Consider the following 234,031-nt stretch of genomic DNA (forward strand, 5'->3'; position numbering starts at 1 on the left):
CTCATAATACCCATGTCCAACTATAACTTGCACAATAATTGTTAGAGTCCAACGAAATGTTTTTTCTCTAGTCTGAAATCTCCTTAAGCTTCACTTAATCAAAATAGGCAGAGGGCTTAGCAGTGTAGTAGCTTCTACTGAGCTAGTCTGGTATAGAAACCCTGCACCTGTAATTGCATGAGCTCTCCTATCCTGGTGTGAATAAAACCACAGGGGCAATTACACCAACTGCCTGATAAAACATAACTCTCAGTTGTGTATAAAACTGGTCTACCTCTTCCCCCACCTCATTGTCCCCAACCCACATCACAGCTTCTGCTCTTATCCTAACAGCACTTCTTTCTTCTTTTTCCTTTCCTGGCATCACTGAGAAGGTTACTAGGAGTTTCTACGACACACACATATACACATTTCTAGTTTTGCTTTTGTTTTTTCCTCCAATAATTGAACAAACACTTTCCTTCCCCCATAGCTTTAACAAGAAAGGCAATTCTCGGAATTGTTGCTTTTCACAACTGCTGCACCACAGTTAAGTCTCAAAATAATTTGGGTCATAAACATTCCTAACATGTTACTTTATCTTTTCCTTTTTATTCTCTCTCAGGGATCATCCACACAGCCATATTAATGGACTTTCCTCCTGTCCTCGTTGCCCTCACAGTCTCCTTTTACTGTGCTTCAAGACCAAGGCTAGTAGAATTGCTACCCTCAAATGATGGAGTGATTAGCTGCTGATCATGCTGTTGAGAGTGGCAGTGGTGCTTGCCAGCAAGCCATACAGGTGAAGAGTCAAACAAGCAGAGAAGTAGTGATCTTTTAAGCACTTTTTCCACCTTTGTCTTTGTACTTTTCCTCCATGAGTAGTAGCTGCTGTGCCTTTTTTGCCCACATCTTCCTCCTTCTCTCATGGCTTTAAACTGAGCCACAGACTAGACAGGTGGGCTCACTACCATTCATCTTCTGGTCTTACAACTTCCCCTCTTTTTCTTCAGTCCTTCTTGAGATTCTTCTTGGTCACCTCTCTGCTTTCATCAGCAGGGAACAACTCCTTCTGGGAGAGGGAGGATTGATAAGGCTTTCCCTGTACTACATGTGTGATAAGTGTAGATCTTTCTGCTTCCTCTGAAAAATGATCCAGCAAGGCTGCTGGAATGCTTAGTGGCAGGTCCAGAAATGATTCTGTCCCCTTCCTGAGGTAACAGAGCACCACAGAAGCACCACTCAAAAGGACTCCCCAAAAAACCATTGGCCATTTTTCTTGTGATCGAGACAATGGGACTATTAACTTTGTGAAAGACCCTTATTTGGTCTTTCTTCATCAAGCTGAACAACCACAGTATCTTCTTCTCTATTGTTTTGCTTACTTTTCCTAGGCTGGAAAACTATATCTTTTGGTATAGAATTTTGAGGTTGCTCCTGCTCATAATTATAATTTTCTATTTGTAATGATTGAGATAGTTGTGAGGCTTTAAGAAGTTCTAACTGAAATTCTAGATCTTGAATGGGCTCAAAAGATATATCTTGGCAAATGGTCAAAATTGGATTGAACATTTTAGATAGGAGGGAACCTATTGCCAAAGGGACTACACCCTTACCAGTTGCTGATGGCTTAGAATTTCTCTGAGTAATTTTTTGATCCAAACTAAAGACAGATTAAGGATAGAGGTGGAAACTGCAGTCATTTTCTCCTCTGTATGATTTAGAACAGTTTTCCTTGTATTATTGTTGTTATGTGATATATTATCTCCCCAAAAATGCCTGGTGAAAGAGATTCTGCAACAGAATGTACAGAAAAGTAAATGTTTTTAAGATGCTACGGTTTATTTATAATCCCCTCTTGTTCCTTCCCTGAGAAGAGACTAAAAAGTTTATTGAATGGTCTTCCATTGGGATATTTTCTGAAATATTAGCCAAGGCCTGGTTATTTGCATTCAGGTTATCTTTGTCTGATATTAAAATTATGGCCTTGGCTGTCACAGCTAGATGATAAAAAGGAGAGCAGGGGTCTTCCATTATTAAAGCACTCACTTGGGTGTGCAAATATATGCATCTTATAGAAATGCTCACTTACTGATATAAACTACTAATATTTGTATTATCAAGGACCTGTACAGGACATAGGGAATGGCCTTGAAGGACAGGAGGAAGAACCACTACCAAGGCAATAGTCAGATAAGCAAGGCTTGAATCAAGTCCAAGAAAATAACTTGAGAAAACATCTTAGACAAGCCCTTCCCTAGTTAACATGAAGATAGTGAGGGAGGGGAAAGCACATTCAGACTCGCAAGATTCTGCTACTGTAGCTGTTACAATAAAAATAGTCCTGACCCATATGGTTTAATTGTTTGATAATACTGACTAGTTTTCACTTGCAGTATTTGTTTGTTAAAATTAATTACTCTTTGTTTCTTACATGATTGTATCTATATGATATGTGTATTTGGTTTACCAATGCATTGTTGCTTTTTATCGAGGGAACTGTGTTGTCTACCTTGGTGAATAATATTTATTTATTTATGTGTTAGATTTATGCATTAGATTTAAAGACTGCCTGATTCCAAAACAACTCTGGGTAGCTTACATGCTATATGTGAATTTCATTTTTAAACAAAGGAATACATTGGAGGTATAAAATTAATAGCATCTCTAAATTGGAAACATTTGTGCAACAGAACATCTGTTCATATAAAAATTAAGATTAGGATGTTTTGATAATGGATGAATTATGACTTTGGCATGTACATAATAAAGAATATAAAAGCTGGGGGAAATATGCAGGGTACACACAAGCATTAAATTATATTATTAAAAATAAACATTATTAAAATACTCTCAACTAATTATTTGATAAAAGAATTTCTTTCCTTTTAAAAGAGCCTTATCTTGAGATGTGAGAGAGATCACTGGAAGATGTAACTGGAAAAAAGAGAGTAGAGAATGAATGAGCAGGCTGGGAGAGGGGCTGATAAAAGCCCAGAGAACTTTGCTTTTCATCTGCCAGCGATGAAAAACAAAGTTCTGAAAAGCACAGGTTAGTAACTCCAGGTTGATGGACAGATAATTTGTCTGAGCCTGTGAAATCTCCAGATATTCAATTGTGAAGCCTTCAGAAAGATGAAAGAGTAAGGTTAAGTTGCTCTTAAGGCTCTGACTGAAAGTTGGAAATCTGTGAGATACAAAGTTTATCTACAAAACCATGGAATCCCAGAACAGTACAGAACAATTAGTTGTAATACACCATCAGAATGTTATGCTTTGTTCTCTGCGGATGGGTCTGCCCAACTGTTTCCAATAAGCTTATTGTAATCCTGTATTTTTGTTCCATCTTAGGTTCCTTGAGTTGCAGGTCCTGCCCATTATGAATCTGTGCCCAGTGTCCCCAAAGCCTTCTGTGGGAGATTTATGTTAAGATGCTGTTGGTGATGTGCTCTAGGCTGTAGTCCTTATTCTATCCATCCATATCTGGATTTGCAAGTGTCTACTTATAGTTAAAAGGAAATATATATTTCCCTATTTCTTATGTTTCCTGGTTTTTCTTATTCCCTAAAATTATAATTCGTGCTTTTGTTCCAACACCTCAAAAAAGTGGGAAAACTGTTTTCGTTGTCCCACACCTCAAAGCTTCAAGAGTCAGAAGATCGCTTTTCCACTACCACCATCATTTCCTATTACTGGCATGCAATGAGGGTCAGGTTCTGAGGTCCCCTATCTGTCTCACAGGCTAGTGTTCATGGGGAGAAGGCTGGTCCAGACATTCCCATAAATAAGACAAGTGACAGGAGCTGGAAATACTAGATAGCAGCTGGACATGGTTGGGGCCAAAGAGTGGGTGGTACCTGAGGCCTTGTGAGAGCAGTGGGGTGAGACCTTCTACTGGCACAGCCAGGTGCCCTGGCACCTAGCCTTTCCTTGCCACAACAAATGCACAAAAGGACAGGCAAAAGTCAAAAAGGAAGTGTGATATTGTAACATTTTGGGACTTCTGTTCTAAATAGTCACCCAGACTGCTTTTCCCTGAATTTGACTCTCTGGGGTTGGGAATGTGATCCCAAACCCATTTGCATGTGCTACTTCCCTCCTTCTGCCCTGTTTAAAAAGCCCAAGGTGGATCCTGTGGTAGCTGAACCCCAGGGCTTATCAGTTCAAGAATAATCAGGCTGTCAGTCATCACTAGAAGATGCCCATCCTGCTGTTTAATGCCACCACTTAAGTTGGACACAGATGTCAGTGACAGTTTTCAATAACTCCTAACTGTATCTGGATTTGTAAGTGTGACCTCAAGATATCAAATTCTGCATTTCCTTTCCAGTCTTGTCAGGTGGAAAAAGCACTTGCTGGTTCATAAAATATTGCCAGGTAAATTACCATTTGACAGAGTTCTTGCATTCTCTCACAGTGGCTGATGAGTATTATAGATTACCTTTCCTTCGCTCTGCCAATAAGCCCTACTGAAGGACTCCCAGGAAAAAGAAAGGAAGGAAGGATCTATCTGAATTGGTTTCTCTACCCATGGATGGCAATAAGACTGCTTTATGTTCTGGCTTTTGAATAAGCAGACCATTTTCAGCCTTCAGACCTCCAGCAATGCCAGAGATATGCTAGCAGCTAGCCATATGCAAATATGTCATATACAGATAGTCCTCAACTTACAACCACAATAGGGACCGGAAAATTCATTATTAAGCAGTATAGTCATTAAGCGAGGCATCACATGACCACCCCTGATTTTATGACATTTTTGGCAGTGGTCATTAAGTGAATCATGCAGTTCCCCATTGATTTTGCTTGTCAGAAGCCAGCTAGGAAGGTCACAAATGGTGATCATGTGACCCCAGGATGCTGCAGCCATCGTAAATATATGCCGGTTGCCAAGCACTCAAATTTTGATCATGTGACTGTGGGGACACTGCAATAGTTGTAAGTGTGGGGACCAGTCATAAGTCACTTTTTTCAGCGCTGTTTTATATATATATAGTTATAGATATATAAAATGGGCATCTTCTAGTGGTGATATCTCTATAAAGAGAGAGAGAGAGAGAGAGAGCGCATATTGTTCTATCATGGCCAAGTCCCAACAGCCCTCTCCAGTTGAGGCCAGGACCAGGAGTAAGCTTCCAAGAAGCCCACCTGCCAGGTACAGACCATGATATCAAGCCAGCCACCAGCTCCTCTCTTCTTGTCTGGATCCTGCAGACTCTGACCCAGACCTGGAAGCTCCTCCACCCAGCTTTTAGGAACACCAGCCTCTGAAGAGGGAGAAGCAAAAGACGGAGATGCACAAGAGTGCTAGGCTACAGTAAGAGACAGGTGGACCTACCAGGGCCACTCAGATATCATGGGTTGAAAGAAGGTAGACCTGAACAGGATCAGCTGTTCTTGGTCAGGGTCAGAGACTGCTGATATTTAGAAAGTAATCAGAATTCAGTATGGTCCATGGAATAAAACTATCAAGTTCATTGATTCCTGCCTTAAAATTCCTAGCTGCCCAGACCTCTTGCCTGGGACTCTGACTTAGTTTGTCTTTGTAGTTTTTTTCTCTTACGGCTTCCATGGACTTAGGCCACCAGTAAGTCTACCACTGAGTTCATGATCCCCAGCCTGTATCATTGATGACCTTGAGATAAGCCTGATGTATTTACTGCTAACTGAAGCCAGACAAGCACAACTGTTTGTGAGGCCCAGATATATTATCACATCTTTCAACATTATCCTTATTAGAAAAGATATCCTGATATCTGATTTTATGTTCCTGTCCTTTTGGATCCCAGCTAACACTGAAGTCCTCTGATTAGTTTTGCAGAACTGGAACAGAAAAGGAGTCTAAAAGCCTTGTCTTTTCTGTCTCACATATTCTGAATTCTCAGTGAAAGGTACATGTTCTCAATGCAGGGACAAATTCTCTGTTATGCAGGCTTCAGGAATAATTGGATGGAATCCATTTATCAGTGAAGATCTGACTATAAGCAGAAATGAGTAGTGAGACTTCTGCATATGGTTAAAGCTGGGACAACTGTGATCAAAGAGTACATTCATTCTTCTTACTTTGGAGAAGGTTGAAAAGAACACTATTTCTGTGTTTGTGTGTGTGTGTGTGTGTGTGTGTGTGTGTATGTTAACTCTTACTGTGATCTCTATAGGTAAGTCAGAACTTGCACTTAGGGCTACGAAGAACTCTTAGTAGAGACAAGACTAAAGTGGGTTGATTATTCCCAGGTCCTTTTTCCTTACTAGGGTGAAAACTTTTAAAAAGCAATTCCATCTATGAAGTGAAATAATACGTATGTTGTTGGACACAAAATTAAGCTTCAGGCAGAGCAGACAAACTCACCTACCAAAGTCTAAAGTCAGTCCAGATTAATCAGGTAATGGTGATCAGGTAACAGTGTTGGAGGGGGAGTACTTTTTTGCAAAATATTGGTTCAGATGGACAACTAACTCCTGACATAATATAAAATTTCCTACCTATGAAATTTGCATGGCTTAGCATTGGGGTAGTTCCAGGTTTCTAGTCCACTTGACTTTAAAAAAAATCTTCAGAAACAATTTGTTTTGCTTTGTTTTGTTTTTGAAGGAAAACTCAAGACAAAAAGTGCTGAACAAACCTTTGACATGATGGGATTTTAAGATTTCATGACCAATAAATTGGTATTGTGTCTGTATGTTTTTTTTTAAACCCGAAATTTATCACTATTATCCGTTTTAAATCCTGTTTTGCGGCAAAAGGGCAAAAGGAAGGGGACATGCATTTCATATCTGATTACTACATAAATTTGCCCAAAGCTCTGTACTTTGCCCTGAATTGGATAATACAGTTTAAAGTCAGATGCTTTGGTGGTCGAGCTTCTTCCCTAGCCATCGCCGAGCCCCAGGCGTTCCGGGAAAGTCCAGCACCCGTCTCCGCCATCCTTCAGAGAAGCGGAATTCGGGGCCTTTCTCCTCTCCCAAGTAGGAGTGCGCCCAAAGCGCTCGGAGGAGAACTCGGAGGGCGGGCAGGCAGGCAGCGAGGAGGAGCGGCGACCTGGAGAACCGGGGATCAACCCTACAAAAGAATGGGAAGAGCTGGATTGGCACAGCTAAGAGAAGGGAAGCTATAACCGGGCCGCCCGCCAGCTAAGTTCTCCGCGGGAGGCAGGATCTCTAGGAGGAAAGCTAGGCGAGAACCGCTTGGTCCCCCACGGTCTCTAGCTGTTTCGCTACGGTGGTTGTCCGGCTTAACTTTGATAGCCTGGGACCTCCGGCGGAGCCTTCCTATGGGCTATCGCGAGCGCCCAGCGGGCTGCGGATACCAGGTGCCAGCCAGTCACTCTCCTTCCATTCACGCCTTGGTTTAGCCCGGCTGGCGGAGGAGGAGGAGGAGGAGGAGGAGCAGGGCGCCCGGCGCGCGCTTTCCATAAAATCCGCGAAGTGGGCACTGTCGTTTATTTCGCTGGAGAGAAAAAGAGAATCAGGGCCGCCTGTTCTCCAAGGGACGCTTGGTCCGAAGGAGCGCGCAGGTAAGGCTGGTAAAGCGCGGTGCGGGCTAAAGCGGCTGTTCTTCGCAGCTTCGGTTTGCAATATTGACTCTACCCTGCCCCTCCTAACCACGTCTCTCCTTTAACGTTGTCGATTTCCCCTACTTGAAAGAAGTTTGTTTCTCCTATCGCCTCCCGAATAATCAGGCGTGTCGTTTCCATAAAGAAGTGGATCCCAGCGTATTTCGTGCGACGCTTTTGCACTGCACCAGTTCTTTGGAGATGGAAGAAAGCTTTCATCCGTGAGGAAGATTCCTGTTTAACATGAACGCTTTTTTGCCCTAATCTTAACCAGCAACAGTAGTCCAAACTTGATCTAACTTGCAATAGATTCTGCTGATACTGGAATTTGAGGGTGACATCTGGGTCCACCCCTCGCCCCCAATTTCTAATGTCCTCGTTTGTACATTCATTCCTTGAGAACCTGAGAAATGGGCACATGCTTTTCCTTCCTGGCCTCCCACCACTGCCATTTCTAAGTAAGGTTCGTGCTTGTTAATGTGCAGATGCTTAATTTGGATTACTTGCAGTGGTACATCTTAACTGCAAATGATTTAGTCTTCAGACCAGGGTTCCTCGACCTTGGCAACTTTAAGACAGGTGGACTTCAACTCCCAGAATTCCCCAGCCAGCTTGCCAAGGTTGAGAAACCGTGCTTTAGACTGAATGGCTTCATGGAGGCTTATGGAACACATATGGAACAGATACTCACCACAAAGTCTTGAGTGCAGAATGCATCCATTCATTCTAACTTTTGTCCTGTGCACTAAACTTTGTTTTGAACACTTCATATCCCATTTTCCCTCCCTCCCTCCCTCCCTTCCACAATGTAACAATTCAGAACTAAGAAACTTGGCAATAGATTGCAAACAATCTAAATGAGTAGATGCACTTTTGGCCCATTAGGATGGGCAAGTGCAGGAAAACTAATTTTTACATTAAAGAAAGAACATGTGGTAAGGTGCAAAAAACTTCTCTACTCCTGGTTTTTTTCTCCTCATGGCTTTTTTATGCATCCCTCACACATTTTTCTGATACTAGAAATGGAACGATGGGGGAAGGAGGAAAATCTAGCGTGGAAAGCCTTGGTTTGGGGATCCTTTTCAATTGTCTTCCTGGGTCCTCATTCAACCTCCTGATAATAAGAGCCACCCACCCCTGGAAAGCCTCCTGCACTCACTGTTCTGAGTATGCCCTCAAGAACTGTCATCCAGATCTCTGAAGGGCCTGGGGACAGAATGTTCATGTGCCGTGCTTATCCCACATGTGTCCACACAAACACACCCACCCATCACACACCCTGCTTTTTTCACCTCTTTCTCTCTTCTACTTGTCTTTTGGAGCCAGTGGTCCAAAAATGTGTGGGGAAAACCCAAATATTGGCATAACTCTATTTGAATTAATTACCTACCTTGACTACAAAACCCATCTGGGGCCAAGAGAGAAGGACAGCTGTTGGGGCAATCCTCCCCTCCTCCAATTAACAATAAATTTTCACAGATTTAAGTTTCACCTGGACTCTTCATCTGCTTTTTCTCCTGATTTATACTAGCCAATCTAATAAAGCAAAGGCAGTTTTTCAAAGGTCCTCTTCTGACTTCAGTGGGTGAAAACTTGCAAAAGTTCTCACTTGGCTATCTTCTATGAATCATCTGCTTCCAAAGGCTCCAACTGTCTGTGTATCTCTTGAGCTCCCATAGAACTCCTTGCTGCCTTTTAATCAGAAGCCATAAAAGAAATGAGGTGGGTGCTCCAGGGACTGCATTTTATAAGGAGAGCCCTCAGAGCCCTACTAAGAGTTCATCTGGTTAGGACTCATGTCACTTGCCTCTCTATTGAGCATCTGCAGGGAAGGCCTTTTTGCAACTTCTCTCACTTGTGCGTATGTGCACATACACCTTTGAGTCGGTTTTTGACTCCTGCCAACTGCCTGGACAAGTCCCTGCAGCTTTCTTGGAAAGATTTGCCATTGCCTTCTTCCTAGGGCTGAGAGAGAGTGACTGGCCCAGGGTCACCCATCTGGCTTTGGTTTCTAGCCTGATGCCTTCACCACTACACCAAACAGGCTCCTTTTTCTCACTTGATCTTTCCTAATTTATTAGCATACCTATTTATCCATGCAGTTTCCTGCCTGTTCTGGTCTCCTGGTAGCAGCCAATCCATTCATCTCTAGACAAAAGAGGAATATACTATGCATTTAAACTGGGATATTTGGTCATCAGTGACTCAATTTCTTTTGAATAAGGTTATATCAGTTGCAATAAATCCAGATGGATTTATTTATAAATTTAGAATGTGAACAGGAATGTCATCGCTAACTACAGATGAATTATAGAGATTAAGGACATTTTTGATGCCATTGTAGCTTAATGGTTAGAATACTTGACCAAAATGAAGGATACTTAGTTTCAGTCTCAAATCAAACACAGAACCTCAATAAGGTAGGTGAATCTGGAATAGTCACTATTTCTCAATCAATCTCCTTCTTAGTGTTATTGGTAGGATAAAATGGGATGATAATTACACCTATTTGGAGGAAAGCAGAGTATCTATGGTGTGGATTTGCATATAACCTATGGCAAATAAATAAGAGTAAACCAAGGACTTCTAGGGCAAAATTGCACATGAAAAAGACATTTTAATGCACACGAAGGGTGAGGACTTCATAGCTCTCCAGATATTGCTGAATTACAATTCCCATAAGCCCCAACAGTTTAGCTACTGTTAAAGAATATTGGAAGATACAACTTAGCATTTGGGAGAGAGGTGTCATAGATTCCTGTTCCTGGCAACACTGATGCCTGTACATCAAATCCAAGGTAGGAGCATGGAAAAGCTTGGTACTGTCAATAATCTGGTGGCTCTAAAAGTATCAGTATGATACAGCTATCACTATAGAAAATTATACCCAAAGGATATGACAAGGGTGGTTTCATCTAAGTAAATAAGAACAGAAGTCCAGTAAAATTAAACAAGCACCTTTACAGAATCACTGTAGACAGAAATACCAGTGCTCCCCCCCCCCACACACACACACAAGTAGTAGAATACTAAAAACATTTTAGCCACCTGGCAAACTTTCTGAGGATAATTTTGAGATACAAAGCAGAGGGATATAATTATGACACCCCTGAGTGATCTCTGAATGATCAACATTTAGCAAATGGCGTAGCATACTTTATTTTTTTGTTCTTTCTATTTAGACTGGATATAGCTTTGTTTTACAAGCTCCACTGGCTTTTGTTATTTGAGCATTATATTTCAAACTATACTTTTGATCTGTTTATCATTTCTATGCCTCTTTATCTTTGATCTGCTGTCTGACTGTGCCTACTTGTTCTCTTCTTTCTTCTGGGATATGTCCCTTTTGTTCCAAGAAAGAGCAGCAGGAATAATGTATTACATTTCCCCAAGCCCTTACTGTTGTAATTTTCTTCTTATTGAAAATTGGTCTGTTACTTCTTTGTACCTGTTTAAATGGCTTTTTAAGATCAAGGTTTTTCCCAGGTTTTCTTTGACTGATTTTTGCCCTTTTTATTGTTAAGCACATTTATTGAAATGTCTTGCTCCTCCCATTCCCACTTTTTTTTATGACTAATGCACAGTCTTCAAGGCTTTTTGTTTTCTCCTGATTTTACAGTCCCTAACTGCAGAAACAATAAGGATGAATTGTTGTTATAATTATTATTACTCAGTTAAGTTGAAGAAGAACTTAACAAAACAGATGGTTTTAACTGGCTAACAGAGTAAAATATATATTCAGGATGCAAAAGAATATACTGGAAATACGTTTTAGAGTGGACACTAGGCATGTTTATTCAGCTGTAAGTCATATTGACTGCAAGGGTCTTACTCTGAGATGGATGACTATAGTTACACATTAGAGAGAAGATAATACACTGGGCTAAATCCTGAACCAAACTCATTGGAAACAATGAGAAAAGGGCTGCCTGTTCAGCCTATGTGTAAGTGATAAGTTGCTGAGAATATTTAATAAGATCATATGTAATTTCCAAAAAAAGAAAAGTTGAGCAAACTCAAGTTGTCCTTAAAATGAAATTGAAAGGGATATTTGTAACTTATTTTAAAGTATTACAGTAGTTCATTCAAAATATAGGCCAGATAAGCAGTCCCAAGAGGATACTGTCTTAGTTAATATGGAGAACCAACTGTAGAAGGGAAGAAGACATCTTATATTGAAGTTATAGATGTCTTGATCAAATGAGAAGAAAAAGCATAAGGTCTGGTGAAATAAACATAGATATTTGAACCTGATTGGGCCCTGTCGTATAGCTGAATATTGTTTAAAGAGTGAACATTTTCTACAGTCATGCTGCCATTATAACCTTCCTGCATTTTCCCACAGCTACTTCCACCTATTTTCTTTCCATCACTAGAAATAATCCATTAAGGAGGGGAAGCAGGGATGGGGCAAAGCATCTTTGGGCAGAGTTGGGGGAGCTAGAAGGAGCCCTTCCTCTAAAAACCTGAAAGGTGGGAAAATACGCAAGGGCTACCAATGGAAGACAACATCTTCTGACCTATCAAAGAAGTGAGGCAGGAACAACTGCACAATGCAAGTCTTGTGCAAGTCTGCACAATGCAAGGATGCCCAAATGCAAGACACACACACACACACACAGTACTTAATTCACAATACAGAAAGGGTGAGTGGGGAAGTATAGCCTTGCATGCAGGAATGGGAAAAGCCAGTTTATCTCCTCTCTAGGACTAACAACTGAGAGAGCAGGATTATTACGACAGTGCGGGAGTCCCGAGTTCACCCACTGGGTGACCTTGGGCAAATTCCTTCTGCCTTGCAGATTCAGGCTCAGAGTAGCACGGAAGGAAGAACCTCGCCATCCTTTGCAAGGATCTTCCGGGCTCGGATGAAAGATAGGAGGGATCTTATAACTGTCCCTGGTTAAGAAATAGCGCCCTTTTTGGTATTGGCCCACCACTTTTTTCTACTGCACTGCCCCCCCCGCCCGGCTTCTCCGTGCCCCAGATGGCTATTCCCTCGGACAAAACAAGTCTTGACTCGGATCCGGTCTTGGTCGCTTTGCAAAGTGGTGCGCCTGGCCGAGCGACCCGCAGAACAGTCCTCGGCGCGCGCCTCATGGCCCTTCGGCGGCTGCTGCTGCTGGTGGTGGTGGCTGGCACGGATCCAGCCTTATCCCGGTGTGCCATCCCCGCCCAGCACTGCAGCTCTGGTCATATGAGCAAAACCGAGGAGAAGGGCACTTTCCCCCTCCCCCCTCATCTGAAGTCTTTCCTGGCACTTTCTCTCCCACTCTTTCCCCCAACAGTTGCAAGAATGGCGATGGCGGACTTGTTCACCGACGAGGAGATCAAGAAGATGTTGAGAGCCTTTGCGGGTGAGCCTTTCCAGGGAGCGGGAGGGACGGGAGCGGGAGGGTCGGCGCTGCTTAAAAGCGGGGCTCAAGCAGGAGAGGGAACGGGCGGCGGGGGAGAGGGGAGAGAGGGCTGGCCGACCAGCCTAAGAAGACCGCCGGGAAGAGTCCGGGGACGAGTCCTGCGCCAACTTCCTTGAGTGCAAGGAAAGCTTTGTCCATCTGAGTGGGGAGGCAGCTGCTCTGCCGCGCGGGCGGAGATCGCGCACTGGGTCAGCCCCAAGAAAAGCGGGACGAGTCCAAAGGAAGTTTCGGGCTTTACTGTACCCTTCAGCCCGGGGCACGCAATCCGCTGCACGCTAGATCGTTTGGACTGCAGCTCCCGCAAGTCCGGACTCCACTCACCAGGGCTTATAAAAGTTGCCATGCCACAAACCTGGGGATTACAATATTGCCACGTTTTGAGCAATATTGTCATCTGTTTTCCCCTCTTTCCAAGGGCTTCAGTTTCTTGTCCTAGATTCGGTTTATCTTTTATTTGCTTTTCAGGAGACAGATTTTTTTTTAAAAAAAGGGAGGGGGAATCAATTGCTTTCAATGAAGTCACTTACAGGGACAGGATGAATAAATGAATCATCATATTTCCTTGCAACCTCCCATAATTATTTGATTTTGGCACTTAGTGATTAGCCTTGGCCACCAGATGGGGATTCTAGGCACAAGAGAGTAACCAGGGGCTCAAGGGGCAGAATGTCCTGTCATGTTAAAGCACCTACAGACCCAAGTTCAGATTATCCGACTTCTTCTTGTGGGGAGGAATTACCAGTGGTCTCATGGAGGAAAGAAGAATCCCAAACTCCCAGACATTACAAGCTGCATCAAAAAGGGAATTTCTCCAGGTATTGCTTAGCATGCAAACCAGATCTGCTGAATTTCCTGCTATCAAAGATGCAAAAGATCTCTTTTCCTGCCTTCTTCTATATCTGGCCACACGAATAGCAGTATCTTTCAAATTCTCACTTGAATGGACATGTCTTCAACGTACATGTTCCTTTGATATTATATATTGGTTTGTTTCTGATATATGGACTTTAAGCCACACAATTTTCAGCAATGGTCATTGGTCATGCCCGCTGGTGAATTCCATACAACATGAGTGTGTCCAGACTGTAGAAGGATGTACCACTGCCAAGTAATATCACTGGGCATGGCCTAATATAGAACCCTCTGGCTTAGCAATATGAAGTCTAGTACCCTCCAAATATACTGGAGTGCATGGTCACCATTGTCTGTTCAGCATGGCCTTCTCTTCCTCCAAAAATCTGGATTAGTTTACCTAGAAGACAAGCAGAAAACTCAAGTAAGCCAGGGCTATTTCACTCAAGTGTCTTCAAACCTCTTCTGTTCTATGGGATTTTATTTCTCTCTCTATTATATTTATATCCTGCCTTTCTTTTTTTATAACTCAGGGTGATGTACATAAGTTCCTTCCTCCTATTTTCCCCAGAAAAGGTGAGTTGGGTTGAGAGGGTGATTGAGCCAAAGCCATCTGCTTTGTTTCTGTGCCTAAGGAAGGACTAGAACATATGGTTTCCCAGTTCTGGTCCAGCACTTTAATTGCTACCCCAAACCAGCTCTCTAGAATTGTCATCCTCTCAAAGCACCTGCATTGTTCTAATGTCTTATGGTTAAGACAGGAATTAGCAGACCTCAAACTTACAAACTCCACTTCATTTTTTGTGAGAGCCCAAAAATCTATGAATCAGCCCCAAATGAAAACATAGCAGCTTCATAGCCAGACATACGCTTACAATTAAAGAATTCCTTAACCCATGAATGTATTTTCAGTACCAGGGGTAAATTCACAGTTCAGTTATGAACTGGTTTTCTTCATTCCAGTGCCCTAAATTGGGGAACAGGAACCTGTTTCATTTGTTGTTTTTGTTAAGCAGTTTGTTTGTTTGTTTGTTTGTTTAAAACATTTATATAGCCACCCATCTTATATCAAACTCTATTCAACCAACAGTTAAAACAGCATCAATATACATGTATCTATTGACAGTTGAGAACCAGAAATCTGGTCAATCCACCAGAAAAGAGAAATGGACCTCTGTGGCCCAATCGTGATCTAAACTACACTTCTCTGTGTATATTTGCTTAATGCAGATAACAGGCTAAATTATATCCTTACCCTCACCACTGTTAAACACTGCAATTTTTGTGTGATTTTGCTGTGACCTTGGTAAATGCCCTGAAGGAAACAATAGGAATCACACAAGGAAGGTGTGCCATGGAAGAGATTCCTCTAGGAATGGACGGATTCCCAACTTACATCTTCCTCCTCTTTTTGTTCATTGATTTCCTCTAAAATTACATGCAGTGCCAGAAAAAGAAGTCTGCCCAAATGAAAGACATTGCCAATCAGAGCATTTCTTAAAGTCACTGCATCAGATTTCCCTATTACCTCTCCTGGGTGTAAAACCAAGGTGACAATGATCTCAGTATTTGAGTCATTTAAACTCTTGAGGATTATTATCATTATTGTTGTTGTTCTTGCTGTTGTTATGTGATGTGTGTGTGTGTGTGTGTGTGTGAGAGAGAGAGAGAGAGAGAGACAGAGGGAGGGAGGGAGAAAGCTCATGTCTTAGCTGTGATATAGTACAAAAACTGTTTTATAGCAGTCTCCTAAATAATATCTCATCACCCTCATGCACACTGTGAGATAATATATACAAAATATCCACTGGAGAAAGGCTTAAACAAATAGCTATTTATCAACCCTTGTTATTTCTAGCCTTCCCTCCTGTTTAGGATCTAGACAGCAATTTTAAAATATGGAAATTAAGACAGCAGTCTTCTGCATTCTTACTCAATCAACAATGGGAAATTCTCCCAGGATTTTTTTTTCCTGATACAGAATGCATGTTTAAAATGATCTGTTGCCTTGTCCCCTCTTCTCCTAGGACTTATTATATCCAAGGGACCTCAGAACATTTTCTCTTATTCCCTGGACCAGGCCACTAAACTGCTAGACCCATGTACCTGTCCCCCAAATAACCATATGTTCATGGCTTGGTATTTAAAGTATTCCTTTCTTTACAACATAAAATGCCTTGAATCTTTTCTGGAAACTGTGTGAATATCTTGTAATCATGAATATATTAACCTCCCATGTTACATCTAGTTTAGTCCTCATTTGCAAAAGTTCACACATAGCTCTATTAGGCAGTCGGGACACATTTGTAGATGGGGGGAATGGGGGGGGGAAGAGAAGTGATTGTCTTTCAGCATCTTAGGCTGATTTCCTGATCAGGTCTTATCATGTAGCTGAAGGCAAATAAGGTCACCTGGGTGACTTTGGGCTAGTCATCCACTTTTGGCAAACCCACCTCTCAGAGTTGTTGCTGTGGTGAAAATATGAGGGTGGAGCATTAGATATGGTACCTTGAGTTTTATAAAATAAAGGTGAGATATAAATCTGATAACATAACAATTATACGAATAATTCAGAATAACAATACATATATGCCTGGTCAATAGACAGTGCCTATTCATATAGTTGCCTCTTACAATTCCGATTTTAGCCCTACCTTAACCCTCTTCTTCTTAAAAACAAAAGTGACATTTGCATCCTTTTTCATCTGTTGTTCCCTAATGTGCTTTCCCAAATACCACAAAGGTAATCTTGTTATCTCCAATGTGGTTGTTCGGTGCTTCAGAAATAATTTGGAGAAGGTGCTTCAGAGCATGGCGGAACATGAAAATAGCACCTGTCTGCAATTCTTTAAAGCAACTGCATCTTTTCCTAGGATTGTGAAGTTGTCCTCTGTGATTGTCATATGATCTTTGGAAAAGACATGGCTGCTTTGCAGAGCTGAAGACAGGTGCTATATTCACAATCCTATGTGCGCTGAAGCACCCTTTCGAAATCACATCCAAAGCCTACCCACTGATATTCATAAGTTCATTTTCCCAATTGCAGTTTAAATTGGCATTAGGATGTAACCACAACCCTAATGCTTTCTTTTGTTCATATAATGCTGGCCATATCTAATTTGCAATCAATTTACAGTCATCACTTGACAGTCCCAATTAAAAGCAGTTTACTTTCATTTAAACTGACAGGGTCCTACCATAACAAGAAGATAGGTACAACCCATGCCTGTATTCAAAGCAACTAGATAAGACTTGCTTCTGAAATTGCCACTAGCATGTATCTATCTACACACATCTACATGATGATAAAGTCGTCTTCAGGCTAGCCCATGTTGCTTTTCAAGTGAAAACTCAAGCATTTTTGGACTACATAAAGTACCAGGAACTCCTACAAATAAAATGAGGAAGAAAAGAGGGGAGCAAAGTGGATTTGTGCAAAGCTGAAATGGTGCAAGGCTGAACTGGTACAAATTCAAAATAGTGTCAGGGTACACACAGCAGCACTAGTCTTCCTGGTTACAGTACTCTAATTTGTGCATTCTTCCTACCAGCAGGTGACCTTGACTTAGGGATTTCCCACACTATTGTTAAAGTACCATCCATCCATCCATGAATCATAAACTTTGCTGTCTCCATTGCCAATCCCTACCCTGCCTCCGCTGCATCTGTTTCATCACTGCCAAATGTTGTTTGGTTATTTGTGAGCATGCCAGTCATTAAAGGCAAGGTTAACAGTTATTTGCTGTAACTTGCCTGCTTCCTATTTCAGCCAGTGGGTAAAGATACAGCAATCAGGGCACACCAAGAGGAATGGGACTGGTTTGTCTACAAGACTTTGTGTAGGCTTGTCCAGCCTAGTTTTTCTGCCACTTTTGCATACCCGATCTGGGGAGGGGAGGGGAAGGGAGGGGAGGCAGGAATGCCCTGATCCCATTTTCAAACACAATAGGCAGGCACAGGTTTCTCTGGGCATCTCTTAGTCTGCAGGCCTACAAAATTAAGGATCCCCATGATCCCCAAAGATGCTCTATAAATTATACAATTGAACAACTTATAGAAAAGGAAAGGAAGACAGGTGACACAGAAGTTTGGTTCAACAAACCACCATTTGCCTTGTGGAAATAATCACAATAATTTGTCTTAAAACAGTACTTCTTGTATTTTTATTTACCACTGCTTATGTTGCTAGTCAGCTGCTTTGAGAAGATTGCTGTCCTCAAAAGTAGGAGATCAATCTATCAATCAATAGCAAAGAAAATCAAACAGCTCAAGAGCAAAGTGAGGACACAGGATGTAGCACATAAAGCTGATTTTTGGCTAACATAGATTAACATGGCTCTCCTTACAAAATGTATATATACATATAGATCAGCTTTCTCCAAACTGTTTGAGGAGTTGCAGTCCCAACATATCTGGAAGGCACTAGGCTGAGGAAGGATGAAGTAGATACTAACAGTTGGTTATTTTTTAATTACAATATTACTTACACTTGGTAGATGAACTATCTCTGCTGAAAAGTATTTTATTTAAGATTATTGAGAATGCTTGAGCTACGATGGCTCATTTGCACAGTCAAAGCACCTGATGCTGCTCTCCCCCCAAAATGAATAATCATGTATCAATCAATTGCTCCTGTATTGTGAAGATGAATGGACCATGTCATCTACAGAAGGAAATTTGCTCATGTAAACGGAATTCTGTTCATCTTCCTGCAGCTACCAATTCTTTTGACTACAAGAAATTCTTTGAGATGTTGGGACTGAAAAATAAAAGCCTTCAAGAACTGAATATGTTTTTTAGCATTCTGGACACAGATAAAAATGGCTATCTCGAACCTGATGAAATACAGTAAGCAAAGATCAATATTTCTTTCATAAATGTACCAACTGAAATGTGCTTTATAGTAGTAATGTGGAATACAGGTTGACGATATTTGTGGCATTGTCTGGCTACTAGCAGAAAAATGCAGGCATAGCTGATAATCTCCCATAATTGTAGCCACACTGAAAGTATAACTATCTCTACTACTCTCTGTCACTAATAAATCAGATGTAATATTCTCATTAGAGAAATAAAATCAGACCAGAATCTGAATCTAAGATTTCAACCAAATTAAAATGTTGTTATTCTCATTATAGGCTCTATCTATCTATTTGGGGGGGAGGGGAGGGAAGGGGAAGGGAAGAAGTTAATGTTATACTGAAGATTGCAACCTATGTTATACATATGAGTAAATCACAGAACTGTCCAAGCCTGTCGCCATCCCCAGCTGCCAAAGGAGAGGGAGGTATGTCATTTTGGAGAGCTCTTACAATGGCTGTGTTGGGCTGATGTAGAATGAATTCTGCTGCTGAACATGATTTTCTATTTTTTAAAATGATTATGGACAGTTTTTATATGTTTGTATATTGGTTTTTAACTGGTTTTTATTGGATTGTTTTTACCTGTTGTGAGCTGCCCAGAGTCACTTAGATGAGATGGGAGGCCATACAAATCAGATAAATAATAGTAATAATTTTCCTTCCAGCTCATTGAACAGGTACATTTTATTATTTGTGTTGACTTTTCAGACATTTCTCATGATGTTCAGCTAAAATCTACTCTCCTGAAACTTAACTTCATTAAATCTATTCTGGGTTTAAGTCCATTAAGGGTCCATCTACCCTTTTCTGTGGAGAAATTCTGTAGGGCAATTCTGTAGAAGAGAGTGATTTCAGCCAATATAGCTTGAATTACAGATACCGAGAATGGTTTGAAATAACTGCTGTAGCATCTGAAATAGAGCTTTTTCTAGCGGCATTCTCTTCTTTGTTAAATAGCTTCCATGTGACAATTTCCTTTCCTAGGCAAATTTAAGGTCACTCATTCAAGGGTTTTTTTCCCCTCTAGTATTGTACTAGAGCTCAGTAATAAACTAAAGGAAAAGCACATAAATCTAGAGAAGTCAGACAGGAAGATGCTGAGGGTGATGGGTGGTTCAGCATACCAGGATTTAATGGCATCACATTTCACCTTAAGAAGTAAGTGGGCAGCCTAGGCATGAGAGTACAGTAGTCCAGCACTGTTCTTTGTAGATGTGGCAGAGGTGCACTTTTTCATCAGTATCTACTAGCCTTTCTCGAAGACCAAGGACCAAACCACTTTGCATTCTATTGTAACCCATTCAACTTGACAATATCAGTTTTCCATGAAGCTGACCTTCAGGATGTTTTAGAAATTTCAGGTGGTCCAGAATGAGGGAGGGTGATCTTTACTGGGTGCTGACTTTTGCAAGCACAGGACACTGGTCCTTTGAAGTTCAGTTGTTGCTATTAGTTCCAGGGTAGTTGATCATTAAAGTCCTCTGTAGTTTAGATCTCATACACTGAAGGAACCGTCTCATTCCTTATATTATCTCCCTCCTCCATAAGCTAAGATATGCAGAAAGAATTTTTCTTGGAAATCAAACTACACAATATTTATTTAGAATTTTCATTTGATTTTTATGACTATGCCTGAATTTAGAACAGATTACCCATGCACGTCTACTAGATACATTACACTGAAGCCTTTCATTGTCAATTAAAATGCTTTTCATTCTGTCTGGCTTTACACAAGTTTTAATTTCCATTACACATTTTAGTGCTGTTTCAAACAGCTAATTTGTGTGGGTTTTTCTTTTTAAAAAACATGGTGTTCTCCTTCTTACTGTTGTTCAGTCATTCAGATGTTTCTGATTCTTCAGATGCAGATGAGATTTGTTTTTATATTGGTTTAGTTTTCTGCTGAAAACTATTTTTTAGCATCTTTTGAAAGAAAATAAACTTCTAAATGTATATAGCAAATATAAATATTTTTAAAACTATTACCTCTGGAATCAGCTCTTCTCTTCTTGTCCTTTCCATTCACAGGTTGATGTTGCAGGATTTTTCCCCCAATAGCAGGCACCTCACTGATAAAGAAACCCAGGAATTTATGGGTGCTGGAGATAAAGATGAGGATGGCAAAATAGGTATTGATGGTAAGTTTGCTGCTCTGGACAACTCAGGTTTGGTACCAGAAGCTCAGAGTTAAATAACCTGAACTAAAAAGGATTATGCATTCAAAGACAGTGATAAAATCATAAGGCTGGAAGGGGCTGTTTAGGCCCCTTATCGAGTCCTACCCCTTGCTCAGTCCAGAAATCCAAATTATAGTATCCCAAAAATACTAAAACTTGGACTTCAGAGTACTTGAACTGTTCAGAGTACCTGAACACATCCAGTGAAAGGTTCGTCCCCTCTCCCATAAAGCAGTTCTACTGTCAAGCTGCTTCTGTGTCAGTATGTATGTATGTGTTCAGTTTAACAACTGCCTTAGTCACCAAAGTGTTGCTCTATTCCTACTTCGATCCTCTTTTCTCAGGACTAAATATTAGGCCTGCAAGAGACAGGCCAGGTTGGCTCATGATGAGCCACTTTGTACCAGAGGCAATGCAATTCTCCTCTCTGAGGTAACACAATTTCGTTCAAAGAGGCACTTCATCTCAGCTCACAAATCTTCCCAACCCAATGCTTTCCAGAAATGTTAGGATTACAACTCCCAGAATTCCTAATTAGCATGGGGAGCCAGAGATGGTTGGGAATTATAATACCTAGGAACATAAAAAGCTGCTTTGTAGAATTTAATCCTTGGTCCATCTAGCCCAGGATAGTCAACACTGACTGTACAGTCTGATGTTTTCCCAGTCCTACTTGGACAGTGTAGAAATTGAACATGGGACAACCTTCTGTACAGGAAACATGTGATCTATCACTGACCCATTGCTTGCTGTGAGACAGGGAAAGCAGCTGTAAAAAATAACCAAAAAAGTTGGTTGCTTCTGTCATAGCTATCCCTTCTGTATACTGACCATTTATTTTCCTTCTCATTTTTATCATTCCTCCAGAATTTATTATCCTGGTGAATCAATCATAAAGGTTTGGACTAATCTGAATCTTCATCTATCGTTTACCACCTGATTCCACCTGTTTTGTATTGACCTCTTTTGTTCTTCACCTATTCATCTAACTTGCTCTATACTTCAACTCTGTCCTCTGCAGCCCTGTAACACTGTAATTGTGCTGGAAAATGCTCTTAAAATAATAAAGGTCACATCAGTCTGGACTCTGCTCTTGCTGCTTCTGTTATTTTGGCATGAAAGGGAAGGAACATTGTGAGAGGACTGGGAAGGCATGATTTCAATAAGGGTATAGTCCAAGTGTACCTAATTTAATCTCATCACATCGTGTTACTGCTTTGTGGTAAGACTGATTTCTTCCTCCAGAAACTCTCCTGCACATGCACACAGACCACATGAATTTACAAATCTACAGTGACAGCAATTGCAAAACTTCATTTGACAGCCAATTCCTTTAAGTCTTCACAATGCTGTAAAATATTTAACTGCCTCAGATTTTGCCTATATTTTTTTTAAATTGGTAACTCTTTCCCTATTCTTATATTCAGCACATTATGCTTTCAAAGTGTATGGAAGATACCTGATGCAAAGGCTTTGTGACTATTTCAGCCCGAGGCAGTCAGACAGTCAGTTCTAGAATGGACAACGGGCACGTCTACCAGCAGTGCCAGTAAGTAGCCTGGATGGGAAACAAAATGATTCATACTACTTCCCAAAAATTCAGATGAACAGAAAAGAAATAACTTCATTGAGACTTCTGTGCAACTAGTACCATTCTTGCCTTACAGAAAAAAATACTGCAGAGTTCATCTTCCTAAAGCAACAGAATTTCATTCTAGACCTTATCCAATACAAGGGAAGCTTTTCATGTGAAACATGGCAACCATTTTTCTTCCTCTTGAATCTTTGCTATTGCTCTGCAGCAAATTTCTGACACTCTGAACTATTGTCAGAAACTGAAAAGTATCTGTTATTTTGTCCAGTTATCTCTGCTCACAGTTACTCATGTCCTGGTCACCTCCTGAGTGGACTACTGTAATGTGCTCTACATGGGGCTGCCCTTGAAGAGTATTCAGAAGCTTCAACTGGTGCAAAATGCGGCGATGCTGGCAGTTATGTGTGCCCCTAGAAAGGCGTATGTTATACCTCTGCTCTGTGAGCTACATTGGTTGCCAGTTTGCTTCCAGGTCCAATTTAAGGTATTGGTTCTGATCTTTAAAGCCCCACATGGCATGCAGCCAGAGTAATGGAGGGACTGCCTTCTCCCAATTACATCTTCCCTGGCCGTCCCATCAGGCCAGGCAGGAGGGGCACAGTACAGGTCCTGTCTGCTATAGAGTTCCATCTGACAGGACCCAGGAGGTAAGCCTTTTCTGCCGTAGCAGCCGCCCTGTGGAACATCGTCCCCCCTGAGATGAGACTAGCTCCAACCCTATTGGCCTTCCAGAAATCTCTCAAGCATGATTTTTCCAGCAGGCCTGGGAATCTCTTGGAAACAGGGAGCCCACGAGATGGCTTTGTGTATGAGTTTTTAAACACTCTCCCAGGGCCTTATTACATGCATGTTTTATTGTTTTTAATGGTTATTTAAGATGTGTTTTTATTGTTTTGTTGTTTTTTTATTGTATGCTGCGCGGAGTCCCATTCATAAGATGGGCAGCTATATAAATTTGATTGATAAATAAACCAACCAACCAACCAACCAACCAACCAACCAACCAACCACTTCCCTAACCCTCTGAAGCTTAACCTCACTCAGAAATGGGTGAACACACATGAAAGTTACCCAGTGATTCCAGACAACATAACTTTTGCAGATAAGGCAATCAGTTTTTTAACTCCTGCAAGGGAGAAGACATGAATCCAGCAACAGCTGGCCTTGGTCTTTGTCAAAGCAGTAGTTCCTTCCTTAGGATGGAAATCGGTGCTCTTTGTACAATGAAGTCCTACTTCCTGGTACTGTAGTTCTTCTACCTTTGCTCCAGACAGCTTGCATACACCTGAATAAAAAAGAATGGGCGTGAGGTTGCATTAGAGTATGGAATAAAGCAGGTTTAAATCTAGCAAGTTATGGATGCTACAGATACCATCAAGGGTTGGCCTTGTCCTGGTTGATGGGGTGGCTTGAAGGGATTTGAAAACTTCTGTATCTGCTAGCTATCATACCCAGCATGTGCTTCATTTGTGTGGCATCACCCCATCTGTGCATTCTGTCACATTATTAGATCTAGGAGATTCAACTCAATGAAAACAAGGGTCTCAACTTAGTTTTCAGTTGTCCTTCTACTTGGATTGCAGCAGAACTTCTCAGCTGTGGGTTGCAACCTTCTAGGGCAGCCCTTTCTAACTGAGTTCTGCAAGAGGTCACTAAGGGTACTGCAAGAGATTGTGATTGAAAAAAATAAACTTTTTTTTTCACTTTGCATGAACTTTGCATGTCACACAATGCTAGGAAGCATCTGCAGTGGTGGGAATTTTTACATGCTGCAACTCAGCTGCCACTTTGCTGTTGCTGTAAACATTGTAAAGCATGGATTATGTAGGTTAGAAGTGAATTGTATTGTGATGTATCATATTCCAACAGAAGAGAATATAGCTCAGAGTTGAACTATGGAGTCCTTGGTGTTTTCTGAGGTAACATCTGATGATAGGTAACACTGATGATGTTATACAGTTGGGTAATAAAACATCTACAAGCAAACAACCAAGCTCAGAGAGCACCAAGGACTCCACAGTTTTCATATTTTCTGCAATCTGTATGCAGGGGTTCCCTGAGAGCTGAACATTATTTCAAGAGTTCCTCCGTGGTAAAAAGGTTGAGAAAAGCTACTCTAGGGGTTGTATGCAAAACCAAGAAGTCATCAAATTGCTGAACAACCAGGTGGGCATGGTACAAGCTTCTGCAGAGCTCTGGCTAGAAGTTCCAGGGAAAGCTGGAGGGAAGGAACCTATACTGTGCGTGGTGCAGAGCTGACTGGAAGGAGAAACACAGCCTGGTTGCCATTCCCCCTGTAGATTCTATTCAGTATGGGCATGAAGCTCTGGGGAGGCTGGGATGGCCTGACACACTAAGCAAAACAGCCACAGGAAAGTTTGGCATCATAACTCCGATGCAAAATCAGTGCCTCCAGCTCTGGACAGCCAGAAGGGTTAACAGGTAGGAGGGCAGGGAGCTTCCATGCCGGGGCTGTCAGTAGGGAAGGAACCTCCAGACTCTGGGGTGCAACAGGGAGGAGAGGTGGAGGCCCAGGGTAGGCAGGAATACCTCCTCAGAGCCTGGAAGAGAGGGCACAGCACCCATTTTGGGGAGCAGCTCTTGGTAAAAAATACACACTTGCTTGCCGGGTCACCCTCTTTGCCGGCTGGCTGTTGTCATCCAGGGTGGGACATGTGACTCCCAGACCACCAGGAAGACAAAAGCTTGGCTGCCCTGTGAACTGACATGCCCTCAAAGGCATTGGTTTCAGTGTGGCACCAGCAGAGGCCAGCTGACCTTCCAAGGAGCAAGGCTTCCACAGCAGCTTTCCCCCAACAGGCTTGCTTCGGGGTGGGTGGATGGAGGAGGTCAAATCGCTCCCAAGGGAGCTGATTGGTGTGCAGTGGGGAGGGATGGCAATGGTCAGCAGCTCAAAGTCCCAGTCGGGTTGGGACAGATAGAATCACCTACCCCTTCCCCTGAGACATGCACGTGATGTTCTCCAATACAGCTGGATTGCAGCATCTTTCATCATTCTCAGCCTGGCTGGGGATGATATGAATGGCCCATGATAGCTGTAGGACACCAGCCAGGAAAATCTTGCAGTCGCATGATTCCAAGGCAGCAAGCCCTGGCTTGCAGCTTTAGGGATGACTTTGCTTTTGAAACTCACTAGATCCCACTTTGCATATATGAAGCCCATCATTTGCTAGTCTGAGCCCTGTCAGATTATACAGCTATTGATACCTGTATTAGCAGTGATACTTGCACTAGCCATTGATATCTATATCCATCTTATTATCTTTATCATCAAAATAATAACAATAATAATTTATTAAACTTGTATGCCACCAGAGGGTGTCACACAACTATTTGTGTGACAATTATTTGTGTGTGTCATGGTACTGCCAAATTTTATGGATTATGGGATTAGGCATTTGAAAATGCTTTGTTTGAGTTTAAGTATCATGCTGTGTAAGTAACAGCAGTGTGTATTAGCCAAAATGGAACTGGTGCCCTGATCAGGGTATTTGAAAGTCGCTTACTAGACAGCACAATTTTGTCCTTCTATTTAACTCTTCTCTACAATAGTTCTAGAAATTTAGAACATTATGGCTCTTCCTCCATCACAAGATACCGGACAAAAGTCAAGCTATAACCTTGGAATAGTTTAGGTAACTGGGAATCTGGCCATTGAGAAGAGCTGGTCACTATAAATTTTGCAGAACAAATTAGGATGAATGGGGTGGATAGGAATAAAGGAATCTCTGTTGCTATCTGCATGCCTATCAGCTTGGGAAAAAAGGAAAAGAAAATTTAGATTAAGTTCAGAAACAAGTGGGACCACCTTAATCCATCTTTTTTCAGATTTAATAAGGTTGTATTTACATCTAAAATACATTCATCCAAAAATGGATGATGTAAATATTGACATTGCTTTAGTGTCACCTAGTACCATAATGTTCTTTCTTAATGGCTTATTTCTCTGCTGCCTCACTTTTGAGGAATGCTATACATATTAGCATATATTTTACTGAATATTGTAGTTCACTTTCCATTAATTTTCAGCAATTAGTGGGATTGTATTTTTCATTTCAGTTATCTTCCACGTAATTCTGGGACGGGTGGGAAAGTATCAGGAAATGTTTTGGATTCTATGGGAGAAATGTGCATGGTACAAGGGCCACAATATATCCTCCAGATTAAAACAATGGCTATGGATAAAGGGCTATCATGAATCAATGGGGAAAAAAAAGACGTGTGGAACTCCATTGGATTGTCTGCCAAGAAGTAATTGCATTGCCCAGCCAATTCATTTATCTGCCACCATATCTATGATACTATATATGTACAGTACAGAAGAGTTATATGAGTATTAACAGTAGTGTATAGTGCCATACTGAAATCATTCCCTAACCAAGGGTGTGAAATCTATGGTAAAAACAGTGTTTGGTGCCACCAATGAAGATTTTGATTTAGTTGCTACATATTCAAAAACCCAGATCACTTTCTTTGTCTAACCTATTTAACCTCAATAGATTATGATGGGACTAAATAAGATCAAATCAATGAACATTGCCTTGAACTCCATGAAAGAATAACAGATACAAATATGGTTAAAAATGAAATAAAAGAACCCTTTCACAGCCATTTGTGAAATGGCTGATCTAAGCGATGGCAGCAGAAGCCCACCAAAAGGAGTTCTGTAATTTGTTTTTCTCCATTTAGGATTGTGCTGTCACTGAATAGCAGGTTATGCCAAACATGTACATGTCAATCTTCCCTAAAAATCCTATTTTTAGGTTATAAATAAACCAATAAAATGAAGCAAAGTGTCTTTCAGGGATTCATGCCATTCCAAGTAGTATACTCATGTTGTGGGAATCATAGGAGGGGAAGATTGGGACAACTTCCATTGGCCTCACCCTCTTCTGGATGGTTCTTTGATTCTTGACAACTTGGACAGGGAGGGAAGGGAGTCTGTTCTACTACTTCTCCCCACCCCGCCCCCCTTTCTGGAGTCTATTCTATTTTTGAAGAGTCTACGTGTGAAATAGTTCTGTGACCGTGCACAGTTCTAAAGTGAGAGGGAAGTATAGGTAAGCACAGAGGCCTTCTGTTGCCAATGTTCACCTTCTGACAAACGGAAGATAATGTGGCATGGGGACAAGGACTAGGAACCTAGCTTCTTCCTGCCATAATACAAACTATGAGGAAGGGGAGCATTAAAAGCATTGAACTTTCTTTTCCTTGTGGCACATAAAAAGCAAGCTGAAGCAAAGGAACTCACATTGAAAATTTAAAGGAGATTTTTTAAAATAAGATCTCTGGTTGAAAAAAAAATTCTGTGCCAGGTAAATCTCCATGAGAACAGTCTCCCAACAAATGGGGCACCTCCTCTGAGAAGCCCTTTTTATGGCCTGATTCAGCTCAGAAAACAGGAGTCCCCAGAGGAAGGTTTACCCAAGGTGATGTCTTCCTGATGTAGCATAAGTCATCAAATGTCCTAATATTCTGGCTTAGAGGACAGGATATACCAATATGTCATTGGTCTAAAGCAGCCACAGCCAACCTGTTCCTCCTACAACTGGAAGCCCTTCACACCAAGGATTATGTGCAGCAGCAGTACATGCTGGACACAACCCCACCCCATCCCCCACCCCTGCTTTCAAGATTGGTACAGCATGGCTTCTACCTAACAGCACATCTATATCACAGATGCAGATACCACTCATGCATCACAAATGCTCACACAGATCAGCATACGGCCATCATGGGCAGGCTCCCTCCCAACGCTGCGGCCACGCTTCCTCCTGAACTAGAGATGACCCTCCGTCAGTTCTTTAGGGCTGACACGTACCAGCAGCATTTTTCCCTCTCATGTGATCAAGACTGACATCCCAGATTTTGAAAATGAAATCTCATTGCTTTCAACTAGCCTTTCAGTACAGGATGGTGAACTCAGAAAGATCCTTAAAGCATCTTTTTTTCAGCAACCACTGACCTCCCGTGGCCAAAAGGTGGAATTACATTATCTAACTCAAATTATTGGCCTTTGGAAATAATTACAGTATAAAATGCTTGTACCCAACAAAGCTGGGTTAAATTGTTAACGTGGTTGTTATTATTCCCATTTCCTATGCACAATTCTACAGAGGGTCATCCTTCTCCCATAGTAATAAATAGGTTCTGCCTAAATGCAGTCCAATTGAGCAGAACATTTGCAATAACAACAACACAGAGATTACCTTTATCTTTCTTACTCTGCCTGAGGTATTGAAAAGAGCTGATTTTTACTGAGTCATACTGATGTTTGTTCTAAGCCCAGCATCATCAATCATGACTAGCAGCAAATTTCAAGGGAGCCAGTGAGGTTAAGGCATTTTCCCATCCTGCTATCTGAGATCAGAGCTGGCATACAGCTGAACACATACTAGGAATGGGGCATTGAGATGTAGTGGTTTTATTTTTTAAGGTAACTCTTGCTGATTATTTTTAAGGCAATAATTATGTGATGTAGTGTTATACCAAACTCGGCATTATTTGCATTCCCTCCCTTTAAAATCACAGCAATGGGACAGGTTGGTGATAAAGCATGATTTTACATTTTTGTAATCACACGCAAAGGGGAAAAATCTGTTCCTCATAAGCTCATTCTGGGTTCCTTAAAAATCCCGTAATGTGAAGGAGAGGATTGGAATAAAATATGGTCTTCCTTATATTTTTTTAAAATATTTTTTATTGGTGAAATATAACAACTATAACAGGAACAAAATGCAATACTGATTATACAATATAAAAACCCTACATACACTATAATGGGGCTACCCTTGAAGAGTATCCGGAAGCTACAGTTGGTTCAAAATGCAGCCGCGTGGATATTAGGTGCCCCGAGGATGCCACATGTCACACCTTTGCTGCGGGATCTGCATTGGGTGCCAGTTTGCTTCCAGGTCCAATTCAAGGTGTTGGTTATCACCTTTAAAGCCCTACGTGGCATGGGCCCATGTTACCCAAGGGACCATCTCATCCCCATTACATCAACCCGTCCCACCCAGTCAACTAGAGAGGGCATGTTGCGCACCCAGTCAGTGAGAGAATGTCAGCTGGCAGGGCCCAGGAGGAGAGCCTTCTCTGCCATTGCCCCCACTCTTTGGAATATTCTCTCCCCAGAGGAGCGGCGGCCCCTACCCTCCCAGACTTCTGCAAAGATTTAAAGACCTGGCTCTGCCAGCGTGTGTGGGGTGATATGAGCTCTAACTGTCCCTGGGGGTGGTTAGCGCCCTGACGATGCTCCCTAAGTTATTTGCCAATTATCCATCTTTCTTGGAAGCTATTTATTATTATAATTGTTTTTATATTGTATTTTAATTAATTTTATCTCTGCTGTAAATTGCCCAGAGTCATTTCAACGAGACGGGTGGTGACAAATTTTATATATATATATATATATATATATATATATATATATATATATATAATGATTGAAATAAACAGAAAAGAAAAAAAACTAATATTAAAAAAAGATTCATGCAGTATCAACTTGGTATCAGTATGGGATTCCTTATAAATATTCAGTATGGAGTGCTACTCTCCAGCTGCTAGCATGAATGGGGGCGAGTAGGAAAACTGACAGCAAATCTAGGTCTCCTTTGCACACATGCCCAGTCTGAATTGCAATATTGCCTAATTGCTTGATAGGACATGTGTGCATGGCAGGAGACTATAGTGCACACAAGTACTGTTAAGACAGGTGGCTCATCCTTTCTGAGCGGCGCAGTCTGAAGGCTCCCTCCGTATGTGGATACCTTAAGTAGGATCGGGCACTCATGTAGAAGTGGCGAGGGAACTGTCCTTTTCTACTGCCCAGTTGTGCTTAACCTGGTTTATATATTAACAGCAGTCTCAAGGCTTAAACTTGCCCCAGATGTTTGACTGCTGACTTGTAAGTCCTTCCCGAGTATGGTCCGCCATCTCTCTGTAACTCTGGATATTATGTATGCTTCTTACTGCATGTATAGAGAACCATAACAGAACTGACTTCCTGTTGGCTTTGCACAAACTTCTTAACTAGGATTGATTCACACTTTCAGCTGAGCTTATGGGATAATAATTATTCACTAATCCAGTTTATGTCTATAAATGTGTGAATTGGCTCTATATGGCTTTCATTTGATTTTTTTTTTCAAGTGGCTCTAAGTTGTGGTGTTAATTATTATTTGTTCTACATTGGCCAATGACAGCTTTATTTGCCATTTTTAAAAGTTAAATTGTGAACTATATTCTTGAAAACAATCTGATAGAAAAGACATTACAGAGAACATTAACCAAAGCAGTATAAGCCTAGGACTTATGGTAAAATGCACCTGTCTTTCCCAGATCCTACTGAGCCATATCACATGGCTTGTCTATGAGATTACTTAAGGACAGCATTGTCTCAGATAAATGCTTCCTTGTGCTGCCACCCACATAGCAAAGCACCTGCCTTGCCTGTCGTGTATGTGATCCATCTGGGATATTGTACTGAAAAGCTAAGCAGACAGTCCTTGAAACACAGTCAAGAAATACCTATGCTTATCATCTACTTTAAAAAAGCAATAGAAAAAAAATTAACATGTCCGGATGATTGAGCAGAAAGGTGCGACACAGCAAATTCATTATGAGATAAAAGGTAGAAAATCCAGCCTATCCACCTACTTCAAGATCATACATCCAAGTTCTCTCCACATTTTTCAAGATATCCAGCTTTCTTCTTTACACTTGGCAAAATTATTGCCTGCCTGTTAACAGCCTCCCAAGTCCTTGTGCATTTTCATAAAATGTTTACAAAAACGAGAAATGATATTTGGGGGCATCATTCAGTATTATATTCAGTAATTACAACCTTCAATGTTTGAGGGCTATTGTAGAATTAGTAATCAATTTCCTTGGAGGATGCAGGCAGTTCTAAAAGAAATTTAGGTCAATCTTGCTCACCCAGGGATGAAACTATATTCTGACTGTTATACACATAAATTAGACACAGTATTTATTGAAATAATCTATTGCTGTGTGATTATGCAAGAACAAGAGTTACGCTTGGCCTAGCAACCTAAACTCAGAAGTTGCAAATAATGGGAGGTGTGAAACCTGGAACTTTACCCTGAATACTATTGTCAATACTTTTCCAGCTGTGAGAATCAGCATCTAATAAAGCAGAATCACAGAGGGAAAAGAATATGTATTCTATCCAGTGAACCAGATACCTCATAATTTTACTGAGATAGCAATTTGCTGCTATCCCATTGTTTTGATAAAACGGACACATATCTTAACACATGTGCAATGCACATAAAAAAGAAGCGGAGTTTGGCTGCATCATGATTTTTTTGACCATACCCTGCAGACTCTCTTGTCCAGGCATACAGATGAATGACTGTAGAATTGAAAAATCAAATGTAAAAAGCTAGAGTAAAGCAAAATTTATATCTTTATAATCCATTTTTTTAAAGGGCAGCATATTTTTGAATACTGAATGCCATTACTCTCACAATTTAAACTTTAAAACTGGATTTGTAAAAGGATTAGCCTGAGCAGACTTCCTCAACTTGATATTCTCCAATTGCATTACACATCAGTTCTAATAATTTCCAGCGAGCATGGCCAACTGTCCAACAGAACTAGAAGGTACCTGGTACAGGAAGGGAGGACTAGGCTATTATGAAAGATTCTCATCCAGCAACACTGCAGTCCTATCATGTGAGCTGGATTAATCAGAAGTATCACTATGCCCCCCCCCTCTGCATTTCCAGCAAAGTGAGCACCAGCAAAGACTAAGGGCCAAAGCAGCATGGCAGGCAGAATGGGCACGTCATCAACGTATCTCTCACCTCTCCTCCCAAAACCTATGCACAAATCTCAGGGAAAAAATCAGATTGTATTTGGTACTTTCAGAGTATTTTTCTCAACAGATTTGGTCATCCTACACCAGCATTGCTCTAGGTGTCTCTTCTGTTGCTTCATTTCCTAGGCCCTCCCACGGAGTAGTAACTACAAAGAGGCTGCTGAGAACCAATCCTGTCAAACACTAAGCATCAGGCAGTCAACAGGATTGCCTGCCAGAGCTTGGAGACTCTCACCAAGTGTCCTTTAGAAACCAACAAGCCCCATTAGGCATCTGGGGGTGGACTGATAGAACATGTCTTTCCTCTCTGCAGAGGTCTGTGGCACCAATTAACTCCACAGAAATTAAGTAAAATATTGTGCCATACATCCGGATGGCCATTGGGTTCTGCTCCATTGCAGAAATCTCTCCTATTGCTGTATTGTAAGTTTCATATCCCAAACAACATATGAAGTCTTTAGAGGAACACTGAATAGCATCATTACATTTGGCTGCACAGCTGCTAAGATATGTTTCAATGCATCTACCTCCTTGTACCTGTCTAAGTCACAAAGCATGACTTACAAGTAAATGAAAATAAAGATTTTGTGCTATTGTCATCCAAGTATTTTGCTTTGCTGATGCTTTTACACTTGGCTGCTTTTTCTAACATTTGCTATTTACTCCAGCCTCAATTCACACTCACTAACTTTAGAATTCACATTGGATGGCTTTCTCATTAGAGGAGAACATTCTGGGCAGAAATGTGACCAGAATTTACATAGGGTTTTTATTCCTTTGGCCCACAAAAAAGCATCTCAAATTCTGGACATGTAGCAGTTTAGATGATACGTACCATCTTTTGCTGTATCAGAACTGTCCTTATGCCCTTGCCCTTTAATCTTCAGTGATAATCAAGAAAAGATTAGTAAATGCTATCCTCTATTTTATTAAACAGTTCCCAGGGATTACAGTGATATTAACTCTTGCTTCCTCTACCCAGTACTTCTACAGCATCAAAATATAATTCATAACTAATTCCACTACCTCCATCCCAGATGAAATGATGATGATGATGATGATGATGATGATGGCCCTCCTTTAACAGTCTGCATATGTGAGTGCAGAGATACATTTATTGGCAACCTGGTGCCCTTCAAATAGCTTGGAGTAAAATTTCCATCAGTTCCAATGTGGCCAGTAGTAATAGATTAAGGAGAACACTGACTACCTATTCTTGAAAAAGTGTTTATGCCCATACTACTGCAGACATTACAAACTAGCACAGAGTAGTTTGTTTAAATCTCATATGCTTAAACTCCCTTTAACTGGTTAGATTCAATCAATCAAGACTATGTTTTCTGCAGACACAGTAGAAAGACATTAGAGGTTCTGGGTACATAATTATATATTTCAGCTTTCATGTCAACTCTCATTCAAAAATAGTAATAAACTTCCTATCCCTTAACTCTTGTGGAGTCTGTGAGTGGGTTCAGACGCTACACTACACAAAGGTTTGTTGATTAAACTTCCACTGGCTGGGCTAATATAATACACTACACCAAAATCAAAGAAACCTTATAATGGCATAACATGATACATGAACTCAGCCAGAGTGCAGCCAGCACATATTATATATATTGTGACTTTGAGTTAGTGTTGACTTCTAGTGACTGCCTGGACAAGTTCCTGCAGTTTTCTTGGCGAGATTTTCAGAAGTGATTTGCCACTGCCTTCTTCCTTAGGGCTGAGAGTGACTGGCCCAAGATCACCCAGCTGGTTTCATGCCTAAGGCAGGACTAGAACTCCCAGTTTCTAGCCTGGTGCCTTAACCACTACACCAAACTGGCTCTCACTATGTTTCAGTACAGATTGGTTAATTCTTAAAATGAAAACTGAGCAGAATTCCTAGAGCTTGGATAAGAACATTTTCATATCTTTCTTTAATGATTTATCTCATTAAAACCCCAAACAAAAGAATGTATGTAAAATCTACGTAAGGTTGTATTATAATCTATCAACAATTATTGGTGCAAATTGTTGTTCTCAACCACTCCCTGTTGCTAGAAATCTATTTTTCTGCAGGTCTCTATCTTTCAGATTAACCTATCTTCCAGGGTTGTTGCAAATGTAAACGTGCAGGGAGAAAAGTATGTGCACCATCTTGAACTCCTTGCTGAAAAAGTGGGAAACCTGTTTTTTTAGTTTTTTATGGTTTGTAACCCATGGTCTATGGCTTGGCATGCTGTGTGAACTAGCCAATTGTGGTTTATTCAATAAATTATGGTTAAATATGTGGCTTACCTCTAGGGGGATGGATGAACTTGACCAGAATCCAACTCTTAAATTATTTTGGTCCTAGTTATATACTACATGAGAATAACTATCAGTAATCTTAATAGAACTTACAAATAAATATGCACAGAACAATATCCAAATTATTATTTGAGTTTCATATGGCCCAAGTACTTTTTCAGTTGGAGGTAGTCTCCCCTGCAGCGCTTTTCCAGTTACCATAAAGCTAAGTTCACACATATCAAACCATAAATGTGGTTTGCTTTTGACTCTGCAAACCAGTTACTGTGATTTGTGCTGAGCATGTTCTCTAAGCCCAGTAATTATGGCTTGATTATGTGTTATCAAGACGGTATCAATTTTAGCAATCATACAGACCTTCTCCATAACGATCTGGCCTTTCAACTCTTCCAGTTGTACATCCATCACCACTGTAATTGAATCCATCCACCTTGCTGCTAATCACCCTCTTCTTATCTTTCCTTCCACATTTCCCAGCACTGTAGACTATAAAGAGAGCTAGGTCTTCACATAATGTATCCAAAATACAATATGATGATTTGAGCCTGGCCATTTGGGTTTCAAGTGAGAACTCTGAATTTGTTTGTTCTATGATCCATTTGTTTGTTTCCTTGGCTATCCATGATATGCTCAGGAGTCTTCTCCAACACCAAAAGAGTCAATTCTCTCTCTCTCCTGCTTCTTCAAAGTCCAACTTTTGTTTCCATAGAGTGTCACAGGGAAAAGCATTGCCTACATGATTCTGATCTTTACAGGTACGGACACATCACAGCATTTCAGTATCTTTTCCAAGACTTTCATTGCTACCCTACTAAGTGCTAGTCTGTGGCATACTCCTTGACTGTTTGTTCCTTTCCTGTTGATCCTAAAGGCAGAGGCTATTCACCATAATTTCACTGTCAATTCTAAGGCTGCTTACTGTACCTGCTGTGATTAGTTTAGTCTTCTTTATACTTAATCTTTGACCCTTTTTTCCACTGTGCTCCTTGACTTTCATTACTAGAGATTGGAAATCATTTACAGTATATTTTCAGCTGTCGCAGTAGTATCATCAGAACAGCACAGATTACTGATATTTCTTCCTCCAGTTTTAAAACCACGGTCATCTTCTTCCAATTCCTCAATATATATTCAGCATATAAATTGAATAAATAAGAAGAGAGTATAATTGTGCTTAACAACCCATAGATATATAAGCCATGGCTTAGTGTGAAGTGTGAATTTAGTTCAAGTCTGCTCTGCAGTTGCTTTGTCTCCTGCCTTTTCTTTTTTAATAATCACACTCAATCTGTTAATTTTTTATACGACAGACTTCTAATTATTTGAAAACTGCTAACCACATTTAATCTAAAGTATTATGAACCTGGAAAAACTGAAGGCAAGAGAAAAGAGGCCAGTACAAGACAAGATGGCTAGACCCTCACAATATTATGACCATAAGCTTACAAGAAGACAAAAAAAATGCAGTAACTGATAAACAATCTTAGTGAACTGTTGCCCATCAGGTTACAAAGAGATGGAGCAACTGAATGATCAAACATCAGCATTGTGAACTCAGGCCATATGATTAGTTTATAATTCATCGAGCCATGTGAACACAAAAACCAGACCTGAATAAACCATGGTTAAGTTACTTATAAGTAAGCATTTGACATGAGAAATCATATGATTCAAACTCACAAGTTTGCTTTTCATAAATATATAATCCCTACAGATAGAATTCTTAATACCAATTTTTTGGTAGTAGCAAAAATCCTAATCCTTGGGTAATGGTTTCTTCATCATCTATTTTCATTCTCTATTTGTTTGGCTATTGTCCTTCTTTTGGAATTTCTGTTTTTTTCCAGAACCGTTATCTTTGACTGAAAACTTCTCACGGTGGACTGGCTGAGATTTTTAAAGACACTGATTTTACAATATACCCAGATTAAGTTATATTGGCACTGTAATGCCTTTTTTTTTTTTAATTAGATCTGTCTCTCACACTTTCTGCCTCACCATTTTGTAAAATAAAAACAAAACTGTTAAAAAGGAAGGTGACGTATAGTGTGAATTGAATCTTAAGAAAATGAGTACAAGAGGGAATTGAACTGTATCTTGTAGGTTCCAAGGGAATATCATAGGCAACTTTTCTCTCAGTTATGTCAAGCATTTCCCACACTTCCTTGTAACTACTACCTTGACCCCATCAGTCACAGAGAATCAATGCATTTAAAGGTTTCACGAGTACAGTACTGTTTCCAATCTGAAAAGATAAACACATCCTCAAGCTGTGATAACTGAATAAGGAAGCATTCATTTTACAATTCAAGGAACCCCTTTTATTTCAGCTGTTCTGATCATTTAATTTTACCATCCCCAATGCATTACTTTTACAGCATTTGCTGTTACATTGTTCAAACCATGATTCAGACTTTGAGGCGGCCTTAAATAATTTTCCATTTTGTCCCCCACCAAAGACGATGATTTTGACAATAAGGGCAGCTTTACAGAAGCTGGACAGGTGACGAAGTTAGGAGAAAATATGCACCCAAACGGGTATGCCGGCTTTAGTGTGATTCATGAGACTGAGATCAACTGTTCCATTTTGAACTCCTTCAAGGAAAGCGGGGGGGAGAATGCATATAAAATAATACCAATAATAATGGTGATGATCTCGTTTCCTCTTTTGCTTTTGCTTGGGAAGTCATGAAGGGAGGGGCTTCATCCTATGTAGACAATCAACTAGAAGTAGGGCCATTTCTGCTCCCCACAGATTTGAGAGTAATGGTTGCACAAGCCTTGAACGTGGCTGTCAGTCAATCATGAAGAAAGGAGGGGGGAGAGCAGGAGCGGCTGAGGCCAACGGTCGTTGGAGAAATGCCTCGAACACACAGCAGCCTCAACCCCTCGGTGCCCTTTCCTAAAACAGGATGGGGGAAGGGAGCGGCTGCAGCAGACTGCGCAGGCGCCAAAAACTCGGTTAACCTTGCGTGGAGAGAGCCAGACGCGAGGAAGTACATGAGAGCTAAAGAGCGATGTAAGAAAGTCCACTATTCAGAATGGCGGTGTGTGTGTGTGAGTGAGTGAGTGAAAGGGGTGGCTCGTTCTATTCTCCATCGCTTTGGGGCCTAAATGGAGACTCCAGAAAAAGCACAACTAAATTTGTAAATGATTCTCTCATCAATCAGAACAAACTTTTCTTCGAAGATTTATATGCAAACAATAAAGACCATTCTGTCCAAATGGTACAATCCATCTGCATTTAACCAATCATAAAATGGTCTCTTAGGGGTATCATAAATTACCGGGTAGAAGAAAGACGCTAAGGCCAATGCACGCTAAAATTGTAGCTTCGAATGACATCATCCTTTGCCTGAGAGTGGAGGGGGAAGGACGGCGTTATCGCAAACTGATTTTCTTTTGAGCGGCATACGCTGAGAACCAATACATTGAGGCCATGGGCGGTGCCCTGGCCAAAAGGCGGGAAAACGTGAAAGTGACAGCCAACGGAAACAGTCTTTTAAGACGCTTAGCCAATCGACTTTTCCAATTTGGAATCCTCCAATGGGGCATCAGCGAATGCGTGGAAGGGTAGCGACGTACTTCGTGTACTGTTGCTAAGAGAGTGTCGGATTGTTTTTCCCTGCGATTGAGAGAAGGCCGTGAATGAGGGACTTTATTGTGTCCTCCACAGTGGAACTCATAACAGCCCTTCTTCTAGCAGGGTCTCCAGAGAGAGACAGAGGGATTCTCTACTGCATTCCCCCCACCCGACTCCATGAGGACGTGATGTCTCTGGGCCCCATTTAATTACTTAAGCCTCAGTCTTAATAAATGCACAGCTCTTCCTCTAGCTTCCCCGAAGGCCTGTTTTTATGGTGAAGAGCAATACGGGCCATGGTAAAGCTGGCTGCCAAATGCATCGTGGCGGGTGAGTCCCCAAACTGGCCACCACTTTTTTCAGTTATATCTTTTTACAGGGCCTGGGTATTCCTAAACCAAGACTTGGATCAGGAAACTCAGTTGCTTCCCAGTGGCTTCCCATTTAAAATTGCACTTACAATAAGTTAGGCTTATTTGGAAATAGGGACGAGGAATCTGCTCTATTCTCAGTAGGCTTGAGATTCTTCCTAGCCTTAAATTTAGCAGCTAAACATAATGTGGCTTGTTTAGTTTGGTGTGATGTTGGTATATTCAGTAAACTCTTGTTAAACTGACCTTAGGCTTAGGGGAAGCGTGAACCCAGTCACTTGCTAGTTGCTGCTTTGCAACAGTTTGGGCTGGACTTTTATCTGTCTTACCTGGAGATGCCAGCAATCTGAAACTTTAAGATTTCCTTTATGCAATTCATGTGTTCCACTGTTGTGCTGTAATTTTTAACCAGTGAGGATTACTTCCAAGGCAGTTTGACTGAGCATACATTATATCAATTTTGTTACCTTTATAAGACAGTATTCTGACCCTAAATGCCTGTTAGCTTGCGTGTTATTCGGCATCTCTAAATCCAAGGGTTTTTTAAACTTTTTTGGGCTGCAGAACCTGTTAGCTAAAAAAAAATTCCCAAAACTCCTGTTAAAGACTCTCTTTTTTCCTGTTTGCCTTTAGTCTCACAAAACCCATCAGAACACCTACATTGCCAAGATCTAAACTGCATTGGCTCAGGGTCTGCACTGCAGTGGGTGATGAGAATCAGAGTGGACTAGAACAGTAGGTTAAGACAGATACAGGCTGTATTGCTGGTGGAGATAGAGGTGGTAAGGGCAGCTGGGGAAATACATGTAGTATGACACTGACAATAGTATACTGTATGGGAAATACTAGAACCCCAAGTTGTGGGCTGTACATCTATGTTCTAAATCATGCCTGTACAACATACAGGCTGCCAAGCAGCTTTGTGTGGCCCATTGGCATTTTTAAAAAAACTCAATAATTCACCACCACCAGGAAGAATTTGCCTCCCCAAAAAAACACTGTGCCAAATGCCACCAGCCCTCACACGGCCAGCTGATCAGCACACCAGCTATTCCCTTGTGGCCCATGGTTATTTTCAATTTATCAGTGTGGCCCTTTTCTCCTCTAGAAGTTCTGCAGGCCTGCTCTAAATCTGTATTATGTTATGTGTCTTTTTTTTTAGATTTTTTTATCCTGCCTTTATTATTTTTATAAATAACTCAAGGCAGTGATACTCCTTCCTCCTCCTAGTTTCCCCACAACAACAACACTGGGAGGTGAGTTGGGCTGAGAGAGAGTGACTGGCTCAAAGTCATCCAGCCAGCTTTCATGTCTAAGACAGGACTAGAACTCAGTCTCCTGCTATCTAGCCTGATGCCTTAAGCACTAGACCAAATTCTCTTTTTTTGCACATTTGCAGCTTTATAGTTATCCTTTCTGAGATATTTGATGACTAGAACTGTGTATGATATTTCAACTGCTAGTTCACCATCAATTAAAATAGTATTCTAATAGGAGCTTTATTGTTTAATTCTATTCCTAATTATCCCAAGCAAGTCACCCTCTAGGGGAGATGGACAGCATACAAATTTAATAAATAAATTAAATAAATAAATTTGTCCCACATACCAATTATAAAGAGGATGCTGGAGGTTGGTGCTTCATTCTCAGCATGCTTGCTTCCTATTTAACTTGAAGTACTTTAAAAAAAAACCTAAATACAAAATAAAACTCAAATCAGCCAGGAAGCCTGGAGGGTACTATATTGTGTACCCTTGACTTGCCCTTGGATTTCAATGGGCTTAGGCTTTCCATAGAAAGCATAGCACAGAACTGTTTGTTGCTTAACATAGCAATGGGAGAGAACTCATGATTTCTTAAGTGGAAGTGGCTTAATCAAAGGGTTTTTTTCTTCCATTTGTGATGCAGGTGATTCAGCTGTGGGGAAGACTGCTTTGGTCCAGATGTTCTGCAATGATGGGGCTCATTTTCAGAAAAACTATACTCTGGTGAGCCTTACAATAGAATCAGAGATACTGAGGAAATAGGAATTAATTATGGATCTTTAAGAACAGTATTAGAACAACCTTTTTAAAATGCTATGGCCAGTTTATACCTTTATCCAACCAGTTATTTTTAGGCGCAAAATTTTATATTTAATTCCATTTTCCACTATATACATACACACGCAAAAAGGGAAACAGGCATCCCGTAGATCAGCCTGTTTATGTAGCAGCTCCATTGGAGCTGGCAGGAATAGTGCCAGCCTGACCTCTGTATGTACATTTTCCTTTTGAAATTAATTTGTGTTATTTTAGATTGTTGGCTAAATATACACGTGAACCCATCCCTAAGCAATTTAGAGCAAGCGTTAAAGGCTTACAGTAAAATAGATATTTAAATTACAGTGAATAAATTCCTTTTCAGCCTAATTTTGTTTTTTCAGCCAAGATCTTAGTATCCAATATTCAGATTTGAGTTTCTCTGACTGAAAAATATCTAGCACTGGCATTGTGAGGGGTCACTTGAGAGACCTAATGGGTTCTGTTGATTCTAGGCAAGCAATATAAAATAACTGACTTTATTTTATATTGTCTGACATATTTTTCCACATTCTGATTGACAGACAATAGGAGTGGAACTACTGATGAAGACAGTACCTATTCCGGGAACAAATGATAGTGTGGTAAGATTAGCTACGATTTAGACTGAGATTTTTTAAAAAGCTCCTTGAGCTGTCAGTTTTCTCAGAGTTTGTTTGCATTTTGTTAAATGAGTTTAGTCATTTGCGTTCTACTGCATGTGGAACTTTAATATTAGGTATGCAGAAATAAGGATGGCGCTTCATTGTCTGTGAATCTTCTGATCTGGATTTCCCCTAGATTAAAAAAAATGTAAACAATCATAACTATTTGTATTACTGTGGTTGGTCGCATGGTCAGCCAGATGTTTAGACTGGATTTGGCATTTTTATCCACCTATCGAGTCCTTCCCAAGGACCTGGGATAGGCAGATGTTGTTGTCTGATGGTGTTAAAAGTATTATTGCAGGATATAAGCTGTTCCAAATAAAGCTGGCTTTTGTAACTGACTGATGGTGGTATTATTATTATTATTATTACTATTATAAAAATTTATTATAGCCACCCATTCCCATGAACTCTGGATGACTTACAAATATAAAACAATAAAAGCAGTTAAAAACATACAACACCACAGGCAGCCCAGACTAAAACAGGTAGCCCAATCATAACAATAACAAATCAAACCAAAACAGGGGTCCCACAAACGCATCAACCTCAGGCCTGGGACCAAAGCCAGGTCTTAAAGGATTTTCATAAGAGGAGAAGGTGCTGTCCGTATCTCTGGAGGGATACTGTTCCAGAGGGTGGGGCCATGACAGAGAAGAGACGCTTCCATGGTCCCATAAGATGACAACATTTAATAGAGACCTGGCACGTACCCACTTTGCCAGAACATATTGGCGGGCAGAAACAGTTGGAGATAGGCAGTCCCTCAGGTGTCCAGGCCCTATACCATAAAGGACTTTATAAGTAACCACCAACACATGAAATTGCACCCAGAAACCTACTAGCAACCAGTCACTATAACAGTGGTGACTCATGGGTATACTGAGAGGCACCCATTACTGCTTGCACTTCTGCATTTTGTATCAGCTGTAGCTTCTAGATGGTCTTTAAGGGCAGCCTCATGTACAGCACATTGCAGTAATCCACTTGTGCAAATTATCTTGCTTCATTCTTTGATACGTTTCCCTTATCCAGCCTTCTTTAAATGCAAATTCCATTATGTAAGCTTAATAAATATCGTAACTATCCCTATTTGTATGGAGCTTTCAATACTGTGCTTTTCTAGAAGTATTTCTGTTTTTGTACATTTTTGTTGGGGAAACCCAAATGTTTTGATGGTGGTATTTGTGTCATCACAAAATCCAATGAGAGGAGAATGCATGAATATGCTCGCAACAGAACTTATGTGAAATTTATTTTACATCTTTTGTGTCAAATTTATTTTAAGACCCCTAGTCATCGAGACTCTTGTATTTTTGCATCATAAATATATAACTGTTAGAATGCCACTTGCTATTTTCAGTATGCAGCAAGTTAACTGGGAACAATAACTGAACCTTTTGGTTTATGTAGAGAAAAGTAGTTCAAGATCTATGGATCATTCCTTGAAGTCACTCCAGTGCAGCTTCGTATTGTGGTGACTCAGCACTACAGGCTAGTTCTTGAGGGAAGAGTGGGAATGGGAGAATGACATCTTTGCAACTTAGGTATGGCCTGCAGCTATTCTGGCTATGAAGGGTGAATTTATGATCTTAACTCAGAAAATTACATTTATCTTTTATACTGCAAGCTGATTAGCCACTTGGGGATAGCAGCTTTTTCCCCCAACCATTGCTGTGTCTGAAAAGTTCTAGAATTCAAAAGCCGTTTCCGAACTATGGAATATTTTTTAATTAAGCAATATATGTATTCTCTTTTCAGGAACTCTTCCTCTTTGATTCAGCAGGCAAAGAACTCTTTTCTGAAATACTAGACAAATTGGCAAGTATAAAAGTCTTCGTTCAATAAACCCAACTTCCACATTCTAATTAAAGCCTGTTCTTGTAAATACCTAAATTCAAAACAATAAGATAAAACAAAAAATTTAATAACATTGCTGTGAAGAGAAAATGAGGGGCCCAGTCTTTTCTCCTGGAGGATCTGCTGTTTGCTTGGATGCTGTGATTCTTATTTAAAATTTTTATTTTATTAAATTTATAAGCCACCTAACTTTTAAAAGACTGCACAGTGTACAATATAGAAAATGTAGAATAAAATATTTCACAAAATAGAAAAATGTCCAGAGAAAACAAACACCATCTCACAAATCAGACAATCCAGCAGGGGGCTGCCACCCACTCTAGCCCAGGGCCTGGAGAAAAAGTCAGATCTTAAGCTTCTAAATAGTCTTTAAGGGCAGCCCCAGATAGAGCACACTGCAGTGGCCTAAATGCAAGATGGCCAATTATCAAATGAATTAGGTAAACCATGAGAAGTTCTGTCTCACAGGTTTTTTGGCCCAGCAGGCTTCCCATCTGGCCTGTGAAACTGCAAGGCCGCTCCCTTTCTGAAGTCTTCTTTCCCACTAGAAAGCACTACCAGTTCCTCACTAGGGCAGTCTCCAAGCCTTTGTTCATTTGTTGCCTTTCCCAATAGAAAGATGACATGGAATGAAGCTAGCTTTAGAACTGCCCCATTTGCTAAGTAGAGAGATGCACAGTGATCACTCCTTACCTGTGTCTGCATAGAAAAATAAACTTAGTGCAGAGATGGATTATTTTAAAGTGTGCAGCTTTGTGGAAGAAAGCCTGGGAGGTGTGCCAGAGAACAAATATACCCCTTCAGCTAGAAAACATTCCATATGTCTTCATTCAGAGGTAGTTGGTCTGATACTTGTGCTAAAAAGTACAATTGTGATTATTTCCTATACCTTAATTGTTCAGAGATCTTGATTATGTATCCTTGTTTTGCAAGTTTAAAACACTTGAGTAGCCTGTAAGGGTTTTGTTTTTTTTAACTGACTGTTCAAAGAGTGAGGTTAGCCCACATTCACCTTAAAAAAGTTTCTAATTCTCAAAAAAATGTGTAGAAAGCTTACTTGCAGTTAAAGGTACCATTTTCTCTTCCTGTGATTTATTTCTGACTTGAATCAGATTGCTTTGTTTCTTGGACGTGGCTGATACTCCAGACTTTAAAACCATTGAGCTGTTTCATGAATGCTGGTTAGCTGTGTATGTATGTGTGTGTATGTATATATATGTATATGTGTGTGTGTGTGTATATATACACACATACATATATACATATATACATATATATACATACACATACATACACACATACATATATATATATTGTTAGATATACTAGAGAGAATTCAAATTTGAGTTTTCTTATTTTTTCTAGTAGTGCTATTTATATCTTCATTTGGAGTATTTTTAGACTTTACACTATGTTGGTTTTGAATCCTGTCCTGTGCAATACAAAAGTATTGTTGAGCTCAGTAGAATAGTTCTACAGAACTTTGACACAGTCTGGGTAGCTTCCATTGCATTGCAAACTCCCAGTCTATTCTTATTAAATGTTTTGTTCTTAAAATTTTGGATAGAAGTATATTTAAAAATTAGAAAACATATCCCTGTTTATAAGTAAAGGATATTTCCATGTGGATTTTTTAAAAATCAGACTTTTATTTTTAAACTAGGTTTTATTATGCTTATTCTATGACAAAATTATCTTCTTATAGAGGACTTAGGGTTATATGGGTGATTGATTTTATTTATTTTATTTACAGTGTTTTCCTTTTACTATATAGTGGGAACAGCCCAATGCCCTGTGCATTGTGTATGATGTCACCAATGAGCAATCTTTCAGTAACTCTGCTAAGTGGCTAGAAAGGCTGAGAATCCAAACATCAGGAATTCATATTCCAGGTAGGAAATTTTAAATGTCTTTGTATATATATATATATTGTTTCTACCTCTCCTACTCATTAAATATGGTGGAAAACAACCTTAATTCTAATTAATTAGGATGGCTGTGATACAGACATGTAAAATTTATGTTCTGGGTAATTCCTTTGTGATCCTTTTCTCTTGAAATGTCAGACAATTCATTTTTCAGTAACCTGTTAACTTGCTTATCTGAAACAATCCAATATTTCTTTTCTTTTTGTTTTTTAAGGTGTCCTGGTGGGGAATAAGATTGATTTAACTGATAGGAGAGTTGTAGAGCGCAAACAAGCACAACAGTGGGCAGAAGCAAATGGTCTGGAATACTGTGAGATATCAGTAGTGAGTGTCTTCATTTTACTGGATATATGTAAATGCATTTATTTTCATTTCAAAGAAAGGCTAGATTACTTTGGTTGGTTTATGCAGTAGGTTGATGAAGTGACTGTACTCCCCCATTTTTTATTGTTTCTTTTTCCCTTTACAGAAAGAGATGGAAAATTTTGAAGCTCCTTTTCACATTGTGGCAAATTCTTTCCACCGACTGTACAAAGAGAAAGTAGAAATCTTTAATTCACTGGTGTGAGGTATCCTTAAGTACAATATGCTGGATTAAAAAAACAAACTAACAAAGGCAAAATCATATGCAAATGGAAAGTAGGTTTTTGTTTTATGGAGAATTATAGTTCTTCAACTGTTATTTCAAATCTCATCTGCTTATTGTTTGTCCTGTGATGGACCTTTTTGCAAGAAACATTGTTTTTGGTTATCATTTTTGCATGAATTTATTCATGTATTTAGAGTTTAAATATTATGAATATTTGAGGAATTTCCATAAGGAGAAAGCTATCAAAAAATTAACAGACAATGTGTCATACTCCATACATTTCAACCACTTGGACAACCTGTTTCTTATCGCTAAGTTATACCAAATAGTTAATTAGTTGCTGTCCAGAAATAAACATAAAAGTTATATTTTAACTTTAATTTTCTAAAGGTAGAAATGGGTTAATTCATAATTCTCAGAGCCTCTTGATCTGCAACTTTCTTTCTGCCATCTCAGAATATCACTAGGTAGAGTTCTGTTTGGATGTTAGTAACTAAACTGTGATAGGCTTTTCTTGTTGCCCTTTTCTAACTACAGGGATACCAATCATTTTAATGGAGGATAAGGGGTGAGACATCACTTTGCACAATATCATTCTTAATACCATGTTGTTCTAAAAAAAATTTAGGTTCGGAAATTAATTCACCAGGGTTTCTTCATATTTTACTGGTATTGTTCATATCATGAAATTGTAATTGATGGGCTTTTAACATTTCCATAATGGTATACAAAGAATCTGCTGGGAATAATAAAGAATGTGTTTATTTTAAGCTGAAAAATTATACTGGAAAGACTTATTATTCTGATTTTCTTCCCTATTCCCGGGGCTCAGAGCAGGTCACAACATACTGCATATAGTTCCAAAATATCCTATTATTAAAAAAATATAGCATTTGAATAATATTAATATTACCCAGCTAGAAATGGGAAAGAAAGCCATCACAATTTAATTTCAAACAAAATGACACAATCGACACAAATAATTTGGTATAACTCCAACAAAAACATGTTAGTTTTTGAAGTTACATTTTAAAAAAGGTAGATTTTCTCTTTTATTGAAGAATAATGTGGAAGTTCAACAAAACACACTAACAATGAAATATATATGTACGCATACCATTGTCCCTGCATACATAGAATTTAGTATAGTTAGTAAAAGCTTATGAATATCAGTGCATCTTCTACAAATAAAAAATATGAGGAGAGCATATAAAAAGCAGGACTTTGCTAGATCTCATTAACTCGAGGTGATCAAGTCATATTCTTACAGGAATCCATTCATATTAGTAAGACTTACAAAAAGAAATGCAAATTGTTTAGGTAGACCTTTTTGAAGGCAAGAAGTCTGTTGGCTGATGTTTTAGCAAACATTAACACATACGGTGAAATAGATTTTTATTGATTTAGAAATCTGAATCTGCTTTTAATTCAAGAACAGAAAAAATACAAACTTTCTACATACAAGATGAATGAACCAAAAAATAAAGTTGGGGCGGTGCTTGGGTAAATTTGAATTACTGTATATAAAAGGTAGGATTTCAAACAATCAGGGCTCTGATGCTACCAGAGGAGAAAATACTTCATTCCTGTTGCAAGAAATGGATAGCTCTTGCCTAGGCTTACTTGCATTTACTTTGCTACAGGTTAGAGTTGGTTTCCAAAAATGGTACTTTCTTGAATCTGCTTGCTTTCTTTTTTTTTGCTTGTTGTGGCTGCTCATTGCTCTTTGCAAAAGGTCATCTGGCTCATTAGGAAAGCAAAATCTGCAATTTAAAGACCATATCAAACTTACTGAGTCTGAGTTGAACAGTTAGGTCACAAACTACAGACAATTCTGAGTGTATCAATATTTAATTAAATGTTTCAGATTTAAATCTGGTAACTGTACCCAAGGGCTGTGCACCTTTCCTGACCATCTGAGTATGTGTGTATAGATATAAAACAATTTTGAATTGCCATTGAAATTGCTATACAAAGCTTTTGAGAGATGCAGCTTCCTTGACAATTTAGCAGTAGGTTCATGACATGCTTTGGTTCTTTCACAAAGCATCCTTCTGAGTGCTTTGCACAGTCCAACTGTACCTTGCTGCACCCCACCCCCCTTATTAATGTTGCTATATATTGCTGAGTACTCAGAAGAGATCAACAGGTAAGTGATATGGATACATTAATTGTTTCAATCCATGTAGTTAGCTCTTGTACTCATTTTCGGCATAATTGAGTAATGGCTGGAGGAAGGAGGAATAAAATCAACAGATAAAGCTGTGTTTGAAAAAGCAAGCCACTCTAAGAGAACATTGCAGTCTTCAAGTTACCTTAACTACCATTATTTATTTTTTCATTTTCCAAGTGCAACTCATTAAGGTAAAATAATTGGCAGAGAAAATTGCAAAATGAGAATGTCGGGCAGTTTGGGAAATGCCATACTTCCAGTTTTGCGGTGGCTCAGTAGAAGTTAGAACTGTCAAAGGTTTTCAGTTCCTGGTTTTGCTATCATGATCCTGGATGAAGATTTATATTTGAGATACGCAGATATGAAGTTCTCTTAACTTCTGTGAGTTATGTAGTCCCACTGTCCTATTTGCACTTGTCAGATGGCAGCATGAGTGAAAAAGTGTGTGATTGTGCATGAGGATCATTTGATGATAACTGCTTCTCCAAGGAGAAAAGGAATAGTGGTCAAGTTCAGATCATCAGGTAGGTAGATAGATATGGGATATTGGATGGACTTGATGAATTTGTGCTTTAAGAATCTCTGCAGGTTTAAAGGAAAATAGACCATTTCTTCATTGATCTTTAAGCCCACTTGTATAGTAAAATGTAGATGGATTGACCCAGGCCATTGATAACCATTTATTGCGATTGCATAATATGCTTAGAGGCCACATGGAACATTGCAGGTGTTTCACATGGGTGACTGCAGAAATCTCATGATATGATCAGGAGAGCAATCTACACCTGAAATGGCCTACTCTGCACTAGGTCATTATGGAGATAGCCCAATCCAACTTTGTACTCAGTTCTGGATTAACATTAAGAAAAGCAAAATTAAGTTCTCCAATAATCTAGTATAGGAAAAACATAGGCATCTGTAACTTGAAATGAAATAACATTTATAGGCAATCTAGACTCTTTACCAAGAGTCACATCAATATGTGGACATGTTTTTAGCCACCATCCTTTAAAAAGTAATTTTCTTTAAAATGTCTGCATTGGGGGGGGGGGATTAACCGATAAAACATGCAGCAATAATAGCCTTTACATTGACATTCATACCAAATTTCAGTTTCTGACTAACAAATGTGTAGTTGTGTCAAAGGGGTAGATTGAACCAGGTTTTATTGGGGGAGTATTACATGCAAAGGCTGAGTCTAAACAAAGCATTTTCCATTCTCCATATTTTCATTTCCATGGTTGAAGATCTAAGAATGTTTTTCTTAGGCAATGATTGAATCATAGCTGCTGATACTTCTGTTGTCTGCTAATAGCCTCTGTTGCCAAACCCAGCCTAGTGCTGCATACCCTGAAGATTTTCAAGATTGATATTAGCCTTTTGAGGTAGGCCAGATCAAGAAGCAAGACTCTGCAATGACTAGTGGAGCTCTATTGTTGTAGGGTATAATAACAGCATATTTCCCCCTCTTATACCAAAGAGAATCAAGATGGGATAATCTTGAATTTATTTCTTTCTCCCCCCACCCCTCCAGGGCCAAGTTGATACTTAAGTAACCATTCTTGCAATCCTCTTCAACGTTATCCCCATACTATACATGGTGTGGCTTTCATTCCTTATGGATAGGAAAAATAGCTAAACACAAGTGACAGCTGGCAGAAGAGAAGGTAGTGAGCACATAGCTAAAGAAGAGTCTTCATGGGAGCAGGCTACTATCTGTATACTTGTTTTTCTTCGCTAAGCTGAAATTGTACTAATTTTTTCTTGCCTCTCTGATCATTACTTACAAATGTCATCAATATGGAAAATAAGACAAATTTTAACACTGGGTATGAGTCTTTTTCCCATTTTATAAAGCCCATCATATCTCCCTCAACTTTGTCCTGGTTTTAACTGACCAAGAATATTTTCATGTTAAATCCTTGATAAAATCCACACCTTTCTCCTATGTAGGTTCATTTGTATGTTCCAACTGATACTGAAATCTAAGATTACTGTTTACTTCACAATGCTAAGGAAGAGCTGAAATTTGATAATCAGAGTATTATATGAGTTGAAATGTATTTGAATTAGGGTTATCCTAAGCAGGCATCTCCTTCATTCCCCTAGCAAGACTGCTTTCATTTATTTTACCATCTGCTTTTCAGTGCTGGAGATGATGCTGGAGATATGTGACTTGGGGCACTCAGGCGGAAACTGGCCTGCACAAGGCCAGGCATGTGTTTGTCTCCTAGCAATGCAGCGGTCAGCAACAATTTTTTTTGCTGCCATATCAGAGAGCAAGGGCTTGGAAACATTTGAGATGCAACAAGATGGACTGTATGAAGGCAAGATTTGGGGAGGGTCAGACAAGCAAGATAATGGACACTGGTAAGGAGGCAGACTGATGAGCTATATATAGATGTGATAAAATAGAGATTAAATAACCAGATCATTTAAATATATTGAGATATTAGAAGACAGGATAGACAGAGTTGATAGTTGCAGACAAGATGGCTTTATTTGTCCCTCTAGCAATGTGAAAATAGTCAGGAACAGCATGAAATCAAGATTGATAGTTGGAAATGCCACAACAAAGCAGAAACCATTCTACCACATGTGGTTATGTTAAAAAACTCAAAAGTACCATAAAGAAATAAAATATTCAAAAAATCCTAAACAATACATTTCAAACTGAAACCACATGTATTTTTATTAGGTATAATTCCAGAAACATAAAATATACCACATGGGTATTGCTCTAAGAATTGCTAGTGTGACCCAATAGTCCAAAATCCAACAACCAATGTATGTTTAAACTCTCCAACTGAATATTGAATGCTAAGACAAGACTGTCATTTAAGAGGCATTTCCTCTGTATTATATTAGGATATTTTGCCAAAATGGTTCCTGAGGGTGTAATGTCAATGATAGTCTCGCATTCTTCTGAAGTAAGGGTACTACCAGGAAAGCTTTCCTGGGACTCCAGAGGTGTGGTTTTGATGCACACGTAAATAGGTGGTGATTACTAGGCATGGGGTGGCAAACTGTAGTTGGTCAGCAGAGTCCCCTTTATTACCATCTTTTCACCACAAAGGGGGGACCCTATCATCTGCCCAAGGAATTAGAACATCATCCACATGAGCATGCTTGGATAGCCTGTGTGGCTGATGAAATAAGAGCAGACCCAACAGTTCGTCTGCTGACAGCTGACATAACATTTAAAGAGGCCAACCACAGACTCATGCCCCAGTGCTCCCTAAGGTCTCAGTTTCCATGTTGTGAAGAAGGAGCAGGATGAATTGGAGCAGCTTCATAGATTCTCAGGCACAACCTGCAGAGTGAGCCAAGAGAAGGTGCTAAAATTTAATTGTTAACCAGGTTTAGATCCCATGATACTTAGCTTTAATGCCAACCAAACTATAGGAAGTAGCCTAAACTAAAAATGGTTTGTCTGTTTTGTTCACAGCTTGTTTGCTTGTGAATAAACACTGATCTCTTTAACTAGTTGAGTTTATTTTAGCTAATGTTGTTTGTAATGAAACTTAGCTTTATAGTGCATTTCTTAGCAACTAATGTCTTAGAAACTAAAGTCTAGCTAGGATTATGTTTCATAAGCTCATTTATCTTTTTGATTATTTTCTCCTAAGATAGAGTATTTGTTAGTTAGCTATTAAGTATTTTTTGACAAAGCAATTCTATTTGCTTTTGTAAATCCAAATGATCTGTCCTCGTTTACTCAAGTTTGCTTTTCATGCTTGTGTATCTTAGTATGCTGCTCAACTGTACAAAGAAGGTACATTAACTCAGCTGTAATTTAAAAGGATAAAAGTAATTAAGCTTCCTCCTTTTAATTTTATAGATGTCATACCAGTTTGGTCATACAAATAATTGATGAGTAGTGGCAATTTCAGGGATAAATATTTCCATCAAATCCATATTAGTTGGTCTGTAAGCAAGTTACAGTAGGCAAGGGGACTGTGTGGGGGAAACGTTGGCCCTCTGAACAGATTAAACAGCACTTTGTAATTGGTTGTGATGTGTTGATGTATGGCATTATTCCTGCAGCCTGAATGCACTTTGTTCAAAGCTGGCCCAAGACATTTTACTATCCAAATTCCACTATCTCCATCTCTCTTGTTTTAACATTTTGAAAAGTCTATTGCACCATTTACAGAACAATTCCTGTCTTCATTTATCCTCCCTCCCTCCCTCCATGGTAGTACAGAGGTCCCTTTATCAACTTTATAGGATCAGCTCCAACTTTGCTGTAAATGTGTTTTATTGCATAGGGTGGTTGTTTTTTTTTTAATTATTCATTACGTTTATGCCTTTCCTTTCCTCTGAGAACCCAAGGTAGCTTATGCACTAACCTCCATAATTTTATCTCAGAACAGCAACGTTGGGAGGTGAGTTGTGCTAATAGTGACAGTCCCAAAGATCTCTGGAGTCAATAGGGTTTTGATCCTAGGTCTCTCTGGTTCCAGTCCAATACTTTAATCACTCCATTACACTGGCTTATTCATTAGAATAAGTAATAATAGCTGAAATGCTTATTGCCTGTGCATTTCAAACTAGAGTTAACACTAGTGTGTTAGAGTTACTTTTAAATATTTCATGAACATTGTGAAAATATTTTTTTTCTTTTTTGATTAATTTATTAATAGTGCCTTGTCATTCTTCCTAGTTTCTCCTCCTCTGTTAATGCATGCCACTTCTTTTCTGTACCTTTATATAATTTTTCTCATATACAGCACTTCTTTCAGCTCTGTATTTACCCCTTCTAGCTCCCTTTTAGCTCAGTTCTACCTTACTCTACCTCCCTTTCATCCGTCTCCTTCTGTCACTCTTGAAGTAAGGTGAGAATACTGTCAGCATCATAAGGGGACAAGCTGTAAAATTGCAAATCCCAGCGGGTTAAGTTGTGATCCATTTCATTTCTACTTTGTCCTTGAATGTGCAAAGGTGTTTATTCAAGGGGGAGGGGCTGTGTATGTGTCAAAAGAGAATACAGCCCAGAACAAATAGAGCTTAAGATGAATATAGGTCAGTTATAGATAAGACCCTAGGTTGTCTATGTAAAACAGGAGTATCTTGTTGCTTTAGACAAGCTACCAAGAACATGGCATATAGCAAAAATGACACAGATAAAATATATTGGATGCTTTATCCATCACTTGAAGATGTGTTTCTTGCACATGTGGCTATTGTAAAAGGACGATCACTAATTTTCTGCAAAAGGCAATCATAGCAGTTGTTCAATTCATTGCATGTAAATAAAGACTCTCTCAAGTTGAGTTTGGCTTCTCGTGACAGCTTGAATACATTATGACTTATATTTCACTCCATTCCAAAATAACTGAATATCTTACATTCCCCTTTTCCAGTAAGAAGGTTAAAAAGAAAAAAAATAGTAAAACAAGATAACCATTAACAATTACAACTAAAATCACAAAAAGTTTTGGCATTCAGTGAATACTCAAATATTAAAACAAAACCTATCAAAGGACACCTTATGTCAGTTTCATTCCCAGGGCCTTCGTAGCCTGGTTTTAATGGCTTTCTTGAAAGTCAAAGATGGGAGCTAGTCTGATCTATTCCAAAGGGGGTACAACGGAGAAGCCTCAACTTCCTGAAGATGACACTTCATAAGAAAAGGAACCCAGAGCTAGCCTACTCTTCCCAATCTTATTAGGTGAGCAGTCAGGCATACAGACCTGGAGAAGACATCTGACTATACACTGTGAAATATTCATACTGAATAATTGGCAACTGATAAGGATGGCAATTCTCAGTGTTTCACCATTACTTACACAGAGGAGCCACAACGGAACCAATACATCTTGAGCCTCTGGAGGAAAGGTAGGTTATAAAATATGAATAGATATGCTTCTGGAAACTATTTGATGTATGCCTATCAACAGAACAGTTGGAATGACATGTATATATTTAGTATGTTTTAGAGGGTTTTTTATTCACATTGCCTTTTATTATATTTAAGGCTGTGGTCCTGAAAACACTAGATAATCCTTTGACTATGTTAGGGCTTACTTCTGAATAAACATATGGAATTATAACATAAATTGGGAGGGGACAGCACAGAGAATTTTTATGTATACAGTATTAATGATTAGCTTTTTGATTAATTTTTCACAACAGTAGATACTATTATTATTATTATTATTATTATTATTATTATTATTAAATTTACACCCCAGCTTTCTATTTGTATGCATTATACAGTATGATTTACACTAAATAGAAATTGTATTAAATACCAGATTGTTTTGGCTTATAGAAAAGTGTTGTCTATTTGCGAAATTTGTTATTTTGAATATTTTTACTTTGGAATGTTAATGTGTCTAATTGCAAAAGACAGATTTTTGGTATTTATGAAAAAGATATACCGTATCTTTAGAAAAGAAATATTGTAGTTCTGATTCAAAGACAATTACATATAACTCCTGGCCTAAGAAAATACACTGAGTTGCACATTACTATCCAGTAGATGGGTTAGTTGATGTGGGTCTGGGTAGAGTTATAAAGTCTTCAAAAATTTGGAATTGTGTCAGCATTCATAGCCAAAATTCTGAGCATTCTGCACAAAATACAATTATGACTTTATCTAAGTCGTCCAAATTTTGTATTTAGCAACATGAACTATTGTTTCTTTCTAACATCTTTCATTTATGTCCATTTTTCTGCAATATCCAGTCTTGACATTACCAAATAATGGTCGGTCCATCATTCAGAATCTCTTATTCTTGCCTCCTTTGCTAATTCTCTCAGTCGTTCATCATAAACAAATCAATGTTCTTTTATTCATTGCTTTTCCGTGTTTATATATGAATAGACTCACAGTGTACTTAAACTATATCTTAATATCAAACAAACATTTTTCTAAGTACATGCTCACAAAAACACCCCAATTACCATTCATTCTTCGATCTCCAAATGGTGCAATCAGTTTTACTGTACTTTCAAGTCATGTTCCCACCAACCCATATATGACACTGAAGAAAAAAAAAATTTTTTCCAAATCACTTTCATCCAGAATGTTGCACATTTTTTCCCCAAAACTCATCTCTGGTGCTTTCATTTTCACAATTCACTGAAATGTAGCATGCAACCATCATCAACATATGAATTCCTACTTCCATACATACCCACAACAATCTAAGTGACACCAATTCATATTTTCTGATATATGTTTTAGCTCTTTCATAACTGAATCCAAACCTTCAATTTTCTACATATATTCATCAGCTCCATTTCATAAGATCAGACCACTTCAGTTCTATTACAGTCCTCTAGTTTTTCTTAGTTTCACAGACGTATAATATATCTATTTATTTTTATTCATTTCATTTATTAATTCAAGTTCTTTCTTATTTATTCCTCTTTCCAGGTTGCAATCTTCCATATGCCCTTGTCATCCACAAATAGACCTATGGATAGTGTGAGTCTGGGACTCCCTCCCAGGATTGAGAGTCTGGGAGGGAGTCTGGGGAGTGCATGAGGATATGAGGGTCAGGATCCACCTTCTGGGTAGGAGACAGGAGGTGCAAGGGAGTGAATGGGAGTTCCACCCTCCCGACTAGTGAGAGAGGCCGTGCAGGGTGGCAGAGGGTGTGTGGGAGTGTAAGGTTTGGTGGGGGGTGGGTCCTGGTGGCACTGAGAGCGCGAGCTTGTGTGCCGGGGCGACCCTCCCTCACCTGCGAGTGTTTGGGTGTGAATGAGGATGAGTGGCTGGAAGGAGGGACCCTTGCCCCAGGAGCAAGGGAGTGGAGGCATCTGGGCCTACAGCCCCCAGGGATTATGCGGTGGGCTACTCTATCGAGGTGGTGACAGGTAGGGGACGATATGGCGGGAGCTGGAGGGTGGGCCATCTTCGGGGAAGACGCCCCCGGTGTGTGTTACCGGTGCCGTGTTCTGGCCCTCCTGGCTCATTCCCAGAGCCTGGTCAGCAGGTTCGTAGGGGCCCTGGCCTTCAGCTGCTGCTGCTTAATGCCAGGTCGGTTAACATCAAGGCCCCCCTCATATGTGACTTGATCACCGAGGAGGGGGCAGACCTGGCATGCATTACTGAGACCTGGCTGGGGCCCGAGGGGGGGGTGCCCCTCTCGGAAATGTGCCCAGCTGGGTTCTCAGTGTGGCACCAGCCGAGAGGCCAGGGCAGGGGAGGAGGGGTGGCTGTTGTGGTCCCAGAATCTCTAGTGGCCTTCAGGGACATTGCTCCACAAGTTTCTGGCTGTGAGACACTGTTTATTAGCTTGGGTGCCCGTGAACAGTTGGGAGTTCTGCTATTGTACCAGCCTCCCTGCTGCCTGGCAGCCTCCCTGCCTGAGCTGCTGGAGGCCATCTCAGGGCTGGTGGTGGAGTTCCCCAGGCTTATGGTTCTGGGGGACTTCATCCTACTGTCCCTGGGGCGGTCCTCAGAGGCGGCTCGGGAGTTCATGGCTACCATGACAGCCATGGGCCTGTCTCAAATTGTGCGGGACCCAACCCGAGACAGTGGCCACATGCCGGATTTGGTTTTCTTGTCGGAGCAATGGCAAAGTGATCTGAGGGGAGATCTACAGCTTTCCCCGTTGTCATGGTCAGATCACGTCCTGGTGACCCTGAGTTTCTCCTATACCACCCCCCTCTGCAGGGAGGCCGGATCCATGTGATTGGTCCTCCCCCGGCGCCTGATAGACCCGTCAGGGTTTCAGAAGGAGCTGGGGGATATTCCCATGGTTCTGCTGCATGGTCCAGCAGAGGCCTTGGCTTCTGCCTAGAATAGGGAAGCGGCCAGGGCCTTGGACAGGATCGCACCTATGCAGCCTCTCTTGCCACATCGGCCCCGACACTCCCCGTGGTTCACGGAGGAGTTGAGGGTGCCGAACGGGGTTAAGGGACATCTAGAGCGCCACTGGAGGAAAGCAAAGACCGAATCTGACCGAACACAGGTTAGAACCGCTATCAAGGCCTACCTTGTGGCAATAAGAGTGGCGAAGCACCTCTACTTCTCCACCCTTATTGCGTCCGCAGCCCTGTTTAGGATCACTAGGTCCCTCCTTGGTAAGGGGGATATGGAGGTTCATTTGCAGGGCCGTGCAGAGGAATTTTCAGAGCATCTGCAAGACAAAGTCACTCGGATTCGTTCCAAGTTAGACTCCGAGCGTGGGGCAGGGTCTGGGGAGACACCGAGGGACTCTTCTTACCCAGTTATCTGGGAATGGTTTGATCCTGTTGCTCCTGAGGAAGTGGACAGGATCCTGGGGACTGTGAAGGCCACCACTTGCCATCTGGACCCATGCCCCTCCTGGCTGGTGAAAGCAGCTTGGGAGGTAACGTGGTTGGATCCAGGCAATGGTTACTACATCCTTGCAGGAGGGAGTGTTTCCAGATGCTTTTAAGGAGGCATTGGTGCACCCCCTCCTCAAGAAACCCTCCCTGGATCCTACTGTGCTGGACAATTTTCGTCCAGTCTCCCACCTCCCCTTTTTGGGGAAGGTGGTTGAGAAAGTGGTGGCATCACAGCTCCAAAGGGATCTAGAGGAAACGAATTATTTGGATCCCTTCCAGTCAGGTTTCAGGCCCGGATATGGAATGTAAACGGCATTGGTCGCACTTATGGATGACCTCTGGCGGGTGCGGGATGGTTGAAGTGCGACCATCCGTGCTCTCCTTGATCTCTCAGCTGCTTTCGATACCGTCGACCACGGTATCCTGTCAGGACGGCTCAGGGAATTGGGGGTGGGCGGCACAGTCTTGTGCTGGTTCGCCTCCTTTCTCCGAGGCCAATCCCAATCGGTGGTGATAGGGAGCGAGAGGTCCCATCATCGGCCCCTCCTTTGTGGGGTGCCACAGGGTTCGGTTCTCTCTCTGCTCCTTTTCAACATCTACATGAAACCGCTGGGCGAGATCATCCGTCATCATGGGGTGAGGTATCATCAGTATGCTGATGATACGCAGCTATACATCTCCATCCCTGGGGAAGTAAGTGATGCCGTGGCCCCTTTCGCAGTGCCTGGAGGCTGTAAGGGTCTGGATGGGGAACAACAGGCTTCGGCTGAACCCTGATAAGACGGAATGGCTGTGGGTTAATGGCTCCTCTATATCCGGGATTTTGTCATCTTTGGTGCTGGATGGGGTGGCACTGCCCCAGACAGACCCAGTGCGTAATCTGGGGGTCCTCCTAGACTCACGGCTCCTGCTTGAAGAGCAGGTGGCAGCCGTGGCAAAGAGGGTCTTTGCACAACTTTGGGTTGTGCATCAGTTACGTCCTTTCCTGGATCGGGATGCCCTTCGAACAGTCACTCACGCCCTTGTTATCTCCCAGATAGACTACTGTAATGCGCTCTACATGGGGCTACCCTTGAAGAGTATCCGGAAGCTACAGCTAGTCCAGAATGCAGCTGCGTGGACTATTGTTGGAGCCCCAAGGAGGGCCCACGTAATGCCTCTGCTCCGCGAGCTGCATTGGGTGCCAATTTGCTTCCAGGTCCAATTCAAGGTGTTGGTTATCACCTTTAAAGCTCTACATGGCATGGGACCAGGTTATCTAAGGGACCGCCTCTCCCCTATGACTTCAACCCATCCCACCTGATCACACAGAGAGGGCATGCTTCGGACCCCCTCAGTGAAAGAACTTTGACTGGCAGGGTCCAGAAGACGGGCCTTCTCTGCCGTAGCCCCTGCTCTTTGGAACATTCTGCCCCAGGAGGTGTGATTAGCTCCCACACTCCTGGCCTTCCGTAAGGCTTTGAAGAACTGGTTCTGCCACCTGGCCTGGGGTGGGGAGGGATGGCTCAAGCATGGGGATGGCTAGCCCCATAGAGGCCTTCTGCCTGCAGCCTCAGATTTTTCATCCTCTTGGTCTCTCTTTCTTTTTAGTAATGTTTTTAATTAAGGTTTTATGTATTTATATATTTTATGTTTTTAATGTTTGTTGTGAATTGCCCAGAGTTCCCCCATTGGGGGGAGATGGGCGGTTGAAAAATTTAATAAAATAAAATAAAAAATAAATATTAAACTCTGCTGCCCATTGTGGCTTCAGACAGTCAAGACTTTAACATACAGTATCACTGTTTTGTAAGCTAGAAGTATAGACTAGCCTTAATCATAGCTGTGCTACATGCAGCATTCCCTGCTAATGGTAAGAATAGTACCAGTTCCCTATTTCTTTGATTACTGTAGCATCAGAGCAGCTACAGTACGTTACAATAAGGGGAACAAGAAAGGGTCTGAGTTAGTGTCAAAGGAAATAATGTGAGAAGGTGGAATGATATTCATGTGAGCAAACATCTGGGGAAACAAAGGAAAGGCACAGGGACTAATAAAACAGAATAACACCTAAAGGGAGAAGGCAGGCACTGGTAGACTATGTACCAGCGAGGCTTGCTTTCCCTACACAGACAGTCAGGCCTTATGATGGCCATTATCTTGGCTAAGCACCAGAGTGGTCCTGCTGCTAATACATAACAACTCAGATGGGAATTTCTGAAGTTGGCTTAAGAAACAGTTGGGAACAGCATGGAAGATAAGCAGACATTACAGAATTGCCCCAAGCCTAAAGGTTTGTACTTTGCTCTTATTTGTAGGAATTATCACACTCAGTTAGGAGATCTACAAATATCCTTTATTCTAACCTATTTATGCAAGAAATGTTAAGCAAACCCAAAAGAGTGAAGGGTAAATAGAAGTTGCAAAAAAGCATGTGCCCCTACAGTAGGTTGCTCATCAGTAAGTGATTTTCTAGTTTTGAAGGACTTTGTGGGTTTGTAATTTTTCATCCAAATCTTCCAAAAAATGCATGTTCTCCTGCATGTTCTCCTTCAGTACTCAGCAGTTCCATGGACACTGCAGTAAAGCGGCAACTGTGAAGTTCTAGATACCCACACATTTTTTTACAATATGTATAAACAGATGCTGCCAGATTTTCTGCCTCCAGACAGTTCTGCTAACACATAGGGCATTTTTAATAACGTGACATAGCACAATGGCCTAAAGTGAAAGAGTGATAATGACAACAATTGATTACACATCCAAACCCAGCAACTGAAATTCTTCCCACTTTGTTAACAGGATTGCTTAAAAACTGCCCATGTATAAAAACCAGCCACGTCAATGTATATTGTTATGCAAATGTGGAATCAGCTACTGTTTTCTGTAAATGTGCAAATGTGAAATCAGCTACTGATTTCTGTAAAATTAGAGGGAATTCCACTTGCACTGATGTTTAACTATTAAGATCAGATCCATCCCCTTATCAATTTCATAGGCCATTTCTATCCCCTCATGGTCCTTCCACCCATTTAGGACTTACTTACTTACTTACTTACTTACTTACTTACTTTATTTATTTATTTATTTATTTATTTATTTGGCTTGTATGCCGCCCATCTTCCCCACGGGTGACTCTGGGCGGCTCACAATAAAAAAGAAGAAATACAATTCTCTCCAAGATGGCTAAAAACTATAAATAATTTAAAAACATATTAAAAACACCCTAAACAACCTCCTCTAATTTTGGCCCTATAAAAATCTGTAAGATACTGGGGTGGGGGGCAACCCATCATCCCACCAGCCATCTCCACAGGTGCGGGCCCCCCTCTGGCCCCCAGGCCTTCTGGCAAAGCCAGGATTTAATACCTTTCCTGAAGGCCATGGAGGGGGCACACCGGACCTCAGGAGGCAGGATGTTCCATAGGGCGGGCGCTGCAGCAGAAAAGGCTCTCTGCCTAGACCCCACCAATCGAAATTCCCTGACCGGTGGGGTCTGCAACCTGCCCCTTCTGCTGGACCGAGTGGGACGGGCTGAAGTGACCAGGGTGAGGCGGTTCCTCAGATAACCTGGTCCTCTGCCATGAAAGGCTTTAAAGGTGATGACCAACACCTTGAATTGGACCCGGAAACAAACTGGTAACCAATGCAGCTCGCGCAACAGCGGTGTTATATGTGCCCTCCTAGGGGCATTAAGAACTGTCCGCGCCGCCGCATTCTGCACCAGCTGTAACTTCCGGATACTCTTCAAGGGTAGCCCCATGTAGAGTGCATTACAGTAGTTCAACCCAGAGGTGACCAGGGCATGAGTGACCGTGCGGAGGTCCCCCTGATCCAGGAAGGGGCGTAACTGCCGCACGACACGAAGTCGTGCAAAGGCCCTCCTGGCCACGACTGCCACCTGCTCTTCGAGCAGGAGTCGTGAGTCCAGGAGAACCCCCAAATTACGCACCGGGTCTGTCTGGGGTAGTGGAACCACGTCAAGAACCAAAGATGACAAAGTCCTAGATCTTGAGGCTCCCCGTATCCACAGCCACTCCGTCTTACCAGGGTTCAGCTGAAGCCTGTTGTCCCCCATCCAGGCCCCCACAGCCTCCAGGCACCGCAAAAGGGTAGTCACAGCATCACTTAAGGCACCTGGGATGGAGAGGTATAGTTGGAGTGATACCTCACTCCATGGCGCCGGATGATCTCACCCAGCGGCTTCATGTAGATATTAAATAGGAGCGGTGAAAGCACTGAACCCTGTGGCACCCCACGCAGTAGGGGCCGGGGGCTGGACCTCTCGCTCCCTATCAACACCGATTGGGTTCGGCCTTGGAGAAAGGAGCTGAACCAGCACAGCATTGTGCCACCCAACCCCAACTCCTGCCGCCGACCCAAAAGGATACCATGGTCGATGGTATTGAAAGCCGCCGAGAGGTCAAGAAGAGCAAGGATGGATGTACTACCCCCATCCCGCTCTCTCCAGAGATCATCTAAAAGTGCAACCAATGCTGTTTCTGTCCCATAACCAGGCCTGAATCCTTACTGATAGAGGTCCAGATAATCCGTTTCCTCCAGGATCCTCTGAAGCTGCCGCGCGACCACCTTTTCTACCACCTTCCCTAAAAAGGGGAGGTGGGAGACTGGACGAAAATTGTTCAGGAGGGTGGGGTCTAGCGACGGTTTCTTGAGGAGAGGGTGGACCAAAGCCTCTTTGAAAGGCTTCGGGAACACCCCCTCCTGCAAGGATGAATTAACCACCGCCAGGACCCACCCTAGGGTCACCTCCTTGGTGGATCTAACTAACCAGGAGGGACACGGATCTAAATCACAGGTAGTCGCACTGACAGCCCTGAGGACCCTGTCCACTTCCTCAGGGACAACAGGATCAAACCGCTCCCAGATAACTGGGCAAGAACGCTCCCTGGGCAACTCTTCTGGACCTACTCCACGCTTGGCTTCCAACTGAGAGTGGATCTGAGCAATTTTATCCATCAGGTGTTCAGCAAATTCCTCTGCACGACCCTGCAAGTAGTCCTCCGCCCCCCCTTTTCCCAGGAGGGCCCGGGTGACCCTAAACAGGGCTGCAGGGCGACACTCTGAGGATGCAATAAGAGCGGAGAAATATTGACGTTTCGCCGCCCTTACCGCCACTAGGTAGGCCTTAATAGCCGCTCTAACCTGTGTTCGGTCTGATTCGTCCCGAGTTTTCCGCCAGTGGCGCTCTAGACGTCTCTTAGCCCTTTTCAGCTCCCTCAACTCCTCCGTGAACCACGGGGAGCGCCGGGAGTGATGGGCCAAGAGAGGACGCACAGGCGCGATCCTGTCCAAGGCCCCAGCCGCCTCCTTATTCCAGGCTGCGGCCAGAGCCTCCGCTGGGCCATGCAGCAAGGCCTCAGGAACAACCCCCAGCTCCCTTTGGAACCCATGCGGGTCCATCAGTCGCCAGGGGCAGACCGTTCGAATAGGTCCCGCCTCCCTGCGGAGGGGGGCAGCACAGGAGAATCCTGCCGCCACCAGGGAGTGATCTGACCATGACAGGGGGGATAATGTAAAATCCCCCACCAGATCACGCTGCCACTGCTCTGACAAGAAAACCATGTCTGGGGTGTGACCACTGTCCTGGGTCGGGCCATCGATGACCTGGGATAGACCCATGGCTGCCATGGTAGCCATGAACTCCCGAGCCGCCTCTGAGGCCAACCCCAGGGATGGGAGATTAAAGTCCCCCAAGACCATAAGTCTGGGGAACTCCACTGCCAACCCTGAGATGGCCTCCAGCAGTTCAGGCAGGGAGGCTGCTATGCAGCAGGGAGGCTGGTACACCAGCAGCACTCCCAACTGATCCCGTGTGCCCAACCTCAGGAACAGGGTCTCACATCCAGCAACTTGTGGAGCAGGGCCCCTGAAGGCCAATAGGGATTCCCTGATGACTACTGCCACTCCCCCTCCCCTGCCCTGGGGTCTCGGCTGGTGCCACACCCTAAACCCGGCTGGACACAATCCCGAGAGGGCTACTCCCCCCTCTGGTGCCAGCCAGGTCTCAGTGATGCATGCCAGGTCAGCCTGCTCCTCCCCAATAAGGTCGTAAATAAGGAGGGCCTTATTATTGACTGACCTGGCATTCAGCAGCAACAGACGAAAGCCCAGGCCTCTGTAGGCCTGCTGACCAGGGTCTGGGCTTGAGCTCTGAGGGCCGGAACACGCCACCGGTATAACGCATCAGGGGCGTCTTCCCCTGAAACGGCCTGCCCTCTGGCTCCCGCCATACCGCCCCTTGCCCGCCCCTTTATACATGATAAACCATGTATTCAAGAGCATCTGAAAATGAACTAAAGACAAAAATAGGTTAAACAAATAAAAAATCATGTGCTTCAAAGGCAGAAAGCATGACATTCTTTTGCAGAGCTTCAATCTACCCTTGGCCTCTCACCCATACGTATGATATTAATGAGAACAACTGTGAGAACAACACTGGGCATTCTGCCTATTTCCTAGGATTACAGCCAGGATTCAACTCTGAACTGAATTTAAATTATAAGAATTCAGATTTTGAAAAATGTGGTAACTTTCTTTTGTCATATCCTAAGCCCCACCATTATCAAAACTAATGACAAATATTGAGCCAGTGGGAAAGGATTAAAATGTCTTCTAAGTTGATTAAAAACACACTACTTTTCATTTTAGAAATTCAGCATTGCCCACATTCTGCTTTTGACACAAATCAGTCAAGTGGCAATATTACAGAAATAGCATTTTCCATTTATTTGCTTCTCTTGCCTTATAAGTTTTTTTTTCTTCATTTTTAGTGATGTAATCTGATGCTGAATTTGGGCTTGTGAGCTCCAAGAGTGAAATGCAGTAGGGCTGTGCAAAGATCTGGATTTGATGGGCAAAATGTAATTGAGAGAATGCATGGATATGCATGTGGCACCTGTCAGGAACCTTTTAAAGTAGCTGCTTCTTTTCTTGGACTTCTGTTGCTGGGGTCTACAGCTGACAAGCAACCCCAGATGGAAACTCTGGGAAGTAGCTTCAGCATATCAGGAAACAACTGATTTGTATTTCTCATTGCCACCTGCACCTGCATATGAGAAACAACCAGCATTTCATTTTATTATGGTCACAAGACCAGCACTGCCAACAGCATACACATTCAATTAAAAGAAAATAAATAAATACAAAGTACAGAAATTAAAGCTGAATTAAAAGCAAAGGGATAAAAGCAGTGACAGAGCAATGACTGCATTCAGCTTTAAACAATAATTAACATTTGAAGGTAACAAACTGTAGCACAAAACCTAGCAACTTTGGAATTGTTCATCACACGTGTATCTACCAACAGATGAAATACATAAAAGCCCTGACAATTGTTTATCACACATGTATCTACCCACAGATGAAATACATAAAAGCCCTGGCAATACTAGTAATGAATATAGGCCTAGTATCATTATAGTAAGAGCAGTATAGAAAGATGTGAGCTTCTTATCTAAAGAGTAGAAATAATCACAGACTTGCACCCTATAGAACAAAATAAACTTTCAATAAAAATGTCTCTGATATCACTGCTCTGTGAGAATCACTGTGAATGACCCAATTCCAGCTTTAATGTATTTGCACATTTATTGTCCTCACATTGCTACCATGATTTTCTCTCATTTGTGATTCTCTCATTTTTCTCATCTCCTGCCCCGGAAATGGAAAAATCTGAGCTTAGATGCATCATAAATAATTCTTTAATAAGTAATTATCTCACTTCATTCTGTCAGCATGTTGAATAACATGGCTAGCAAATTCTGTTTCTGCTGGAGTCTTCCAGTTTTGTTGACCTTTCTTTTTTAAGGAAGGAAGGAAGGAATTTATGGGAAAATGCTGAAGCAATCCTCTGAATTATAAAGATTTCTCTACTGGAAAATCAAAAAGTATTCCAGAGTCCATGTCTATTTCTTATATTCACACCCAAAGTTCCATTTTTAATATGGGGTGCATTGCTTGTTTGTATAGCGCAGGGTTGATTTAGCTGTATATAATGTACTCTTTAATTCTTAGTTAAAAATGCCAACGATCTTGCAAAAAAGGGCTACAATGAACAGCCTCATGAAAGAAAGGAAAGAAACATCCAGTTTTTGCTTGATTTTTCTCCCTCATTCTCTGATTCCTTCAGTATTAATCTGTCATAAACAATAATTACACTTGAAAGGGTTATCAACATTTCCTTGCCAGAGAAAGGGGAGTCTGCCAATCACCCTGGTGTTTCAATAGATGACATTACTCCTTTGAAAAACATCCATGAGATATGCTCCTTAATGTTTCTTCCTCTACCTCAGCAGAGTTCTGGGGTGAGTGTTGCTTTAGCATCATCTTATTTACTGTATTATAGTCAAATCTTAGCTATATGTCTCTTACTACATCTGAAAAAGCCTGTACTAAGTCAAAGTCCAAAGGTCCAACAGAATTCAACAAGGCTCGCTGTTCTGTTTTATACAGTAGTTTCCCTGGCATAACGTTGCAATGCTGGCTTATGTTTTTCTATGTGCATTACAAAGGACTATATCTGTTGCAAATCTTGCCATCTAAATGAACTCAAAGTATCTTAAATATTTACTTCCTGTTTGCAAAGAAAAACTCCCTAAGGTTTCCATGTCAGATTTTTGTAATAAGGTATTTTGACTATGGATGTATCAAGTTTTCCAAGCAGTACATAATAAGTCGAGAGTAGATCTTCCCCCAGTTTCAGAGCATTGTACAGATATCTCCATTTAAGAACATAGAAGTGTTCTGCTTATTTTGATTTGCAGCAAAAAAAAAGTATTTGATTTGTAAAACTCTCACTTTTCCTTATATGTCTATAGATAAGAGAAAGCCCATAGCTGCTGGCATAACTGCATAAGAATTCATAAATATGATTCATCATTATTGTTATCCTTGAGTTTGATTTTGCCCAAAGATTTTACCTATATTCCTAACAACCTTCCCCCCTGCCCAAAAAGCATTTTTTCAGCTGGTATGTCTTATTAACAGCCTGCCCTCTATTTAGAACTAATGGCTGACATGCATTGATTTCTTCCCTGCTTTTATCGATTAGGCAGCTACTGAGCGTCCACATTCCACCAAAACATGCAAAGAGAAATGAGATAAAAACAGTTCAGAAACAAACCTTTATTCAGATAATGTGCCTGGGAAGGCCTGACTCCTTGTACCAAATCCACACTGAATCAGACAGGGCTCTGAGCTCTACTCAGCAGGGAGCTCAGTCTAGGAGGCTATATGGACACATCCATATAGTTTTCCTGGCAACAATATGGAAGTGATTTGCTATTTAAAAGAGGAAAATAGTTGTAGACGTCTCTTTGAAATTGTAAAATAGGTACTTCATAGAATAGATATATATTTACTCCCACTAGTTCTAAATGCTTGATAGGTTTCAGTATAATGACAAAATTATCTGTATCCCATTGCTCAGTCTCAGTTCCTGGCAGCGAAGGGCCTTTTCCACCTAAGAATTCCTCTGAAAATGTCTCCATCGTAGAATAGTATTGCACCAGTTGGCATTTGGAAAATGCTGGAAGGATTTCAGCATTTTCTAGCCAAATTACAAAATGTTTGGTTGCGTTGCTTGAACTTATGCAGGAAGGGGGTACCAAAAGTGGTTCCCTTTGCTTTTGTGATGGTCCACTTAGCTTCTATTTCTAATAGGTTAAAAGTGTATATAATTGTCTAAATTTGGGGGAAAATAGATTTAGCCCTTTCTCTTACCTTTTCTCTGTATTTTTTATGCTGGTTATTTAGTATGGTCAATAAACTTCTTAACTGCTATTAATAGAAACAAGCACCCTTATGCAGTAGCAAACATAAAAGCCTGTGTGATCATAAAAGTATGAGAAAACAGCATGAAACTTGCTAGCTAAAAGTTCCTGTCTAGTAAATTCATGCATAGTATTGTATGTAGTAAGATAAAGGGAGAGGAAAATTGAGAAAAAATAAAATTTGAAAAGGGGACAGAGATATTTGCAAAACTGCTTGTGACATTAGAATAATTCAAGAATGGGGGGAAAGACTATTAATATACAAATATGGGAAGTAATAAAAAAGGGGAGGAACTCTAGGTAAATTATAGGAAGAAGGCAGGATGATCAGAGAAATAAAATGTGTCACTAAAAACATTTGTAAGCCATAAATCCTATTGCATTCAATAGGACATGTAAGTTCACAAGAGTCTCCAAGAGTCAGCCAGAATTTATCACATAACATGAACTGAGCACTTGAGAAAGCCATATGAATGACAAGAAAAATTCTGCAGTGGATTATGACAAGAATTAGGAGCCAAAATTGACCTTTCAGACATGAAACCAAATTGGTGAACTGAAAAGCTGAAATGGTGTGTGAAAACTCTTAAAGGTCAGAAGTTCTATTCATTGGCAGATAGTGGTATGAACAGATGGTGTTAAGAGAACAATTATGGATGGAGTTTAATGTTTTCTCATTATTATTATTACTTCTTGGACTTATATATTGTTGAAGTCTCTTGCAAGTTTATTTTTAAAAATGGCAGCAATGTTTAACCCTTCATGTTACATTGCTGTATTCCTGTTCACTTCAGTGGAATTTCAGAAATGGAAAGGGCCACTGAAAAGCAACAAAAGCAATAAAATAATTGTATTGCCCCCCATCAGTACAGTTACTATTGTCAAATTCAGTTACAAGCATAGGTTCAACATATTTGTTAGCACTGTAAAAACTTAGATGCTGTTAGACCAGATTCCGACATTTGTTAGACCTGACAACATTTCTGCCCTGTTTTATTTATTTAGTCAATTAGTCAATCAATCAGTGAGGGATCCCTAAAATGTCCAGATTAAACCAATGTAACCATTTTACATTGCACACTTAATAGGCAAGTTAAAATAAAAATTATTAATTTTGTCTTTTTGTTTAATCTTAACCTTCATCTGTCCCATCTAATTCCTTTCTATCATAATTATTTGAAATAAAATGTAACAACACTGCTTGAAATCACCCCTTTTAAAAGACAATAATTTGATTCTCTCTTTAATCTGCATTTTAGATATATCCTGTAAAACTATCCTAGGTTTATGCTGATTTGGTTTAGCTTCTATTGAAATAACAGGATAAACACTCAGATCTGGGAATCTTTTCAAAGTAATCAAAAGCACATTACTAGCTTAAAGTTTTGTGGATATTATGAAAAGGTCCAGAAATATATTTTCTGAAATTGATTTGAGACCAGAAATTTAAATGGATTTCTGTCTTCATCATCTTGGTATTGTGAGATCACATTTTCTGGCCTTCTCTCTTTGAAAGCTAATGAAAGCTCCATCAATCAGCTGATTGTAGAATTACACTGCAGAATTACGCTGAGTGTGACCACTGTACTGTTTTCTATCTCAGAAATCTCTTTGCACCCTTCCATCTTTTTTGGAGTAACATATATTTTTGAGAAAAGAAAGATATTCTGTTCATTTCAGTCTTCTAGCTATTGACACCATAATTGTGTCAATATTAGAAGGCTAATATTCTTCACCTTAGTTCTTCTGAACTTCCTGGATGTGCCACCAAAGCAGTCTGCTCTTCTTGTTCCAGAGTTTATTATTACCTTTGGCTTTATTTTGGATTAATTATTGCAACCAAAGGCATCAAAATGATTTTTTTAAAAAAGGACATCATATGAATTCTGTTGACACTATAATTGGTTCTGATATTCACTGCTGTTCTCCACTGCAACCCTATGTGCCTCTTTACTACTGCTAAAGTCAGATTAGTAATCATTTTACTAACATCCATTCCACACTAGTGATTTCTATCAACTTTTAGAGTCATCCAGACATCACTGTGCCAAAAATTATTTATTTATTTATTCATTCATTCAATTTATGTAGCCGCCCATCTCAGACCAGTGACTCTGGGCGGCTAACAATAAAATCAATCAACATTAAAAACAGTACAAAATTAAATATAATATAAATGTAGGCAAGAGATCTTTAAAAAAGCATCGGTGGTAACACAACCATGAAATGGGGCCCTTCCCACATTCGGGGGCCCAGGCCAGGACATAAAGCCAGGTCTTCAAGGCCTTCTGAAAAGCCAGAAGGGTCGGGGCCATCCTAATCTCAGGAGGGAGGATGTTCCAGAGGGCAGGCACCACAGCAGAAAAGGCACGTCTCCAGGTCCCCGCCAGCTGACATTCCTTGGCTGATGGGACCCGGAGCATGCCCAACCTGCAGGACTGGATTGGACAGGTAGAAACAACTGGGAAAAGATGGTCCCTAAGGTAACCCAGTCCCAAGCCATGAAGGGCTTTATAGGTGACGACCAGCACCTTGAATTGCACCCAGAAACACACCGGCAACCAGTGCAGCTCCTGAAGCAGTGGTGTTATATGTGCCGAGTAGCCAACACTATTTACAACCCAGGCAGCTGCATTCTGTACCAGCTGAAGCTTCTGAATGCTCTTCAAGGGCAGCCCCATGTAGAGCATGTTGCAATCATCCAAACAGGAGGTCAGGAAGGCATGAGTGACAGTGAGTAGAGCCTCCCAATCCAGGAATGGACGCAACTGACGCACAACCCGGAGGTGTGCAAAGGTCCTCTTAGCCATGGCTGCTAGCTGCTCTTCCAGCAGGAGCTGTGAGTCTAAGAGAACCCCCAGATTGTGTACCAGGTCTGTCTGGGACAGAGCCACCTCATCCAGAACCAAAGATGGAAGAACCTTGGTACTGGAAGGCCCAAACACCCAAAGCCACTCAGTCTTGCTTGGGTTGAGCTGAAGCCCATTGCACCCCATCCAGGCCCCTACAGCCTTCAGGCACTGAGATAGGACATCCACAACATCACTCAGACAGCTCGGGGAAGAGATACAAAGCTGGGTGTCATCACCATATTGATTATACCTCACCCCAAACCGTCGGATCACCTCTCCCAGTGGCCTCATGTAGATGTTAAATAAGAGGGGCAAGAGAACCGAGCCCTGTGGCACCCCACACAGTAGGTGCTGTGGACTGGATCTCTCCCCTCCTATCAACAGCAGCTGGAACCAACCCTGGAGGAAGGAGGAGAACCAGCACAACACAGTGCCACCCACCCCCAACTCCCAAGGCTGGTCCAGAAGGATACCATGATCGATGGTATCAAAGGCCGCTGAAACATCAAGAAGAGCAAGGATGGAAGCACTGCCCCATCCCGCTCCTGCCAGAGGTCATCCAAGAGTGTGATCAATGCCATCTCAGTCCCATATCCTGGCCTGAATCCTGACTGAAAGGGGTCCAGATAATCCGCTTCATCCAGAACCCTTTGAAGCTGCCATGCGACCACTTTCTCAACAACCTTCCGTAAAAAGGGGAGGTTGGAGACTGGACAAAAACTATCCAGATTAGCTGGGTTGAGCAATGGCCCCTTGAGGAGGGGATGTACCACCACCTCCTTGAGAGCTGCCGGGGCCACCCCCTCCCTTAAAGAGGAATTAACCACTGCCCAGACCCAATTACATGTCCTCTCCCAGGCAGCCTTGACCAGCTAGGAGGGGCATGGATCTAACACAGAAGTTAGATGACAACAATGCATACAGCTTTATGTTACAGTACTTCAGCAATGACTAAATGATGCTGTGAAGATGCTGTAAATCAGTAATACAGAAATGAAAAATCATGGATCCTGCTTCACTTATTTATTTATTTATTTATTGGGTGGGGAGGAAATTATATAGCCACCCATCTTATGCATCGTAACCCTGGGCAGATCACAAATAAAATAAAATAATAAAAACATTAAAAATAACCAACAACACAGAAATTCCTGGCATCCCCAACCACAACACATCCCCACACATCCACAAGAATTTTTTTAATGGGCCCCAGCCTCATACTATCCCAATACTCGTGGGAAAAACCAAGTCTTTAAGGCTTTGGGGAAAGCTAAGAAGGTGAGGGCCTGCCAGATTTCAGGGGAAAGGGTGTTGCAGAGGGCAGGAGCAGCTACTGAGAAGGCGCACTGCCTAGGTCCCCTAGAGGGCAACAGAAGGGACCAGAAGCATGCCCACCCTATCAGATCTAGTGGAACAGGCAGATACCCTTAGAGCAGTGTTTCTCAACCGTGGGAACTTAAGATGTGTGGACTTCAACTCCCAGAATTCCTCAGCCAGCCGTGGTGGGGAGTTGAAGTTCACACATCTTAAAGTTCCCACGGTTGAGAAACACTGCCTTAGAGAGAGGCAGTCCCACAAATCACCTGGGCCTATGCCATTCAGGGCTTTATTGGTGATAACCAGTACCTTGACTGCACCTGTAATACAATAACAAGTGTATGGATTTGTTGCTATAATCAAAAGTTGGTGCATTCTGAACTTTATTGTGTGTTTCTTCTTCTAAGGTACAATTTACATGGAATAAGTCATGCTGACTTTCTAGATATGATAAAGGAGAATGCGTCCAGCCATGGGTAAATAATGTAGTAATTGCATTTGGAGGTGAAGAAACACACACAAACTCCTCTTAAGTGGGATGACACTTTCCATTATAAGACTTGTCTGTGTAGTAGAATTGGAGTACTTCCCCACTCTGATAACCTGCAGATGTGTTTAGATTTTAACTTCCAGAATTCCTAGCAAGAATGATCAGCTGACCTCCCTAGAGTATAACTGGGTTATCGAACAACATAGTAATGCAGTAAGCCAGGCCAATGTCTGTATATCAGATTCAGGGTTTCAGTGAATAAAACAAGTCGTCGTTTTAAGTAGAGTAATGATTTTAAATGAATCTTTCAGGTTTGAGTTTCAGATCCCATTGACGACTCAGCTGCAGATTGTTAGAGAAGGCTCTTACAGTACTTAAGCTTTGGTTGAATAAGCTTTGGTTTGTAAATTCTATTCACTCCATAAATAGTGGCCAACTGAGCCTGCACTTCTGAAACAAGAACTCCCTACAACTAGACAGAGGTTCAGGTTTTTTTCTCAGAATCAGAGAGAGGACTTCCCACATTTTGTAAGGGAACAAGGGAACTGCCTTGAGGAACAGCAGGAAGAACCACCACCAAGGCAATGCTCAGATAAAAGAGGACTGAGTCCGGGGGAGGAATGTAACCTGAGTAAACATCTCAGACAAGATCTTCCCTAGTTCTCATATAGATAAAGGGAGGGGGGGAAGTGTATTCAGACTTTCAAGATTCTGTTACTATAGCCTTACAATAAAAGTAGTACTGACTTACATGACATCGGATTCCTGGTCTGATCTACCTTGAAGGCCTGACACATCCAGACATGACACCAGGGACCATACTGGCTGGGAATTTTAGCAGTGGTATGACATCACACCCAAGATAGTCAGACAAGGAAAACTGGAACATGGTAATTTATTTATTTTTATATATATACATACATACATACATAAATGATGCTCTCAGATTTTGCTCAGTTCTTGAGAACTGCTTAGATTCTGACATCAGGTAACATCAGATACATGCTGTCACCATTAAAGGGGGAAAAATGAATGAAATAATTATTTCATTATAGGTTTGATAAATAATGAACTGAAGCAAAAGTACATAATCTTCGGGGGGGGGATGAAAACAGCAGTGACAGAATAGGAGAAAAGCAGGGCAAGAACACTAGAAGCTGTGGATCTCTTATTCTCATATTCACTCTCCTTGTTCCTCTTCTTCTGGCATGTGATAAGCTCAGAAGGAACACTCTGCTGAGCCAGTCCCTCAATAGTGTGTGTTCTTGCAGTTGAAGCTTGTGCAAAGCAATATGAGATAAGAAATTAAGGAAATCCAAACTTGGAGTTGGCATAAGTCTCATGTATAAACATAGTGCCAGTTTCAGTAATACTTTCCTCCAAATGAGTGCCTTTGGAGTGATTCCTGTGGAGACATACACTTGGAAAAATATTAGACTGAGATATTGATCAGCTATATTGATTTTTTTTTTCAAGGAGGACTGCCCAGTGGACTGGATTGTTTCTACTCCTATTTGCAGAATTGCACATCAGGAACAATAATGTTTTCGTGTATATAATTCCATAGTATCTTCCCCAATGCTCCCTCCTTAACAACAAATGCTGCATCAGAAGAGTTCATTGAATCATCCAATCAAGTCTGTCTAGTCTGAGGAGTGAAATCCAGACCCTAAATTCAGTCTTGAAATAGGCAACTTGGTATCTGCTCCCAAAGATAGTTCCTCCTCGGTCAAAGAGAAACTCCAAACACCCTGGACGCCTCTTGCTCCCCAGTGCATGCTTACCAGAAATTACTCAACAAGCATAAAAGAAAGGGGCCAAAGTTCAAGACTGCAGGCTCGAGAGCTGTTATTTTAAACAGCATTCCTCAGTTATGGAGTTGAAACCTGGGCAAACCAAATAACAGCAACAACAACAATAATAATAACAAAGATAGTACCAATAGTAATAGGCCCCTTGGGTGTAATCCCAAAACATCTGGAGCACCACTTGAACACTATCAGCATTGACAAAATCACCATCAGTCAATTGCAAAAACCAGCTTTACTTGGAACAGCTTATATCCTGCAACACCTTTAACACCATCAAACAACAACATCTGCCTATCCCAGGTCCTTTGGAAGGACTCGATAGGTGGACAAAAATGCCAAATCCAGTCTAAACATCTGGCTGACTGTGTGACCAACCATCATCATCATCATCATCATCATCATCATCATCAAAAATACATTTGGAGCTAGGAAACCAGAACAAGTTCCTTGCACTCAGTGGTCTATCCGTGATTCTGCACACATGGAACTTAATCACAGAGTCTGCTTCTCCTAAATCTAAACTTCTATTGCCTGCTTTTCCTTATCTGCATTTCTTGTAATGAATTATCCTCTTCATTTATCCTCTTCATCCCAGGCAATTGGCCCCCATTTTCCAGACTCTCTGTAAGCCTATCACCTGCGAATGGACCTAAGTAGAGCAGTTATGAAATGCCTCCTCCCAATTTTCCACTCTGTTTGCTTGGTGTGAATTGTAGGTGAATATTTGCCAATTTGGTGGGTGAGAATAAAACAATTCAAGGATACAGAAAACAGTATTTATGTACGGTGGTGATTTGATGCCTCCTTGTTCCTTATGAGAACTGATGTCTGCAGCTTTTGCACACAAAGATCTTGTGGTGGTACATGCTAGGACTGAAGGATGGCCTGATCTCCATCTCCCCTCATGCTATAATGCTCTGAATAATGTATCTTAGTTTCTAAGCACAGCAAAGAAAAGGTGTATATCCGACAACAACTTCTTGGAATGGCTAGCATCTCTGAGAAGAAAGTGGGATCAGAGAATATTGGGTCCATTTCAGTGGACCATATTTGCTTCTACTGCTTAATTTGGCAAACTGGGTAAGAGCATAACATCAGTTGTGAAAACCGGCAAGTCTAATTTTGAAACACAGAAATAGAAAGGAACAACAGCAGCTTTGAAAAGCACACCAGAATTTTGGGAAACATAGGCCCCTTGTAGCAGAAAGTGTGCTTATACTGAAAGTTTGCATTCTGAACCAGCATTTTTTAAATGGTAAAATTGTCTTATCTATTGTTTTTACTGATAACTTTACCATTACATCTCAGGGGAGAGAGTGAAGCTTATGTGCAGGGCTGTCCGCAGGGTGTGGTCAAAAAAGTCAAGATGGCAGTCACAGTGGTATGATTGAAACTCCACTTGTTTTTAATGTGTAAACATAAAAAAGAGGGAGAGCTTTGAGTGCACCATCCTAGCCATCATCTTTCCAGTACTTTTGTTCCTGGGATAGTGTATATTTCTAGAATTGTGTCTGTTCTAGAGGGTTGCAAGACATCCTTCTAAAATGAAGCTCCAGGGTGACCAGAGAAAGGTACATTTTAAGAGGAAGGAATAGAACTGTAAAAGAATAATCACAGTGACAAAGCCGTGCATCTCCTCCTTGTGGCATCACACCTTACAAAAAGAAAAGAACGTCAACTTCCAAATAGAGCAGATGCTGGTATGGTTCTTGTTGTTAGTGACACAAGAACACCAGCTTACATTTGTTGAGAAACAAGACCTGATTGATATCACTGCTTTCTTACTTAGTCTCCATTCCTTGATCTCCACCCCCACCCCCCTTTGGCAATTAGCAAAGAAAGTTTACTAAGATTACAGTAGATATAAGGGAGCTGATGTCATTGGTCAGCATGGCTTTGTTTACTTTAGGTGTCTCTATTATTTCAGTTTGACATAAAAGTTGTCCTCCTGCTGTCTTCAAAATGCTATCAAGCTCATAAGAGTTATCCTAAACCATAAATCCACCCAATTCAGATTTCTTCCATTTAACAGAATGTGTTGAACTAAAATCTCACCACAGGTATATTACCTTGTGTTCAAATGGATACTTTGTTACAGTAAAGCCAAACAGGCTTCTGTTGGCTTAATCTGTGTGATATACTGTATCTCCCAAACCAGGAGCAGCTTGATGAGTGTCAGAAGAATTAGAAATAGAGTGCTAGGCAGGGCGGAAATCTCTGCTCAGAGTTATTCATCCCTAAACTACACAATGCTTCTGTTCCGCTATATAGGCCATGACCTAGTACTCACATACATCTAAGCTCATTCACAGATAAACAGAGGCTTCAGCAGAACTGTTTTAGGTAAGTCTAGAGGGCATCCAATGATGATGAGATGTAAAGTTTCAAGCCAGAATGTTGCAAAACTATGCATTACAATGCAAAAATACGTTATGGTATTCCAATCATCTCCCTCTCTTTCTCTGATCCAGGAAAAACAACAACAAATGAAAGTAGAGTTTTGTACTGGTATGATGACAATCAGAGGATCTGTTTAATCCTTTCCGTCTGCTGTTTTCTCATTCAGGTACCTCCCCCTCCCATAACCAGATTCTTCTCCTTGCTGGATTCAGACATGTGTCTGCAGTTCTCTTTTGCCTTGTTATTGTTGTTAAATATATTTTATGCTACTTCTCTTTTAAAACATGAGGACAATAGTCTTCCTACACAATACTGAGAGACAGGATGAAAAACAGATGAAGTAGAACCACAGCCACTTCATCACTTCCTATTATTAAAACAAAATTGGGGCACAGTTAAATGAGTTTTCCTTTAACTGGTCTATGATGCAAGGTTTGGCATACAATAGGTTCACCTTTCTGCTTATCCCTAGCCCGAAACAGAAATGGTATGAGGCACAGAGTTTACTTGCTCTCTCTATATAATCAACTTCCAATTGTACTTTTAATGTACCATTTTCTTCCATAGGAATCATTTGGCACTTCTACCAAGAGAAGGTAAAATTATGTCCAGGACCACTGTCTAGAATTACATTAATGGAGGAAGAAGGATGGATTTTTTTTTTAATCATAACTTTCTTAGGAATCTAGGTATATTCGATTTTTTTTCCAGCAGTCCTGTGAAAAATAAATTGGAAAAGGTCCTTTACAAGGCTAGCTATTAGAAACACTTTGAAAATACAGAATGTGGTTTTCTGCCTAGAATTACTTAGGTGATTGAGATGACATATACAGTAAATAGATAGAGATAGATAGATGGTTAGATAGATAGAAGACAGACAGACAGGTGGCTTCTACCTTAGAAAGAAGCTGTTGTGATGATATCATTTGGGTGCATTGATCAAGTGTAGTTCATTATTTATTTGCAATAATTATATGCTGTCACTTCCCAGGTTCAGGTATCTGAAGGTTCAGGAAGTAACAAGGACACAAGCTTTATAGGTAATAATACCTTGAATTTGTGGAGGAAATTTTAATTTCTATTGTTCTATATGGGTCCCACATGCTCATACCTACAGGTCATCAGTGGTTCTTGAATATCTCTGCCTTTGCTTGCCTGTTTAATGTAAAGGTCAACGTATCTAGCCACAATAGCTTTGATTGCTAAGCCATCTTTCCTGTATACATGCCATGATTACTCCCTCATGACATATATCCTCCTGGAGTTGTAACCTTTGTTACTGAACAGCCTTTGATTCACAAACTCTGTATCTCCATAAGTGGAACATTGCAAAGATACTTAGAATGGATATATTTATAAATCTCCCTGTTCAAAGTGGGATGCGGGATCAAAGAGCCAGTTTGGTCTAGCGGTTAAGGCACTAGGCTAGAAACCAGGAGTCTGTGAGTTCTAGTCTGCCCTAGGCATGAAAGGCAGCTGGGTGACTTTGGGCCAGTCACTCTCTCTCAGCCCAACTCACCTCACAGGGTTGTTGTTGTGGGGAAAATAGGAGGAGTAAGGAGTATTAGATATGTTCACTGCCTTGAGTTATTTATAAAAATAATAAAGGCAGGGGGAAAAAATCTAAATAAAAAATCTAAAATTTAACAATTATCTGATTGACGTTTACACTTCTCAAAGATTAAGCATTCTGAATTGTCTTCAAGGACAGCCCATTTAAAGTGAGTTGCAGTGATCTAGTTGCAAGGTGACAAAGGTATAAATTACTATTGCCACAATTTCCTGATCCAGAAAAGGCTACATCTAGTGCACCACTGCAAAAGCACTCCTGATCATAGGAGCCATGAGTCCAGAATGACCCCCTGAAAAAAGTTGTGGGCTTGCTTTTTCAGGGGTACTGTAGTGCCACTGCATCCAGAGGTTGAAATGGAGGAATTCTGGAATATAAGGCTTCTGAACAAGCAGTATCTTCATCTTGCTAGTATTCATCCCAAGCTTGTTCCATTCCATCCAGTTCCTCACAGCCTCCAGGCACTAGTCAAGCTTTCCACTGTCTCTGTAATACAACATTGGGTAGACATATAAAGATGGTTATCAGCAGCATACTGATAATACTTCACCACGAGTTGACAGATGATCTCTCCCAGCAGTTTCATGTAGATATTTAACAAAACTGGGGAGACAGTGAAGCCCCAAGGCACTCCACACTAAAATGTCCAAGGGTTCAACCTCTACTCCCTCACCAACACTGATTGGGACTCAAGCAGTGAGTGTTGCTCAAGCAGGAGCAGAACCATTACAAAACAGTGTTCCCATCAGCCACCTAACAAAACTGCACAAGAAATACTGCTACTCTATTGATGTAGTATTTTGCAGACAGGTCACAGTGCCCTATAAGGAGATTTTCCACCCAATTATTCCCCAACAAGAAATAGGTAACCCTAAACAAGGCATTGGCTTTCAACCTGTAAGGCAGCTGGGGCAGATCCTCTTAATTTGTCTTCCTCAATGAAGGTCAACAGAGCCATGTGTCCCCCTATGCACATCAGCCCTATGATAATTTGTGATGAGCCCCCAGTTGTCATGAAATCTATGAAATCCTGAACTGACCCTGTTCTCTGACCAAGGTATCAAGATTAAAGATCCCCTGCACCAAAAGCTGGGGGGTCCACCACTAACCTGGACAGGCAGCCTTATTAAGGATGTTGATGTAGTACACCAACAGCATCTTTAGCTTATCCCTGGCATCCAACTCCACATACAGAATCTCACATCCAGCCACCTGTGGAGTGGGACAACTGGCCACCATCAAATTTAATGATTAAACATAGTGTTTGATCATTATATGGGTAATCCTTGAAAACTTTATCAATTTAAGAGCATAAAAATAATCTTAAGAATGATGAATATTTCTCATATTGTAAATTAACCTGGCAGGCAAGTCATTTATCTTCCACATACTGATTAATGGAGATCAGATCTTTGAATGATTGTTTAACCAAACCTGCTCAGCCTTTAAAAAGAGAATGAGAGAGAACAAGAAAGGCTAAAAGCGCTATGAAAATGTAGTGCATCTCAATCTCTTCTACAAATTCAACTTCCCCATACATTTTTCTGACAAAATTGCACTGGCCTTTCCAGTCTATCCAGTCTTCTGATGTATGAAATTGTTTAGAGGTAAATAAGATTGGTTGGATCAGAAAGCAGATGAGAGTCACATTGTGTCTTTTATTGTTATATTAATTAGCAATTATGTGTTTTACAGTTTTCAAGTATTTCTTGGATCCATTGTTAACTACTTACAATTGACAAAGAGACCAAAAACGCACTGAACTATTGCAGGGGTTTATTTGTTAAATGTTTTATAACCTAATGGATAGTAGTAGTAGAATCCATGTTTAACAAAGAAATCTGAATGCTGGAATTCCACAGTACCTTAAATAAAGTACTTTGCAACATAGCACCTACTGTTCAGACAGCATGCCAAATCTTAACATGGATAAAAAAAGAAATGCAACTATTGTGTTCACCTAACTTGCTATGAACAAACAAATAAACTTCAGTAGGCTTTAACTTGGCAGTAAACACAATACACTGAACGACAATCAATCCAATGTCATTTTATCCTAATATATTAACGTAGTTAAAAATTAGAATAAATTCCATGGCTTTAAAGAGGGAGGGCCTTAACTACTTCATGGAGGATCATTTTAGTCATGATCTCTTATGCTACATCCAGATTCACTAGCACGTATACTGAAGTTACCATATACTGATGACTTACAATGGGAGTGAGCTATTACCCTCATATTTTACTTATGGGATTTCCAAGGGTATTGGACAGGCCACTTCAGAAAACAAAAGTAATGGATTTGGTCTGATCCAGCAGAATTATTCTTATGTCCTTATGCAGTCTCTCTCTCCCCTCTCCAAGAATTTAAAGGTGTTTGAGATACAATATTCTCTCTCTCTTTTTTTTTTTTGGTCTTCTTTTTCTACACTCCACAGAGAGAACATATCCCAATCTGGGTTCTCGCAAGAACCTTCAAAAGTGAAACATAAGACAGATTCATCTCCAGCTACTAAAGAAGGAATAAAACAACAAGTATTGAGCAACAGTACCTATCTCTCCTTTTTCCCCCCCTCTGTAACACACATTGAAGAATAATAAGTATTGATTTTTCTTGCTTTTATTTTGTTTTGTTAACACACATAATGCGCTATATGTTTCTCCATTTCATTTTCACTGTCTTCTAGTTGAAGTTTTTTGCTCATTTAATTGTGATGTGACAATTGCATTTAGAGCATTAGGCATGTTTGGCTGGAGTGCAAATAAAGGGGGATAGAGGCGGGGAGGATCCAGTTATGCTTCTCTCCGAGCTCCTGAAACCTATGGGAGAGATAATTTCAGGGACTGGGAGAAGAGGAGTGAAAATGGAAAAGGACAAGCAGGAAGGCTAATAGCCCCGCCCTTCCTGCTTCTGATAGCTAGGACAATTATTCTCACTTACAGATGCTGGCGAAGAGGATCTAGGAAGTGAAAGATTCCCCTCATCCCCACCCCACCCCAATCTCCAGTGCCTCCTCAGTTTTCCCGGCAGCACCCCGGGCAGAGAGGTAACGGAGCTGTTCTTCAGCACCGCGGAGTGATCAGTGCAGGGGAGCTGTCCATTTCAGCACCACCACGTTAATGCAGTAGGTGGAGAGCGGAACTCACAAGGAAAGCGAGGCGAGAGACACCGACGGGCAGCGTATCCTGCAGCAAGCCTTTCTGGTTTCCTTATCTTCAGAAGCTTTGCAGAGAGGGGGGAGGAAGGGAAAATCCATCTCAAAAATCCATCTGGCAGAAATTCCCCCTCCCCTGCCCAACTGTTAGCTACTACCACTCCTGAAGCTCACCACCTCAAAAAAAAAAAAAAAAAAAAAAGTAACAACTGCTTCTCTACCACTGCCTTGGAGGAACAGCCATGGAAGGCAAATCCTCAGCACCTGTTCAGTTGAAAGCAAGGGCTTACAAGAAACTGGCAAGTCTGGCTCGGTGGTAAAAAGAAAAGCAAAAGAAAAGCAAAACGGGGACAGAGAAGAAAAGAATTGAAACAAAAACCAGCAAACAAGCAAAGTAAAGGGGGAAAATCCAAGGAATATACGCTGGAGAAGGAAAGGATTGTTCATGGCGCAGGCTGCAGAGCTAAGCAAGAAGACTGAAGGTTGCATCTCTACTCTTACAGTCTCTAACTGTCTAGGTCCAGATAATGAGCGAGTGTGTTGAGAATGCTGCTTCGGTTGCCGCTGCTGCTGCTGCTGCTGCTGCTCCCCTGTTCACTGTGGAAGCCATCTCCAAATTAGCCATCACATATGGAAACTGGAGACCAGAATTTTAGAAAAAGGGATTAAGGCATCTCATTTTGGGGGGAGGGTTGCCTATTTTCTTTCTTATTTTCTTTATAATATTATATATAATATTAACAACTGGAACATTTTTTTTTCCTTTTGAAAATCAAGCCTCTTCTGTGTGATTTTTTTTTCATTTACACTGATTCTGTGGGCTTTCTTACCTCTTTTTTTATATATAGATTTCTCTCTATTGATCTCAAATAGTTATTATTGTTATTAAGATTATCATTTATTTTACTAACATTATACACACACACACACACACACACACACACACAAACAGCCCAAGAATCAGAAAGCAGTTGGGTATTTGTATAATGAAGAATTATGGGGCTCTTTGACAGAGGTGTTCAGATGCTTTTAACCACCGTTGGTGCTTTCGCTGCCTTCAGCCTCATGACCATAGCTGTGGGAACCGATTACTGGCTTTACTCCAGAGGGGTTTGCAAGATGAAAGGAACCGGAGAGAATGAAACCAGCAAAAAGAATGAAGAAGTCATGACCCATTCTGGATTATGGAGAACCTGCTGCTTGGAAGGTATTTAAATCTAGATCTCCTCAATCCCCTCATCTTTCCTCCCCCAATACTCCCCATTCCACCATTTTATCACTTCAACCCCAACCACAAGGAAAGCAGGGTGTTTGATTTAGTTTCAGAAGAGAAACAGTCAAGTTGTCAATATTAAGCAGACACGTTCCCGTTATGCCCCCCCCCCGCCCCTCCATTTGCCTCCTTATGCCCCAAAATGCCTGCTAATTTCTGGTTTCTGTTGAGTTCCTTTTTAGAATGCAAGTCAAAGGTTGCATAATTGGCATGGGCTGTTGGCTTTACAATAACAGAGGAAAATAACTGGTCTCCTTTTTTGAATTGGGTAGCTGAAGTCTGGGATAGGAAAACCGAAGAAAGAAAAGCAAACTTCCTATCTAGCTGATTTTCTTTGCAGCCACGAATATTCTTAAAGTCATACTCCACCGTAGATTTTGTTATGTCTAGGAGGTTGTCTCATTTGGTAAGCTCAAATGTCCCTCGTTGTCTTGGTCCAGAAGAGTTTCTTTTTTAAGCAATGGGAGGGGGAGCTTTCATAATGGTCTCCAGGCAACCAACGTATAGTTTGGGATGTATGTGGTTTTGTTTGCTCTCCTTTCAAGAACTTGGGGCTGGGGAAGAGAATTTGTATGCTCAAATCTCCAAATGAACAAGTGGTGGAAACAGGAAGGGTGAACACCCTTTCTAACTCTCTCCTCTCCTCCTCTAGTGGGAAAGTGAAGGAGAACATGCCAAGCCTGCTCCCACCCGAGTGATATGCCGGGATGGCAGCTGGAGGAGCCCCACGGCAACTAGCTTCTGAACAATCAGGCACTGGGAAGAGGCGAGGATCTCAGGGGTATCAGTGTGCAAGAGATTATGGTGATGATGATGATGCGCAGAGCCACGGAGGGGGAAGTGGATTGTTCAGATTCTCCATAGTGTTGGGGTGCTGGATGGATAGGAATTCATAATATCCCCGTGCTGTTTAAGATTAGAAACTAGCTTGGGGAAGGGGACAGAGTGGACACGCGCGTACAAGCTTGTGTTGTGTCCCCGCCTCAAAAGCGAGCTAGTCCTGCTAGCTGCCAGTGATGCCTGGGCTGGGGACGGGAAACGTATCCCGCAAGATCGTAAAGAGGGATCGTCTGTAGAAACAGGAACTGGAACATAAAATGTGCCGATCTGCCCTCGCCCCAGCTCCCCAGTCCCTAAAAAAAGAAAGGAGAAGAGAGAAAGCAAGCGCTGCTCTTTGGAAATGATTGTAGCCAGAAAGGAGAGCGACTTCCACCCTCCTTCCGCCCCCCCCCCCGCCCCCCGCCCCGCGCGCCGTTCTTGGTGCAAATGGTTGAGTGATGGCTGAACATGTTTTGAATAGCTAAGTGACTTCATTGAGCGATGGTCTGTTTGACGCATACTGCATTTGGTGCCCTTTCTCTCTCCAAGCCGCTGCCTTTTAACATATTCTGCAGAGGACCTTCCGCCTGGATATCTTCAAGCCAGGGGTAGGGGGTGGGGAAGCAAAAGCAGCCAATTAATCGAGGGTGTTTCAAATACACCCCCGGGGGCGCGCGTCCACCTCTAGGGGAGCGAGATTATACGTTCCAATATTTATCCATCCAGCCATCCCAACAGCCTATCAGGCGCGAAATGAAAGCTTGATATGACCGCTTGATGAAAGAATGCTGTCCGCTAGAAAGCTCAAGAAAAGGGGCTTGGAGGAGGAGGCCTGGGGGCGAGGAAGGAGAAAAGCCCCTTCTTCGGTGTCCTTCTCTGGGATTTGGGGCTTTTAGGCAGTGTCTGATGGGGGAGAGAGCTGGAAGCAGTCTGGAAGGAGCCAAGCCACCCTTAACAGAAATGTCGGGGGGAGGGGGCTGTTGCCGTATATTGTGATTGTGCGATTGTGCTTCTAGATTCTCGGGCACGTACCTCTGGCTCCAGGACATTTGGCGCGGAGCGGGGAGGTGAGGAGGCGGGGTGTCAAGGAGGAGAGCCGGGTCCTTTCTCCTTTCGCCCATTTTTGCACGAGTCTCTCTTCCCCACTCCTTCTCCTTCTCCTCCTCCTCCTCCTCCTCCCCCACCCCCCACCCCCGCTCGCCTGGGCTGTGATCACCCGGAGATTAAAAAGGCAAGGACGTTTTAATTAAAAGCTCCTAATTGTCCCCATCTCAAGACGCGTCGCGTCACCAGCCTCTTGAATTCGGTGGCTTGCGTGCGTGCGCCTGTTCTTAACCGACTTCGGGCTCTGTGCGCGCTTCATTCTAGCTCAGCAAAATGGGTGTGAGATGTACGAGCAACAGCCTTGCCTCTGGGCCTACCCGGTGCTTCCCCGCTCCCCTGGACTGGGGAACTATTTTACACGAGCGCGACCGCACGCCACCCCGCAGTCTCATTTCTTTGCATCCCGGGTTGAGCGAGCGAACGAGCGAGGCATGGAAGCTGCTTTACTCACGACTCTTCTTCCCCAACTCAGTTTCCTTAAGACGCTGGGAAATAAGCAGGCGGGCGCCCCCTCCGCCTGTTGCTCGCCCATTCCCCAAAACAGTGCCTGGGGAGAGTGTGGCCCGGCGCCAGCTCGGGGGTCAGTGAGCTTCTCGGCTTTTGACTTGCTCCTGGCTCTGCGCAACTCGCCTGAGATCCGAGTGGATCCCCAGACCTAGTTGCCCCAAACGGGCCGGCCGCCGCAGGACTGTGGTTTTAACTCAGCGCCTGACCCCAGAAGAAAAACCTCGGGGCTATTTCTGATCTCTCACCCTTCAGTTATGCGGTGGGTCTCCCCCGAGAAATTCTTGTCTTATGTTCTGAAGAGGGGGGAAAGAGACTATTCGGAAATTTCCCTTCCACCCGGTTGAAGTTGATCACCGGGGAGGGAAGGATCATTCAGCGCCTCTGCCTCCTGCCAAGATTTGATTGATAAACTATTTGGCTGGATTCACACAACACACTAGATAGACCTTAATGGAGTGTGCTTTCAGAACCCAGACTTGATCTTGTATATGAACTAAACCGTCATCTTAAACCACAATGTGATTTATTTGTCTGGCCATAGCATGTGAACATCAGAATTGTGCTTTGTTAACCCAGGTCTAGGCTTTGTGTGAACTTAGCTCAACTCTTTGTGCACAGGTGGCCTGGTTCATACAATACATACATATGTTAAATACATACAATGTGTTTCTTTGATTTTGGATGAGTGTGAACCAAATCACTGTAGTCTGCAAACTTAGTGGTAGTTTGGTGGGTTGTTTGAACCCAGATAATTGTGGTTTATTGAGAAAAACGTGATTAAACTTCATTTTCATTGTATCTGAAGGAATACTGAAATGACTTCTTCAAGTTGGGACTTCATTTTTTAAAGGTAGCTTTTGTTAATAGAGTTTGTAGTCCCTGGCAAGAGGAATTTTAGAACTGAATTAATTTCTGTGGTTTTAGGGAAGGATCTATTTTCCTCTGAAAGTGTGAATACACACACACACACACACACACACACACACCTATATAAGGTACAACTCTTGCTGGATCTTTCTTTTTTAAAAAGCTGTAAGGATCATGCTTGTGTTAAAATATGGGATAGGAGTTTGTGGCTAGCCATTGAGGTCCGCATTTCCCCTCAACATTAGCATTTTGCCTTCTAATATAAAGCTAATTATTTTGCACAGTAAAACCATCTTCCAAGTGGACTTTTGTTAAATAATGTTCAAATCCATTTAGGACAGAAAAACAGCTTATGGATGTAAAAAATCCATCAGGTTCTTTAGTTGTTTTCTCCCTCCTGAGTACACACATACATACAGAGTCATACTTTTGTTCTTCATTCACTGAGGAAAAGGCAGGGTTTCAACTGCTAAAATAACACATCTTCCTAGCAATATTTCCAGCCTGGAAAAAAATAAAATTCTTTTGCTCATACCCCCCCCCCCAACAATCCATAACCATTGATGAGGATGCAATACTACTTCCTTGACTGTTAACTGAGGCTAGCTAATTTTCAGAGTGATTTACTGTGGTGTTTAGATAGCAAAGGAAAGAAAAACGTATGTGTCCTCCCCACCCCCCAAAAGCTGCCTAAGCTAAGGTGAACTCTGGCTGGCCCTAGTGGGCTTCCAACTCAGATGAATGAGGACCGGATTGATTAATAATACTAATTAATAATGACATCAATCTGTTCTCATTGTTTTCTGCTTTTACAGCAGCAGTCTTTCAGAAGTAACCCTAATCAGACAGGATGGATTTATTACTCTTTTTCTTTTCTTTGTAAAACATACTCAACAGGAGTATGACTGTCCCTATCCAATATTATATGTCACCTCAATATTATACTGTGGGACCCACTGAAATGGGATTTGCAGGGCAGTCAAGCAGGGTCTAACATCCTTCTGGGTCAAGCTGCGGTGTTCAATTTGATACTGAATGTAGCGTTAGAAGCAATTTTATCTAGCCCCTAATGGTCCTCTTAAAAAAACAATACCATATAGTAGAAACTACTAGAGCCCACAATTTTATGTATAAGAACGCATATTTGTATCAAAGTTTTTCAAAATTATGTTATATTTCCTTTTTGGGCTCTGAATGTAACATCTATATATTTGTATGTAATGTTCTGGTTCAGCACATGTGCTCCATGAAGACAGGCTGCCCATATTATAGTTGGTCGCACAGTCAGCCAGATGTTTAGACTGGATTTCGCATTTTTATCTACCTATCAAGTCTTTCCCAAGGACTGGGATAGGCAGATGTTTAATTGTGTTAAAGGTATCTTCACAGGATGTAAGCTGTTCCAAGTAAAGCTACTTTTTGCAATTGACTGATGGTGATTTTGTCAACGCTGATGGTCTTCAAGTGGTACTCCAGATGTTTTGGGATTGTACCCAAGGCACCTATAACTATTGGTACTATCTTTGCTTTCTTTTTCCACAGTCGTTTTATTTCTATTTGCAGGTCTTTGTATTTTGTGATTTTCTCCAGTTCTTTCTCTTCTGTTCTTTCTATTGCAATGTCCACTATCCAGACTTTTTAAATCTTTCTTACCAACAGTTGTTAAGTCTATCCAGACTTTTTTTATCTTTCTTATCAAGAAAGACAAAAAAGTCTGGATAGTGAAGGATATGTCTGGATACCATCCATGAAGATAGGCTACCCTGATTATGGTTATAATTATGATCCCAACTTTTTTATATATATAACTCAAGGCAGCAAACATACCTAGTACTCCTATTTTCCCCACAACAACAACTTTGTGACGTACAGTAGATTGGGCTGAGAGAGAATGACTGGCCCAAAGCTGACTTTCATGCCTAAGGCAGGCCTAGAACTCACAGTCTGCTGGTTTCCAGGCCAGCACCTTACCCCAAAGCTGCTTGGTCAAGGATAGAAAAGAATGTTCAGGAATGTATAATTCTCAATGAAGAAATTGCAACATTTAATCCTTTCACTAATTTTTTTCACCTAATCAAAACTCCAAATTGCTTTTCCACCTGTACATTCAAAAACAACCTACCCAAGACTCACTCAAACCATCAAGCGGGTCTCTGGGATATTTTTTTAGTATATATATATATCCTTAAATATTTTAGGATATATTTTAGGAGATAGATAGATAGATAGATAGATAGATAGATAGATAGATAGATAGATAGATAGATAGATAGATAAAGCTCTACCTGGAGATGCTGTGGATAAAATAGAGATCTTTGGCTTGTAAAGCAAACTGAACCACAGCAAACTGGTTTTTGTTTTTTTTTTAATGCCAGATGATAATAACTTTATAGTAGATATTCAATATTTGGAGAACAGTCTTGTAGCAAATATGCTCTTTCCCTCTGCCCATGCCCAAAGGACAGAATGAGAACCACTCCCAGTCCAAAAAGTATCTGATTTAGAAACTCTCAGGAGAAAAGGCTGAGTAAGAGATTATTTCAAAGGCAGTTACCTTGATCTTTCAGGACAGGTTTAATCACAGCTCCTTATGAAAATATGTGAGGGGAAAAATCTTTTAAAATTACTGAAGTAATTATGATTACTGATTACAGAGCAGATATACAGAAAATACTGAGAGCTATTATCATCTGTATGAGTGCCCTATGATTTTCTTACAAGTGAACATGGTTAGAGTTGACCAGATAGGGAGGTTAGAAACGTATGTCCAAAGCAGCTTTCAACTCAAGTACAGCCCAAGAACGTAGGTAGGAATTCTGGGAACTGCAATCCCAACAATTCTGGAGGGCGCCAGGTTGAAAAAGGTTGCTACAAAGTCTTACCTAGGTGTAAGTTCAGCTGGATTCAAGAAGCCTTACTTCCAAGTAAGCTTTTAGCTTTTTGCTGCAGCAGATTAATTTTCTGTACTGGGTCTAGGAAAGGATCATTTCAATTTTTAATTGCTCATTTTGCATGTCAAGCAAATGAAATCTGCAGCCTTGCTTCTGCCACGCTATTTGTTCTTGCAGAAATTGTTTTTTCCTCTGATGGCCATTTCTCACTAGCTTCTACCTATTAATTTTGATTAATGTTAGATCTGAGCTTCTCATAAGTAGGTGCTAATGTGGTCCTCCTCTACAGAGATCCAGAAATAAAAAAAGATCGCTTTGTGCCTTATGAAGCAAGTAGGAATAAATGTGATTTTCTTTCACTTTTTGGTTATAGGCTTTGTCATATCATTGCTATCAAAGAAAGATTGGTTATCAAGACCTGTATATACAGTAAGCAGAGGACAGAAAGAACAATCTACTAAGAGGAAGTATGGGGGATGCAAAGGAGATTAGACATCACAGGTGGGTTGCCTAGAGTGATGACAAGAAGTTGAATGCAGAATCTGATGTTGAAAAGAAATGCCATCTAGGAAATCCTTTTTTTCTTTTTTCTTTTCTTTTTTCTTTTCTTTTCTTTTCTTCTCTTTCTCTTTCTTTTTCTTTTTGAAGAATGCTAACAAACTTCTTGCTTCCCCTTTGTGGAAGTGTCATTTTGACCCTCACCAAAGCCAGGTCTTGACAGAAATTGAGGTTGAAGGTAGGCAGCTGTTAGCTTCTTTCTCTCTTTTCTCACATTACTGGGACCAAACCCCTATTAGTCTCCCATCTTTTTCTGCCACCTTCATCTCCTGCCTCTGTTACCTGTGTTTTACACACACACACACACACTCAGGCCCCTATGTAATTCTGCCATTATCCTTCAGCCTCATCCTGTTCTCAGTTTTCCAATTGCTTTTATATTAATCAGTCATCAGCATTTTTTTCTGAAAGACACCAGTTGTGACTGGCAATGGGCGTGCTGTTCCAGTTTTGGAGCCTGCTGTGCTTGGCTTCCTCAGTTTTGCCAGCCCCAAACACCTGCGAATAGTGCTAAGACTTGCACAGCTCTGCTCCTGAACATCCAGGTGGATTTATAATACAACCTGCTGTTCCAGCCTGAGATTTCCTCTGAGTGCAACATTGTTAATTGCTGTGGATGAAGGCAGGATGGTTGTAACTTTGCTGCATACAGCACTGTGTTGCACACAGAGCAGCAAGCAACTGCTGAGCACACTATACACGCCAATGGCTTGCTGTCCAGATGCAGCAGAGATTGGGTACGAGATGTAGCTCAGTCATGCTGTGCAGATATGAAGTCCAGTCCTTGACATTTCTGATTGAAACAATATTCTTCAACATCAGGACTTATCTGACAAACTGCTGCTAGAGCTGCGGCCTAAATGAACAAGCCTTCTCTCCTGCATGAGAATAAGCTTGCTTGCAGAATACATGATCTGTTGTATTTTCCTTTCTTCTCCAATAATGCCTAAAGGTAGAGAAAAGTCAGAGCTTCTTTTGGAAAACTGATGGGGAGGCACAGATTTTGTCAACTTGGTGATCATTTGCACATATATGCTTGTTTTGGTTTTATAAGCAACTCTTGACTTCTGTAGACTGGTTTGAAGGGCAAAGATAAACAATTAAGCTTAGTGAGATATGCAATCCTCAAAGATGGATTGTACAAAAAAAAAATTAAGAGAAAGATCAGTGCTTTTGCTGCGCATGAGTTAACATCCTGAAATGTACCACCCTAACAAGAGTGTGAGATTAATATAGGGAAAGGGCTGTCAAAGCTACATTGTAGTAGCACTACCAACAACAGCAACACTCTCTATACCACTGGGAGCAAAATAATGGAAACAGAGAAAACTTTCTAATGTTTTCAGGGTTGCTGAGGGGAAACCTCCTTTGATAATCTCTCTTCTTTTTTGCTGCCTTGTGCACATATTCTCTTTGTATGGCCTGAAGAAGCCATCTTCTCTATGCATATGCATTTGATTTCACTATGTTCCAGGAAGGCTAAGCCCAGATATTTCTAAATCTCAGAGTATTTGCCTCAGCGTGTTTTTTATCAGTAAGTCACCAACTCAATGAGTAATGGATTTAATTTCATGAAGATCTTGCCCAGATCTAAACTATTTTTGCATCCTTCCTAAAATGACATTTGTACTGGGAAAAAAGATGCTGTTCAGAACTGCCCATATTCACTTTTTATAAAGGAAAAGGGTGCTTTATGCTTCTTCCTTCTTTTCTTTCCTCAAGGATATGAAAATAAATTGATAGGCTAAGGAGCATTTTAAAAACATGCATCTAATAAAGTTAACAAGAATGCTCTTTAAACTCTCTCTACCCCATCTTCATATGTGTATAAAAATTTTACAGCAAGGTTTAAAATGAAGGAAATAAAGGGGAGGGGTAGTTATATAGAGTGCTTTGCATTTATTTCCTCTTTTATGCATGCCTTTAAAATGACCTGGAAATCCCACAGCTGTAGGCTAAACTGGGAAGTTGAAAAGCAGCCAGAAAAAGACAATGGCAAAATGCTTTTATACTGTGGACAAGAAAACTACATTGATGTTTTTATGTGGCTGAGCATAACTTGGGGAAAAGTTTATCTTTACTTTCACTTAATAGAAAGGACCAAACCCACCCACTCTCCCTCCCTCCCACAATCTTATTCCTCGTTCCACATTTTTTATCTCTTTGCTGCTTTTCTCGAACCCTTTTTCTTTTGTGTGTGTTGGCTATTTATACTTTTGGATTCAACTCTGTCATCTTTCTCTTATCGCTGTGTTCTATCATCATTTTGTAGACTTTCCATCTCACAATTTCTCACTATTAGTTCCTCTATCCCTTTTCTTTGTTATTATGACACTTCCTGCTATTGTTCATACCTTGTTTAAAATTGCCTCTTTGATCCCTATCTTCTCAGCCTGAGTCCTCTTTCTTTCTTCCAACTGAGAAATAAGGGAGCTGCTTTTGTTCATAAGGATAAGGAAAGTCATATCACATATGTCTGTGCACCTCCACATAGACTTCCCTTTCTCAGTTCATGGCTCCCATTTCTACCACCTCTGAGAAGAAATTGGACCTGGGCCTTTTCTCTCATTGTATCTCTGGCTTTACTTGCAGGACAACCCTTGTGTCTTCTTGTATTTTCATACCTTATGGCTGCTAATAAATATGCAGGCTGGAAGGAAGTATCATCATAAGTACAATCAGGTAGATGTTTCCCTTTGCTGTTAAAGCTACACAATCCAGATTTCCCCAAATCTGATGCCTTCTAGATAAATAGAACTATGTGGATAGTTGGCTGGGAATGATGGGGATTGTTATACCCATCTGAATGAACCATGGGGGGTTGGTGCAATCGTTGTTTTAGGAGAAAGTATATACATTCCTTTGAAACAAATCTTTGCTACTATTGATATTTGGCAATCGCATTCTAGAAATAGACAATGTATACCTGAAACAATTCAGGACCTGTAGCTTTTTAAACATCAGTCTTTCCCCCATATACATATAGACCTTTTTATATTTACATAAATATAGGATAGTCTTCTCAAATTTTCATTTGCATGGTAATTTATGTTCCATGTTATCCGTCCCACACAGTTCTACCCTGAATTAACTTCCTTTGCAAGAATACTGAATCAGTTTGTATTGCAGTAAGCCCAAAAGGCTTCTGAATAATTGACTGACTTAGTACTTCTGACATGTCCAGCCAAAGTTTCCCAGAGAAGGAGCAGATGTGAAATAATGTCAAGAAGCAAAATTCCAGTACCATTTTGTGCATGGTGAAGTTCTTAATGCAGAGATTCCTAAGATGAATAGCAAGTGATATCTGGGGGGCTCTTGATCATTGTTCTTTATTGGTAGAAATGGCACTGGGTAGTAAGATCAGAAATGCCTACCCACTCAAAAAGCGGTCAAGATATAGTACCTGTCAGATCATGGAATTTGACAACAAGAATGCAACTATACCTGTCTATAATTCGTATCTGGATTAACCATACATTCAAAACCAAATGATGAATCAGAGACTTAATATTTTGTTGTTTTATTGAATTTTTAATACAGTGGTGGCTTTAGTATAGTTATATGTTGCTGTGTATATTTATATCTTTTATTGTTTCTGTTGTCGTTTTTAATTGTTGTGAGCCACCCAGAGTCACACTAGTGCAACGGACCGCTATAGAAATTTGATGAATAAAAAATATCAATTTCCTCATGGTGGCAGAAAGACAAGGAGAGAGTTGAACCAACTGTTATTAGGAACTGCCTTCTGTAATATATATGCCTTTGACTTGCTCATGGATGGTAGCTACAGTCTTGGGAATCAACCAGAGGAAAAGCTTGTCAATTGTTCAGCAAGTTGTAAAAGAGGGAGTTGAACTACTGGTACGGCCTTTTTCTTCACCTTGGCAGTTTCCTATGCAAACTTTTCCTTTTTTTCCCAATTGCCACATTGGAAATCAGGCAATTCATGCTGGTTCTCTGCCTCCTCCTTGGTAATCCTTATAATAGGAAACTCGGGTAACAAATATTGTCACACTGAAACCAGAATTGAAAAAATGAGAAGGGCATAAGGGCATACTTTATATCCTAGATTTGCAGGAATGCAAAGGTAATTTATTTAAAAGAATAAGTTTTTAAAAGAAAAGAAAAACAAGTAAATCCCAAACTAATCTAAGGGGATTAAGCGAGCTCTGTCCTGTTAGTGAGCAGAGACAGTGAAATCGCCTGCTTGTGCACCTAGGAATAGTGCATACAGCTGATTATTTGGATCACTGAATAAACCTATTAAGAAGTGATTGTGAGATTTTACTGAGAATCCAATTTTCACTTTGATATCCCATGTATGTATTTGATACTCTTCTAGACTGTGTACCATGTCATGTAGAACTGCTGCTTCTTAACTACCACCTAATTCATCTCAACTAAGCAATAGTTGGCCCTCCAGATATTGCTGAATTACAGTTCCTTGTTGTTCAAACCCATCATGGGGATGTTGGGAATTGTAGTTCACGAACATCTGGAAGATCATACATTGCTCTTCTTTGCCACAGAGTAACATTCTTTAACCTGATCACCTCCTGACGCTTTCAGTTCCTGTAATCCTGAGCGAGCACAGCCATGATTGGGCAAGGTTGTAACAAAATAATATTTCAGAGCACAAAGGTAGGACTGTTCTGCTGAATGTTACTTCTCCAGGATTTATCATGGGAAGTTGCTGAAACCACGAAGGCATTCTCTCAAACTTTATATTGGCTTCAAAAAAAAAAAAATCGTTTGTGAGTGATCTTTTCAAGTTGTTTCCCATTGCTTGTCATGTTAACCACCCATCCTAAAAGCATGCACAGCTTCAGCATGTGTCCACTGTACCAACTTTCTATGCCTGGTTTGGCTTATAGGCTGCTGAGAGTCAGTTGTGAATGAAATAGCCTAAAAGCCCAGTAAGGAAATGAGTAAGTTATGTGCCATTAGATCATTGTTGACTCTTAGCAACTAAATAGATAGATTTTCTCCATGACGATCTGTTCCTAACCTGATCTTTCAGGTGTTCCAATGGTGCATTCATTGCCACTTTAACTGAGTCAATCCACCTTGCTGCTGGTTATCCTTTTCTTCTCTTTCCTTCTACCTTTCCCAGCATTAGATCCTTCTTTAGAGAGCTAGGTTTTGTGTCTAAAGTAGGATAATCTAAGCCTGATCATTTGCGCCTCAAGTGAGAACTCTGAGTTGATTGGTTCGATAATCCATGTGTTTGTTTTTTTGGCTGTCCACAATAATCTCAGGAATCTTCTCCAACACCAAAGTTCAAAAGCATCAATACTCTTCCTATCCTGCTTCTTCAAAGTCCAACTTTCACTTCCATGGAGTATAACAGGGAATACTATTGTTTTCATGACCCTGATATTTGTAGGTATACACACATCACAGCATTTCAATATCATTTTTGAAGGCCTTCATGGCTGCCCTACTAAGTACTAATCAGTGGCATATTTCTTAAAAGTCATAAGTAAATACATATATAAAGTGTCTTCCTGCAATTTGTATTTTTAACAGCAGTCTTTTCAAACTGGGGTCTACCAGATACGTTAGGCATGGAAATTTGGTACTACCCCAATTCCCACCATCCCTCCAATATATGGGTTGGTGGAAGTTGTACTCACACATATCTGAAGGGCTCCAGGTTGCATCATAACTTCCCTGCAATCAGTCAGAATGCAAATGACAGATTTCTCATAAAAGATAAATGCATTCAGATGTAGAGAATGTTCCTTCTGGCTATTATAAGCCCCATGCTTGCATGGATATTCATTCCACTTACATGGAATTTCATACTGGGAAAACTAGACAACATTTGAGAGACTTAAATCTGGGAACATGAAAGATCCACACTCAAAATTTGGTTTTGTAATGATATCCTACTGACCACAAAGGGATCTATCCAGCATTCTTTTGAAAAGCTCTGAAGCTAAAGGGTCCTTCTCACAAACTTGCCTGAGTGTGAGGCTGTGAAGAGATTATAGGGACAAGTAGGAAAAGAGGTATCAGTTTTCATTTAAAAGGAACTGGGGGTTTTCCCTCTCAGTCCACAAATGATTATAAAATATTCTGCTGATATGTAAGGATTTTCTGAGGATGATAGCATTTTCAGACATCTTGAATCCTGATAGCTATCTTGCTCCTTCAAACCTTTATAATGCTCATTGGGGCAGTTTCCATCTTCTTTCTTCAGCCAATCATTCCTCATGTTTTTCCGTTTTCCTTTTGGAAAAATGTCTAGGTTGAAACAATTGGCCACCTGAGGAAGAGCAGCAAATAGACTTCTTGACCCAAGTCAAGATGCACAGTATTCATAGCAAGTGCAGTTATTTTGACCTTCAGGTCTGGAAATATCACAAGTATCCCTTCCTAGCAACAAAAGGACAATAATAATTAACAAACGACACCACCACCACCAACAAAAATATGGATGTTTCTGTCTGACTACACATAGGATCGTTATGTTTAGGAAGTTTTTTTTAATTTCATAACTCAAATTAATCCATGGTTTGCTGAAACATGATTTAATAACAATGCTGCAATTGGTTAGATGCACACATCATGCTATGCCATAAATCACCTGGATTCACTGTTCAGTGAGATGTCAGGAGCACCCTCCAAACAGTAGGGAGGGAGAGGACAAAGTGAATGGGAATAAAAAAAACCCTATGTTGTATTTAATTTAATTTGAATATAATTAAAACTGCTTACATGCAGTTGAAATGATTATTTTTATGCATTTCATAATTTTCCACTTCTGCTGAATTAAAAAATTACAATTTGGTGGCAGTGATTGGAAGTGTTCTATGGTCTATACTCAGAAGGAGGACCACATGGAACTCTCTTTACCAATCAGGTTTATACTAAGCCAAAGACAACCCCTTTACAGTTTCATTTAATGGGTACAGCTAGTTATAATGTAAACAGCTATGGATGGTAGTTTCATTTTTTGTCTTTTCACCCTCACCACCACAAGGTAAATTTTTGAGTGGGGAGCAAGATGCTAGTTGGAATTAAGTGCATTTTGTCTCTGTAACTTACACTTGTAATTAATGTGCAATAAACCTGTTATGCCTAGCCAGTTTTTCATCTGTTTTGATGCAGTTCATTGTAACTTCTTAGCTTGACAATATTTTGATAATATCTTTTTTTCTAGTACATCTTTAATTAAATGAAAGGACAGCTTTCCTTTGAAATCAGTGAAAAACAGGCTATTGCAGAGAATTTCAGCAGTTCTACTGATATGTGGTGAGATGCCCAGGCAGTTCTCATTGGAATGACAATCTGAGTTTTATAAACAACTAGAGGCTTATAGTTCTGCAAGGATAGGGTAAAAGCTTTTAACCCAAGCTTGTAATTCTGGCATAGTCTTCATCTGTACCAGTTTAATGGACTTGACTACCAAGCCAAGAACACAGGAAGAACCCTGTTTGATCAGGCCAGCGGCCCATCTAGTCCAGCATTCTTTATCATCCAGTGTTCAGCTGAGCGCTTTTAGGATGCTCATTGGATGTTTCCACTAAATTGTGACCTGGGAAGAAATGTAAGTAAGTAACAGAGGCGAGTAAGGAAAGGAATATTTTCTATAGGATTTGATGAGATGGGAGGGAAGGTTTTCAGGGCTGGGGCTCCCAGGGAACCAGAGACATGCTTAAATGGCTCTATGGCTGAGGTGGCTATTCTTACTCTCTCTCTGTCTAAGGTTTGTACAGTATATATTTTGTTTTTGTATTATTTATCTTTTAATATCAGTTCTTATTATACTTATTGTTTTATATATATGTTGTTTTATCGGATTGTTGTATGCTGCCTAGAGTCACTTTTTGTGAGATGGGTGGCCATACAAATTTTATACATACATACATAAAATGGACAAAATACTGACATCTGGCAGCCAAGCACTGCTGGTCCTCTGAGCCAGGCTTTGCAATCTGGAGCCTTTCAAGGTATTGTGGTTACAATTCCCAGAAAGCCCAACCAGACTGGTCAAGGCTGCTAATCCAACATACCTGGTGGGTGCTACACTGGTCAATTTAACATCATTCAAAATATTTGTGAATATATCCTTACTGGGGTAAAGAAAAGAAGTATCTTCTTTTATACCTCCTTACGTGCTTTGGCCTCTGCTGTTAAAACAGATTCTGGTGCTGAGCCCAAGCACAAAGTAAGTGGTGTGATCTGCACACTTGCATAGAATCACACTTTGAACCTGTCTGATGAACCTGGATCCACCTGGAGATGATGACTTAGTATGATACTTATCCATGCCATAGTACATTATGTCTTCACTTTATCCTTCTAGTATAGGTAATTATGCCATTTCCCAGATAGAAAGACTGATGCTGCAGAAATTATATGCTCTTGGCTGAACTGAGAAGAGCAAACAAAGTTTCAATATGCCAGTTAAACTTCTTACTTTTATTCTTTTTGCAGTCATGTAAAAGTCTATAGAATCAACAGTGAACTTGAAATTAGTGCCATTGGATGGCATATGTTGCTTTTGTTGTTCTAAATACCCGCAAGGCAGAGTATGTGTTTTTTAGTTTGTTTTTGTTTTTCCTCACAGATTAGTATAATTCATGAGTCACTCTGCTGAGAAAAAGAGAGAGAGAGAGAGAGAGAGAGAGAGAGATGATTTTATATTGCTGTTGAAGAAAACTGGGTACTTACATAAGAACCTGGCATACATTGAATCAGACCAATGTTCCACAGACTGTCTACCTTAAAGTATGTAGCATTAATTTGCTACCTGTCAGATCATCACTGAAAATACTAGGGGTTATCACTAGATTTATATTGTCAAGAGTGAGGAGAGATAGTCTTTGAGCTATCTTCCCTTTCTCCATTATTGAGAAACATTTCAATATTTCACAAGATTAAGAAAGACACAGTGACTTCAAAATCTCAGTTGTTATTTTTCTGTGTGCTTCATTATAAAAATCCAGGTCATCCTAAGTGGCAAACTGTTTCCTTCAAAGGTTTTGCCCCTCTGGATATAGGTTAAGAGAAAAAGAAATATCCTTTTGGTCAGGTATGCAGGTATTCAGCATTCAAGAGACAAGTAGATTTTGAAATATAAGCTAATAAGGCCAGACTACATCAAGGAGAAGTGACAGGTGATATCTTTCCACTAGGAGCTACCTTGGACTCTGTTGACGATGAAAGGTTATTTGAGGTCTTCTGACAACCCTTCCATGATATCTCAATGGCCAACGTGACTGCAATATCAGCTATTTCTTCTGCTTTCAGGACACAAGAGGATAAAAGGGCAAACATGATAGAAGAAGGCCTGGCTGATGATTATATTAACCTCCTCAGATATAATCTTTCCAACTGCTAGTTAAAATATATTCCTAAACAGCCAGTTAAAAAGCCTAAATAATATGTGCATGAACAACAGCAATGTGCCAGCCTATGTGGCTCAGGAGAAGGCTAAGCCCCACTATGTATTTCATATATAAGTTCCTATTGCTTCTTATTGTTGGTGGAGAAGTTCCATGCCAGCTCCTCAGAGATGTCTCTCAAGCCATAATTCCCCTTCTCATGAGACTGCTAGTTTGTATCAGGAACTATACAAAAATGGTACACAAGCTTCTTGATTCTGCATCTGTGCCTCCAAATTCCTCTGTCTTTGTCTCACTGAATAATTTTAGTCTGGACCACAGCATTGAAGCTGCAGGTCACTTTTAGAAATAAATGTATATGCTAGTTGTACTCACAATTAGTATGTCTTATTTGCATCAAGTGTAAGTGTAAAAGGACAGCATCTTTCTTAGTTCCCAGAATCCTTTACAACTTATAGAACTCGTTAGCTGACATACAAGAGTTTTTCATTTATTTAATACATTTCTGTCCCATCATTCCTCTATCAGGGATACAAATTAGCATGTGTAAGGTTCCCACATCAGGTTGGTCCATATGACCCTCTTGCCTCAGCATGAGTATGGACTACTGACCATTTTTCAGAGGCAGAAACACATGGGATGTCCTCTACCTGTACCCAGCGCTCCAGGAAGGCAACTCCTGCCTGTCATTTTATGCTAGGAGTTAAAAGTAGTACTTCATGCCTTCTGCCAGCAAAAGCAGTGCTGTCTGGTTCACCTGCTGTGTTTCATTTCTTTGTGGGCACAAACTCCTCCATTCCCCTTGGTTGCTGGAGTGACAGGAGTGCCTCCTCCCTCCTCCCATCACCAGTCACCACTCTTCACAACCTTTTTTTTTTTTACAAGTTCACTTGTGTAATAATGACAAGCTGGCTTTTTCAACAAGATAATTGATAGAACAGTGAAACATGGATTCTCTCTGTCTCTCTTTTTTTAAGGAAGAGAAATTGCCAGAAGTTCTGCCACTTTCTCCTTCAAGTCCAAGTGACCAGAAAATGGTGAAACTATGGTGTTTCTTTTTTCTTTTTACCATCCAGGAGGATAATGAGGCAGGGAAATCCACCAATCAGTCTATGGTAAATGTGGGCCAGAAAAAACACAAGGCCATCACTGTGGCCAAAGCAGAGGAAGGGGCTGAAAACTGGAAAGGGATTTCTTAAACTGGCTTCATTTCCAGCTACTTTATTCACAAGAGTTTAATTTAACGTTGCAATGTGGACAAGCCGACGCTCTATCTTCCAGGAATCAACCAGTATCAACTGCTTTAGGAGACCAAAGCATGTCAAATAACATTCTGAAAGGAATGAGGATGTTGCTATTTATGAAATACAGAGATAATGAACTTCATGTTGTTATATTTTTTCTATATTAATGAGGCTAAATAGGCTGGGTTTTGTGGCAAGATACAGATCTGTGTGTGTGTGAGAGAGAGAGAGAGCTTTAAGCTCCCAAACTTCATTGTATGGGTTTTGCATTAAAATATCAGGAGGGAAAAAACCATGTTTAAGCATAGATTGGCTTTGAAGATAGGGAGAAAAAGAATGTTAATTGCATGTTTCACACATGAAGTTAATATTCTCCCAGAAGACAATTGAGTCTGAACTTTGCAATTACTCAATCACATCACTTGCTAACTTTTCCTGTTTATTACTTTAATCAAAATCTTGAAAACCATGTTAAGTGCACCAAGAATCATTAGTAATCTCTAGACCACAATATGCAAACGATTGCATTAAAGTAGGAACGGAAAATCAGTGGCACTGCAGATATTGTTGCACTGCACCTTCCATCACCTTTCATCATTAGATATGTTGACCAGAGCTCATAGAATTTGGACTTGAGCAACCTGTTGCCTATCTTTGCACTGGAGAACTTTTGGCATTTACCCATTAGAGCAGTATTTCAGAGTAAAGTTCAAACAGGTTTCCTTAATACAATTAGATTGGGGGATATAGAGAGAGCTTCCTGTGTGGCTAGTGGAGGGGATCCAGAATTTGCTACCACTTTCCCTGAATTCCATCAGGGAAAGGAGTGGAGATTGCCTACTTCCACTTCCTCATACTCTACTGACTTTCCAGAAAGATCAGGGAGAATCTCTGGAATGGTGTGGAAAGTGGAGCTGAAGGGAAAAACTGCTTCTCTCTCACCGGGAGGGTCCCATCCTTGGAGCAAAGGTTTCAATGGACAGAACAAGTCCTTTCATTTGTGTGGAAAACAAGGTTGCAGAGAACTCCATGGTTGTATAAATCTAAAAGTAGGAGCACCTTTTAATTAAAATGGAAGATTTTGAAAAATGAAAGAATAATAAAAACGAGGTGGCTGCGTTATGAGGGCATCTCAGTTTTAGCACTGTTTAAACTCCAGTGTAGAAGTCACTTGATTTTTTTTTACAAGGAGTAGAGTTCTCTTAGTCATCGAGGATGCTTAAACCTTCAGGTTTACACATTCTACTCTTTGTGAAACCTTATTGTTTATTTCTTAGTTGTACACATAGTAAGATTGTAAGCCACTCAGAGCTGGTGAACAATTGGAGCAGCATATAAGCCTAGTAAAATAAATAAATGGCTTGTGGAGGCTAAAGTAATTGGATACTCTCTCACTCAAAAAGCACAAATTAATCCAATGACAAAAGGAGAGAAATGGCATATGCAGAAAACTAGGCCATAGATGCAGAATCACATTTGCTGGGCTATTCATTTGGCTACAGGGGAAGAACAATGAAGGAGTCTCACTCAAATGTAAAAGACAGTACGTGCTTTGATCCATACAAAGCCCTAGGATATGTTTCCATTATTAGGAGAAGGATAAGAGACCTATAGAATACATGAAGCCACCAACCCCATTTTTGTGGCCTTCAGAACTCCCAAGATTATATTGCTAAAAGTCAGTGGCAAGATGGTAATTATCTTTAGCACCTTTTTTTCCTGGATTTTCTTACAAAATAAAACTCAGAAGGAGATCCTTGGCTTCTGGGAAGTTCAACACTCCTATTATAAGTAAAACAGAGGGAAATGTTGTAATTCACCACTGAAAGATCTCAGAATGATTGGCTACAACCCCTCCAATGACATCATTGTCATACCCCTGCTGCCCTCAGAAGAAAAAATGGGGGAAAAAATTAAAATAAAGAGCAATGATTAAGCCCAAACCTCCCCACTCCTAATATGATGTAAATAGGAGCACCTCCTTCTCTCCCTAACATGTTGTTTTTAATAAAATAATAGCCCTGGAGAAAAAGAAAATCATTTTCTTATACCATATGACCTCTGGGAAGTCTTGAATCCTAGCTCTAATTTTCTTGCTTTCTATAATTATGAATATTTAAAATGTAGGATTCTCCACCTTCTCTTTACTGATGCTCTAACTTCCAATTTTATTCAGTGCTTATGGACATCCTATACTTCTTTATGAAAAGTAAGTTCCTTGTATTGACTGCAACTGATGTGAGGACCACTTTGCATTGTGCTGCAGCTTCTGTATTCTTCCTGTGTTGTTTATAAATGCTCAAAGCCCTTGAGGCCCTTTCTCTCAGCAGTTCTCAAACATATTGCAAAAGGTGGGTAGGAGGGAGGGCAAACTGCACTGAGTTTGAGAAATGGAGGCTTGCCTAAAGGCCATTCAGTGACTTCACATCTTTGTTCAGTTTCTTTAGATTATGCAGCTCAAATGTAATTTTCCAGAGAAAGGAACAATGGCCTGTTACAACTGCTGAGTGGGATAGGCAAATGTAGGCAGAATTCCTGACCAGATATGGACTGAAATCCAGCTGCAGAAATGATATAGGCAAGGACAAATATAGTCCCAGCCACTCAGCAATATCTTTGTCTGCTGAAAGTTCTCCAACCAAATGCAATAGTGCCTCTAATCATCTTCTTCTGGATACCCCCCCCCCCCTTTTTTTTTAAGTAGAATGCCTAGAGCTGGAATTTCTCCACTTCTTCAAATACAGGGAGTCCTCACTTAATGACAGTAATTGGGACTGGAATTTCCATCGCTAAGCGATGTGGTCATAAAGTGCGATGTCACATGACTGCACCACTTAGCTATGGCAATTCCAGACTTCCAGTGGCCATTTTAAGTGAATCACCACAGTTTGTTAAGCAAGGACATCACGTGGTCACTATTTGCGACCTCCTGCCAGCTTTCCCATTGACTTTGCTTGTAGGAAGCCACAAAGAAGGTCACAAATGGCAATCATATGACTGTGGGGATGCTGCGACTGACATAATGACCAAGTTCAGCAGTTGAGCATTAATGGCTCATAGGCTACATTTGGTGGATGCCAAGTTGTGTGAGTCTGATCTAGATTTTAAGCCACTGTTACTCAGATAAACTAAATGGCAGTCCTGCCTGGTACATTCCAGCTCTTGTTCTGACATATGTGGGAGGAGCAACCACTGCCCACCAAACAAACTGGTACACGTGGAGCATCCTAGTAGAATCCTAGCATGTAAAAATGTGCTGTGGTAACTGTGAGCAGCAGGGGGCAATGTAAGATACAGTGTTCATAGGAAAGTACTGTACGCAAAAGGGATATTGTTGCAGAGAGTGAAAAGTATATCTGATGGCTGAAGATGGCCCACATGCATTTGTTTGGCAGCCTTCACAGTCACCATGTATAGGAACAAACTTTTCAACACTTTTTCTGCCATACCTGTAATTGAGGGGGGAGAAAGGTAAGAGACTGCATGGGTATTTTAAGCTTTACATAAACTAAGCTGCCAGTTTCACCATTCCTGAGCTCCCCAATGAATCTGGTCTCTACTCAGTCTGTTGCACAAAGCCTAGCATGGCCTTCAACTGATGGAAGTTTTACACTCCTGTGTTATAGCACTAGGACTGGTGTGACTCATCACAGGAAAAGGCAGGGTTGAGGGCTACAGATTGTACATTATTGGAGTCCCACGAATCTGGAACAAGAAACATGTGCTAAAGCCCTCTTCAGTCAGTCGGAAACCATGTAAACTCTACGACAAAGAAGGAAGAATGGAACAAGCATGCCAGTTTCACCTGCTTTTCCTCCATCTCCATGTCATACAAATGTCTACTCCTTGCGAAGACAGAGGGCAGCAAACCCCCATTCTCTTCTGGCATGGTATGATGATTATGTCTTTCACTTAAAGAATATTGAGCTCATTAACTTACGTTGAGTACCAAAATCTTCTGCACAAAATCCACTCCTGGTTGTCTTAAATTAATCAGTTTCACTACAATAATGTAGGGGAGTGGAGGAATCATTTTGTTGTTGCTTGTTGTTAAATAGCTACCAAGCAAATCATCTGATCATGATTGATGATGACCTGACTATGATCCAGCTCTGGCTTACAGATAAAGGTTTAGATTAGAGAAATGGGTGAATCTAGTAGTACCCCCAGTTTCTCATTTTTGCAAATCTTGACGTTTCTGTTTGGCATCTTTTCATTTTTCCACTCATAATATTGGTTCATTCCATTCATGAAGTTATTCTCATGCTACCCTTTTCTGTTACCAGTTTGGGATTTTTTTATATATAAAAAGTTTACAGTAAGCTTTGTATATATTTTATACACATTTCTCCAAATGCACGCATTTTTTATTTGCAATTTTGTCCAAGATATGGATTTTTCCAAGCTTTTCTTAAATATATTTTCACATTATATGCATTTTTGTGCAGATTTCTTTCCTAATATCTGTTTTTTAAAAAAACTGAAAATTGCACTCCAAAATCATAGCATTTTAATGATAACCATGCCTTTATTGATGTATCCATTTGGAAATACAAAATTACATAAGTTTGTATTAACCTGCAAATTAAATTAATTTCTCCTTACCCTAGTACAGTAAAGCAGGTCTTCCCAACCTGGTGCCCTCCAGGTTGATTTTAATTCCCATAGGGCAACCGGATAGGGAAGGCTGTGTTAGATCCGTTAAAGAGAGCAATCTCCACCTCAGATAAGCTACTGTTTCCAACTGTTGCTTTGGCCTTGAAATGAGAGAGAACCTGAGTCTTTTTTTTTTTTTTACTTACCACAAAGAAGAGATTTTCAATAAATGCAGTTTGGTAAGAATTCATAGCTATGAATGAGTTTCCTTATGAAAGGGAAAAGGTGAGGGATGAAAGCAAGCATATTGAATGAGAATCTGTGAAAAAACAGAAGCTTTGGGAAGCTACCTCAGACAAGAGCAAGCAGGACAAAAGAAATAGGAGACAAAAGAACAGGAATGAAGATGTATGAGGAATACAGAGAGAAAGAAAAATCTACAATATTCCTACTTTGAGACAGTAGCCTGTTTACTGAGTGCGGGTTTGCCTTGAAAGAACATTGATCATAGACAGGGATGGACTTACAATGGTGGGTGATGGATTAGGAGTTGGGACAGAAGGAAGAGCTCCTTGAAGTGGAAAAGCTATAAAAAACGATGGCATTTTCTCCAGTGATGCTGCCAGTGTGGAGGGGGCCATGGGCAAGATATGTCTACAGACAGCATCACCCCAAATCTCCCTTCCTGGTGTGATTTATTTATTGGTTTGGTTCCTTCCTTCCACTTTCAACAGAATTGGAAGCATTGCGGCATTTTTATTTCTTCAAAAGGCCTCTGTTGATGAGAAAGGCAGGCTGGTCTCCTCTTCCTCTTCCTTCCTTTTTTTGAATGCATGAGGCTGTGAATTTGAAACCTCTCTAAGTTACAGAGCTCTGGATTTGCACCCATGGCTCCCATGAGAGGCCTCGTTGCCATTCTAGCCCATTTAAATTGATGGTTTGATGTAGGCAATCCTGCTGCATTAAACACAACAGAAGTTTGATCAGAAACAAAATCTGAACTGAAGGCATGTTGGAGGTGCATCTCTCTCCCCCTGGGGAGCTCACATTGGATCTCTTTTCAGGTAAGAGGTTTCCATGCTACTCACCGTACCTATGTTCTACCAATATACTGTAAATGTATAAACTGTAAATGACTCTTTGCATTTGTATTAATTTTGTTTGACCTTTGCATGTTATATTCCATGTAAACTGCCCGAAGTCAGTTTTAAGGTGGACTCCATAGAAGTACCTCTAATAAATAAGTAAATTAATGCACCAACAGGCCTAATACTACACATATGCTGGAAGATTCTCCTTCAAAAGGAAACCAGATTCAGGCAGCATTGTCCTGGGAATATTATGCTGCTTTGAGAAACAGGAGAATGTACAGATCTTTCTTTTAAAAACCTAAAACAAAATACTCTGCTGATTTCCAGCACTTCCCTCACAACTTAAGCAGCTGTTCCAGTGTCCCTTGATGGAAGCCATGACAATCAAGTTGGATTTTCTTTTTGGGTTTTGGCAGTTTTTTAGGAAAAAAAAATAGATTTTTTTTTATTAGAGGCAGCCTTAGGAGCACTGTTGACAGCTGGCTGTCATGTACTGTACAATTTCTGCTTCAGTAGCAACTCCTGTCTTCCTACTGCAGCTGAAGAAAAAGCACAACAAACATCAACGTCTGGCACTAAACAGGAGCTAGTACCCAAGGTGATATGGTTGTTCTTATGATTACTCTACTTTAATCTACTATAAGCAGGCACAACTTAGTTTAGGCCATTACTATACTGCACTTGCCAAAAAGTAAGCAGAGGCCTGGAAAATGATTTGGAGCTTTAGAATGCATGGGATCTTAAGGGCAGGATTTCTTTGAAGCAACTGTCTTTTTTTCTTTCTTTTTTTATGGCTTCTGCACAAGGCTAAAAACAGATGTGGGTGCTTTAAAGAGTCACCTTAGAGACAGATTCTTTAACAAGTTAACTTCTTGAAGTGTTTTTTTAAGATTGATATGGAAGCCTTTAAAGAGGTGTTCTGCTTGTGTTCCCATGCAATTTTATAACACTTTTTCCAAACCACTTTCAAAGCATTTACCACCTGATTATATACAATCATTATGATTATTCCCCCTGTATTTAATCATTTCTCCCTTGTTCATATTAGCAATTACAATTTATTGGCCTATTGTGAAGGAGTTTCAGCCTGTGTTAAATTCTTTGCTCAGTTCCTGTGTTCTCATTGGTGCTGGGATGAGAACTTATTAGAATCTTAATATTCTTTACACCTATTGCTCTTTTTCAAATAAGTTTCTAACTCTCTTGGATGTGGGGGAAGACTCAACTCTATGTAATTATACAGAAAACACAAACCATTCAAGCACTTTAAGTCAATAGCATCATAGTACAATAGCAGAGAGACACATTTTGAGGGTACCAATTATAAGCAGCTGATAATTCAGGTTAGTGATTCAGCTACAGAAACTAACTTATAAAGATTTCCAAACATGCTAATAAAATATGCAGATGAGTTTCAGATTTCTAACTCATACATTTTCAGTATGGAGCTCGGGGATATATTTGAAATGAAGAGGGGTAATGAGTGATGGTGCTAAAATATTTGCTAGATGTAAATTATGATTTTGACTTCATTGCAATAGAAATAATGCTGGAATTAAACTTAGTACTGGCTTGACTATCCTTGGTGTCCAGATGGAGCTATCTGATTGGTCCCATGGTGATTTTTTTAAGTCTTTAAGACTGCAACATGTAAATTTACTTGAGAGTAAATCCCTTTTTCCCATAGCTGCCCTAAGTAAACACGTGCCCAGATCACACTGCACTAAAGATTGCAAAACAGATTCTACTTAGTATGTATACTCAAGCCCCCAAATCAGAAGCCTAGTCTTCTATTTGTTGTTGTTGTTTGTTTGTTTGTCCCAGAACATATTCATCCCCCTTAGCTCAGGCTGATAAAATTAAAATTCTCAGCTATATTAGCAGTCTAGCATATGCAGGGCAAGAAAACAGTCTGAATTATTTAATGCAGTGACATAACTAGGGCTGGGCCACTCGGCTCTGTGATGTGGAGAACCCCCAAATTCAGTTCCCTAGATACCTGCCTTTAGAAAAGAAAAGTGGAAGCTGGGTTAAGCAAGCTAGTGGTCTCCAGATGTTTTAGACTATAACATCCAATCTGCCCCAGTGAGTAAGGCCAATGACAAGAAGCTGTGGAATTCAAAATATCTGGAGAAGATTAGCATCCTTACTTCAGTTTAAGCTTTTAAAGCACCATTTAAAGAAAGTTTGTTACTCAGTGCAGTACTTGTCTTGCATATAGAAGGCCCCACGTTCAGTCGCTGGTGTCTCCATTTAGAGCTGGGAACAATTTCAGTGTCAGATTCGGGACAGCTACTGCTTGACCATTCTCAGCTACCTGGATTAATAGTCTGACTTAGTATAAGGGACCCACTCCCCACATTCCAGGTGGCTATTGTTATCTTGTGGCACTTATCCAGCATGTCTGAATACTGGGCAAGGAATCCTTGACTTTCTGTTTTGAACCAACTGGTTATCATTTTCACTATAAAAACTCTGTGTAAAAGCAACTTCCTGCTACTACCTAACCAGGGAGTAGGGGTTGGGCTGTTTCCATCTTCCATCCCAGCTGCTGCACAATGTCTTTTTTTCTTTTTTCTTTTTTCTTTTTTCTTTTGGCAGAGCTGAGAGGTGGACTGAGAGATCCAAATCCTCCATGATCACCCTTGGGGTTGTGACTCAGAAGTACAGCTTGCTTGCCTGTGGCATAAATGCTCGGTTAACAAATAGAAGCTTCCTATATGTAGGGTTGCTGCTAAGCTTATTTTCATATTAAAAAAAAATAGTGCCCAACAGGAATTAATAGCAGAGTGAGCTTGATGTTATGGCTGCTGCTTCTCAAAAAAAGTATAATTTATTACAAACCTGCATTTGCTATCATTCAAATATGGGTTGACGTTTAATACAAAGGACTTGCAACTGTATTTTCTTTTACCGCTGTTCTCTGCCAGCCCAGGTTCTTGCACTTTCATTCAAGGCTGGAGACAGATTTGATACACATTTCATCTAAACAGGGGAAGGAGGAGGAGCGATCATGCAATGCTTCTTTGTCTCAGAGGATTAAGTAATTAGATGCAACTATTAAGGTCTAACATATACAATCTACAATCCCCATCTTGAGACTGTCTTTGTGGGCTAAAGCAAACAATATGTACATTGCTTTTTTTTTTTTTAACCCATTCAATTGTGTTTGATTCTCGGAGACTGCCTGGACAAGTCTTTGCAGTTTTCTTGGCAAGGCTTTTCAGAAGTGGTTTGCCATTGCCTTCTTCCTAGGGCTGAGAGAAAATGACTGGCCCAGGGTCACCCAGCTGGCTTTGTGCCTAGGTGGGACTGGAACTCATGGTCTTCCAGTTTCTAGCCTGATGCCTTAACCTCTACACCAAACTGGCTCTCTACATTGCATATTATGCTACCCTTTTCCTAGGTTTCATTTTCTTTGATGTAAGGATATATGGATCAGTTTGGACTAAGACCACAATGCTTAATCTTTCTTCATCCCCTTTTTTAAAGAAAGATTTGTATGCACAGATAGGCCTAGGATATATTTTAAAAATCTCCATTAGCATCAATGAAAAGGGGAATGTCTTTACCCACAAACCTGTTAATCTTTCTTTTAAAAGGTATTAAAGGGAATATTTAGGCTTTGCTCACCTGTCCATAGTTGTGCAGATCCAGAATTGGCCATCATATATTTACTCTGGAGACAATGGAACTGGGATATAGGATTGTCTGATGTCCCAATTTATATACAGTATTAATTTGTTTAGTCTTGAGCTATACAACCCATGTCCTAATTTTGAAGCTTTCCTGTTTTTATTTCATGTTGCTGGATAATGAAGATCTTTCAGGACTCAAGAACACATGAACTCTTGGGGTATTTAGGTTGACTGAAATAAAGTTATCGTCAAGCTATGGATTTTGATTTTTTTCTGTTTCTCATGAACTAACCTGGCTATCATTCTTTTTAAGAATTGCAGTTATTAAGACATGATCTGTATTTCCTAGATAATCTTTCTGAATATATTCTAGAATCTTTCTGGAGGCTTGGTGCTGTTGGATCAGTTCAAATTAGTAACATTCTAGTTTTATTATGTTTTGATTATGTGCCATTAAGTTGGTGTTGACTCTTAGCAACCACATAAACAGATTTTCTCCATGACAATTGGTCCCTAACCTGGTCTTTCAGGTCTTCCAATGGTACACCCATAGCCACTATAACTGAGTTTTTCCACTTTGCTTCTGGTCATCCTCCTTCTCTTTCCTTCCACTTTTCCCAGCATTAGAGCCTTCTCCAGAGAGCTAGGTCTTTGCATAATGTGTCCAAAGTATGATAATTTGAGCCTGTTCGTGTGTTCCTCTAGTGAGAACTCTGGGTTGATTTGTTCAATGATCCATTTGTTTTCTTGGCTGTCCATGGTATTCTCAAGAGTCTTCTCCAGAGATTTTAGAGGATCAACATATTTGCTACACTAAAAAAACAACAGAGCCTTGTGACACCATAAAATTAGGTGATAGATTAGGGTGTCTTTGGGTAACTGTTTCATTCTGACTCTCAACTTCTTGGTCCAGGTTGAAGAGATGTTTTTAAACAAAGGGAAGATTCTTGCTCAAAGTCTGATAGATGGAAACACACGTGGTCCAATGCTGGCTTTAAATGGCTGTTCTTACCAGTTGTTAGGCTATAATTGTTATTATGTCTGACCCTTTGACCACGTTAGCTGGATCTATTGGAAGTTGGAGTCCAGCAACACTTGTCAAGCCATAGCTTTCCTATCCTTTTTATAGATCCTGGGAAAATATTTATTTCTTCAACTGAGCTATTATGCCTCAAAAAACTTTGCATATATCCTACTGTATTCTTTCTCATTACAAAGGTTTAGAACAAGTGTACTGTATATTTATAGGAAATTATGTCTAGTCAAATTAGTCAAGCACCAATGCTAAGAGTATACATTGATTTACATATAACAATATGAAGAATTTTAATGCAGCCTGGAATAACTTAGAAACAAAAACAACATTCAGCCACAACTGCACAGCAGGAAGCCTCACAATTTAGCAGAATAAAGCCTTAAAATGTGCTCTCTTTGAAGTACTGTAAAATGTTTTGAGATATATAATGGGAAGAAGTGTATAAATATTTTAAATAAATATTGTACATGATCCTGACATTGCATCAGATTCACTCAAAAACCTCTCCATATAAAGGATTCAGAAATGCACAGGTGGATTTCAAACACAAGCTTAGTTTGCTCTGATGCAACTATTCATTCATCAGGCTGCTAACCCCCAACCTGTTCAATTTTGGCTTAGTGTGATGTATACTGGGGCATCTGTGGGGAGGGAGATCAACAGCATCAAAATTGTGGGCGCGACTAGGATGATAAAAGCCCTGGTCCTTTTTACATGCACACACGTAATGCATTTAATAAATACTAAAAAAATGCTCCAGTCACCTGGTTGTGCCCATTTTGATGCTGTTCACCCCCCCCCCATAACACCCCCAGTTGTATGAATTCAGTCATTGTGACTTGTAAACTATGGCTATGCAAAGCCAGCTAATTATGTTTATTCTCTAAACCATGGTTAAATAAGCCCAGCTGTGTATGAGCACATGTGCGCATTTCTTATACTGTTGCAACACACCTGTACTTCAAAATAATAATATTCCTTTGAGCTTCACCAACCTCTCAGACACTCATTTGTTCCTGTTGGTCATAGCTGTCTATAAATACTCCAGGGGAAGCCTTTTATCACCTTTTTATGCTACACTATGTTGTTATGACTTGCAGTCACAACAATCAACTTATTACTTACTTTTTAATCTTGTGCCTCCAAGATGTTGGACATATTCCCCACATTGGGGAAGACTGTTCTAGTTGACAGTCTTAGATAGAGATGCCTGATGATGCAACTGTTCATGCTGAATTGTAATTATGATTGTTTCTGTACAATAATCATAACTGATTTGGTTAGCAGTTACTTCCCTAGGGGTACCATGCCTGCGCTGCAAAAATCTGGATGACTGATTTATTATATTATTTCCATATCTCCCTTTGCATTCCTGGTTTGGCAGAAGAAGGAGGGAAAATATCAGAGGATCCCACTAGAGCTACCTGACAGCAATCTAAGTAGTAAATTGCATATTGGTAGTATAGCCAATGATCAGAATAATCTATTAGAAATCAAGTTTGCTTTCCTTGGAGATCAGCCTTGGGTATCATGTACCCATACCCCACAATCAGGAGCAGAGTAGATCAGTTCTACTTATTTGATTGCAAAAGAATAATAAAAAAAAGGCTGTATTGTTTTTGTGGGTTAGTGGGCCATCTAATTGGCTAAATCATCCAGTGGATATACTCTCTCTATACCAATCAGAGCAAAGTCACTCAAAGCTGTGGCAAGCCATATTGCTGTGTCATCCAGCATGGTCTCTTGAGAACGATTGTATCATTCGCAATAATCAGTCAGCCATAAGATCAGTGCAGTAGGTACGTTGTGATGTCGTGGTGTCTTTCTATTGGTCATTTTAAGTTCTGCAATGCCGTGCACATTTCTATTGAGTCACAGATTTACAAAAGGGATACATTGCCTACTTATTTTCTATTGAGAAAGAGAAGAGAGCATTTTGGGGGGTTCTCAATATACTGAATTTGTTAGACTCCCCTGAGATCATGCATCTAAAGGGCATAATGGCAACAGCACACTGCATAATATTTCCATCAAAAACCATCTGCTGCTTTCTGTTCCAGATGTGCCTACAGTTTTGGCACTGATGGAGCTAAACATTGCATGTAGCCTTAAAGAGAAGTAATTTTCTTGCTATATTCTGCTCATAGGCCAAGGATTATAGAAAGGAAATTGAATCCTATCATAGCAGTGAAAAATTGTTTGTCTAAAAATAGGGATTCAATTTAAATTTTGAAAACTGGGAGCAGATACAAGAACTACCCGTGATCAATAAAGGTTTGCCTACTTTCTGAGGCATAAGAGGGTCCAGAGACCTCAGCACACACACTAAAGCAACAATTGGATTATGCCACTTACCCTCCCCCATAAATATATCTTACTATATTATATTTCTTATATTTGCTACAGAAAATTAGACCCTAGTCCTATGTATTTACTTGAGTGTATTCCTATTACATTCAATGGCACTTATGCCTGAATAGTCTGAATTAAAAAAGACATGAGAAGGAATCCAGTCTGGGTTTCTTCCATATATGTGTGTGTGTGTATATATGTATGGGTTAAGAACAAGTTAAATTAATCATATTTATAATATAATGTAATAAGATACAGCAAATTAAGCACAAAATAGAATCAAAAGGTCACATTTAAATGCAGAGAGTAGAGGAAGACAATTCTACATCATTAAATAAATTAAAGACAAAAGTCAGAGGAAACAAATTCACAAAGCAACGTTAAATCAGCATATATAAATGAAAGTGACTGAAAAAAAATAATCATTGCCTTTTTCTGGAAAGACACTGATATAGAGTACTTTTCTCTGGAGGTACGCTAGAGTGGTGGGGCTGATCAACTGTTTTTGCAAACCAGCCTTATTTGCTGGCTCACATCAAACATGCTAGACCCATAGAAGTGACTAAAAATATGCTTATTCAGGACTGCATAATCGTCACAATCAAAAAGAAAATCTACTGTATTTAATTTACTATTACCTCTACAGATTATATAGTACAATAAGTTTTTCCTAGTTCTAAAGCAGTGTTTTGTTTTCACATTCAGAAAGGGTTCCAGAATACTGACATAGTTGGAAATCATTTTTGAGTTTAGTTTCTAAAATTGTGAACCACTACCTAAACCTTGCTATTCTTGGCCATTATTTCTCCCTTGTTTACCTTACAGAGCAACCTGCCCGTCATCTTTTTCATATCCCAACTTCTTATTTTTCATTCATTCTAAAAGGAGTAAACACCCAGGTGAGAACTGAGAGCCAAAGACTCTAAAACCATAACAACTTACTATGCTACAGAGGAGCAATAGATTGTGCACCCTACACCAAGAGGAAAGGTCTTTAATTTCTCTACTGCAGCAACAGTGCCTTGACATACAACAGAGCAGTTCTTATCATGATAAAGTATTCAAAAGTTTCAGTGGTTGGTTGACTTTCTTGATCTTGTCTCTATGCAGCATATTCAAACAGCACTTGATTAATCAAGAGAATAAGGCAGGGAGTGCAAGAAGTTGATTCTGAATGTCCTGAAATATTAATTAATGGAATATTGTGGCGTTATAATTCTTTAAGCCAAGATAGAGAAAGGGTGCTTTCTTTCAAGTGTATATACTGTTCTAACTAGGACACTCCAGATCCAAAAGAAAAAGCAAATAATAAAACAATGAAAATCCAATTAAAACAGTATTAATCCAACTCCAAAACCAGCCAGATTTTCTGTCTCACGTACCAAACTATATTAGTTGACACTAGTGACTATTCATCTTGATTTTAGGATATGACAAAATCAGATGTCATTAACTGCTGCATCTCAGACTACAAACTATCTTAAGCAGCTCCTGCTTGAAGCAATTAATGAAGAATAAAAAAAATGGGAAATACTTAAAAAAAAAAAAAAAGGAGATAAAGCCACATTCAAGGGCACAACAATGTAAATCCTCATCAATCAAAAAGGTCCATCTTAAATTGTCTGCAGGAGTAATCAAACTATAACCTAAGAGCAAAAGCAGCCTGAAAAATATCACCTGGCAAGTCTTTTGTGATATTTAATCGTGTTGCAATATCTGGGAAGGGCCCATTTGCACTTTGAACTCTGTTCCTAGAAGAGCAGGACCACGGGGCAGAGTCCTTCCAGCTCACTTCAGAAAATAAACCTTTGCCTGCCTCCAGAACAGATTCTCATTTAAAGCTGCAGTCAGAAATGGGCATGTCATTTAGGGCTACACAAGATAAGTTGCTAGTTTTATTATTCATTATTTCTATGCATTTGTTCATATTTAATTTCATGGAGGAGACAGCTGATACATACATTTTTTGTGTGCCCCTCATGGGAATGTGTTAGCAATGGAGGGCAAATACTGTGTTTTCCAGAATGCCCTTAGATCCAAACTCTCTGAGAAAAATGAAGGCCTCCCACTCTCCAAACTCAACCATTCGAGACAAGATATATCTGTTCACCTCCCAAATGAAGGACGAATGAGAGCATGATCTGCAATCCATTTAGTGTCATTTTTCAGCCTTCAAAACAAAAATAGAGGGCTAGGATCATTTTGACATATTTTGTTTTCAGCACACAGTGTAAAACCATTAAGGTGTACAAAAGTCCATTACACAAAGGACATTTAACAGTAGAAGCATTCCATTTAATTTTCTTCTAGCTATGTCACTATGAATATGATCAGGTTAGTAAAAAGATATGACATACACCCTATTATGCCAAGCTTGGCCCAAATATGGACTTAAAATGTGATTTATGGCCAGAATCATCACAATAAAACTGGGGCTGCATACTATATCAGGAGGCCCACGCCCAAAATTAGGGTGGCCAAGAGTTACCTATATCAAATATACATTTATTCAATACATCATTATAAGTCACACTTGGCTTAGAGTTTTATCCAGCCATTGTGGTTTACAAATTATGATGTTTAGCAGAGCACACACATTTTCTGGATTGAGAGCTAGACTTGGTCACCAATGGCATACTGGCAGAAAAAAAAAAAAAATTGATTTGATTCCATTTATATTGACCTATAATTAAAATCAAACATACTTAATTTACTTTTTTACACATAAGTTTACATACAAATAGTAATTTTTAGAAAAAGCCATTGCATATTATCATTGATTGATTGATTGATTGATTGATTGATTGATTGATTGAGGTGATTCTTATATTGCCTAATCCAAAGATTCTGGAAGGTATACAAGCAATTTTGAATCTCAGTTACAACTTCATTAAAAGCTTGCACTAGCTGCAGCGAGATTACTATAAGCACAAAGGTGGAAAGATTCAACATTATCCACAATGGAGGAATGGATGGTAAAGATGATGGAACTCGAGATGGCCAAATTGACAGCTTTGATCAGAGAAAAGACAATATCTACGTTTAATGCTGACTGGAAACCCCTTATAGAATTTTTGCGTGAAACAGAAAAAAATGAAATTATGATATATGGTTTTGATGATTAGAAAAAAAATAGATTATAGAAGAAAATGTAAGTCATGTTGTAGTCGTAGATTAAAAGGTTAATTTACATCTATACTTGTAACTGTTGTGAAGAAAATCGGAAGCTACTATATATATATATATATATATATATATATATACACACACACACACACACACACACACACATACATACATACATATATACTTTGTCTCTATCTTCCCTTTCTTCTTCTTTCTTTTCTTCATTCTAAATATTGGTTTCTGTTAGTTTTTATTTTTCATCTATCTTGCACTATATATATCTTGCAATATCTTGCTCTATCATAAACAATTATAACATTTCCCCCTTACCTGACTTAGGTGTCTAATGCCTTTTTCTGGAATTTGAAGCCATTCAAATGTGCACCCCAAAAGCTGTTGCTTTTAAGTTTTCTAAACTTGTTGCCTTTCAGTTGTGTTGAACTTAAATTCCCATAACTCCCTAGCAGCATCTGGAAGTCACTAAATTAGAAAAAAGCTCATCATTGCACTACTTGTCCAGATGGCACACAGGATTCAATATCCATTATCAGCGTTTTACCCATTGTCCCTGAATAATCAATTTCCTTTTCCAGGAATAACAACTTTGAATCAGCTGAGATTCTAAGTCTGAAAGCAGCTGCCAATTTGAGTGGGGGAGAGTCATACACAAAGCCTTCTGATTCATAGCCATGTGTATGATTCACTTGGTAGTCAAGCTCTATGTGATGTCAGAGAAGATCAACTAATAGACAGCCTTAAGGGGCAGGGACAAGGTTCATAGATGTGGCTTTCCTTCTGGACTGTTTCATCATTTATGTAGTCCAATGATGCAGGAGCAATTAAGATTGCTGTGTTTTTCTATCACACAAAGTCAGTCTCTATTTGTGGCCTGTCCTGCCAGCACAGGAATGTTACTAAGGCTGATTAAGTAAATGGGTCCTGATATGCCTCGGAGAAAAAAATAATTAGGAACTATTAAAGTTAAGGAGTTCTTTTCAATGCTAGTCAGAGTACCAGAAGAGATGGAAAAAATCTGTCATGCACAGATCTTCCCTCTCTAGTGGAATTCCTTTTTAATGTAGGAATCTTTTTCCAGTCTGAACTCCCCAGATGATTCTGCAGTGGTACCAATAACATAATCAGGACCAACAGATTTAAACACACACAGATCCCTCTTATCGACAGGGACCTGCATCAGCCTGAAGTTTATACTACTGCATGTACTACTACAGTATTCTAAAAAGCCCAGGCATACAAATAAACAAAACTGAGGACAAGAATTGCAAACCTACCCAGAAAGATGAGGTATCCATCAAAATATTAATAGTAATAATAAACATAACCTATTTTAAAGCAGGGCTGTGACCTTTTTCCAGGACGAGGGCCACAGTGCCAAAAGTTGTGTAATGAAAACTAAAGGGTGTTCTGTTTATATTGTAATGTGATTAAAATCCAGTGTATGCATGTAATTTCTCTCCGGTCATATATTTAATGATTTGCCACTCATGTCATATTAAGATTATAATGTGATCTTTGGCGATCTTATGAGGTGATACCCAGCTTTTTGGGCCCTCCTGAGGCCTGGAGCCAATGACATATAAGAATATGTGAAAATAGCTATGATATTGCTATTCATATCAGCCCCTACTCCTATCCCTAGCTCTTTATTTTTCCCAGCAATTATTTTACTTTAGCTGATTATTTCATCTTTGCAATAAAAGCTGCTTGATTCTCTTTGGCTGTTGGAACAAACGAGGAAAGAGAAGACACTAGAGTCCTGCTTTTGCTGTAATTGCAGAGGTATCTTGAAAGGAAAGAGATCTGGTTTCACACTCCGTGATTATCTGAGCAGTGGGAAGTCTCAGAGCAGCTTTATAGAGTCAGCTTCCTTAGGAAAAAGTAGAACTAGAGACAAGAGACTCCAATGTTTTGTAATGCTTGTCTACTTGCAAATCTCAACAGCCAGCATACCCCTTATACAGTACACCCCTACCGCCCCATTCATATACACTCAGTGGGGAGCTGGCGATTCCCCCCCCCACACACACACACAGACACCATAAGCTCTCCTGGAGACAAAAGTAGGTGGCATTACTAAACCAAGAGATTTGCATAATGTTTACATGTGCTACTTTTATACAGAGAGCAGCAGATCTTGAAAGACTTGGTAGGGCAGGTTCCCTGAGGAGGGTACTCCATCTGCGTGACATCAAGCATGAAAGAGGCCTCGTTTTGAGGTCACTTTGCCTCGCTAGCACAAGCGGTAGAACCAGGATGAAAGTGCTCCAGAAAAAATAATGGAGGCTTTAGGAAGATTTATGTTGAAAAAGGGCAGAATAAGGCTCACCTAGTTATTTTAAGGACTGGAGTTAGTTTGCTGCTCTTTGTATTAGGCTACAATTACAATTTTGTTTGGCTGGGGATTTTTTTTTTTTCCAGAATACAAATTATAAAAAATTGACAAAAGAATGTAGTGTATTTTTTAAATACACTAAAAAAACACACACACAATTAAACAAAACAATCTTGGTTGAGGATTTGTTTTAACTGATTGTCTGGTTACTAGGATGAAGACGGGCAGACAGACCCTTGGATAGCGAGGGAAGATTGTATCAGCCAGAGTGACCAGATCTGTGCTGCAAAAATCTGGATGACTATTAGATTCTTGCAACCCAGATCTGGCTGCTTTGATTTTGGTAGACAATCTTTATCTTTTATTTGTTTTCTTTTTATCTTCTAACAAAACAATCTTCAATCTTAAAGAAAAAAAGGAAATTAAAAGTACAAACTAAAAACACAAACTAAACTATCTTTATCTCGGTTTCCAATTTCGCTTCTGTTGCTCTTCAAGTAACTGCAACCAAATTCAAAATGAAATGTATCTTTTTCTCTCTCTGGGCCAAATTATATGTCTTTTTCCAATCAGTTGAAAAGCCAAATCTGTTTCAGTTCCAAATGGGCTTGCCCCCTGGAAATCTGTAAAATAAATGCATTACAACATTTTATTAAAATGGCATGTTAGATGCATTATTAGAGCATACTGTAATGTACATTTATTTAATATATTTATTTAATATATTTATATGCTTTTATATGCTTAATATATTTATATATATATTTTTATATGCTTAATATATTTATATGCATTTATTTAATATATTTATATGCTACTTTTCTAGGTACGTTGTCTCTCCAACTCACTCACAATTAGTATATTCAGATTTTGTGATAACTATGCACCATTGGAATTAATACAATTTAAATAAGTGTAAGTAATTGTATTTTTATTTCAGTGGTACTCCTTGTGACACCTAATGCACGCTTGCTGCCTCATAATTAGCAATAACAATTTTAAAATACAGCATTAAAAGAGAACAGCAGACCTGGGTAACAATTTAGGTAGATGACAAATTCAATGAAAACCAAGCCTAAACTAATAAATAAATGATATTCCTTTTTACTGTAAATAGGACACCGTTCTGTGAAATACAGTTGGAATCCGAGCTCTAGTGGGGATTCCTCATTATAGTGATATCCACAACTGCATTTGCTTGCTCTTTAATAGTATCCATTCCTGATGGGCAAGTCATGCAAAAAGTTAATAGAAGACTCTGCTTATCAGGTTGTCAATATCCATTCATTCATTCATTCATTCATTCATTCATTCATTCATTCATTCATTCATTCAACATTTGTGACTCTGGGCAGCTCACATAATTAAAATATTGCATTCCTATACACATGAAAAAGGAAGCGATTCTTCTATAGAAACTTAGTAATACTATGTTTCCTTGTATAGAGGAGCTTTGGGTTTAGATCAGACACTTCACTACTGACTCAGACCCCGGGCATAATTTAAGGGAGTATTTTGTGCTTTATATTGGCTGAAGGTCAAGGCTGAAGGCAAACATAATTTTACACATCAGTCTTTGAAATTAAACACGCTTTGTTTTTCATTTATTGTCAGCTGTATGATATTGCTGTTTCCAGAAGATCTGGTAGCCTGGAAATCTTTTAAAATATTAATTTTAAATCCTGGGGGTTTTGGAGCTGGGGGTGGGAATCACATTTCTCTGGTGTGCAATATTTGCAGTTCATCCTAAACAGGTTTTAAATAACCACAATTGAGTTTTGTGGGACATACTCCCAACTAAGTAGGCTTGGGATTGTATTCTTAGCGATTAACCTCTAGTTTGGGCCACAGCATCTGGATGACTGTATTATTCTGCCGGAACCTCTTTACGTATTATGATAACTAAAAATCATGCATTTTGCTGGGACTAAGGAGTGGGCTTTGGGATTCCATTTCAAAGAAAGCTCATTCTTGTTCTCATTTAACATCCTTCTGCTTACTGTAAAGACCTTGTATTAGAAAAGCTTAATGCTTAAAACAGTATTTTAATCTGCTGGATGCTGTTTTGTTTTGAAAAGGAGTTTCTGATGAACATTCTAATTTCTGTATGGTTTTTTCCCCCCTTTTAGATGGGATTTTATTATTAATTACCTTCAAAGTTCTTCAATAAAGATAGGATCAAATATTTTAAATATATAATGCTCTCTTGTAGAAACTATTTAAAACCTTTTGATTAATAAAATAAAAAGCACCCCAAATTAGTTTTTTTAAGCTAATATTTTTACTATGAATGCCTATAAAAACTGCAGTAGATGCTTTCCAGGTATTTTGAACTACAGCTGCCATTATGTTCAGTCAACACACTGAACCCTAACAAAAGTTTGCTAAGGCAAACCAGACTGCAAAATAATCATATTGACTACAACCAAGTCAGTACATACTTACCAGAGTTTGTTCCTATGATGAGGATGTAAGTAGAGTTAGAAGATATGCTTGTACCATTTATTCCATGCCAGTGCTTACAATACATAAATTAGCATCACTGTGTTCGTGTATGAAACATTACACTCAGTTCCCCTCCATTTCACCCCTAGTTTACCTTTTCTCAGAGTCATTGTTCCAGCACTTTATTCTATCCTTTATGCAGCTTAAGATGGTCAATGTGATTCACTTTCCCCATTTCATATTAAATACACACCAGATCTTGCATGTTTTCCATCCAAAGATACCTTATGCATGGCTAAACTTCTCCCTCTTGAATGTCTTCTAGGAAAATACAGTAGATGAATGAACTTCACAATAGATGTAAAGTTACAATTCTACACCACTTACTCTTTGAATTAATGAGAACTTTTGAGTGTGTATGTACTGTAAGCTGGTACTACATGCATACTCTAGTTTTCATCAACATCAAAGGAGCTACTACAGGCTAATATCTTCAGGGACCACAGAATAAGTTTTGTGCAGCAGAAGATTAAGATAATGACTGAGCTGGAAAGAATATACTGTAGAAGGCAGAATATGTCCAGTTATCTATTATGGATGAGAGAAGCATTGGACTCTAAGCAATGTAAAAAATATTCTTTATGTTACAGATTTAAAGGTCATTAACCCAACCAATTAATGAATAATATATAAACAAAACCAGAAATGAGTACAACCCCAAACCTCTTGTCAGCTATAAGAAAATTCTTTCACTAGCCAAAGAGTGGACACACTCACCATTTCTTTCAGGCTATCACTTCTATTGTTCTCAATCTAGTGCTTTCTGTTGTCTCTTCTTTCCAAGTTCTCCCCCCTCCTCCCCCCTTTTACTTACTGCTATCTCTCAGGTGTCTTTTCAGCTTTACCTTACCAGCTGTCACAAACTGGCCTCGTCCTCTTGCTCTCCCTCCTTTACCTTGCCCCAGTTTCAAAAACCTCAAAGCAGCAGGCATCACACCTGCATGCATATACACAGAGAGAAATTACATTTTCCTCTATTTAACTGAGGCATTAAAGGATTTTTAATGTAAGGGGAAATATCTGTCATATAAAGTATTTGAGCATAGGACCATTGTTTTATCCTAACTTATACAAAATTTTGAGTTAAGCTTTTGGACATTTATAGAAATGAAGGAGAGAAAGAAACTGCCATTCTGTTCATAAAAACATGTTGACAGCCTTAGGAATAAAGATTGAAATCAGTAGCAACATTTTGCCTAAATAACTAAAGACTTCATTTTTCTCATTGACCCTCCTGAGCTGAATCTTCTATAAAGTTGTGTTTGGGGTTTTTTTTTACCATTCTTCTGATCCAGTGTGAACCCAAGCACTATTTGTACATGAATTGCATGGCAATACTTTGAAGAACTATAGTCGTATTTCTATCATAAAAGAAGACACAATGAGAGATGCTCAGTTCTCTGTTCTGAAATAGCCTTCCCCAATCTCTATTGGTTGGAGAGGGCTGGTCCAACATTTCTGAAAGTTTCCAAGCTAAAAAAGGCTGATCCAACATATAATTGTAGGACATCAGGCTGGAGAAGGTGTTCTACTGTATCTGGAAGGCCCAAGGGTAGGAAAGGCAGAGAAAATGAATATTTTCACCTGTGGTAACAGAGTCTCCCCTGCAGTGGTGTACCATGGCTGAGGATTCTCAGGAAGTTGCTTGGCCAAGAAAGATACATCCTTGTTGAAGAAGCTAATCTTTCATGATATAAACATGGAGTGAGGTCATTTCCATCCCTACTTATTTTCTGGAAGTCACTCAAGACCTGGCGATCTCAAGGGACTGGTGAGAAGAGAGGTGGCTCTCTTGCTGATCTAATCTCTTTGTGTTTTATGCTGTTTAAAAACATTTTAATTTGACTGCTTTTGACATGTTTGTTTTTATATTTTTTTGCTGTATGCCACCCAGAGTCACTTCTTGTCAGATGGACAGCCATATAAATTTGATAAATAAATAAACAAACACCAAGCATGGGTTATTTATTGCATATTAGTATTATTGCTATTTACGCAGTGCTATCTATGTGCAAGATTGGTCTTCTCTTTATGCAAGGTAAAGGACGCTACATCGTGACAGCTGTTTCCTCATGATTTGTATTGATTACTTTCTAATTTTTCTTGCCAGAGAAGAGGAGAGATTGTTAGGGGATTTTCTGCCTCCAAGAACATAAGGCTACAGTGTATCTTGTGTGTGTGCGTGCCCATGAGCATGCAGTTTGCTGCTCTGCCTCCGGCAGCAAGAGATCATGGGCTGACCTTGTCCATCCACATCAGAGCTGAGGCCCTGGATCTCGATAGATCCTCAGACACCTCCAAGCATTGGTACCAAATTATAAAGTTTTATGGAATATAAGGGGGCAAACTGTCTAATGTAGGACTAGAGTGCATCATTTCAAGTATATTTAATATTAAATCTATTTTAGATTTTGTCCTGATCCTACCCATGACTTAGAGTACAATTCTTGACATATCACTCAAAAGCCAAGTGAGTTGAGGGACATTCAGATTGTTTTCCACAATGTCAGTGTCCTGATAGGTCTTTGCAGAGACCCCTGACATCTTAATATTGGGTGGGTTGGTGGGAAACATCTCTGCTATTCACTTCTTCTTTGTGGATTTTCATGGTGACTTAGCAAGTTCTGCATTGACTTCACTAGCTACATCAGTCCTTAACAATTGTTGGATTCAGACTGGCAGTCCATGTATACTTGTCCCACATTAAATCTGCAACTTTCACTCTCTCTCAGAATTAGCTTTGATGGAGACGAAAGCACTTCTTGGCCCTTTGGAGATTTCTGCTACAGCCCCATTAGCACCATTTCTTGACAGTTAGATAGGTCGTCCGTATTTCCCTCCAGCTGCCAGCATCACTGAAGGAGGATTATCTCTCAGTTGCTAACAGGTGCTCAGTTTAACCATTATATTTCATCCAAGTTTTGGACTCCTCTCGTTCTTTTTCAAGCAAGCTACTAAATGAGACACTGGGCTAATCTCTGTCTTGGGTTTTGCTCCTGAAAGCTTTCAAAGCCTAAACGTCTTGCCTTCTAGGGCTTTTTGTGCCTTTATGGGATCCATCTCACTTCCTCCCTTCTTTCCAAAGTGTTAAAAGTGCTTGCTAGAATATACCTGGAAGAAGTTTCTGGAGTCACATTCTGTGCTTGAAGGGTATTAGTACCCTTAAGGAAGTGGATCTGTTCATAAATATAAAGCTTCCCTATTTTCCTATGCAAAGCAACCTTAATTGTTCCTTGAGGCTTGCACTATCTGATGCTTTATCTTTGGTTGATGAACCAAGAAATAGCTGTTGCATTTGCTTATAGGTGTCTGTAAGTCCTTCTGTAAGCTTGGTGTGTAGTAAATTTTATGAATAAAGTGAAATTTATTCCCAAATAATATTACTTAACCTAGGAGACGTTAGTGGCAAGCATGCCTAGCAAATTGAAAATGTGGTACTGCCATACACAGGTAGTCCCGGGTTAAGAACACCCAGTTTATGGATGACCCATAGTTAAGAACAGAGCCCATTGTAGCAAAATTCAAGTTAAATATTCAATGATTCGAGTTAAATACTGAATGGTTCAAGTTAATTATACAATACTACTTATACAGTATTGTACAATAATACTGTTCTGGCTTACATACAAATTCAATTTAAGGGCAGACCTTGGGAACAGAACTCGTTCTTAAACTGGGGACTACCTGTGCCTGGTCATATGGTTTATCTGTCTAGCCCAGTATAGTCATCTCTCCCTAGCACTACATCTTCAGGGTTCAGGCAGAAGACTTTCCCATTATTTTCTACTAGCTCCAGCCTGGCACCGACTACAAAGACACAACTATATTTGCACAACACCTTGTCTGGTTTAATGTGTTATCTAAGAAGCATGGGGTGCCACAATCATGCAGTAATTACATAATCAGCAGATTTAGTAAAAACAGATATCAAAAGAAACCCTTTTTCAAGTGTTTAAAAGATGCATCTGCATTTGTACAATGACCTTATGTGTGCTTACTAGGATTTTTTGGTTTAGTTACCTTGATTAACTATGATTAAGGATCATAGCTGCTGCTACCTTTGATTTCCTGTTCATCCTGTTTTGTCTTTTACAGCACCCTGGCCTGCTATAAATGACCCAGGCATAAAATTATGGAAAATCCTATATTTCCCTTTTTTCCAAACTAGGCTGCTGTTAATGGCATAAAAACAAGGCCAGGAAAAAAAGGCAATTCCATTCTAGACATATGTGTAGTATTTACTTTCATCTTAGCTTATTTAGGCTGAGCGTGGGTACTCACAGTGCCCACCAAAAGGAAAACCATTATCCTTCCTGTAAAAAATGTATTTGTGGAATACATCTTTGCTGCTAGCCCCTGCTAAGTGTTGTCAACTTAAGCTTATACCTTTAATATTAGTATAACGGTGTTTATATGTTCTAGTACCCTCTGTGTGGCAAATGTGTTCCTACCACAAAAAATAACAACTCTGAAAAAAAGCTTGTACCAAAGCAGATTTTCTACCTGTGTTTTTCCATTACAAGGTGAGAAATCATACAAATATGATCAACTTAGCTTTAGGAGACCAGAAAAGGAATAAAAAAGAAACTAGACAATTAAGCTTTATTTTAAATAGTTATAGCTGTTACAATTATTTACCACAACAGTATCTTTAAAAATGGGACATCAACAACTTTATCTGACTTTTTTCTGTAACCTTTCTTGGAAGAAGAGGGGGGAAACGATTGTAGCTGACAGAAAACTGTGAACAAACTGTGAATTAACAATCCACAAGCTAATTTAAAAAATCTAATTGCTAGCAATGTTGTGACACCAATGCAAGGCTAGTCTCAATATCTGGATATACAAAACTACAATCAGACATTAACTTCTCTTCAAACCAGAGTGGTCTTATCAATAGAGCAGCCCAGTCATCTTGCAGTGGAGAGGGTATACAACAAGAGGCATTTTCAGACTCCACAAGCACCATTTTCCCTTGTTAGTAAACTAGCCTTTTGTCAGCATCTTGAAAGGGCTAGAAGCCATCCAGGAAGCAGTATTTTGAAGTGCGATGAGGAAGCCCTTTTCATCTGCTGCAACAGGGCAGGCAATCTGGGGTCTTCCAGATGTTTTGGACTTCAGTTCATGGCAATGGATGGTAGACGTTGGCAAGGAAGTCAGGGTCAAAATACCTGGATGGCACGAGGTTATTGAACCCTATACCATGAGATGGAGAATCTGATGTTATCACATTATAGGATATTTTTTCTGGCAAGGGAAAATGGTAGCAGTGGGAAGCTATGGGTGTCTCAACCACATAGAATATGCTTTGTCAAGTTGGTGCTTGTGGAGTCTGATGACACCAATTGGCTTAGCAGCCCAGCCCAACCCAGCATGAGAGCTCAGCAGGGGGCATGGCTTCCTTTGCAGAATCCTAGGATGTGTATCCTCTCAACTGCCTCCCTGCAAGTTTAAACCCAGGCTTCCAGGTAGGCTTTTTATCTTGCATCCACCCAATTTTGTTCATGGAATTCTAATGAATGTCCAGAAAACATCTTCTATTTCCATTCCTCCCATGTTTGTTTTTTTAAAATGTATACATTTATTAAGAAGAAAAAGATTGAATAACTGCACAAGGTATTTTGACCAGTAAAACTAAGGGTCTTCAATCTGGAAACATCCCAAGTTGTGCAGGACCTTCTCAAGGTCTGAGATTATTCACAAATGATAATGAAAGAACCAAAGTGTACGTTTTCCCACATTAGATATTTAACCTGGAACTAAGACTCTTCAGGAACATCCCCTTTCTTTTAAGCATGCTGTAGCACTTTTCCCCCTGTACTTGAATTTGGGAATGGGAGAAGAGAAAATAGCAGAAAGTTGACAGAAAGTGTTGATCATTCCTAGAATGTTCTCAGCTAACTGGATGTATCGGCTGGGCTTATAGGAATAGTAGTTCAAGGCATTAGGCTAGAGACCACTGCCATTAATGTTATCCAGCAAAAGACGCTGCACAACTGTTCTGTATTTTCTTCCTTAATAGATGTATAAATGTTTAAAGATAAGACAGAGGACATAGTGGGAGGGAGTTATAAGAGTAAGATGATATTATTGTGATCCTCTCTAATAGTCCATGAGAATCAGAAAGAAAATTAAAGCTGCATCTGGAAGCATGTTAGTCGGGGGACAAGCAATGTAAGAGTCTAGAAAAGCCATGTTTCTACAAAAAGGCAGGAGGTAAATTTTAGCAGAGTATTTGTGGTGCCAAATGGGGTTGCCACTTTTTATGCCAAGCAGCAGTCATTGCCCTTTTAGTTTCCAGAATGGGTAAACCATGTCCATCTGTTGAAGTCATTTCAGTGCCAGGTAAAGATTTTTTTTTCCTTCTGCACAGTTTTTTTTAACTCAATTTGGTCTTAGTTGTTTCCTTTTTGATTTTTTAAAACTGCTGCTCAGCTGTGCACTTTTTAGTCTATTTTAGGACACCTTACAGTGTATCTTATTGTGTTGTGATATAACTCACCCTTGACATTTTATAGAACCCATCCAATATAGTTATGGCTAAAATAAAATTAACCAGTTTATTATGACCTAAGATTTCATAACGTGGGCTCAGATTCACAAAAGCTCCTTAATTTTAAGATAATAAACTTGAATACATGATGCTATCATTGATCCATCCAGCTCAAAGTGGTCAACAGTGGGATCAAAAAGGTTAAGAAAGATCCACTGATAGGCAGATGTTTCTGATTTCCTACTATTTAACAAGAAGAAAAAAATCTATCTGTAACTGTGTTCACATAACATATTTAACATGTTCCTAAATAGGATTTGCACAATACACTGAACTATAGACTAAATAGATGGTTCACACAATGCAAATCTAACTCAGATCAGTATTAATCAGCCTTCACACATGATGCAAATGCAGCTACTTGTTTTTAACTGACCTAATTAAGCATATGGAGACACAGCTTCTTGTGTCTTTTTCCTCTCTTTCTTTTCTCTTTGGGAAAACCAAGATAACAAGTTTGTGTTAAATTTTAAGGCTCAGTTCTGATAATTAAACCAAATTCCTGGGCTGGACATGTGTTCAGAGATCCATATTTAATTTTGAGAATGTTGCAGCTCCACTGTGCCTCACGGTATAAACAATTTGCTCCAATTGGTTCATTTTAGAAATCTAGTATTCGTGCTTCTAAAAAAATCCTCTGAAGCTTGATGCCTGCCTGCTTCTGCTATGCTTTGACTGACAATATTTTCAGATATTTTGCTGAGAAAAATGCTACCTAAGATCTGGTCAAATGGGAACGTGAAGTTGGGAATGATCCAGGGATCTTCTCACAAGAAAGGTGTGTGTGTTCTACTTGAAGTAGAAACCATCAGTCAATAGGTTATGTGGAAGAAAGACACCAGAAACCCCCTTACCTGTTCCTTCCACAGTCATTTGCCTCTCCCTGTTGTAATCTACTCATATCAAGACAAAGGACTAGGCCTACTGCAGAGCTGATAAGCAAAAACATGGCTGCCCTTTTTCTCTCTTCTGTTCACCATCTCCTCTAATATGCCATCTAGTATTAGTCTGCTTTAGCCAGACCAGCTACTTTACCACAGAATAGGCAACCCATATTTTGGACTGTGACTGCCTCAGTTATGGCATTTGTGCCAAAATCTCTATAACCACTGTCAAATGTTCACTCTGCAACTATTTTCAACAGTGGTAGCAGCTGTTACTGTTTACATACAGTAGTATTACTATTTACATACTGCAGATGTTAATTGTTTCCAAGAGCACTGACATGATCGCACAAGCAGTTAGTCATGGCAGTTAACCTTGATTATTGTGCATAGTGAATCATTGCCATATCCTGGGCCCACAATTAGGTTGCCTTCTGGCAAGTTTAAGTGCGAAAACTTGGGGAGTTTGAGGGGCAGGTTTTACTTTCTAATCAATTTTCTTGTGTGGGTTTTTGTTTTGCTAGTTTGTTGGGTTTTTCAGATCACATTGTTAATTAGTAATTTTTTAAATTAAATTCTTGGTCATATTCAAACTAGAAGAGCCCTTCTTTGGAGAGAGCTATATATGAACCCCCAGAGTTCAAATATGGGATATAACAAAAGCATGAGCCCAACCAAACACAACTTTATTATCATCATTTATGTCATTCATTCTCTAGGGTTGCTCACACAGTTCTGATCTCCTCTAATGGAAGATGAGACATCCACTTTAAGGTTGCATTTGTGCAATGATAAAAATTTATGCTTCATTGGGGTGCAATAAACAGAGTTGTTCTGAGATTTTCAAAGAGTTAATATTGCTCCAACCCAGAGAACCAGAAACTCTGGATGATGTGCAAAAGGCCTATGGCACAGATTTTTTGGCAAATGAGTAGTCTATGTTGCAACCTACAGTGATTTTTCTCAATTTCTCATTTTGCCTTCCATAATTTCATGTGTCCTCTTTCTGCAGATTTTGCACTGATTCACAATTTTCTTTTTTTAAAGCCCAAATTATATCCAGCTTTATGTGTATTTCTCTCTATATATACAAAACACAATTTTGCACAAATCCTTTGTATAATGCAAAGTAATTCTAAATTACTTCTCCTGATATAGATACACACACACACACACACACACACACACATTTTTTATTAGAGACCTGCACTTTAGAAATAGAGAAAATCATTAAAATTGATATGGGGAGTATGAATCAGATGAGCTTGCTTTAAAATAGCAATCAAGCAAATTTCTCCCCAACCTGCAGAACAATCATATGTGGGCTGCAAGAACAGGGGCAGCCACTAGATGGTAGTAAAGAGATATGGAAAGCCATAGAACTTTGCTGCCATCTAGAAGTCAGTCAGTTCTTGCAGCCCAAATCTGGAGCCCTATTTAAGTAGCTTTCATAATATTATGGTAACATTAGAATAGTCTGTTAGCTTTCAGAATGGCCTTATTCCTAGGTCCAGATATAAAGAGAATTGCTGTGCTGTAGAAGATAAAAAGGGGTTCATGCAACATCAGAGACAGGGGAGGAAATTGGGGGAGGTTGGCATTATTTTGTTTATGCTGAGTGTCAGTGAATAGAGAAAGAGCTGAAAGGAATGGGGTGATGAAGCTTGGCTAGCGGTATTACACTAAATTCTTTGAAGCCAAAAGGTCTAAAAGGCTTCTTTAGAAAGCAATATGGCCATTTCCCCACTGGTTACTTATAGTGTCTTCAAAAATCATCTAACCATCTTTGTGCTGATGTAACATTAAGGAGGCCAGGCTTTATATCAATTCAGCAATGGCTGATTGATGCTAGAAGATGCTGTAAGTGATTAGTGGCAAAATGGCCTATGGTTGAAGGATTTGTTATGGAAACCCTGTGATTTTCTTTGTGAAAGGAACTCAGCTCCTTTTTTCTGTGTCCTTAAACTGAGGGTTTTTTACAATCATTTGGGACATAATATTGTAGATTACCCATTGTACTATGCTGTGTATCTCAGTTCACGGTAAAAATAAAATCTGGGCTTATAGTTAAAACAGTTTTATTTTTCCCCACACCATTATTTATTAATTTGCTTGCTTATTTATTTATTTATTTATTGAATTTATATTTCAACCAACTTGATAATTGTGACTCAGGATGGCATACAATACATTAAACAAAATTATTATTATTATTGGTAATCTACAATTAGATTCACAGTCAAAGACTGGTGAAAATAATTCAAGTCCTAACCAAGGATCTAAGAATTATTAAGATAGCGTCTGAGGATATAGGCAGTTCCAAGCAGGGTATATTTTTGTAAAATTAGGGTATTCAGGTCCGATAAATTCCAGACTTCCAAATATTGAGGGAGTATTGTAGGTATTGCTCCAAGGGTTCCAGTCACGATTGGTATAACAGGGTTCAACTTCGATCTGTAAGTCCTGGTATTTTGTAATTTTTTCAGATTGCTTTTCCTCAGTCCTAGCATCACCCAGTATAGCAACATAAATGAACCAGACTTACTTCTTTTCAATGACTGTTATATCAGGCATGCTATAAACTGCCTGTTTGAATTTTAAAGTCCCATAAGATCTTAACCCGCTCATATTCCAAACCCTTCTCAACTTGATGGTCCCAATTGTTCTTGCTACATTCAAATCCAAACCTCTAGCAAAGTTTCCAATGAATAATTTTGACAATTTGGTCATGATGCTGCTTAGAGTCAGTTTGTGAAAATTTGTTGGAGCCACTGATCAAATGGTCAACTCTTTCATCCTTTTCACTACAAAGGTGACATTGACTATTGTTTGTTACATGATGAATTTTCACTTTCATGCAATTAGCCAAAAAAGCTTGTTCTTGAGCAGCTAAAATCAAACCTTCAGTTTCTTTCTTTAACATTCCTGATCTTAACTAGCTCCACGTGGGTTTTTTATTGGCTTTTCCTTCTATATCCTTCAAGTATTGATCATGCATTGGCTTGTTCTTCTAATTAACAAATCAGTTTTTGATTGTTTCTTTTCTATACTCAGCCTTCACCTTTGCTGTTTTCAAAAGCTTTTTTCAATTTATTTTTAATTTTATAGCTATATATATATATATATATATATAATATAATTTTATTATCATTATTTTAATTTACATGATTTGTATGGCTGCCTATCTTAGAGCACAACAATAAAACCACAAAATAGTAAAATGGTTAAAAAAAAAAAAGGTTAAAAAAATTAAAAAGTGCCTTGGGGAAAGAGCCATCTCTTTATGGCCTTCCAGAATATAATTGGATATTAATTGAAATTGTTTATTATTCTTTAAGAATTCTTTGTTTATTATTCTTTAATAATAAACAATTTGGGTTAAAATCCAAAACATGAATAGCCAACCAGGAAATCACATTCTTATCCCTCTCCAGATGGGAAGTTCCAATCTTCCCAGCCCCAAAGCCCAAGTATTACTTCCTTGGACAAACCTGCTGGCGCAGCCCTTCAGCAGGCCTGTCTCCTGTGCAGAAACTAGCTGGAAGTGGAGCTGGCTTAAAAAATCTCTTTCTGGATTTGAACCCGTTCCTCCACTTTGGCCTCAACTATGGCCAGGCGATAGTTCTGTCTGGACTATGATTAACATGGGTGCTGACCTGTGAACACCTAAGCTCACAACGCCAGTTTCTCTTCTCTTTTCCCTGCTTTTACAAGCAAAACAATAATAGCTGGGCCTTCTACATGATTATATCCATCTTACCTGCAAATAGTAGAGCGCTTCTGGCAGGCTTTTTATCTCATTCAGGAATAACACTTATATATGTCATTTTTCCATTTTAACTCTTCCAAAATCCAAATGCTAGCATGAAGACTAAGGCTGGATGTAGTTTTGCTTCAACCAGCATGAGAGTATCTCCCAGTTACCTGAAAAGATATAATTAACTTTCATAATAGATGAGAATTTATGTGGAGCTTGGTTTAATTTACCTGTGCTGGTCTTGAAACAAACATTTATCACTTCCTGCCATGGAAAAGAGAAACTCCACTGACGAGATAGCATGATTTGTAGCACAATAAGAAGCAACAGGCCTTAAAAGACATTGAAAAACTGTGGTAACAGCAAGCATTACACAATATAATACTGTATAATTTGCTGCCTAAATAGGTAAATGTAGCTGATTGAGGATTTATTGCTGGCTCAAGCAGATTAATTGATCTCTCTGGGGGTGAATCCATATTTAACATGCAGTTTGCTTCACTTAGTAGAAAATGTACATTAGCAGCTGTTAATACAAATATTATTTTTCCCACTGTGAACAGGGATGGATGAGTGATTTTGTAATAACAGGGACCAAAGTTACTGTTTTATAGTCATTCTGATGTTGGACTAGGGGTTCATCCCTAATGAGAGTTCCTGCTTCATCACACAGTCCCTACAGCACTTGTCAGATTTTCAGGCTTCTTTTAAACTTGAGTTCACTGCTTTTTAAGAACCCCTATTTAAAAATAACTCTAAAAATAGCAAGGAGGAGCTGGAACGGTTGGGAGGGAGGAATTTTCTGGCCCCTATCAGCTGTTTCCCAACATCCCAAGGGAGTAAGTGAGATAGGCTTTCTCCAAGCATGCTAGGTTTTTTGTCTGCCTGAAGGCTTTTTTCAACACAAAAATCTGCGGCCTTAAGAAAGTTGATCACAAGTGTTTTTTTGCTTGCCATCTTTGTCCAACACCATAACCATCTTAGCCTGGAATTTAAAATAGGGAGGAGAAGAAGGGACAGAAAGATCCCCACGAGGCACTTGAAAGCTCCAAGATCTGTGGAGGAAAGGAGAAAATTCTCTGTCTCCCTCATTGCCAACAGTCATCCAGACTAGAATTCTAAAACAGCCCTAAAAAGGATGTGTCACCATTCTACCATCTTCACAGAGCCAGCCAGGGCTGGACCCAAGGGGAGAAGTTGGTGACTTCTTGGCATGGGCAAGAAAGAGAAGGAAACTACCTGTTCTTGACAAGGCAGTGGCTGCATTCACAAGTCATGCCAAACCCTTAACAACTAACATACAAGGGAGGAAGACAGTGGTTGCAAGGAGAAGGGGAAAGGAGTTCATCCAAAAGCATTTAACATGAGGTTTAAAGCGGACTCCCCAAAAGCTGACAGGAGCAGGATCTCTCCCTGATCACTTCAGCACCTCTTGACTATTGGGGGGCTGGTTCAGAAATGCTGGGCAGCTTTTGACACCCATAGGTCAACAGGTGGGGAAAGGGACTGCCACTGAAGTAGGATGGCTCTCTGCTTCACTGGGCAGCACTCCTATCAGTCCCAGCCCAGTGATCCATGGAGTGGTGAGGCTAACTGGTAAAGCAGGATGCACCCAAAAGACTCCAGCCTACCTCAGAGTCCAACCAAGCTGCCTACTTCCATCCCCCTCCTCCTTTACAAATTAAGCATGATAATAAGAACGAATGAATGGTGTCATGGAGCTGAGAACAAGAAGGAGGGGAGAGCAAAGGCTCTGATCTCCAGATCAGCAATCTTGGCATAAATAACTTAACACATCCTATGAATCTAGTCATCTGTCAAAATTCACCTCCTCCCTAGCTGCAACCCACATTAAAAAGAATTTTCTCCCATTTGCTGGTGATGTTTGGTGGGATGGTTTTCTTAAATTGTATCATACCACATCTATGGTACATTTTCTTTTCAGGAAGAAAATTTTATGTCAACATACTTTCCTGCCAACAAACAGATTGGTGGATTGCACTTAACAAAGGTGTGAGCAAAACCCCCAGGACCTTGGAGTTCAACTCCAGAGAAAGTTTGGAGGAGGAAGTGTTATGTATGCCACCTTGAGGTCCTGGAGGAAAAGAAGATATAAATGTAACAAATAAAACAGTAAAATTAACTATTATATTGAATTGTAGAAACAAGATTATATTTCCTTGTTTTCTACACATTAAGTAAAAGAATATTAAGGACAAGCTTGGAAAACCTGGCTAAAGACATCTTGAAATGGTTCTGGTTTAATACAGTGCATTTAATTTATATCCATGTTGTCCTTGTTAACTCCCAAATAAGGCATGTTAAGACAGTGACATACTTTGTTCTTGCATTACTCACTGAAGGCTCTGAATTCACAGATTTTATAGATAAGTTTGACAAAAGCTACTTAAATAATAATTAAACATCCCCCATTCTAATCCCCCATGTAAAATATTCAATTTTCCCAGGTTTCGGCTTGTTATTTCCATATATTAAATTTGTGGAGTGTATATGTTTTGGTGACACACTCTTTTTAACTTCATTTGCACATTCTCCTTGTGTAAGGTAAAGGTGATAATTGCATCTCTACTAGCCTTAGTTTCTTTTTTATTTGCTGAGATCGTTATAGGGCTTTAAAGTCCCAAACATCTATCTAAGTGATTTCCAACCTTGGCAACTTCGAGTTGTGCAGACTGCAACTCCAAGAATTCCCTAGACAGCATGGTCATTACTGAGAACTCCAGGAGATGAGGTCCACACATCAGTTGAGAAACATTAATCTACCCACTTGGAAATTTAGTATGAGGGAAGTCAATCTCCCAGGGATGCTCTGGGACTTTCAACCATCCCACCAAACTGCACAACTTGTTAATTGAATCAGATTTCAACTACTTGGGATACAATATAAATCTGAGACCTTGGCAAGCAGATGCCACCTCCCCAGCCTGCAAAGTCTGCCAGCTGATGCTATAGTGCCCTTGAATTTGCAAGGAAGTTTTATAAATATTTATTCTTCTATACCTCTGAACCAATTTGTTTCTTCCCTAAATGGATTATTTATTTCTTGAACATGCCTGTGCTATATATTTTTAAACCATCAACAGTTCCCTAATCAATTACAGGTTCTAATGGCAACACTCACTTAGATTCTTTGGGGAGATCACTGAAGACTTATTCCATTTCTATAATTCCATTTTTTAAAAAATGCAAGTTTTGAACTTAGATGGGGACAGCATAATGCTTCTATAAGTAGCTTCAGATCCCAGTAAAGACTGCCCAGTCCTCAGAAATGATTTGGGCCTTGGTCTGCTCTTTCCTTCCCACTGGGACTTCAATTTTAGGACTCTGTACTAATTCAAAACAATTTCAGAACTCTGAGATCCCATGCTGTTAGCAGGGGTCAAGAGATGAGATGATCTACCTCAGTGTTGTGGTGTGTTAAAGCTATTTTTCCTTTTATTATGTTGAATCACTAGAGCACTTGTGGGCAGTGAGGTTTCACACTGTTAGGGAACTCTCCCATCACTCCACCTCCAGGCTCATCTCCACCTTTTCCCCCTTACAATAGCGAATCAGATTCCATGGCATCTTGCCAAGGCATTATTATTTCAGAGCCCTTTAAAATGCAACAAAAGAATAATGCTTTGGTAGCTGTGCAGGTTCTCCCTTCCCATAGCTATCTTTCCATTTTTAAATTTTTTTTAGAAATTACTGCACAAACGTACAAAACATAAATAAAAGTATGAAGCGGGAGAGAACAGGGGGAGAGAGACACTGATTGAATGCCACATTTTGCATCCTCCAGCTGGTATTCTCAGCATTTTGAGACCTGATGGCAGTGAACATGACCCCAGGTCAGTTTCAATTTGCTTCTGAATAATTGAAAAGTGGAACCAATATGGTATGGTAGTCCTTGATTTCAGAGAGCAGTTTCTCTTTTGCTATTTTTGAGAAATGTATAGAACAGTGTTTCTCAACCTTGGCAACTTTAAGACAGCTGGACTTCAATTCCCAGAATTCCCCAGCCAGCATGCTGGCTGGGGAATTCTGGGAATTGAAGTCCAGCTGTCTTAAAGTTGCCAAGGTTGAGAAACACTGATATAGAAGCTCTAACCAGGCCTTTCTTACAGAGGGATTTTAGCTGCAGCAGCATCTTCAAAGTTCTGACATTTTTTTTCCAAACAAATGTTCTGTAGAGGACCAGCCATCAAGAAACCATTTTTAAATAGTTGGAGATACTCTCTGCTGATCAAGGCACGTCCACTTGCTTGGCAAAAAAATATGTTGAAAGCTGTGTTCATAACAGTATTTTCCACTGATTGATTGATTTCACTGGGCTTATATGGCACTTCAATTGTCATTAACCCAAAGTTGCTTACATACCCTATTCTGTAAAACAAGATTTTGAAATATACATTAAACTTGAACTAAACCAACCAACTAACAATTGCATGCCAGAGAAAAATTAATAGATTCAGTTCAAAAAACAAAACACCAAGCAACACGTAGAAATGCTTCATGATACGTGGCTCCCAAAGCCTGCTGGAAAAGTCAGGTTTTAATGACCTTAAAGGCCAATACGTCTGGGCTATATGGATCTCCAGAGGGGATGCTGTTCCAAAGAAGTAGGATAGCAATTGAAAGGGCTTGTCTCTGTGGTCCCTGTAGGTAACATTCTGGCACGCCAAAATGGAATTATATCTTTATGCTTTTGAAACAATCAGCTCCTTCTTTGAGGCCTGCACATTAGACATAACTCTGTTATTCACTCTTTAGAGAGAGATTTGGCAGCCAATAATTCTAAAATTTTGTAAGATAGGTGGGAGCTAATAATAAATGTTCATTTTCTACTAGAGTCACTCTTTCCAACTGCTTTTTACATCATATAAGAACATAAAAACGTATCAGCATTGGTATCTTTTTCACAGTAGTTGGACAGGAAAGAATGTTTAGTGGAACAATGTGAGATATTAAGCCCTTCTTCCATTGTAATGTTAGCTCCAAATTACAGCCACAGTACTTGGCAATGGGAGAAACTGGAACCATGAGGAGCTGTATGCAATTTTACCCTTTATCAACATGCTGTGGAGGAATCCACATATTTTCTGGATTCTCTTAGGATCTATTTTAAAATATTGCTTTTGTATGAATTTGCTTATCATGTAATTCTATGGGCCTACCTTTGTATCTTATGTTATATCTCAATGTATTGTCTCTTTTGGTATCTTTTTTTCCTTCTGTGTTACTGTCACTGTCACACTGCATAGTTTCATATCATTCCAGACCTAGTCCCTAAAATCACAGGGAAGCTGAAACAGCAAAAAAAGAAATTGCAACCAAAATGTTGCAGTTCTAAATAATGACCCTTGTTAGAAGTAGTAGCCCAAGCTATATATTACTAGAAGGCAGAGATCCTTAAATTTCTAGTGGCACACAGCATAAGCAATGTTCAGTTTTTAATCCTAGTGATTCATGAGTTATCAAACCTTGAAAGTCACCCTGATTTCTCAGCCAAGCAGTACTTTTAAGTACTGATCCATGACAGAAGATTGCAAACCCCAAATCAACCTTGCCTAAGCTATGCATATGTAGCCAGCCAGCCAGTGGAAGCACTTAATTTGAATTTTGTTGAGATTAGCATATTGCAGCAATGAAAGAATATGCTGAATCACATCCTAAAGGCATGCACCTTCCATGCCGAAATCCAACAGGCAAAACCATTATGTAAATATGGAACAATATACCCAAGTCTCAGGGCTGGGAAAAGTTTGGCCAAAAGACAATTAAATCAAAAGGTTAGGAGGAAGGATTTGACACACACACAGAGATTGTTTAGTGGTAGTCTTGACTGCTGTCTTCTGCCTAAGCAACTGTTTGCACATATGTGACTTCTATCTTGTTGACAGGCAACTTCTATGCTGAGTGTGTGAAGCTTTTGCTGTTAGTCACTCAAAGTGGAGCTGTGTTACTGGAGAGTTGAGATTTACTGCCATGCTTGATCTGAAATCTGACAGCAAGTTCTGCCTACTCATATTAGTCCATGCTCCAACCCCAAGATTTAACAATGGCTACAAATCCTCTTGCAACGTGGCTGACCACAGATCAACTTGTCAGTGCCTTCCTCCAATACCAGAATCAAGTTGCAACCCAGATGGACCAGTTAATCGAGACAATAAACCAGTTAGGCCAGCAAGTGGAACAGAATCTGCCATGATGGTGGCTCCAGTACCTGCTCTGGCCTAATGTTCAGCAACTATTGCTGCTGCAACACCAGCCATCCTCTACTGTGTACCTGCCTCCCTGCCTAGATGAAAACCCTAGTGAATTTATTACTGTACTCACAAATTATATGTCCTCCTGAGCAATTTCTGTAGGATCAATATTGTGTAGGATTTATAATTGGCCTAATGACAGAGGCAGTCCCCCTTCTGAAACAGAACAGCCCAAATTTGGACAATTACACCAATTTTGTGATACTTCTGAGGGCTAACTTAGATGCTATAAGTGACCACCAGCCACAAAATCTATCACCTCTGACAGGATAAGCACACTCTGTGCAAAAATAGACAGCAGATTTTAGTCATTAGCTCAGGATGAGGGCTGGTATGAAATAGGCTTCACTGACCAGTTTAAAGAGGAACCTGAGGAAATATGGAATGAAATCACTCATCGGCACCCCTGAGATTTTGTCTGCATTAATCCAGGTCTGCTCGGGTATCAATGGAATTCTCAAGGAAATGCAGCAGAGTATTGCTTTTAATATGGTCAAATTGGACTATTGGGGCTCTGTATTTCCTTGGAAGGAGTTCAGATTGATCCACCTGTTCAGTCTATTCTGTTTTGCAGAGTAAGAGGAAAGATGTACACTGTTTTCTGAGCTTTGCTAATTTTTATCATAAATGTGTCCTACATCCTGTAGAACAAGACACAGAACTGCATTATCTTACCAAAATAGGTTTCCCTTTAAGTGGAATTATACTGCCCACTAAGCCTTTATTCTACTCAAACAGGCATTTACTTCTCAGTCCATCCTCCAGGCCCCAAGTGCCTCTTTATTGTACAGGCTGACGCTTCCAGTTTTGCCATGGGAGCTGTATAATTTGCTCTATAGTTTGAGGGCAGTTTCATCCCCCCGCCCCCCATATACATTCCATTTCTGGCCACACTTTCCATCCAAGAGTAACTATAATATTTTAAACAGGAAACTTTTGGCCATTAAAGAAGCCTTTTAGCACTGGTGCCCTTTCCTTGAAAGAATAGAATATTCTCTAAAGTCTGAATAGACAAGAATTTAGAACACAAATTTCAAATAGACACACAGCATAGTGGGCATTATTTTTTTTCTTATTTTAACTTTCATCTCTCCTATACTCCTAGTCTGAAAAACAAGCAGGCCGATGTTCCCATAAACCCAAATATTTCTGACCCATGAAGAAAACTTTGTCCTTCCTTTATGCCTGCCTTGCCCTGTAAGACTTTTGGACCTGGAGAGACCTCCCTTATCCAATCAAAACATTTATGTTTGCGTGGGTGGGGAGAAAAAGAGACAGAGGGCTGAGCAAATCCACATTCACTAAAAAGATACCCATATGTGAAGGCTTGGATAGATGAGGTCCCTTTTCTACCTACCACTTGTCTTCAGAATGGGGAGACCCTCATCACAACAATTGGCTATGCAGTCCTATTTTTTTGAAGGAAGAAGTCTCACAGCTCTGATATAACAGCCTGTAAGCTGGACATTTCAGCGTATTCAAAATATTTCCCTTTCCCATGACTTTTGGTGGCCTCATGTTAAAATAGACATCATGTAAGTCTATAGGCTTTGATGTCTATTCTAACAAATCACCTATCCTCTCCCCGCCTAGTGTTTTCCTCTTGCCCTTGAGATGGAAATAATGAATTTTGGCCTGAAAATTGCTGCATCTACAGCATTCCTATTACTGTGCCTCCAAAGCAATTCTGCATCTCATGCAAGACGTTTGTGGTGGCAACATGGAAGAAAAGTCTGGGCAGGTCATGTCAAGCCAGGAACATCTTGTGAAGGTGTGAGAATGTTGGCCCCTGAATATTACCAGACTACAAGGAAGCAGACAGGATAGAAGCAGGCAAAGAGGAATCCAATCTGCCTAGAGAGCTTCACCTGGCAATGGGTCATATGGCAGATGGGATTGCTTATTGACAGCTGGCCAAGGGAGGAAAGGCAGGACTATGGGTGGTGGCTCCAGTGACTCAGGCCTCTTTGTGTACAGCTGAATTGAGGGAGATGCCACCACCACATCCCAACATGCAGTTGCAACCTAGAGCAACCAGTCTTTTAAATTTGACAGATAGGAACTAGATGCCGTTCTGGTGGTACTTGATCTTTTTTCTAAGATGACTCATGTCATTTCTTGCTCTAGCCTTCCCTCCACTCTTGAGACAGCTCAAACATTGATTCAACAAGTTTTCTGAAACCATAGTTTACCCAATTATTTCATTTATGATAGAGGGACACAGTTCACAGCATATCTGGGAAAGCTTAGTATCAATTATTGGATGTTTAAGTTCTACCTGTCCTCTGCCCATCACATGCTCTCAGATGAAGAAATGAAGAGAGCAAATACCACCTTAGAACAATATTTTTCTATATAAACCACCAGCAAGATAATTGACCTGATTTTTATTACGTATGGTTGAATTATTTATAGTAACTCAGTTCATTACCTCTACTCAGTTGTTATTCTTTCAGGCTACTTAACAGTTACAATCTGCACCTACTATCACATTTTCCAACTCTATGCTTTCCAGAGGGTTCCTATTTTTTTCAGGAACTGGAAGCCACTCAGCACTTCCTCCAGAATCAACTGGATCTTGCCATACAAGTACTTTGCTGACTATTATCACCAAGAAGTGCCCCCCTCCATTGATGTGGGAGACCATTTGATTTTCTCCTCTCTATGACCTTCAAAAAGACCAGATGCCAAGTTAATGGACTATTCCTATACTTGCACAAGTCAATCCTATAACCTTTTGTCTGCAGCTTCCAGCCACGCTGATAATATGTCCAGTTTTTCATCATTCGCTCCTGGTCCTGAGAATCTTGCTGCTTACTGTGCCATCTTGGTGAAGGGAAAGGGGAAAATGAGGTGCACTGAATCCTAGATTGAAATATTTAATTAATTGGAAGGACTACCCAAATACTATATGATCACAGGAAGGAGCAGATGATGTACACACCGTCCACCAGTCCCCTTTGCAATACCTCCATAAGACCAAATCACTGGATCGGCCAAACAATCTGGCTTAGGCACTTGCCAGCAATTCTAATTCAGAGGAAGAAAGGAACTAGTCTGGGGAGGGGAAGGAAGTCCTTTGAATAAGTAATGTGTGTGAGAGAGAGAGAGTGCCCTACCCAAAGCTGAGAGGTAAAATTCTAGAGAGGGGCAGGATTGGGTAGTTCTACAAGGAGGAGGGTTAGAAGGTCCTGAAATAGGGAAAACCTCCCCACTTCAGCCAAAGAGGAAATGGTTGTCTGAGGAGGAAGAAGAAGAGTTGATATCTCTTCAAGGCTAAGTCTCAGGGGAGACAGGGAAATCACATCCACCTGTCAGAGAAGGGCAGGAGGTCAACTCTTTTCCAGAAGTAGAAATAGCTGGAGATGAAGAGCTGCTAGCATCCATGCTTCTTCCCCTTCCCAGTCCTAAAGGGTAGAGATAACTCAAACTGTAAGTGCAGAGAAGCAGTAAGTAGCTGAGGCTAAGAGCTGGCAAGAGTAGGTACCCCAGTAAATTGATTAGGCAGCCCTTTGGGGAAAGATGCCCCACCTGGCGGATTTAACCAAGCTGGCTATCTCTTCTCATTGCTGCTTGGAACTAAACATCTTGTCCTGAACCTTTTGAATCTTTATCAGGTGGTTCTGTCGCTGTTGGCCTTGAACCTTTGGGCCATCTATGATGACTTTTTCTCACTTGCCTCTTGGACTTGACGGTTGATATAAGAATAAAGATACAAACTCTCTATAGAGCTAACTCCCATTAGAGTGAATGGCTTTCCTTCCCCATCTCTCTGCCTGCTGCTTTCTCAGCTCCTCTCAATTCTAGACTTGTTACTTCCCACCAGAGGGATTTATAGCTAATACAGCTATAAAACAGGATAGCACCATAAATAAATATGAAGTCACCACAGATGAGGACAAAGTGGGGAAAATGGGTTGGTTTTACAGCAGTTTTGGTATATCCTGCAATTCAGTGAATGGTAGCATGGTACAGTTCAATAACAGCCATGTCTAGAAACACCCAAAGATAAAATAATGCAGTACAAAAATATCAATCTATACCAACAGGTGAGATAAAACAGCAACCTTTACCCATTAAAAACATAGTGCTTTGTAAATCAATAAATAAGTTGAGACAAACCTGGAAAGTATGTATGTATGTATGCATTTTTATTTGACTACATTTATATATTGCCCCAATCCACTAAACAAAAACAAAAATTCTTGCCACCAGGCTAATATTTCTTTTGAAGATATATCATTGGCCATTTTTTCATTAGTGTTTTAAAATATTTTACAACATTATTTATCTGTTGTGGTGATATAAATCCTATTTATTATGTCGTTGGTGGCACAGTCAGCCAGATGTTTAGACTGGATTTGGCATTTTTATCCACCTATCGTCCTTCCCAAGGACCTGGATAGGCAAACATTGTTGTCTGATGGTGTTGAAGGTTATGGTCACAGGATGTCAGCTGTTCCAAGTAAAGCTGCCTTTTGCAATTGACTGATGGTGATTTTGTCAATGCCGATGATGTTCTAGTGGTGCTTCGGATATTTTGGGATTGCACCCAAGGTGCCTATTACTATCTTTGCTTTCTTTTGCCACAGTCATTCTATTTCTATTTACAGGTCTTTTATTGTTGTTGTTGTTGTTGTTGTTGTTATTGTTGTTATCTTTAAAGCACCAAACCTGAATTGGATTTTGAAATGAATTAGCAGCCTTTTTCATCATCATTCTTTGTTGGTAGCAGCAATGTTAGGATGAGCAATCTTTTTGCCCTGTCCCACCACTGCAACACACTCTAAGCTCTACTAGCTGGAGACTAGCAGGCAGAAATGAGGCTGGACATGCATTTGCATCTTTCCAAGACCATCCTTTTTAAAGATCTTTCTTCTAACTGCTTGCAATGGAAGGGAAGGTATTTGGACTAGACAACTATCTAATCAAAATATCACACCAGTGGGGAGCTTTTGGAAATCCCTTGCAGCCTCTACCTATTTCCTTGAGATCTTCCTAGGTTTTGGTGTCAGTTTAAGCCAGTTGCTCTTGGGGAGGTTGGAGAGGAATCTGATATAGGCTTCCCCCTGCAAGGTTGTAGCCCAGCATCTAAGCTCAGAAGGTATTCCAAACAATCTGATGGCCCTTGGAATGCTATTCTAAGGTTATTGTCATTTTTCTTTGCATTTCTTGAAAGGTGTGCATCTGAAGGGCGGAACGCGATAAATGCAGTAAATATAACAAATAAAAATATACAGCAATCAGACTAGCTTTTGTGACCAAATGTGAAATAGCATGATATTCTTCAGTTTTAGGGGAGTGAAATTCTCTACACATGTCATCAATCCTTTGATTTCTCTGAAGCATGCAAAGAACTTCATCACTGTATTACTTGTTGGGGGAGGTAATTGTCTTCTCTGTGCTAAAATACTAGTTCTGCTGTGAAACACAGGGTCCCCTCTGGCAAGTGAAAGATTTTTAGATTCCTGCCTTGTAATGTAGGTCCCTAACGTTGCTGAGATAAATACCTTTATGCAATCAGATCTGTTTGGCTCTTTGCACTGCATTAGACAATAGTCCCATCGTGCAATGCATAGCTGCATTCAATTTCCCTAGCAGGGTAGTGCAGACATAACAGCAGCTGTACAGTGCAGTCAGGAGGAAAAGGCACAACGTGTCTTTTACAATGCTTCAAGGCCCCTGTTTGGAAAGGATGGAAGGACATTTCTTGATGTACTCAAGATAAAAATGTATACTGTTCCACTTGTATGACAGCATCCACGTGTTCACAAGCTATTGCCATTCAAAAATATTCTCTCTCTGAACCTACATATGCTAGTCAATAGGTTGACAGATTATTGGCTGCTGAAGGGAAATACAGTAAAAGTGCAAATTATTTGAGACCATCTGGTGTTGCTGGACAATGGAACTGTTGGGGAATTCAAGGATGTAAAGCAATAAATATTCACATAGAGAGAACTTGCCCAGTTTAGGCTGACCTATTGCCATTCCTGTGGTGCCACCAAGTGTAGACATGCCAAGAGGCTTCTCAGTCAGTGAGCTCCTTCAGGTGAAATTTCAGATAAGAATATTCTGATCATTCATGCAAAATGCTTCAACCACGCTTTATGATCAGCATCTGGCTTTCTCATCAACTGGAACTGCTCTGCCATTCTTTCCTTGTCCATTGTCTTTCATAGGTACCTTGCAAATCACAGTTCTTGGAGGAACACAGTGGAAAGTTCATTATTTGCATTTGCAAAGGCAGACAGATGAAAATTAGCAATTGCTAGGGTTTGTGGCTGCAAACTTAATTCTGCCCAGTGGTGCATATTCATTATGGTGCAATCTAAAGCCATCTCATACTCTTGACAGGCCTCCTACATCATTACATGTGCCAGATGCACAGAATAAAACTTTGATGAGCAATTGTAAATTTTCAAGCAGCTCTGAACATTTGAATGTTTACTCTTATAGATCTACTGTCTATAATGGCTTCTTTTCTTTTTAACATAAAGTGTTTGAAACAATAAGAAACTGATAAATTATGTCAAATACGGTTATGGTCACAAACTTTCTTACCCAGCCTAACCATAAATCACTAATTTTAATTGAATTGTTCCTATAGTAATGGAGATGAATCCTTGCAAATTCTTAAACAAGAACAGGGGATGCCATTTCAGATTTCCATGCTATGGGGAGATACTGAAATATTTAATAGTAGAAGAAACATCCAAATCCTTACTTGAATTTATTCAAAATATAGTTTAGGATGCACTGCTAAGGTCCATGGGAAGACTTCTCAGGGGCCTTAGGATCCTGTAGTTCTCTGTCAGATAGGCAAAATTCAACAGATGGTGAAAGAGATTTACTCCACTGTTTTGCCCAGTAGCAAAACTCCCCAACTCTGCTCCTGTTCTGACACTAGTATTAAAAGGGAGGCATTCGTAAGTTAGAGATTCTGTGGGCAGAGCAGGAAGTACTTTGAATTCTCCAAATATAAAGTCCCCTTGTTTCATGGATATATCCTCAGACTGGGAATGTGTGGACACCACAGTTATTTCAGAACTATGAACTTCTGTAATCCCTGACTAATGGCCATGCTGGCTAGGCTGAGGGAGGCCATTGAGCAACAGCTTCTGAAGATCAAAGTCTCATCACCTCTGTTCTGAGAATAAACAGAGTACCTGTGGTCTACTCCTACCAGGCTCCATTTCCCACCTGACTTTCTAAAAAGTGTTTAATTAAAAAAGGGGAGGAAGCTGACATGAAGCAAGATGAATAACCAGCTATAGAATAATGGTTAATGAATTGAGCAGGAGGGCATCGTGCAGCTCACAGGCCATATGAAGTCTCAAACTCTCCAGAGAGCTTATGGATTGAGCCAATGAAATTTAGTGGAAATTAACAAATAACACCAGCATGATTTCCTAATTACTTTCACTGGGAAACTAAATAAAATAAATGTGTTAAGCTCAAATAGGTTTAACCCATCTATAGAACAATATTTGAAAACTTAGCCTGACAAAACAGGAGATTGAGACAGGCAAAAGTGCCACCTCTTGCAGACTTCAACCACAGAAGGAAGGAAAGAAGGAAGATCTGGCCCTTGGCCATAAAAAGGCTGCCTCTTCCTCATTCATAACAATACCTAGCTGAAAAGATTCCATAGATATTTTTGGAAAATAAACCTGATATGTTGACTGCAACCCAGTAATGTGCCAAACTGATCAGAAAAAAAATACAGTGGTAAACTAGGGCGGTAGAATATTCCCAGTGATTTCTGGGAAATGGTCATGTTGTGATAGACACCATAGCAGCCATTTTATAAGAATGCCAATGAGATGCTCTTAAAATTCCCAATGTGCCCACAAGCCTGAAAAATTGCCTGTCTCCAGTCTAACCAATTAGAAGAATCACTCCCTAATTCTCTCACTTTTCTCACTTTCTCTTCTGTACAGGATAACAACAATGCTCAGAGAATTGTGTTTTTCGTTTTGTTCTTTTACATGTCAAAGGATACAGCTGCTAAGGAAGGAAATAATTTGTCTCAGTTTTACAAGACAGAATCCTTGGTCATTCTTTATGGTGGTACACGCTGGTTTGCTATTGTCTTGACAAGAGATAGAGGCATGCTAAGGTAAAAGAAAAGAATGGGCATCTTCTTGGGCGAGGGGGGATGGTGAGATCTATTTAGCATTATTACTGTCTGTCTTGTAATTTTGCATTCCATCTGGTTCATTATCAGGTATTGTATTCAGTACCAGCTTGCAAGAGAAAGGCTGGAAGGGGGGCACACACCTGCCTATATGCGTGCACACAGTGGCTACCACATCTAGGATCAGACAAAACCAACCATTTCAAAATGTATTGAATAAGGAGAAATTAAGCTTTTACGTCTTTTTCCCATCAAAAACATTAGCAGTCCCATAATCCCCCTTTGGTTGGTGATGTGCTAAAGGGTCAAATGCTATAAATGTTAGTATCCAAGAGAAAAGGTTACGAAAATGAATTTATAAATGCATAAGAATGTTGAAAAATGGTAAGGTTGCAGGTATAGATAGTGTAATTGGAGAAATATTAAAATATGGATGTAGTTTGCTTACAGTATGTGTGAGATGTGTTTAATTAGTATGTGAAGTTTACATTTGTGTTTGATTTGATTAATGCAGGATAGGGGTTGTACACAAGTCACTGGGAAACGTATGAAAGCAAGACTATCATTTATTGATTTAGAGGAGGTGTACAATAAAGTGTTAAGTTTCAATTATGGCATGTTTTGTGTGAATATGGAGCTGAAAGTTGATTGCTGAATGTGATATGATGGAAGTAAACATGCCTGAGTATAACTTGGGTGTTTAGCAAAGGGTTCAGCAGGGAATGGGATAAGATTAGGTCTTCTTAGTTTTTAATATATTTATTTATGGATAAGTGTACGAAGAAGGCTTCCGGTGATGTTAGAGCGGTGTTGATTGGGGACATGAACGTGTATGTACTTTTGTATGCAGATGGTACCACATTGTTGACTGAGAACTCAAATGATTTGCAGCAAATGTTAAATAGTCTGTATGATGCAATGAGGCATATGGATCTACAAAATGTATTGAAGACCACAGTATTTGTGTTTCACAGGAGAAATGAAGTGAATGATTGCAAATTATGCATAAGTTGCGCAAAACTAGAGCAAATAGATGAAATTTGGGTATCATGATAAAATGGTTAGTAATGATTGAAAAATGGATGGAAAAATGTTAATTACAAATATCGGGGAAAGATCATGGGTAATATGTAGTCTATGTGCTTTTGTGTGGCAAATCATAAAAGTTCAATGCGGTGGGAATTGGTTACTTAAAGAGTGGGTATTGCATAATAAGAAAAGAAAGAGTCAAGAATGAATGGGTGATTAATGAATGTGGATTCAGTACAAAACTAAGTGGCCATACAAAAGAAATATTGAGAGAATGAATTGTAATTAAATGATGAAACAAATATATAAAAGAAGTGGATGAGTTGAGAAAAAGGGAAAGTCAAGAAACTCATGATCCGATAGACATGAGGAAATTGTCAAGAAGAAAGGAATGAGAAGTTTAAAGAGTAAAAAGCAAAGTATGAAGCAGTATATGGACATGATGGAAGCAGGAATAGAAGGTATACTGTAGAGCAGTATAATGAATGGTGTTGGCTTAAACTCAATTTGTTTGTTTGAACAATTTATATAACCACATGTCTCATATCAATGACTCTGGGTAGCATACAAGAAGTTAAAACCAAACAACATTAAAACTGAGCAACCAATAATCCACATAATTGAAGTCTGAGGTCAGGAAAAATCATTCCCAATTCGCCACAAAAAAGCAGCAATAAAACCAATTGACCCACTGGCCCAAGTTTGTTCAACATCCCAGCCCAAATGCCTGAGGGAACGGCTAGTTTCCAGTGCCTTACAAAAAGCTTGGGGTTGTTCTGGGGGAAACAGGAGGCAGGAGCATTATATATGCCACCTTGATTAAAGGCAGGAAGTCTTAATCATAATTGGAACATTGCAATGGTATCTTCAGCTATCCCAGATCTTTGAGAAGGATCTAATAGTCATGGTAGACTGTATGTAAACAACAATAACAACAACAGGGGTGCATCCAAATCTTTGAGGGGATGCTGTTCCATGTGGGAGGCACTGCAACAGAGTAAGCAGAATTCCCAGGTCCAACAAGGTACCATTTGTTGATAGAAGGGACCTGGAGCACACCTTTCCTGTCACATCCGATGGGGCAAGCAGAAACAATAGGAGACAGGCAATCCTATACCATTTAGGACTTTATAGATAATAATCAACACCTCAAATTGCACCTGGAAGCCCTCTGGGAGCCAGTACAGCTTGCAGAGCAGTCGTGTTATATCAGCATATTGTGAAATGGGTTGATCGCTCCTCTCTTACCAACACCAACTGGAACAAGCCCTGAAGAAAGGAGAAGAACCACGATAACACCATGCCTCCCAATCTCCTGAGCCAGTCCAGAAGGATGCCATTGTCAATAGTATTGAAAGCTCCCAAAAGATCAAGGAGGGCCAGGATGGATGCACCACTCCCATCCCATCCCTTCCAAAGGTCATCAACAAGCACAATCAATGCCATTTTAGTACTATGGCCAGGTATGAATTTAAACTGAAAGGGGTCCAGATAATTTGCTTCCTCCAGGGCCCTCTAGAACTGTAAGTAAACCACCTTCTCAAAAATTTTCCCTTAAAAGGGAAGGTTGGAGACTGGACAAAAACTGTCCAGATCTGTTGGGTCCAGTAATGGCTTCTTGAGAAGTGAGCAGACCATTACCTTTCAAGGCAAGTGGAACCACCTCCTCCCACAAAGAAGCTTTCATCATCACATGGACCCAACCACACGTCACCTCCCAGGAGACTTTAATTAGCCAGGAGCAACATGGTTTTAAAACACAGGTGGCCAAACTCACAGCTCCAAGGATTTTGTCCACTTCATGAGGGCTAACTGTAGTTAGCTATATTTCCTTTTCTTTTTTCTTGTCTTCTGTCATTCAATTTTGCTGTTTTCTATTTCTTACTCTTTCTCTGTGCTTTGTATAATGATGCTTATCCGCAAAATGTATAATATGATAGGTATGTAATTATGTGTGCTTATGGTATTTGCTGCCTGTCAGAAGAAAGAAAAGAGTCATAGAATGAGAAATCTTGAGATTCCTTGAATTGCTGATATCCTAAAAGTGCAAGCAATGTGATTGGAGTCTGTAATGGGCTGCAGAGAAGGTAAAATTTAATATTTTTACATTCAGGACAAAAGTTAGTTTGTTAATGACCGTTCAGTGCCAGACAAGTATAGTCAATCTGTATCTCAGTAGATTGTACCTTTATGTTTGCAGTTTAAAGTACTCTTATCGTTGGTTTTACTGCTGGAGGGAGAGTGGCCTTTGTTGTAGGGTATACTGCATATCACCAGCTGTAATGGGAAGTGGGAATGACCTTGGGAGACAGGAGGAAGAGCTGCAGACTAGACAATGGTCAGACAAGTGGCAGCTGAGCCCGCAGAAAGAATGGGGTGTGCAAATGTCTCAGAAGGAGCCTCCCTAGTTTCTTGGACTGTAAAGGCGAGAGGGGAGAGATGTACTTTCAGACTTGCAAGATTCTGTTAATGTAACCTTATAACAAAGTTAGAGCTAGTACTTCTGGGTGTGTTTCTTATTTGGATTACCTTGCAAGGCTGACACCAGCCTTGGTTAGTGTCACAACTGTATCTTTTCTCAGAGATACATGCATGCATGTATATGTATATATGTATGTGTATGTATGTATGTATACATATATATATACACACACACACAAACACACACTGTGTATATGTATATGTATATGCGTGTATATGTGTGTGTGTATATATACACACATATATATATACACATACTGTGTATATGTGTGTGTGTGTGTGTGTATGTGTATGTATGTGTGTGTGTGTGTGTATGTGTGTGTGTGTGTGTGTATATATATATATGCCTTTGAGTCAGCATTGACTCCTGGTGAGTGCCCGGACTAGTCCCTGCAGTTTTCTTGGCAAGATTTCAGAAGTGGTTTGCCATTGCCTGCTTTCTAGGGCTGAGAGTGACTGGCCCAAGGTCACCCAGCTGGCTTTGTGTCACTATCTCGTGGTTTCCAGCCTGGTGCTTGAACTGCTACACCAAGCAAATTATTGCACTGAACAGCCTTGGAAACTGCAACTATCTGGCCTGACTGAGGTGCTATGATTGCTAATTGAGCCAGACTGCAAAGCCTGTAGTATATTCACTGTTTGCCACTCTTTTGGGCACCGCCTTCAAAGCTTGAAATGTCTTGAAACTTTTCTGAAGAATGAATTGGTTTCTTCTACATAAATTTCCCAATTGCACCTGCTTTGGAAGTGCTTTTGCAGGATCACTGTCTTGATTTAATCCTTGTGATCTTGTTTTCACTTTTGCATTTATAATGCCTAAGGCCCATGTGTTTTATTGTTGATAATCTCATTTAACCTTCCTTCCTTCCTTCCTTCCTTCCTTCCTTCCTTCCTTCCTTCCTTCCTTCCTTCCTTCCTTCCTTCCTTCCTTCCTTCCTTCCTTCCTTCCTTCCTTCCTTCCTTCCTTCCTTCCTTCTTGTAAACTACTCAGGGAGGAGGAGCGGGTGGTGGTGGTGACAACCATTGTGATTTCTGAGATTAGGCAGAAAGAGAGAGAAGACCTTCTCAGTAATGGTTCCCTCACAGTGGAAGTTCCTTCCTAGGCATATCTATCTAAAGACTTATGTTCCATGAAAAATCCAACTTGTCTTCCCTTGCCTTTAGTGACTTAATAACAGAGAGCATTTTATTGCTTTTTAAACTGTATTGATATTTCTTTGGATCTTATTGGTTGTTATGTTGGAATTTTATGTTGTTGCAATTTTCATCCATATTACTGTAAGCCATATTGGGCCCATTGCTGATAATGGAAGTTACACATTTTATTAAAAAAATAAATAACATGTATGTCTCTCCATTTTATGGTTTTAATGTTTAGGGTCTCTGAGACAAAATCAATCTACAGTCTATCAAGGGGTGTAATTCTGTAGCAAAGGCCTCAATAATTGCGCTGCTGCTTCCTCCACTCCAAGGTGCAAAATGCACCTTTTACATGTTTTACCCTTACAAAATTTGGAGGATAGCAGAGCCATATGGGTTACTTCAACTTCCAGTGTTTCAATGCTTTTTTTTTTCTTTTAATGCACATGGATGTGCATGAAGGAGGAGAGAGCTGCTAGCTCAGGAAAGAAGGTAAGCAGTTTGTCCAATGAAAGCCAAAAACTGTGGTCTTAAAAGGGTAGTGAGGAAGTAGGGCTTCAGGGATTCTGCCATGTCTTAGTGCCCGTCTGCTCTGGACCACGGATGACTGTTTCAGAGATGCAGTAAGAGCATTGTGTCGTAGGCTCACAGGCTGGAGTGGGGAAGCCAAAGAAGTGAATGACAGAGAGGTTTAAGATGCATCAGAGTCACACTCGTTGTAGGTAGATAAAGTGCATAATTATGTATGAGCATAATAGAATGTAAAAAATGGAATCAAGGAATTGCACAAAGGAAGAAAAGGACTTTATCAAAGGAGGAAGAACTTCAAGTAGACAGAATAATTTAAGGAACTCTGCAGGGAGAAAGAGAAAAAAAACAGGTATGTGATATACCTGGACTTTGGCTTTACCCTAATTCAGCCATGCCCCCTCTACTTGGGGGAAAGAGCCTGGCGCGACAGAGAGGCCTTGCAACACCCTCCTCAAACTATCACCAGGGTTCTTTGAGAGAAGCAAATAAAATCATTTGTTCTGAAAATGTTTGTAATGGGGACATGCTTTCTGAGATGTGGTAGATTTGAAAATGAGGACCCAGTCATTCCAATCTGAGAAATGTTGTTCTGTCTTGTCCTGGCTTCAGTGATCTGTTGAGAAAGTAACATTCCACTGTTGAAGGCGATAATTGCACCTTGGAAATGAAGATCTCGTACATTTGCCTTGCCTGCCTCCTCTCTTCCTGTCTCCCATCTTTTGTAGCATCGTACTACTCACAGTCACCTTCTATGCACCTAGGCGAGAGACTGATTAGCAGCTGTTGGTTCAAGCACTGAATGCATAATTGATGATGCCTCCGTATCTGTTTAAACTTGCATCAGTGTTGTTTATATTCATTTTTAATGGCTTTTTTTCAGTGGAGTTAAGGGTGCATGACTGCATAATACATGCCCTGATCTATCTGCATATAAAATCATTCAAATATGTGCAATTGCCATGCTGGCTGGAACTTATCATTAATGTTGATCTTAACCAAAATATATCTAGAAACTAAATTAAAGAAAACGGTTGATTTAAGTCCCATCAGATAGCCAAAAACAGACATTTCAGTGGAGCTAGATTCACTCTCGCTCTCTTTTTCCTAACCAGAAGGAACAATTCATAACAAGGTCAATGAGGGAGACTTCACTAAGTAACATACAATCTTCACTTTCATAGAAACACAATGGCTTGCTTTAATGTTCAAACTATATTTATGTGAGAGTGAACATTCAAAATCTATAGTGTGAAATATCTTTCTGAAAACCCATCAAAAGGTTTCAGTTTCTCCAGATGCTTCCATCTTGGCTGCATGTCAAACGCAATCCACATGGATGAGGAATGAATAGAAAAAGTTGGCCTGATGTTGGAGTTGTGACCGTGGAATCTTCATATATTTGGAATTTTAAGACAGAGTGTAGAAAAAGACAGCAGTCTTGAACGGAGTAAACTCTACCAGGTGCTTTGCAGATTTCAGGCTATACCTTGGAGGACCTGTAATATTACAGGTACAAAGAAACTTGCCATCCTTGATATTTCATCCATACGCACATATTCTAGTGATTCATTGTAGTGCTTCCATCCCTAGAAACTCCTTAGAAAGTTGAAAAGAGAAATAAAGAAAAACTAGGCAGTTTTTATATTAACAAAGCTGGGAAATAATTTTAGGTAGTATATGATTTTTTAAAAAAAGATAACCGTAAAACCTGAATAGTGTTTCCTAATAATTGGAGGAAATGTAACACTAAAAATCTTATCTTTGCTCAACAGAAACATTCTTCTTTCTCTGATCTACTTCCTAATCTGCCCAAAATAAAAAAAAAAAACTTGGGGGCAGCAAGGAATAAATTGTTATGTAGAAGAAGTCTTTGGCTTTCCTATTCAAAACAAATTCCTAGGTTCAGATTTTTAACAATCTAAATACATTCCTTTCATATCAAATCCCCCTTACTAAAATTCAGGATTTTAATTTAAACAAACAAAAACAGAGAAGCTAGTAGAGTATTTTGGTCAGAATCTCAAGACCAAATTTTAGTCTCTGCACTCCTGGGCCTCCCAAAGGGCTACACAGGGAACGGCAGTGATCTGCGTCAGCCCCAGATTCCATCCAGGCTGATACTGCACTATTCTTTTTTTAAAGAAACAGTGCTAAAGGAATGTGTCAGCCAGATATGTACATAGTTACAGATGTTTGTTTTACAAAGTCAAGGCAGAGCCACATTAAGTTTATTTCTAACTCCTTCTTCCCTTCCCAGGCTTGATTCATGTTTTGCTAACTGCCATCACGTATCTTCTCCAAGGTCATCTCCATGGTTCCTTGCACCATTTTTTCTGCTAGACTCAGTCTCCCTTCCTGCCTCAAAGAAAACCTGGAATAGTGTTCTACAAATAAACTACAGCCATGTCCCAACCCAACCCCTTTGCTTGGCAGGTGCCCGAGATCCCTAGACAAGTCCTGCAGTGCAGAGTTAGAATGAGTTGGTAGTTCTCTCCTCCCTTCCTGCCACCAAATATCTTGACTCCACTTCTCACCTGGTGGCTCCCCAGGCAATTCCTTTTTTGTAATATAATTTTTATTAAGAATTTTGATTATAATAGTAAAAACTAATACAAACTAAACTTAGAGAAAGAGAAGAGAAGAGAATAAAAGAATAAAAAGTGCAGGAAAAAAGAAAAAGAAGAAAAAGAAAAGTAATATATAAAGAAGTGACTTCCAACCTTCATCACAAGTATAAACAAATTTAGTAACTCTTCACTCCCTTATAAGGTTATAAAGAAATATCTCTTCATCCCATATACCATCCCATATCTATAAGCAAATTCATAAAACATCAACTTTTCAATCCTGGTATCAGCAAAAAGTCCATAAAGGGTTGCCAGAACTTTGCACAAAAATGTCTAATTTTAACCTTGATCAAATAAACCAATTTTATATTCCTTCCTTTTACTTCTAACAATCTTTAATTTAATCATATATTTTAATTTTTAAAACTTCACCAGTTTCTTTTGTATATACAGTAAAGTGTCCTTTTCCAAATCATTCTCTTGGCCTATCATTTGTAGTTCCACTTTTGATACTTTCTCTGTCTTGTCAAATAAAATTTGTTCCACATCTGTCATTCCTTCATTAATATCTTTTGGACATAATCTATCCACAGAAGCAGACATCATTACTGACTGTTGATATTGTAATTACTAATTTCTGGCTCCATACTTCAAAGACCTTTAATGTTTCCAATGGTATAATGTTTTGTATCATTTTCTAAGTCCCAGTATTAATTGACATCAAGAACAGGCTTTTCCCCCCCTTCTGCTTAGAATCTTTAGTCCATTCTAGTGTTCAGTTTCTAAAATCATAAAGTAACTTATCTTTGTTATGGCTTACAATAGCCAGGATAGCCAAAAAAAGTCTTTTTCCCACAAGAAGCTATTTATTTTTTATAAATAATTCCAAAATCTTATAATAAAAGTCAATATTCCAAATTTATCTGGACTCTTAATCCATTTATAACTTTCTTAGATCAAAATCTTATTTAGCTTTTTGCTATTTCAAATTCTTTAGGTTCTTAAGCTTATAATTAATTTTTCTTCTGTTCAGAGTTGAACATAAAACTCACCTGATGACTTTTCAAATTTGTCGTTCCAAAGGTCTCTAATAGCTTTGAGATGATTAATAGGCAATTTCCGAAAGTGGTTAGAAAATGAGGTTTGCAAACTTAAAATGCTCCTTTAAAAGGCTCCACTGCGGTTGTGAGCAAGATTGCTGATCCCTTTGTCTCCCAGCACTCAAACCCATGGAAAACTGCTGTCCTGCAGTCTCCTCATGAGAGGCAGCCATCTGGAGGACATATGGGTGATCTCCCATCCTCTCCTTATCTGGAAAGGTTCAAAGGGATCAGTCTATTCACCAGTTCCTTGGTCTTTGCTATGGTTGTTAGCTCCATAGGCAGTTCCTACAACACAGATGTAGATGAAACTAGACAGTCCCTCCACCTTTTCTACCAGCCCTGGATTAACCATTAAGCAGGATAAGCATATGCTTAGGGCACCAAGGGAAGGGGGACACCACAGAGTTTTTCATCCTAGCTATCATGCCATGTTCAACTTTAATCTGCATTGTTAAAAAAACAGTGAAAGTTTAAAAGTTTTGTTTGAAAGTGTTGTCCAATATCACATTGTTTCTGTCACATGGCATGAGAGTTTCGCTTCCAGTGAGGGGCACCATTTTTGGGCCGCGCATAGGGCATCAGTAGGCCTTAATCCGTCCTGCTCCCTGCTGCACAATTTCCAGTTCTGGTGAATCCATTGTACTGGAAAGCACAGCTTCCTCTTTATCCTGGGGCTCACTGTCTACAGCAGTAGATCATGGGGACAGAGCTTAGGTGGGAATTTTGTATACAAGGCATGGAGTGTGTATGTCTGTTGTGATTTCCCACAATCTCTCCAGTTACAGTAGCCCTTCCAGTGAATCAGATATCCCAGTGGTTTCCCCCTGCATCAGTAGCCCAGAACACATTCTACTTCAAATAGCTTCAGCCTTTCAAGGCCCTGGGGCTGTACCAGTGACTGCTATTTCATTGCCTCCAAATTTAGATATTCGGATGAATTAACGTAACATCTAAGAATGTTGTGTTAATATCCTTCAACCTGTTCTTCGCACTGTTTCCCTTGATGGTTTATGTCAACTGTATTATGAACATGGGTGTTTAACAACGATTCTTTAACTGTACTTAGTTTCCATTAAAATCAATCAGAATAATAAATTATTTATTTATTTTACTGGGATGTCAATACTTTCCTTAAGGTGATGTTATATGTACAGTATGCACAATTATCAAACACTGATTTATTTTCCTGGGTTGTCAATAAATCCTCTAGGGTGCTTTATATGTACAGTATACAGTATATGTTCACCTGTCTGTGTGGGTGGGTACCTATCTGGGTTTGAATAGAGATTGAAATTTAGATATCATTGTGTTGCATATGGTGAAATAAGCTGTAGCTGGTCCTAGAATCACAATTTTTGCTCTTTTTATTGTCACAGAATTGTTTTTGCTATAACAGACTATTCAGGTGAGCATTTTATAAAAACATATATCACATATGGAAGTACACATGTACATGTGCGCACACACCTTTATTTCTCCAGCTGTAAATATGCTGAAGATGTGACATTTAAGTTTCACAAAACTTGAGTTTTTGCGTTCATTGCTTACCTACCCATCAGAAACTGCTGTATCCCAGTTTTTCCAAACCGCGTTCCCTTCAGGTGTGTCAGAATTGAAGTTTCCAGAATTGTCAGCCAGTGTAGCCAAACCATACTGATTTACATCTGGAATAGACTGGGAAATGCTGATTTATCTACTTTACCAAATATGTAGTAAAGATTGTAACACATTCCAATAGGTGGCAAGAGCCTAAACTGTATTTCTGCAACTGAGAGATTTCATATAATATAATAATCAGAACAAAACAAGCTTGTTTCTAGATTGTTTAAAACTGATCCTTCATGCCAACTGATTGTATTTAATTTATGAGGTTAGTTTTTTTATAACCATCCCCACTTATTTGCTTAAATTCCTAAAGATGACAGCACCAAGTTTTCTCCTGTTCTACTTCAACCTTTTTTTTGCTAAAGTGAATAACTTTTAATTCATTATCTTGATGTAGCTGCCATCCTGTCTATTTTTTCAGATTTATTTTTATCTTATTTTTTTCAGATCTCTCTTCCTTTCTCTATCCCTTTATGGTAGTAGGAGCAGTAAAGTCATTAAACTGAAATAGACTGTGCTATGGTAGCCTCCATATGAATAAAATCCATCAGTTGTATCTGCCCTCATCTATCATTTGGGTGGGGTAAGAGATTGTGGAAAAGTGAAAAATAAGGCATCTGCTTTATCAGAGAAGTGGCAACTTAGTCCGAATGTGAGAGACATGAGAAGAAAGTGTTTCTAAGAGACTCCATGTTAATTAACTCACTCTGAGGTTGGGAATTTACTCTTATCGTTTTCAAGATTCTGTTTGTACCCCAGACTGGTATTAAAGATACCTTCCTGAAATCCATGTTGTTCTTGCTTTATTGGTTTGGCCAGCTACATGGGCCTTGACAAGTAATTGTGCAAATCTTCCTTATGTATGATTATGCGCTGATCTGCTCTAATGACAGAATAGCTCGGGAATATACTGGACGAAGAACAGCACATTTCTGTTGTTGTTGTATGGCAGGTTTGCAATTTTCATCCCCCTTGACAGGCACAGTACATTGAATAGTAAACAAAGGAGTGCTACACGGAAAAAAAGGACTGCATCACTATTGAGAAAGCACAACGACGTCAACAATAATTAGACATATCTCAGAGTTTGTGAAACTCTACTGAAGCCAGATCATTACAACGTTAATCATTTTTATATGTTTTATTCTTGGATTTGCTTCAAAGTTAATTACAAAATCAAAAGTGGAAATCAGTTGTATGCATTGTTACATATAGTTTAAGCCTAGAATCATGGGCTTTTATTGTTTTATCAACTTATATCTGATTTTCTCTCTTATCTGTAATATCTGTAATATTATTTTAATTATGATTGCAAAAAAAAATCATTTTCCAGTTACATAAAAGACCACACTCTTAAAGTAGTACATCTATAATGATGTTTGAGGTCAAATGTTAGATAAATTATGCCATATTAGACTCCTAATGCTATTTTAGCTCAGTGTATTAACTCAATCAGAGTTTGAATCCCGTATCTTGATTTTCAGCATTTGAAAAAGCATAATTAACTCTGTTAATTATGAAAAGTCACATAATCAGTACAATGCCATTCATGTCTATTCAGAAGCTAGGCCCATCAGATTCAATGGGTTTGACTTCTGGGTAAATTGGTGTAAGACTGCAGCCAATAAAAAACAATATATAGGCCAGTCTGTTTCACAGCAAGCTAAGACAAATTTATTTGTCTGGTTTTGGCTTAGCATGTTGCATAAACCCAGGCAATTGGGATTTATTATAGTTAAATAAACCATGCCTTAGTGCAATATGTAAAAGAGTCAGTAAGTTGGATGCTGACAAAATTCAGTGCTATGGGGACTTGGAAAGAGAATTTTACACAACCAATTGTTTCCTTCCCCCTCCCCCGCCCTTTGTCTGACTGTTCCTCTCTGGTCATCACAATTTTGCAGCTTCCACAATAAGTCTTAGTTTTGCAGTACCATTTTTTGGAATGGATCCAGAGTTGCCTCTGTGTCTATGTCAGCGGGTATTCCATACACAGAACTTCCAGCTAAGCAAGAGATGTTCTTTTGACCTCTCCTCTGCTGGAAATCTTCTAGTGCTGGCCTTATACAGGAACATCGATGTTAAGCAAAATTGCTCATTATTTTTGGAGGCAATTAATATCTCTGTTCTTGAAAAACATTATAGTGCTTCATTGAGGCAACAGTTCAACAGGGAAAGAGGGCACCCCTGAACGTGTGTGTCTTGAACTGATATGCAATGGCCTTTGGATGATACAAAATTAAAACAAATTTGTAATTCTGACTTTGTGAAGTTGTAACTGAGTTTGAAAATGAGAAAATAAAGCAAAAGACATTTGAAAGGGAGAGAATGTATTCATTACAGCAGAACACCATAGAAAGACTTTCTGATGTCTCAAATTTCAAAAATACAATAGAATTTCAAAATGGTATTCTATCTTCAATTTTGGAAATTCTATCATTTCTTAAAAATGGGGAGATGCATATGTTTGAGATAAATGTTCGGTAGCACATAGGACTAAAACAATGCAAAGAATATTAACAAGCCACTACACAGGATTCAAAATCAGGCATCCATGCTATTTTGAAAGCCACATTGAAAATGTATGTTTTCAAATATTTTGGAAGGAAAGAAAAGGTTTTTTTTAAAGACTAAGGGATGTACTGTATATTTCTTAAGTATCCTTCTTCAAAATCAAAGAGAATAGTTCCAGATCTTGGGTTGAAGTCACTAATTGTATTGCGGTTGGTGAGGGGGAGGTGGACCCAAGAAGCAGGAACGACTAAGATGAAATAATACAGGTAGTACAGAAATTGTGACTCTGTGTTAATTCAATAGTCCCAAGGGACATGCCATGCCCTAGATTCTTGCAAGTTCAGTTTTGTAATGGAAATGGATAGGACGAGGGTCCTCTTTGAACATTCTCTGTCCTGCTGCATGTATAGGAAAACAGAGTCCATTTGGTAGGCCCTTAAGAAGATGCAGTTTTGGATATTCTGAGTAAATGAAAAATAAAGGTAGCTGGCTGGAGCCCCATGCTCTATTGTGCCCATCTTCGTACAAATGAAGGTAAAATTAAGCTCAGAGCTAACAGTTGATAGTGGGGTGATAGAGACATTAATAGGAAGCAATCTCACTAGCTTGCCTTGTGGCGGATTTATATTTTGTGACTCGCCATACTCACTGCAACAACCATTTTGTGAATGGACAGGTCCACTCCCCATGGGGAGCTATTTTCTGCTGTCCAGATGTAAACAACATCCTCCCACCTGGGGACTCCTGCTGGCTAATGCTGAAGCAGCAATTCTTTTCTCACACAGTGCATTAATTGCTGGCAGCTATCAGTTGATCTCAGAACTACCCCCAGGGTTCGACCTAGAAAGTACACGGATGGGAGACTAGGCTGAAATCCCAGGGAAGTTGAAAATACATTGTAGAAGAAAATAATGGCAAACCAATTTACTGCTGTCACCAAGAAAGCAACACAAACCAATTCAAAGGAGACAACTTTTTCTCTAAAGTTTTACCTAAAACTGGAATTCTAAAGGCAACTATCCTCAGTTGACTTCTACTGTCATATTTTTTTCCTTTTCCTTTTCCTTTTCCCTGCCATATTGCTCGTGTTCCTTTAAAACTGCTTGACAGGCAAACATTCAGTAAGTGAAACATTTCACAGGATGGGAAAAATGATAGGGAAAAATATCACCCGCTGACTTTATGATTGTCAGACAGCTTTTAAAGGCACAGTCTATCAGCAGAAGTGTCTATCAAGGGGGAAAGTGGCAAACTTCAACTGTCTGCCGAAGTTGTGTGCCTGTCCTGCTTGGGCCCTGCATTTCACAACTTTACTGGCATATGCTCAATTCTGGCATGCTGAATATTTTAGTGTGTGAAATGTGAAAGGATTACGTCAAAATGAGCATTATGATTTGACATCTATACCTGAAAATTTGCCTTCTGGGCTATAGCAAGATCATTATTTTGATTTTCAAACATTCTTTGGCAGGACATATAGAAAGCTTTCTAACAGGTTATTATTTTGACTTGAGCTCTTCTTTTTTTCATTTATAAAACAAATATAATTTATTCCGACAGGGTACTGCTTGTAGCACTTTAAAGTACCTGTGGTTATAAAAAGCCATAGATAGGTGCTAGATCCATGTCCCAAGTACTCTGAAGCACCTTTCTGGATTCAAATCCAAAGACCTGCACAGCTCTAAAATGTATTTCCTTCTCTGGTTAGGAATATGAGATGTTTTTCCAGTACAGTATCCACCTTTAAAGACTGACAAAAGCTTGAATGTGATATAATAAATTGAAAGTTGGGGATGAGGATATCATGGGTTGTCCTTGCCTCAGCCCTGTGAGGTGGGCCTGGCTGAGTAATAGCACCAGGACCATTGTTATGCAGCATATTCCATCTTTGCTCTAGTATATTATCTTGTTTGTGGACAAATAATAGCTATAATAACGGTCAAGCTTCAGAATATGAAGCATCAGATTAAGGATAAAGCAAAGAAAACACAGTATTCAGTTAACCTTTTTGTTCCAGTAGTTGAAGCGGGTGGGGAAAAAAACTGCTGAACCAGGAAGAATCATAGCTGGATTGTATCTGTATGGAATGCTCTAAATATGAAGAGAGAATTTTACAGAAACACTGCTGATTGCTTGAAATACCACATTACATTTGGTTGAATGGCTTTGAAAATCACTGCATGCAAAACAAAGAATATGCATGGATGGATGCTCTGGGAGTGTGTGGCGCATTCATCTCCGGCTATTATCATTCAGCTAAGCTCATTTCATAGCATTCCATGTGTAATTTCATATATTGTGTAGCTGTCCTTAAGCTACTCCATTCTACAGCCCAAAGCCTCTGATCTTCCAAAGCTACAAAATCAAAAGGCCTCTTATATGGAGGAACAGAGACAAACAATGTATTTTCAGATTCAAAGACAAGTCAAGCAAATGCATTAAAAAGTGAAGACTAAGACGTTTTTGTATCGTTCTCCTAAATGATGCCTTTCAATGGCCATGTTGCTGAGAATTCTAGATGTTGTGGTCACGGGTGTCCGGCTGTGGCAAGGTGCAAAATGATGAAATGTGTGCTGCAACACAACTGCGCTCCTTTTGCACCTGTGTCATGACATTGCTGATTGGATGAAATCTCAGCTTGCCACAGACACCTCTGGTTGTAGTGCAACATACTCAGCTATACTGGGAGTGGAGGGGATGGGAAGGTTAGTCCAACACATCCAATGGGTCCCAGTGTCTGAGAGACAAAACAGAGACACAATGTTATGCAGTAGATTTCTAGATGAGGTGTTGGGTCTGGAGAAAAAGACGGAAGCTTTGTATTCCTGCAGCAAAAGAAACAATGAAACTCAGCATATGGCACCTTTTCAGATGAGAAATGTTCTTAAAAGACTAAGGGCTAAGTTATGATATACACAGATGTGGATGCCTCTCCTGCAAAAAACAAAAAAGCCATTGCATATTCATTTGGATTTCCCCAAACTTAAATCTCTCATCTGATCAGATTTCAGGCCAGTAATGAATGAGGCCAGCTGCTACTAACTTAAACAATGTACCCTGAAAAGTGGATCCTCTTGGTGTTTCCATTGAGCCCCATTTGCACTCCCCAATCCCTCTACACAGTTTTACAACTACAGTAGCTGTGCAATAATCTTCAGTGCTGCAAACTTCAGAATGCAGAGAACAAATTAGGGATGATCCTGAGCCAATTTGTGCTTTTCCTCCAACTGACCAATTGGGGAGTGCAAAAAATGTCAGTCAATGTGTTGCCAAAAGCTCCTGGAATAACAACAATCTGCTTATCCATGACAGACAGACAGACAGACAGACAGACAGACAGACGGAAAGAAAGAAAGAAAGAAAGAAAGAAAGAAAGAAAGAAAGAAAGAAAGAAAGAAAGAAAGAAAGAAAGAAAGTCTGAGTGCTTGCAGTCAAGGGAAATAGGTAAAGCCCTCAAGCCACCTTTCTGCTTTAAAAAACAGACTCATATGACATTGGATGCCTGAAGGCAGGGTAAAGAACAAATGCCCACTAATAAAAAATCAGATTGCCCATAAGTTCTTCAAGGTCATGACTACAAATGTAAAGACTTGTGGGGCGGGGTCAATTTCAGATACATCACAGCTGAATTAGTAATTAATCAGCTATTGAACACAGGAAGGTGTGGGAAGACCCAGTTTTGGCCCTGATTTGGAGATAAGGAAAGACCCTGCCTGGAAGTGTTTTATCGACATATCCAAACAGCCAGGAAGATATTTATTGCTCAGCTGGTAAAATCATTCCAGTTTTAAACATCTAGCAGCCTCCATGGAAACATTCTTTTCATGCAGCTTTTTGGGAATATGATATGAAGACAATGCCCTCTGCATTCAGTTCATAAACACTCCCACCCCAATCATTATTTTAACTTAGAAAAAACGTGCCTGAAATGAACAGATATATTTCATGTATCATGGGATGGAAGATGATTTCCCCATCCCAGGGAGAAGATCCTCTTCCTTGCCCTCACAATGTGGTGGTCAAAGGGGAGACAACCGTTGCCTATTCCCTGCCTAACATCCTAAACCTTGCTTTAAATCATGGGAAGAGAAACCATAAAAGTATTGTTACCATGGACAGCTCCCTCGGAGCCTTCCTTGCCCCACTGGATTTGGTTGGGTTTTTGTTTTCATTTTAGATTATTTTAATTTTTAAAAATAAATGGAAGGCTGACATGAAAAGAGTCTGCCTGTAGCAAAGAATCTGCCTGTAGAATCCTCTTTATTTCTGAAATGACTTTGGATACCACTGACATTTTTAGAAAATGAAAATGGTGAGTGAATGCAGGTTAAAGCTTTCTTTGTTACCCATCTGTTCAGAAAAGAGACCAAGGACTAGAAGGAAAGTTGGGAAGCCTTGTGGCAAATGGATGTTTTCTGATGTGAAATGTGAACATTTTATGAAAGCATCCATGGCATGCCTTCAAAATTCCACATTTTAATTGACCCAAAGAAGTGGATCTATCCCAACCTTTAAAGTTGCTCTCTTAAAACACTGGGATTAGATTGGCCAATTAACGTTCTCTGAAGCTGCCACTGTTTCCCAAACCCATCCTCCAGTTAATTGATGCTCATTTAGGATTAGCATGCTCTGGCATTTTCCAGACATGTCCCATGTGTAGTCTCTGAATGCTCTGCCTGGCCAGGAATCCAGAAAGAGGTCAAATTCCAGGGTTGCTCAAGCAGGCGTGTCTTAGCCCCAAATCTCCTAATCTTTTCCCTTCCTCAGTGTTTGATCAGTAGCATTCTGCTTTCCACTTCCTCCTCCATATCCCCAACCCTTTGGCTGTCCACCTTCCTATTCCCCTGCCCTCTCTTCTCATCAGCAGCCCCAGCTCACACCTTAACACCAGGTCCACTTCCTGCCCCCAACTAGGATTCAGCCTTGCCTAGCCCAGGTTCCAGCCTTCCTTTTGTTGTTGTTGCTACTACTTCTACTATTGTTACTATTGTAGGAGACAAGCAACAAAGGAGAAGTGATTCACAGGGAACACAGTGGATAGTATGACAGTGTGCATATGTGTTTAGGACTATGCTCGAATGGCTCATGTGTATGAACGCATTGGGCTTTGACCTGAAATTTGTTCCCTTTCAGTGGGTGAATTTGGGATAGTCATTCTGTCAGCCCAATATACTGTTAGGAGGCTAAAATTATGACAATTGCCCCCCCCCCCCATAGATTGCCTTGAGCTTTTACTGGAAAGGTAGGATATATATGCAATAAATGCATTTTGTTTACTACACAACTACCTATATAGAGTACCTTCTGTTTAAGAAGTTCACATACAATACCCAAACCTATCTGATTGTCAAGAAGAAAGAAGTACAGCAACAATTGAGTGTTCAATCTTGACTTTTTTTTTTTTACGTACATAGCAGGCAATATGCACTGGGTCCGGCAGGGAAGGCATGTTGCAGATCCCATCAGTGAGAGATGTCAGGTCCTAGGAGGACAGCCTTCTCTGCCATTGCCCCTGCCCTATGGAATATTCTCCCCACAGAGGTGAGGCGGGCCCCTACCTTCCCAAATTTTGGAGGGAATTGAAGGTTTGGCTCTGCCAACTTGCATGGGGCAACTGACCCTGGGAATGGCTGGCGGCTTGACGTTGCTCCCTGAGTTTATTAACACCTAATTAACATCAGCCTCTTGGAAGTATCATATAGGAAGTTCATTTTTTTAGCATATTTTAATTAATTAATTTTTATCTATTTTAATTAATGTTTATTCTGTTTTTACTGTAAACCACCCAGAGTCACTCCACAATGAGATGGGTGGTGACAAATCTGAAATATAAATAAAAATATAAATAAATAAAATAAATATCTAGGCTTGGGTTTTGAGCCTCTTAGAATACTCAGCCTTTGGGGCAGTAGTATCCTTACTGAACAGGCTCCTTTCCCTGCCTCTCCACAGCTATTTCAGTTCAGTTCAGAACCTTTTGGCACCTGCAACACTTTGAATCTGATTTACAGTAAACCAAGCATGACATTTATTTAGGAAAGTAATAGGGTAGTCTGGAACGGGGCAAGATTACAAAACATTACAAAATGCAGTTTCAGCCCTAATGCTTTAGACTTCTGTCCTTCAAGATAAGTTTGGTTATCAAATGTCCTGTCATGAGAAATGCTGTTATGCTGAACAAAGTGAAAAGATGCCTTTTCTCCCTAGGCTTGATGTGGCCTGATCATTGATGGAGAGTGTTCAATTTGGCAGCTCTCCATGTAAAGCCAACTTGCAATGTACTTGAGTCATGTTCATCTTGCAGGGCAATAGGTTGGAGCAGAAACTGGCCTACTCAGTCAAGTGGCCACATATATGTGCTACTGTGGCATTAAAATGACATTTTAAGTGATAAGAACATATTTTATTTTTTATAAAAGAAGTTGTTGTGAAGTTGTGTATTCTGTAATACCTGCCTATCTAGTATATTTTTAAACTGCAGAGGGTCATGGCTCTCATTCGCTTTCCTCCAAGGCAAACTTTTGTTGCCATAAACCTTCCACAATTCAGTAAATGGTGCATGAGAAAGGGGAGGAGGGAAGGAGAAGAAGAGTCATAAAACTCTTCCCACTGGTGCGAGTAGGACAATCTCCAATGTACAAGACTAAACATGGTCGCCTTCCCCAACCTAAATGCTCTCTCCTACTGTCATGGCCATTGCTGAGAACTCTATGATTTAAAGTCCATACATTTGGAGGGTTCCCACATAGGGTGAAGCTGGAATATGAGAAACTGTTTTGGCTGGACACTGTGACTCCTTTGCTCCCAATTACTGGGAATATCCTAACTGCCACTTTGACGGTAAAAACAGGATGATTCATCCAATTCTCACTTCAGTTCCTATAAAGGGGGCAATTTATTTTTGGTAGATAATTGCTTACACCCAGAATCTCCCTGATGTCATGCAACAATTTTGCATTGAAAGAAAGGAGTTCCCCCATCTCCCTTACTGAACACCCCCAAAATGCAATTCTTGGGGATAGACAGCACAGCCCAACTCAAAAACTTAAATCACATCTTTATTATGGTAACCATAAATCCAAATCAAAAGATTAGAAATAGCCATTGTGATGTAACTGCAAAGCTTAGTAGTAGTAGTAGTAGTAGTAGTAGTAGTAGTAGTAGTCAAGATCTTTTGTAATCATGCCAAGAAGCTGTCATATCATAGGGTCATAGGAGTACAAAACCTTTGATTTCATGGGCAATAAAATGTGTGAGCAGGCCTGTTCTATATCAGTCTTTCCAAAGCTGACATACTTCAGTCATAGAGATTACACATCTAGAGGACAAGAGGTTCCAGAAGGATGTTGACTTGCAGTTTCAATTTGGAACTAGCATATAGACAGGCCTTAATTTTTGCTAAAGATCAGAAAGGATTATTCTCAGGAGTACCTAAATCTATTAGGCTTTTAGGAAATAAAACTTTCTTTGCTAGAAGTGTTTGGGAATTTTCAAAAGCAAGTTCCTTATTTTCACCCTCTCTCTCTTTATGGAATCATTGTCCAAAATCCCTCAGGACTGAAACTTTGTTTTCTAAAATTCATCAATCTTTAATACATTTACTTTTGAGAATAGTTTCTTCTCTTGTCATTTTCTGCACTTTTTACCTTTCCCTTGTGGTGTTTGTACCCAATAGGTTTTTGATTGTAATGTAAACAACTATTCGTTGTTGAATACATTACATACATGCAGACAAATGGTCACGCAACGTTCTTTAGTGTTGGGAGGCAATTAGTAGGGAAGGAGAATCCCTCTTGAAAATAACAAATAAATAAAAAATAAAATTATTTCATATAAAGTAGTTGTTCACTAGAGTTAGTATTCATTAACAGAGGATATGCTGTGTCCCTTGAATCACAAGAGGTCTGGAGAGGACTTCAGTGGGAAGTCTCATTATCTTTTTCTGAATCTTCTTGGCTAAACATTATCTGCACAGCTTCCCGCGTTTAGCCATGCTGGAATCTAAGGCTTCATATCAAGTCCTAAAAGATTAGAATCAGCATCAAGCTCTGCTACAGGTTCAATTTGGCCCTACCAGCTTTCTTAAAGCCCCAGTGGTCAATAGGAAATTGCATAAGCAACATCTTTTCTACCAAAAGTAGTCCAAGCCAGTAAGTGTACATTGTGCACTCCAAGGTCCTGATGATTAGTTCTCTTCCCAAGGCCCAAACCTAACTTGCTACACCAGTATTACATGAGAAACTCAAGCCATTGACTGATATTAAAAGAACCTTTATTCCAAATAATCCACACTTGCTAAGCAAAGCTTGTTTTGCTTGCTGGAGAGAGTTCATAATAGTTCCATACTGAATTATTGTGAGGTCTTTTCTCAATGTTACATAAAGGTCTTTGGACTCAGGAGTGCAAGAATCCTCAGATATAGCTTATGCTCTTTTGCATCCCCCAAAATAATAAATTCTGCTGCAGTGGAGCTGCTACCAAAATCATAGCCAAAGAATAAAAAGTGAATTCTGCAAAACTGCCTCTTTATCTGTTGCCAGTGCTTGTTTAAGTTGGTGGTGGTATCATAAAGCATAATATCCCACTTTGCAATACCGACCCTGTTCATTTTTTTTTTCAAGATCAGCCAAGGTCAACTAAGTGCTGCCACCTGCTGTGACAGGAGAGACTATAAAATACTATAAATCACTAGTTACAAACATACCTAAGGTCTATAAAGACTTATTTCCTATTACCAGTCCTGAATTTCCCCCACATTTAGCTTTGGTGGATGTCCCTGGATACCAATACTTTTTGCAGTCTTCTCTTTTTTTTCCTCTCTAAACCCACCTGGAAGATGTTAAAATTCTAAGAGGTTTCTTTTATTTGGCTCACTAGACAAGTGGAAGGAAATAATTGCTTATTCTCAGGAGAATGTTAGTCCAGATGAAAGAAACTGCAGCAGCACCAGAGTGTGCAGCATTTGAAATCAACCACATTTTGACTGATGTGAAAGGTTTTTCGTAAAAATCCTGTTGGATCCAGCCAGTATCAATAGAAGATAGGCAATTGGACCCAGCAAACGTCTGAAGTTAGGCCTCATTCCCTGGGGCCTCAAGATTTATAATCTGCCAGTGGCATCGTCAGCCAGATTTCAGTGCAAGCATAAAGCAGCAGAGCACTGAAAGCTGTAATAGATGTTCAATCCACATACAACCAGGAGCAGTGAGATAAAGCATCTTGTAAGAACAGTTTAAAAACCTGAGTGCTACCTTACTAATTACTCAGATGTAACAAAATTGGGGTCAGGCAGGCTAGTCTCCCAAACATTAGGTCAAGTACACAAAAGTACTTGTCCTGGATCACAGTTCAACTCATAATAAATAGCAGGGTGGCATTCTAACAGGGCTTTTGAAGGAAAGTTCAAAGCTGTGCCGATTCATATCAAAGCAAGTAAGCAGACACTTTTATACCAATCCCACGCAATTTAGTACACAAGTGGACAAGATGAAGAACTCCAGATCTTGCTGAATTACAACTTCCAGTAACCTGTATCACTTTGGCCAGTGCTGAGGATGCTTAAAAATATAGTTGAACAATAGCAATAACCGATACCATACCCACAGAGAAATATAAGACTCTCTATTCTTAAGTGTTGTAATATAAGCGTATGTGTTCTCAGTTTGTGTTGCAGTCTAACATATCTCAAGGCACCAGGTTGAGGAAAGTTGACCTAGATGCACTCCCTGAAGTTCCTGCCCTCAAAAATTGGAATATGGCAGAAAGCCCTGAGTATTCTCTGTGTGTGAAAGGTGGAAGAGGTGGTTTTAAAATTGTGTCATTTATTTCAAATGAGTTCTCTTTCTCTTGTTTACAGGTTTAAAAAGCTGCAGAATTCAGTATGGATAAACTTCTCATATTAGATCACTAAACACCAGGCTACCAAAAAAAACATTGCCATTGTGGGATGAAGTAAAGGGAGGGTGGACTGGAATAGTAACGTTTCTGTATAGCTGGCTTGTCACGTTTCTCACTTGTAATTCTGAAATAACAGCATAAAGCTCAGAAATGAGGGAATTACTCCAGAATTACATCTATTTAACTGAGATAAAATCTGCTGTACCTGGAAACAGTCTTTTAAATATCTATCTATCTATCTATCTATCTATCTATCTATCTATCTATCTATCTTCCTTCCTTCCTTCCTTCCTTCCTTCCTTCCTTCCTTCCTTCCTTCCTTCCTTCCTTCCTTCCTTCCTTCCTTCCTTCCTTCCTTCCTTCCTTCCTTCCTTCCTTCCTTCCTTCCTTCCTTCCTTCCTTCCTTCCTTGGATTAGGTGGTTTGGAAGAGGAATTATAGTTTGTAATATGTACCATTCTCTCATTTTTGCTCAGATGCAAATTTCAGGATTTTGTATTGTTCCCTCCTAAAGATACCTTCTTTACCCAGAAGTCAAAAGATGCAGGAAATTATACCAAATTAAGGACAAACTCCAAAATCTACAGGCTGAGCAATATCCATTTTGACTGACTAAAAATTACAAGCCAGTAAGCATGTTTGTTTTTTTTTAAGTTCTCCAAAACGCCTCATTAAGATATTTCTCTCAAATTACTTTTTAAAAAAACTGTTTTGGTTCCACACACCCATCCCCAATTGCTTTTTCCAACTTCAGAAATCCAGAAGATTAAGAGAGAGAGAAAGGGAGGGAGAGAGAGAGAGGAGAGAGAGAGAGAGAGAGAGACTGCTGTAGTAGTGTTACTATGATTGGGCAACTTTCCTTTGCTAAGGAAATTGCTTGCTAATGGCTCAGAATGACTGTCTAATGTTTCCTTAATTAGAATGAATGGGAGATATAATCCCATTTCAGTGGTGCTTGAAGTTCTAGGGAGACCAAAACTGTGCACATTTTCCTCCCCTTTGCTACGTCCCCCATCATTCACGCATGGAGGCTGAAGGTCTAGCTCCACGTGAGATGCCTAGATCTACACTAGTAGGCTCCTCAAAGGCAGAGATCATGTGGGAATTTGACTTAGGTAGAGAGGATTCTGGATTCAGTCTTTCAACCCTGGTTTGTGGATGGCAAGGAATATGCAGGAATGAGGCATTAGTTAGTAAGGCTGCTCTACTTAATTATGGAAGAACATTTAATAGTGAGATGGGTGGCTATATAAATATGATGAGTAAATAAATAGGCACTGTACAGAGATAATCTCTAAAATAAATGGAATGCAATGCCACTAGGATTCAGGCAATATGCTGTTCCTCTAGACAACATTAGACTACATCTCTGTGCTGAAAAGAATAGAGTAGGTGGGGACAAAATACAAAAGTACCTCAAAGTTCAAGGTGCTTCCCTCTGGTGATCTGAGGTTAGTTAGATGAACTGCTACATGAACTGAGTGCATGTTTCTTTATTTCATCTATTTGCAAATGAAATACCTCAGTAATAATATAGATGTTTTTGCTTTAGGTGGATACTAAATTCAGTCCCTGGAACTGCCAGGTAGTGATAGAAAAGCTGCTGCTAGTCAATATTAATAAGATATGCAGAACTTGTAGCCCTTCACATATTTTGGAGCTCCAGATTCCATCTCCCATAACAGTGGCCATAGTGGTTTGGGCTGATGGAAGTCAAAGGCCAACTAGATCTTCATCCCTGATCTAGATAATGCTGATTTAGATGGGCCAATGTTTGACTGATGCCGCAGTTTCCTGGATTCTGGTAAACATTTACAAACAGATTGTAATTCACCTTTGCTTTCCTCTTCTAAAGGAAAACCAATAAAGTAATGTTGCCCCAGGAATTTCTCGTGGCTCAGGGAAGCAGCAAGCACAGAATAAATAGATACTAAGGAAAATGTGCCCATGTTTTGTTTGTTTCCTCATTTAGTTATCCTTGGTAAGTACTGACATGTCAGTGATACTACAAGGACAATAGACCTTGTTTTCCAAGTTCTGTGTCCTCTGCAGTTGCTTTATTGAATTGTGACACAGTTATAGAGTTGGACCAAAAGAGCAGCAGGAAGTCTGGTTTAAGCAACTATTCTGTGTGTGTATGTGTTTAATATAGTATACTTATGTAACCATTCCATTCTGGAAAACTTTGTGTAACCATATTTTTGCATAAGTTATTTATATATGTACCATGTTATTTTGCACAGAGTGCGTAATGCAAAATATTATACCCTTTAAATGTGCCTTATGAAAACATTTGAATAAAGTTGAGTTTAAGTAAATCAGGCTTTATATAACCCAGAGAGCATCTGTATCTCCTTGATTTTCTGTTGCCAATATTCATTCTGGGCTATAGAGATACAAACATTGAATGGCTTTGGAAGGGGAAATCTGAATCAAGAGCAGTTATTATACCATGCCATGTCATACATCGAGGCAATTAATGTGCAGCAGAACTGAGCTCCCAATGCATTTAATGGACTTCTCTACATGTGTTAGTGACTGACATCATAATCAAGTTTTTAGAAAAATACTATGACAGCCCTGAGTTGGGTTGGAACTACAATTCCCAGCATACCATGAGAGTTGCAGTTGCAGACCAGAGGCATCGGTTTGAGAAGGCTATACAAGGCAATTTGATGGATAAGAACCCAAGTTACTCCATATGGTGAAAATATTAGCCTCATACTCATGGCATCCTTGAAAGTACCCATGAAAGAATCCATGCAAATATCTATATTTCCTAGGACTATACCTTATTCAAGGTCTCTCTAGATAAGCAGAACCCAGTGAGTTAAGAACTTGGCAAATTTTCCTTGGCTTGCAAGTAAAACAGGCTGAATATATTGAAAACCACAAAATAAAAAAACAGAGAAGTTCAGAGCAGACTTAACCTCAAAATACAGCAAAGGAATCATATGTGGGTAGGAAACCCATTATAATCTTCCTTATTCCACTCAGTTTTTAGACAACATACATACAGAGCTACTAAATTAGGTCTGCACCCCCAGTGACTGTTGCTATTTTACAAACTTTGGGGACAGATTCACATTTAGTTTATTCTTTGGGGTGGTCATCCCTTGCCATTGCTATTCTAAGGGTGTGCTGTGCTGCACAGAATATTAAATGTATGATTGCAAAATGTCCACATTTCTGCATATCTTGTGGGATCCTTTGGCGACACATTCATGCATGAGATGATGGTGCTTTGTATTTTATTTTATTGTCTATTAATGTATTTATATGCTATTCAATCTCCAGACCAGAGATTTAGCTTATCTAGAATCCTCGCAAGCTGTCATTTTTTATTCCTTTTAATTTGATGGAGAACTACACAAACATACTGACAACATCGTAGTTCATAATTCCCCAAATGAGCCATTCGGGATAATTCAAAAGACACAGTGAAGGCATAAAAAGCCTGGTGAAATGCCAATGCCAATAGCTCAGCTATCAAACCAATCAAGATACAACTTGAGTAAATGAAGGATCCTCTCTATCTCTTGGCTAGATACTTGAAAAGCTCCACAGTGTGCACATGTTTCTTTCACCTATTTCTCAATAAATATGTGTAGCAATATTACATTGATTTCTCCATTTTAGGCAGTTTGTCCTTGCTTCAATCTCGTTTTTCCCTTTAAGTTTCCAATTCTTCTTTATTGTAACCGTATATTTAGCTGCATTGCATCTCAGTGTAAACAAAGTGGATTGGATACAGGTTCAGACAAGAAGCATTAATGCAAGAGAGCCTTTGCAAAATTGGGACAGGATTCCTGTTTGCAAAGAATGCATGTGTACTCATCTGTTTCATGCTATGATCACTGGAAGATGATGTTCATGCTTTAGTAGTGTCTTGTCTAAATTAATATAGTAGCTTGCTGGCAGGACTTCCTGAAGTCACTCTCCATCCTTTGGTTCAACTTCAGAATTCTACAGTTCATGAAGTTCTGGACCTCCCCAATTTTCCTCTATGCCTTCTTTTGGCCAGTCTTTACATTAGTTGAGTCTCCAGAAGCAATATCAGTTTAAACAGTGGGTGTTGACAACACCCACAGTTTAAACTGATATTTAAACTCACAGGAACACCTAGTAATTTGAATCAGCAGATCATGGTTCATGTTCCAGTTCATGTGTGATCAGGGTCAGTTAGTTGTTTCTATATTTTACAGCTTTTTCCCATCTAGCACCATTTCTTTGGAAATGACTCCCCTTGGAATCATGCCTGGAGAGTGATCTCCTGAAATTTAAAAAGCCTAAAATGCTTTTTTCCCCCAGAACTATTATGAGGTTGGGTGAATTATACTGCTTAAACTATGAAAAAGGTATGGTGAGGAGATGGTTGTAATATTTGATTGATCTATAATTTGTTTCTACGCACTAAATCAAAGCGTTACTACTACTGTACTGCCAATTTTTAATTTCCTGCCATTCTGAGATGGAAAACACACAAAGTAAAACATAGTTCCCCTCCAAAAACCCCCATCAGTTCCCAGCCTTGTCAAAATGCATGATGTTATCCTAACTGCTCTGAGGCACTCATCCTTCCCCAGCCATTAAAGTGGCCCTTGGCCATAAAAAGCTTATTCACTCCTGCTTTATCTCTGATGGATGATGGATGACCATGCATCTAGAGAAGCAGAATATTTGCATTGCCTTCCATCATTTCAAGCACATATGCAATGCAGGCCTATTCAGCAGCTAAGCATCAGATCCAGAGTAATAATCAACTGACGAGTATATGTGTCACCCCCCCCCCCCGCTGCTAACTGTAATGCTAACTAGAAACCGGGAGGCCTAGTTTAGTATTTCAATTCTTATATTGCAAAGAAACCTAGATCAATTGTATACTTTTTATTTTTATTTATTTATTATTAAATTTATATGTCACCCATCTCCCCCAGAGGGTGACTCTGGATGGCTTACAATTAAAAAATGGTAAAAAAAAAAAAAAATACAATTACTTGCTTTATTAGGGTTAGATCCTATAATCTGAATCTTTCCAAGGCAGAATTCCCTTATACAGAAAGTGGCCATTCTCCCAAGAACTGTTTTGATGCAATTATAACTGAAGCCTTTCTGTTTGATTTCATGGCTCAAGGGCCTCTTGGTAGCCAGTTAAGTAAGAAAGGTTCTTGTTGATGAATAGCTGTCTCTTTTTGATGCCTTATAGGATGAAGCACTGGCTAACCAAGCAGATTCCATCTAGTCATACTTGCTCTCAACTGTTCTTTTGCAAAAAGAGGCTGTGATCATAATCATAAGGGTCCTTCATAAGTGTCAGTCTCTGGTTTAGCTTGTATATGTATTCCAACTATGGCTATTGTGTAATCTCTAGTTGGGTAGAGACTTTGGGATGCCTTTAAACATATTGTGTATACCTGATGCTCCAAAGTCTGTAAGCTTCAGTCCTCACTCCTGGGTGTATCAAAATCAAATATTTGAAGAACAGGACATGTTTCTTTCATTTATTTATAAATAACAACATTTTTCAAAATTAAATATTTGGCAGGAGAGAGGCGTGACTCCTGTTTTTATTTATTTGAAATGTTTATACAGGCCACCAAATAACAATATTCTCTGAATAGCTCAAAAAGCATAAAAAATTGAATCATAATCACAGCTCAAGCCAACAAATGGAAGCATAAAATTGTTTTGCTGATAACAGAGAAAACCAAATTATACAGCATGTGGTAAACAGGAATAACCCAAAACATTTAATTGTCTAAGGAAAAGAACTCCTTCCACTCTGTGTCCAAAACGTACAATGTATAAAAACTGTCTGGCATGGCAGTTGAAGAGGAAGCATCTTCTTCACACCAAAAGGCATCAGGTCAACTTAGAGAACGGGGCAATAGATGTCTCTTGACTCTCTCTACTAACATCTCACTGCTAACTCCAAGTATCTGCCATATAAGGAAACTGCTTCACTTTTCTTAAGGATAGGACCAACTCTGCAGTTGTGGCTGTTGTTTTTTAAATCATGACAGTTAAAAACAATGAATTAAGATGCATGACTTTAAAAAAAAAAATTGTAATTTTAAAATGTCTCAGAATACAAGTTAATTTCCTGACACTGAAATAACCAGAAGGAAAGAGCATTCCAAAATGGACATCTACCTCTCCCTGTAACCAGCTAATATCACTCGGCAAGAGCATTTGGAGCCAGGACTTCAAAACAAATCCCTTGCCATGGACAATTCAGAAATATGGAGCCCAACACTGAGAAGAGGGAATCACGTTTATTGCAACAATCATTAGGTGTCTGCTTTAAAAGGAAGAGGGACCACAAACAAGGGGAAAGCAAAGATTTTTATAGAAGGTGAGGAAATTTTAGGGATCTGATTTGCTGGCCAGTTTGGGGAAGCAAGGCAAGTCCTTGACCCGGTTACCTGGGGTTAGTTCTATTGTTAGGCAAAATGGGCCTTTCAGCAGCAGAGCTGGGGAAGTCCATTGTGAAGGAGAGGGAATCTTGAGTAATCAGGTTGATTGAGGATGGATGTTGGGGTTTCTCTGTGTTGCAAATCCCTTGTTAGGGCTCCCCATGGGCTGTACTGTGAGCTGGTGAGACGGCTTCTATTCTTTGGTATGGATGGGATTGTGGGGCAGCTTTGTTTGGAGGCATGGCAGGTCCATTTGGAGCTCATAGGATTAGGCAAAAAGATGAGCTCAGTTTGACCCTGATCATATCTAAAAGACAGGGAGGAAAAGGGTGCAGCCTCCATTTTATTTGCTACATTTATTTTCTCCATCACACTTTTAAGTTTGGAAAAGCAACATCTAGCTCATAGATATGGACATACATGAACTGTAAATGCTAACGTAGATTCATCCTTTCCTCCATTATAAATCCAGCTAATGAATGTTTCTGAGGAAATTTGGAATGCTTCTATTCTGTGTGAAGTAGAACAACATTCACTGTGAAATTAAACACTCCAAAAGTGTTGGTGCTTAAAAAAATACCAAAGTCTATCTTTCAGCAGCCACTGAAGGACAGGCTATTCAGATTCCCAGAATAAAGAGTATAGGGTGGCTGAAAGTGATAAGAGTTTTTGTCCAGCACATTTAAAAGATAGCAAGTTGGGATATACTTCAAAGCTGAATTCAAAGTTGAGAGGTATCTTCAAGAAATGTGTATGTGAGTGGGTCCTATGTACATGTACAGTTCTTCTGATAATCCTTGGTGTCAGAATAGAGGTACTACATTCATTAAAAAGGCAAACCATTCAATATCACAGTCATCCAAGTCTATGCCCCAACCACTGATGCTGAAGAAGCTGAGGTTGACCGCTTCTATGAAGACCTACAACATCTTCTAGAACTAGCACCAAAAAAAGATGTCCTTTTCATCATAGGGGATTGGAATGCTAAAGTAGGAAGTCAAGGAGTAATCGGAATAACAGGCAAGTTTGGCCTTGGAGTACAAAATGAAGCAGGGCAAAGGCTAATAGAGTTCTGTCAAGAGAACAAGCTAGTCATAGCAAACACTCTTTTCCAACAACACAAGAGACGACTCTACACATGGACATCACCAGATGGTCAATACCGAAACCAGATTGATTACATACTTTGCAGCCAAAGATGGAGAAGCTCTATACAGACAGCAAAAACAAGACCAGGAGCTGACTGTGGCTCAGATCATGAGCTTCTTACTGCAAAATTTAGGCTTAAATTGAAGAATGTAGGGAAAACCACTAGACCACTCAGGTATGACTTAGATCATATTCCTTGTGAGTACACAGTGAAGGTGATGAATAGATTTAGAGGATTAGATTTGGTAGACAGAGTGCCTGAAGAACTATGGACGGAGGTCCGTAACATTGTACAGGAGGCAGCAACTAAAACCATCCCAAAGAAAAAGAAATGCAAGAAAGCAAAATGGCTGTCTGATGAGGCTTTACAAATAGCTGTGGAAAGAAGGAATGCGAAAAGCAAGGGTGAAAGGGAAAGATATAAGCAACTGAATGCAGATTTCCAGAGAATAGCAAGGAGAGATAAGAAGGCCTTCTTAAATGAACAATGCAAAGAAATTGAGGAAAACAATAGAATGGGGAAGACTAGAGATCTCTTCAAGAAAATTGGAGATATGAAAGGAACATTTAGTGCAAAGATGTGCATGATAAAGGACAAAAAAGGCAGGGACCTAACAGAAGCAGAAGAGATTAAGAAGAGGTGGCAAGAATACACAGAAGAACTATACAAGAAAGATCTTAATGTCCCTGATGTCCACGCTGGTGTGATCACTGACCTTGAGCCAGACATCCTAGAGAGTGAAGTCAAGTGGGCCTTAGGAAGCATTGCTAACAACAAAGCTAGTGGAGATGACAGTATTCCAGCTGAGTTATTTAAAATACTAAAAGACGATGGTGTTAAAGTGCTGCACTCAATATGCCAGCAAGTTTGGAAAACGCAACAGTGGCCATGGGATTGGAAAAGTTCAGTTTACGTTCCAGTTCCAAAGAAGGGCAATGCCAAAGAATGCTCAAACTATCGCACAATTGCACTCATTTCACATGCTAGCAAGGTTATGCTCAAAATCCTACAAGCTAGGCTTCACCAATACATGAACCGAGAACTACCGGATGTACAAGCTGGGTTTCGAAGAGGCAGAGGAACTAGAGATCAAATTGCCAACATTCGCTGGATCATGGAGAAAGCACGAGAGTTCCAGAAAAATATCTACTTCTGCTTCATTGACTATGCAAAAGCCTTTGATTGTGTGGATCACAACAAACTGTGGCAAATTCTTAAAGAGATGGGAGTACCAGACCACCTTACCTGCCTCCTGAGAAATCTGTATGCAGGCCAAGAAGCAACAGTTAGAACCAGTCACGGAACAACCGATTGGTTCAAAATAGGGAAAGGAGTACGACAAGGCTGTATACTGTCACCCTGCTTATTTAACCTATATGCAGAGTACATCATGAGAAATACCAGGCTGGAAGAATCACAAGCCGGAATTAAGATTGCAGGGAGAATCATCAACAACCTCAGATATGCAGACGATACCACCCTAATGGCAGAAAGTGAAGAAGAACTAAAGAGCCTCTTGATGAGGGTGAAAGAGGAGAGTGCGAAAGCTGGTTTGAAACTCAACATTAAAAAAACTAAGATCATGGCATCTGGATCCATCAATTCCTGGCAAATAGAAGGGGTAGAAATGGAAGCAGTAACAGACTTCATTTATTTGGGCTCCAAGATCACCGCAGACGGAGACTGCAGCCATGAAATTAAAAGACGCTTGCTCCTTGGGAGGAAAGCCATGGCAAGCCTAGATAGCATATTAAAAAGCAGAGACGTCACCTTGCCGACAAAGATCCGCATAGTCAGAGCTATGGTTTTTCCAGTAGTAATGTATGGCTGTGAGAGCTGGACCATAAAGAAGGCGGAGCGCCGAAGAATTGATGCCTTTGAACTGTGGTGCTGGAGAAGACTCTTGAGAGTTCCCTGGACTGCTAGGAGGTCAAACCAGTCAATCTTAAAGGAAATCAACCCTGATTGCTCATTGGAAGGATCGATAATGAAGCTCAAGCTCAGATACTTTGGTCACCTAATGCGAAGAGAGATCTCTTTGGAGAAGACCCTGATGCTGGGAAAGATTGAAGGCAAAAGGAGAAGAGGACGACAGAGGATGAGATGGTTAGATAGCATCACTGAAGCAATGAGCATGAAACTGAGCAAACTCAGGGAGGCAGTGAAGGACCGGAAGGCCTGGCGCAGTATGGTTCATGGGGTCACGGAGAGTCGGACACGACTTAACGACTAAACAACAACAACAAAAACTTATTTTTAAAGTATTGAAGAGTAACTATCAGTAAGTAAATTTACTGTTGTAACCATAGGTAATAACATATAACCTGCCATAAAATACAATAAAAAACAGTAAAATATTGTAAAATGAAGTAATAAACAGACTATTACATGTAAAAGGGTTACAGCAAATTAAAGCCAAGGCTACAGCTAAGAACTTAAGTATTTCTTTCTAAGTTTAAATGACAGCAGAGCAAACCTAGCAACTTGGTTGCTGACAGTTGGAAACACATCTGCAAAAAGATAGTTCACTTTCTGAGATTGGTATTCATCTACCATAAGTAATTTGACTTTAATCTCATTGTACATGGGGCAGTGGAGGACATAGTGGATAATGTCCTCCACTTGACCAACACCACAAGGTCAGAGACATTTTTTGACAAGGAGCTTACAAAATCTTCCTCCAAGATATGCTGAGGCCATGGTTTGTGGGAGAAGGGATGTTAAAGCCCTTTTCAGTGAAGCACTGGTTATATACCGGGAGAGGCTTCTATTTTTTTATAATGATGATACCAAGATGAAATTTGGATGATGGTACTGTAGTGCATCTTTACTGGCATCCCTCTCAAAAAGCTTATCTCTAATATTTTCTCTGTTCCAAGAGCTAAAGTTTCCTAAAGGTGGTAGGGAATACATTTGTAGGATAGGTGACAAAAATTTGGTCCATTGAATCCCAACTGTGTAATGGAGAAAACAGAGTTTGGCAAGATGAGATTCTCGAAGGCTTTCTAGTTTCTTATAGTGCCCGAACAATGCAAGGTGTATTCTAACAGCCCTACCTCCATCCTTAGTAGGCAATGGGGGTGCCCTGGGATAACTTCTTAGTCTTTAATCATTCCTTGTATTGGGATCAGAGCTGAATCAATAACTGAATTAAGGAACCTGTCCTTTCTTCTCTAACTCTTCTCTGTACCTTTCTTAGATCCTGTCTTTTATTTCTACAGTTTTGGTCATACCATCCCTTCCTTGTATTATTTCCTCTAAGATGACAAGTAGTGGTAAGCTGGCAGCTTAGCACACTATTTACTGAACTAAAAATATGAAATATATTGGAGTTGGATTGCAATGCAAGATGCCTTTGATTCAGCATCTGTGGGGTATTTAGAAAAGCAGTGATATTCTCACTAAGGTTGGGGCTCCATCTGAGATGGTATTTAATCTGGGTGATACCATCAAGAGTATAGTACCTCATGGGGGGAGGGCCTTATAATCCAAAAGGGTCAGAACCAAGGGCAGATGATCACTCTCTGTTCTCTTGTAGACATCAAAGGAACTAACCTGGGAAAGGAATGCAGGAGAGATCAGAATGTAATTCACTGGCTCCAAATGAGCTTAGCAGGTATAATGCCCATTTGAACTATCAAAGTTGGAGCCATGGAGACTGTACAGCCAATGCTTAAAGGCTAGATTCAATAAGAAAACCCTTGATTTTTTTAGTATTTTGTCCATTGAGGACCATAGCAGGTACCATTCATCCTCTGGGCTAAACTTCTAAATGTCTTCCTAACATAACTGCTGATATCTTTGCCAATTCTGGCATTAAAGTCACCAGCCAATAGGATTTCTGCATTTGGTAATATTTGTTCAGCTGTCTCCAAAAGGGTTTGCAGGGAGAACCAGGCCTTGAGCAACAGATTTGGATTCTGTCCTGTTGGAAAATAGACATTAATGCAAAGAATTAATCCAAAGTATTTGCTAACTATCTGGACTACTTGGATATAATCACTGTCTGACCAATCCCTTCAGATCAGCTGAGATCAAAACTGATAACCCACCACTTACTCTTCCATATAGATCCAACTTAGTGGCAGGGATGCTATATGAGCAGAATTCTGGCAAGGAAGGAGAAGAAATATCCAGGCACCATGTCTCCTGTAGTAAGATTACGTTAAATTCTGACAGGTACTGTTCAAAACAGGTATCCACCAATTTATTGTGCTACCTAGCAATATTCCAAGAAATGGCTTTTATGTAACCTGGAGCCTTAGAATCGAGTCAGTTGGTGGTATCCAAAGTGTAATGTACTTGTCTAGGTGCAAGAAGACATACTGATGATATTATATTGATGTTCTCATCAGAATGGGAATCATTAGCAGCAGCAACTCTGGACTATCAGTTAGTTATCTTGCCCTAGCAGGATTTGCAAGTTGGGATTAGTTAGGATGTACTGTTGATACAAAAACTTTCTTTTGTCCTCTTTCTGATCTAGGCCCTCAGATAGTACAGACTGAAGCAGATTGTCATTATTCTGAAACTGAACAAGATGGAATTAATTTGGGCTGTTTCAGAATAGAAGGACATGTAGACTCGCTGAGGTGCAAGTGCTTTCCTTCTTTGGTGGAATCGTTTGATTGCGTGATTCAGAGAATTTATGATGATTTTCTGCAGAGTTGCTGTTAGATCAGTGTTGTCCAAACTTGGCCACTTTAAGATGAGTGGACTTCAACTCCCAGAATTCCCCAGCAACTCATCTTAAAGTGGCCAAGTTTGGACAACACTGTGTTAGATGAAAGGTCCAAAGATATCAGGTCAAGCAGTGTTTGTTTCAATTCATCCATTTGTCTCAGTATTTCTTCTTGTTCACAATTTAGTAAGGCTTCAAAGGAGTTAATCCTGTTTCTACAACTTCATCAATGCCAATTTTTTCTTGCATCATCTCAGTATGATTATTTGAGCAATGTCTTGTCAAGGACACTAAAGGTGCTAGGTTGCTGTTGTTTTTATCGTTTGGCACACTGCCCATAGCATGAGGCAGGGGAGTCTCTGCCTGAGATGTTAAACCAAAATGTGTAGTCCTTTTTCCATCTCGGAAAATGTACAATGAGTATATTTGAAAAGTAGAAAGAAAAGATTTCATTTTGAACAGCATGCAGGGGATGGTGGAATGGTTAAAAGGCAATAGAATTCGTTTGTGTCCTGTCGTGCTAGGAAGCCATTCGACAGCACTTATAGATCAATCGTACCACAAAGGCATCAAAGAAGTGACCTAGGTGATAGAATGTTAGTTCTTCTGGTAGACCAACATCCAATGTTAGTTCTGTTGAATATAATCCTTAAGGGAGTGTTAGGTGTGTAGAGTTGTACTTGTTGGGTTTGTCTCTTTGGTGGAAAATGAGGCTGTAAACTCTGCCTGTATTTGCTGTCCTTTCTAATCTTAATTTGTTCTCCTGAACAATTTCGTTTCCTTTGACTGTCCATAAACAGATCAGAGTTGGTGCCAGTGTTTTGAGCTTCTGTAAAAGTTGCTAGCTTATCTGCATAACTTTGCACAAACGTTTCAGAGGTGGTTTTTAAAGAGTCCACCTTTGTGTTTATAGAGGTTAAGTATTCAAAAATTGAAATTACAGTTGGTGCAGTTAATAGACATTGCCTAGCAGCAAAGCCTGTCGTGAATTCCTTTGGTGATTGCTTGGCTTGCTCTTCCCTCTTCAGAGATGTATTAACAGCAGGGAAGGCTGATAACGGCAGGGATTCAGTCAGATGGTTCAGTTCCTCATGAAAAGTAGAGGAGAGCTCTAAGAGTTGTTGTTTTTCCATTTCTGTCTCTAAATTCCTGTTCAGGATATCATAGCTATTGGAGGTAGGGATGGAATGGAGAGGATTTGTTTTGTGGTTATTTTAAAGGAATTTTAAGTTTCCTTGTCCATCATGCAGTCATAAATTTTTGGCTGCTTTGTTGGTTTAGGTAGAATCTGTGACCCTGGACTTGCCCTGTTGCGTTTCCTGTTCTTCCCCATTGCTTTGGTGTCAACATGTCGTATCTAAAGTCTTTATGATGTTTTAGGAGCTTGGTGTTTGGATTTAGAATATTTCTCGCAGAGAATGTGTTTATTAAAAAGAACTAGATAAAAATTAAAATGTGTAGCTACCCTATTTATAAAAATGAATAAGACAAATAAAATATCATAAGGAGCTCGACAGAGAAGCTGCTGCTCTATCGCCATCTCAGCCCGCCTCAAGAGTGACTGGATAAGGCTATGAAATAGATCCAGTTGGGAAGCACTGACTTTGACCTAGCACTGAAGATGTTACCTAGATGGGTAACGAAACATCTGCAAGAAAACAGCCAAGCTCAGAGAACCCCAAGGACTCCACCGTTCAATCCTCAGCTATATATATTCTCTTCTATTGGTAACACTGACTTTAAAAAACCTGAGCACAAAGATGTCAAAGACACGTAATCTGCAGATTGACATTGTTTTCATGTTAAATGCCATTGTTTTATCACTTACATGCCTGTGGAGAGAGAGGACACATGATTCTCATAAACAGGGGTAAAAAAGACACCCAAATGCCACCAGCATTCGACTACTGCTAGTGTCTTTCATTGCAGAAAAATCCAAAAAACAGAATCTGTTTCTCCCATTGTTATTAACTCTCTGGACACAACTCCCATCTCGGGGAGTAGGATTTCCAGATAGGCTTGAACTCTGGCACTTCTCAGTTAAGCAATGCCTGAGGGAGAAACGGAAGCCCATTTGCAAGTTCAGGATGCCTTCTCTCACTAGAGCGCAATATTTTTGTTTGTGTTTCTCCTTTCAAGGCTGACTCTTATATTCTGCAAAAATATTTGGCACCAGGTTCATCATAATAATCAATAGGTATTACAGTATGACTAATGTTTCTACTGTTAAACCAATAAAATATAACAAGCCTTCATTTTCCAGGGATGTTAGTATGTAAGATCAGGACAGCTAGATTGGGGTTGGTGGAAGGTAGATTGGGATTTACAGGAAGAACTTGGAGTGATTTTTACAAAATCAGAATGGGTTACGAATTAATTGTTTCACAGTAGCAGCACACACACATACAGTCTAAATTAGGCTTTTGAAATTAAGAAACCTTGAAGTTACCAAGGCTGGACTTCTTTGTCAAATGGCTGTGAATACAGCTGAATTTGCATTTAGAAAAGAAATGCCTAGTCTCAGAATGTGCTCAGAGACATTTATTCTACGATCCTTTCCCCATCACACAGACATGACAACCCTTGCTAGTATTCCCTCTTGGTCACACAAAGCTGCTTCATCTCATCCTTCCAGCCCTTGATTTAAATGTCCTCATGTTCTCACTTCTTGTACTAGAACAAAAGTACTGTAGCCTTTTCCCCCTTGAGAATATTCAATTATAGCTTCAAGAAGTGCAAAATCTATAACTCTTTGCCAACCATGAACTTGGAGGCAAGAACCATGACCTCTTGTGGGTATGACAAGAGTAAATGTTTGGGGAACCTGGGAAAGTGTGGGAATGCCCCTTCACCCATGGTCACCAGCCAGCCTCCCTGCTGCCAATCTTCTCCCAGAGTTTGCTTTTCAGCTAGTGCTCTGCTTCCTGAGTTCCTTTCATACCAATCACCTCCCAATTTTTGAAATCAGCTTCTCCTCAGACTTCCTACCAAGAAGGGAAGAACAGAGTTCCACAGCTTTATTTAGGGAAGGAGAGGGCTGCCTTTGTGCAACTCCAGATGACACCAGAATGAGGGCTGTAGAACTGAGTTTTTATTGGTTATGCTCAGTTTCAACCATTTCACTCAGCCTGGTCACTGTCAGTTGCTCAGCTCTACAGAACCTCACTAGCTACCGAATCATGGCAGGATCTGTTTCCCTCCTTTGGGAGTGAATTCTGCTCTCATGCCAGCCTGCATTTAATTATACCTGTCAAATTAGGATGCTTGGTGCTTCTAAGTTAATAAAAAAAATTCATAGGCATTTTTTTTCTTTAATTGGACACCATCTTCCCAAAGGCTTCTTCATTTCACAAGGAGGAAAAGATAGATTAAAACTGTGGATAGGCAGGGGGAATTAGAGGTCAAAGGGCCAGCTCTACTACTGAACAAAATAAGGCAGCCTATCTTGGGAGGGCAACAAATAGTTGTTCATTTCATTTACTACTCTTGTTGTGTCTTTATTGCAAGTGCAAGGAGAGACCGTTGTAGGATTTTCAGCCTCCCGAACCAAGATAACTTGCCTGGTTTCAGAACTGTAGCTGGGTTTGTAAGCAAAGGGTGTGTGTGTGTGTGTGTTGCAATTGCTGTTCTGCCTCAGGCAGCAAAATGGCTCGGGTCAGCCCTGGAGCAAAGTAAAAAATAATGGGAGAAGGAAGTCTATATGTCTTTTGCCAACCTTTGCTTCAGCAAACGATGGACGTTTTGTAATTTGTTGAGTCAGGATACCGGGAGGTTGTGTTAGGTTTCAGTAACCATGATTCACTATTGATGTCACATAACATTTATAAAACTCTTTTATTGTTTGGCCAGTGAGGCATAAGCTGAATCTTTCAGTCACGGCTGTACTCAATTGACAACTTCTCAAAATGGCCACCAGCCTCCTCAGAACCCATGAGGATGGGCCAGTGTGTATAGACCCACTGCCACCTAGAGGCCACTTTAAACTGCTGCACTGGACAAGCCATTTTGCTGCAACTCAACCTAGCATTCAGACTTCTTTGGTATGCCAAGATGAACCTCTCTTTTCTTTTCAAAGTTGATCCACATGGCAAGTTACTGCACAATTTCAATATGCAAGTCTACTGAGATCTTTGGAGCTTAACATACTTTGACCTTGAGCAGTAACTGAATTTCAAGTTGACTATAGGGACAAATTAGCTTTGGTTTGATTTGTCAAACTATTTCTGGAGTTTCACTTAGTCTTCGTTTCCCTTATTTGGCTTAAGCAAGTTCAGACATTCAAATTCAGAACTCTCTTTTCCAGAATATTCCTTTGTTGCAGAAGAATAATTTATGTTTGAAAAGGAAAGAGAGGTTCAGGGAGCCCAGTCATATTGACCGTGTTCACATCTTTGGCACTGTGAGCATTTCCTTTAAAAGTAAATAGCTGGTGAAGAGTACCCTAGCAATTGGGTTAGCGTTTTTTTATTTTTATAAATTGATGTATTGTTGGTATATGACACCAGGGAAACTGTACAAAGGTATTACAAACCAGCATTTGGAAATGTGAAAAGCACGAGGGGACATTTTACCATGCATGATGGACTTGTGAAAAAGCTAAGAAATGTTGGATACAAATGCATATAATGATGCAAAGGACCTTAAAGATTAATATTGCTAAGAAACCAGAACTCTTTTTATTGGGACTTATGGGCAAAAAATTAAAAAAAGATTCATGGTAGATTGATACTGTATATAGTAACTGCAGCAAGATTATTGTATGCACAATGATGGAAGAATTATGATATTCCCACAGTGGAGGAATAGATTGTGACAATGTCAGAATTTGCAGAAATGGTGAAACTGGCCAGTTTGGTCAGAGAACAAACAACTAATTTTTTTTTTTTTTTTTGAAAGACTGGAAACCTTATATGGACTTTTTGCTGAAAGAAGAACAAAACAAATTGATGATTTATGGATTTGAAGATTTAGAAAGATGTGGATTAAAGGAGGGGGTGAGGGGATTTGCAAAATATTTAAGAGGGAGAAGGGACAATTAGATTGTAATTATCTGTTGAAAAGGTCGGAAGTCATTTATATATTTATTAACTTTAGTTTTTTCTTTTCTTATACTTTTTTGCGTTTCTTTTCTCTCTCTCTCTCTCTCTCTCTCTTTGATTTGTCTTTTATTATATGAAAACTCTTAATAAATATAAATAAATAAAGTACCCTAGCAATTGGTAGATTCTTAATCTTTACCTCTATTACAGTCCTTATTAAAACTGGGGGAGGGTTACATCTACACCAGCTACTTAAAATGGAAAGAAAGCTCCCACTATCACCAAAGCAATTATTTCCCTTTTATTACAAATAGAGTAAGAGATTTTAGTTCACTTTTGGGCCTATGATTTAATGAAATGCAATTCTACCCTTCCCCTTTTCTCTTCAATCATGCTCACTTTGGGTACAGATGTGAATAAGGAAGGGTATCCATTAGTTTGTTTGTCCATTAGTATTCACCTAGCTGACCTTATCTGAGCTTGAAAGCTAAGCAGGATTGGGCCTGGTTAGTACTTGAATGGGAGATTTCCCCAGAATACCAGGCCTACAGATTAAACATAACATCAAGGGAACAACATAGAAGAAAACCACATGGATGTGTCCATGAATTCAGCAAGACTTGAGCTCAGCTCTAAGGATACTTAAGAAACTTATTTCTTAAGTTTCCAATAATTTTCCCTTAAGAAACTTATTTTCAAAACTCATGTTTGCATTATGCCTTGCCTTCAGGCCATATCTGCACAATACACTAATCCAAATCACATCCAAATCACACTGATCCTTATAATATATACACTGGTTGGGTCCACACTGAACCAAAAATTATCCAACCGCAATGTTGTTTACTGAAACCCATCACTCACAACCTTTGGCTCTGCTATTCCCTCAGGGTAAAATCTGATCTGTATTCATGCTAGATCCAAGACGTGGCAGACTGCAAGATTCTTCTACTCTCTTTTGTCAAATATATAGCTTGCCATTCCTCTTGCTAGTTAATTTGCCATTTGGACAGGACTTTAATGGGCCCTAGGCACTTTTGCCTTCGTGGGCCCCTTCCTCTATAAAAATAGAAGTATTAAAATTATACTTTCATTATTTTCCCAGTGACATTTAATATATGACTGAGCTTTTAATTTAAATTGTATGTATATTTTATTTGTATTTTATTTACTTGTATTATATTTATTGTGCATATTTTCAAGGCTGAAAGGCAAGGCCTGAAAATACATAATTTCTGCTTCATTTTTATTCTTTCTGATTTTAAAAAATTAAAACATTTTCATGGGCCCGGGGGACTGTACCTACTGTGCCTAATGGATAAGTTGGTCCTGAAACTAGACAGTCATTTCCTTGACACTTAATGTTGCTAGTATGATAGTGAATATATGATATATATTCATATATGCATATATGATAGTGAATTTAATTTGTATTTCTTTTTTAAAAATTCCCATTATGCATGGCAACCTTCCCTGCTTGATGTTGTTCAAGAATATTGGAAAACCTGCATAATTTTTCAGTCTGCACAATCTTTAGCCAGATTGTCTGGGAACTACGGAAAATGAGGTCCAACAATCTGTACCAGCTTGGGAGAAGATGATACTTGGTCAGGATGATAGCAATGGATATAGGAGGTTGGTCATCAGTCTATAGTGGACCATCCTCTCTAGCAGTTCTCAACCCAAACTACAATAATACCTGTAATCAGTGATGGGACTGTAAATACTGGGAAGCAGATTCTGTTGCTGTTTTCATACAACATGATTAACCCATGTCAATTAAAGATCTAATGTATAATACATTAAGTTTTCCTAATATTAACCTTGGTGAGGGTTTTTGGGGGGGAGGTCTTGGACCCAGCCCATTTCCTTACTTTATGATTCAGTATATTCATTAAATCAAGAACATAAATTAATTCAGTAACTAAAGTAAATGTGTTATGTGAACACATCCTGTGTCTCAATGCCATGTACAGAGTTGCCATAGTCATTGGTTTTAGAATTGCCTGCAACAAGAAGAATGTCTTGGCCCGTGCCCTCACAATTACAACATTTGAATCCAGGCCATATATTTCATCCCTGTGTGCATGGATATGACATGGGTGTGTGTCTGCGCATGTGACTACTTGTGTTGGAGCAGCAAATATGATTAAGCAGGTGTGGATGGAAGTACATCATAGCTCATGCCATTTGCATTTGGTTAGGATGAAAAAGAGAACATAGTAGTTACAATCAAAACTTGTTTTTTCTTCTTAGTTACAATATAGTCTTAATCCAGTTTCAGTGGGTCAATATTGGATCTGATGTCATTCCTGCAGGGAAGGTACCAGAAGGTAGCTCTGAGCTTTGAGCTAGGAGTTAGTCTGGTTACTGAGCTGCTAAAGCAACACGGAAATGTGTATAGAGCAGCCGACATGCAGCCTTCAAAGAAGTAAAAAGGAAGTCTTAAATGATTGTCTTTAATGAATTGGATTTCTGCAGAAAATTGTGCATGCCTCCATGTCACTTTGTGTGTGTGTGTGTGTGTGTGTATGTGTGTGGTTTTAAAATGGATGCCTCAAGCTTAGCACAAAGGTGTCATGAGCATTATCAAATAGGTGACTTTGACACCTGTGTAATCTCTTTCCACATTCTCCTCACTGTCATGAATATAAATACTTGCTTAGACAGATGAGAGGAGAAAGTCACATTTCCTCAACAGCAGAGTACTGCAGTCAGAAAACATACTAGTATAGCAGGAGTAGAACATCTGGATCCCCTATAGCAAAGGAATACAGTGTTTGGTGAATGCTGAAATAAAAAGATAAAATAAAATACATAAAATAAAATAAAATAATAAAATAAAATAAAATAAAATAAAATAAAATAAAATAAAATTAAATTAAATTAAATTAAATTAAATTAAATTAAATTAAATAAATAAATAAATAAATAAATAAATAAATAAAATAAAATAAAATAAAATAAAATAAAATAAAATAAAATAAAAAAGACATCCCTCAGTTTCTGGTGTTCTTATCTGTTGTTTCTTCTCTTGTATTGTAGGGAATTTTAAAGGTCTGTGTAAGCAAATCGATCACTTCCTCGAGGACACAGAGTATGAAGCCGACACAGCAGAATATTTCCTCCGTAAGTCTGCAACTTCTCTTGTTTGCTGTTCTCTGAGCAGAGCAGGGGTGCCCTTTGTTCTCTGCTGATGACATTAGACAAAGCTTATTCCCAAAGGATGGACATCCTGGTGGGGCTACCTGAATGGGACACCTTTCAGGCCTTCTGGGCATTTGCCATAAAATGTTTTGTTAAACCCCCCTGCTAGGTCTTTTGCATATATTTGCTCATTTGTTTTCCTTATAATTCATTTAAAAGAAAAATAAAACTTTAAGAGGATGTTTTTGCCTCTGAGAAGAAAAAAAAAATCTTCTCTCTGCTATGAAGATTGCAAAAGTCAAGGCCATTGCACTGATTTCTAAGATGGGTTAGTATTCCTGGGTATTTCACCTGTTGTGCGTATCCTCTATTTATGGAAACTGTCAGCACCTCAGAATTGTCAGCTGTAGGACAAAGTCTAAGGAGAAACAGCATGGTGTAGTGGTTAATGTATTTGGCTAGGAGTGGAGAGATTCAGCTTTGAGTTCATCATGAAAGTGACCTAGGCAACTTTGGACCAGTCATTATCTCTTAGCCCAAACTACCTAACAGGGTTGTTGTCATGGGAGAAAATTGGAGGAGGAAATATGCCGCCTTGAGCTCCTGGAAGAAAGGGAGGCTATAAAACCAATATAGATACGCACAGAATAACATAAATTAAATTGGAGGGGATCTAGTTTAGGTACTGTTGCTTAAAACTCGGGCAAAAAAAGGACCAAAATTGACTGACTCTGGTGAATGGTGTATACATGTGTGTGTGCACACACACATGCATACACACATATTCTGCAAGCAATTTTAAACAGTTTTTTCTTGAGTCAATTCACCACTTTTTGTATTCCCTAGGGTGATGCTGATAGAACAGAGTACTAGATTTGTAGGGTGGTACACCAATCCCTGGCATCATCTTAAACATGGCATGATAGACTGCAGTGAAATCGGTTTAGCAATATCTTTATTAAGACCAATCCAATTCTAGCAAAAGAACACACAAGTTTTCAAATATTCCAGAATTCAGATGGAGAAGAATCAGAAGAACTAAACATTATTCCAAGCATTGTGGCCGTGAATTTTTGGGCACAATATTTAGCCTAATCCTGAGACTTCTCCATTTTGGATTGTTCTAATAAAAGTATTGGTATACTGATGATTATTTTTTGATTATACAGAACCAGTACAGCTTTTAAGACATATATATTATTATTAAATGGTTTATATTGCTTGTCCATTTAATTCTCCCCACTTAGTGCTAACTTCCAATAGAAGAGAATACCCTATAGTTCTATTGAGTATGACTACTCAGTAGAAGAGATAGCGCTAACTGCTACAAAGAAAAATATGCTAAAGGCATAATAATAATTTGCTTATTGTCAACCAAATCTTAGGACCATAGCAGATATAATATAAAGACATTGTCCCTTTTAGTCTTTTTTGTAATGTATCATGGAAAAAATATCCTGTTTTTAATAGGACCTGATTTCCTCCCCTTCTTCAATTTCCAGTGTAGTACAAAAGTGCCAAGGCAAGAAAGCACACAAATGTTATATGGGTGCATCCCTCTAAAGCTGCATTTTGTTGCTTTTAATACCATTGATACAGCAAATATCTAAATTATTGAAAAATCATTCTTCAGGGGCAGTGGAGTAAACGCAGAACAGTTATCCATAACGTACAGCAGTAATAAGGTATTAAGGACTGTTTAATTGGCTAATTAATTAATTAGAAATGCCACTCCACTGAAATTCTCTCCAGCTGCCATCAGAATAAAAAAAAAAAAAAATGCCCAGGAAGATCTGTGCATCCCATTCCCACTGCTCCTTCTCTGAATATTTCCAGAAAGGCTTTTCAGTGGTTAGTTTCACAGAATTTACTAAATTCTAAACCCTGATTAAGAAAGCACAATTGTTCCATTTACATAACATGCCCTGATAAAACTCTGGGCTCTTCCTCATGGCCACATTAAAATGCATTCCACTAGCCCCCAAGGTGGCAGAAAAATATGCCAGCATAATTTGTAGTGCCCAGGTAGCCAACCCTAACTGGCCTCAGCAACAACTCTTGTGAGTGGTCATGTATGTAGAGTTTCTCTGGAGGATAATTTAAGGGCAGGGATCCATTCAGTCCTTTGGCTTTGTCTCCACCCCACTCCATGTCAACTGCCAGCAAGAAAAAATCCACTGATTTATCTCCTTCAAGTACAGGCTTGGGTGAGTGTCTGAGACAAAGGCTGTAGCCATCTTTCAGGTTGCCCAAGGACAAGTCACTGGTGCAAAGGTGCTCCCTTTGGCTACCTCTAAACATGGTTGTCTGGAAGCAAAGTGACAGCCTTGCTCTTCAGTCACTTGGGCTAAACAGTGAAGGGAATGACAGGGCTGATTTTGCAAAATGGCATTAGTGTATGAAAAAACAGCCCTGCCTCCCTCCCCAATAAAAACAGTAGAAAACATGGCCATGCAAAAACCCCTGTTGGTAGAAGCAGTGGAAAACCTCTGATAACTGTCTCATTTGGGACAGAAGCAGAAGCACCATTTTATTGGATTATTGTACACTGCCCAGAGTCACGTTCAGTGAGATGGGCGGCCATATAAATTTGATAAATAAATAAATATATCTCTTTCCCAGTTTAACTTGACTGACAGGCCATCTTTTTACAGGCCAGTTTTTTGAAAGACCACTGAACACCCGTTTAATAAAAAGGTGAAAGGTATTCCAGAAGACCAGTATACCAGTATATTTAAGGAGCCTAAGTAATGTCTGAACATGAATTGCAAAAAAAATAAAAAATAAAAAAAAGGTCAGGCATCATTCAAGCAGATATCTCCACAGAAGACAGGTGTCTGGCTTCTTCTGCAGCCCAAAGCAAAATGCCCAAGGACAGCAGTGACCAGTGAATGGGGGGCGTCCTGCAGCAGCAACAACCAGACAACAGGAACACAGCCACTCCCTCATCATGTCATCTCCAAGATTTTTAATAAGGCATTGTAGATTGTTTGTAAGCAAAAACCTAAGTTGGGAATAGACTGAAAGCACTATCTTAAAACTAGAACAGCTAAGGACACATTCTGGCTGACTCTGTGATAGGCTGGGTATGTGTTCAACGAGAATGTGTCACCTATTTAATTCAGTGTACCCTATTTAGTACATTGTATCCATTTAGTACAGTGTCTTTCCTCTGGGGTTAGCAGGATGTCCAGATGAGTCCAAATAAACAATATGATGGCTTAATCTGATGGCCTGGTTTATTCAACATGCTAAGACAATGATTGAGTTCCCACAATATAACTTGAAACCACAAATTATCCAATCCTACTTCAGCCTAATCAAGTGAGTTGGGTGATCAGCCAAGAATATTCAAAGTCTGAGTAACCTTAATTATTCCAGTCCTGATCATAACTCTCTAATCTATCTTTCCTCTGTGTAGAAAATCTTCATCTCCCTTTCTTTTCTTAGCCAGCATAGCCAGTATACTTGGGTATGTCAGGTCAGAAAAAGCTGCTTAAATTTGAACTCCAAATTTATTCATGTATTTTTTAAAAAATACCTGTAGAGACTAAACCTCATCCGCGGGTTTGCTTCAGTTCCTTCTGGAGTTCATTATATTGCCATGATCCTGTTCATACATTTGGGAAGAGGTAAAATATCACTGGAGCATCCTGAGCAAGCCTTTCAGGCTGTAAAAGTGTACAATGATTAATCAATCATCAGTCTTTCAAGCAATATAGCAATGAAACTATAACAGTTTGAAAGCATACCCAGAAGAGTTATAATATTTAACCTTTCATACAGCCAGAATATTGAGCATATGAATCTCTTCATTCAAAGTATTTACCTAATCCAATATTGCCTGGGTTCACACATTGTATTAACCCATGATTTGTGGCTGGGATGCTGGAAATTGTTACCCAATACACCTGCAGAGTACAAGGCTTAGGGAAACTGTCTTCGAAAGCATGTGTTCTGCCACTAAGCTATGGCCCTTCTCCTTTTGTCTCCCCACTAAAAGCATTTGCACACAGTTAGTAGCCTCAGCCTGTCACTCTCTGCGACAGGTCCATAGCCACAATCCAGTGTCCTCACGGCTATGCTCCATTCTCCCAATGAGCTGGCCAGGGCTCCCTTCAGCTGTGCAATATGAGAGCGCCAAAAAACAGCATCCTGCAAGGGCCTGTTCACATCCTCAATCTGCCTTCGCTGTGTTTGCTTTTCAGACTAAGAGGGGAAAAGTTAGAAAAAGCCTCATGTGCCACTGTTGATGCTGAGTGGTAAAGCCACCCTTCAGAGCAGCTGGGGGAAACGGGAAAGTGACAAAACAGCACCTTGACTGTAGAAGAGAAGGGGAAATCTCCAGAATAATGAGGTGGGATAAGGCAGGCGTTATCTGTCTTTGCTGTGTTTCTGCAGGAGCAGGAGCTAAGCTGAACATTAATTGTGCCAGCTTCCCAACCTCCAGACAAACCTCTTGATGTCATGGGGACACAGGAGAGCAGTGCCAGTCCCAGATGGTATAGCCTCCATATGTGGATGGCGCCTAAGAGATAAATACCTCCCTGGACATAGTTTGCACTTGAGACATCTGTGATCCCAGATTCCATGGTTTTTAATAGTAGAGGTAATCATACATAGTCTTGCAGGGTACAATAACAGCAACAATTATATGACTCATTTGTAGGGTTCTCAGTTGAGCATATTTTTCTTGTTTATTTAATCTGGTCTGCTCCTCATGTACTGAAAACAGCAGATGGACATTTGTGGGGTATGTAGCTACACGTGATCATGTGCTAATCACTCTGAAATCATAGCTGATATTTCAGTAGGAGAACCAAATATGGAAGCTTTCTTGATAAATGCTAGATATCCAGGGCAAACGGAGTATAGTTCTTGAACCTTCACCAAATAATAATATTCTTTCATTTAATTAATTATTCACTTTAAAACAAATTATTCTCGGGGTGCTTTATATAAATATAGACGAAACAAAAATTAAAATCTGACAAAAGCCACATCCAGAACAGCACAAAATATCATCTCAAAGCAAAACAAACCAAAATATAGTAACTACTGACTGCTAAAAGATCTGAAAAGAGGTTTTTTTTTCCCTAGAGAAGAAACCATTTTAACATAAAACTAGGCAGCATGTGAAGACAGCTATTTAAAAAGCCCCACTAAACAACAAGCATAACCAGTCAAGCTAATTGTTTAAAAACATGTCACAATATGGGTTGAGAAGAATTTAACTCTCTGCTTCTCAGAGACTTAAACTGACTTAATGACTTAAAAGACATTAGACAGGCACTAGCTGGGCTTATCTGGGAACTGTGTTCCATGTGTGCAAATGTGTGCTTCACCATAGCTGATGCCTTCTTGCATTTCACTATGTGAAGATAGGTGGGTGGAAGGCCAGAGGTAGGAGGAACAGGTAATCCTTCAGATAAAAAGTGTCCTTCAAGGTCAGCTCCACTCCTAGTTGTTTCATGGACAGATCTATCCAATTTTCTTGGCAACATTATGGAAGCGGTTTGCCACTATCATCTTAGTATGTTTTATGACTTCCAGTCTAGCCTAATACAGTGGCCCAAACCAGTTAAACCAGCACCATGAATTGAGCCTAGAAATGAAATCAGAACGAACGGAGATGATGCATTGCTGATAAAACATTACAGTCATTCCATATTCTTGCCACCATATTTTATAATAACTGAAGCTTGTAAACTGTTTATGTGCAGCTCCAACTACAACATGTTGCAATAATCCAACACCATTTATTATTTTCTACAATACCGTACAGCTAGCAAAGCCACCTGTGCATCTGCAAATCAGCTGCACATAAATACACAAATTGTAAATACCAAATGACATGGCAAAGAATGTTATTTTCTCTACCTTACATGCCAATAATTCCATATTATGGACTAAATTGCCACTGGAATTGAAGCAAGTCCACTCCTTCCTACAATTTAGGTGGGGGCTCAAAATGTATTTACTTTCCCAGGCCTTCTAATTGCACAGCTTTAGCTTTTGTGTTTTATATCTGTTATTTTTATGGATGGTTTTAATGTACCTTATCAGCTGCCTAGAGTAGCTGGTGCATATGTGTGTGTGTGTGTGTCATATACATACAAAATAATAATAATGGAACGTGCAGACATGCATGTTTGTAATTCAATCCACGTCCTGCAACAGCAATGCATCATGCAAATTGAGCTTAGTTTGCAGCAACAAGCTTGCTTTTGCATGAAATGGCCCTTTTCCAGCTAGTCAAAACTGGTCCAGAAAAAGTCTTATGCTTCTGCTAAAAGATTCTTTATTGTAACTGTGTTGGACTAATTAAAATGTGTGAAAAAAGGCAAATCATAGGACCCGCCTATGTTCTAAAAAACCTTTGATGGTGAGCCTCTCCTGGCAATTACTGACATTCTTCACTGTCAAATCTCATTCGTGTTTTCTAGAGGTTGTTAGTGAAGCAAAGTTCCATCTCTGAAACGTGGCCAGATATACTTATCTAATACAGATTTGAGATCAATGGATTTTAAATCCACTGGAGTGGGACAGCATCATTTCCATAATTCCCACAATAAAATTCTGGACTTGGTATTATATCCACATACTGTAGTGCTAAAAAAATTAGTGTCTCATTGTAACATAGAGGTTTTCATCCCTTTTTCATCATTTGTCAACTCATACATTCTTCAGCAAAACCCCTGAGAAATTGGTGATAAATAGAATTATATGGATGTGAGTGTCACCCTCTGGGTTGGGTAGCCAAAAGGCCAGAGACAGCATGAGAATTAAAACTCACACCAAATAAAACAGGTATCCTGACTCAAGAATGGAGGCATCACAGGAGTGTTGTGTATATTGTGTTTCCAAATAAGTGAGTGTTTCCTTTTAGAATTCCTAGGGAATCACAGTCCAATTCCTATGGAGAATGCCAGGATGTGGAAAGCTGCTATTCAATATTACATTTATGGTAGTTTCTCTTCAAAATGGCATAATTTGATTGAAGTGAATGCAAGAAATGTTTAAAATGGAAAACTTTGCAAAATTTGAGTTCTAAGAGTTAAATCCCTTTTAAAACTCTCAGCTATATACCATCCATTACCTGCAATTGTGGAGCTCCTTCTGGAGACAGTAAATTAATATTTTTAAACAATAAGATGTTCTCTTGTTGAAATTCAAAGTACATTGGGAGTTATTTGATCAGGTTGAAAAAAAATCTATTTCTTACACTGGCTTCAGTAACAATATTCTGCACTAGGATTACTTTTGCTATGTGAACTATAACTAAGTTTTGTCAGCAAATATTCAATTTCCTACACTGTTCATGACGAAGTCTGCAGATCAGATACTGTTTCCATCAATAGTCAGCCCAGTTTTGGCTAAGAATTACTACATGCATTTCTAGAACTTTAATAATATTTTACTAGAATCTCATGTTGCCCATTTTGGTTCATACTTATCACTGTGAAAATAAAATTGTCAGTACAAACATAGGTCACAATAGATGAGATAACTACTCATTGGTGGTTTCACATTAGCAGTCATATTTCTTGTTTCTGTTCAGCCCTTTGCTGGATCCAGAGAGCATCTCAGTGCAAGGGCAACTGCACATAAAGTTCCCATGATAGATTACATGCAGATCATCCTGCTTCAACACCCATATCACCCTTGTTAGAGCAAGGATATGGCCTAACAATATGTGCCCATAGCTTTCTATTAACTGGGTTTGCACAACATACTAAACTAGTTTAAAATGGGGTTGGGTACTTTGTCATCCAGCATGTTGTGGGAATCCCAACCTTTGTTTTAACATGTATAAACCAAGCCATTCAGTTAAGCCATAAGGTTTGTTGGTATATGGCATGTTATGTAAATACAACGACTGTATTTTGTTAGCCCAGGTTTAAGTTAATGTGTTGTATGAACCCAACCATTAGCCAAACATGTTCAGTTTAGAATCATGTGGCACTTCCAAGAAAGAAAGCTGCTATTAATTAGTTCCTTGTGCCAAAAGTCTCCTGTGAACTTATTTATTTTGACACTTGTCTATTGCATCATGCCAAGTTTTCCTGTGAGTTTGCAGGAATTAGTGGGGATGGAAGACTGGAAAAAAGGAACGTTTTGATACAGGTTTATGAGAACAAATCAGATACAGATCAAAAATCTTGGTGGCACTGTTTTTTCCTTGTTCCTAGATAAAGATTTTTTATCATTTAAAAAGAGAAATATATGCTTCATTTAGCTAAGCAATCAAGACAGCTAACAATATAGCTGTTTCTGATATGTTTCATTACATCAGAATAAATGTTTTAATATCCATTTAATGTAGCCAAGCCATCCCATGGTGTCAAAGAATGGCAAATGGATAGATTTTATCCACACTTTCAAAGTGTATTTATTTCTGGCATGATTATTCTAATGTGAACAACTTACATCAGTCTACCCCAACCAGGTACTCTTCATTCAGACTGCTCTTCAGCTTCCATAATTTCCAGCCAGCGTAGGCTTAGTGAACCCTAACTCTAGGGAAGCCACCAAGCTGAGATAGGCTGACTTAGATGCTGCTATATGTTACATTGGAAGTGAAAAATATTGAATCTAATATATGGATGCCATATATTAGATCTTTTAACAGCCTAGTACATATGTCTGAAATCCCCAGATAAGTCAGATTTCATATCTGTACATGCTTACATCTGTGTATGAGAGAGACACTGATACTTTAATATCACACTAGTCACACGTCTTTGCAGAAGCTCCCATTCTCCATAATGCTTAATCTGAAAATCATTACATGTATATGTGTATTTATGTACCTGCATGCTACTGCCATCTACCGGGTAGCCTGTGTGAGGACTGAAGTCCTATATCTATGTGTAAAGAAGTTCATATTTCCCCAAATAATTTACCTTTAAAAGGAGAAGGTCATCTTAGATTTCTTGAGAATGTAATAATACACTAGGCAGATGAAATGTTTTCCTGCCTGGTTTTCTTTTTGGAGAAAGCCTTAAATCTGGTGTCATGTTCCTTTTGGGTAAATGCAGTAAATGAGGACAAACACATATGACAGCTTCATTAGTTTGCAATACATGTACACATTTCCAAAGCGTAATGTGCTTCCAGGGAGATAGCATCAAGTGTTAGCAGCTGAAAGGCAATCGGGCAGCAATTCCATCTTTTCTTCCTTAATGCGTTTTTTGTGGGAAGAAACAAGGAGAAAAAGTGACAAGGGGAAATGGAAGACTCCATCTGGAATCTTCATAAGATTCCATGCTTGAGGCACAAATCCTGAATGATAAAAAAAAACCCTCTGCCCCCCCCCACCTCACCACCATGTGTCTGTGTGCAGGCCTGCCTGTGAGCAAGGACTGGGTCCATCTGGAGAGTCTTCCATGCCCACTTCTGCACAATCTCTGTGTTTATTTTCAGGACATCTCCTGCTGACTGCAATTTGTCAACAATATGCTGATTAGTACATGGCACTGTTTTAATTTTCTGGCCTTTAGAGTTTCTGTTTGTTTCGAGGGACGGCACTGTGTTTTTTGGTTACAGACACCATTTGACCGTCCCCAGCTCTAAGTACACTGCTCTCTTCTAATATCCAATATGTTGATAGTTCATTTGTAACAGCTTTCTTCTTCTGTTGATGCTCTGTTTCATTCTCCTCCTCTTTCTCTCTCCTTATCACTGGCCTTCCAATTCCTGTGCTTCTTTGCTGTGTCTTTTTTGTTCCACCTTGCTGCACTCCTCACCAATCTTCCATATTCTTCCTTAATTTCCCCCAACTGCATGTCTTCCCTTCTCCCCATGTCTCCCACACTTGCTGTCTTCCTCCGCCTCTTCCCTTCCCTTTCCCCACCCCTCTGGTTTTCTTTGCTTACAGGGGCTGTAAGAGCCTCTAGTATTTTTCCGATCCTGAGTGTGATTCTGCTTTTTATGGGTGGACTCTGCATTGCAGCCAGCGAGTTCTACAAAACCCGACATAACATCATCCTTAGTGCCGGCATTTTCTTCGTGTCTGCAGGTAAAAGGGCCGAGGGACCAGCGGGCTGCCTCTGCACAGGGATCGAAGCACAAAAATCCAAAAGGAGGGAGGGACCCAATGTGTTGGGAGGTGAAGGGAACAACCAGCTCCCAGAGCATTGGGATGGAACATCAAAGAAAAGAAAAAGACTGGGAGCACTAATATTTCCCAGCTCCACTGATAACTATTCAATTCCATGTCTGAATTAAATCATGTGAAATGAAAAAGGAGATATTTAAATCTGAGTGATTGCAGGAAAGAAAGAACGCACTGCAATTACATTCCATGTTTCGGAGTTGCAACCTATTTTAGGGGAAGTCCAACTAGATTTGACAGTGGAAGAATCATTTGTTTAAACTTGTGTCTGTTTCACTTGTGCATAGAGCTGGGAACAGGAGGTCCAATCTTAGAGCAACACATGGATATGGTTAGTGCCCTCTATTTTCTTCACTGTAATTTCTCATCACTTCCCCTCCTCCCACCCCCACCCCCCCACCAAATTCATTTCTGTGTCGGAGTTCATTGGAAGAAAAAATATATTTCGTGGAAGAACAAACTAGAGTCACACCAAGCAATAGTATGATGAAGGATAATATATCTACAATGTTTTCAATAAATATGTCAAAGGCAGGTGGAGAATACATCTCACCTATTCACATGCTTTTTTGCTCTAAAAATCAGATCCTCCTACCCTCATTTGGAAATCCTGAGATGTGATTTTACCTTCACTTTAAATCTCTCCTTGCATGAAATCTGGGCGTCACCCAGCCATGTCTAAACAAATAGACTTTCTGCTGTCATATTTAGTTTGACCCTGGCAATGCAATACAGTGCCTCTAAAATTTCAGAAAGAATTCAGCTGCCTTGCAAACATCGTATTCAGACAGAATTTTTCTCAAGTGCATTGCTCATAACATGGTTTTGTAAATGTTAAAAGTAACATTAATGAAAGCAAACCCAAGATCCTGGATGACAACCCAGATATTTGGCAAAGAAGAATATCAGGCAAGTGTTCCCCTACTCCTGCTCTCCTGATAGTCCCCTATCAGTGCTCTCCTAGGCTGAACATGTTCTTTTTGCACCAGGAAGGAAGTGGCGAGTGTCTAGGCGTGTACCGAATATGGTATTTTATGTTAACCACAACAGAGAAACCTAGCAGCTGCTACCTTTTTTCCCTTCAGTGCAGTGTTTCTCAGCCTTGAAGTCTACACATCTTAAAGTTACCATGGTTGAGAAACAGTGCCGTAGTGGAAGACTTCTCATCTTTTCTTTTGACCACAGATTAGATGGAGATACAGATAACCTATCACCAGGAGAAAATAAAGAGCATCTCAACACACAAAGATTTTTTTGTGAATTAGGCCCTGTTCACTAGGTTGAGTAAGAAGGAGCAGCTCAGAAAATTGAAGAAATTTTATTTGGCCTCCTATGCCTGTTTAATATTGAAGGAATAAGCCTTTGCTTGGGCTTTACCACTGCAGCACGCAGGTGAAGGCTCACAAGATTGAATTTCTTCCCTACCAGAAATAAATAGTAAAAAAAAATCCCTCCATATCAAACAGTAGATATTTGTTTATTATTACAATTTGAACCTCACCTTTCCATCCATAGGAAGCTCAAGGCGGCTGACAGACAACAACAGAACTGTATGTACAATAGAAATCCATTTTGGTGCATAATAGCTAAATCATCACCACCCAATTGGTGGTGAAGCCCCTGAAGACAAAGGGCTTCACTCATTTTCTAAAGAAATAATGATTGGAAGCTCAATGCATTTCCTGAGAGAGCCTGTCTTAGGAAGTGCAGAGAGAGAGAGCCAGCTTAGGAAAAATGCAGAAGACCCTCTCAGGTGGGCCTAGCCGGTCTCTGAAATCAGGGACCTGTTTCAGGCTGCCTTTCTTTGGCAGCCAAATAGATTTCTACACAAATAGATGGTTACTCAGAGCCTAAGCTGTTAGATCTTATAGTCAACAGCATAAAGTGTAACTTTCTAAGTTACACTTAGAAAACAATTGGCAGATATATTAGGACAGGCATAATATGATCCTGGTATCTTGGAGTGTTAAGCCACATAGCTGCATTTTGCACAATTTAAAATTTATTGTTTACTTATTTACCTAATGATATATGCATTGCCTTTATATTCAAAGAACAAGAGTGCCACATATAAAACATATTGAAGTACTTTAACTATGATGTAACAAAGGCACAGGTGACTATTGCCAGATCTGACTGGCTCAGGAAGAATTGCAGCTGGCACATTAGGTATAATTTTGCAAATACAGTCCTTGCTACTGCCATTATCTGCAAATCCAGAGACAGTTAGAAGTAGAGGACTGCCTGCTGTTTCAAGGGAAGTACAATCCCTCCAGATTAGTTTAGTTTCTTATTGAACATCATCACAGGCTGAAGAAATCCTGGGAAAGATCAGATGTCAGGAAGAAAAGTTCTACCTTAACCTTTCTTCCGATCATCATCTTTTCTAGGTGTAAATATGTATTTCTAGATACAGAAATGTATTTTTTTTTAATGGAGGAACATTTGATCATGTGAACCCTGGCTGCAATAATAAGTGGTACAATTTAAACACAGGTTTTCACCTCAGAGCAAACTAGGCCAAAATAAGGTCTAGGATTTCTCCTTGTGTAAAAGTCAAAGTCCAGTTTTGTAGCATCCTCTTTTGAGCAATGAAAATATTGGAGTGTGTATGTGGGCTTTTTTAAGAGCCTGTCTATCTGTGGCATTTGTCTTCTGTTTCTAATTATTCTGTTCATATGTTGACTGTGGCAGCATCTAGTGATGAAAGTGGATTATCGTTTTTTTTTTTTTCAGAATGCCTGTAATATTTTGCATACACTCCACAAAGCAGGGGGCAGTTGTTGCCTTCACGTGCTCCTTATGGGGGTCTCCTGAAGGCATTTGCCTGGCCACTGTCCAAAGAGAATGCTGGATTAGATGGACCTTTGGTCCAATCCAGCAGCGATCTTGTGTTTTAAGGTCAGTGATTAATCTAGTTCAACATTTGTGGTGGTACTCCAACTTGTCCATTTCTTCCTACTATTGACTAAATTATATCAATGTTCTGCATGGGGCTTTCATGCAGTACTTTGGTACATCTGATTTCCATGAGACATCCAGGATCTCGCGGTGGTCGCTCCAGGATTAGGGCCTTGAATGCAACCAATTTTGGGAATTTGAATTAAAAATTCCTAGGAATACAGCAGGCAAACCATTCTTTCAGTATTCATACAAGACTCAGCATATTCAGAGACTGTACACCATCTGTCAAGTGTTAAGAATATTGCACCTCCTCTCATATAAAGGGCTCAAATTCTTGACATGTAGGCTCAGGATAACTCTCTAAGATTAGGTCTTCCACAACTGGGTCCCCAAAACAGATGATTACTCGATGATAGCAGAGATACAGAAAATTTTAATGTTTGCTGCCATTTGGTGGTTGTCCAGAACTCTGCAGCCCTAATATGGTGTGCCTAACTGAAATATAATTCAACAGTTATTCCACTTTCTTTATATTTTGACTTGATAAAGACTAAAGGTGTCTAGATAGCAATGTTTTATTCAATGTTCCCTAGTATAGTCTTCCAAGATGGCAAAATTTAGGTCTGACAACAGACATTAACAAACTGGACGCACTGCAATATACGCTCCAACCAAAAGTGGGAATAGAAGGTCTCTACTTTTGATCTCTTCAACTCCAAACTCACCAGAACTGCCAAACCAGAGTAAAGCTGTTTGTTTAGTCAAATGCCATCCTAGTGCCATCAGGAAAGAATTAGAACCTCTGTCTTGAGGTTCCAGCAAATAGAAAATCATCATAGGATCTTTTTTTTACAATTCTGTTTTAAGCACAGACCCAACAATAACCAGATAGTTCTTCAACATACAATGAAATGTAGCTCGAAACAGTTGAGGAGGAATTTAGGGAGGGCATCAGGTTGGGGAATGATGTACTATGAGTATGATAGTTTCTATGCTAGGTTGGTGCAATTTCTTATAGCATGTAAGAAAAATATTTGAATAATGATCTGTATGGCTGAACATATTTTGTAATGGTAGACAGTGGGCAGGGATAGTTTTTGATGTATTACTGACAGGCACATATTTGAAGTACTGCCTTGTCTCATAACTGATCCAGTCTGTAATGCATTATGCTTCTAGGCTTTATTCTTAGAAAATGAATATCTCAAAATATTCATTTTTCTACACTGTATTAATAAGTATAGCTTACAACCTACCTAAAATATCAATTAAAAGCTGTAGAGAGAAAAATCAATGCCATCAAGTGGTGGAGGAAATTACTAGTCCAAGATAACACAAACACATATTCATATATTGGCTAGAATTGTGTTGTGTTTCCTCTGCTGCCATTCTATATTTCTGTGGTCCAAAGTAAGGATTTTAATTGTTAATATTTAAAGAGAACTGAGCTTCCTAGAATTATGTGCTGGCTAAAGATTGTGCAACTTGAAGTCCAACATGTCCGGAGAATATCAGGTTGGGGAAGGCTCCTCTAAAAAGTTTTTCCAAAGGGATTTGAGTCAGGATGTGCCTTTGTGATGTTGATACATATTGGAACATTCAGAGTCTCAGAGAAATCCCCAACTGCTATCTTTGAATGGATACACTGCACTATTAAGCTTTTAAAAATGGGCATGTCACTGATCCTAGTGAGAATGGGCCTTGGTCAAAATATCTCAGTAGCAACCTACAACAAAATAGTCACCCTTGTCTACAAAGCCTCTTCAAATTATATTAGGCATGCATAGGGGACAGTCTAATTTTTTTCTCTTAATCTTTGATTACAGGTCTGAGTAATATAATTGGCATCATTGTGTACATATCAGCCAATGCTGGAGACCCCTCAAAAAGCGACTCCAAGAAGAACAGTTACTCTTACGGATGGTCCTTCTACTTTGGGGCCTTGTCCTTTATTATAGCTGAGATGGTTGGAGTGCTGGCTGTACACATGTTCATTGACCGGCACAAACAGCTGCGTGCCAGCACTCACACCACGGACTACCTCCAGTCCTCTGCCATCACCCGCATACCCAGCTATCGCTACCGCTATCAGAGACGCAGTCGTTCCAGTTCCCGTTCCACTGAGCCTTCACACTCCAGGGATGCCTCTCCCGTTGGGATCAAAGGGTTCAACACCCTCCCATCCACGGAAATCTCGATGTATACCCTGACCAGGGACCCCCTGAAGGCTGCTACTACCCCCACCGCCACCTACAATTCAGACAGGGATAACAGCTTCCTCCAGGTTCACAACTGTATCCAGAAAGAAAACAAAGACTCTATCCACACTAACACAGCCAACCGCCGGACCACCCCCGTATGAAGCTATCACAAGGGGCTGAAACTGGGGGACAGGGAAGGTGGGAGAAGGACTCGGGTGCAGGAGGGAAGAACAGGGAGGGCAATAGGGGCAAGGAGAAAGCAACCATAGAAACCTTCCAAAAGCAAAAAACAACAACAAACAAACTTAAGTGAAACATCCAAAAAGAAAGAAAAAAGTTTAAAAAAAAAGAAAAAAGAAAAAAAATTAAAAAATCAAGAGAAAGAAATTTAAAAATATAAAAAATAGAAAATACATTTAAAAGAAAATGCATGATTTCCCATGTACCATTATTTTAACATTTAATAAAAGCAGATTTAAAAAAAAGGAACCAAGAAATAAAAATAATAATAATTTTAAAAAACAAGTGGGAAAAGAGGAGGCAGCTCTTTGGATTGGAGGGAGGGGAGGGGGGGAAGAACTACTCTTTCATTTCTTAGGCTATTTTTATTTTCACTTTTAGCCCATTGTGGATTTGCAAGTTGCTGGCAATCTCCAGCCAGAAATAAAATGCTGTGATTCTGGTGTCCTTGTGGATACCCTACTTGTAGGTGCATTGGGGCCTACCTAAGTTTTCTGAACCTGCCACCCCAGGAGGGACTGGGGATTCGACAGTTCTTGTTGGTCCACAGAGCTTGTGGTGACCTTCCTTGTCCTTGGGGATTTGCAAGGTTAATGCCAATGTGCTGATCTCTAGGTCTCAGGAAGTTACAACTGAGAAGTTCAGCCTCATCAGCCTGACTATTCTGGGGTTAACTGGGACACTGCAAAAAAAAGAAAAAAAAAGCTTAATATAAAGTGGCATTTTTTAATAAAACAGCTATAAATAAATGTAAATATAATAAGGGGATTTACTTGCCAGAAAGCCAGATAGTCTTTTTCTTTTCATTCTTTTTCCAACTTGAAAACTGTGAAAACTAAAACCTTAGGAGAAAATCAACACCATTTTTTTTTAAAAAGATACCCAGAACTTGAGCTGTTGTTTGATGTTAATAGCATTCCCTCCCTCCCCCATTCCCCCCCCCCCCAGTCATGAGAATTATGGACCAAGAAAACAAACTCCCCAGGGAGAGAAGGACACCACTATCACTGGGCTTAGAAAATTGATTAAAAAAACCAGATGTTGTCCTCCCCCTGCAGCCAGGGTATCCACAGGGTCTGGTAAAAAAAAGTCAGGATGGTGGCCACAATGGTGTGATCAAAGCACCACCCTTTTTTAAAATGTGCGTTGTATATAAAAGCAGGCAGAGCTCTGCCACCGTGATTTTTTTTTTTACCAAACTCTGTGGACACCTCTGCCTTGCAGTCATTGACAGGCTTTAGAAAGAGGATAGGCCAAATGGTTATTTGCCCACTGACCTCAGCTTCATTTACACTGGTAGCTTTTCTGCTTTGTGGATCCATTGGAGTTCCTCTCATATACACCAAACAGGTTCTCATTGGCTGAAATTCAGCTCCGGTGCCAAATCCATAACCCTAAAAAATTATCCCCTGATTTCCTTCTGTTGCTAATGCTAGCCAGACCCTGGCTCTACATTCATTCTGCCTTACCCTGAGACCTACCTGTGATGTGGCCCTATGTAGTATGGGACAATTTGGCCCTGAGCTTTTAAGAATCATTCAGAAGAGGAAAAAATTTGGTAAGTGCAGCTTTCCCACCTCTGCAGCACAACATTTGGAAGAAACTGCAGCTTCTTATTTTTCTCTCTGATTTAAAGGCAGAACAGCCAAACTGCCCCAAACATGGAATCTGGCAGCTCTATAAGTTTCAATAGAATTTGAGAAAGGATCTATCTGGTCCTCCTTCTTTCACTGAAGATGTATCTGGCAGGGACAAAGCATGGATCATAGTGTATGTTCTATCACAGACGTTGGCTAGATCATGGTAGGCAAGGAAGCCCTCAGAAATGCAATAAGATGGAGAAGCAAGGTGATCAAGGGAAAAGGGAGGCACAGGAAGCCTACCAAGGCTCTTCCTTATTTTAGGGCTACCATATAGCAACAAAGAGTTCAGTATATTTGCATCTCTTTGTTGTGTCTAGACACTGCCCAGATTTTTGCACCTCAGATCTGATGGTGTCAGCCCTTTGAGGTAGGTCAAGTCAAGAAACAGGCATGACAGGGATTCCAGGAATAATAATAATAATAATAATAATAATAATAATAATAATAATAATAATTATTATTATTATTATTATTATTATTATTATTATATAGAATAACAGAATCTTGAAAGTCTATGAGGGCTTCATTCTGTCCAATCTCATACCAAACAAAATCAAGGTGGGGTTATTTTGAGTTTGCTTCTTTCCTCTTTCTCAGAACTGTGTAATCTTTTCTGAAAGTCCTCCCTAATTGGTTTGCTAACTCCCAAGGCCAGGTTTCCGTTCCTTCTGTGGTATCCTGGCTTATTTATGGCCCCAAAGAGTTATTGAAAACTTTATCCCAGGTGTTGCCAGAATCTTATGTGAAAGGGGTTCCTGTGACTTTACTAGTGAGTAAGAACCTAGGTGTTGGCACGTTCCTACTGCCAGGTTAAGACATGTCTTATATGTCTAACTTGTAGAACTTTAGCAGAAACTAAGATAAGGAGAACAATTAAGAGTTAGGAGATTTTAAAAAATCTATTAGACATTTTTAGTTAAACACACATGCAAAATAAGCTTCCTATCTCTATGTTGCTGCTAGGCTTGGATGCTAAATCCCCCAGATTGCTTACTTCAGGAGTAACTTTCCATATTTGACCCAAGATGAGGATATAAACACTGCAAGGCAACCTTTTCAATCTGAAGGTCCTCCAGATGGCCATTGTTAAACAGTCTGAGAGTAGAAGTCCACATATATGGAGGACATACAGTTTAAGAAAACTGTTGTGAGGCAATGGTGATACTAGCTTTCCTTTTCATGTATCTGATTTTCTTCCTCATAAATCATACCATTGCTTCTCCTACTGCCTGAACACCCCAAAAAGGGACATGTTCCCTTCTTCTCATCCTCAATCCCTCTTAGCTTTCAGGCACAGCATGCCCACACCAACCATCCAAATTACTGTGAAATGTGTTAGGAACATTTGGTGCAACAGCAGCTGAGAGATTAAGAGTGTAAAGTCTGACAAGGTCTTGGGTCAGAATAGAGATCTGGTTATACTGCTGGTGGCACTGAGTTAGCTTTAAGGTGCAGATCCAGCTTCAGACAAAAATATATGGAATTAATTTTCTGTGGTCTTACAATATCTGAGCCTTTTGTGTTGCCTTGAAAGAAAATTGGGGGTTAAGTGAACCTGGCCCAGCCATTATATTCAGTACCTTTAGGTTCTTGCTTGATTTTTCCTGCTCATGCTGGTGCTGCTTCAAACTCAAGGAGCCTTCACTCCCCACAGCTACTCTGCACCTGCTGGGATCTATATAGGGTCAAAAAAATCTCTACCCACCCAGTTTAATGCTGCTTCCTCCTAAGTTTATTCTCTTAGATAGAAAAATGGAGTCCCACTCAGGGTAGGATGAGGAGCAATATGTGAAACAGTAAGACAGTAGCAGAATCAGTTCTTCCCCAGGCATTAGCTGACAACTCATTGAATGCAATCCTCAAATAACTGGACAGAACTAAGTTAGAAAATACTGAGACATGGTATTGTTAGTAATCAGTATGGGACCTCCCATTCAGTACTGAATGTCTAAACCTGCAGTTATATCCCAAGCCTCAGCCTGCCCAAGTTGGGAGAGTTAAATAAGCTAATACCCAAAGCCCAAGAAATGAGTTAAAAATTGGTTTCCTGTACTCCAGCATAAGCAGAGGACAGTCTTTTGATTGAAATCCCAAAATTGTTACCAAGGACTTTGCTACCTGTGATGTTCTTGAGTATTTCTGATAGAACACCATTGAATGAATATTTGTGCATGTGTGAATGAGCGTGTATATGTGTGTGAGAGAGTGTGTGAGAAAGAGAGAGAAAGACAGAGAGATGGGAAAGAAGAGGGAGGATTGGGACTGGTGAAGGTTTTATTTTTTCTCCCAAGGTTATTGCTTATGTTCATCTCAAACCAGTTCAACACAAATCTCCATTTTCTTTATTTTATTTTTTTTTCAGACTGTTAAAAAGAAAAATTTTAAAAAGAGGAAAATTACAAAAAAAAAAAAAAAATCCTGGTACATGAAATAAAGTTTTTTTAAAAAAATATCACTTGGTCCTTGTTTATATTAATTTGTTTGGCAGTTTGAAGTATTGTTCTTCCTTGTGGAAAAATGTATAAGGAAACAGGATCCAAGTGGAAGTGAATGGAGGCTATTTTGCCATGTTTGAAGTCCAGTTTTGCACTTAGACTAGGTACCTGGGTAAAATATGTAAAAGCAAGAAAATGCATTTAACTGGAATGATTTGCTTTTCTCTGACAGGGAGGTGCACTGTGAACATAAATTTTGCACATTATAGTATTTTCAGAGTATAAATTAATATTATCAAAGTATCCATTCCAAACAAGCCAGAACCTAGAGGTGGAAAAAGATATCTTCCTGTAGTCAATGTTTCTATCTATACTGAGTTTCATGAAGGTCTCCTAAAGTCAATGTTTAATTTTTGTTATGGTGAATATTTTTATCCTGACTTATTTACCAAAGTTTAAAGAACAGTTCACAATAGAAAAATATGATAAACTATGAAAATACTAAGGAAAATACAGTAAAAACAATAGTACACTATCTACAATCAATAAGAAACACAAATCTAGAGTCAGTTTTTTTTTTAAAAAAAGCCACTTGTGCATCATGATAAACATTTTTTAAAAAAAAGCCAATTCCAATGTCATGAAAAACCAAAGAGAATATTATAGGATGGAGTTCACTTGGCATCTATAAAAAGAAGGTATTGAATACACCTTCCTTAATAAACAATTTCCTAAGTGTACACTATCACTAAGTAGGTCCTCTCTCTTGCTGTGACCCATCTAATTTCAGGTGGGACCTTCAGAGAAAAGGTTTTGATGGAGGTCTTAATTACAGTCTTTCAGATATCTCTTTCAGAGATCACTGGACTCTTTTCTGTAAGTTTTAAGGATCTAAACATTCATACTTATGAACCATAATGGACCAAACCTAAGCATTTTTGTGGAAAAAGCGATCCACTAAAATACAAAACAAAGCTGTGGAGATCTGAAACAAAGTTTCTTTATTAAAATACCCTATAATAGTGATCACTGGTCTCCTAGCTAAACTGACCAAGCACCTTGACAATAGATTGGCATCAATAATCATGAATAATTAATTACATTGCACAGACAGGAAAAGCCCCCAACCCCGTATCAGCAATAATGTCATCAGCCTGACCTTGCCTTGAGGACCTTTGTCCTCAATTCTGATCTGCATTTCTTTCTCATTTATGGTAAGGCAGCCCTTTGTCACACTTCTCCTCAAAATACAAGCCACATTGTTTTATCTGGCTTTTGCTTTGCTTTTGCAAAATCACTTTAAACTGAATGACAGTATCATAGGGCATTCTGAACTCCAGCAACTTTTTTAGTTCTAAGCCATTTTCTGCTGACACAGGAAACAGTACGATTCAAACATAAAAATCAAAGTCTTAAATAAGAAAACCTACTTTTAAAGAATTTTAACTTTTCAGCCCCACAACATGACAAAGTATGATCAGAAAACAGAGAACAAGGATAGGCAGCATGTGGCGTTCCTGGTGTTGCTGCAATTCAGCTCTCAGAAGTCCCAGTTGGCCCAACCGATGATGAGAAATGCTGGAAGTTACAGTTCAAAAAAGCACAGGAAGGTGCAACACACCAGAAAGTCTAAACAATTTACATTGAAGTGTAAGTGGGAAATGTTGCACCTTTCGATGTTCTGTTTGAGAATAAACTTCCTTATGCTATTTGTTTCCTGACTTAGAAGTTCTGGTTTAGTAACATCTGATGGGCAATAGGTTTTTCTTCAAAAAACCCTAAATATTATATAAAAACTACTCGCAATCACAAAGGATCATTTTAACCATCAACGCTTTTCAAATGAACTATAATTTTCTTTTATTATAAAAATTTGTATGCTACTTTTCAAACCCATGGTTTCCCAGGACAGTTTACATTATGTCAATATCTAGACCTCACAAAAGAGGGCAAATAAATCTTAAATATAGAACAGTATATTTTGCCCAACAAATTTAGCTTGCTAATTAATCAAATTCATTTCAAAAGTATTTTAACTATCATTGAAGCAATTTTATATAGACAGATTACAGAGTCAACCTATAGCCACTGAACCATCCAACTAACCATCTATCTTGTTATTTATAAAATAACTATATAGATATATTTTCTATGTATCTTCTTCCCAGAACAGAGAGGCACCATGTTCCTGGCTGGTAGACTTTTAATGTGATGGTATCATTTGCTTTGGAGAGAATCCCATACAGGTAAATGAAATTTTATCCTGAGCAAATATAAGGTTATATAGGTCCATACAATTGTCTTTTGCTAGTGCAAAGCAGCTTTTTGAAATTATTTTGGAATAGATAGCTTTATACATCTCTTATCTTTTAAATAGTTCAACTTATGTTTAGATCATTGATTAGCCTTTAAAAAAAAAAAAATCAACTAACATTACTTAACCCTAGTATCTGTGCACATGAACCAGGGAAGGCTTTCATGCAGAATTATTCCTAAGAAAATTAAGGAAGGCTAATTAATATTTGAAGCTGGAATCCAAGATTCCAATTTCAAGCATAGTAGCTGAACTAAATGGCAATGAGCAGTTAGTATGTACCAAAGTATTTGTAATGGGATCCTTATTCAGACAATACGTTTGCATGAAGAGGAGCTGGGAACAACTCCACTCTCATAGTTAAACTGGTGATGTCACTAAAGAGCCAATCTCTACAAAAACAGCACAATCACTTGCATATAGACAACGGTCTCCACATGAGCTCTTGTGGAAATGTTCATGTGTACACAAAAATCAGGAGGAGTCTGGTAGCACCTTTTCTAACAAATTTTATTGAAAGCCGTAAGCATAAGCAGTTCTTCAAATGTTCAACACCAAATGCTCAACACAGCTGTCATCCCTTAAAGTGTACACAAAGGATCCCTGTTGCAGATGACTGCAGCATATCTATGGAGACTGGTACTTCAATCATGTCACCAACATGACTTTTGAAACAGGAGGTGCTGCTCCCTGCTTCTCACATGTTGAGATCTCTATGCAAACCTATCACTGGGAAAAGGTTCAGGAATGTTACAGACATTTAAAAAATAAGAATTGGCATGCTGCAGAACTGAATGGCCTTTTGTAAAGCTATGCTGCTCATCTAATGCAACGCTGTGATTTTCCTAAAGATGAAACAACATTCAGTTTAATCATTAATAATAGTAATTTCAAGTATGGAACGATAAGGTTGAGTCTTTAGACAATATGGCAAAATAATCTTGGAGTTGTGTGAGCATAAATTTCAAACTAGATTCACTGAACATCAGCTGAATAGAGCTCAAAATTCAAGAGCACGTTTCTATGTTTCTCCCTGTTTCTTTCATTTATATTCAAGAGCACATTGACTCGATACACCAGATTTACCTGTTATTACTTTCAGTCAAGCCTGGCATCACTTCTTTATTTATTCAAGAAAATACAGGATTTTGATAGTTCACTTGGTTCCAGACTTAGACTGAAAAATCCACATTCTATCATCTTTTAAGCAAAGAAGTTTTCAAGTAGATGACTGACGAAAAACAAGATCGATGCAATGAATTGACCGTGGACTACTAAGACCTGTCTTCTAATCTTCATTCAAATCTTATGTAAATTTGATGGTAGCACCCCAACATCCTTCAATATGGGTCTGCTCCATTTATTTACAGGAGGGGTTGTGATTGAAATGACAAACAGGGTTTGTAAAATATTTCTCCTGGCTTTGGTCTTCTTTTCCACAAGGCCATCCTTTCCCATCCTTTCCCATCCAGCTAAACTGCCTTTAGGTAACAGAAATAAGCCTAGCTGTGGCAAGAAACTGCAGGAAATAAAGTAACGGGTTACAGCAATGTTTCTCAACCTTGGCAACTTTAAGATGTGTGGACTTCAACTCCCAGAATTCCCCAGCCAGCATCTTAAAGTTGCCAAGGTTGAGAAACGCTGGATCAGAGATAGTCTTAACATTTTCTATAGCATTCTTCATACTTACAATATATTTTGTTTGTCATTGAAGTAGATCCTGCTGCAGGTAGTTGGGCTTAGGGATGGTTCCTATTTTGGAGCTTCTTCAGCCACGTGTCCTGTGCTTGGTACCCTCCTACTCTGATCCCTACAGCTTATCTAGTAGTGATGACGGTGGTGGTGGTGGTATGGTAGGACAGCTACAGGAGAACTGTAATTGGTTCTATGTAGTTGGGACTGAGTATCTCTTTAAATTTTTATCTTACCAAGAAAAAAAGCCATGATTATAATTTCTTTCACCACCCATCTCTCATTTCATCCCTTGATTTGAGAAGATGGACCTTTTAATATCACAAATCCTCAATCCAGATAATATGGGAAATTTCAGCACCACCCATGTGTAGGAATGTGTAGGAAGCAGCCCTTCCTAGCTTGCATCATAACTCAATCCACTGCTATCTTCAACCCTTTGATTATTAGAGTGGATCCCTAATAATCAAAAATCTGATTACCCCAACTAGAGATTTTCAGTGCCTTCTGTCATTTTTCCTACCCAGTACCCAACACATTCCCTTTGGGGATTTTCCTAAACTTAAAACAGGCCAGCTACAGAGGCTGGGAAAACAAAAAAAACCCAGGAAACTAAATCTGACCTCCAAGGTTGGAGAATCATCTCTATCTTTGGATGGGGGTAATGGAACTTACAGGCCTAGAATTTTCAGGTAGTTTCCCACCTGAATACTAAACAGGCCTGGACGTACAGTATCTAATTTTCTCAAGATTAGTCAAGATTGACCATGTGCTTCTCAAGGGCATCCACAGGGGGGTCAATGGCATCAAAATGTTGGGCATGACTCGGCAACAAAGCCACACCCCTTTTTAATCCTGTGCAATCCATGCATATTGAAAAGGGGCAAGGTTTCCATTGGCCAGCCACATGCCCCCATTTTGGCAATGTTGACCTCTCCCTATGGATGCTCTGGTGCTCCCTTTTACTGTTTCATTCAGTAGTAACAGAATATGGCAACTGGAAAAGAAAAATGGTACATATGGATGTAGGACAGCAGAAGGTCTGCTGGAAGAAGTAACTGGCTGGAACGGAACTGAATAGACAGTTTCTCCAAGGGAAGGATCAATTATCCAAATTTCCAAGAGCAGGAATTCAACTGATAGAGTTCCCTTATAATATTGCCCCTTGGTATTTAATCACTGAAAACTAGGAAAATAACAGGCTGTTCGGGAGATGATTACACATTGAAAGGTGGGTCATAATTGTCATAATTGAATAAATAGTCATAATTGAATAAATGCAAGAACACCAGGTCATGGGCTTTTGTGGATTCTTAGGAATTTGATCCAAGAACCCTGGGGTTCTCTGAGCTTGGTTGTTTTCTTGCAAACGTTTCATTACCCGGCCAGGTAACATCCAAGTGGCAGCATATCAGACCTATCTTGTGGTTTGTTTGTTTTTTGCCTTTTTATTCAGCAAACCAAACAATACCAGCCTTTAATTTTGATTCTAGACAGCATTCCTTTTCCTCTGCCCTCCAACCTCCCAGTGAAGATAACAGCAGCCATAAAGCTAGCAGCAGCAGCCAGTGTTAGAAGTAACTGCCCAGGCATTTGCACTTCTATTCCTTCAGGCAAAATAAAGCTTCCTACAGCTAGTCAAGTTTACCTTGTTATGGATATAGTCCAGAGTGTCAGCTAACTTTGAATATAGCTACTCCTATATTCTATCCCTACTTCCTACTTCAAGATAAATAAGGGCAATTATGCTAACTGGCCTCCTTTGTCTCTCTCTCTGGCCTTCTCTCTCCAGACGGCTCCTTTCAGCTTTCCATGGCAACCATCTGCAAAGGGTAGATCTGTCCTCTTCTTCCTTCAGTGGGTCTTTGGACCCCTGCCCACTCACAATCACCATGAAGTCTTGCTCCAGGCTCTCCTGGAAACAATACATATTTAACAAACAATACTGTCTTGGTCCATCTTGGTTTGTGTGATGGAATGGTTTGGTGAAGGCCGCGCTCGGGGAGATAAGCATTTCCTTAGCCCCCAGAAAGAGCATGGGAAGGAGAAGAGGATGAGACTGGCACCACCCTAAGGAATTCGCAGTGTTTGCTTGCTGGCTTGGGAAGTTTAGATTCAGTCTGGCAAGATTCTGTCTTGTAGGTGAAAGTGTGATGGAATGGAATTATGAAGGCCAGGCTCAGGGAGATAAGCATGTTCTTAGTTCGCTGGAGGAGCGTGGGAAGTTCAAGAGGATGAGGCTGGCACCTCCCTGAGGAATTCGCGGTGTTGTGGCTGGCTGGCTTTGGAGCTAGGTTTCAGTCTGGGGAGATTTTCTGTCTAGAGGTTGTAGCTAATAAACATAGCAGAACTGAATTTGCATCGTCTCTTGGAGTTCTTTGGGCTAGACCTGACAGAAAGCTAATAAATGCTATCGAACTATACCTGTACCGTCTCATGGAATTCTTTGGGCTGAACCTGACATCAGTCTTGCCAGACTCAATCTAAACTTCCCAAGCCAGCAAGCAAACACTGCGAATTCCTTAGGATGGTGCCAGTCTCATCCTCTTCACCTTCCCATGCTCTTTCTGGGGGCTAAGGAAATGTTTATCTCCCCGAGCGCGGCCTTCACCAAACCATTCCATCACAGTTTGCCAGCCATTACACCTCCATCTCTCCACACTCCTTCCAGAAGACATTTTGTTTAAAGTCTTGACCTGTCTTCTCCTTCTTGCCAGCTCAGCTGGAGCCCCCCCCTTCCAATGAGAAAGTTATGAGAACCTGTGCTATCACGTTCATGCTCAGCTTCTACTTATTAGCTAAAAAAATATAACATGTCTGGCTGGATGCATAAGTGACAGGATGCTAGAGAGCCATAGGCAACACCAGACTGTCATACACCACCTTGTCCCCAGAGGTATTTCTCCAAAATTCTCTTCTCTAAAGCAAATTCTGTTTCTGCAAATTGAACGAGAACTGATAGAAAAAAATACAGGAGACATTAATTGATATAATTCCTAACCCAAACCTCTCTAACTAGTATTATGAATAACATTCAACATTTCCACAGTAGGACATTATTAGTATGTTCATAATATGGTTATAACATTCTGAAATTCAGAAATATTGAAACCTCCTTTCCGTAATAGTCTCCAACATGGATCGCATGAGCACCTCTTTTAACTGCAGATTTGGTAATGAAAAAGGTGTTAGGACACCCAGAAAACAGAAGAATTAAAGCAGCAGGTTGGTTTCTCTTTCTGACACTGATAAATTACAGTATGTTCTCTGTATTAATAGCACTGCAGTTTTCTGCTGCAACTCCCACCAATCAATATCAGAGCTCAGATTAAAATTCCACAATTGATTCAGCCCCTTGTAAACACCATCTCTGTCCTGTCTCTCATCTTCCTTCTCTTCATCAGTTATTCATCTTTTATCTTCCCCTTTGGTCTCTCCTCTCCTTATTTTGGATGTTTCAACTGTGAATACTCAAAATCCACCCTCCCAAGGGATCAGCTGCTGCATTTGAATAATTCCAGTTTACCAGTGTGTTATAGGTTATGAAATACATCAAGACCTGGAATCTTTCACCTGAGAGGTTCCTTATGCTCTGACCCACATGGCACAAATCCCACTTCTGTATTGCTTGTATAGGTATTTAGAGATCCAAGCAGGTACTACCCCCATCTCCTTAATTCAAGGCTCTCTCTATTATTTATCTAAACAAGTCAAGCATGGAATTAGGTCTTAGGTATTGAATTCATCATCCTGGTATTTTTATCCATCACTTAAAAAAAAAAAAAAGCTTCTCGTCCTTGATTATGAAGATTGACTTGAAAATATATGACAATGTCAGATGACATGAAATCTCAGAAGATAGTTTGCTTCTATGTATGAATATGTCTGCATGCAAGAATATGTGCATATATGTGTACATGCATGAGATACCTTTCTCATGTGTTTCTTCTATTTTATTGGAAGTTTTGCTATATACTTTTGTCTCTCCCCCTACAGTGTTCAATCTAAATACCTCTTCCTCATGTTCAGCAGACTTCTTTCCAACAAGTTTTTTCAGTATTCAAAAACTATATCCCTTATCCTACCAGTAGAATTATAAGAAGAATGAGCCAGGGCTGCAGTTCTCTATGCGACAGTGTCTTTGGTCCACCAGAGTTAAGAATCCTGTTATTTTCAGAGTCCCCTGACAAAGAAGAGCTCTTGATCTTGTTAAGTGCTTTTGAATTTCCCAGCTATGTTAGTATCTTGTTTAACCTCTAAATACTGTATAATTATTCAAAACCTGAAGTATATTAACTTGGGTTAGGCCAAACTCACATAATACAGGATAGCTCCCAGTATCTGCAAGGTTCTCTTGGTTCAGAGTTTAGACTTCTACTCTTCAAATCTTTTTTGTTTTCCCTCCTCATCTTGATATAGACTTCTATCTATGTCTCCTAGATAGTCTCCTCAGGTGACTAGAGAATGAATAACAATTGTTTTCCTGAAGTCAGATATTAACCTGCTTTGTTTTGTTTCTTCTCCACCCACTTCATTTTAATATGTGACAATAACATCCTTGACCACTGTAGTGGGAAACCTGATATTAGCTCTTTCTCTAATGTGTAGTGTGGCCTCCAATCTGAATTGCCAGCATATTATATTCCTTGATTGAACAATGGTGCACTCCTATCAGAGATGGTCATCCTCTTCCAAGTGCACAGCTTTAGGAGGGACACCCATGGAGCAGTGAGGGAGGAAGGGGACACTCGTCTAGACAGCCAGATTAGCCAATCAACCCTGGCAATCAATGGGGTGATAGGTGTCACAGCCAAATTATCCTCACCTCCCATATTATGTTCCTTTTCATGATATGAAACTCTATGATACTAATTTTGGATGCAATTACATCCATATGTTTATGAGAAATATGCAGGATTTCTGATGTATATCCCAGGAATGCAAGAGTAAAGGTAAGTTCTGAGGCTATACAATACCTGAACTATTTCACGAATGAAATGAAATCATTCCTTTCTCATCTTTGTTTTCTTCTTGTGATTTAGAGCACAGCAAGCCCTCTCGACTCCTACAAGCAAGTATCAAAGCACAGACAAAGTCCCCTATTTTCCCTTTGATCTGTACTTTGGTAAGCTACCACTGGAGATCAGTAAGAATACTGATTGATAATTATAAGCATTCATCCTCCCATTTTTCTTTAGCCTTAGGTATCAATTCTATAACCAGGTTCAGTTCTATAACTACTATATAGATTCATAGCAGCAGCAGTGTTCATTCCATTATTATAATAGGAAATGCATGCTGCGCTTTCAGCTTAGGCACTGACCTTTCATAGAAGTAAAGTAATGGCTACAGCAATTATTAAGACTTGAGTGCGCGGTATATAGTATCTGACACCTACAGCCATTTCTTAAGTTCTGCAAAGTTGTTTTGGGATGTTATAGTACTCTGAACCACCACAGAAAAATGGAGCATATATGACAGAGAGATCTGTCCAGCAAATCCTAGCTAACCAAAAAGTTCCATTGTCATGGAAGAGAAGATTCTTATCCAATCAGATACCATCCAGATCTTTTGGACTACAAATTTCATCACCTATTCTAGCTGGGGTTATGTTTATTTTCGGTGGCATCATTCCTCCCCAAAGATGGGGTCCAACTTTATGTAACTGTGATTAACAAAATATTCAGCATCTATAGATTATTTTTTCATTTATGTATCACAATTTTCTACAAATATTAAACAATCTGCCATATTAAATGCTATCTTTAAAAAGCTGTTGGGCAAAGCAAGCATTTTTTGAAAGCTGGTCTCTTTTAACATGTGCCATAGTGTTTACTCACTCTATCCAGTATGTAAAAACAAACAAATTCACCAAACATAGATTCTCTGATATCCAAAACTATTCTGTCCACTATCCAGAAACAAGTATCAGCAGGCTTACAACATCAAAACAAGAGCCTTTAGTGGGAGAAAAAGGCTAGGAGTATAGATTATAGCAGTTGATAAGTACAATAAATAAATAAGCCAAACTGAGCATGCTCAGTGGCCATAGATACTGATGGGGGGGTTGGCAAAATGGGATCATAGAATGGAATATGCTGAAAAAGGGCATTATAGACTGGCTAGTTGACTCTAACCCAACAAATGAGCACTTTCTTGCATTTGTCCCATATTGCTTCTAAGTGCTTCGTAGCATATGTCAGGACAACCATTTATATATAATACAGTACAGCATAAAAGCTGTGTTTTCAATAGTCTTTCTGAAGTCTTTGTAACACTAGAACTCACTATCACACAAAGTATAATGCAAAACAACAGTAACATCAACATAATAATGGCAATCTTAAAATTCAGTAAGAGAGTTTAAAAATGTGGTCCCAATTCATCTTTCGAACAAGTAGGATCATAATAATGAGAGACTGTAATTACCCTAACATCTGTTGGGTGCCAAATTCAGCCAAGTGTGGTCTTGCCAGGAAATTCCAGACTTGTTTGCTTACAGCTGAAGAACTAGCAGAGGATGTGACTGAAACATTATGTATTATCTTTGAAAAATCATAGTAGCGGACAACTTGAAGACAACAAATGCGCTTTATTCAACAAGGGGCAAAAGGAAGATCCACCAAATATAGACCAGCCAGTCTGACCACAATACCTGGGAAGATTCTACATCAGATCATGAAGTCATCAAGCACTACAGGGGAAAAAAATAATTACCAGAGATCAGCATGATTTCTCATGAACAAATCTTGCAAGCTAATTTTTACCTCATTTTTTTATGTTACTCAAAGAGTCCAATAGGATGCTAAAAAGCTCAGGCCTGGGTTCTCTGTGTATGTGCTTTCAAATCAGTCTTGATTCCTGGTGACTACATGGACAAGTCCCTACAGTTTTCTTGGTAACATTTTCAGAAATGGTTTGCCAGTGTCTTCTTCCTAGGGCTGAGAGAAAGTACCTGGCCCAAGGTCACTCAGCTGGCTTTGTGCCTAAGGCAGAACTCAGTCTCCCAGGTTCTGGCCTGGTGCCTTAACCACTATGCCAAACTGGCTCTTCAGGTTCATACTGTTGTTGTTGTTCAGTCGTTAAGTCGTGTCCGACTCTTCGTGACCCCATGAACCATATTGCGCCAGGCCTTCCTGTCCTTCACTGCCTCCCTGAGTTTGCTCAGTTTCATGCTCATTGCTTCAGTGATGCTATCTAACCATCTCACCCTCTGCCATCCTCTTCTCCTTTTGCCTTCAATCTTTCCCAGCATCAGGGTCTTTTCCAAAGACTCCTCTCTTCGCATTAGGTGACCAAAGTATCTGAGCTTGAGCTTCATTATCAGTCCTTCCAATGAACAATCAGGGTTGATTTCCTTTAAGATTGACTGGTTTGACCTCCTAGCAGTCCAGGGGACTCTTAAGAGTCTTCTCCAGCACCACAGTTCAAAGGCATCAATTCTTTGGCGCTCAGCCTTCTTTATGGTCCAGCTCTCACAGCCATAAATTACTACTGGAAAAACCATAGCTTTGACTATGCGGATCTTTGTTAGCAAGGTGATGTCTCTGCTTTTTAATATGCTATCTAGGTTTGCCATAGCTTTCCTCCCAAGGAGCAAGTGTCTTTTAATTTCATGGCTGCAATCTCCGTCTGCAGTGATCTTGGAGCCCAAATAAATGAAGTCTGTTACTGCTTCCATTTCTACCCCTTCTATTTGCCAGGAATTGATGGATCCAGATGCCATGATCTTAGTTTTTTTAATGTTGAGTTTCAAGCCAGCTTTCGCACTCTCCTCTTTCACCCTCATCAAGAGGCTCTTTAGTTCTTCTTCACTTTCTGCCATTAGGGTGATATCGTCTGCATATCTGAGGTTATTGATGATTCTCCCTGCAATCTTAATTCCGGCTTGTGATTCTTCCAGCCTGGCATTTCTCATGATGTACTCTGCATATAGGTTAAATAAGCAGGGTGACAGTATACAGCCTTGTCGTACTCCTTCCCCTATTTTGAACCAATCAGTTGTTCCGTGACTGGTTCTAACTGTTGCTTCTTGGCCCGCATACAGATTTCTCAGGAGACAGGTAAGATGGTCTGGTACCCCCATCTCTTTAAGAATTTGCCACAGTTTGTTGTGATCCACACAATCAAAGGCTTTTGCATAGTCAATGAAGCAGAAGTAGATGTTTTTCTGGAACTCTCGTGCTTTCTCCATGATCCAGCGAATGTTGGCAATTTGATCTCTAGTTCCTCTGCCTCTTCGAAACCCAGCTTGTACATCCGGTAGTTCTCAGTTCACATACTGCTGAAGCCTAGCTTGTAGGATTTTGAGCATAACCTTGCTAGCATGTGAAATGAGTGCAATTGTGCGATAGTTTGAGCATTCTTTGGCATTGCCCTTCTTTGGAACTGGAACGTAAACTGACCTTTTCCAATCCCGTGGCCACTGTTGCGTTTTCCAAACTTGCTGGCATATTGAGTGCAGCACTTTAACAGCATCATCTTTTAGTATTTTAAATAACTCAGCTGGAATACTGTCATCTCCACTAGCTTTGTTGTTAGCAATGCTTCCTAAGGCCCACTTGACTTCACTCTCTAGGATGTCTGGCTCAAGGTCAGTGACCACACCAGCATGGACATCAGGGACATTAAGATCTTTCTTGTATAGTTCTTCTGTGTATTCTTGCCACCTCTTCTTAATCTCTTCTGCTTCTGTTAGATCCCTGCCTTTTTTGTCCTTTATCATGCCCATCTTTGCACTAAACGTTCCTTTGACATCTCCAATTTTCTTGAAGAGATCTCTAGTCTTCCCCATTCTATTGTTTTCCTCAATTTCTTTGCATTGTTCATTTAAGAAGGCCTTCTTATCTCTCCTTGCTATTCTCTGGAAATCTGCATTCAGTTGCTTATATCTTTCCCTTTCACCCTTGCTTTTCACATTCCTTCTTTCCACAGCTATTTGTAATGCCTCATCAGACAGCCATTTTGCTTTCTTGCATTTCTTTTTCCTTGGGATGGTTTTAGTTGCTGCCTCCTGTACAATGTTACAGACCTCCGTCCATAGTTCTTCAGGCACTCTGTCTACCAAATCTAATCCTCTAAATCTATTCATCACCTTCACTGTGTACTCACAAGGAATATGATCTAAGTCATACCTGAGTGGTCTAGTGGTTTTCCCTACATTCTTCAATTTAAGCCTAAATTTTGCAGTAAGAAGCTCATGATCTGAGCCACAGTCAGCTCCTGGTCTTGTTTTTGCTGTCTGTATAGAGCTTCTCCATCTTTGGCTGCAAAGTATGTAATCAATCTGGTTTCGGTATTGACCATCTGGTGATGTCCATGTGTAGAGTCGTCTCTTGTGTTGTTGGAAAAGAGTGTTTGCTATGACTAGCTTATTCTCTTGACAGAATTCTATTAGCCTTTGCCCTGCTTCATTTTGTGCTCCAAGGCCAAACTTGCCTGTTATTCCGATTACTCCTTGACTTCCTACTTTAGCATTCCAATCCCCTATGATGAAAAGGACATCTTTTTTTGGTGCTAGTTCTAGAAGGTGTTGTAGGTCTTCATAGAACCGGTCAACTTCAGCTTCTTCGGCATCAGTGGTTGGGGCATAGACTTGGATTACTGTGATGTTGAATGGTTTGTCTTGGATACGCACTGAGATCATTCTGTTGTTTTTGAGGTTGTACCCCATTACTGCCTTTCCCACTCTCTTATTGACTATGAGTGCAACTCCATTTCTTCTAAGGGTTTCTTGCCCACAGTAGTAGATAGGTCACCTGAGTAGTAGTAGTAGGTCACCTGAATTAAATTCACCCATTCCCGTCCATTTCAATTCGCTGATTCCCAAGATGTCGATGTTCAATCCTGTCATCTCATGTTTGACCACATCCAGCTTGCCTTGGTTCATAGATCTTACATTCCAGGTATCTATACAATATTGTTCTTTACAGCATCGGACCTTCTTTTCGCTTCCAGATACATCCACAGCTGAACATCCTTTCGGCTTTGGCCCAGCCGCTTCACTCTTTCTGGAGCTACTTGGAAATGCCCTCCGCTCTTCCCCAGTAGCATATTGGACACCTTCCGACCTGAGGGGCTCATCTTCCGGTGTCATATCTTTTAGCCTTTTAACATTGTCCATGGGGTTTTCTTGGCAAGGATCCTTGAGTGGGTTGCCATTTCCTTCTCCAGTGGACCACATTTTGTCAGAACTCTCTGTCATGACCTGTCCGTCTTGGGTGGCCCTGCACGGTATAGCTCATGGCTTCACTGAGTTACGCAAGCTCCTTCGCCACGACAAGGCAGTGATCCATGAAGGGGCAGATTCATGCTAGGGGAAGCCAAACTACTGTGAAAAGAAGATATTTAAAACAAATAATCTCATATCAGGTTAAGATGGGGAGCAAATGCAGAATTCAAGAATTACTGTGTACAGTTAACCCACAGTAATTAACTGACCCCACACATTCCTCTAAATACAATTCCTGCCAAATGATTACAATGAGATTATTTTTATTGAACAAAATTAGAAGGGTGCATCTTTTTTATCATTTATACTTCTGATTATTTCAAGCTCTTTGCCTACTGCATAAACACATATCGCAGTAGGAAATGCAAAAACTATGCAGAAGAAGTATTGCTTTGCTTCCAGATAATAGTTTTCTACCAATCACTTGATAGGGGAAGGATTGTACCTCAGTGGTAGTACATGTGTTTTGATGCAGAAAGTCCCAGGTTCAGTCTCTACATTTCTACTTTAAAAAGTCAGGGTGGGGGGCATGTGTTACAAAAGATACTTGGTGGAGACCCTAGAAAATCCTCAGGGATGAAAATAGCTGCCCTAGGTGCCTGACGCAGGCCATGCACCCACCAACACCCAGAGAGGTGGCTGCAAACTTTGCTGAGAAGTTTATGAAGCAAATAAACAAGTGGCAAAGGAAATGTGAGTACAAATGCACACACGCTAGAGAAAACAAGTCCCCCAAAGTCCAACAAGCTTGCCTTGAGAGAGTTCCAAATTCAGAACAGCAGGCACAAGAGTGGTCAAGCGAAGTCCAAGGCTCCCAATGTTGTAGAAGGGTTGTCAGCCGGTCCAGGTCCAGAGTCAAAGTCACAAGGTTCCAAGTTGGGAGTCAAAGCACATGGAGTCTGGATAAATGAATGATTGTTGCCAACGGAGAGGCTCATGCTCACTGCTCTTCTTAAACAGAAGCAACCCCAGTGTTGCTCATTTGGAAGGACGAGGTTCCTTTCTTGCAAGGAGCCTTGCAGAGCACCTTTGCTCTGTTCTCCTCTCCGCAGGGCAAGCCCAGCAGCTCAGACTCCTCATCTTCAGAGACTGGCGGCAGCTGTGTCTCCTAGTTTCCAGACAGCACAGCCTCCCTCTGCCTGCAGCTGCTCAGGCAGCGGTTCGTCCGGCAACTCTGGAACTGGCTGCTCATTGTTGGTCTCCTCATCAGAGCCTGTGTTGGCCATGACACTAGGTTGATAGATCATCTAGCTCTATATAGAACATTTTCCTCTGTTCCGTTTACGTTCATTATCTGAGCAACTGTATCTGTGAGCATACATAAACAAAAATAATCAGCCTGCTTAGAGTGCAGAACGTTGTCTTTTTCCCTTCCCACTCACCATCATGTACAAGAATTATGCAAAATAATTGTGCATGGAAGCACAGCTGTGATTCCCCATATTTAAAGAGTGGTCTAGTCCTAAAGCAGATCTGTAGCCCTCCAGATGTTTATTTTATTTCACAGAATGTATATGCTACTCCAGGCATAGACTTTGAGTAGTTTGCAACCATGAAAAAACAAACAATTAAAAATACATAAAAACATACAATTCCCATATAAAACCATAAATAAGTGCACAACAAGATGAATACCAGCCACCAAGTCTAGGAATGTATAATCCAAAAGTCCAGCCGAAGAGGATTGTCTCTATCTCTTTTCTGAAAGACAACAGACAGGGGTTCAGTCTGATCTCAGAAGAAAGGCTGTTCCCTAAGACTGGGGAAGCCACTAAAAAGTCCTACTTCTGAGCCCCCAGACCTTAACATCTCAGGTAGACAAAATCAGAAGTGTACATTGCCAGATTGAATGCACAGGATGTGTAGATTTTACTTAGACCAGACAGCCATGAAGCCATGAAGGCTTTATAGGTCAGCATCAGCACTTTGAAATATATTCAGAAACCTAGTGGAAACCAGTACAGGATCAGTCAGTCTGCAGTTATAGGTGTTATTCTGCTAAAAGGATTGCCACCAGTCAGCAAGCAGATAAATGCATTATGAATTAACTGCAATTCCTAAGTAGCCTTCAGACAAATTCCTTGTATATATTTTATACTTGGCCATTAAAGTATTCTGTATTCTGTATTCATGGCAGCCCCAAGTAATGTTCATTGCAGTCATCCAAATGCAAAGTGAGGAGGGCACGAGTGAGTGTCAACAGGGCACCCCACTCTAAACAGGACAAAGCTGAACAAAAGTTCAGGATATAAATGCAGTAGAATGAATGTGAGGAGGAAAATATATCTCTGCATGACACCCTTAGGCTAGATGTAAAAAATAGACTGATTTGGTTTTCTAATAGTAAGAGAAAAGTACTTTGTACAATATACTTTCCTTTTATTATTTCACCTATTCCTAGTGCCAGGCTCCATCAGTTAAATAGGTTCTAGGGCTAATTCTAAATGTAGGTTGCATTAAATCCTGTTCCCTTTTTCAAATTCCTTCACAGGGTTGTGAGCTAGCCAAGAGTAAAAGGAACAGAATAAATCACTTTGCATATTAAAAGGGATTACTTACATGACTCTTCTACAGTATGTTTTCTCAGAAACACCGTTTGTGTTCTTTGTAATAAATGCTTAAACTTTTTGTGTGGGACTATTTAAATACTGAAATCCCCAGGGCACCACATAAAATAGTATATTTATGTATCTGTACTAAAATCACAAAATGAAGGGAAAAGTCATCTAGATCGGGATCAATCATGAACAAATTCTCTGACAGCTGCCACAATAATGTCTAAATCCAGCTGTGTTGTTGACTCAGACAGTGCTTTTAAAGTCAAGCAAGTTAAATAAATGGCCATGGGTGTAGTCTTCAAGCAATGATCTTAGTCCAAAAGCAAAAGCTAATTTCAGAAATCTGAGTGTGTCTGGTCAGTGAGAAAAAGCTCTGTATGTTAGGAAGATGGCGAGTCTCTCAAATTAATTTTATTCAATAATGTAGCTAAGGCTGGACCTCAAAGTCCAAGTCCAGGGTCCTATAATACTGGGGTCTTAAATGGCTGCGAAGAGGAACAAATGATCTGGGGAGCTACAAGAAAACTTAGTTTTATAATGAGCATGCTGGGGCCACCAGGACTGATATTTTTCATTCTTTCTCCCTCTATTAGGGGGCCAGAATATAGCTATGGTTATAAGAGCTCATTTCACAAATAAATTTTAAAATAATGACAAAACGGTACTTGTTCTCAGCCAACTATGTTTAGAATTAGGAAAGACGTAGCAAACACTGGTCATTTCCAGCAGCATTCTACCTCCTGCTGCAGTTCTGCAACTACTACTAGCTGTTCCTTGGAGCATCACTGAATGAGGAAAGGGGGTCCTGCTAGGACCTCACCCACCCTTCCTCATTTCTTTGCATGTGTGTGGGGGGTGGGGGAGGAAGAGGATGTTCCTTGCAGTGATGACTGTGTGGAGGGAGCTGTAAAGTTGTCCTCTAGGTATTCCTGAAGATAGGAGAGAAGAAGCCTAACGCACAATACCTTGACTGCTGGTGGGAGGTTGGACAAGGCAGAGGTTCCCACCAATCAAAAATCACCTGAACTATTGCCTTGCCTTTGGAACAGAAGTTCACTGGTCAGCTTCTTAAACTTTGTGAAAGTCCTGTGGCATTGTGAAGTTGTGGGTGGAGAATATTCTCAGCTTGATGCCATCCATGTGTAAAAAGATATTCTCTGAGATAGTCTTGTAATTATGATGGTGTTACAACTTAAAAGGTGATACTATGTATGCTCCAAATGCTTCTTTCCTTATCAGGACCAACTCTCCCTGTCCCATTGTTCTTCTCACTACCATCCTCTGAAATAGACTGAACTGAATGGAATAAACTGACTGTTAAAAACCCCTGTAAATATTGCAGGGACTTGAATCTATTCTCTATACATCTGTACAGAATCACTACATATATTCTCTTCTATAGAATTTGTATCTAAGTTCCTCCATTGGTTATCCACGACATCGCACTATCTCAGTGTGCCGCTTTGTGCTATGACATATTAGGCTCGAATGAGATGGTTTTGATTCACCTCAAGGAAGTGTTTTTGATCATCTCACAGTCTCTTCGATCACTTGCAAAAGGCAGAAGAGGCTTTGTGCCTGCAGAGGAGGCTGCAAGGGAGGCCGCCACCCCAGCAACGCAAAGTGAAAAATGCCACGGCTCTGTTTGCTTTAGAAGAGAGGCTGCTGCCTCGCTTCACAAGGCATATCCAAGGGGTATTTTGCTTGAACCTTTTTTTTTTTTTTTTTGAAGCAAAGCACTTTATGAAGATCTCAACTGCCCTCTTACACATATGCATGAGATTTAGGCTTGTGCACTTGGCTAACCTTTTCCATGTTTAGCCAGAAATAACTTCAGCTGGGTTCTGTGGGAATAGGTTTGCTTATAGATACAGCCTAAGAAATTGATGAAATAAAGCCAACAGATATCTTATGCCAAAAGCCTAATTAAACTTGAGAAAACTTAGTCACATATGAACATGTAAGCAAATAACAAGGCAGTATTTACAGGAGACAATTTTTGGGGGGTTGGAAGAACATGGCACTATCCACTTTCTTCCCAGGTAGGAATCTTTTCATTTCTTCTGCCACGCCATCTCCAGCTAGAGGCATTGTGTTGAGTTAGTTCATTGCTGAAGCCAAGAATGGCAGTGACAGGAGAACATACCTGCTATGAACCAAACCACCTGAATCAGATGAGCTGAAGTAGCTGGTCCTTGATTGGTTTCAGGGTGGGGTCAAAGAGAGAGTAAGTGAAGACTGAGATCCAAATGTTTGAAAGTCATTTCTGGTCAGAGTTGCCTTCAACAAAGGGGAGTTAAAGGGTCCAGAAAATGGAGTCACCTCTTTCAATCACCTTAGCACCAATCAGGAGGAACTGGCAGGGCCAAGCCATCTGAAAAGCTATAAATAAAATATAGGAATGAGCTCTCCAGGGACCTGTCAATTATATTACCTTGCCTCCTATTAAATTCATCAAGATGCTGAGCTCTAAACTTCATTTCTTAGGAAGCAGTGCCCTCCAGTGGGAGCAGTTCCACATCGTAGTTTGAGTCTGTGTATTTCATGGCCTCCTTCACATATGGAGAATAAGAGAGGACATAATCTTTGATTTTCAAACTCTCTCCCATTGCCAGATTCCTTTGTTTCAATGGGACTGATGCCAGGGGAATACACTTGAGCGCTGACTCATACTTTCTGTTCTGTGCTCGGGCAGCTGCATCATAGCACAGTATGTTCTAGAGCCTTTCTTCACTTGCCTTTGACTGCAGCACCAACTTGCCCCAATAACCTTTTTTCTGCTGTATCCTGATCACATTGCCCTCACCTGGCCAGCCTTTAGTCATCCTTAGCTGTACCAGTATTAATGTTTCCCCTTATCCTGACAGTTATTGCCAAGTACACAATCTGATGAATTTCATTTATCATTCTGTTGGTAGTGCAGTCACCAACATCTCTGCACCCATTGCCCATTTTAGATTTGTTCAATATAGTCAGTTGATGTCAGGTTGTCTCATAATCATGTTATCTCCTGATCAGATTTCTAATATGTGGTAAATTTACCCATTATGCAGAGTCTTTAGCACACCTTTAGCTCCATTTGATTGGACAATGATGTCCCTGCTCTCTAATATTGAAGTTTACTCCCCTCTGTCCTTCAACAGTTTTTATTTGGAAGCAACATGCACAAAACCAGTGGAAACTGGTTACTATCTAAGTAGAGCTCAATTCTCATATTCACAAAGGAAAAGGACAAGTTGTCAGGCACCAACCAGTAATCTACCATAAGCCATTTTACCCCTCCCCCAAAAATGCATTCAGCAGATCTAGATATGTCTTCCCAGATTTTCCCCTTCCATTCTATTTTGGGCAGAAAGTCTGGTTCTTTCAAACCAACCTCTTGTTGTATACCTGCTAGATCTCCAACCTCAGAGACTTCAATCCAAGAGGTCAGTTTGAATAGCAGCAGGCTAGCAGTAGGGGGAAGGCTATCCAGTGAAGTGGGAGGTAGCAAGCCAATTATTTCTTTGTTGCTTCAGGGTGCAAAGAACCTTGCCTGCCAACTGTTGTTCAAGCTTTTTTTTAAATAATAACTTTATTAAATTTTAAAAGAGAAAGATAAAATTTAACAAGAACTAATAATCAAGAAAAAGAATAGGAAAAAAAGAAGGAATAGAGAAAAAGAAAGAAAACAGAGTGCAGAAAGAAAAAGAAGAAACAGAAATACAACAAAAAGAATGACTTCCAACTTCTTTTATAGCAGATACAAGTAAAACTTACATTAAACTCTTACTCTAAGATTACAACATAAGATCCATTTTTTCTATTGTCTACCAGTATTACTAATCATCAAAGTCATATACCATGATTTCATTTTTTTTCTTGTTTCATGCATTAAAATTAGTCAATGTCTTTTCTCTAATCAAAGCTGTCAATTTTGCCATTTCAGCCAGCTCCATCAACTTTATCATCCATTTTTCCATTGTAGGTGACATTAAGTCTTTCCATCTTTGACCATATAAAAATCTCACTGCAGTTATCATATATAAAACAAAGTCCCATGAGATTTTTCCAGTTGTTTATCCATCAATCCCAAAAGAAATGCCTCTGGTCTCAATTGTATATTGGTCTTTAAAATTTTCTGAATTAATATATGCATTTGAGTCCAAATTTTTAAAAAGTTTTTTATATGTCCACCAAAGATGATAAAAAGTCCCCTCTTGTTGTTCACATTTCCAACATATATTTGAAGACCCTTTATATATTTTTGACAATCTTTCCAGTGACAAATACCATTGATACATCATTTTATAAAAATTCTCTTCAAGATTATAACATAATATAAATTTCAGCCCTTTCGTCCACATATTTTCCCATTGTTCCAACTGTCTATTATGACAAGCATTTTTAGCCCATTTTATCATAAAATCTTTAACTTGTTCATCTTCTGTTTCAAATCTCAGCAAAAGTTTGTACATTTTAGAAATAAGATGTTCATCATTAGTACATAACTTAAATTCAAATTCAGATTTATCATGTTCAAAACCAAAAATCCTTTTATTCACCTTTTATCTTTCTACTAATTGTACATGTGAAAACCATTGACACATATATCCTTCTAATATCAAATCTTTTCTTGATTTTATTTTAAATTCTTCCTGGGAGAAATCTAGTATATCACCATAAGTTAATCATTTCTCTTCTGTAAAATCCTTCCCGAAAGGTATTTTCGGACACAATCTAAAATGTTGTTCAAGCTTCTGAACATGAGTTTAGTGGTCTTCTGGAACACAGCTATGTTAAACGCTTGCATAAAATCAGATTAAGTTTTGACAGATGGCTAAACTTGCCAGTCTAGCTATCTGTCAAAACTTGTCTCTGCCTTAGCCATCACTCTTGCCAGTCTAGCTATCTGTCAAAACTTGTCTCTGCCTTAGCCATCACCCAGTCCCAGCCTAAGTTAATGAGAGTAATTAATTAGTAGATGCTTTCCCTCTGGTTGGTGACCTTTGGTGAGAGGAAAATAAAGGGAAACCAAGAAAATCCACCAATCCCTGTCCTTAATATACCTTGTACATGTAAATAAGGAGAGCCCCATTTGCTGGTATCATGCCTATGATAGGATAAGATTCACGAGCATGGGCAGCAAATTTTATAATGGTACTGTTTTCTGCCAGCTGAAGACTGAGGGGTAGCATTTTCATTTGGCTGTGAGGAAGAACCTTTAGTTATAGTTTAAACAAATCTTAATACAGGTAGTCCTCGCTTAACAACTCTAATTGGGACTGGCAACTCTGCCACTAAGTGAAGCAGTTGCTAAGTGGGAAATCATGTCACCATGACTATGCTTTCCAGCTGGAAAGAGACAAGACTACAGTTTTATACCTTTGGCTTTTGTTGACCTCCTAACCGCTCCCCTGCCCTTTGGAACTGCTCAAGTGCCTGCTTACTGTCTTGTACATATCGAAGCAATGCCAGGCACAGGACAAAGTATACTGACTGTAATGGTGATCAAATGACCAAGGGATGCTGTGAAGGTTGTAAATGGTCGTTTTTCAGCACTGTAGCCTACTTAACTCTTTTGGCAGGCTTGAGATAATAGCATGAAGAGAGAGAAATTGCAGTTATTAATATTAGAATGATGTTCTTTAGAAATGTACAGTTCCATTGAAGAGGACACCCTGTGAAAAAGAAATTAGGTGATTTCTCTTCATCAGCTCATACTGTCTACTAGAAATAGTATTGGTTTTTATAAACAATTGAGAGGCAATTAAGGTGACTGTTGAACCTACTTAATTAGGTGTGAATCACAGCTGCAAATAAAGCAGAATTATTTTGTGGCTAGAAGAAATTAGAAGGTGTGGGTGAAGGTCTTGATGGGCAGGTTGAGAATTCTGGCTGACATAAATGGTGCTACTGCTCTGGGGCGGGGGGGGGGGAAGGGAGAGATTAGTGATACAAGGCAGTTTGTACTTAAACTCAGCCAGAAATCGACAAACTGGAATTGGTTTGAACCAAAGGAGCCATGCAATTTTATTAGAACCTGGAGGAAGTGAGAAGAGAAGGAAAATGATTTCTGCACAGCATGAGATGGGGAAATATTTCCAGCAAGTGACTTTGGATTCCAGTACCACTGAAATTAATGCAATGCCTTTAATTCCATGTTTTAGGGAGACTTCCGTTTTAGGCATCCATGTAAAGATCATTGATTCTGCATAATATGGCATGTACCTGAAACATTTGTACATGTACCCTATAAATTAATGAATAAATAGTAATTCTAGAATTTCACAATACTCAAGCCGTTCCACACCTCTCGCAAAGTTTGTCTCATGTAACAATGAAATAAAGTATCATTTGAATATAAACATTAATAGGATTTCTTGTCTAAACTAGATTAATGACATGTATAAAGAAACTGTTTCTAATGCACAATGGTACCAACTTTACAAGTCAGCAAGTTGGTTGCTGTTTGGAATGTGCCTTTCCCTTCCCTAAAATAAATGTTGGCAGGTATGTACATGGGAATACTATTTTCATCAATTTTATTTTTTATTTGCAGGTATATTGTTTTGTATTATTCCAATGCATAGCCCATTTTCTACCCATCGATCATGCATTTCTTGCTTTTATACATGGGCTGGTCAATGTTTGTAGTACACTGAATGCAAAAAGTCAAATGTAAGCAAGATGCAGAAATCTGCAAGTTGTACAATTGTAATATTTTGACATTCTGTGGTAAAAAGGGAGAAAAAAAATTAAAGCAGTGCATGTTGAAATCTCTAGAAGCATATTGCCATAGAACTACCGAACTTCAAAGATTCTATCTAAATGGATTATCCTACTAACAAGGAAAAGGACATAAAACATAGGCTAATAAATAACGGATTATATCACCTGAATGCCCCAATACATTAGCATAATGATTTTTATAAATGCCAAACTAAATGATCAGCCTATACCTCTTTCCAATCCCCATCTTTATTCCAAATGGCTAGAGATTATTATATTATAGTTAGCCTTACATTTACAGCAAAATCTGATCTGTATATATGAGATCAGAAGTGATTTTGTTTGTTCAGGAGTTATTCATATGTTTGCTTGGAAGGAATTCTCACTAAGGAAATTACTGATAGGATTGAAACACTAAAAATAAAACTAACCCGTTCCCTATCAGCCCCTATATTCTGGACACTAATGTGATATATGGAATAGGCTCTATCTTTTCCCCATGTCAGAGATGAAAAATTGTTCATAATACTAAATGCAAAGCTCATCAAAGGTATGTATGTTGGAATGAATAAATTTATGAATGAACACTGAAAGCTGAATGAAGGTGGAGTTAGGAATCTGCTGATTTAGAAGTAAATTGCAACAAACTCAACTGTGAAACTGAAGGAAAGAAACTACTGTATAGTAAAGACACAATACCAGTCCCAGGATCAGCACAATTGATTGACTTAAAAACAAACTATGTTTGAAGCCAGGTGAATTTGTAATGTGGATTCATGTAATATATGAAATGTTATAAGGTTTAGGAATAAATAATTTTTAATTTCTGATTAAGTTTCCTCATTCAGTGTTCATATTGAAATGGGAAGTGGGAAGAGAAAGGGACCTATATGGTAAGATTCCTTGTGTAAATGTTTTTATTGTAGACGTACAGATTGAGTTTGCTCATTATGCTAACTTATAATACAGTTTGTCTGGTTTTGACTAATTATGCAAATCCAAATATTGGGCTTTGTAAAACATAGTTTACAAAATGCTGTAATGTGTCACTTTAACTATTATTAAGTTTTACTTTTGTTAATGTAATCCCTGTATGTAACAGAGATAAAGCTCTAACGTTTTGTGTTTGTCTGTCTGGTGATTAAAAGGTGATTTTCGATAGCTTGGAAGTCAATGGCAATTCACCTAAAGTACCACCTTTACTGTAAAAGCACATCAGAGAAGTCTCAGATTGGGAAATGAAAATGAAAAAAGATCAAAGATCAAATCCAGGATCTCTGAAATCCTTGAAAGTTGCCAGATTGCTTAAAACAGATAAGCTAATGTACCATTACACAGGATGCAGTAAATGATTTAAATCTTTTTCAACCTTTTCTAATAAAGTTGCAGTGTTAGTTTTAGATCCAGATTTAAAGTTATCTCCCAAACAAGATCCCCCATCCTCTTTTCAGGAAGGTTTGTCTAACATCTAGAGAAAGTAATTGGACCTTCTAGTCCCAAAAAAAATAAAATAAAGATTTGATATGGCGGGGAAAAAAAAAGAACAGTCAATGGGAAGATTGAAGGATTAGTATTCTATCTTTGTGGTAGACTTCAAAATTCATCTCACCTCCTGCCTATCTGAATTATCTGATTGAGAAGATAAACAAAATCAACTTGATGTAGGGAGACACTGAGATGACGTTGGATAAAATATTCAGAAACCATTACAAAAACAAATTGTGCATAAGCATATCTTGAGCCCAGTGGAAAGGGAAAGTATTAAGACTGATTCCTCCGTTTCCCTCGTATAGTATAGCCTATCTCAATAAAGTATAGTTCTAGTCTTCTTGTGGATTCGAAAGGCTGAAAAGTGTAAAAAAAATAACAACTCTGAATATTCAGAATGCTAGCATTCAGATGAGAAGATAAATACCACTTGGTTAAAAGAAAATGCAAACTCAATTAAGAAATAATGTTTTGAGTAGACCACAGGGTGGTGCTGTTCTGCTACAAATATTACAGATCATCTAGGATATTATTTTCTGCAGAAAACTTTTGATCTAAAAATTTAAAGCAAAAAATATGAATGCAGGAACTGGATTGTTTTTCCACTATTAGAACTCAATTTATTGCCCAGATTAATAAATATAAAGATAAATACATTCTTAAGGCAGGACTTTCTTATCCTCTTACTAGAGTATTAAGTATGTTTGCTGCCTTGAGTTTTATACACACACACATAACATACATACATATATGGATAAAATAATGATGATGATGATGATGATGATGATGATGATGATGATGATGATGGCGGC

The 234,031-nt window shown here is 39.7% G+C and overlaps 4 protein-coding genes, 1 long non-coding RNA gene and 1 pseudogene across 6 annotated transcripts; 4 read left to right on the plus strand and 2 right to left on the minus strand.

The window, feature by feature from the left end:
• Positions 1-12,778: 12,778 nt before the first annotated feature.
• PVALB (parvalbumin) lies at positions 12,779-21,925 on the plus strand. The gene is made up of 4 exons (XM_007421022.4): positions 12,779-12,889; positions 18,517-18,649; positions 20,692-20,801; positions 21,708-21,925. The coding sequence occupies exons 1-4, from the start codon at positions 12,829-12,831 to the stop codon at positions 21,734-21,736; spliced, it is 333 nt and encodes a 110-aa protein (XP_007421084.3). The 5' UTR covers positions 12,779-12,828; the 3' UTR covers positions 21,737-21,925.
• Positions 12,898-35,517, minus strand: LOC112541099 (uncharacterized). The gene is made up of 5 exons (XR_003085134.2): positions 34,952-35,517; positions 23,506-23,719; positions 22,300-22,398; positions 20,650-20,762; positions 12,898-14,201 (listed from the first exon to the last, which is right to left on the minus strand). It is a non-coding gene; the product is annotated as an uncharacterized LOC112541099 (long non-coding RNA).
• Positions 35,518-38,168: 2,651 nt separating this feature from the next.
• Positions 38,169-53,668, plus strand: IFT27 (intraflagellar transport 27). 2 transcript variants are annotated; one of them, XR_015796195.1, is made up of 8 exons: positions 38,169-38,507; positions 40,457-40,536; positions 41,154-41,213; positions 43,038-43,097; positions 44,911-45,028; positions 45,279-45,388; positions 45,534-47,802; positions 53,501-53,668. XR_015796195.1 is itself a non-coding variant. In XM_007421023.4 (7 exons), exons 1-7 carry the CDS (start codon positions 38,474-38,476, stop codon positions 45,630-45,632), a joined length of 561 nt encoding a protein of 186 aa, XP_007421085.1. In that variant the 5' UTR covers positions 38,169-38,473; the 3' UTR covers positions 45,633-53,668. The 2 variants fall into 2 exon arrangements, 1 of the variants encoding a protein (XP_007421085.1); XM_007421023.4 differs by having other exon boundaries at positions 45,534-53,668.
• Positions 53,669-55,546: 1,878 nt separating this feature from the next.
• Positions 55,547-56,682, plus strand: LOC148215953 (uncharacterized; annotated as a pseudogene).
• A 3,247-nt stretch (positions 56,683-59,929) lies between these two features.
• Positions 59,930-63,542, minus strand: LOC148215954 (uncharacterized). The gene is made up of 3 exons (XM_088141511.1): positions 63,494-63,542; positions 60,689-61,266; positions 59,930-59,995 (listed from the first exon to the last, which is right to left on the minus strand). The coding sequence occupies exons 1-3, from the start codon at positions 63,540-63,542 to the stop codon at positions 59,930-59,932; spliced, it is 693 nt and encodes a 230-aa protein (XP_087997637.1).
• A 17,773-nt stretch (positions 63,543-81,315) lies between these two features.
• CACNG2 (calcium voltage-gated channel auxiliary subunit gamma 2) lies at positions 81,316-204,195 on the plus strand. The gene is made up of 4 exons (XM_088141553.1): positions 81,316-81,671; positions 188,584-188,667; positions 198,566-198,706; positions 203,533-204,195. Exons 1-4 carry the CDS (start codon positions 81,461-81,463, stop codon positions 204,066-204,068), a joined length of 972 nt encoding a protein of 323 aa, XP_087997679.1. The 5' UTR covers positions 81,316-81,460; the 3' UTR covers positions 204,069-204,195.
• Positions 204,196-234,031: the final 29,836 nt, after the last annotated feature.

This window comes from Python bivittatus, unplaced genomic scaffold (assembly GCF_059951505.1).
Source record: "Python bivittatus isolate LINGU-HERP-01145 unplaced genomic scaffold, Pbiv_v1 ctg000330_np1212, whole genome shotgun sequence".
NCBI classification, from domain to species: Eukaryota; Metazoa; Chordata; class Lepidosauria; order Squamata; family Pythonidae; genus Python; species Python bivittatus.

What these genes read in the sequence shown, in the direction of transcription:
- PVALB (XM_007421022.4), top strand. Translation starts at nt 12,829, where the DNA reads ATGGCGATGGCGGACTTGTTCACCGACGAGGAGATCAAGAAGATGTTG. An exon ending in GATGTTGAGAGCCTTTGCGG is followed by an intron (nt 12,890 to 18,516) that starts GTGAGCCTTTCC and finishes ATCTTCCTGCAG; the next exon opens with CTACCAATTCTTTTGACTAC. An exon ending in TGGCAAAATAGGTATTGATG is followed by an intron (nt 20,802 to 21,707) that starts GTAAGTTTGCTG and finishes TCATTCCTCCAG; the next exon opens with AATTTATTATCCTGGTGAAT.
- IFT27 (XM_007421023.4), top strand. Translation starts at nt 38,474, where the DNA reads ATGGTAAAGCTGGCTGCCAAATGCATCGTGGCGG. An exon ending in CGGGAACAAATGATAGTGTG is followed by an intron (nt 41,214 to 43,037) that starts GTAAGATTAGCT and finishes TTCTCTTTTCAG; the next exon opens with GAACTCTTCCTCTTTGATTC. An exon ending in ATCAGGAATTCATATTCCAG is followed by an intron (nt 45,029 to 45,278) that starts GTAGGAAATTTT and finishes TTGTTTTTTAAG; the next exon opens with GTGTCCTGGTGGGGAATAAG.
- LOC148215954 (XM_088141511.1), bottom strand. Translation starts at nt 63,542, where the DNA reads ATGCCCAGTGTTGTTCTCACAGTTGTTCTCATTAATATCATACGTATG. An exon ending in CATTAATATCATACGTATGG is followed by an intron (nt 61,267 to 63,493) that starts GTGAGAGGCCAA and finishes CCGCTGGGTGAG; the next exon opens with ATCATCCGGCGCCATGGAGT. An exon ending in GTTTCCGGGTCCAATTCAAG is followed by an intron (nt 59,996 to 60,688) that starts GTGTTGGTCATC and finishes CTAATTTTACAG; the next exon opens with AAATCAGTAGCTGATTTCAC.
- CACNG2 (XM_088141553.1), top strand. Translation starts at nt 81,461, where the DNA reads ATGGGGCTCTTTGACAGAGGTGTTCAGATGCTTTTAACCACCGTTGGT. An exon ending in GAGAACCTGCTGCTTGGAAG is followed by an intron (nt 81,672 to 188,583) that starts GTATTTAAATCT and finishes CTTGTATTGTAG; the next exon opens with GGAATTTTAAAGGTCTGTGT. An exon ending in CACAGCAGAATATTTCCTCC is followed by an intron (nt 188,668 to 198,565) that starts GTAAGTCTGCAA and finishes CTTTGCTTACAG; the next exon opens with GGGCTGTAAGAGCCTCTAGT.